General features: G+C 40.1%; 1 protein-coding gene across 3 annotated transcripts; it reads right to left on the bottom strand.

The window, feature by feature from the left end:
• Positions 1-6,331: 6,331 nt before the first annotated feature.
• SLC44A1 (solute carrier family 44 member 1) lies at positions 6,332-204,476 on the bottom strand. Of its 3 annotated transcripts, none has more exons than XM_045882820.3 (16): positions 204,193-204,466; positions 150,763-150,852; positions 141,206-141,348; positions 114,081-114,217; positions 100,925-101,018; positions 93,361-93,530; positions 91,344-91,433; positions 86,220-86,359; positions 84,842-85,028; positions 83,531-83,696; positions 82,263-82,419; positions 81,471-81,554; positions 70,499-70,636; positions 56,268-56,504; positions 54,256-54,336; positions 6,332-6,918 (listed from the first exon to the last, which is right to left on the bottom strand). In XM_045882820.3, the coding sequence occupies exons 1-16, from the start codon at positions 204,226-204,228 to the stop codon at positions 6,904-6,906; spliced, it is 1,965 nt and encodes a 654-aa protein (XP_045738776.1). In that variant the 5' UTR covers positions 204,229-204,466; the 3' UTR covers positions 6,332-6,903. The 3 variants fall into 3 exon arrangements, with proteins under 3 accessions (XP_045738776.1, XP_045738775.1, XP_045738774.1); XM_045882819.3 differs by lacking the exon at positions 6,332-6,918 and adding an exon at positions 48,840-51,243 and having other exon boundaries at positions 204,193-204,462; XM_045882818.3 differs by lacking the exon at positions 6,332-6,918 and having other exon boundaries at positions 51,657-54,336; positions 204,193-204,476.
• Positions 204,477-243,820: the final 39,344 nt, after the last annotated feature.

Below are 243,820 nucleotides of genomic sequence, written 5' to 3'. Positions count from 1 at the left end.
TGCAATGGATCACTGGGCATCCAGCAGCCGGGCCCGTGGGGAGGGCAGGGGAAGGAAAGGTCTGACACTTGAGATCGATCAGCCGCCTCTCCATCCTGCACGCATCTAAAGCGCCCCTGACACTGGCTGCCCAGGAGCAGCCAGGCTAGGCTAGGCCCACTGTCCGGTGAAAAGGAAAGGGCTGGGGTAGAGGATGCAGTGGAAGCATGGGAAAGGCCTGTAGGGACGTGGCAGAAACATGGGGAGTGGAGCCTAGTAGACCTTTCCCAGAGAGCCCTCGTGGGTATCGTGCTGTGATTCTGAGCAAGTCACTCTCCCTGGTCCTATTTCATCTTCCTTAAAATAAGATTGATAATGCTGACTTTGCAGAGCGTTGTGAGGATAAAATAACAGATTTGAAGTGCCCAGTACATAATTAATGACCAGTAAATTATAGTTGCTGGTGGGGAGCTAGAACCTGCTCAGTCTGGCCTGAAGGGACCATCCAGACTGTAGAAAGCTAGGGGAGGTGGGCTTGAAAATGTTCTTCCCCAAACAGAAAGGCCTCAATCCTCCATTTCGATCTGTATCCGCAGCACAGGGCCTGCCACCTAGTATGCACTCAATAAATCCTTTTTTTACTGGACAGACATGTACAAGAAACAGGACGAAGGGCACAAAAGGGAAAACGGGGACTTGGCTCAAGCTAGGTGGACAGTGCTTAAAGGCAGGGCCCAGGGAGGGCTTATGTGCATAGTTTTGCTCCCACGGCCGAAAGGAGTAATGGCGTGCAAACTTGCAGAGAGATGCTCCGTCTCTTGGTATCAAGGGAAAGGAGCCTCCTATCCAAGCCACCCCGATTTCATGAGGAGCAATGGGCAGCCAAGCAGCCAGCCTCTAGTGCAGGGCTGCAAGCATGAAGGCCCTTCTCCGCACTGCGTACTCACTGCAGCTGAGTCAGTTTCCCATGAGGGAGAAATGCCCCCTAGGGATGGCAGAACATTAGAGGTCAAACTGCAGGACTGTGAGCGCCCTAGCCCTGTCCCTGCCTTCTGCTGTGGGACACATCATTAAGGGCAAGAAACAGCATTTAGTGCTGTCCCCAGTTCTCTTGCTGCAAGGACTTTACTTCAGAGAGCAACCCCTGGACACTTTATGACTGATAGGTATAACCACAGGAGGAGGCAGAAGGAGGCTTTGGAGACAGCAAGTCGCTGCTGAAATGTGATCGCCAGAACACTGTCACAGGTCACATCCCAGTAGCTCACTCCTGGCTCCTTGCCTCCTCACTCCTCTAGTTCTTTCCCTGCAGCCCAGCCAGGAGCCTGCAGCTTTGGATAAGAGCTCTGCCCCTTTTGACTTCTGCCCTTGCCAGATCTCTATTTCTTCAGGCAGACAGACTTCCCTGCCCAGCTCACTCAGGCCTTCCGCTTGCCCTTATTCCTGTCTCTTCTGGCTGTGACTTCTGTCTTCCCCTGCCTATCCGGGCTCTCTGGCAGCAGTACTCACCTGGCTGGGCATTCAGTCTGCACCCCCAACCCACTCCCGCTGCTTCTGGCCTATGGGCAAGTCCTTTGCCTTTTCTGTACTGATCTTTTTACAGCTAAGTCAATTTGGAAATTTTCAAAAGTAGCTTTACTAATAAAGTAAAGCCACTGTTCTCAAATGTAATCCCCAGACCAGCTGCATCAGCACCATCTGGGAACTTGTTAGAAGGGCAAATTCTCAACCTTCATCCCCAGACTAATGAAATCGGAAACTTTGGCATGAGGGTCCAGAGAATCTGTGTTTTAACAAGTCCTCAGGTGACTGATGCCACTAAAGCTTGAGAACCATTGAACCAAGAGAAAGAAAGAAATTGTTAAAAAAAAAAGAAGAAGAAAGAAAAAGAAAGAAAAGAAAAGAAAAGGAGAAGCAACTACAGAGGCATAAAAACAGATGATGTTCTAACCGTTAGGTTTCTATTTCTGAGATAGCATATCTAGTCATAGGTATTTATTCTGTTGAGGTTCCTGGGCCTCCAGGAATGCCTCTCTGAGGAAACATCAAGTTAGGATAACCTCAGGATTGACACTGCTGATGTAAAGAGTCTGGCAAAATTGTCTCTTCCAGAACCAGGTTCTCTGTCCTCTCTTGCCAGGAGTCACCCCTGCACCCTGAGTACCTTCATAAATTCTGGGATTCTCCCATCTCTTGGGAGAGAAAGTTCCTTTCCTTAAGTGTTGCCAACAGTGTTCCCCTTTGGGAGTCAGTATAGGGCCACAGGCCTGGAGTCAGCAGTCTGAATTTAAAAACTGACACCAACGCCTACCAGCTGTGTAATCTTCAGTGGGTCTTTTCACCTAGATAAGCCTCAGTTTCCTCATCTGTAACAGTGATCATAGTAGTCATTCCCAGTTATAGTTGTTGTGAGGATTAAGGAGATTACATATGTAAAGCATCGAGCTTAGTACACATTTAACAAATGATAGCTATTACTATTATTACTCCCTTGTACATCATATCCTTCTGTGTCACCCTTGGATGGCTTCCTTCCCCTCTTGGTTTTTGAGGCCTTAGAAGTCCTATTCTCACCCCTAAGTCCCATTTTCATTGTTATCCCGGCTTTTCTGAAGCATAATCTCTGGCCAGATGCTGCTCTTTGTTGAAGCCCCAAATCTCCACCTGTTTCTCCCTGTTAATATCTGGCCTGAATCTTAGCATACACCACCTAACCCAGGAAAACCCTGAGCGTCTCTGAGCCTCAGTTTCTTCAGTTGTGAAAGAGGCATCATAACAGTACCACCTACAGGGTTTTTGAGTTGATGAAATGAGATAATTCATGTTAAGTGTTTAGCAGCACCTGTCATGTAGTAAGTATTCGTAAAATATTAGCGACCCTCTCTTCCCAATCATAGAAACCTAATTCTTCTTTTTCCCTGCCTCCTTCTGACTAAAACAAACTCAGCCAAAAAGTCCTGGAACCCCCTTGAACTCCGAGTACTAATTTCTGATCCCAGTAACTCATCGTAGACATTTAAGCTCTCCTAGGAGGGAAGGGATGACTCTGCTCTGCTGTGAGCTGGTGGTCTAGCTCCATACTTGGAGAACTCCAAGCAAAGTGGGGAGCCATGGATGCATACAAACACAACAAAGAGCCTGGGAACCGTGTGAGAAGAGACACAATTAAAAGCGCCTGTGAGTATTTAGCTTGGAAAGGAAAATTTTCTCATGTCCGAGAGGACATGATCATTTGCTTCAAATCTCTCTAGGGCTGTGGTGTGGAAGAGGCAGGTGACCTGTTCTCTAGCATCCCACCAATAGAATTAGACCCAATTAGTGCATTTCCAGTCAACAGAGAGTCCAACTTTCTAACGGCCATACAGAGCTGGCAAGGACCTCGGTGGCAGGTCCCAGGCATGTGCTTGGCAGAGCTTTCCTAGGCGGCACCAGGCAGTGGAAGGGGAGATGGCAGAGATAATTTTTAACATCTTCCTGAACCCTGAGGTTCTGTCATTCTGCAAATTAGAAGCCAATGACTATTCATTCCCTTTCTGACTCAGCTTTGCAATTGTACTCACCTCTGGAATGTGCTCTTTATCTCTTCTACCCACCCCTACTCTCTTATGGTCCATTGCAAGAGGCCTCTCTCCTTCCTGGGATAGGGCAGGAAAGGGGCAGTTAACTAAACTGAAGCCATTATGATGTTGCTGCGTCACAATACCTCCTCCGTGTGTGATGGCTTGTTTTCTGCTAGGCACTGGAGACACCGAGATAAGTGAAGTCTGGGAGACACAGGTGTTTCCATTACAGCCTGCCTTGGCTCCTGAAATGCCGTTGGACACATCTTGTTCAGAGAATGACCGAGCACAAAGCCCACCCTCCACCACACCCCCCGCCAGAGTAACAGGCTCACTGTTCCTAGTGAGAACATTACTCAGCAGCCCTTCTCCCTCCGCATATACTTTGAGAATGGTGTGGATCAGAATGAGACTGAGTGATGGAGACTTGGGAGGTAAAGGGCCCTAGTGAATTGACCACGGGCTGAGCACCCAGATTCTGATGCCAGACTGAATTCAAGTGCCAAGTCTACCACTTACCAGCTGTGTGGCCTTTGGCGATTGGGTAACCTCTTTGTACCTCAGTGGTCTTATTTGTAAAGTGAGAGTATTAATAATACCCAGCTGAAAGGTTGTCATGAAGATAAATGACAGGGTATGTAAAGTGCTTACCTAGAATAATGCCCAATTTATGGAAAGTACATAATATATGGTAGCTATCAATTATTTATTTTTATTTTTTGAGAGAGAGCATGAGTGGGGGGGCGGGGTGGGGGGCAGGCAGAGGGAGAAGGAGAGAGAGGACATTAAGCAGACTCCATGCCCAGCATGGAGCCCAGTGAGGGGCTGGATCTCACGACCCTGAGATCATGACCTGAAACCCATCTCTCATTCCGCAGGGCTTTTCCCTAGCAATAGGAGCTTGAAGAGGGAAGGTGCCAGAACTAAAGCTGGAAGGGGGAACTTAAGACAGCAACGAGAAGGGAAGATAGGACCCTCTCCAAGCCAAGGAAACAGCCTGCGCAAAGGTGGGAACCGAGAAGAACAACTCTGGGGAACGGAGATAGGAGATGAAATGAATGGAAATAGGAGCCCTCAATGCCCCAATATCGGAGAAGTGTTAAGAAAACATTGGAACATACAAGTGATGGAATATTCTGCAGCATGAAAAATTATCTTTATGAAAAATACATAGCAATGTGGGAGGAAGCTTATATTACAATTTAAAAACAAAACAAAAATTTTAGCCAGAGTTTTTTTCAAAATTTAAATGGATAATGTCTACTGTAGGAAAGTAAATAACACATTTATAAATTTTTCTTTTGTTTTTAAGTTTTAACTTAGGTACAGTGGCATCATATATGAACGCTGAGCCTGGTTTCCTGTTATCAAACTTTTATTAAAGAAGAAAAAAAGAAGGGGCCCCTGGGTGGCTCAGTTGGTTAAGCGACTGCCTTCGGCTCAGGTCATGATCCCAGGGTCCTGGGATCGAGTCCCGCATCAGGCCCCTGCTGAGTGGGGAGTCTGCTTCTCCCTCTCCCACTCCCCCTGCTTGTGTTCCGCTCTCACTGTCTCTCTCTCTGTCAAATAAATAAATAAAATCTTAAAAAAAAACTTTTATATGTTTACTTTTCTACTTATACAAAAGTGAATCAGGGGCATCTGGGTGGCTCAGTAGGTTAAGGATCCAGCCCTTGATTTCAGCTCCGGTCATGATCTCAGGGCAGTGAGATCAAGCCCCTCATTGGTCTCCGTGCTAAGCATGGAGCCTGCTTAGGATTCTTTCTCTCCCTCTCTCACTACCCCTCCCTTCTCCCCCTCCCCAACACGCTCTCTCTCTTAAAAAAAAAAAAGTGAATCAAAGGGTGGGGGGATGGGTGAAATAGGTGATGGGGATTAAAAGCACATTTATCATGATGAGTACTGAATAATGCATACAATTGTTGAATCACTATATTGTACACCTGAAGCTAATGTAACACTGTATGGTAACTATACTGGAATTAACATTTAAAAAAAAAACTAAAAAAAAAAGAATCAAAGACAAATTGGCTTTGGGATATAAATTCAAATTTGGCATGACTTCCTCACGATTAAAAAAAAAAAAAGGCAAGGTGTGGAAAGAGAGATTAGTAGGGGTCAGATCGTTATGGTCTCTAAATTCCAGGCTGGGGTGTTGGGATTTGAGCATGTTGTAGGTGGGAAGCCACTTACAGGTTTATGAGCAAAGGGGTATTTTAGGAAACTTGATTTGGCAGGAGGAATAGGAAGGACATGAGTGGGATGAGTCTGGGACCCAGAGGCCCAGACGTCTCCCTTCTAGTCCCTGTCCCTTAACCTTCCCGGGTTAGATCCCCAAACCCTCCACCCCCCCATCCCGACTCTGCCACCACCACCACCATTAGAATACAGTGCTTATCTCAGCATTATACATCTTTAAGTAGTTTTTCAGTCCTATGGAAAAAATAATAACTTGGCTTTCTTCCTAAGTCACCTGAAACAGGGATCAGCTAGCTTTTTCTGGAAACACCCAGAGAGTCAATATTTTAGGCTTTGCAGGCCATATGATTTCTGCCACAACGACGCAACTACACCACTGTAGAGAAACAGCCAGAGACAACACATACAGGATTGGACATGTGTTCCCATAAAACTTTATTTACAAAAATAGGTTGGGGGCTGGATTTGACAGGCCATAGTTTATCAACCCTTCATCTAAAAGCACATCGTGTTATTTTTCTTAGAAAATAATTCCATGGTTATTCAGTGCCTCTAAAGCCTCCCTGAACCCGCCCCCCCCCCCCCCGCGACATTGCCATACACAGATAGCCCCGTCCCTGTCTCTAGTTATGAGAGCACAACCCCTCCGAGCCTCTCTCTTTCTGTTTCCTCATAGGCAAAATGGAGAAAGTAGGTGCAACCTTATAGGATTTTTGTGAAGATTAAATGCTTTCAAGCATCCAGCCTAATGACTGGCAGGGAACAGACATTCAGTAAATACTTATGAACCCACACTGGCTCTATAAATAGTCTGAATGAGGGGAATTCCATTGTGGATCCAGCCTTCGGGCCGGTAGCGGTGCTGGAGAGAGAAGCAGCAGATCACACAAACATACACGAGGCTAGATAAGAAGGCAACGCTGACTTTGAAGACACTGCTGTAAGACGGATTTGTATCAAATACTTCCGATGAATCATTTATTAGGCAGCCCCACTGTGCCAAATCCACTTGGCTGTTGGTGGTTCGGCAACATGGTCGCACACTTCCATCGAAGTAATAAGATCCTGCTCTTCATCCACAGACTCTCAACAGCTGGTGAGTGGGAGATCCTCGCTCATGTAAACAGCCTCTTTTGAGTTCATTCTTCCGGGCTCATGGGACCAGTCACCTTCGCTTCAGCTGAAAAATAAACACATCAAGAAAATGAATGCTTCTCTCCTAGGGGAACACGACACAATGAGAACCAATCAATAACAAGAAATAGCATGGGGTCATCTTTAGAGAAGACACTGAAATGTAAGAAGGCTAAGTACACACACACACACACACACACATTAACAAATAAGAAAAGAGCCTGAGTTCAAATATTGATCTTATGCCCTTATCAGCTGTATATTTGGGGTCAAGTTATTTAACATCCATGTCTACATTTCCACCTGTATAAAATGAAGGTAGTCATGGTATGTTCCTTTACAGTTGTGAGGATTAAGAGCATTAATATAGAGTGCTTAGAACAGTGCCTGAATAATCATAAATGTCCGGTTAGTGTTCGCCAATATTGGTATCAGCATTATTCTTTGAAAAAGATGTTTCAGGGCGCCTGGGTGGCTCAGTCGTTAAGCGTCTGCCTTCGGCTCAGGTCATGATCCCAGGGTCCTGGGATCAAGTCCCACAACGGGCTCCCTGCTCAGCGGGAAGCCTGCTTCTTCCTCTCCCACTCCCCTTGCTTGTGTTCTTGCTCTCCCTGTCTGTCTCTATCAAATAAATAAATAAAATCTTAAAAAAAAAAAAAAAAAGATATTTCAGAATAGCTGAAGAATGCAGTCAAACAAACACATAATGAATCAAATTCAAAAGGAATCTGAAAAATCTGAGGCTGTGATACTCTCAAAGACCCAAACCTGAAATTCAAATGAGACTTTGGATTTCTCTCTCCTGTGACTCAGCAATAGGACAGGTCAAACCAGGATAACGGGTGTTCCCATCGTTCGGTTCAATTTAAGAAACGGTGACTGAGTAAAGTGTACCAAAGTTGATAGCTATATGCTGTGGTTTTTATAAAAGGATATCCTTATTCTTAGGAAATAAACAATGAAATCGTTAGGACTAAAGGGCCATGATGTATGCAAATTATTCTCCAATGGTTCAAAAATATTGGGTGTACACACATTCATATATATATGACACCCAATTAATATATATAATAGAGAGAAATGTTTAATAGGTGTAACAAGAGTCTACAGTATTCTGTGTACCATTCTTATCCCTGCAGCTTTTCTATAAGTTTGAAATATTTTCCACATAAAAAGTTTTTTAAAAGCCATTAGGATGGGTTAAAAATAGAAAAGCAGCATTGACTCCAGCTCCACCATCAAATAAGCACAGGGCAGTTGCAAGGACAAGCAGAGGTGACAAGATGCCAAGAGAGCTTGGACTTGAACAAGGGGACGTACAGTGGTTCTATGATTCAAATGTGCAGTGGAGTCAGGCTAAGATCGCCCCAGTACACGTCTCCCCGGTAGACCCTGCTTGTCCCCAGGTGCCTAAAACCGGTTGTATGTGGCACTAAGAATAATGTTGCTTGAAACCCTTGCCCTGTGTTTCATTTTAGGGTTTTAGTCTTGAGACTTTTGTTTCACATGCCAATTATTGCCTGTTTGCTGATCCCCTGCCGCAGATTTCTCCCCATCTTCAATCCATTTTGCAAACTGCTGATAGAATAAATCCCCAAGTCATTGTTCTCACTGCATCAGTTCCTCACTCAAGAAATGACAATGCTTTCCTCTGTTCCAGAACACATTTTCTAAACGTTGCTGTCTCATCAGTTCTGTGTTTTATGATTTTATATATTTTGATTTGTAGTTTCAACTTTCAAGATTTTTTTTCTGCCACTGAAGCTAACAGAAGCTATGATTAGACTGACATCCGAGAGTGGTGGACGTTTAGTTACCGTCTTGTCGCCAGAACGCTAGGCTCAGGCCAAAGTTGTAATTTGTCTGAAATTGAGATAAAAGTTTTTCCTCCTATTTTCTAAATTTAGATACACTTTTTAATTTTAGAATAGTTTTATATTTATAGAAAGGTTGTAAAAATAATACAGAGAGTTCCCATATACCCCAAACCCTGTTTCCCTATTGTTTCCATCTTATATCACTATGTACATTTGTTAAAACTAATGAACCCACATTGGTATATAGTAATTAATTAAACTTTATACTTTATTCAGATTTCATTAATTTTCTTTAATGTCCTTTTCCATCCCAGGGATCCCATCCAAGAAACTACGTTACAGTTAGCTTTCCTCCTATTTTAAAATTGTAAAATATTGTTTAAGAAGCCAAATATAAATAACGTGTGTAGTCTGACTGGAATAAGATTTTACACTTCACTTTGATGCAATCATTCTCTTTCCTACTGCCCTTGGACACGAAAAAACTCACAGCATCTAACTCATTCTGAGGCATGATTATAACATTCAAGACTCCCTGAATTTTCCCTTTATGTCAGATCCCTTGGGAGCCCAGATTTCATGTCCAAGACTAGATCTAATTCGCTGATCCACGAAAGTTTTGTTTCCTATACAGTATACAGCAGTTCTCGACACAGGACCTCACATAGAGGATTTATTTATAAATAAATAAAAATAAAAAATATAAATTAAATATATTTATTAAAAATATTTATTTATAAAAATATAAATTAAACATAAACAAAAATATAAATTAAATATAAAATATAAATTAAAATATTAATTAATTAATTAATTAATTTTAAAAAGGATTTATTTATTTATTTGAGAGGTTTCCTGAAGTCTCGTGTTTAGTACAAACACATGATGCTAAAATAAGCTCTCACTACCACCTGTGGAAAGTAGCTCAGTAACATCACCTCCGGTGTTATCCCCTCACTGGCCATGAATATTAGAGTGTCCTTTATGGAAAACTATGGTATCAGCTGCCTTTAAGCTGCCAGGGACATTGCTCTGGTTCAATTTTAGGGAGTCTATTCACCTTGCTCTTAGAGCTCATTCGCTCATAGAGGTAATGCCTCATTAATAGGCAAAGTTTAATTGCTCTTTCTAGCCTCCAATTTAACATTGGATCTGCATTCCTTTCGATACCCTCATTTTTCCCTGCATAGCTGGAGTAAAAAGAAAGCGTTCATGATAACATCTCACTAAATGGCCATATTTTTCCCACCAGGAGTGGGTAATTTCCCATTCTCTCTCTTAAGGAAGAGAAACAATACCCCTTGGTAGAAAAATTTTTTAGATGGCACCTGAACTTAAATACAATATCCTTTAGTATCCTACTAGCAAATAGTACCCTACCAGCAAAAGTCTAATAAAGATTTCAGATAATAAACATATTTGACAACAACTCTTTCCAAATGAAATGCTTGGCATAGAATTTTAAACAGCCAACATAGGATTTTTACCAGTTCTATTTTTTTTTTTTAATTTTTGATGTTTCCCTTGTCCGTTTAAAAACCCAGTATAAAATTAAAGTGAATTTTTACAAATTTCACCATTGTAGCATACCTATTTCAGGTTTATGACTTTCCTTTTGTTTTTGGCCAAGTCTGTGTTCTTTTTACCTCACATTATATTATAAACATTTCCTATGTCTCTGGTATTCACGTATATTTTTAAGGGTTACATAATATTTCACTAAGTAGGTGTATAATTATTATTTAAACATTTCCCTAATGGGCTTTAAAAGGGCAAAGACTTTTGTCTGTTTTCTTCAGGGTACTCTGAACATTTAAAACAGTACTAGCAAGGGGCACCTGGGTGGCTCAGTTGGTTAAGCATCTGCCTTTGGTTCTGGTCATGATCCCAGGGTCCTGGGATGGGAGTCCTGCAGCAGATTCCCTGCTCAGCGGGGAGTCTGCTTCTCCCTTCTGCATTGCCCCTCCCGCCTGCTTGTGTGCACGTCTCTCTCTCAAATAATAAAAACCAAACAGTGTTGGCAAAAAGTAGACACTAGGTACATATTTGTTGAATAAAAAGTGAATTTAAGTGGTTTCAAGTTTTACCCTCATGTATTATTTTTTTTATCATCCTGCTTTCTTCTGACTTCTTATTCTACCTCCTTGAAATAAAAACAGTTGATCATGATTATTATTTTTTTTATGTAGAAAACATTTAGAATGATCAATTGTCTTTGATTATGATCTGGTATAATTGGTATGATCCCATGTAAATTCCTTATATATCTGAAATGCCTTTATTCTACCCTCACATTTATTTCATAGTTTGGATAGGTGGAGAATCTACAATGGAAACCATTTTCCTTCAGGTTTCCTTCAGGATTTTGAAGGTGTCCTTCGATTTTTTTTGTAGTTACCAGGGCTGTGTTGAGAAAGCCACTGTCATTATGATTCTTGATCCTTTTTCTATGTATAACATTTTTCCCCTCCCCTCCTCCTCTCCCTTGCTCTTCTTCCCTCCCTCCCTCCCTCCCTCCTTCCCTCCCTCCCTCCCTCCCAGTGGCCCCTCCCCTGCAACCTCTCTGGAGTGCCTGTAATTTGGATGTTGAATCCCCTGGAATAAATCTCTAATTTTATTTTTTCCACCTTGTTTTTACCCTACTTTCTGAGAGATTTCCTCAAATTCATCTTCTAACTCTTCTGAGTTTTACATTTTTGTTCTATTGCTAATTTTCAAGAGTTTTGTTTTTCTCTGAGTCTTCGTCTTTTAAATAACAAGCTATTTTTACTGTATAATCTTTTCTATTATCTATCTGAATTTACTACTTTTAAAAAAGGATTTATTTATTTATTTGAGAGAGAAGAGAGAGAGTGGTGGGAGGGGCAGAGGGAGAGGGAGAGAGAGAGAGAGAATCCTCAAGCAGATTCCCTGAGCATGGAGCCTGACACGGAGCTCATTCCCAGGATCTTGAGATCATGACCTGAGCCGAAATCAAGAGTTGGCTGCTTAACCAACTGAGCCACCCCGGCACCCCTGAATTTAGTACTTTAAAAAAATGTTTTCTTCTATCTTACTTCTGTTTCCTCCAAGTCATTTTGTTGTTGTTTTCTCTTTGTTTTGATCTCTCTCGTCATAGAGACTTGCCTAGAGGGTCTGGTAATTCTTATTTAAGAATGGGGCCTGAGGGGCACCTGGGTGGCTCAGCAGGTTAAGCAGCTGCCTTGGGCTCAGGTCATGATCTCAGGGTCCTGAGGTTGCCTGGCATTGGGCTCCCTCCTCAGTGAGAAGTCTGCTTCTCCCTCTCCCTCTGCCCCTCCCCCTGCTTGTGCTCTCTCACTCACACTCTCTCTCAAATAAATAAATTAAAAAAAAAAAAAAAAGAATGGGACATGAAAAACTAATTGGAAGTTTTTTATTTGTGGGTAGATTTTATCATTGTAGTGCTTCACTAAGGGTGATCTGGCTGCGCCTTTTAGTTGGAGAACTCCTTATTAGTTTCTTTAGGTATTTTCCCTTGACCTAGTCGGATTCCCCAGAGAATAATTTTCCAATTTCCTACTTAGTGGGCAAAAGCCCAGTTGCTAGAATTCCAGGAGCTATAAGGGGCAAGAAGGCCTCAGGTCCTCTCTTCCAGTATGCAGACTTCCCATTAATCCCCTGATGTAAGTGTGGTAGCTCTGCTTCTGATGTCCCCTTAAATTCTATTTTAGCCTCTTCGGAGAATACCCCTCTAGCTGTCTGCTGGGGATAAGAAGGGGCAGTTATCTGACTTCACAGAATAGAGGATGGTGTCTGGAAAAATTTATTTTTTAATATACATTTTAAAATTTTAATTACAACTTAAATACAATAAAGTACACAAATTTTAAGTATACATGGCTAATGCTTTTTTGCATGTGTATGTATCCATGTAACATCCAGATTGACATATAGAATATTTCCAGCACCCAGGAAGTCTCCCTCATGCCCCACCTTAGTCAAAACACTCCACAAAGTAACCATTATTCTGTTCTCTTTTAGCGTAGATGACTTTTACCTGTTCTTAAACTTGAGTTAAATGAAATCACACTGTATGTACTCTTTTGTGTCTAGCTTTTTGCTCAATATTGTATCTGTATGATTTATTCATGTTGTTTCAAGTTAGTTGTAGCTCATTCTTTATCACTTCTGTGTGTATGCTATTCTTTAAATATACCACAATTTATTAATCCATTTGACTATTGTGGACATGAATTATTTCCAGTTTTTACTATTTTTTTATTTTTACTTTTATTATATTTTATTTTTTTTGAAGATTTTATTTCACCCAGGTGCCCCTTTACTATTTTTTTTTTAATTGAAATATGGTTGACATAGAGTTTTTTCCCATTTGGGGCTCTTATAAATCATCCATCCATGAAGATTATTAAAGATATCTTTTGGTGCACATATGCATACACTTCCATTGGGCACACACACAGGAGTGAACTCGCTGGATCTTAGGACATATATTTATTTTTAGCTTTAATAATATAGTCAGGTAAGTTTCCAATGTGCTCGCACGGATTTATTTCCCCATGAGCAATGAATGGGGTTCCCTCGCCAACACCTTAAATTCTAGCCATTTCGGTGGGTGGGTAGTAGTATCACGCTGTGATTTCAGTTTGCTTCTCCTAGATAACTGAAGATGCTAAGCATCATTTTATACGCTCACTGAGCATTTGACTGTCCTCTTCTGGGAAGTGCCTATTCAAGTCTTTTAACCATTTGGCTTGTCTTTTTCTTATTCATTTACAGAAGTTCTTTATAAATTTTGGATAGGAACCCTTTATCAAATGTGTAATGGAAAATGTCATTTTTCCAATCTGTGGCTTGTCTTTTCTCTCTTTTAATGGTGTCTTTGGATGAAAAGGAGTTCTTCGTTTTTTATTATGGCAAATGTAAGGCTCAATTTTAAGCAACTTAAAAAGGAAAAATTTCGTTTAAAATTCAGGGCTGTCTTGGGGCGCCTGGGTGGCTCAGTCGTTAAGCGTCTGCCTTCGGCTCAGGTAATGATCCCAGGGTCCTGGGATCAAGCCCCGCATCGGGCTCCCTGCTCAGCAGGAGGCCTGCTTCTCCCTCTCCCACTCCCCCTGCTTGTGTTCCCTCTCTTGCTGTGTCTCTCTGTCAAATAAATAAATAAAATCTTTAAAAAATAATAAAATAAAATAAAAATCAGGGCTGCCTTGGGGCGCCTGGGTAGCTCAGTCAGTTGAGCATCCAACTCTTGGTTTTGGCTCAGGTCATGATCTCAGGGTCATGAGATGGAGTACCATGTCTCGGTGGAGTCGGCTTGAGATTCTCTCCCTCTGTCCCACCCCCGGCTCGTGTGTGTGTGTGCACATGCTCTTTCTGTCTCTCTCCCTCAAATAAATAAATAAATAAATAAATAAATAAATAAATCTTTCTAAAAATCAGGGCTGTCTTTCTGGGTTTCCTGTAATGCACTGTAACAAAACTTGTGCCGAGCAGAAAACCATCTTTGTTCCAAAGTTCGGGGTTATGGTTTTTGTTCCAGCAGTCATTGTAATAGAACGTTACCAGACACAAACTCTATACCACGCGACTCTGATCTCTGGGATCCACCTTTGGTTGTTCTGGAAGACCACACTGCAACAAAGCGTTGGTCCCTAAAGAGAGAAGGACAAAACTTCCAGGCCCAGAGAACCATTGTCTCTGCTCCCCCTTCCTTATATCTTGTTTATTAATAACATGATATCCTTTTGGGTGTTTTCTTCAGTCCTACAGGACTGAAGAACTACCTTCAACAAAGTCAAGTAGAAGAACAGGCATTCTTGTTATACACAAATGATAAGGTTTTATTGCTTCTAACAAGGAGCAGTCTGAACAGATAGTTGGCCTACAAGGTAATTATTGACAAAGGAAAGGCCTATAAAGCAACTATTCAAAAACTAGAGCCACCATTTAACTGTTTTTAGCCTATGAAAAAATGAGAGTAGAGTCAACTTACTGTTTTTGGTAACCTTGGAAAATGTTGGAAGTATGCCAGAAATAGAAGTCCTCAATCAAGACTGGTTTATTGTGCACAGTAGAGACTAGGAATTCAATAAGTATTTATCAGATGAATTTGAGGGTGCTGGGACGGACATGCGGAGTTATACCTGCTTAAAATTCTTTTAGCTGTATGATACGGACTGGAATTTGGGTCTTATTTGTCCATTTGTCTCTAGGAGGCTCTTGGAACTGGTGCAATTCTGAATGGGAGTAATAATTATTTTTAAAATAATGTTTTCCAAATTAATTTATAAATCTAGTAGTCTTCTGAATAAAATTGCAGAGACCTTTTTGACAGTAAAAACTTACTAAATGATTTTATATTCAAAGGATAATAAAGGATATTAAGCAGACAGGGAATGTGGTGGTGGGGTTACTATTTTCTATCAGTAGTTCAAGGAAGGACTTATTGATAAGGTAACATTTATACTGAGACCTGAGACAAATGAGGGCACGAGACATGTGGGAGCAAGTACAAAGGTCCTGAGATATACCTGGTTGTATGAAGAACAGCAGTGCAGGAGGGGGTCTCCTGCTGGAACAGAGTGATTGAAGGGAGAATTGTAGGAAATGATTTGAGGGTAGCAGTAGGTGGGTGAGTGGGTGGAGGATGAATCATGTAGGGACTCTGAAACTTAATCAATTTATTCTGAGGGAGAAGGCAAGCCTTTGAAGAGTTTTGAGCAGAGGACTGATGAGATCTGACTTCGATTTTAAAAGGATCACCCTGACTCTTGTGTTGAGAGTAAAATGCAGGCGGACAAGGCTGGAAGCAGGAAGATGAGTTAGGAACCTGTTGCCATTTTCCAGGTAAGAAATAAAGGGTAGCAGCAATGGAGGAGGCGAGAATGATTGTATTATGGCTCTCCATGGAAGAGGAGAGTTGACAGGATTTGCTAATGGGCTGGGGGTAGGGCGTGAGAGAAAAAGCATGGTCAAGGACTAGTCACAGCTTTTGTTCCCAGCAAATGCAAGGGCAGAGTGTCTATTTACTGAGGAGAGTTCGGTTTGGGAATGTTAAAGTTGACATGCTTATCAGAAATCCAAGTGGAGATGGCAGGTAGGCAGTTGGAAAGGCTTAAAAATGAATTTGCATTTCATCTGGAAGAATAATGGGCAAGAGTTGCTAGTAAATAAAATTTCAAAATAAAGATTAAGGTGGGAATTGGCTTCACAGATAGAAAAGTGCAATCTAAAACTACAATAAATAAAAGACACAAGAAACCAGAGAGATCAATGAAACAAGAAATATGCCTTGAAACAGTTCCTACAAGGCTTCTCCGCATTTACAGATTTAAGCATTGATGTTTTTACTGTTGGCAATGAATTCTAAATCTTGGTGATTATTAATCGCTAACTTTGTTCAGGTATGCGGTTTTTCCAATGGAAACTTCTTTATGGTTCTTCCCTCAACATACATCATTATTGCCAAAAAATTAAAGTAATACAGAAAGCTGTGTCCTCAAATCCCTCCAGGTTTTGAGGTAATCCATTTTTGTTTTTGTTTTTTTATCCTTCAGGTCTTCCTTCTAAGGCATAATATGAATTGTGTGCCCTGTGGATGTGGAAGTGTCACTTAGCTGTGAGTGAGCCTAGCTAATATCCACCGTGGAAATGTGAGTGCAGCTTTGTTTCATTTTTTAAATTAAATTCCCAGTAACTCATTACAGGTTAAAACAAATACAGCTTTGTTTGATTTTTCAGATTCCCAGTAACGCATTAAAGCTTTCTACACCATTCAAGAACACTGAGATTTATTAAAACATGGAATAACTTTACCAATATCACAGTCGTAATCATGGTAGCTAATATGTACTCTATAGAATGCTTCCCAGGTGACACCTCACGCTAGACGCTCTATATGTGCCATTCATAGAGTCTTCTCTACAATCCCTCTTTTATAGATGGGGAAATTTAGGATTTGATGAGCTAATTCCCCCAAACCAAAAAAATAGCAGAGCCAGAATCTGAACCCAGGTGTGGCTGATCACAAAGTCCAAACTCTTGACTACTACTATACTTGTTGGAAATATTAAGGGGTCTACTGCAGATGATAAAACATCTTTACAAACCAGTGGGGGAAGGGATGAATTGTTCAATAAATGATTTGGTGGAAATTCGTTAAATATTCAATATGGGCCTCATTTTATATTATATAACGTATTATATAATAAAATTATTTCCAGTTATTAATAAATATGAAAAATGATAGATAAAAACCATTAAAAACAGAACATAAATCATACCTTAATTTTAAAAAGAAAAAATATGGAAAAAATAGAAGAATAGATAAGTATTTTATTAATTTAGGAGAATAAGGAAAAACTTGAACAGAAAATTGGAAAAATAACACAAAATAAATCAATTTGTCTATCATAAAAATTGAAATCATTTGTAGATAAAATATCACTAACAAAATTAAAAGACAAATTATAAATAAGGAAAAATATTTGCAATGAATATATAACTGAAAAAGTGCTAATATCGCTACTATATAAAAATCTTTTATCCAACAGTAAGGAAAGCAGTGATATCTCAATAGCAAAATTGGCAAAGGACATGAACAGAGAATTGACAGAAGAGGAACTATAAGGGGCTGATAAATAAATGCAAAATATTTAATTCACTAATAAAGAAATGCAAGTAAAAACAAAAGACTGTCATTCATCTTCTTGCTTTAGGGTTGTCAGAAGCGAATGAGAATGGTGTCATGATTATCTGCCAGGTGTGGGGAAGATGGGGGACATTCATAGATAGACCTTAGTAAATATTTACTTTAGTAAATTGGTACAACCTTTCTTGAGAATTTGGCAATATGTATCAACATTCATAAAGAAGTATCTTTACCTTTTGATCTAGTGATACCATTACCAGAAGTCTATCTTAAGGAACCAATCAGCATTATGACAAATCCATCTCTACAATCAAAAGACTATACATAATCTAAAAGTTTAATGATAAAACATTAATATAAGGAAATATAAATCCACTGTTATAAATCATGTTTCTGAAGAATATTTAAAGATCTGAAATACGTTTGTGTATATATACATACCTACCACATGAGAGAATTTGCTGGGGTTACTCAGGGCATTGCATCGTTCCTAATGTTACTTCTTCTTATTTGATCTTTGACTTACATTGGCATTTACATTCCTTTAAAGTCCTGAAAATGTAATATATTTTGTGGGTTTTATTTTTAAATTATAAGGTAAATAATTCCCTGACTGGGAGGATGTGAAGGTCTCTCTGCCCACACATTTTTGGTTCCTCACTACTTCTTTGCTTCCTAAGTCTTTTTCATTTTTTAAAATAACAATTAAATAATATCAACTGATATTTCCTTGGAATAGGAAGGACAGGATATGAAAATTTCTATGTGTATATGTTTTATTATCAAGTTTGTGGAAATGAGATATATATGTGGATAAATATTGTAGATATATAAATATATAGCAGGAAATAAACAAAAATCATAAAAGTAGTTAATTCTGGTTAGGGGGATACAGCATAGTTTTTCTCTTTTTTCTGGAAATATTTGCTACATATATTAAAAGGAAAATGTGTTACTTTGATCATCAGGTTAAGCCTTTAACTCAACAAGAGCCTTTTAAAAGTTCATTTCTTGGGCGCCTGGGTGGCTCAGTTGGTTGAGCGACTGCCTTCGGCTCAGGTCATGATCCCAGGGTCCTGGGATCGAGTCCCACATCGGGCTCCCGGCTCAGCGGGAAGCCTGCTTCTCCCTCTCCCACTCCCCCTGCTTGTGTTTCTGCTCTCGCTGTCTCTGTCTCTGTCAAATAAATAAATAAAATCTTTAAAAAAAAAAAAAGTTCATTTCTTTTTACCTAATAAGTCATTCAAGTTCCAGGAATGTATCCTTAACAATGGACAAAGATAAAGACAAAGATTTCTATATAAAGGTGATCATTTTAACATTATTAATAACTCTCTAATTTTGAGAGGGAACTGCTAAATTCAATTATAGGAGAAAGACTGAAGAAAATATAATACATAAAATGAAAGATTATAAATCTACTAGTTCTATTTGCAAGGAATTTTTAATAACACACAATAAAATTCTCATATTTTACATTAAGGGAAAACAGAGGATAGAAATTATTTAATATGTATCTAATTTACTGTAATCTTTTATTTTTAATATGACCTGAATTAGATAGATAGTAGATAGATAACACACATACACACTCTCTCTCTCATTTATTTATGTATAGTCATTTATTTACTTATTTCTTATTTTTCATTTTATCCATTTAACCATTTCTTTACAGAGACTGGGCTTGAATCCAGGCTCTGACAAAAAATAACTGTGGACTTTGGGCAAATTACCAATTTTCCCTTAGCCTCTGTTTTTTCATCTGTAAAATGAAGACCATCCACTGTGCAAGAGTAAATGAGGTAATGCATATAAGGACCCAGAACAATGACTTACTCATAAAATGTTTTCAGGAAATATCAGTTGATATTATTTAATTGTTATTTTAAAAAATGAAAAAGACTGGGCGCCTGGGTGGCTCAGTCGTTAAGCATCTGCCTTCCGCTCAGGTCATGATCCCAGGGTCCTGGGATCCAGCCCCACATTGGGCTCCCTGCTCCGCGGGAAGCCTGCTTCTCCCTCTCCCACTCCCCCTGCTTGTGTTCCTGCTCTCGCTATGTCTCTCTCTGTCAAATAAATAAATAAAATCTTAAAAAAAAAAAAGAAAAAGACTTAGGAAGCAAAGAAGTAGTGAGGAACCAAAAATGTGTGGGCAGAGAGACCTTCATATCCTCCCAGTCAGGGAATTATTTACCTTATAATTTAAAAATAAAACCCACAAAATATATTACATTTTCAGGACTTTAAAGGAATGTAAATGCCAATGTAAATCAAAGATCAAATAAGAAGAAGTAACATTAGGAACGATGCAATGCCCTGAGTAACCCAGCAAATTCTCTCATGTGGCTTAATAACTATGATAGTGCCACCTTGTGGAATTAGTGATGCATTTCACATCCCAGGGAATTTGAGATTTTATTTTGAAGTCATTTATACAGAAAGCCTAAATTCTACAAATATTCTCACCAAAACATTAACATGCAACAAGAGGAGATCAGACATAAATTGTTCAAACATGTAGAAATGTAGAAAGTAATATTACAGGGAGTTTGGTGAACAAAAGAAATCACCATAATTCTATCACTGCAAAGCAGTAACATCATTTTAAGATTATTTTTATCATTTCACCCCACTTAAAAAATTTTTTTTTCAGTTTGTTTTTTTTAAGATTTTATTTTTTTATTTGACAGAGAGAGAAGCACAAGCAAGGGGAGTGGGAGAGGGAGAAGCAGGCTCTCCATGGAGCAGGGAGCCCAATGCGGGACTTGATCCCAGGACCCTGGGACCATGACCTGAGTCTAAGGCAGACGCCTAATCATCTGAGCCACCCAGGAGCCCAGTCTGCTTTTTTTCACTTGAATTTACATCCTGTGCAACTTTCTATGCCAGGAAACATTATTTTTATGACAAAATGGTACTCCATTTACAGTCTAATTAATTGCACACATGTACTATGTAGTACAAAATTCTTGTATGTATATTATTGAACGTGATGATTACAGTTTGATGGAGGTCAGAGGCATTAAACAAACAGCAGAAATAACTGCAGGGGGCTGAATCGTGGTAAAACGCCATGAAGGAAAAGAAGAGGATACTAAGAGAAGATAGTGGAGGTACACAGAGGGTGGAAGAAGGTCTTCTGAGGGAATAAGGGAGTAAGGAGGGAGTCAGTCTGGACTTGAAGGAGAGGGATGGCATGTGAAAGATGAGGAAGTATGTTCCAGGCCGAGGGGGGCAGCATAGTTGAAGGCCCTGAGGTGGAAAAATTCTCAGCAAGTGCTGGGAATGGAAAGATGGTGGATGTGGCTGGCGCTTTTTGAGGCTGAGATAGCAGAAGCTGGAGGACATCGATACCACGGCAGGGAGTATGTACCGTGTTTTCACCCTGAGGCAGGTACAGGATCTGATTCATATGTGAGAAAGCTCGCTCTGCCTATTCTGTGTAGGAGAATGGATCGGGGGACAAGAGTGTAAGATGAGAAACTAGTTAGGGGAGTACAGCAACAATCCAAACAGGAGGTGATGGGGTGGATATGAGATATAATGGAGTTGTGGGGGGCGGGCAATAAACTCTGCATCCAGGATGGCTGCTAGCATTTATGGGGTCAGAGGCAAGAGGACAATTGGAAGACCCTGTTCCCATTCTTTTCCCATCCCTTGCTCCAGCCCACACTGTAAGGGGCTTCTGATGCTCCCCTGTGGACTCCTGAACCCACTAGTCCAAGCTCCATCCACACCACCTGCCACAGGCAGGATCCACCCTTACAAGGAGGTACCTGGAGAAGAAACCTATTCAGGCCTTGTTGGAGGAGGGAGTACTAGGGACCTGGGTTTCTTCAGTGTGGTCTCAGGGGAAGGAAGGGGGCTTTGGGGGGCCATGTCCCCTCAGTTCTGTGGAATTTTTGCCCTGTGAAGGGGTCCAGAGGGAGGAGGGCAAGAGTGAGGACCTGATGCTCAGTGTTACTTAAGGCAGAACTATTGCATCTAGTCAAAATTAACTTGGAAAAATCTTATAAATCATCCATAAAGCATATACTGTATGTTTTGTGCGTGTGACCCTCTATCATTGTTTTCTAATTTTTCCTTGTCCATGTTTCTCTGTCTCTCAGTTAACTTCATCCTACATGATGTTGATGGAGTCATCAACACCCACTTACCTACAATATATTTCCTTTGTATCATGACAAGTAAACCCTTGAAAGCGTTTATAACTGTTTCATACACTGGCTTTTAGGCTTGATGGCATCTATTGCCTGCTTGGGTTAATACAGCTGTATTAATCTGTATAGGACTTGGAGTAACAGTTGGAATAGAGGGAGGGAAATTTAGGAATGATGCTAGATTTCCAGCCTGAGCAACTGATTTAACAGTGCTTTTTACTGAGATGGGGAAGACCAGGGGAAGAACAGGTATAGATATATTGTAAATTCATTGATCTGATTCCCTCTTGTTGGACATTTAGGTTGCTTGCAGTATTTTGTCATTAGGAACAACACTCTGATTTGTGGCGACATCTTTTTGCACATCTTTAATTTCTAAATACAGAATTACTTGATTAAGGTATGTGCACATTCTTTCGATTTTTAATGCACATTGCCAAATATATTTTAAAAGAGCTGTTTCCCACACTGTTAACATTAGGGCAGATTTTGAACACTGAAGTTCTGAGCCTCCCTCCCTCTGTCCTTCTCTCCCTCCCACTTTTCCTTTGTCTATTCAATAAATAAACTTTTGTTGAGTACCTACTATGACCCACACAGGGCCTGAGATAAATCTAGCTTTGTTCCTTGTTGGGGGCTGGGAGAAGACTGGGGAGAAGGAAAAGCTATGGAAGACTCTAGAGTTTTGAATTGGGTGACTTGGATATCCTGCCCCAAACTTCTTCTTTAGCTCTGGAGAGCAATCTGAATAAGTTAAAATTCCTTCTTCATTTAGATTAGGTGATGGCACTCTAAGAATTTTGGGAAAATATGTTTAACTTCATGCAGACCACCAATAGGACACTGAGAACAGGCTTTGCCCCAAGGAACTATAATTTGGAGGGTATTATTTTACAGTGAGCTTTTAAAATATGATGCATATTTTGGGCGCCTGGGTGGCTCAGTTGGTTAAGCGACTGCCTTCGGCTCAGGTCATGATCCTGGAGTCCCGGGATCGAGTTCCGCATCGGGCTTCCTGCTCGGCAGGGAGTCTGCTTCTCCCTCTGACCCTCCTTCCTCTCATGCTCTCTGTCTCTCATTCTCTCTGTCTCAAATAAATAAATAAAATCTTTAAAAAAAAAATAAAATATGATGCAAATTTTACTCTTAGCCAGTGGCCACATCATCTCACCAGGACTTGCGGGCAGCATTGCCCTAGCCAGGGGTCTGTCCCTTGGCATCTGATAGAGAAGGATGCAACAGGAGACCCCAGGTCAGGGCATGAGGCCCCTTTGTGCACACGAGGGCCAGCCCAAACTCTTGATTTGAAGTACATTTCCTACTACGTGGCTTAAGAACCTAAGTTGCTAGATTTGACTGTGAGCTTGAGTTAAAAGAGGTGCTGGTGGACGTCCTTATGGTTGTCACTCAGGAGAGTCCAACCCAACAACACCATCTTGTCTCCTCTCAGCTGACACCTAGTAGAAGATTTCAGCATGCACAACACTATATTTACTTCTAGTTATTGGAAGACTTGGGCCCTATACAAGGCCGGGAAATACTAAGAACATACTCAGGTACCAAAGGAATTACAAGGAGATGCCTGGAGTATTATGAACCTAAAGCAAGAGTGGATTATGAGTGTTGTAGCTCTCTTTTCTGAAGATGAGTCGTTGTGTCCTCATCTTTCAAATGGGAACTGGGGTCACCTGGCTGGGCTCAGTTGGTAGAGCATGCGACTCTTGATCTTGAGGTTGTGCGTTCAAGCCCCACACTGGGTGTAGAGATTACTTAAAAAATGAAATGTTTAAAAATAAATAAATAAATAAAATGGGAACAATTCAGTGTCTCATGATGCCTATAAGAATTTAAAGAGATAATCCACATAAAGCCCACAGTACAGTAGCTTTCACTTAGGAAGTGTTCAGTAAATGGTGGCTGTTGCTGGAACAATGTACATCCTACTAACACATCTGATTCATAAACTATTAATGCATCTTATTTATCAGACCATCTATCTGAAAACCAGAGGAAGCATTCCCAGGTATGATTTTTTAAAAACTCAACATCTGCCTTCTTAAAATATATGATGTGGTTACACCTCTGGAACCCTAGAGATTTGTTAGTTCATTCAACATCTGCGGAACACATTTATATACCAAAATTATGCTATCTGTCTGTGTCTTTGAGGGGGCCTTTGCAGTTCTTTGCTTGGTGGGGTATCAAAGCAACCCCAAAGAAGATCTATTTAGACTGTGCTATTTAAATAAATATCATACTGACTGTAATCAGCTCAACTTTGCAGACTTCCTTACTTTGGAAGAAAAGAAAGAGGCATATACAACAGGGATGTGTGATTCCTAGTGAAAGGAAGGAGTCTCTGTAACTCCACTCTTACTCCTCCATGCACACATTTCTGTCTCCAGGACAATCTTGTGATAACTTTACTTTTCCATTCCCAATAGGAGGCCAACCCTTCGAAATAACAGAAGTTACAGATAACCATGACTTGTATTTAATCAAGTCCTATGACTTCCTCCTTCTTCCTTGGAAGCTAACAAGAAGTTAAACAGGACATTTGGTGTCTCCCCTCTCTTCCTGACACAATGTTGGGATTTGGATTGGTGATGGCCCTCTAAGAATTTTGGGAAAAAGTGTTTAACTTCATGCAGACCACAAATAGGACACCGAGAAGAGGCTTTGCCCCAAGGAACTATAATTTGGAGGGTATTATTTTACAGTGAGCTTTTAAAATATGATGCAAATTTTATTTTGAGGGTCTCTTAGCCACTAAGAGGCAGCAGCAGGATATTTTCCATCCAGACCAGGGGATCCCGGATTGGATGGGCTCTGGGGACTGTGGCATTTGTCCTGAATAACAGCAGACAAGAGAGACCTCTAAGCAAATGATTGACAGGTCTCAAACAGCATGGGCACCAGCTGTTTGAAAAGACAGAGCAGAGTGTACTATGGAAGGTGCAGAGCACCAGATTCTGCTCTCCAACTGTCAGAGCAGGCGGCGTGGAAACAGGCTTCCTTCTACGAGGGCTCCTAACTTGGTTAGAAGGTAGGGATTACTAAATTAATTTCTATTAATAATTGGCAGTTGGGTGTACCTGTAAGTTAGCAGGTCCAGAGCAAACAAGATGCTTCCTGGAGTAAAGTGTGTTCAAACCTTTTAAATCCCAGCTTGGGACATAATAGTCTGTCCAAAGGCTCTTTCTCCTGACTCGTGTACTTCCTGAAAGATACTCCCTTTGTAAAACTACGGTGAAGGTACAGTCTCCTTTCCAACCCTTTGAGCTTATTAGACACGAAAATAAAAGTTGCCTTGAACATACTTTAAAATCCTGCAAGGACAAATAACGCAGAGTAAGGTTTGAGTATCATTGTTATCCCCCCGTGTCCTCACCAGCTTTGGCTGCAGCCGCCCTCGGGCAGGTGTTTATATGGTTTTCATTAGTGCTGGTGGGGAGTACTGACACTGCAAACCAGCACACTTCCCACCACATGTCCGCATGCCAACATTAGGGTTCTTCAGCTGCAAAGTCTTTTTTCTTTGTGGCTTTTCAATCTTTTGTCACTTGGCCCTTTTTTGATTGTCATGCCCCCTGCCAAGCTTTGTTGAGACACAATTTGCCAATATCTCTGCATTTCCAGGACATTAAGAGTAGATGATTACAACAGAACAGAATATATACAATCTGGGGGAACTGTCCTCCTCCCCAAAATGTTATCCCTTTAAGTCAAAGATTAACTTTGGACCAAATCTTTGAGAGTAATGTCCTTTAGGCTGTTGACTTGGCTAGTAAGCAAGAACACTCAGTGTGTTAGGTAATACCTGTTAATAAGAAAGTCACCCTTGGGCATGAGTGGCTAAAAGACCCTCTCCTGATTTGGGGTCGGGCCAGTCAGGCACACGCTGCTTATCTGTGCAGATGGGGCAGCCCCACCCATGGGTCAAGAGAGCCTGGCTTTGGGGATCACATAGGAGTTATGGACCATGTCCAGCAGTGAGCAAATATTGACAGAACTGGATTCCTCTCGAAACAGCTGGTTAATGACCGTCGAGCTCAAACTCTTTACAGAGAGATTGGGACAGAAAATCTGTAAGCTAAGAAAAGGTCTCTTATTTAATTAACCTGTTTCAGAGGTGGTAAGCCCCATAGAACAGCACAGAACAGCATGAACTAATAGCCACTTACCACTCTTGCAGTCTGAATGCTGTGTGCTTCCTGGTCTTTTGATGATTCACTGGTATCAAGGGAAGGAGAGAAAAAAGGGAAAGGAGCTAACATTTATTAAGGACCTGCTGTGTGTTGGGCACTGGTCTCAGTCATTTTATACATATTTTTCTCACTCAATCCTCAAGGAAAGGTATTATTAGCTCCTTTGCCCAGTAAAAAAAAAAAAAAAAAAAAAAGAGGAAAAGTTAAGTGACTTGCCAACATAATGGCAGGGAGGAGGCAAGATTCAAATTCAAGTCCATCAGTTTCCAAATCCATGCTTTTTCTGCTAGACCAGGCCAAATGTGTAAGGATATGCATGGTGTGGCCGAAGATGGAGCAGAAGGGAGGAGGGAGAAACAAATTCTGTTTGTCCCTCTTTCGTGAGGAAAAGTGTTGATTCTGTAGCATGAACACAAGCTGAGCACCTTACACTGTTGTGAGAAGCAACATGGAAATATATCCATTACCACTTACTAGTTTGTTAAAGATTTTATTTATTCATTTGAGAGAGAGAAAGAGAGAGGGAGAGAGAGAGCATGAACAAAGGGGAGCAGCAGAGGGAGAGGGAGAAGTAGGCTCCCCACCGAGCAGGGGGCCCGATGTGGGGCTGGATCCTAGGACCCTGGGATCATGACCTGAACCGAAGGCAGATGCTTAACCAAGTGAGCCACCCAGGCGCCCAATCACTTATTATTTTTAAAAGATGAAAAATTATGCACAAAATAATGAATCAGTTTATTTCCTGCCTCTGGCTCTGAATATGAACTAGTGTTAGCTTTTGGTCCTGGGAAGGATAGCTGTGGGATTTTCCTGGGTTTTGTGCGATAGGCAAAGCTTCATGGAGAGTCCTGTAAGGGCAGGAAGAGAAGGCAGTGCAGAAGTTCTGAAATAAAAGGCACAGATGGGGCACCTGGATGGCTCAGTCAGTTAAGCATCCGACTTTTGGTTACAGCTCAGATCATGATCTCAGGGTCATGAGATGGAGCCCTACTTCCGGCTCCGTGCCTAGCATGGAGTCTGCTTGAGATTCTTTCCTCTTCCTCTCCCTCTGCCCCTCTCCCTGCTTGTGTTCTCTCTTAAATAAATAAATAAATAAATAAATAAATACATAAATAAATAAATAAATCCAATCTTTTTTTTTTTTTTTAAGGCGCCGAAATCCACCGCTGCCACATACCTGCATAAAAAGAATCCCCTGTTAAAACATACAGGTTAAATCTAATTACCAGAATACTAAGAGACTTTCCAAAGGGACTGGGACTTTTTGTGTTGAATCTGCACAAAATTCTCAACTACCACCTATAGTCTTAATGAGGAATTTGGACTCAGATTTGACCACTGTTAGTTACAAAGGAAGTCCTGTACTTACTGCATTGATATTCCAATGGAGTAAATAATACGATAAAAAGCAAATCTTAGATTTGAACTTTTCAGTGGTCACTCACACCTACTAGATGAAATCGAACCTTCTTGGCAGGTGGATGAGGCCTGGCCTACCTCCTTGGCCCCATCACCCATCCTTTGCAGCCTCACACTTCACAAGAACAAATTCTTTGGAGGTTACCTCTCTCCCAGTGCAGACACCCCAAATACCACTTCCTACCTCTATGTTTTAGCACATGCCTGTCTCTATTCTGGGAACTTCTTCCCTGGGAATGTCTATGTAAGATTTGGAAGAATGAATTTTCCCCAGGCTTCATCTTATTCCTGGATTCCATCTCTATCCCCTTGCTGCTTCCACACATCCCATACGCTTCCACGGCCCTGACCACACCCATCCCCTCTCCATCCCCGAACTGTGAGCTCCCTGAGAGGAGGACTGGCGTAGAGTAGGTGCTCAGTAAGGAAAGGAATCAATTGCTCTAAGATATCTTGAAACATTTTTTCTATATCTTGCCTGGAGTCTTCAATGAGAGATAAAAGTTGGCTTCTCGTTATTTCCTCAAACAACCAAAAGAATAAGTTCCCTAGCTGAAATTTCAGTAAATCCTTTCAGAGGACATCCAGAAGTTGTCAGCGTTTCATATGGACGTGACATAAGAATATTTGTTCTAAGAAACATGGAAGATAATTGAAGGACAATATTCTTCAAGAATCCATTGATTCTACCCAAAGCTAGTAAAAAGAGGAGAGAAATGTGAAAGCAGGTGCCCCCCACCCCGATACCTAGGGCTTGGGTATATTATTCATTGCTGTTGGAATTCAAACACTAAAATGTAGCACCCACAGTATTGTGGGCCCCATAAGAAAAAACACCTGTGTAGAGAGGGGTTGCGTGCTTGCTAATTGTTACTGTCAACCAACAGGTGTCGCCAGAGACAAGCACATCTGCTAGGGCTGCCTTCTCGAGGATGACCACGCCAAACCCCGCTCCAGCTGGAATTCCTGCGGCTCTCTAAGGTCCCATCCCTCTGTGGAAGCTTCAACTGGTACAGCCAATATACACACCCGGGGTTCTAAAGTTCATTGCCCAGGAGAGTCACTTGGAGGGCAGGGATTGTTAAAATGCAAATTCCTGAGCTCCAGCTGCAGATATCTCATTCAGTAGGTATGGAGTAGAGCCTTGAATAAACAATTTCCATTTTAAGCACCACCTTCCTATCCTCCCTCAACCCTCCATTGTGAGGCGCTTTGAGAAACACTGATTTGCACCCGCATACACTGCACAATATCATCTCAGAGCCCTGACTCAGATAGTCAGGCTGGAAAGGGACTCATTGGTTCATTCATTCACCAAACATGTACTGAGCCCTTACAGCTTGCCAGTCCTCCCTGGGTGCCCTCACAAAGTCAGGCAGCACATCCTCAGGCTTGAGATCACCACTGAGGGATCTGAAATAGCATCCAGTCAAGACTGAAATTATCCTTTCTTCTATTTACCCCATCAAAGAACCTGGCTTCCATCATGAGAGGAAAAAAAGTCCTCCTTTCCCATAAAGAACAGAGTCCTCCTTTCCCATGTTTACAGAAATTCTGCCAATTAACGGATTCCTAATGGTTACTTTATAGGACATATAGTTGAAAAGGAATCTTGTTACCAAGATCCATTCTTTAAAACACAGACAATAATAAATCCATTATTTTAAAACAAAGACAAAAATAATGAAAATCAAAATGTTGCTGAGTATAGGTCCTACTGTCATGTTAACTTCGCAAATCCAAGATAAATAAAAACCCTAGTAGTAAAAGAGTGGGATAAATTACGTTACTACAAAGAAAACATAAACTAAAATTCCATTAGAAACTTAAAATTGGCATGACATGGTTACCCATGGGGGGATTCAGGGAGAGTGCTTTCTTAGAAACAATGGAAAATGTGTATTCCAGGGCAGTCTACGGCTGAAACACACCATCTGTTCAGTGACCTACACTTAAAATGCCCTGAGCCCCCCTATTTTTTTTTAACTACCTTTCTGACTTTTGAAAAGTTTTTGTTCTAGAATGGACTTGAAAGGTCATTGAATCCAACTTTTCACTCCACATTCAATACTGCTTTACAACATCGCAGCGGCCAAAGTGCTTCCCATCCTCTGATGCATTCCTCTAAGGTCAAGAGGATCACTTCCTTCCCCAGAGCTCAGCCCATCTTGGGAATGTTCCAGTTTTTAGGAACTTCCTCCTCACATCCTGACCGACAGGCAGGAAAAGCCAGTGTCTCCTCAGTTGCATGGGCAAGAAACCTGTTACGGTGGCCTAAACAAGGAAGCCGTTCATCTTTCTTATACAACAGGAAGCCCAGCAGACAGCAAGCCCAAATGAAGGATGTAAGGATGTCCTCCAGGAGCTAGGCTCCTTCTATCTTTCTGCTCTGCCATCTTTCACCTGTGGTTCTTGCTCCTGCTTGAAGATTACTGCTGCTTCTCCGGGCATTGCATCTGCATTCCAGACAGGCAGAGGGAAGGGCAAGCCAGGAGGATGGGGGGCACCTATATCAAGAAGGCAACACTTCCTTGGAATTCCCCCTTATATTTCATCTTGTGTCTCATTGGCAAGAACGATGTCACATGACCACCTCAAACTTCAGTATGAGAAGGTGGGTATTTTAGTTGGGCACTTTGTTGACCAGAACATCTGGGTTAAAGTCATGAGGAAGAAGGGCAGAACAGATACTGGGTAGGACAATTAGCAGTCACTGCCAGAGCCAGATAGTAATAGGTGATTAACATGTTAATTGGCTGATAAAGTCTGTCTTTCTAACCATTAGAACCCTTCAGGGGCTTAGAACAAGATTATAGAAACTCTTCTTTCTCTGTAACATCCCTTCAGATAATTGAATACAGTGATCATTTCTTTTCACTTCCCCTACCCCAAGATGTCTCTTTTCCAAGTAGATGTCTTTTCCAGGCTTGTCTTTGAAAACACTCCCATTTGTTTATATTCCAGGTGCAGATTGACCTATAAAAACTAATGCAGAGTCATCGCCTTCTTCCTGCTGTACACCGTGCTATTAACAGAGCCCCAAATCCCTTGAACTGAAACATCCTACTGTCAATTTATACAGAGCACGCCTTGAACTCTGACGCTTGTGGGGAAGAGGTGGGGCAATGGGGACACACACCACTGAACACATACTCTCTGAAAGGCACTCTGCCATCTCCTTTATAAGACATACCATTCAGAAGACCCCAAGGCCATATCAACCTCATTCGGGCCATTGCAAGCCTGATTTTATGGATCCAAGGAAGCACTTTACATAATCATTGCTAAACTCCATGCTGCCAGATTTAGTCCATTGCTCCTGAGCTCTGGTTGTTACCCAGTGAACTACACAGGTAGCATTTTTAGCTCTAAGTCACCTTAAAATATGATCTATCTTTAGTATTAGTTAGGATTGTGTTCAGCTGTAATGGACAAAAAAACCCCCCCAAAAACCACAAAAAACAAACCCAACCAAATAACAGTAACTGACATAGAACAGGTTTATTCAAGAAGTGTGGAGGTTGGGGGCGCCTGGGTGGCTCAGTCTGTTAAGAGTCTGACTTGATTTTGGCTCAGGTCAGGATCTCAAGGTCATGAGATCAAGCCCCGTGTCGGGCTCCACACTGGTTGAGGAGCCTGCTTAAGATTCTCTCTCTTTCCCTATGCCCCTCCACAACCCTCCCCACCGTCCCCCCGCCCGACTCACTTTCTCTCTGTCTCCTCACACACACACACACACACACACACACACAGTCTGGAGGTGTCAGCCCAGGGCTGATGTGATGTGCCAAAGTATCAGGGATGTAGGCACCTTCTACCTTGTTACTCTATTATGAAGTTCTGCCAGTTTCAAGGTCACTGCATTGTCCAGGATGGCTGCTGGACTTCTAGCCATCATGTCTGGATTCCAGCCAGCAGGGAAGAGGAAATCAAGGAAGAGGCAATGGCCCTTCGTTTAGACATTTCCTGGTAATTACATTTCATTTCCACTTACATCCCACTGGCCAGAACTGAGTCACATAGTCATAACTTAACTGCAAGGGTAGCTGGGAAATGTAGTCTTTGTTCAGAATGGCTGTATGGTCCATCTAAAAATCAGGTAAATGTCACCATTAAAGACTGAAAGGATATGGGGAGACAACTTGTAGTCTTGGCCACTCCTTTCCTCCCTCCCTTCTCCTGCCTGCCCGCCTGCCCTCCTTCCCTCCCTCCCTTCCTTCTTTTTTTTTTTAAGTAAGCTCCATGCGCAACATGGGGCTTGAACTCACAAACCCAAGATCAAGAGTCACATGCTGAGCCAGCCAGGCGCCCCTCTTTCCATTTCTTCATCCACATCAGTGGGAAAAATATTAAACTGCCCAAGACTAAGGCAAAAGACCAACAACAAGAGTTAATATTTACTGAACATTCACTATGTACCAGGAACTGCTCTATGCATTTTACATGTAATAATGTAGTTAATAATCATAAAAACTCTCTTACATTGGACACTATTACTCTACTACATAGGTAGAAAACAGAGGCCTCGAGAGGCTGGAGCCCAAGATCATCTAGCTCCTAAGAGATACAGGTGTGCTTGAATTGGAGCTCATGCTCCTAATTAATCACTGTAACGCATTGCCTTAGGGCAATGTGTGAGAAATATAAACTTCTGTTTTATTTCAGCAACTGTTATTTCGGGGTTTTTTGTTACTCACATCTGGCGTCTGCCTCCTCTCTCGGAGCCCTCCTTTGGGTTGAAATTAATTAGCAAGCCTTAGGGTTGGTCCTTCAGTTAATGACTATTCCACCCATATTTCTTCTCAGGTCTGCTTAGCTTCTAAGAGCCTTGTCCTTTGTAATTTAGATAAACAGGAAGCACTCCCAGAACCAGGCTGATGCTGAAGAAAAATGGGAGATATGACCTAAATGCAGGGAGCAGGTGTAGCAGCCCAGCAAACACATGACGGCTATATGGAGAGCTTTAGTGTGGCAAACAAAGATCAAGGACTTTGGAGGAAGAAAGACCTCAGGTTGAATCCTGGATCTGCCATTTGCCACCAGAAAAACTCCTTAACCTCTTTGTCTCTCAGTTTCCTCAGATAAGACCCACTTTGCACATTTGTTGTGAGGAGTCAAATACACATACACACGTGCACAAGCACACATCTCCAAACCATATAGCACAGAATCGGGCACCCGGCAGGTACCCCTTGCTTTATGACTTTGATGAAGACCAGTGAAACTCCAATGCACTGTTGGAGCTCCAGACGTCCTTGAAGGAGAAAGAAATGTGAAAGATTAAAGGTTGAAAAGATAGTGAGGAAAATAGATTGTGTTATACTTAAAAAAAAAACCAAACATCTTTTTTTGACTTCTGGGAATTTATCCAGAGGAACAAATACAACTGAAGAAAAAACATCGATGCTAGATTTTCAGAACCATCTCAGAACAGCTAAAACCGAAAAGCCACTACATGCCCACATTGGAGAAGGAAGAACTTAAATGTACAGGGCACAGCTGCTCAGTGGAACTCTGGGTAGCCATTTGAAAGGAGAGGGATTGAGCCCTGGTAGCAGCATGACAACATATTTAGGATCAGGATTTAATGTAAGTGAAAAAAGGAAGACACAGTGATAGGACACATAAGGTTGCAACTTTGAATATATAACTATATATATATATAACTATAACTATATACATATATATGCACATGTTCATTCCTATGCAGAACTAGAAATAATGTGTACAAAATAAAAATAGAACTGGCACAAGATGGAGTATTTTCAGTATTTTCATATTGCCTTTTCAACAAAAAAAAGCATTGTAAAATGCCACTAGGTAGAAAGTCAATATTCTGTATTTTCAATAAAAGCTACCACAATGAGTACTTCTAGTGCCCAGATCTTGGTTTCTAAATACCAATTTCCATTAAAAGGAACCAAGATTCCTTTAAGACATTAGTGATTATAGAGCTGAGACAGGGCAAGCCCAAGATGAGCCTGGACTATCTGGGTTGTGTCAGTAAACAGGGAAGTACTCAAAGGCTCATAGAGTCAGGTCAAAAGGATACAGAAGCCAGTATGGATGTGTTCTTATTGGGCAAATGTGAGACAATTGGGGCATAAAGATAATGATGATAGAAAAAAAATTCATACTTTGATATTTATCCAATGAATAAATAAGTGGGAGAGAAGATAAAGTTCTTCCTTATAGTAGAACACCAACTAATGTAGAAGGAATGATGATATTAGAAAATCATCATTAAGGCAAAAACCACAGTAGTAGTTGTTTCAGAGAAGAATCATGAATAGATGCGAAAGCCATGATTGGTTGATGAGAACCAGGATCTTTACATAGTCTCAAAATATCTCCCCACAAGATACTTATTAATTACAAAGGGAGAAATAGCAAATTTATAGTGGAGAGACCAGGAAAATCCACCTCAACCAAATGATGGAAGCTAACATCACCAATAATGGACAAACAGATCTTATGTGCCTCCTGAGATGAGGCACTAAGAAGAACACAACATGAATTCTGTGGTATCTCTGCCAATAATGCATAACTTAATTTAATCATGAGGAAGCTTAGGGGCGCCTGGGTGGCTCAGTCGTTAAGCGACTGCCTTCAGCTCAGGTCACGATCCCAGGGTCCTGGGATCGAGCCCTGCATCAGGCTCCCAGCTCAGTGGGAAGCCTGCTTCTCCCTCTCCCTCTGCCTCTGCTTGTGTTCTCTTTCTCACTGCCTCTCTGTCAAATTAAAAAAAAAAAAAAAATCATGAGGAAACTTAAACCCAAATTGAAGGACATTCTACAAAATAAATGGCCTGACTCTTAAAAAATGTCAAGGTCATAAATGACACAGACTGAGGAATTGTTCTAAATTAAAGGACATTAAAGACACAAGGAACTAAATGTAATGTGTGATCCTAGATTGGATTCTTGACCAGAATTTTTTTCCATAAAGGACATAAGTGGGACAACTGTAAAAATTTAAATAGTCTATAGAATACACACACACAGAATCAGAAACAGAGAGACAGACAAATATAGAGCAACAGAGAGAGCAAGAGGGACTGAAAATAATAAAGCAAATGTGATAAAATGCTAACATTTTGGGAATCTGAGTGTGAGGTATATAAGAATTCTTTGTACCATTCTTCCAACTTTTCTGTAAGTTCTAAAATTTCAAAATAAAGTTAAATGAATAATATCTACCAGTGTCATTAGTTTTTTTCTTAATTGTGTTAAAATACACATAACATAAAAATGTTACATTTTATAATTTTAAAGGGCACAATTCAATGGCATTTGTACATTCAGAAAGTTGTGCAATCATCACCACTATATAATCCAGAATGTTTTCATTATCCCAAAAGGAAACCTCACATCCACTAAGAAGTAACCTCTTCCCCCCACCCCCCTTCCCCTAGCCTCTGAAAACCACTGTATCTGTTTCCTGTCTCCATGGATTTGCCTATCCTGGATATTTTTATATACAGGTATTCATACAATATATGGCCTTTTGTGTTTAGCATAATGTTTTCAAGGTTCATCTATACTGTAGCATGTATCAGTACCTAACTCCTTTTTATGACTGGATAATGTTCCATTGTATGGGCATACATATCCATCAGTCGGTGGATATTAGATTGTTTCCACCTTTTGGTTATTGTGAATAGTGCTGTGATGAACATTTGTTTACAAATTTTTGTTCCAATGTTTGTTTTTAATTATTTTGGGTATATATATCTAGGAGAGGAATTCCTGGGTCATATGGTAATTCTATGCTTGAGCACATACTGACAAACTGCCAAATTATTTTCTATAGGGTCTGCATCAATTTGCATTCCCATCAGTAACATATGAGGGTTCCATTTTCCGCACATTCTCATCCATGCTTGCTATTGGCTGTCTGATTATAATCATCCTGGTGGATATGAAGTCATATCTCATTGTGGTTTTGGTTTGCATTTGTCTAATAATACTTAATAACACTGAGCATCTTTTCATGTGTATTTTGGCCATTTAAAAAATATATTCTTGGGGGCACCTGGGTGGCTCAGATGGTTAAGCGTCTGCCTTCGGCTCAGGTCATGATCCCAGGGTCCTGGGATCGAGTCCCGCATCGGGCTCCCGGCTCAGCGGGGAGCCTGCTTCTCCCTCTGACCCTCTCCCCTCTCATGCTGTTTCTCTCTCGCTCGCTCTCTAAAAAATAAATAAATAAAATCTTTAAAAAAAAAAAAAAAAAAAAATATATTCTTGGGGCACCTGGGTGGCTCAGTAGGTTAAGCAACTGCCTTTGGCTCAGGTCATGATCCCAGGGTCCTGGGATCGAGCCCCACATCAGGCTCCTTGCTCAGCGAGGAACCTGCTTCTCCCTCTCCCTCTGCCTGCTGCTCTCCCTGCTTGTACTCTCTCTCTGTGTCAAATAAATAAAAATAAAATCTTAAAAAATAAAAAGAAAAAATTTAAAAATATATTCTTTAGAGAAATGTCTATTCAAGTGCATTGCTCATTTTTAAATTGGGTTGTCTTTTTGTTGTTGACTATTAAGAGTTCTTTAAATATTCTGGATACTAGACCCTTATCAGGTATATGATTTGCAAGTATTTCCTCCAATTATGTGGGTGCCTTTGCATACTTTTAAAAATAGTATGCCTTGAAGCCAAAAGTTTTTAATTTTGATGAAGCCCAATTTACCTATTTTTCTTCTGTTGCTTGGGTTTTGGTGTCATATCCAAGAAAACATCACCAGATCCAAGGTCATGAAGATTTACCCCTATGTTCTCTTACAAGGGATTTACAGTTTTAGCTCTTATATTGAGTCTTTGATTCATTTTGACTTAAATTTTTGCATATGATGTGAGGTAAAGGGCCAATTTCTTTTTCTTTAGCTCTCTTTTTTTTTTTGCATGTAGATACCAAGTTGTGCAAGCATCATTTATTGAAAATGATAAGGAAATGATAAATTTCCTCACTGAATAGTCTTGGCAATTTTGTTGAAAAACAGTTGACAATAGACACATGCTTTTATTTTTATACTGTTAATCCTATTCCATTGATTTCCATTATCTATCCATGTGTCAGTACCACATTGTTTTGATTACCATAACTTAGTAATAAGTTTTGGAATCAGGAAGTGGTAGTTCTCCAACTTTATTCTTTTTCAAGATTGTTTTGTCAAAATGGAGTTCCTTGCAAAACTCCATATGAAATTGTGAATCACCATTTCTGCAAAAAAAAAAAAGGGGGGGGGCCATTGGGATTTCGATAAGGATTGCATTGAATCTGTCAACCAGTTTAAGTAGTATTATATGCTAACAATATTAACTCTTCCAGGGGTGCCTAACTGGCTCAGTCAGTAGAGCATGTGACTCCTGATCTTAGAGTTTTGAGTTCGAGCACCACGTTGGGCATGGAGTCTACTTAAAAAAAAAAAAAAAAAAATTAACCCTTCCAACCCATGAACATAGATGTCTTCCCATTTACTTATGTCTTCTTTTCATTGCTTTCAACGGTATTTTGTAGTTTTTAATGTAAACATCTTGCACAGCCTTGATTAAATTTATTTCTCAGGATTCTATTCTTTTTGATGCTACTATGAATGGGATTGTTTTCTTCATTTCCTTTTTAGATTAGAAATAAAACTGATTTTTACGTGTTAGATAGGAATAAAACTTTAGAAATAAAACTAATTTTTATGTGTTGATCTTATGTCCCACAAACAATGCTTAATTTGTTTAAATCTAATTGTGTGTGTGTGTGAATTCATTATGATTTTCTATATATAAGATTGTGTCATCTGGGAAGAGAGATAATTTTACTTCTTTCTTTCTAATTTGGGTGCCTTCCCCCCCCCCCTTTTTTTTTTACTGAATTGCCCTGGCTGGAATGTTCAGTATAACATTGAATAGAAATGGCAAGAATAGGGGCACCTGGGTGGTTCAGTCGTTAAGTGTCTGCCTTTGGCTCGGGTCATGATCCCGGGGTCCTGGGATCAAGCCCCACGTTGGGCTCCCTGCTCAGCGGGAGGCCTGCTTCTCCCTCTCCTACTCCCCCTGCTTATGTTCCCTCTCTTGCTGTCTCTATCTGTCAAATAATAAAATCTAAAAAAAAAAAAAAAAAAAAGGAAAGAAATGGCAAGAATAGGCATGCTTGTCTTGTTACTGATCTTAGGGATCGGTACCTTGAGTCTTTCACCCCTGAGTATGATATTAGCTGTGTGGTTTTCTTTTCTTTTCTTTTTTTTTTTTTTGAGGATTTTATTTACTTATTTGACAGAGAAAGAGACAGCAAGAGAGGGAACATAAGCAGGGGGAGTGGGAGAGGGAGATGCAGGTTTCCCGCTGAGCAGGGAGCCAGATGCGGGGCTCGATCCCAGGACCCTGGGATCATGACCTGAACTGAAGGCAGACGCTTAACGACTGAGCCACCCAGGCACCCCAGCTGTGTGGTTTTCATAAACACTCTGTATCAGGTTGGGTAAGTTCCCCCCCTGCTACCACAGTGATTTTTCCCCCTAAAATGCTCAAATCATCAAGCACTCTCCTGCTTAAAATCCTTCAGTGAGTCTCCACTTTCTTCACCATAAAATCAGGTCCTTGAGCATGGCACACAAGACCCTCAAGATCTGATTTCTGTTGAGTTCTCCAATTTCATGTCCCCACACCCATTCCCTGGGACAGATTCACAGACATATCATTTCTTTATATACACTGTTCCTTCTGCTTGGAGCAGAGACACTACCTCCCTTTTGCAAAAGGTTTCTTTCCCTTACCACATCCCATCTCCCTACCCTTCCCACATTCAAGTAGTCTCCATGCTGCTCCTGAGTGAATTCCATTAGAGCATCTGGCACACTATATTACAATCATCTATTCACCCCTTTGCCTTCCTAAACACTGTGAGACTTCGGAAGGCAAAGACTGGATCTCTCATTTCTGTATCCTTAGCTAATATAGGACTTGGTAAATGTCTTTGGAATAAACGAAGACTCCTTTCTGTTTTATTAACACTTAAGAATGTGTCTCTTAAGTCCTAACAGAGGAAGATCTGGGTAAGGATAAAGTCACACATTTAGTTAAAGACTCAAGAAGTTACATGTTGGGACTTTATCAGCTCAGCACCTCCAAACCCAAATTTGACAGTCATATGCAGATTAATTTTGCTTTCACAGTCACTTGAATAATGCATACACTTACTTCCATCAAAGAATAATATTCTATAAATCTTGGTGCTTTCCTTTCGTTTCAGGTTGCCAGGAAGCTCAAAATATTAATGCCTTAATATGCTGTGACAATTAGTCCTAGAATCTAGCATATTTGTTTCTTCTTGCTTATCCTTTGCTCTTCTATTTTTTTTTTTTAGAGTTGATTTATTTATAATCTCTATACCCAACACAGGGCTCAAACTCACGACCCTGAGATCAAGAGTTGCATGCTCCACCGACTGAGCCAGCTAGACACCCTTGCTTTTCTATTTTTAATAATCTTATTGTATATATGCCTTTTTGGAAAAAAAGTAGAGCATGAATATATAAACATACAAATACACCAAATATATTGCATTATTTCTTGTTAGTGTAGAAGTGCGCAGATGATTAACAATTCGTAGAACAGAGTTACAGCCACTGAGACAGAGTTTGCCTGCAGTTACCTAAACTGCACAGCCATTTTTAGGTTGGGATCTCTTAATTGAAACCAGAAATTGGGTGGATTTCATCTATCAGGGAGTGAAAAACTAAATATTTTGTTGGCACAGAGAAGAATTTTCAGACCCTTAAACTTCTCCAACTAACTCCTTCTTATCATTACAGAAATTTTACATCAGATAGCACTAAGAAGAAAAGGTAAATATTTCTGATATTCAGTGAAGTAGAGAAGCAGAGCCTGGATGAACTTGACCATCCGGTGCAAGCCCCTATCTTTAAATGCAGAGGTGACATGCTCTGAGTGTAGAGCTCCACGATTTCTTTTTCTTTCTCCCCAGATCTAGTTGGTCACCAGGCCTGTTAGATTTCCCCCTGGAATATTCCTCTTCCCTTTCCTCCTCACTCCCAGGTCTCCCTCTTCCTGTCCCAGGCTCCTGACAGCTTGTGGTTCAGGTCTAAATGCACAGGCAAGACTCCTGTATCCTCTCCAGGGTCACAGTCACCTCTCGCTGCATATCCACATGTTCTTGGCTTAGGGCATGCTCAACAAGTGGTGTTCTTTCATGTTGCTGTATGATCACTGCTATTCCTCTGAGTAGAATCTTCTCCCCTCCCACGATCTCTCCTATCATCATCTGGCTAATTCCTGCTCATCCTTCAAGTCTCGGCTCAAGGTAGCTTCTCCTAATGACCCCAATACCTGCCTATGTGCTCCCAAAACACCCTGTTCTCATCCTAACCTTCACTGCTATCTCCCTCATTAGGCTGTGAGCTCCTTAAGCTCAGGGAGTGAATATTTACCACTGGGTTCCAACATTATAAATCTGGCTGACCAGAGGAGGTCTCAGGAAATGCTTGTTGAATTAAGTGAATATACCTAGCACACTGCTGTAGACATGCATATTAGTAAATGCATCTGAAATGGTCCTCACTCGTTACATTTTCCACAAAATGTGAGACATGGATCTCACCAACTCCCAGCAGTCTATGCTCTTTTTTTTTTAAAACCTAATCTTTCTAAATTTATTACGTCCCTCCCATTCCTTCCCCTGATCTTTCCCATGTCTAATTAAAAAAATATCCTTAATCCATTTGGATTTGACTTAGATTTGTTTTCAAACTGAAAGCCAATTGTCCTAAACACCGTTTATTAAGTGAACTCTTTCTTTCCTTATTCGTTTGAGGTATATCCTTAGTTTTTATGAAATTCTTATAAAAATATAATTTGTTCTGGGAACTATCTCTTCTACTCCATTAAATCTATTACCATATGGGTTTAGTTCCTATCATTTTATTATACTTACCTAGCTATTTGCTTTTTAATGTGACTATGTTTTTTCATATTAAGAAATTATAGAGGAATATTTTAAACATACAGATAAGCAAAGAAAAAATTAAGTTACCCACAATCCCACAGAGATAACCATAATTATCATTTGGGTGTAAAATGGGTGGCTTTCTTAGCCGACTTCCACTTCACCACCTTGCCAGATTAACTGACATTCTGCACTCCCCTGTAGAAGGTACTGGTTGATGTCATAGCAGGCTGAATGTTCCTGGGGGCATGTGTACTCTGTTCACAGCCATCAGTGGACTATGCTTAGCAAGAGTCAGGTGTGTTTATTCCAACATGTTATGCCAGGTGCAGTGTTTATTCTAATGGTATGATTATTAATATTATACATATTGATAAAAACAATGAGTATGAAGAGAGTAATTGCAAAGAAAACTAAGTTGAATGCTTTGGAAGGACTATAAAGATACTAAAAATATTACTCTCAAATTATGTGTATGTGAGAATTTTAAACAATGGAAAGAAATTATAAAAATCTGGGAGTCCATACACAGCTGGCTTCATAAACATGTCTAAACTCCTGATCCACTTCTAAAAACCATATTTCATTTATCACATTTTTAGGTCGTTACATTATTGGTGTGGTTAATGCAAAAAAGACAGAGGAGTTCAATCATAAAAAAGAACTATACCTATGTCAAAGATTAGCCAATGACTATCTACTTGTATTTAAAAATTTTTTTCATTAATAATGATTCTCTTCATTCACCAAATTTTTCAATTAACCGATTACCAGTTCTTATAGAATTGCATCTACTGTACCTTCAGTCATTTAAAAATGTATAAAAATATTGATTTACGTAAATGAGATCAGGCTGCTTTATCCCTTTTTTTGAAATTGACTATAGACATTATGCCAAGTCATTAAATATTACACACTTTTAATACCTGACCAGTCCCTCCTATTAAAGTTCTAGTCAATGCTTCCTTTTATTAGACATGTAAAACTATGTACCTTCTTGACTTCCTCTTTGGAGGACTGACAGAAAACTAGCAGTTCAGTCTTATGCTCATCCTTGGGTTTCTTATACAGCTAATCTTCTTTTCTCAATTTTCATTTGCCTTTTATTTTTAATTTTAATTTTGTTGTTAAGTTGTTTTATTTTGTAAGCTGTGAGAATCCTTCCTGGCAGATGGACAGTAGATCAAACACAAATGCCTAGTATCCTATCTCCAAGTGTAAAGTTATATGATGAGTATTAATAGTAAAAACGTTTTTGTTTTGCCTTGAAGGCAATTCTTTACTCTCGCCTCTCTAGACTGAAATACTTGGCCAGGGAGCTTATAACTATCTAGAAAGCTTTAAGACTTTTATTGAAATTGCTGATAAGTCCATGAAATGGTCTAATAGCTTAGCTTTGCATTTTCTGAAAACCCAAATTTAATTGAGGTGCATCTTCTAAAGTTATTTTTCTCAGGATTTGAATAGTAAATGCGTAATATCAAATTAAAGGCACAATGCTCTTCTTGCTTTCATTGCTACTTGCCACAACTAAAAAAATAATGTGAAGAGGCACTGATTAGTTTCACAGCACTTGATCAGAGATCTAAGGCCAAAGATTCTCGTACGACACTGGTTTCTTTCTGAATCTTTCAACGCCTGTACGAGCTTTAAACTATATAGCTATTTGAAGCTCAGATTTCAATCCTAACTTACATATTAACCTAGAGTGCACAAATAGTATTCTTCCTGAAAGAAATCTTATTATTTTCTAAAATTGGAAATCGAATACAGAGTATACTTTCCACAGCCAAACAGAGAAAAAAATTCTGGGTACCTTTTAGGAGATGTGAGGCTTTTCACAGGCTCTTTAATCACTAGGTGGGCTATAGAACAAGAAATTGTGTAAATCTGCATCAGAACCACCGAAAAAAAGAATTAACAGTCCAGACTTATCAATATTCTTCAGTATGTCAAATACCTCCAGTATTTGAGGATGCCTCACAAATGTTCTATAACAACTTTTGGCAAGATGGTATAGATAAACATCTGGGGCTATGATCTGGGCATTATTCACATTTACTAAGGAAAAGCCGTCTGTACAGCAGCCTCTCAAAGTCCAAAATTAGGAAACAAAGTAGGAGAGGTTTACTGGTATTACAAAAGGTCTTCCACTTATGAACATCCCCTTCCTTATTCCTCAGTCTCATTTAAAATACAATCCGTTTTAAACAAGCTTGATTTTTCCAAGCTTTAATGGGGCACAGCCAACTGCGTAAATGAGGGCATACCACAGTTTCACAAACTCACTAACTCAGCACAGATCTAGGCTGCAAGTTACGTGCAGGGCACAGTACCAGGCAAAAATGTTTTCCATTGTAAACCTTATCCAACAGGCTTTTTTCTACTCTACCTAATGACTTAATTCAGTTGCAACCTTAGTATTCACAGGGCAACTCAGACTCAAGCCTGGTTGGGCAGTGGATGAACTTTGTACTTCTTTAGTCTATAGCCCTTTTATATTTTGTACTTCAAAGACCCTAGGATATGCTAGGAGGGGCTAGAAAGGAAGAGCTGGGAAATTTTAGGGCACCCTTGCAGCATAATGACCTAATCTGAAGGCAAAATGTTGCCCAGGATCACTTTCTATTGAAGAGTAGAATATGCTGCCCCAAAATATGACCTGTAGGATTTCAAAACATTTCACCTGCAAAATTCCATTTTGGTATATTGATCATTTTGAACTGTAGGTACTTGAAAAATAGCAAATGCAGGAAGAGGATTTCTCTGACCTCTCCTCATCTGCCTGAAGACAGATCCTCCAAAAGAAACTCAATTGTCATCAACTCCCTTCTTGGGAGGTTCATCAACCAGGGAGAACTGATTTATCACAGGAGACAAGAAGTCAACACCACACCCAGGAAAACTCTCTCACAAACTATCTTACCTCTCCTTTATTCTTCTCAGGGCCCACTCATCTTTCTTAAAAATCATCTCCTCTGCCCTAACAGACCTACCTCACGGCCCCTTACCCTTCCCTAGTAAGATGGTATTTAAGCTTGAATTCTAACCCGTCTTGGTGGGTTACTCAATTTTCCTTGGGTCTTTCCCATGTACACATGAGGTATACACGTTAATAAATTTTTGCGTGTTTTTCTCTCATGAATCTGTCTTCTGTTATGGGGGGGGTCTCAACTAAGAACTCAGAAGGGTAGGGGCAAATTATTTTCCTCCCTTCCACTACTATTAATCACCACCCTGGGCATGGGGAAGTGTTCCAACACAGTAGACAATGACATTCTTTCCTATAAAATTTTATTTATTACATAAAAAATTCTATACATTTGTTAGACTAAAATACAGTTTTCATTATAATTCTGGCAACTGAGTCAGTACACAGAGAAAACTTAGCATTGGATCAGCACTTTTTTTCTAGTTCATATTTCTGCACAAGAAAAACATTTCAAAGCTCCATTTCATATAGGCTCAATGTACTCTGAAGCCAGATGGAATTCCATCCAATTCAGAGCTCTTGGAAGTTAATTTCCCAGCAAGATTTGATAATTCCAGAAAGTTAATTGCTTAATATACATATTTTTAAAGTCCTCTGAGAGCATAATGCTCTCTCTGTAAAGTCTGCACTGTGTCAATAATGACAGTCACAAAGAGTAGGGCTACAACCGTGTCTGTGGGGCATGTTCAAGCACCTACATGTTTGTTTCCCCACCTGAATACAGTGTAGTGATGCTGGGATAAGGAAAAGCTCACAATAACGCTAAGGTAAAGGATCCCGAACTACAGAATTCATGGAAGGCTGAACTGTGATCCTAACAGTTCATAATGGACAGACAGGACATGATACAAAAATTCATTTTGACACTATGAAATAGGATGCAAATGGTGAAAGAAAATGACAAAGACAAAAAAGGCATCAGGTTGAGAAATATGCGGCACCATGATGTATTTCTCATGCTGGATCACACAGCAGTGAGCAATCGAGACACACTGATGTGTGTTTTCTATTCATATCATCCCATACACTGGGCTGGGCCTGACACTGGATATAAGGCTCAGAGCCTGAGAGATTAATAGCAGGTCCCTGTTGCACTGACTCATCTTAAAGCTCGGCTGCCTATTCTAGGAGCTCTATTCTAAACTCCCGAAGTTCAGATGGGCTGTGCCAGCACGTACTTAAAGTTGGGCCTTTGGTCTTCAGAAGATACGCTTTTGTCTTTGGTTGTTTCCCCAGAGCCCCTGTCATTTTGTTAGGTGCCCTCCATACTTTTCTCCCTACTTTTTTGTTTGTGGGTTGTAATGTTTTTCCTCCTATAATCAAATCAGCTAACAACCCACTGAACTTACGTCATTGGGTACAAGACCTGTTTGAAGTGCATTCAGTGGTCAAGAATATTCTGAGACAGTAACATTGAAACTTCTTTTCATTATGGAGCTCCCAGTACCCTTTTATAGGAAGAAGGAAGTCAGGAAACCTCAGCAACACAACATAATCTTGTTGTACTAAGGCAACACAGAAGAAAGGTAACTTTCCCTATGCTAAGTCTCCGAAAATCAAAACTAGCACAAAAACAAGAGGGGCCAAAAAGAACTTCTGATCACAGACTACTGGAACCCAGAGGATGGGGAAGATTTCCTTAAGAGTCTATGTCTCACATCATCAGCCCCCAACGCTGTCCTATTATTGTCTCATTCCTGTGAGGTATCTAACACAATTTATGAATCCTGGCCTGATGATCAATGGTAAATAGAGAGAGTGCTCACATTTTCTAGTGGCAGGTAGAATGGTCCGTGGGATGCTGGCTGGAGCTTCCTCTCAGTTCCGTGCCCATTTATTCAAGTCTTCTTTTCAGTCCTTACTTTTACTCACACAGAATGATTTAACACAAATTCCTGAAAAAAATAACTAACTCAAACTACATTCCAATCGGACAGGATGGGTGGATCAGATTCAGATGTGAAGATCAGAACATTCTAAGTTATACACGTCTACAACAAAAGGAATATCAAATGCAGATACTTACACTGGACTTAGGCCCTTTTTCACCCGTTATGGGAATTTCTACCCACGGTCTCTCCATTTGCTACTGTGGAAGGTTCATTAAAGCTCTTCTGGAGGTGTGGGGTGGGGGAGGGAGCTGACTTTCCTCCTTTCTTCTCCAGCCAGTTATGAGATTCCCACTGCTTTCTTCAGCTTGAAAATGTAGGCAACGGTTTGATGTCTGACTACAAATCATGACTCACTGGAATCAAATCTTAAAAGACCTTTAAACTCCTTTAAGGATTTCTGCCTGCTCTTTTAAGGGCCCTGCGGGCCCTCCATGTAGATGCGGCACCCTTACCTAATAGTAAGGTTGAGATGTGAAAAAATCCACATGCTTCCCTAAGAAGCTGAGGTGGATGTGGGGGAGTGGAGACACAGTCTCATGGGCAGAGTGGCCAAAGTCTGCTGTAGTGGGGACTAGAAAACACTCAAAACAAAAAAATAGCTCCCTGATTAAAGTAGGGAGAAAAATAACTTTTGAATTCCCTTTCTCCCCGCCCCCCAATATCTGCCCCTGCAACGTTCCACTAAAATGTTGTGAACTATACTGAGTTTGCTAATTTCTCATCATCTTCAACTGTTCTTGGTCATGATGACATACATTTTTAGACAGTGATCTACTGATAACATTTGTCTTATCTGAGCAACAATAAAAAATAATCAAGTGTTTTGGTAGATGGATAATTGTAAGGATTCCTTCCTTATTCACTTCTTAGATTTTCTTGTCCGCTGCAAATAATTTGGTAGCTTGCCAAAATCCCTCCCCGACACACACCATCACACCTCCAAGGAATGAAATCTTAAATGTCTTGAAGATTTGGTGTTGACCATTTTCTTACTCCTTCATATTAGTGTGGTTTCTATTTCCAAAGCTAGTACTAAATGAAAGTCTTCAGGTTATACAAATAATTCCAAGTTAGAAGTTGGTTAGTACCATATTAGAAGTATTTTTAGTGGAGGCCTAATCACTACTTTATTTCAAAACATGTTATCAAACCAACTTTAGAGGAGCCTTTGATTTGTGTGCATTGGACCCTAAGAGGATGGTGGGGTGGAGGCTGGCCCTGAAATTCTATTACCATTTTAAATGTTCATAAATGTGCTATGTGCATATGAGAGAAAGAGTCCATTGTTTTCATAAGCTTCTCAAAGGGGCCCATAGTCCTCTCAAAAGATTAAGAATCTGCTTATGAATATCAAATATTAAATTCAGTTCTTAGCAAATAAAAGTGAAAATTTTCTGAAACATTTGGGAATTACAATGTTTTCATATTCAGCTAGATCTTTCTTGACTAGACTTTGAGTAACCTAAAAGCTTTATTATTCTGAATGCCCTGGCCTGGAGTATTTATTCCTCAGGAAATCATTTTAGTTATAAAACTGAGTATCAAAATGGAATAAAATTGCCTAATATTTTGGTTCCTAATAATTTCATATCTTTTCCACACATTTACTAATGAATTCCTTTAGAAAATATCAAACTTAAATCCTGTCCATGTAATTTACAAAAGTGGTCATTGTTCATGCAATACTGAAACTGAAACATTTGTCTTTTTTTTATGCATATAAAAATCATGAAGATGGGAAGGAAGAAAAGGTACTATAGTATTTCTATAGAAAGGTTTTCCACAGGAATTCTCAAATTTAGAAACTTTGCATTGAAGTTTTCTATAAGAAAGATATTTTAAAAGATTTGAATCTTGGATTAAAATTTTCCTCTTAAAATGTGGAGAATAAGAATTTGGCTCACATTTATGAAATCTGGATGGGGAAAATGTGCTATTTTAAATTGACAAATGTATACAACATACTTAGTTTTTTGTTTTGTTTTTGAAGTTTGTTACAAGCTTACAAGGGTCCTGCTTTCAAAATTTAGGCTATGTGCCACTAATCAAAGATGAGCTAATTCCAAAAGCAGTCACTGTATCTGAACAGTGCCTACTTTTCAAAAGGGCAAATATGCATCCTTAGTACACAAAGATACATGAATATGCATTTAAAGCAAAAGGCAGTCTATGCTGTGAATTTATAATACGCAAATCTCTGCTTCATGTGTATTTACTTATGAACCTGCAATTTTCCAATATATATTCACAGACCACGTCTTAACAACTCTAGGCAAGCCCTTATAGCACATTCCTATCTGTCATATGGAATATATGAAAAGATACAAAAATTAACTGTGGCAGGTGAAAGCCTCCAGACTCTCAGGATTTTTTTTTTTTTTTAAGTAGCAATAAAAAAAGCAGTAGAGAACTTACTGAAAGGTGAAAGCTTAAAGACTTTTCTGAAGGTAACTTCTCACAGGCTATGTTAAGGCTACTGGAAACTCCAGAAATTCAGATGAGAAGGTTACTGACCAAAGATAAAATAAAATGCTTAGGTCACCATAACTGGCAGCTCTGGTTTTGGAAATGACCCCATAGTCCTATTTTGCAGGTGGGGTGGGTTGGGGTGGGGATCTCCGGAAATGGCCTTTATTAGCTAGTACTGTGCATGGTGGAGATGGTTGAAGCTTCGGGGGCACTGATATGGCCTGATATTTGGTGCCCACAGTTTTGGTGGGAGAAGCATCATCACTCTGGTATAAAGCAGCAGCTTAGGACCAGGATAAAGGAAGGGGTCATCTCTTCACTAACCCATACTGGGATGAAATCCTGAAACTGCCCTGGAAAGACAAGGGCCCTTGGCAGATACCAAGGTCAATGGTATTGGAAATCAGCAGCTTAATGTTCTTTGCTGAAAAAAGAAAATACAAGAGTAAGGGAACATCTCTACAAAGAAAAAAACTTATCTTCAGCATAATTTTGAAAGAGACTCAGTGAGTGCCTCCTCCCCAACCATTATGGAAAAAGTTTGGGGACCAAAACACAGTTAAGCTACTTACATTGCAGTAACGTAGGACTTAATCATGCTATAGGATAGGATAAAAGCTCTAATCCTAAACATTAAGCATTGAATTAAATGGTTTAAAGGAACAACCTGCTTTGAGCTCTGCTCATCCATGTAAGGATTATATAATCTCAATGCCCTAGCTAAATTCCTAATGTTTACCTAACGTACTGGTTAGGCCTCCCGTAGAAGATAGGTCTCTTGGATTTACACTGAAATATAACCTTTTTCCTTCCATTTTATATTACAGCATCATTGACTCTTGAGGCAGGAGCCTGCAAAGTCTAATCATGTGCCAGAGCCTTTTGCTGATGGCAGAACCCACAGTGATACTCTGGTCACCACGATCACCATTTACACTAGTGGACCGTAACTGTACTCTGGAGATGTCAGTACTGAACACGATTTTGAAGATCCACCACAGAAAAAGACACAAACCACAACACAGAGTCAATGGCTTATAAAATTATTCAGGTCAGCACGTATCACGGATAATTTTTGTTCTTCATCTATTCTTCTCACTTGGGCAGAAGATGGGAGGCAGTGAGCGAACAGCAATAAGGCAGCCCAGAGCTAGCTGAAGAATGACTCGCAATGAATGAAAGAGGCAGCAGGAATATCCAAACATAACCTCAAAACATTGAAATATTGTTAAAAAGCCTCTGTGAGGCTTTATAAAATGTATCAAGGAATGAAGCTCATATGAGAGTGATATTCTATATGTTAAATACCTCTCTGTGTGTGTCTCTGTAACATATATATGCACACACATTTACTTAGGGAAAACAGCCTGGCAATTAATTTGGAACTCAAATGACATGGTTACACATAGATCATAATTTCTAAACACAAAGTTAGTAGAACAAAATTTATTTGTAAAACAGGACCTGTTATATAAAATGGCACACAATCAAGTTATACAAAAATACAAAATTTCTTTCTGATTACAGTTCTAGTTGCAAATGATAATTAGAAAGCATTCCTGGTGGCTTCCAAATAGCTGAGATTGCGAGCAAATGGAACAGGGGAACAGCAAGAGTCCGTGATGCTGGGATGTCCAAGTGAGTAGAACCTAATTTCCAAATTCAAGACTTCCATCAGGTCACTTTGGAGGGACATCTCCTAAAATAGCTAGCTCCTAGAATAGAATGTCTTCTGTTCTGATACTCATCTTCCAGACTTTTTCCAATCCTAAATTTAGTTCCCAATGTTTCTTAATGTCCAAAATCTGTGTGGCTACGAAACAGAAGGTATTCTGAATTTTCTTACATGATTTGCTCTCTCATCTATTTGGATAACTGTTAGTTACATCATTATATTTATTCCATTTCAAATGATACAAAAAGAGTACAATGAAATTGTCTGGCAATGTTAGATGTTAACTTCTGGAGAATTATTGTTTCAAAATAGCTATTCTCATAATGTTGGTTTCCCAGTTCTTGCCAAGATATGAGCTCTTAACTGTGTGTGTGTGTGTGTTTTGTGTTTTTTTATTTTTAAATCCAGACTCTTATTGCAAATATTCTGAAAAATCAGAAATATTACATGAGCTTTGAAAAGAAACCAAGGCATTTAGCAAATTTTAGCCTAGCTAGAGTAAAGAACACGGATACTAAAAAAAAAAAAAAGAAAAGAAGAAAAAATACAATTTACCTTTTGCAGCAATTTAAAGGTCTAACCCTTTGAAAGCAAGCACATGAGCAAACCGCTGCTTATTAAGCCCTAGTGACATTATTGAATGCATTTCCATAATACCGGTCTAATTCACTATCTAATTCTGGTAAGAGGCAATGCTTTCTTTCAAAAGATTCTTCTTCCATGGAATGATAAAATGCTGAGGCTTTTTTTTTTTTTTTGTACAGAGCCTGTATTTAGTGCAATAAGTTTAAAAAATTTGCTCTGAAATATTTACTTTACATTAACAAAAATAGCTTTTTTTAAAAAAATCGTAACAAAAAGGAGTTATCGCATAAACAGATCATGAATTATTCTTAGCAAATTACACTTTTTTTTTCTTAAAGCATTCACCATTACAATAAGCAGAACAATGGAATATTAGCCATTCATATCTGGTAAGCTTCAGGAATAAAAAAGAAAAACGAGAAACAAAAAACCCCAAACCCATTCCCAAACAAAAAGAATATTCAACACTTGAGGATCAAAACATAACCAATTCTTCAGTTAAACATTGTAGAATTCTGGATACTTAATGAATTGCCAAGGAGAGGAGCACCTGCCAGTATGCTTTCCGATTTTACAGCAAACATTTGAATAAAATGGCCGCTTAGCCTGAAGCCACTTCAGTTCCTTAAAAGCAGAAGCCCAAGCACTGGAATTTGCATGTTTCTCTCTCCCCTTCTTTTTTTATTCCTCCCAGCATTACTTAATCTGCAAATCAATACATGGAAACTTAAAGGCTAAAGTTGCTGGGCGCCCCAGCTTTCCTTCAAATCAGGCACACCAATCTGTGGAGGATGCTACTAAAGTAAAAAATGAAAGAAAGACAAACTATAAGAACACAGTTTGCATAAGAAAGATTATCTACCCTTTTCTTTTTAACCTACTCTCTTATAGAAGCTTAGGGTAAACCACAAATACCTGAGGAGTTGGTTACTTTTTAATGTCGGCTGACAAATGCATGAACTATTATGAAAATTCCCATATTGAGTCCACTAGTATGTTTCTAAAAGTAAAATGACATGGCTTCTTTGATTGGGGAAAAATGACTGGAGTATCTCCTTATTTATCTGAAAGCATATGCCTAGTCTCACTGGCTAGGACTTATGCATCAGTAAAATAAGACCTTGATTTTTATGCACACATCAGGGAAATCACCCCTGAATAAACATTAGACAGGGAATTCGGTACAATCATTTTACCTAATTTAAATAACTAAAGTTAAAATCTCCTCTAAGTTATTAAAAATGTTAATCAGATATGAATCTTAACATTTCCATTAAGACAATTACAATTGAAAACATTAAATGACGGCAGTTGCCTTGTAAAAGCCACCCGTATGAAAGGAGTACATGTTTGACAAAAATAAGCATAAAAAAGGTATTAAATCCCTGTTCCTTTTCTCTGATTTTGGCTGATTATGTGTGTGTGTGTATATACATATACATATATATACACACATACATATACATATATACACACACCCACACACACAAATACATAGTTGTGTATATATTGTTTTGGAATGTCAATGGGTTCCATAACGGTCGGCTAGGTTCAAGCAGAACTTGCTCCCGAAGCCTAGAAAACAAAGTCATACAGAGTACAATCTTAGACAATTACCATTAAAAGGAGATCATGAATGATGTTACAAATACATAGATGGTCACAAGCGGCAACAAAGCAAAATGGACTGAGAGCCCTTCTCCCCGAACGTATATTCCAGGGGCTGCAATTCCTATGAATATTGAAAGTCACACTTCCTTCTGGGTCATCTTTGAGATATGCAGCAAATACGTCTCTGGCCTATGTTGCTACAGTGTCCAGGTTTTTTCTCCCTTTCCTCTATAAATTCTTTCCAGTACGCAGAGGGCCGGAAAGTCTCTTTCTTAAACTTCTACATCACATTTGATCAATTTTTCTAAAATCATTTTCAAAGATGTATAGGATGACCTCACAAACCTTCAAAGTTTCCTAAACTAGTGAGGTTCTCTCAAAAAAAAAAAAAAAAAAAAAAAGAAAAAAAAGGAAATAGTCCAAGAGGAAAACTGGAAGTCCTTATGTTTAGTTCAATGATCCCCTGTCAAAAGGGAAATCTAAAACATCATTTTTTCCTGAACATTATTCTATAGGCTAAAAGTAAACCTTAAATTAAAATATCCCATTAAGAAAGAAGATAGACCAGTGAACTTAAAGAGCAGGTTGTATAGATACAACAAAATAGGTATGATGCTTTCACAGAACTTTCATCTATGGGAATAACATGTGAATTAAAACAAGCAAATACAAATAAGCAATCCTAAATTCTACCAATCCCTAAACTTTAGTGAGGAATTTCTCAGATAATTATTTAGGGACACATCCAAGATGGTGGTCAACTGTTACCATGCTAATGCAAAAAAGGGATAAGAATTAGAGGTATTGATTATGCTTAAAATATTCAACTACTCTGTGAACAACATCTCAACTTCTCTCCTGGGAACTTTTTAAAACATATAAAACATCATTCTCAGGGATCAAATGCTATAATGTCCAAAGCACCAGAAGAACAATGCACGTAAAAGATATATTTTGGGACAGAGTGGAGAGTTTTGTCATTAATCTGCAAGCAATGAGCTGATGAACAACATAAAATAAAAGCAAAAAGTGAATGAAGATTTTAAAGCAGTGTTTGAGTTAAGGGACATTAATTTAAAACTGAAAGCAATATTAGGGGAAAAAAATCTTTCTAAACTCCTCGCCTCTGGTAGAATGCCACATAACTTGGGCAATTCTCCTAGTATTATTACCTATGAATTGGGGTTTGGTAAGGGAAGGAATACTTGCATTCTGGTCTACCACAATTTGTCTTTCACTAACGGATAATGCAGAAATACATGCCAATTCATAGTTCAAACTAAGCTAGTCTAGACCTCCACATATTTCTCCCTTTTGAAAAATGATTATTACTGACAAATGATTTAATAGCAGTGTCAACCACTAGAAGACAGAAAGTGGTGGGGGGTAAGATAGTTTACATTTTAAGACTTTATATTTTACCTTTTTAAGTTATAGGCTAGGAATTTTATTTACTGAACAAGTAAGATAAGCCAAGAGCGACAACAAGAAAGCCTTCCTCATTTACCCACGCCACCAGAAGGTTGGCAAGAATCTTTACTGTTGTTCCTGTCAGCCAGTGTCAAGTAAGGGGGATACAGAAAGAAAGGGTAGGGAAGGCAAGTAACCAGACCGGGGGCATTGTTGATGGTACCCCTTGCCCACTCAATGCAGTTCTGGCTGATGCATGCTTAAAACTAAGAGTTTTAAGCTACATAATTCACTTACGATTAGAGTGATCTCTACCTTGGGAACTAAACATTGAAGGTTTGACTTTATAATCATCAGTGCTATTAAAAGCAACACCAAAATAGGGCCTGGAAGGGGTTATGGAGGAAAAAGTTTATATCTAAACATTCTGCTGAGGCTTTAATTTAGGTTGAATATGTAATTATCTTGCATATACATATAGCCTCCCTTCCCCCTACCTTAAACAAACCCATTCCTTTACTCTTATATACTTAAATGGGCTTGTTTTATATTATGTATTTCTCAAGATGGAAACCTATGAAATCAACCACTTATTAAACTAGAAAGAAGAAAGAAGAGTCTTCATCTCACACTTTTGGACATTATGTGCAATTAGAAGATATGTTATTTAAAATGAACTGTTTAAGGAGGTAGGCAATTATATAATATTTTGAAGTCACATGCTCTTTAAGAACAATACATTTGTAAAATAGGCAGTAATTACACAAACATATGTGAGAGACATCTGTCATTATGCAGAGGTGAGAATATCTGTGGGAAAAGCAACTCAGGATTCTCTTACACTAAGTTTCTTCTTGTCAAATGAAAGTAGAGTACTTATAATACATATGTATCACTGAGCAGAGATAATTTATCCTTCTCACAATTAAGCTGAGGCTAGACAAGACCAGGTTGTCTTACTGAGTGGGAATGTGAGTGTTGATGGAAATAACCTTGTTTTCTACTGAAAAATAGCTTAAGAAACAAAGAAAGTACAATCCAGGCAACAGAAGAAAAAGCGAAGGATAAAAGACAGCAACATAAACAAACCAATATTAAAAAAGTGGGGGATATGAATTTTAGCAAGTTGAAAGGAATTATTATCACCTTCCAAAAATGACAAAAATCAAACTGTCAGTTTAAGTGTACAACCAAATGTTCAGTCTGATGAAAACCAAACACTGACAGTTAAAAAGAAAAACAACAACAACAACAACAAAACCAAAACACACCCCCCACCCCAGAAATGGCAATATTAGTTTAGGGACAAAAATAGCCCCTTCCCCACCATGAGCACTGAAAAAGACGCTGTTCCTTTCAGCTTACTTTTACAGAAGGTGGTCTCAGTTGTGACAAGAATTCTGCCATCCAAGTGATGGGTAAACACACAAACAGAAAGAGCAATACATCCTGTGTGAGACAGATAATAACAGCTTCTCCGGAAGAAGTGCAGTCAGTGAAGACAGAGAGAGAGAGGAAGTGAAAATGAAACTCTTGGAGGCCGGCCACCTCCTCATGTCCACCTACCATCGGTTTTAGCTCTCTGGCATCAGCAACGCCTCCCTTACCAGCTTCTTTCATTGCTTTTCTACTGTTTTCCACAAACTCCTGCAAAATATGGACCAAATGGCATAAATTCTTAGGTCCTTTCAGATTGTGGTTGGTAGATGAATCCTAAGGAGCATTTACATTTTTGGATTCAATGTTAGTAAAGGGATGGCCTAAAAACATAGCAATAAATAATATTTAGTATCCTACACAAGAGCTGATAAGTTTGTGTGGGTAGGCTGCAATTTGTCAAGATGAAATCTTATTTCCATCCATTCATTGGGACCATTGCACTTAGGTTCAAAGAGAGAATGTTACTTCTATTTGGAAGAGAAAATACCTAACTCTTTTTTTTTTTTTTGAAGAGGACTATTTTCCCATAGATTATTGTTTTATTTGTTGTTTTACTTCTTCCGTATCAAGGTTAAACGGAACAACAAGAGCATTTCACTCCAGAAGACCTCTCTTTAAAATAACCCTAGAAGGTAAAAGAAAGCATCGATACCACTAAAGTCAAAATACCGTTTTTACCAAACCATAAATAAGCTACTTAAAAAAAAAGTCTATCTGGCTTTTTGAAATTACTCCATAAAGCAGGAAGACAGGAAGTAACAACCAGAATCTATGGTCAAAAGTAGCTAAAATGGGATTATGCCCTGAAGGAAACAATTCCATCTTGTCAAAGTTTACGGAGCGCTTCTCCATTAAATATCCTCATTATTCTTACAGAAAAAACTAAAAGAAGAAAAAGTGTATTTCGTTTACTCAGCTTTGGATCAGGTGTTTAAAAAACAAAAACAAATACTTCTTCCTTTTTTTTTTTTTTTTTTTAAGATTTTATCTACACCCAATGTGGGGCTCAAACTTACAACCCTGAGATCAAGAGTCAAACGCTCTCCTGACTGAGCCAGCCAGACATCCCCAAATTCTTCTCAATGCCTTAATCAGAAGGGAGATGGAATGCTCACAAGTCAAATTCCATCATGAAAACAGCCAGTTAGAATTATAATTTAGACGTTACGAAAATGTCCGAAATTTAGTTGATGGTGTTCTCAGTGAAAGAGATAATCAGTACCAAATACGCCAGTTAAATCATTTGGAATTTTTGTGATTGGAAAAAAATCTATTTATAGACACACTTATTTTAGATTTAACTAGATAAAACATGCTCCTGGAAGAGGACTTGTTATCTCAAGGTCTAATATTTAGTCTTCAATGTTACCCACTCTTCAAATAGGAATATTTCACAGCTTAATAGCAAAGTCCTATTATTAAGAAGTATCCTTAATTTGGTAGAATTTGACATTGATAACAGTATTTGAACCATTTAAATAGGATGTCTAAATTTGTAAACAATTTCTATAGAGATTCTAATATAGGAAAGCTGCAGAGGCTACCTAACTTATAAAGAATCTGAATGTAATACCTGTGTAAAGGTTTGGATCTTGACTAATGGAAAACAATACAATCATGGGCCTGTTAATCTGTATTCATTACAAAACACCTTCAATTTGGCCTGGCATACTTAGGATAATGAGTTTTAATGGGGCTGACAGCAGTAATATTTGGAAAGGTGATAGATGGAGAAATACAGGCAGGTACTACAACCTGGGACATCTTTGAACTCCACTTTAGGAAAGGGCACTTAGAACATCGGTGGTCCAGTGTTCCAATTCAAGGGCTAAAATTCAGGTTGAAAAACTCAATTCTAATCTGTCTAACTGCAGAGAGGGAGGCAGGAGTCTGAAATAATGTGAACTCAGGACTATTAATGGGTATTGCTCCAGCTAGGTGTATTTAAATGGTCCCATCCATGCCCAAGGACCTTCTTGCCTGATTTTCCTAAGACTAAGCTCATTCATGAGCACTGCAGGTCTAACTGTGAATCACTCAGTTGCATATAATAGGAATGAAAGACAGAGAACGTTTTACAAAATATTTTGACTAGTATTTTTACCCCTAAAGCAGTCAAGGGCATTTGAAGTACTTACCATCAGCACTTTATCCATATAGAATTCTCTGCCAGGACTCCCATCATTGTATTTTGTATCAATGGCAAAACACAAGAATAATACATCCACTACCATTTCGTAAATGGACAGGAAGCAATGAGCGACTAGGAAAGCAAAGAGGCAGACGATGATCAGAGGCAGCACCCAGACTGTGTAATCTTGCTGGTAGTTGAGCAGCATAATCCCAGCCAAGCCTGTGCTGCAGACTATCAGCACCTGAAGCAGAGAGAGAACAAAGAACACACTTAATAGCCTACGGCAGAAAACCATTGTTTCTTCATCATGTGCAGATTTCAAGTTCCCTTCAATATTTATAAATGATGGCGGCATACATTCATTCCACCTCAAGTTAGGAAGTATCATTCACACAGACCCATAGACACATATACATCTGTATGTGCGCACACACATAACGTGCACGTCACATAAATACAACATCATCCTTTAAACACTTCTGGTTTACATGAAAAAATAGTCATGTTTTCCAAGTGTTATGCTTGTTCCTTAAAACTTCCCATATGTAGCACCTGTCGCAATTTTAAAATAAGTGTATGCATATTTTAGAAAATGGCCCTATTAGCACTCAGAAGAAAATTACTGACATTCCAGGGTATTGCTATGTGTTTCTTTCTAAGCACTTTTACATATATGAAATAGTATTATACATATGAATCATTAAAAGCTATTCATTAATATTTATAGTATCATTATAAATGTTATAAATACTTAGCCACATAATTTCATCTTATGGGGGGCTTAAAATTTGACCGGGCTCCTACAACTGGAGACTTCTATTGTTTTCTGGTATAAATAAGGCTGCAACAAACATAAGAGTTTTTTCCTTGTTTCATATTTTATTTCACATAGAATAGGTGGCAAATTTAATATGTTTTGCCACGAAATTTATATTTGGATTACCTGTGAGGAAAGAGACTGCCATAAACATCCATCATAGAAGAATACAAGAAATAGCCAATTTGCTTATTGTCTAGAACAACCTACTCTGATCCTTCCCAGGCAGCACTTTACATTTCTTGTGGTTCTTTTACTACATTTTAGTTCAGCTTTTCAGTCCCTTTGAATGGTTTATGGCAAACATCATCATCCTCATTTTATAGACTGGGAAACGTGCTCAGAGACACCAGGCAACCTGCCCAAGGTCACAGAGCAGAAGAGCAGATACCACCCAAATCATGGTCTTACGATGCCAACTCGAGCACTCTTTGCAAGTAAAAACTCAGCAAATACTTGGATATGGATATAAAGCAGCAATAGGTTATATTGAATCCTAAACACAGTCTTGCTCAGCCCCTTACTTGGCCTACCATCCAGCATTAAGTAACAAAGGAAAAGAAAGAGTCTCCAGAACCACAGCAGCCTTTCCTTGCCCAGTGCTGAGAATGGGCAGACTGAGAATTCTCTTGCCTTTTCCCTACTATTTACCCACACCAAAGCATCTCTCCTTCACCATTATTTTAACCAAGAGCTATAATGCATTGGGGACGAAATATTGGTTAGGCTATAAATTGACCCTTCTCGGATGATTTTAGGGAGCAAGTCTGGGTCTGCCCAAAATTTGGAAGACCCTCCACCATTTTTTGTGGAAAACACTCAGGAATCCTCTCTTACAGTTACTTACTTTCTGGGGTGACTTCTACAGATCGCTAATTATATCTATTTTCTTTCACTCTTTTTGGTTTTTAGAATGAAACCACTGTTTTTGAAATCTCTTCTTCAAATTTTTGATATCCGCCCTACAGAAGGACTGAGGTTCTTTATGCTCTCATTATACCACTTAAAGTTAAGCCACATTGAAATGTTAAGTAAAGTCAATTATAGGGAGAAGGTGTAGCTCGGATAAACCAATGTTGAGGTAAAAGCTGTTGAGGTGGAAGGCTGGATACTGTCACATTAGAAACAACTTCAAGAGTTAATGATATTTTGTCAAAAAGGTCAAAGAAATGTAATAATTACTCTCAAATATAATGAAAGGCTGTCATGCATTTATTCAAGCAGAGGATACATTAATGGCTCTCAAACAATGGAGGGGCTGGTTATCACTTGGGGGGTTCGTGAATAACACAGATTCCTGGGCCCTACCCCGAGTCCAGTTGGTTTGATCTAAGACGAAGCCCAGCAATATTCATTTAAAAAGAACCTCAGGTCATTCTGATAAAGTCCGCAGCCTATAAGAAGTACTGGTCTGTATCAGTGGTTTCCATAGCAGGGTACACATACCCAAGGAGTATTTAAGGGGCTCACCTGGAACTTCAAATTGTATCTCACATTTGTTGAAACTTTCTTTTATACTATGCTTTTAATACATATTATTAAAAGCTATACATATATTAATAAATGTAAATATATTAGGAAGTGTGATCAAAATTTTTTTCTAATAAAATACATGATTTAAAAAGTTTAGACTCTCCTGATTTACAGAATAAATTATTGGTGATACAATATTAGAGATTCATACACAGGGCAGGATGTGAGCAGCAGGAAGGAAAGGGTGCTGGTTTTGGAATCAGAAAGATGTAGATTTGAATCACAGAATTAATACTTCCTGGTTTTGTGACTCCAAGCAAGTTGAAATTTAACCTTTCTGCATCTGTTTTTCTGCCTTTAAAAGAGACATAAATTGTACATACATCCCATAATTGTTAAAATAAGCATTCTAAAAGCATGTAACACAGTGCCTGGCAATCTTTGTTTCTTCCTTTCATTTCCACCATAAATCTTGCATTTATGATGCCCTTTCCACGTGGAACTCAAGTTTTGAAAGATTTTATTTACCAGTAAAATAGCACCTATTTACGTAATAATTCATATTCTCATTTCTTGTTCATCAATGCCAAATAAACTGCCTGTAATTAATATTAGAAGAAGTATTATCAAATAGAGATTTTGAGACAATTTTGAATTCACATACAGTCGTAAGAAATAACACAGAATGATTCCATGTACCTGTTACCCAGTTCCCTTCAATGGTAACATCTTGTATATAGTGTAATACCACAACCACGGTATTGACATTGACATAGTCAAGATACAGAACATTTCCATCATCACAAGGATCCTTCACTTTAACCTCTCATAACTACCCCTACTCTTCCCCCCAACCCCATCTCTAGCTGGGTGACCACAAATCTGTTCCCAATTTCCATAATGTTGTCATTTCAAGAATGTTATATAATCAGTTCAAGCCCCACCTTGGGTGTAGAGCTTACTTAATTTAAAAAAAGGTATATAAGAATGTTATATAAATGGAAACATACAGTATTTACTTTTCTGGGATTGGTGTTTTCCACTCAGCAAGATTACCTCATGATTAATCCAAGTTATATATTATCAATAGTCTGTTCCTGACACTTATTTTTTAAAACGATTTTATTTGAGAGGGAGTGAGTGAGAGACAGAGAGAGAGAGAGAGCATGAGCAGGGGGAGGGGCAGAGGGAGAGGGGACAAGCAGACTCCCTGATGAGCAGGGAGCCTAATTCAGGGGATCTCAGGACTCTGGGATCATGACCTCAGCTAAACAGCAGACACTTAACCAACTGAGCCACCCAGGTGCTCCCCGTCTTTTATAATGCTTATTCTGATCTACCCACTTGAACTATCTGATCAGAAACTACTTCTGCATACTAGCAACCACTTTTAATTATAATGAAAGAAATGCTTTCAAAAGATTTACTGTATTCGGTGATCAGAACTACATTTAAAAAAAAGAAAACTAAAGAATGTTTATATTAGTATGTTGGAAACCCAGAAGACTTTATTCCCCTCTCATTTTTTGGGGGGGTGGGTATCTGGATTAAAAAACAGTTTATCTTTCATGGTTTTAAAGGCAATTTTTTTACAGTGTTATAAATTTTTTATTATTCAAACTTAAATGTTCTGGAAAGCAATTTGGTAATGCACATGAAGAAACCTATTATGTACTTTGAGTCATTAATTCTATTTCTAGGATTCTGGAATCAAGAAATAAGGACTGATGCAGGCAAGGATTTGTATACAAAAGTTTTGCTGTATCATTCTTTATATTAGTAAAATGAGAAGAGTTTAACTGTAAAAAAAAATCAGAGGTTTGGTTAAATAAATGACACAATTGTATAACCAAGTTTAAAACATTTTTAAAAAAATAGGAAATGCTCATAACATAATATAAAGTGAGAAGAGGGGTATAAGCCTGATTTTTCTACTAGATTTTAAATTTTGTTTATTGACTAGTATAAAACCAGTACCCAGAAAAGTCTCTAGCACATTACTAGTGGTACTCTAGGATATTTGTGGAATGAAAAAAAGGTTATAATAAAACTAAAGAAAAAATTTTGACAGGTCACTAGGCTGCTGAAAAACTCGAAGTCAATTTTAAAACACTGTATTTTATCATCTCTGTATTTATCCATTATAAAAAATGCATATTTAATATAGAGAAATTTATTTCATTATGGTAAAGCAGGGGGAGGGGTTTGGAATCACTCATACTTTTTTTTTTTTATGATTTTATTACCATATAATGTATTTTTTTTTTAAAGATTTTTATTTATTTGACAGAGAGAGATACAGCGAGAGAGGGAACACAAGCAGGGGGAGTGGAGAGGGAGAAGCAGGCCTCCTGCCGAGCAGGGAGCCCGATGCGGGGCTCGATCCCAGGACCCTGAGATAATGACCTGAGCCGAAGGCAGATGCTCAACGACTGAGCCACCCAGGCGCCCCAATTTTATTACCATATAATGTATTATTTGTTTCAGGGGTACATGTCTGTGATTCATCAGTCTTACACAATTCACAGCGCTCACCATAGCACATACCCTCCCCAATGTCCATCACCCAGCCACCCCATCCCTCCCACCCCCCTCCACTCCAGCAATCATCAGTTTGTTTCCTGAGATTAAGAGTTCTTATGGTTTATCTCCCTCTCTGGTTTCATCTTGTTTCATTTTTCTCTCCCTTCCCCTATGATCCTCTGTCTTGTTTCTCAAATTCCTCATATCAGTGAGATCATATGATACTTGCCTTTCTCTGATTGAGTTATTTTGCTTAGCATAATACCCTCTAGTTTCATCCACGTTGTTGCAAATGGCAAGATTTCATTTTTTTGATGGCTGCATAATATTCCAGTGTGTGTGTGTGTGTATGTGTATGTGTATGTGTGTGTATATATATATACCCCCTCTTCTTTATCCATTCATCTGTTGATGGACATCTAGGCTCTTCCCATAGCTTGGCTATTGTGGACATTGCTATTATAAACATTTGGGTGAATGTGCCCCTTCAGATCACTACATTTGTATCTTTGTGGTAAATACCCAGTAGTAAAATACCCCAGTAGGGTAGCTCTATTTTCAACTTTTTGAGGAACCTCCATACTGTTTTCCAGAGTGGCTGCACCAGCTTGCATTCCCACCAACAGTGTAGGAGGATTCCCCTTTTTCCGCATCCACGCCAACATCTGTTGTTTCCTGGCTTGTTAATTTTAGCCATTCTGACTGGTGTGAGGTGGTATCTCACTGAGGTTTTGATTAGAATTTCCCTGATGCCGAGCAATGTTGAGCACTTTTTCATGTGTCTGTTGGCCATTTGGATGTCTTCTTTGGAAAAATATCTGTTCATGTCTTCTGCCCATTTCTTGATTGGATTCTTTGTTCTTTGGGTGTTGAGTTTGATAAGTTCTTTATAGATTTTGGATACTCGCCCTTTATCTGATATGTCATTTGCAAATATCTTCTCCCACTCTGTCGGTTGTCTTTTGATTTTGTTGACTGTTTCTTTTGCTTTGCAAAAGCTTTTTATCTTGATGAAGTCCCAATAGTTCATTTTTGCCCTTGCTTCCCTTGCCTTTGGCGATGTTTCTAGGAAGAAGTTGCTGCAGCCGAGGTCAGAGGTTGCTCCCTGTGTTCTCCTCAAGGATTTTGATGGATTCCTGTCTCACATTGAGGTCTTTCAACCATTTGGAGTCTATTTTTGTGTGTGGTGTAAGGAAATGGTCCAGTTTCATTCTTCTGCATGTGGCTGTCCAATTTTCCCAACACTATTTGTTAAAGAGACTCTCTTTTTTCCATTGGACATTCTTTCCTGCTGTTGAAGATTAGCTGACCATACAGTTGAGGGTCCATTTCTGGGCTCTCTATTCTGTTCCACTGATCTATGTGTCTGTTTTTGTGCCAGTACCATGCTGTCTTGATGATGACAGCTTTGTAATAGAGCTGGAAGTCCGGAATTGTGATGCCACCAGCTTTGCTGTTCTTTTTCAACATTCCTCTGGCTATTCGGGGTCTTTTCTGGTTCCATACAAATTTTAGGATTATTTGTTCCATTTCATTGAAAAAAGTGGATGGTATTTTGATGGGGATTGCATGAAATGGGTAGATTGCTTTAGGTAGCATAGACATTTTCACAATATTTGTTCTTCCAATCCATGAGCATGGAACGTTTTTCCATTTCTTTGTGTCTTCTTCAATATCTTTCATGAGTATTCTATAGTTTTCTGAGTACAGATTCTTTGCCTCTTTGGTTAGATTTATTCCAAGGTATCTTATGGTTTGGGTGCAATTGTAAATGGGATCGACTCCTTAATTTCTCTTTCTTCTGTCCTGTTGTTGGTGTATAGGAATGCCACTGATTTCTGTGCATTGATTTTATATCCTGCCATTTTACTGAATTCCTGTATGAGTTCTAGCAGTTTTGGGGTGGAGTCTTTTGGGTTTTCCACATAAAGTATCGTATCATCTGCAAAAAGTGAGTTTCACTTCTTTGCCGATTCGGATGCCTTTGATTTCTTTTTGTTGTCTGATTGCTGAGGCTAGGTACTAGAAGTCCTAGTATGCTGAACAGCAGTAGTGAGAGTGGACATGCCTGCAGTGTTCCTGGCCTTAGGGGAAAAGCTCTCAGTTTTTCCCCATTGAGAATGATATTTGCTGTGGGTTTTTCATAGATGGCTTTTAAGATATTGAGGTATGTACCCTCTATCCCTACACTCTGAAGACTTTAAATCAAGAAAGGATGCTGTACTTTGTCAAATCTTTTTCTGCATCTATTGAGAGGATCATATGGTTCTTGTTCTTTCTTTTGTTAATGTACTGTATCACACTGATTGATATGCGGATGTTGAATCAACCTTGCAGCCCTTGCAGCCCAGGAATAAATCCCACTTGGTCATGGTGAATAATCCTTTTTGGATCCTATTGGCTAGTATTTTGGTGAGAATTTTTGCATCCATGTTCATCAGGGATATTGGTCTGTAGTTCTCCTTTTTGATGGGGTCTTTGTCTGGTTTGGGGATCAAGGTAATGGTGGCCTCATAAAATGAGTTTGGAAGTTTTCCTTCCATTTCTATTTTTTGGAACAGTTTCAGAAGAACAGGTATTATTTCTTCTTTAAATGGTAGAATTCCCCTGGGAAGCCATCTGGCCCTGGGCTCTTGTTTGTTGGAAGATTTTTGATTATTGCTTCAATTTCCTTACTGGTTATGGGTCTGTTCAGGTTTTCTATTTCTTCCTGGTTCAGTTTTGGTAGTTTATACATCTCTAGGAATGCATCCATTTCTTCCAGACTGCGTAACTGGCTGCCATATAGTTGCTCATAATATGTTCTTGTAACTGTATTTCTTTGGTGTTGGTTGTGATCTCTTCTCTTTCATTCATGATTTTATTTATTTGGGTCCTTTCTCTTTTCTTTTTAATTAGTCTGGCCAGGGGTTTATCAATTTTATTAATTCTTTAAAGAACCAGCTCCTAGTTTCATTGATCTGTTCTGCTGTTCTTTTGGTTTCTATTTCATTGATTTCTGCTCTGATCTTTATTATTTCTCTTCTCCTGCTGGGTTTAGGCTTTATTTGCTGTTCTTTCTCCAGCTCATTTAGGTGGAGGGTTAGGTTGTGTATTTGAGACCTTTCTTGTTTCTTGAGAAAGGCTTGTATTGCTATATACTTTCCTCTTAAGACCGCCTTCCCTGCATCCCAAAGATTTTGAACAGTTGTATTTTCATTTTCATTTGTTTCCATGAATTTTTTAAATTCTCCTCTAATTTCCTGGTTGACCCATTCATTTTTTAGTAGGATGCTCTTTATCCTCCATGTATTTGAGTTCTCTCCAACTCTCCTCTGTGATTGAATTCTAGTTTCAAAGCACTGTAGTCCGAAAATATGCAGGGAATGATCCTAATCTTTTGGTACCGGTTGAGAACTGATTTGTGACCCAGGATGTGATCTATTCTGGAGAATGTTCCATGGGCACTAGAGAAGAATGTATATTCTGCTGCTTTGGGATGGAATGTTCTGAATATATCTGTGAAGTCCATTTGGTCCAGTGTGTCATTTAAAGCTTTAATTTCCTTGTTGATCTTTTGCTTAGATGATCTGTCCATTTCAGTGAGGGGGGTGTTAAAGTCCCCCACTATTACTGTATTGTTGTCGATGTGTTTCTTTGCTTTTGTTATTAATTGGCTTATATAATTGGCTGCTCCCATGTTAGGGGCATAGATATTTACAATTGTTAGATCTTCTTGTTGGATAGACCCTTTAAGTATGATGTACTGTCCTTCCTCATCTCTTATAGTCTTTAGTTTAAAATCTAAGTTGTATGATAAGGATTGCCACCCCAGCTTTCTTTTGATGTCCATTAGCATGATAAATGGTTTTCCACCCCCTCACTTTCAATCTGGAGTGTCTTTGGGTCTAAAATGAGTCTCTTGCAGACAGCATATCGATGGGTCTTGTTTTTTAATCCAATCTGATAGCCTGTGTCTTTTGATTGTTGCATTTAGCCCATTTACATTCAGGGTAACTATTGAAACATAGGAATTTAGTGCAACTGTATTCCCTATAAGGTGACTGTTACTGTATATTGTCTGTGTTCCTTTCTGGTTTATGTTACTTTTAGGCTCTTTCTTTGCTTAAAGGACCCCTTTCAATATTTCTTGTAGGGCTGGTTTGGTGTTGGCAAATTATTTTAGTTTTTGTTTGTCCTGGAAGCTTTTTATCTCTCCTTCAATTTTCAGTGACAGCCCAGCTGGATAGAGTATTCTTGGCTGCTTATTTTTCTCGTTTAGTGCTCTGAATATATCCTGCCAGTCCTTTTTGGCTTGCCAGGTCTCTGTGGATAGGTCTGCTGCCAATCTAATGTTTCTATCGTTGTAGGTTACAGATCTCTTGTCCCAAGCTGCTTTCAGGATTTTCTCTTTGTCTCTGAGACTTGTGAGTTTTACTATTAGATGTCAGGGTGTTGACCTATTTTTATTGATTTTGAAGGGGGTTCTCTGTGCCTCCTAGATTTTGATGCCTGTTTCCTTCCCCAAATTCGGGAAGTTCTCTGCTATAATTTGCTCTAATATACCTTCTGCCCCTCTCTTTCTTCTTCTTCTTCTGGGATTCCAATTAATCTAATGTTATTTCTCTTTATGGTATCACTTATCTCTCAAATCCTCTCCGTGATCCAGTAGTTGTTTATCTTTTTCTCAGCTTCTTTATTTTCCATCATTTGGTCTTCTATATCACTAATTCTCTCTTCTGCCTCATTTATCCTAGCAGTTAGAGCCTCCATTTTTGATTGCACCTCATTAATAGCCTTTTTGATTTTGACTTGATTAGGTTTTAGTTCTTTTATTTCTCCAGAAAGGGATTCTCTAGTATCTTCTATGCTTTTTTCAAGCCCAGCTAGTGTCTTTATAATAGTCATACTGAACTCTAGTTCTGACATCTTACTAATGTCTGTATTGATTAGGTCCCTGGCAGTCAGTACTGCCTCTTGTTCTTTTTTTTTGAGGTGAGTTTTTCCACCTTGTCATTTTGTCCAGAGGAGAATAGATGAATGAGAGAACAAAATGCTAAAAGGGTAACAACGACCCCAGAAAAATATACACTAAACAGATCAGAAGAGACCTGAAACCAGGGGGAAAAGAAAGGAAAAAAAAAAAAAGAATATGATCAGGTTGGTGAATAGAACAGAGCCACACACTAGATTTTGGGTATATTTTGGTCTGTTAGAAGAAATTGCCTCCCAAATTTTTAAAGAAAGAAAAACTTATATATATACAAAAGTAAGGGTAAATACGATGAAGGGATAGAATGACAGTAAAGATGAAAATTAAAAAAGTTTTTAAAAAAGGAATTGGTAAGATAAGAAGTTGGTTGAAAAAAGAATGAAAAAAACTTTAAAAAAAGAGAGAATGTGATCAGGCGGGAAACTAGGACAAAGTCATACACTAGATTTAGGGTATATTTTGGACCATTAGAAGAAACTGTATCCCAAAATTTTAAAGAAAGAAAAACTTATACATATACATATACATATACATATACATATATATATATAATAAGGTTAAATACAATGAAGGGATAGAATATGAGGGTAAAAATGAAATTAAAAAAGACTTTAAAAAAGGAATTGATAAGATGTTGGTTGAAAAAGGAAAGAAGAAAAATTCAACTAAAAAAATAGAAAAAGAAAAAAATAAAGAAAATTTTAAAAGTTAACTTTGAAAGACTAAAGAATCATGGGGAAAAAGCCATGAATTCTATATGCTGTATTCCCCTAGTGCTGGAGTTTTGCCATTCTCATTGATCGGTAAACTTGGTCTTGGCTGGCTGTTCTTGCTGATCTTCTGGGGGAGGGGCCCGTTGCAGTGATTCTCAAATGTCTTTGCCTGAGGCGGAATTGCAACACCCTTGTCAGGGGCCAGGCTAGGTAATCTGTTCAGGTTTGCTCTCGGTAGCTTTTGTTCCCTGAATGCTTTCTGTACAGCTTTGGAGGATGAGAATGAAAATGGCGGCCTCCCAATCTCTGGTCCCAGAGGAGCCGACAGCTGGGGCCCCCCTCCAAAAGTGAGCCCCCAGAGAAAAGCAGTCAATCACTCCTGTCTCTCTGGTCTCCAGCCTCACTCTGTGCTCACCTGGCCTGTGACCAAGCATTTCTACCTCCTACACCCAACCCTCTTTGGAGTCTCCAAACCCAGCAGAGTCCTGCGGTGCGCTCCCACACTGCTTCTCCCCAGGGAGGAAGGGGAGTCTCCCCGGATCTGTCGCTTGTTGGGCAGTGGTCCGGACTCTGCTGTGGATCATGGTTTATGGCAACTCTGAGCTGAGAGCCCACTCCTTGGCTCCGTCTCTGTAGCTGGCTTCCCTTTTCCGAAACCTGGGAGCTCTGCCGCACTCAGGCACCCCCCGGTCTTTCTGTGACCCCAAGGGTCCTGAGACCACACTGTCCCAGTGAGGGTTCCACCCCCCACTTAGCCACTGGAGCGACTTCCCTCAGCGGAGCAGAATTCTAAAAGTTTCAAGGCTCCTCTGCTCTATCACTTCCCGGTAACTGGTCGACAGTGGCTCCCTCCCCCCTCAGTCTATCTTCCCAAATATTGCCTCGGATTCACTTCTCCGCATGTCCTACCTTCCCCAGAAAGTGGTCGCTTTTCTGTTCAGAGAGTTGCTGCTACTGTTTTCTTCGATCTCCTGTTGAGTTTGTAGGTGTTCTGAATGGTTTGATACCTATCTAGCTGAATTCCTGGGACCAGACGAAATTTAGGTCTCCTACTCCTCTGCCATCTTGCTTTTCCCTCTCCCTCATATTTTCAATATCCAAAGATAATCATTAACATTTTGAGAGAGTAATTCTTTCTCATGTACATTCTTAAACAGTACTTAACAGTTATAGTCAAGTAGTTTTACTCAGCCTTTTCACTTGTCATATGTACTGATCGTATTATAAACTTTTAACGAAAAACATGGTGTAACAGGTGAGTAATAGTCTGCTATTATTTCTAACCATTTCTCTATGGGTAAGCAGTAGATTTTTTGCAACTGGTAACTATTAGAAATAATGCTGCATTTTTCTGTATTTAGAATTATTTCTAGCAGTGGTTTACCATCAACAGAATTACTGAATCAAAAGACTTAAAAAAAAAAAAGTCCAAGGGCAAACTTAATGTCAGCACATAGTGACTGAAAACTGAGAAGTCAGACAGACCTAAGTTTGAACTCCAGCTCTGTCACATTCTAGTTCTTTAAACTTTGGCTTCCTCTGCTATAAAATGAAGATAATAGTAGTGGCTCATCCTACAGGAGAGGATGAATAACACTTCATATAAAGTACATTCCTCAGTACCTAGTACTGAGCAAGTGTCTCCATCAGAGTTTACTAAAATCACCATCATGATCAAATGCTGCCCCTGAGTGTTATGCTGAGCAAAATAAGTCAATAAGAGAAAGACATGTATCATATGACCTCACTGATATGAGGAATTCTTAATCTCATGAAGCAAACTGAGGGTTGCTGGAGTGGGGGGTGGGGTGGGAGGGATGGGGTGACTGGGTGATGGACCCTGGGGAGGGTATGGCTCTGGTAAGCGCTGTGAATTGTGCAGGACTGTTCAATCTCAGATCTGTACCTCTGAAACAAATAATGCAATATATGTTAAGAAAAAAAAAAAAAAAAGAAGGTAGGAGGAGGGGAAGAATGAAGGGGGGGAATCAGAGGGCGAGACGAACCATGAGAGACAATGGACTCTGAAAAACAAACTGAGGGTTCTAGAGGGGAGGGGGGTGGGAGGATGGGTTAGCCTGGTGATGGGTATTAAGGAGGGCAGGTACTGAATGGAGCACTGGGTGTTATACGCAAACAATGAATCATGGAACACTACATCAAAAACTAATGATGTTCTTAAAAAAAAAAACAACTAATGATGTAATGTATGGTGATTAACATAACAATAAAAAAATTTTAAAAAAATGCTGCCCCTGAATATAATTTTCTGTTATTTCTCTATATGGCTTCTCTTCTATTTTAACTGCTCTGTGTGCATATGTTCATATTTTAAGCTGCCTCATATCCTTCTTAGCAGTAGGGATAAATTATAAATATGTAAAACAAAATAGACAAAAAATCTGAAGGCTTCCTAAATTAGTCATATAGCATATAAATAATAGCAGCAGTTAATAAGAGTGTCAAGCACTATACTCAGTCCTTAACATGGACTGACTCATTCAATCCTTACTATAAAACTACTATAAATCCTTACTATACTCAGTCCTTAACATGGACTGACTCATTCAATCCTTACTATGTTGTAAAAACATGACGAGAACAAATCCAATAGTATAAGTTTAATCACAGATTTTCAAAACAACTGCACAGTTGGTATCTTGGCCTCTCTACACCAAGTATTTTTTCCTTTTCAAAAACATTTTCAAAACACAGTGGCTGGAATAACCTAAGTGTTTAGTAGTAAGAGAATGTCTACGAATAGCATTTGATAAAATACTACCCATCATGATTATGAATAATTATGAAGATTATCAAAGCAATAGGAGAACTGGATATGATATAATATAAACGCAAAGGGCAGAACAAACTGGTAAGTATGCTATGATTGTTGGACTATAGATATATAAGCCTATGAAAAAACACTGGGAGGAAATATATAAAAATGATATTATTTGGTTATGGTGGTGTCAGTTCAATGTTTCAAATTTTCTGAGTATTTTATGGTTTCAACTACAGATACAAAAAATCCAATTATAATGTTATTTATTATTCTGCAGATTTTAATAATATAGAAAAATTAGCTCTTTTCAGACACTTTAAGGACAGGTAAATCTCATTCCCACACAGCTCCGTTTTAAAGGCATTTATATACAGTACCAATGACAGCCAACATTCATCGAGAACTTACAATGTGTCAAGCACTGTCTTAGGTACACTACATGTATTAACCCGTCTAATCCTCACAACTCTAGAGGTTTGGCTCTGTTATTATCCCACTTCCATAGATGAACAAACTGAGGCACAGAATGGTTATGTACCCTGCCTCAGGTCACAAAGCTAGTAAGTAACAGAGCCAGGATTTAAATCAAGGTAGTCAGGCTCCAGATACAGCACCCCTAACCACTAAGCAGACTATTCCTGAATTCTTTACAGATCAAAATGCGTAAGGAGAAACATGGACAGATTACTTAACTGCTATGTCTCAGTTCCCCATCTGTAAAATGAGGATAATAATAGAACTTCCTTTACAAATTTGTTGCTAGGATTAAATGAGCACCATACAGGTAAAGTACTTAGAACAGTACCCGACACATACTAAGGGCTTTGTAAGTTCTTCTTTTATATTACATATATTACTTTTAGTTTTTTGGTGGGCTAGATATTTTTCAAATGAAAAAGCAAATATATATATGCAAAAATTCACTGTATGTCTCAGATAACATATTTGGTCTTACCTTGCCTAGGAATAACATAAAATCCCCCACTGTGTTGATGGCAGCCACCCGTAAAGCATTCTCCACAAGAATGACAAAGGCATCCTTTGCAGAGGTGCAGAAGTTGGTGCTGTTGATGGCTGTGGCTGTGTATGCATTCTGGACAAAAGCAAAAAGCAGTATTTTCATCAATAAATGTAATTTTACTTTGTTAAGATATAAACCAAATACACTTAAAGCATAGCTTGTGAAAACAGTTCACAGTTAAACCCATGGCTCTGGTGAGCTACAGGTTAAGGTTAAGCACAAGGAAATACTAGATAAAAAAAAAAACAAAACAAAAAACCCAGTATGATAAAAAGAGCTTTTCAGTTGGCTTATTTAAGTCCTTTTAAAACACTGATATTTATTAACACACACATAAACCTTTCCAACATCCATTAACTTCTTCCCCGTCTCAGTAAATCAAACATAATTTAACCTTTCCTAGATGTCTCAGGTTCATCACTATGAGTATCAGGGATGCATTATTACCATATCAGTGATGCTTTAAAAGCTACACAAATAGGTAAAAAGCATAAAGATGCTGTGCTGTTTAACTAGAAGACCTCCTCTTTGGTGCTTTCCTCCATGCTATCACTTCTTAAAGTTCTTGTAGTAGACAGCTGTTTGTTGCCCAACATAGCCCTCCCTCCTGGGAGCAGGACCCCAAGTCCCCTTTGAGAAAACAGTCCTTCCCCATTCTCTTAGAGTCTGAGTGGGGGACATTACCTCTAGCCCTGGGGGGTTGGCCTTGGTTAATGAAGCCAATCAGCACGTTCTACCCACCTCCACAACAACGGGTTCAGGGACTGGTACATAAACTAATAGAGCCAACGAAAGCAAAAGATAAGGGAACCCTGGGGCTTCTGGAGTTCTTCTCCTTCTTCTTCCATAGGAGCTCCTGACAAAGCAGCTCTCTCATTTTCCTGAATAGCGAGGTGTGGGGGTAAGAACTGTCAGGGCTGTTTGGCCAACATAATGGGAAGAGCCTGAAGCTGGTGAAGGTCACAATGTGAAAGAGAGGGCAAGGCTACCATCATGGAAGTAAGAGCAGAGAGAAACCAGTGACTTGTACTTGGTGACAGTGTTTGCATGATTAGGAACTAGCCACATTTCTGGACTTTACAGCCACAGAAGCTAATAAATTGCTAAGAATCACTCCTTTTTCTCCCTCCCCCTTCCTCGCTCTCTCTTTTTTAGGCCAGATGGAGCTGGCTTTCTGTCCCTTGTAGTACTGAGTCCCAGCTGACACACTTTTATTCAATTATACCTGCTTCTGCTGCTTCGTGTCCTCTCTGACCCTCTGTCACAGACTCTGAATTTTTTCCCCTTCGTACACTGCATTCTAGAATAGGACTGACATTTTCTGGGAAACGTGAATACATGCCAGAACATCAAATACTTCTGAGTCTTCGGAAGGGAAAGTATGTAGGCTTTGTGACTAAAACTTATATTTATTTTATTTATTTTTATGTTTTTTATTTATTTTTTATTTTTTTAAGATTTTATTTATTTGCGAGAGAGAGAATAAGAGACAGAGAGCATGAGAGGGAGGAGGGTCAGAGGGAGAAGCAGACTCCCTGCCGAGCAGGGAGCCCGATGGGGGACTCGATCCCGGGACTCCAGGATCATGACCTGAGCCGAAGGCAGTCGCTCAACCAACTGAGCCACCCAGGTGCCCCTGTGACTAAAACTTATAATCCTGAGGAATTTTTGGTTTAGTGTGGACTTAAATTGTTGGTGAGTCCAGAATGTTAAAATTGTTGGAAAACTGCTGCACATGAAGGGCTTATTTTACATTGTGCTATCTGTGAAGTTTTGTTTACTTTTTAAAAAAGATTTTATTTATTTATTAGAGAGAGAGTGTGCGTGCACATGGGAGCAAGGGGAGGGACAGAGGGAGAGGGAGAGAGAATCTCAAGTAGACTCTGTGCTAAGCGTGGAGCCTGATGTAGGGCTTGATCTCATGACCCTGAGATCATGACCTGAGCCAAAGCCAAGAGTGAGATGCTCAACCTACTGAGACACCTAGGAGCCCCCGTAAAGTCTTCTTTTTAAACTGAAGTATAGTTGACAATGTTACATTAGTTTAGGCTATACAGTACAGCGACTCCACAACTCTGTAAGTTATGCGCTGCTCACAAGTGTGGCTACCATCTGCCACCACACAGTATTACACCGTTGACTATTTTCCCTATGCTGTACCTTTCATCCCCACGACTTACCCATTCTGTAACTGGAAGCCTGTATCGCCCACTCCCGTTTGTTCGTTTATTATTTATTTTTTTTTTAAAGATTTTGTTTATTTGACAGAGAGAAAGACAGCCAGAGAGGGAACACAAGCAGGGGGAGTGGGGGAGGGAGAAGCAGGCCTCCTGCAGAGCAGGGAGCCTGACACGGGGCTCGATCCCAGGACCCTGAGATCATGAACTGAGCCAAAGGCAGATGCTTAACACTGAGCCCACCCAAGTGCCCCGCCCACTCCCGTTTAAACACTGAGCTTCGGAGATACAGTTTTTAATTTATGAATGTTCCTATTGTATGCTTGTTAGTTAATAGGAACCTGGTTTGAAGATGAAGTTTGAGTCACCAAAAATTTAATTTGCCATTATACAATTAAATTTATTGATTATAAATACAGTATATGGGTGCCTGGGCGGCTCAGTGGGTTAAGTGTCTGCCTTTGGCTCAGGTCATGATCCTGGGGTCCTGGGATCCAGTCCTGCATGGGGCTCCTTGCTCAGCAGGGAGCCCGCTTCTCCCTCTCCCTCTGCCTGCCACTCCCCCTGCTCTCTCTCTCTGTTAAATAAATAAAATCTTAAAAAAAAACTACAGTGTGTTTTAGGGCCAAGGAAAGAAAACTATACTGAGTGGGACACTACGTTTTCAGGAAGGGAGCAGTGGGGTAAAATGATGCTCTTTGAGAAAGACAGTATCATTTTACTATATATAATTCCATCAAACATATTGGGGTAATTTATTATCAGAGTACACTACTGCGTCATGTTTGTAGTTCTTTTTATCTCAAAAGCTAACATACAGAGTCTTTTAAAGAAATGATACTATTAAATTGTTCTGGTATCATTCATTTGCTGCTTGCTCTCATAGTGTCATCAGCCAATGCTTCTTATCAGTTCAAAGATAGCAGGCACTGAAGAGTTAACTACCTAATTGCAGTGGTCTACATTTCTTCATCTCTAAAGCTTCTTCGAAACATTCTGCCAAATGCCTCAATGACATCAAAATAAACTATACTTTTGATCTTATGTAATAATAGTAACTCTGCTGAAAAATGATGGAGAAGAACTTCCTAGTCCTGATCTATTCCCAAAGAATGAAGACTGACCAGTTCCCTCCATACTCACAAAAAACAAAAATAAAACCCCCCAAAAAACCCACTTAATAATTTATTCTAAAGCAGAGGATGTCAAACTACCACCTGTGGGCCAAATCTGGCCTGCTCCTACTTCTATAAATAAAGTTTTATTGGAACACAGCAATGTTCATTTGCTTACATGGCATTTATAGCTGTTTTCATGCTACAATGGCAGAACTGAGCAATTGTGACAGAGTCTATATGGCCACAAAGCCAAAAATATTTACTATCTGTTCCTTTACAGAAAAACTTTGCTGACCCCTGTTCTAGAGTATTGCCCAGGAACAGTATCAACCTTGTCAACCCATCTTCTTATCCCCTTTGAAATACGAATCACATTTTCTGATTTCCAATCTTCTAGTGCCTTTCTCTACAACTTCCAAGTCTTTCAGCATCTTTCACTATAATTCTTCAATTCAACGACTTACAGATGTCTGTAGTGATTTGAAACAGAACATCCTATAAGGAAAATACCTTACTTCCCTTATTCTAAGACATAATCAAGAGACTAATGAACCAGTTACTTTATAACAAGTTTTCAGGGGACAATACCCTGCCATATTAACTATATATTGTTATGACATGCTTCCTGAAGTTAAAAAAAAAAAAAGCATTATAATGTCTAGAATCAAAGATATTGGATAACCCATTTAAATCAAGTAGGTACTGTCTTAAATTTCACCTCCTCAATGAGGATCAACAACTCACTCTTAACTATGTTATTCTACCCTTCCCAGTTTGAAAAGGACCTTCTTTGAAAGAGACAGAAGCAAGAGAGGATCCCCATACCTCCAATCTCTCTCCTCTATCATCAGACCAGCTAACTCAGAGGAGCCTAACATCCCCAAACTAAACCATAAAAGCTTTTCTGTTTTTCAATAATTTCAGAAGAAATTATTATTCCTCCTCTCCTGCTTCTTTCTTCTCTCCCCACGCTGCCCCACCCATCCCATCTACATTTAGAGCAGAAGCCTATTTATTTGTGGACATGGAAGGAGGCAGCAATAATTTCTTTTCTCCACTCCTAAGTTCCAGGGTTGGATATGCTCATAGAAATTTAGCTTTCTTGGCAATATTCCTACAGATCTGTGCAGCTCCTTTGTATTCAGCCTAACTGAAAAAAGTTAAGTGGATATTTTGTAAGCTCTTTCTCCTACTCCCAAGGCAGAAAGATGAGCTGCATGTGACACACAGAGGTCAAGATGACCTCTTCAGGAGGAAAACTGTACTACAGATCACAGGAGGCTAGTGAAAATTTCCTTCCACTTCTATACCTCCTTGTCTGCAAGGATTCACGCTAAGATTCTCAAGAAATTCTGAGTTCTTTGTGGCTTTCCCTATTACTGTTCTCTGAACTTTCTGCTCTACTACTTGGATGAGGTTTTTCCAGCCCACCTCCCTTCTCAGACAGCCTTCCTGATCTTGAGCTAAACCTCCCGCAGAGAGGCATCAATGATTAACATTTAGTGAGTGCCCAACAATTGCTCAGGCAGGATGGAGGCTTAAGGCTATATAACTCCTAGAAGCAAAATAAAAGGTGATCACCCTCCAGGAAGCATTTTAAAAGGATGACTATTAGGCCCAAGTGGTCCCTGGTCACATCGGTGTGTGACAGGATGAGGTGAGAAAGTCCTGGTCACATGGAAGAAAATGTTAGGGTAGAAGGTCCCCATGTAGATAACCCAGGCCTGCTTGGCCACATGTCCCAGAATACAGCGTTTACATTTCCACACTTTCCTTTCTTCACTTACAGACCTAAAAATTCTCTTTAAAATCTTTATATAATAACTCAATAGGGGAGAGCTAGACAACAATGGTAGGGAAAGGGAACAGATATGTGCAACTCTATGTGTGGATCATTGTAAATTAAATGAGAGAAAAAGTAATTAAAATTACCCCTTTCTTATTTTGAGTGAGGAATGGAGGGGGCAAAAACTCCCACCTACACCATCCATTTCATTCAGTTTGGTTCTAAATTCTTAGACTTTTTAAGAGATATAAGAATTAAAAATATGTTGCAAATCTTAAATTGTCTTTAAAACCACCACTTGTTTTAGTTTATAGCATGCAACATGAAAGTTTGAGATGTTTGCATACTCTCTATAATAATCTATAGTCTTCTTTATGTTGCATAAAATGGGTATATATTTATATGGGAAACAGGGTGATATCTTGGCAACAACTACACAAACTTAAGATTTGGAAACTTCCCCCATCTCTAGGTCATATGGTCTGCCACAAGATGCTAGTCTCAAATTTCTCTACAGAGGAAATGAACCTTCCTTACAGAGTTGTAGAGAGAAAGTGATAATATAGATTATCTTAGTATATTATCAGGTAGTAGGTGCTCAAAAAACATTCCTTGCAATTCCCACTCATACTGTGTCGAGAAGAGCTTTGGCAGCCAGAAAGCAGATCCCCTCCAGTATTAAACGCACTACCTCCAAATGGTGTCGAAGTAAACCAAGGCCTGAGTAATGCCCACAAGAAACAGATTCTAGTTCTAATAGGCTCTCCACCTAAAGTGAATTCTGTTAGATGAGATGTACAGTCACCTTCCCAACACGTTGAGATAAGCACTCGCAGAAACAAAAAGCAGTTCACAGTTCACTCTGTTTGTGTGTAAAACCCTAGCAGCTATGCTATAAATAATTAATGACTTATTTTGAAAACCCAAAGGTCGTTTTTTAAGCCAGCCGTATTTTCCATGCAGTTTGGCACTGGACCATGGATTGGGTTTATGGAAATTCACACGGTGCTGCAAAAGGACTCTGGTCTCCTCTACCTCAGTATCAACGCTCCTCTGCTATTATCCTCTAAATTTTCTGAGCACTGGCAACTGGGGGGCCATGGTCAACTGACATTGTGTGGCCCAAATACCTCGTTTGCTCTGGCTCACTCAGTTATTTTTTTTTTATTAGTTGTCAACATTTTAATAGCAAGGAGATAAAATGCGAACATCCAGAATTCTGGCTTCACTTGAGAAACTGGAAGAGTTAGAAACTGTCTATAAACTCTCACATAGCAAGAGTATACCAGAACTAAGAAGTGACTGCCCTCTTTGGATGGAATATGAACTTCCCAGCTTACCAGTCTCTACGACTCTCTACTGCCTTGGACCCTGTCGGATGCACTCATTTCCATGAGTAACATAATGCACCTCAACTGGCCCAGCAGGGGTCTGCGTCATCCAGCCCTACTCAAGGCTTTTGACTTCAAAGTTGCATACTGATCTCAGGAGTGACAGCAAAAGAAAGGACAGAAGGAAAACAGTGCAAAGGGCACTAACTAATTATTAACCATTTCCAAAGAGTAGACAAAACAGATTTCTGAATGGGAGACTCTACATGTAAACTGTGAACCACAGTGCCTGGCACATGGTAAGTGCTCAATAAATATTAGCTGGCATTATAATTAGTATTATTATTTCACTGTACTCTATTGAACACTCCAAAGATAATTTCAGAATGTAAACAGGTGATTAGACAAGAAATTTTTGAAAAATAAGAATGAGGGGCGCCTGGGTGGCTCAGTCATGTGTTAAGTGTCTGTCCTCGGCTCAGGTCATGATCCTGGAGTACCGGGATCAAGCCTGGCACTGGCCTCCCTGCTCAGTGGGGAGTCGGCTTCTCCCTCTGTTTCTTCCCCGGCTCGTGCTCTCTCTCTCAAATAAGTAAATAAAATATTTTATAAAAATGTAAAAGAAACTAACTGTGAACAGTACTACAGAATAAGAGCTGTCATTACAGAGGACTTGCTGTGTCCAGGCACATGCTCGGAGTACTAAAGATACCATCCCTCTGCATCCTCATGGTTATGGGCACTACAGATACTATTATTATCCCCATTTTACAGATGATGTTTATAGACTGATAAGACAGTCTATAAGTAATGTCTGATAAGACATTACTGCACTGAAGTAAAAGATTAGAAACTTTTTCTCAAAGCTAATAGTAAGTATTTCAATGAAGGTAACTTATGTTAGCATGGTGAGATCATGGGTGATGTTTTGTTTTGTCTTAGTTTTCCAAACTCTTCAGTATTTTACATTCTATCTACTTTTAAAGAAAGTAGATACATCTTTAGAACTGCCTCTTGTTTTATCTTTGCCAGACTCTTATCTTACAGTAAAACATTGGGAGTTCTTTATAAAACAATAAAATGAGGTGAGCGGGGGAGAGCGATAACACTTAACTAGGTGAGGACCAAGAGCCAGGCACTGTAAGTGTTGATTTATCTGCATTAGATTTCATCCTTACCTAAAGCCTATGAGGACAGGAATATTTTTCTCCACTCACTGAAGAAGGAAACTGAGACTCTGAGGTTTCACTGAGCTGGCCAAATAGTTAAACTATTGGGATTGAAGAAACACACCTTCAGTATCTGGGCTCTCTCCACTATCCATCCCCCCAATTATCCACTGTGCCTTCTCCTACAAGGCTATCAAAGTATGGACTCAATCCAACGTGTATGGGGAAGAAGGAACTTCATTTTCAGAAAGCGGTGATAAACACCAGAGACAAAAGGAAAGGTGTGAGCAACCTGCTCTGGCTCGATCTCTAGCAGAGCACTAACCTCGTAACTGCCAAACGTATGTGACAGTGCTGAGAAGATGCCCCTTCAAACACCAGCAGATCGTACTCTTGGGCCTTACTGCTTTTTTTCAAATTTTAGAAAAGTCTCTAGAGCTCATCTATTCAGTACTGCCATGATTCCTACTGTCTTACATACTTTAAACGGATGGGTGCCCACCTGGCTCTGAAACATTTCACAGGAACAAGGGTTAAAAAAATTCCACTGGCAACTGATACTTAGGCATAACCTCTCATGCCAGGAGGTGTTCTAATTTCTTCAATATGTTGACCTCACTTCAAATGAAATTCCTGTGCAAATAGGAGACGTGAAGCAGCCTGGTAATCAGTCCCCAGAGTGAAGCACTTCATATTCCCAAACAGAACCAAGTATTAGTTCGGAATCACTCTCCCTAAACCTTCACTCATTTATTTATTACTATGTTAATGCTTCCCTCGAATCTTTAAACTGTGAAGATCCAAACTGCACAAAACTTGGATAAGAAAGACCAACCTGAAGTTTGGATATACATCTCAGGACTGTTTGTACTAAATTGCTGATTAATGTTTAGCTTGGGATGAGCTGAGAACTTTGGATTTTTTCACCTGGTTACTGAGCATCTTAACATCATGTGATTTGCTCTCTTCCTTCAGTATAACTACACATCTCCTTTTGGAGACTCTTCCTTCTGGTTTTATATCACCCTATTAGTCTTTTAAAATCCAAATATTCACTGATTAATAATTCATTAGGAAAACATTTGTTTTTTTTAAATATTTTATTTATTTATTTGAGAGAGAGCACGAGCAGGGAAAGGGGCAGAGGGAGAGGGAGAAGCAGGTCCCCCGCTGATCAAAGAGCCCGACGTGGGACTCAATCCCAGGACCCGGGGATCATGACCTGAGCCGAAGGCAGATGCTTAACCGACTGAGCCACCCAGGCACCCCTCATTCAGAAAACATTTAAAGACCACTTATTCTATACCAAGCACTGTGATAGTTTCGGGAGAGAAGAAACTAAGATCCCTGTCTTTGAGGAGCTAATGGTCTAAAGGTGGCGATAAAGATGTAAACAGACGGTTTCCGTTTAATGTTCTTAGTGTTTTCTCAAAGGTATGAACCGTGCTGTGAAAGGTCAGTGGACGGACTGTGGTACTGAGAGAAGACGTCTTTGCGGTGATGCTCAGACAGAATCGTGAAGGATCAGTAGGAGTTACTCAAGTGTTGGAAGGATGTCATTCCAGGCATGTTTGGTTAATTGTGAGAGCAAAAGGTTCCTGTGGGAAGGTGGTAGAAACTGAGACCGGAAAGGTGGGTTTAGCATCTCTCTCTGCGGATGAGCTATCTAGTGATGGGTACAAAATGTAATGATGATTATTTTTAGTGCATCCATCAACTTTTTGATAAGGCTCATTCTGAATTTTAAAGAATGTAATTTTTCAGATTGCTATGGCTGATACTAATTATTATTATTTTTTTTAAAGATTTTATTTATTTATTTGACAGAGAGAGACACAGTGAGAGAGGAGCACAGGCAGGGGGAGTGGAGGGGGGAGAGGCAGGCTTCCCGCCGAGCGGGGAGCCCAATGCAGGGCTCGATCCCAGAACGCTGGGATCATGACCTGAGCCGAAGGCAGGTGCTTAACGACTGAGCCACCCAGGCGCCCCGATACTAATTATTTTTAATAATGACCTTCCAAACACTTTGCATCCATACGGTATTACAATCTATAAGAATTTATTTTGCTAATGAAATGTCATGCCTGCTTTTTCATATTATCCACAGAACTCTAATAAAGCCAACTCCTGGCATGCTCACCACCACGGCCACAGGACTACCACCCTCAGACTATCCTTGAGTGAATGGAAAATGCACTGCTACTCTTGAATCACTTAGCCATAAATGGTGATAAAGTCCATTTTTATCTTTGGTCTATTAGAAGAGGGCATTGGCAGATTACAATTGATTTTCAAGGAATGGAGAGAAGTGGTAAAAAAAAAAAAAAAAATTAAGAAAGATGGGAAGAGTGCTTCCCGGCAAGTCCTGTGTACCCAGACACAGCAAGACAGAGGACCAAAATGCTCCCTGAAAACAGTTATCCTGTAATACCAGTTCTGCCATTTGACCTGAGAAATGATAGCATTTCCTCTGATAATATTTCCCAGGCTAGTATCATAGTCTTCAAGCAGCTGGATCCCCTCCCCCCTCAAAAAGAGTATCAGGATAGAGAGCACACTAGTCTTGAACAATAGTAGAACTGCAGGAAAAAATGAGTTTAAGTGTCACAGTGACTTTTCACTAAAAGTGAACTAAAGGTTTTCACTAAACTAAAGGTTTCAAACAACATTCAGTCATTCATTCATTCCTTTAAAAAAAGTAGGCTCCACGCCCAACGTGGGCCTTGAACTCCCAACCCCAAGATTAAGAGTCGTATGCTCTACGGAATGAGCCAGCCAGGCGCCCCTCAAACAACATTTAAAAGAAGAATTAAAGAAATATGACTACAGTAGATGGGTTCTTAGGGAAAATCGAAGATGAAAGGATTTTAATTACGGGATAAGACATAAATGTCTTTCCTGAAAGATGAACCCTAATGATATTTTATCCCTACATTACAATTAATTAAAAACGAGCCTTGGTAAGAATACATGTCACTTTTAAAAATAAGAATATGATAGGGGCACCTGGGTGGCTTAGTTGGTTAAGTGTCTGCATTCAGCTCAGATCATGACCTCAGGGTCCTGGGACTGAGCCCTGCATTGGGCTCCCTGCTGTGTGCGGAGCCTGCTTCGCCCTCTCCTTCTGCCCCTCCCCCTGCTTAGGCACGGGTGCTCTCTCTCTCTCAAATAAATAAATAAAATCTTTAGAAAATATATGATAGAAATAGACATACCTGAACAAGCCACAATGTACAACAACAAGCTCAATTATTTTATCTTGGAAGAAGAAATGATGAACCTGTCTTTGAAAGTGAATGTTAGATTGATTTTTTAAATATTTTACCTGATTTAAATAATTTAGGCACTTTTCAAGACACCAAAGGCAACAAATGCAAGATTTCAGCACACATCGAGCGCAAGCATTTTCCTGGAAAGGACAAAAATTGGAAATAATTAAAAACCGAAGAATCAAACCATCATAAAGAATATTCCAAATGTTAGAAAAATAGAAGTTAAAAAAAAATCACAACCTATGTTTCAAGGCCTCCACACCCACCAGTCTTTTCCCTCAAAATGTAATAGCTAAATTATTTTTAATCAATTTAATTCAACGGATATTTAGTACCTATTGCATATAAGATAAAGATATCTAAGACCAGAAAGGAACTTACACTACTGTAGAAGAAAAAAAAAGCAAAACATAAAAAAAGGTTAGAATCAGAATATGCAACAGACCCGAGTGCTACGAGAGTGGAAAACAGAGATGACATCATCAAGGAGGAGGAGGAATCAGGGGAAGTTTCTGGGAAGAGGTAGCATGTGAGCCAACCTGTGTTGAAATGCACGTTTTCTTCACAGTTAGGGACAGAGAGAAGGCTCCAAGGAGGGAGACAGGAGTCAACAGAGAGGAAGAGAAGCACAGGATGCTTTGGGAAACCAGTGATATGATGGATTTTGCCAGAACATAGAGAAAGCAAGAGTGGGGGACAAAGCAGAAGGGCTAGATTCTGCTCTGCAGGGATTTTGAAGAAAACATTCACAGCTATGGACTTAACATCATTGGGAGCTTTACCACATGCAGAGCTGAGGTCTGGGGTGTGACCACAGAAAGCCCAGAAAAGTATTTTCTCCTTACCTTTCCTTTGAGCTGACTGTGCAGGTACATAAGGATCATTCGTGGAATTTTGACTAACGTGATAATGAAAGATCCTTTTGCCACCGTACCCAGGTGGTAACGAATAAGGCGATTCACTGATGCCAAAATAGGTGTAAATGGCAAATTCCTTTTATCCCTATTTTAAAAATAACCAAAAAGACAATTAAAACAAAGGCTAAGTAGAGGAACGGTTTAAGCCCAATGCAGTGAAAAAATTAGTTCGTCTAAAAAAAATTCTAGCTTTGTGACAAAATGGCAAAGTAATATACAACTAATACAAATGCTACTGATGTACCAAACAAAATTAATGTTTCATTTCTCTATGGTGGTTTCATGGGGTTCTTAGGCTCTAAGACTTTAAGTAAAATGAAACTGTGCTTTGAAAGCTTTTACTAGTAAATACTTACAGAGATAAATGTACAATCAAAAAATGGAACTTAAAAAAATGTTCAGGGGCGCCTGGGTGGTAGTCGGTTAGGCGCCCAGCTCTTGGTTTTGGCTCAGGTCGTGATCTCAAGGTCGTGGGATCAAGCCCCATGTCAGTTCCGTGCTCAGTGTGGAGTCTGCTTAAAAGACTCGCTGTCCCTCTCCCTCTGCCCCTTCCCACCCGCGCTCTCTCTTTCTCTCAAATAAATAGATAAATCTTTAAAAAAAAATAAGTTCAATCTAGACCTGGTACCTCATTGTATTAGAAAATTGTAAGGCCTACAGCTTGTATTCAGCTCTGAAGTTAGGAAAGGCAGTTACAATACTTGTTCTGATCCAAACAAAATAAGAAGGCATGTTGTCCTTTGATGGTCCTTTATTTTTTAATTTTTTTAAAGATTATTTATTTTAGAGAGAGCACAAAAAGAAGGAGAGAGTCTCTCAGATTGTGACCTGAGCCAAAACCAAGAGTCGGAGGTTTAACCGACTGTGCTACCCAGGCGCCCCGATGGACCTTTATATGAGGCAAGAATACAAAAAAACACTACAAGATTTATTTTTATTCTTCTGCTAAATATAATTGAAGTTATATCATGACCTGCTGTTCTGATTAACTTCTTGAGAAACTTACAGAAAAGTATAAAGATTAAAATAACAACCTCCCATGTTCCTACTGCCCAGAATGATCAGCTATAACATCGTGTCATATTCACTTCCAATTCTTTTTTAAAGACATGAAACTCTTACCAGCCTCACTTCCATCTCCTTCAGACACAATCCCTTAGATGATCTTAAGTTTTCTGGCTAGTATAAATTCTCACCTAGTAAAATAGTACGTTACCACAGCTCCCGCCACAGTCATCTGCTGACATGCTAGGATGAATTCACTGATCCAAATTAGTCCCACCACATGGTACCACCACACATACTGCAGAGGCCCAGAAACTCTGAACTCCACAAAGCCTTGGTCATTCTGAACAGCACTGCCTAGGAAAACATCAAGGAAGGAAACAAGAAGCACATGAAGTACAAACTAAGGAATAGGGCTATTCAATGTAAGGGACTAATCTAATTTCCAACAACAGGCCTCCCCTACCCCCAAAACACCAACCTGATGATCGCGGCACTATTTAATTAGGAGACAAAAATAATTATCACTTGAAAAGTTGTGAAGCCAGACATTGTACAATTAAGCATTGTTTTCCCCGAAGGCATCATACAGTTTTTAAAAGGTGTTCTATTTGAATATAGTTCTTACCACATTGGTTAATTTAGGCATGAATTTTCAAACACTTCCATTTTTTTTTTCAGAGCTATTTTATGACTCATCCAATAATTACAGATCTAAATCATTAGCAAAGGATGGAAATTAATATTATATTCAATTGGTGAATGTGTGCTGAATGGCCAGAGAGGTTACATATAAGCCTACGATCCTTATGCCATTCCTCACCATTAATTCCATTTAGGGGTCACTTTTGATATGAAGTGTGGCTACAAGCAAGTCTGAGAGTCTAACTACGAATGGTATCATCACGAGGAACTCTACTTAGGTTCAGATCTTTTCCAAACAAGAAAATCCCAAGGGAGGGCGCCTGGGTGGCTCAGTTGGTTAAGCGACTGCCTTCGGCTCAGGTCATGATCCTGGAGTCCCGGGATCGAGTCCCGCATCGGGCTCCCTGCTCAGCAGGGAGTCTGCTTCTCTCTCTGACCCTCCCCCCTCTCATGCTCTCTATCTCATTCTCTCTCTCAAATAAATAAATAAAATCTTAAAAAAAAAGAAAGAAAGAAAGAAAGAAAATCCCAAGGGAGCAAGCTCATCTTTGGCTATAACTGGGGCTTAAGGCAACCTCACAGCCACACTGCATTCATCTGTTCATCTGAGAACGAATCCAAATGTCTGAATTAGTCCTGGAGTTTACTTCAAAGCCATGACCTGGTTTAGAACCACTTTGCTAGGATGATCTAAAAACCACGCATAGGGAATGGGTTGGGGAAGAGCCATAACCACCGCTAGTTCTGACAGCAATCAGACCTCAGTCACGAACGTCTAAGAATTATATCTGAAGTTCTAAAATAATTTAATATGAATCAGATCATCCCTAAGAGAAAGAAGCAGCATGTCTCCTTACCAGTGGTGCCAAGAAAAAGAAGTGTCATGATCCAGTACACCCAGAATAAGACAAGAGCAAAGAAAGTCCAAAAGGGCTGGAAGACTAGCAGAGGCAAGTGAATGAAGACCTTGCCAGCCACGTGGAACAGGGCGATGGTGAGAGCAACACGCTTGCGCATCACCAACATTATCAGGAACAAGATAACCTGTGTGCAGAGAATGCAGAGAAAGGCTCCGGTTACTGTCTTGAGCAGTGAAAATAGAAACCGAACAATGGTGGACATTTTTAACAAAACCCTTCCTTCCAAATGGGGGAAGGATTATTCTCTGAATCCCCAAAATACTTTATCAGTCTTGAGGGCACTTAGCATTCTCAGTTGTATACTGAAAAAGTCCTTAAGGCTAAACATAAAAGGATTTCTCAATTTATTAATAAATCCTAGAATTCTCCTACCTTTCCCTTTCTACTCATTATGAATCAAAATGTGTTGTCAGTCAGCATGAAGCTCTGAATTTATTTGGATGGATACACACCTGTCACTCTGAAAACAGGGGAGAAGACCATGTGCCATGACTATGAAAGCAGAGGGGGTATTCGTACTTCACCTCCTTTATAGGACCAAGAGCACCTAAACAGCAGGGTCGATGTCAGATTCCCTACCCTGCACACCTTCACTGGGCCCTGGGTGAGGGCGGGTGAACTATACTTAAAAAAAAAAAAAAGAAAAGAATTGTACTTAAAAGATGATTAATAATAACAAACAAATACCTTTTGGCACCAATGACTTTTTGGTGGCTTTATTTTTTAATTTCTAAAGCTCAATTAAAAGCTTGGGATTGGTCCAAGAAATGGTCTGAGATTTTTTTTCCTTTTTTCAGAGAGAAGGAGATGAACCAAAGGTATGAGTACAGATTATTTAACCACATGTTCATGAGTAATTTACTGTATGGTGACTAGGCAGTAAAGCTCACCTCCAACTTGGAATAATGTTGTTAAAAGTTTAAAAGGCGAAAACGGGAAAATAATTAGTGAACAAGTAAATGAAATGATACAAAGTAGTATCTTTCTTAACATACTTTAGTAAAGAAAACTATTTTTAAAAAGGAATTATATTATGACAGTAAGATAATACGTTCTTACAAATGATAATGTAAATACTCTAGGGGAAACTCCTCTCTCAACAAGCAGGCAGTGCAGAATAAAAAGTTGCACCGAATAACACTCATCAATTAGGGAAGCCTTCTGAAGACTTTTTAGTGTTCCACACCATGTCAGAGATTTTATCTAATGGAGATCAGGATTAGGCATGCAAGAGCTAGAGGTGAGTTTATGCTCCATTAATGATCCCTGTAAATAAAAATGTAAACCTGAAAGATCCACCCAAGCCCATACTCACTGTGAACACTGTGGCCGAAATGGCATAGATGAGGAGGGCCCGAAGATTGTCTTCAGCTATCTGAAGCTGCTCAGGAATCACGGCTTCTTTGGGAGACTTTCTTTGCTTTGCATACAGCCACCACAGGACCCCTGTGCCACCTGGGTTCAAAAAACAATTGTTTTGGAAATAACCAGCTCGAGGAAATGCGTAACATAAATCTTCACTTTCCTGGATCCTCCCTACACATCACCGTGGGACTGACGCAGCAACAATCCATTTGGCTGGGAGGCGTGTGGCTGTAACTTTGTGCAGCATAAGGGGACCTCCAATTACTCCATTATCATTGTCCACACTAGGTGCTTAGATATCTTTCAGTGTATCAAATAAATGTCCTTCAACTGTATTTATTATTGACACTGAAGCTCAGAGAGAGCCCGCAAAGACAGGTACCCCTGAGAGGAACTGATCATAAAGAGAGAGTCAGCGCCTGTTGAGACCTGAGGAGCTTGTACGAAGCAAGTAAGGGTCACAGAAATAAGCAATGAAGCTGAGGACCGAGGAAGGCAAAGATCCTCTCTGTTGTGCTATCCTAGTAACCCCAGGGCCTTGTGTGGAAATAGTCATGCAGTTGATATAGTATTTGTACAATGAGCAAATGAAGATGAAAGAAGTAATTCCCACCAAAAGTAAGAACAAAGATAGGAGATCTTTGATAGCTTGCTAGCAGTGTGTGCTAGGGATGGGAGTTTTTCTCCCTATCACTGGTTCAGAGATCCCAAGAGCTAAACTGAAGAGGGGGGCAAACTCGCCTCCACACGAGAAAGCTGCATCAGACATCTTCATTCTGAGTGCCCAGAGCATCATCGACTGTTCTAGGTGCTGGGGACAGAGCTGTGATCAAAACTAAGTCCCAACCCTCATCCCACATGGAGCTTATATAGTAATAAGGAAACAAAACAATTAAGGAAATAAATAAAAATATAGTACATGACGTCTAAGAAAAAAAGTCACCTTTTAATAGAGAAAGTGCTGGTGTTGGGAAAGCATTGTGATAAGATGGGTAAGCAAGGTCTCAGTGGTGAGATGATATCTGAGCAAAAGAATCAAAGACAGACCAAAAACAATCTATAAAACTATCTAAGGAAAGGGTGTGCAGGCAAGGGGTAATAGCAAATTCTAAGATGCTAAGATGGGAACATGCCTGGCAGGAGAGAGAGGGGGCCACCATGGCTAAGCAAAAAGCAAGGGGCAGAGGATAAAAGCTGTGGGCAGAGGGGCTCCAGGGACCAGATCCTACTGGAAGGCCTTATAGGCTATGGTAAGGAAATGGAAGATTCAGAGTAAAGATGTGTATGTATAGGCAGACAAGATAAATGCCTGGGAGAGGAGAAACTGGGCTGAGAAGTATGCAAATCAACCTGATCTCCACCTGCACTCAAGTAAACAGTGAATAGTATCAAAGGGAAATGTCAACCCTACCTGGTGGCAAACAGCGAGCATGAATTTTTTTCTATTGAAGATGAGTAAACAAACTTAAAACAACCATGAGTCTATGAAAAACATTCAAAAAAGGGAAATACTTCTATTTCGAAATATTTTTATTTTTATTTGTTTTCGTAGATTTTATTTATTTATGTGACAGAGAGAGAGAGCGAACACAAGCAGGCGGTTGGGAGAGGAAGAAGCAGACTCCCCGCGGAGCAGGGAGCCCGATACAGGACTCAATCCCAGGACCCTGGGATCATGACCTGAGCTGAAGGCAGACGCTTAACTGACTGAGCCACCCAGGCACCCCTTCCATTTTGAAATCTTAAAGAAAACTGTCATAGCCTCAAAGAATGGAATAAAACACGTTCTCTATAAATAGGAATAAAAAGTTATGAGAAAAGGGTGCCTGGCTGGCTCAGTTGGTGGAGCATGTAACTCTTGATCTTGGGGTTGTGAGCTGGAGCCCCATGTTGGCTGTAGAGATTACTTAAAAATTTTAAAAATCTTTAAAAAAGTTATGAGAGAAAGACAAACAGAAATGAGAAAGAAAGACAGAATAAAAACAGAAAAGAAAACAGAACGAGATAATAATGAAGACATCAAGGAGGACATTGTTCACAACAGCCACAGAAGATATCACTTATTGAACATGTAAATTTGTGTGAGGAAGTGTGCAATAGAGGCAACCAAAGTGAATCACCCCAATGCCATTAACTAGGTATTAAAAGTCCCACTTTATAAATGACAGAATTGAAATTCAGGAAAGTTAAGTAACATGCCAAATGTCACACACCCAGTAAGTGGCAGAGCTGGAATTCAAATCTACTTGTATTATAAAAATGATCCATCAGTGACTCTGAAAAACAAACAGGGTTCTAGAGGGGAGGGGGGTGGGAGGATGGGTTAGTCTGGTGGTGGGTATTGAGGAGGGCACATTCTGCATGGAGCACTGGGTGTTATGCACAAACAATGAATCATGGAACACTTCATCTAAAACTAATGATGTAATGTATGGGGATTAACATAAGAATAAAAAAAATGCAAACATAAAAATGATCCATCAGCTATAAGCTGAATGTTTGTGTCCCCCTAAAACTCTACACTGAAATCCTAATCCTTAATGAGATGGTTATTTGGAAGTAGGTCTTTAGAAGATGGTGAGGTCATGAGAGTGGAGCCCTCATGAAGGGGGTCAGTGCCCTTACAAAACCACTCTCAGAGAGCTCCTCCCCACTTGCACCGTGGGAGAAAATAGCAAGATGATGGCTGGACACAGGGAGCCAGCCCTCACCAGATACCAAAGCACCTTGGCTTTGGCCTTCTGAGCCTCTAGAACTGTGAGAAGTAAATGTTTCTTGTTGATAAGGCATCCAGTCGATGGTAGTTTGTCAGAGCAGCCCAAAGTGACTAAAACACAGAAACCAGATATAATGGTCACCCGTTGAACTGAAAAGAAAGATGGCTAGACGAAGGAAGGACTGGAATAACAAAATGAGGTAGTCAAGTACAGAAGTGACAGTGAGGAAAACTCAATCAGTGATCTGGAAGGTGCACTTGAAGAGCTCTTCCTGAGTGCAGAGAAAATGACAAAGGATTAAAATGATAATTTAGAAGATGATATCAGAAGAATGAACAATGATGCTAAGAGGAAAACCACTGGAACAGAAACAGTAATCAAATACAGAAATAAGACAACTTTCCAAGTTGGAAAAGACACACCTTCCCAAAAAAGAGATCATACGCAAACTTAGTTAAGATTCAGAATCAGACAGAAATTTTAAGTTATAAGGATAAGTTAAAAATTAAGATACACATCTAGGTAAGTGAAATAGGTGATGGGCAAAGGCACAAAATTAGACTGGTCTCCAAAAAGTGAAGTATGGACCCAGGGAACATATTGCCCCTCGAGAATTTTATATGCAACAGATTTAATATTCACATGTAAGGCAAAGATAATCTTAGATAATCAAGGGTTGAGAAAATATACAACCTGCAAGTACTTCACAAATAGGTTACATGAATTCAAATTCTCGCCAAAACAAAGATTAACTGGGGCACCTGCACCCCGATGTTTATAGCAGCAATGTCCACAATAGCCAAACTACGGAAAGAGCCCAGATGTCCACTGACAGATGAATGGATAAAGAAAATGTGGTATAGATATACAGTGGAGTATTACTCAGCCATCAAAAAGAATGGAATCTTGCCATTTGCAATGACATGGATGGAACTAGAGGGTATTATGCTAAGTGAAATAAGTCAGTCAGAGAAAGACAAATGCCATATGATTTCACTCATATGCGGAATTTAAGAAACAAAACAGATGAACATAGGGAAGGGAAGGAAAAATAAAATAAGATGAAAATAGGAAGGCAAACCATAAGAGATGCCGAACTCAAGGAAACAAACTGAGGGTTGCTGGAGGGAGGTGGGTGGGGGGAACGCGTAACTGGGTGATGGGCATTAAGGAGGGCACTTGATGGAATGAGCGCTGGGTGTTATATGCAACCTATGAGTCACTAAATTCTACCCCTGAAACTAATAATACAGTGTATGTTAACTAAATTGAATTTAAATAAAGAATTAAAAACAAAGATGAACCGAAATTAAGAACTCAAGAATTAAGTTTTATGAAAATAAGACCAGTAGTTCTCACTAAAACTAGGACAGAAGAATATAAATAAATTTATAAATGTAATTATGAAACATTTCAAGACAAAGCAAAAATCCTTTAAAAAAGATACAATATATCAAATAATATTTTATTTTATTTTATTTTTTAAAGATTTTATTTATTTGACAGAGAGAGACACAGTGAGAGAGGGAACACAAGCAGGGGGAGTGGGAGAGGGAGAAGCAGGCTTCCCGCAGAGCAGGGAGCCTGATGTGGGGCTCCATCCCAGGACCCTGGGATCATGACCTGAGCGGAAGGCAGACGCTTAATGACTGAGCCACCCAGGCGCCCCTATCAAATAATATTTTAATTTTAATAACCTGAATGCAGGCCTTTAAAAAGTTTAGGATGAAAGGAAAGGGTCCCTTCTTCTGCCAGGAAGGGAACATGGAAAGTATTAAGTGAAAAATGAAAGAACAAGAAGCAGAACAGGGCCTCAGTTGCTTTCTTTTTCTCATGGGCTCTTCCCCCCAAAACTGGTACTGACAGAAAAATGTTAGCCCCCTTTTAAAAATGTCTCCACCTGCTTTTATTCCGAATGCCAATGACTTCACCATTTTATTTCATTTAGTGATCTCATAGTGAATTAACATCAGTACAATCCACTCACCAGTCCTTTTATGGTGTATAAATGAATTCACAAGCCTTACAAAAGGAAAATTATTTAAAATAACCAAAGTAGGGTGTCTGGGTGGCTCGGTGGGTTGAGCATCCAACTCTTGGTTTCAGCTTAGGTCATGATCTCCAAGTCCTGGGATCAAGCCCCCTGCTGGGCTCTGTGCTCAGCGCAGAGTCTGCTTGTCCCTCTCCCTCCCACTCTGCTCCTCCCCTTGGTCCTGCGTAGGTGCGAGCACCCGTTCTCTCTCTCTCAAATAAATAAATAAAATCTTTAAAATAATCAAAGTAGTTCTGAATTGAGGGACTGTTAAAAGCAAACTCCCAATTCTAATTACTAAAAAACAAAGGAATAAGCAGCTTACCGAGTGAACCCAGTATGACCAGAATCGTTACGATCCACACAAGAACTCTTGAAATATACCTGATTATCACCATCAGAATCATGGATAGAACTGCAGGGAAGATAGAGAACACGTAGAATATTATTTTAAAACACTGGAAAATATAAAGAGAAACTCTTTCAATTGTTTTCTCCTAGGGATATAACTGGTTGCTATTGACACGTTCAAGACCCCAATTTAGGTAAGAAAGGTTAACTGGCTACTTTTGCGCTTTGACTTTGGTACTTGCACCACTGGAAACTAAAGGCACCTAACCGTGGGTTTATAAATGACAGAAAAGAACACATGCAAATGCAACATGGTGACTCAAAAACAGCACACAACTGTTGTGGATTCACCACGGGAAGACATCAGAACTCACATGCAAACATACATGCCAACACACAAGTGTAGAGAGTGATGTGTCATGTTGGTGACTGGAAAAATTACCACACACAGACAGAGATCAGTTAAAGGAGGTGCTACACTTCCTGGAATAATCCTTGCATTTCAGGACCAACTTCTCTGATAGATGGTCCACAGGCTAGACAGTATTTTATCTTTTTCTGGTAGTTTCTCCTCTAAAACTCCAAGAAATGCTCTGACCCTACGGAATAATATCCTAAAGCCTGCTGAGGCCCAAATTCCTCTAACCTTTTTTCTTGACTGGGGTCGGGGGTCCTGATTGATTGAGAGACTCTTCAAAAAACAGCAAAGCCTAGTTTGAGTTATTTAGCCAATGCCTCTACCCAACCCAAGCTAAATTCCAACATGCTAAAATCTTGAGTGAAAAAAATCTTAAAAAGGAAACTGGTAAGATTTGACCTTTGCATGGGGAAATTCATTTCTGAAATCATAATTTGTTCATCTTTAATTATCTAAAGGCCCATGGTACAAATGAACAAAGATCTTAAGCCTCAAGAGAACCATTCTAATAAAAACTGGAATTCCAATGGTTTAACATTATTATCACCATTTTTAAGGTTTGGTTTTTCTTTTCTTGGTTAAAGTATTCAACTATTTCAGAAACCAAATAACTTATTTATAAAGCCAGACTAATAGTCACGTTTTGGGGGGCCATTTGCAAAGCCAAATAAATGGTTGGGATCTGTGACTAGGTAACATTCTTAAGGTACTCACTTTTGCAATAAATGTACAGGAACCAAAAACAGATGGGAGCGTTTCATATATCACAGAAATAGCTTTTCATATGGACAGCATTATTTCAACTGAGTCAAGTACTACCTAAGCAAAAAGAAAATACTCTCTAATGACAAGACGGAAATACAGCTAGTCTTCTCAATGACTATAATTGTTGTTAACAGGCATAAATACTCATTTTACTTATATAATGAAAGAGGTGCTTGGTTCCTACCACAGTTTATTCCTCCCGACTAGAAAGATCTATAGATTGTGACATGGCTACATATAGTTCTAGGATAATACAGGGAGTTTACATCTTGAAAACCACGTTTATTTGATTATATTATCTATTCACAAGAAAACTCGATGGCTAACCAATGGAGATTTCCTAACTTTTCCCGCAATACCATGGTATTATGAACTGTAGCAATGAAAAAAAGGTGTATTTCAAAAGTCATCTACCATAAAGCTATGCTCTTTGATGGAAATAGAGAAGAGACCATGTGGCCTCTTTTTATAAGCCTCTGGAATCATAACTAAAAACAAAGGGGTGCTGATTTACTAAAAGAAGCCTCCTGCTATCATATTAAAGGTTATCATAGACAGTAGCCAGTTTGGGAAAACACCAGTTTTCTCCAATGAGAGAAAACGAAAGTTTCAGATATATAAATATATATATATATATGTATTTAAATATGTATATATTTATAACTCTATATAATCTGAAACAATTGTCTTGGCTATGGGCAGTTAAACATTTTACAGGTATCCCGACTGTATTCATATTTTGGTTAAAAGACAGAACAGTCTTCTACTGCGGTACTATGAAATAGCTAGTAATGAGAAAAACAATTACCTAGTGATAACAAGCAAAGTCCCAATATAGTTTCTTTGCTGGTCATTACTCCACTAATCAGCCTGTGTAAGACACTATTGTCACTGACAAAGGTGATCAGGGCCTCTGCAAACTTGGCATAGCAGGAAATGTTCACGGGAGCACAGCGATGGAAGAATGGAATAGGTGCACTGGTGATACAAGAAAAAAAAATCAGAAAAAAAATTACTCCTACTCAATATAAATGCCACATCAAACACACAAATGGAAGGTGATTATGACTGCAATACACTCCACCCTCCACACATCATATGGGGGCTAAGAGGTGTGAACTTAATGCTATGGAGATGACTGTCGTGGGCAGGGATGCGAATCTTACCACAGGCTTAGCAGAGAGAGGGTGGAGTGCATATTCCAAAGGAAGACATTACCCTCCCCTTCTGAAAAGAAACACACACACATATACACGCACACACACACGTACAGAACTACCAAAAGCAAAAGCAAACACTTAAACTCCTCCGCCTGTATAGCTATCAGTCAATGGGCAGATGACAGAACTTACAAACATATACTTGGTTGAACTGAAAATGAATTTTTGCCAGACGCTATTTAAAAAGAGAAAACACACATGCTTTTGCTTGAAATGTGCCACCGCGAATAAAATGTTGCCTCTATCAGAACAGCTACATAAAAAGGTGTTTGGGGCACAAGCTTATTAACTCTCCTATCAATTAATCATGCCAAGACATCAACATACAGCATAATATGCGGCTGTTTAAAACAATAACCATGGATACTAATGTATGGAAACAGGAGGTAATAGTGCAAGGGGAAAGAAACAAAAATTTGCATCTAATGTGATGGTTGCCATCTCCATACAAAAGATATAAATGTAAGAATGAGAACAGAAAAAAATAGAAGTAAATGAAAAATCTCTGCTTTGTTAGGGTCATGAGATTCTGCACTGTTTTCTGTTCTTTTTATGTGTCATTATGATTATAAGATTGTGTCCAAAAAATGAGGTCAACAGTTATATCAGGTTTATACTGACCACAGCTCTTCTTGTGAAGGAACACAGCTATGTGTGAACAGACACGTAGCTCTGGTTTGTTGTAACATATTCTATGTTAGCCTCCGAGAATATGATATACATCTGATCAATGAGAGATTCTAAAAAAGCTCTATGAACATGCCCTCAGTTGTGATCTGTATGGGTTCTAAGAGAGTCCGTATGTCTGTCCATACGCAGATACACACATCTGTGTGCATTCAGTTAAAGGTTAGCTATCGCTAACATAAATCTCATATTTTTAGAATTATCTGCAGAACCATCAGTCACAGCTCTAACATAGCACTGTTGGTAATAAGGTTAAGTGTATGCTCATTCTTGGTTGGCACTGTATTTGGGTCAAATTCGTGGATAAGAATATATGACTGAATACCAACTTGCAAGGTTTCTGATCTCAGGAAAGCAGTTTTGTATGACCTGAGGCAAAACACTACCTTTGTTTCCTTCCTCGAAAAAACAACAAAAATACTTCTTTTCAAATAAAAATATAAATGTACCATGTATTGATTTTCCTTAAATGCTGGTAAATGAGCACCAATGGGAGTAAGAATAGGCAACAACTTCCATGCTGTTAACTTCATGGAACAATAAAATAATAATAATAAAGATCTAGTCTTACCTTAGTTATGCTTCAGTAAAATGTATTCCAAAATAATGACGTGACACTGTGACATGAATGTTCACTTAAAAAAGAAGTGTCTCTTGTGACTTGTGGGTGTATTTGTGTGAACCTCCAAAATGGCACTGGTGAAAGTTAATGCCCGAGATTTGATATTTTGTCAGAAACTGCAGAAAGTCAGAGCATTCTGAGCAATGCTTAAATTAAAGGTATGCAAGTCATTGTTTTTGACTAAAGTTGTTTCATTAATGATACAAAAAGCTATTAAATTATAGAATACCTTTCGGTGAAATGGATTTAGTCAGAAATATTACAGGAACGGATCAAAAGAATTAACCATAAGTTCATAGTCAACGGTGGCTAATTTGGGACAGAAACCTCTGCTGTGACCTACAACTGTTTTTTTTCCTGATGCTGTCTATCTGGGTAATGTCCCTGGCCAGGTTAATGTCCCTGTCTAAGGTAACTAAAGCCTGGTTCTCTACCTTTCAAAACTAAAATCTTCTCTGCTCTACAATGATCTGTATCTTCATCTGCTTTACTTATTACCCTATCATTTCTGGTGCAGCCTCTGTTTAGCTCACCTGCCTCCAACCTTGAACATAAAATGTATCTACCTTAAGGATATGGATGCCATTTTCTCGCTTTCAACATCCACAATTTTCTTGGCCCTGCTCTGTTTCCTTTCTCCTGTCATATAACCATAACTGAACCTTATCCTCCGTCCAGAGGCAGCTCCACCTCTATCTCCCATATCCTAGCAGGATGCTGCTATAGTTTTAGACTCGAAGAGAAATACGCATCATTTCCAAAAGAGAGCGGGCGGGGCCTGTTATAACAGAAAACAAAACTGGCCAAGTTCAAAAGCCCTGGGTGATCCTCCTAACATTACACAGTCGCATGTGTCTCCATCTGTTAGCTCAAAGAGTAGGAGTAATAATGATAATAATAAATAGTAATAGAGCCCAGCCAAAAGTCAGTGATTCTAAATTAACAGGAGCAGCATGTCCAGCAGTGTTCGTGTTTTTCTGCTTTTCAGACTTATAATGAGGATAGATGGCTGAAAGGGAAGGATTATATTCTTAAAATTCAAACCTTTCATTTCTATTTAAGAGTTAATGCTGAGTAATATCTGCTCTCTTACCCTTTCAAGTCAATTTTATACTATACCTAAACACTTGGCTAATTGGAAAGAGTACTTTTACAAGTCTCCTTCAAAGAACTGAAGCAAAGCAACAACGGTTCCTTACCTTAAAATTTAATCTATGTCAGTTAAAAAAAAAACAACAAAACCTGACAGTCAGCTCTAAATTCGAAGGTATAAAATTAGCACAGACTGATTACATTGTTTAGCTGCTGGTCAAAATGGTCAAAATCTGCTTTAGTGGTAAGAAATATCAGAAATACAAGGAAAATAAAAGAGAAGACAGCATTTGGACACAGTAGTAAAAAACAAAGTTAAAGAGTTAGTTTTAAAGTAGAAAGTCCTACACTCCCTTGTCATTCTTTCCCTCTACTGTTCCCTGAACAAAAACAACTTAACCAGCCATGAGTTTTTAATACTCAAATGACTTTCTTATTAAAAAATCTACGTAATCATGGGATTGAAATGGTTTGTCTTATATTTTACCACTGAAGTCCTCCTATGTGATATAATGAATTTGAGTTAGCTGATTTCACATACCTCTCAGAAAAGAATACTTCTGAGAACCTCGTATGTGAGATCTTTTCTACTTCAGTGTCTAACCCAAGCGACACACTCTGTGCTTTTTAATCAAGAGGACAAGCATACAGAATTCTATTCATAGCAACTTTTTCTACCCTTCGAAGCCCACAGAATATTGAATCTTTAAGAAGTCAGTGTAGTCCCATTAGGAACTGATGCTGTTTCACATTATTGAAACATTAGTCAACAAGAACAAAATGAATTTATAATGAGTCTTTTAAAGATTTTTAAAAATTAGCCACTCAGAAATTGTATCTTACCATGGCAAACATTCTATCCATTTGCCTTAAGTCCAGACTATCACAGTTAATGAGCTCCCCTCCCTCAAAGTCTGATGACAAACAAGCCTAATATCTCTTATTCATATGCCTTCATAAGAGAAGACAGGAGTTTGCATCTCACACAATTATCTTAAAACTTCAGGTTATAGGTAAGCAATTACACATGATTTCTAATGAAAAGTTTTACTTAAGAAAGAAGAATAATAAAGGATTCTGACAATATCTCTATAGCACAGAAAATGCAGGAAATAAATCAAGAATCTAATGGCAATACTCAGTGGTTTTTCATACATTTCATTTATTTTCTCTCCTTTCCTTCCTGTACTCTTTTTTTTTTGTTCCTGTACTTTTTTTTTTTTTTAATTCTTAATTTTTTTTTAAGTAGGCTCCATGCCCAATGTGGGGCTTGAACTCATGACCCTGAGATTAAGAGTCACATGCTCTCTACCAACTGAGCCAGATCAGGTGCCCCACCTTTATTTATTTATTTTTTAAAAAAATAACTGTGGTATAGGACTTTGTCTTGGGGAAGATGGCAGAGTAGGAGGACCCTAAACTCACCTCATCCCATGGATATAATGAGATAGCTTTCAGATCAGTATAAAACTAACTGTGGTATAGATTTTATAAGATCTTAAATTAAAATTCTGATTCCCAACAATTAATTGTATGACTCTGCACAACTCACTTAACTTCTCTTATCTTCTATTTCCTCATCTATAAATTAGGAACAATATCCTTATAGGCTTTTGTGAAGATTAAATACGAATACACATGAGAAGTTTAATATGGTGGCTGGAACACAATAGATCATTTGTAAATGTTAATTTACACTGAATCCTTCATTTTAAAAATATGAATAGATAACACTTTTTTCTTGGCTGTTAGTTTCTCATTTCCATATCATGCTATTAATTCCCCAATACCTAATATCCTTTCTGGCATCCAGAAATATTAAAATAAATGTTTGGTGAATTAACTGAATTTATGTAATCCGTTTCTACTACTGCAGTTTTTTTAGCTATACCTAAACCTTTAAGTATTTTAGGTATAAGGGCTAGTCTCCCTATGGCTACCTTGCTCAGCATGTCACCAATAGTTACAAATTTGTATAAAACATGGCCCTTTCTAGGCATTTGCTTTTAAAATTCAAAAGCTCTTAGGAATAGTAAGCATTTGGCAATTACGTAGTGTTAGTGTTTTACTGCAAATTAGTTTATAATTGCTTTTCTCCAAGGAATAGGCATTGCTTTTCAATGGCAGAAGGTGCCCAGGTACCCAGGAAAGTTAAGGGAGAAATGGGAGGCTCTAGAGGTTGAGAGAAATACTACTCCCTAAGCCAGATGCCAAGCACAATAATGGATGCTTAAAACATATACCCTTACTTAATTCTTACAACAATTCCATGACAAAGGTATTAATATTGCCATTTTACATGTGAGGACACTTGGTTCACAGAGAGGGGAAGAGACTTGCTCAAGCTGACAAAGAGAAGGTGGTGACACAGAATTCACCCCCAGACCTATCTGGACTCAAAGTACAGTAGCTCTTTTGGTCCCACTAGGGTGCTCCTAGGAGGAAAGCCAAAGGGATGTGAACGATGCTAAAGGCCATTTGCCTGCATCATAGCTTTGCCTAGTGCCCATCTTTTGGTGTATACAAAAAAGTCACCAAAACCAGTCCGTATTTTTTTTTTTTAAAGGACAGAGTTTCTTAAGGACAGAGACCAGATCTTACTCATCTTTGAAGATGTGGTATTTAATACGAGGTGTGGAATGTGGTTATTGCCCCCAAGTTTTTTATTAAACAAATTCATTGTTTTCTGATCTTTGCACTTCGCTTGCCAAAGGCTAAATGATGTTATTTACCAGGTCCTGATTTGATTTCCTCCTATCAACTGTTACTTCTTTTTTTTACTTTCCAACAGGCTGAGTTCAGATAAAAGTGATAAGATACTTAGACTGTGAGGTACTAAACTAAGTAAAACCTGAGGATCTTTTTTTTTTAAAGAGTTTATTTATTTATTTGACAGAGTGAGAGATAGCGAGAGCAGGAACACAAGCAGGGGGAGTGGGAGAGGGAGAAGCAGGCTTCCCGCGGAGCAGGGAGCCCGTTGCAGGGCTCGATCCCAGCACCCTGGGATCACGACCTGAGCTGAAGGCAGACGCTTAAGGACTGAGCCACCCAGGCGCCCCAAACCTGAGGATCTTTAAAAAAGTATAAACATAGTACACAGTTTTCAGATGGTTTAGGGTCATCACTGCATCTTAGATTACTGAGACATTAGTGGATGACCTTGTTAGAAGCCAAGTCTGTCCATGGCTAAAACCCAAGCCCCTAATACTATGTTTCATCTTCTAGTGAATGCTCTTCAGGGCACTGTATGTGAGATGTGTGAGCTCTTGTATGGCCAAGAACGGAACACCTGAGACAGATAACCAGGAAGAGGCAGCCCTCGACACGGTGGGGTCAGAGGTCAGAGGTGAAGGAGGATTTACCCGACCCCTGCCCCACCCATATAACACAGGTACAGAGCAACCTCATCCTCACATCAGGGCTCTCTGGTTATCTTTTTGTAATATGTTTATGCCTTAAAATAGGACTCTATACTCACAGTATGCACTTAAAACAGGCTGTTAGCAGTTGAGGAGATGAGAGCACAGAGCCTTTCTTGTCTTTACACTGATAAATTTTCTCCAACGACTCTATTCAAAGGACCTCCTTGTCTTTACTGTTACAGCCTCCCTAATATTCTCAACGGTCACAAATGGGGGTCTCTCTACCTATCGGTCTAAGCCCCTAATTTATAGGTCCTACTTCATATCTTTTAAAACAGTCCCTTTATTTTCATTTCCGTAGGCTTTACATTTTCATTTCAATAGCAACTTGACAAGACTAAAAGAGCTGGACATCAATTAAACTGATAGATCCTTTATCTACTTTTCAACAGAAAATTTCAAATTTCATTCAAGTTAATAAAGCACGAGTCACACCCATAAGCAAGCCAAAGGAAAGCACACATAAAATCAGTCTCAAAATTTTAATCAGTAGCTTGCTATAATATACCAAGATATAATAAAAGTGCCTTCGATTCAGTATTCCTGGCGAAGTTGACTCATGTCATTCCTGGCTGATGCACACTTAAGATTCTCAAGATTAGACATGCTCCAAATCCTATGCACCTAATTCTGAGGATATATTCTACAATGCTTGCCAATTTATTTCCTCATTAAAAAACCTATTTATAATTTTAAAGTTGGCTTTACTTGTAACTACTGTGAGATCCTTCCAAACAAAGAATATGTCCTGTCTCTTCTTTGTGTCCATTAGATGCAGGAGGTACTGAAATAATCAGTGTTTGTTGAATAAGACCTTGGATAAGATACGACAAACAGTGTATTATTATAGAGAATGTACCTAAAAGATATAGCCTGAAATAAGGTGTGGAGAATAATCACTGGCATATTTTTTTAAGTTTAAAAAGTAAATTAAAAATAATCCCAGTAAGTGATTACTAGGGTCAACTTCAAAGAATCTTTGAAGATTGTGAGAATTGGCTTCTAATTTTGCTGTAGATTTTGCAATGATTCAGCAGTTATATATACTTAAAAATTATGGCATTAAAAAAAAAAAGTAAGCCCCCAAAAGAAATTTAAAATCTGAGAATGAGAAAAGTTGTTTGCCTGTGTATGTGTGTGTGTGTGTGTGTTTTAAGATATGAAATACATGTTGTCATTTCTAATAGTACTTTTTAAATTTTGTTATAAAAGTATTGGTCCTGAGCAACCCGTATCATCAAGTGACTCTTTCCCCAGGATAATATTTACAGTTTAAAATCTACCTACAAAAACAAAAGTCACAAGTTAACAAAATACAATAAAATTTACCTCGCTGGAACTGGTAATTTGGGGCATAGAACAGAAGCTTTTGAAGACGTAGTATATTCAGAAGGCTTTAGGTTGTAGCTACACAGTGCTGAGCCTGTTGAAAGAAAAGGTGTACGTTAGCTAGCAGAAGAGAGCCTCCATAAATTCTCTCACTGATTCACTGTATTTATTTTATACGTTAATATTAATTCAACATATATAACTTTAAAACACTATAAAATTAATAAGAATCTGATCAGTCCTCAATCATTTAAAACTGATTCCTCTCACGTAATTTATATACAAATTTTAATTAATAACATTAAGGGTAATAACAACAATAAGTACTAGAATTAACTTTATTGAGTGTCTGCCATAGATCAAGCCCTATGTATTTTTTTTTTTTAAAGAGTCAACTTTTCAGGGGCGCCTGGGTGGCTCAGTCAGTTAAGCGTCTGCCTTCGGCTCAAGTCATGATCCCACGGGTCCTGGGATCGAGCCCCGCATCAGGCTCCCTGCTCGGCGGGAGGCCTGCTTCTCCCTCTCCCACTCCCCCTGCTTGTGTTCGCTCTCTCGCTGTGTCTCTCTGGGTCAAATAAATAAAATCTTAAAAAAAAAAAAAAAAAAAGGTCAACTTTTCATTGTAACTGACCAAACCGTGTCCAGGAATGTCTCCAAATAATAGAACAACAGAAACATGACAAAATTCTCCTACTGAAGAAGCCACGCATTTTGGCCAGCCCAGCGCTTCTGAGCGTTAGGCCAAGAGCAGCCCATTCCCAAGGCTGGTTCTATTCCCCATGCAAGTTTCTCTGGGGATGGACAAAGGGCCTGCCCCCTCCTCCCATCATGCTGGGAACTCTTAGAAAGTCACTGGCGGGGGCGGGGGAAGTTCTCCTCTCACCCCACACATATATTAATTATGTATTTACTATAACTCTATTAAGCCTACTTCAGAGAGGACGAAATAGAGGCTAAGAGATAAGGTACATAACTTGCCCAAGACGACACAGTTACTATGGAGCAGAGCTGGGACTGAACTCCTAGATCTCTTTGACTACAAACCGACCCTCAACTACACATCCTGTCCCTCTTTCCTATGCTTCTCATTACTAAATATTTTAAGTGACTGCATATAGCATATATGCTTTCAGACAATACATTACTTTTTCCTTATTTAAAAGGCAAGAAATATTAATTGCAAATAAACTGAACAAAGTGATAAAAGGATTCTCAGTTTTCAGATAGTTTAAAACAGCTCAAATTCCATCATAGATTGGTTATGCAAACAGCCATCTATTTCTCAGTTTCTGTGGCTAATATGTGTCTTAATAATATATAAAATTCAGGGCGCCTGGGTGGCTCAGTTGGTTAAGCGACTGCCTTCGGCTCAGGTCATGATCCTGGAGTCCCGGGATCGAGTCCTGCATCGGGCTCCCTGCTCAGCGGGGGGTCTGCTTCTCCCTCTCCCACTCCCCCCTCTTGTGTGCTCTCTCTCATTCTCTCTCTCAAATAAATAAATAAAATCTTAAAAAAAATAATAATAATATATAAAATTCAGATGGATGCAGTCCACCAAATCCTTGATAAGTCTTATTTTACTGACTTGTTAATTTTATAACATAGCAACTAGAATATTGTCAGGTTCGTCATACAATAGGTATCATTACCTGAGAAAACCTAGGCTCTACTTACAATTTTGCTGACGACCTACTGCACTTTATGATGTAACCTGTTTATATTTTATTAATTACAGTCCCTACCAGATTACTAATTTGGTCAAATACTTTATTATTAAATAGAAATAGAATAGCTTTGTGTTTATATTATAGTAACAATGGACTTTCACACCATATGACCACTGAAAAAGTTTAAAATAAAATGTGAAGTGAAAACGGGAGGTTTTAACATTGAACTAATTATAGAAATGTCATATGAGGATGTGTGAAAGAACTTCAAGGGAATACAGAAAAAAAGATTTGCTAGGACAACCTTGAGAATGGTTTTATTTCATTTAAATCTTGTCCTATCAGCCAAAAGAATTTTTAAAAAGCCACAAACCTGCATTTAATTCAGTAATGCTGCCCCCAAATCAGCAACCAACTTGCTAGGTATTTAAATATATGGGCTGTAAATATCATACTTACAAAAATACATGTAGCATCTATTTTATATAAAGATAATTCAAGTAATTTGACAATGTAAAGTACTTTTTAAAAAGGATTTATTTACTTATCTGAGAGAGAGAGACAGAGACAGAGAGAGTGCGCAAGGGGAGGGGCAGAGGGAGAGGGAGAAGCAGACTCTCCTCTGAGCAGGGAGCCCAACTTAGGGTATGATCCCAGGACCTTGAGATTAAGATCTGAGCCGAAATCAAGAGTTGGATGCTTAACCAACTGAGCTACCCAGGCCCAGGCGCCCCTTGACAAGGTAAGATATTTTATTTATTTATTTTATTATTATTATTATTTTTATTTGACAGAGAGAAAGAGAGCACAAGTAGGCAGAACAGCAGGGAGAGGGAGAGGAAGAAGCAGGCTCTCCACGGAGCAGGGAGCCTGACGTGGGGCTCGATCCCAGGACCCTGGGATTATGACCTGAGCCGAAGGCAGCCGCTTAACCGACTGAGCCACCCAAGCGCCCCCAAGGTAAGATATTTTAAAAGAAATACTTGAAAGTTACATGGCACTCTTCAAGTTTCTTCCACTTCTTAAGATAGATTCAGTAGGAAACTAAGTTTCTGAAATTGTTTTCGAACATTCTTTTCCATGTTAATGACTTATTTTTTTAAGTTAAGCATGAATATTAAATATCCACCTCTTCTAAAATTAGTCTTTCGTCTTTGAAGATAATGCCACTAGACTCTATTTACAGCAGTTTTCAGAGAAAACATGACAGCAGTAGCAAGCAAACATTTTAGATTAATCCTGAAATATCTGGGAGTCTTACTATAGAATTGCTCATGAAAAACACAGCAACCGTGTCAATAACTGCAGAGCACCCAACGTGATCATCAACTTCCTGATCTGAATTGTCAACTTCTTTCTTTCAGAGTGCAAGACGGAATCAATTTGCACAATATGAAAAGGGCCTAACTAAAGCACTGCGTCTGCAAGCACTCTGCTCCATCTGAATTCAGCGAACATAATCTCCCTCCCCACCCTTTCTTCATTTAAAAAAGGAGGTCAGCAGGTGCAACAGAGTTCAATTTTATAAATACTTTCCCAGGATAAGGCTCAATGAAAGGATAATAGCCTTATCTCTGATGGTATTCTGGGACATAGGCCAGTACTAAATAGATCCTGTACTAAATAGATTAAAGGAAAAAGATCTTTACAATGTTAGTAGTAACAATCAGAAGAAACCTTCTAATGCTTCCTACTCAAAAGGCTGATGGACAGAGAAGCCTCAATGCAGAACATTAAGACAACCCAGTAATGGCAAACATTTTACAATTGTTTCTCTTTTCACGTTTATTAGCCAATGCATTTTCAGTGAACACTTTTTAAGGTGGTATCTATCTTATTTTTTCTTTTTTTTTTATAGTGAGAGTATAAACAATACTTAGCGCAAGAGGTTTGGTCATAAAGAGTAAGACAGAGTTTTTCTTCTAACGCAAAAGGCAGGGAAAACCATACTTGAGTAATGAAGTCTAAAACCAAAAACAAAAGCTTATCTAAACCACACCAGAGGCAATCCATGCAACTCAGCCAATGGTATTCAAAATGAGTGATCTTAGGAAGCCAACTTTGGTATATAAACATTTATCTTGGTAAACAGTTGCTATAGTCCCCCGAATGTTTAACTACCATAATTTTTCAAATGCCTTATAATATTCAATTATTTATTCTTTAGCTCAATATCACTTATAAGAACTCCCCTAAGAGGTATGTTTCCATCACCATGCTCCAAAGATTACAGAGGAAAAAAGTAATACTTCCAAGGCCTTTCTAAGCAATCACTGACAAATTTAGAAATAAAATTCTTCACTCCTAGGCCACAATGCTTCTTCTGTGCCATTCCTAATCATCATAATCAGACAAATATTCAATAAGCTTCTGGGCAAAAAACATACATCCCACAGATATCTCAAAAACACGTTTGAAGAAAAAGATGTTTCTATCACCGGCTCTCCAAATCTGCTCTGCCTCCTCCCATATACCTCCTATCCTTGTTAATGGCTCCACCATCCACGAAATCCTCAAGATGAAATGGGAAGTCATCCTGTATCTTCTTCTTTATCCATCATCTTTGGATACCATTCAAGACATTCAAGTTACCAAGTCCTGACCATCAGACCCTTCTATGTTATCTCAGAGCTTCAAGATCTCTTATTGCTTCAAACTACTCTCCCAAAGGGTCTCTTCTCTATATGCTGCACACAACCTTGAGAATGGTCTTTGTAAAATGGTCCTTACTTGTAATACCCTCCCGCCCTCAAGATAATTTCCAAAGTCCTTGGCTTCAAAGCTCTCGTAAGGCAGGCCTCTACCTAAAACTCCAGCCTTATCTTAACATAATAAACCACTTACAATTTTGCTGTTTACAAGCTACCAGGCTTTTTCACACACTGTTGCCTCTGCTTGGACTGTCCATTCCTAACGACCATCTGAGTAAATGTTCAAGTTTGAGCAGAATTTCTACAAACTACTCAAGCCTCACCTCCTTCATTAAGCTTTCTCTGATGTACCCAAAGCTATTTACTGCTTTGTCTATTATAAAACTTAGCATATCATTTTGTAATTTTTTTTAGCTTACATATCATCTCTATTTTTAGGAAGTGAGCTCTTTGAGAACTGGGACCTTATGCCTTCAAAATATGTGGGACCCCTCTCTCCTGGCACATAGATACTACTCAAAAGTCATCTGTTGAATACAACAGACATCCTGACTGGAAAAAAAAATAAAATAACCTATTTTGAATCTCTTACTTTGGTGTTACATGTTATACATAATGTTTATATGCTTTTCACCCCTCACTACAAATTACACTATGTAAAATAGGATTTCTCGACCTTGGTATTATGACATTTTGAGCTGGGCAATTCTTGGTTGTAAGGAGCTGTCCTGTGCATTGCAGGATATTTAGCAGTATCCTTGGTTTCTAGCCACTAGATGCCAGTACCCTCCCCCGACCCTTCACCCAGTTTTGACAACCAAAAATGTCTCCTATCACGATATTTGTAGGATATACTAAATTAACAGAAAAGATTCCTTAAAAAACATAATTTAGAAAATTGTAGTTAATAAAAAAGAAAATCTCCCAATGCAGAACAGTGTTCATTACAAAAAACAAATTACACTCCTGTGTGAGGTCCAGTGAATTTAACCCCTTTCTCTCCAATTAGGAAAGCACATATATTCATATGCTGGAAGAATACAATTCCCAATTTCAATTTCCAGGAACCAACAAAAAGCATGGACATATTTGTAGTTCCCAAGAAGCACCCATTAACTAGCTGGTGGCATGACATTATCTGTCAACCACTGTCAGCACATACTACGCGCATAATAAATATTTGCAGAGTGAATTAATTTTGGACATCTATGTGCAACACTTCTAGGTATTGTGGAGGACAATGAAAAGTTTGTCTTCTATCATGCAAGCTCCCTAAAGGGCACTGTACCTTTTCTTTGTTTCTCTGGCATGTATCTCTTGGGTGCTAATTAATTGTCGAATGAAGGAATTATTTAAAATTGCATTATCAAACATAAGGATTTTTCCCCCCTTCACAACCAAGCTTCCTTTGCTGGTTTCTGACTTGGAGGCAATTAAAGCAGTTGCTAGGGTTGATCATTTCATTCATTTGTAAATGATATCAAGTCCAGTCTTTTGATTCATTGTGCCAAAAAGAATCCATACTAACTGTGTGGTTTAAGTTATATTGTTACTGGCTGGTAAGAAAGAGGGTAATGCTGATCATCTGTTGATACTAACTTTAAACGTAACACCTAGGTAATGATAATCAAAGGCTTATTTCTATTCATAACTTTTATCTGATATATCACATCATCTTTCGAGGTTTTCAAAGACAGAACAATGATCACCGAGAAAGCACCCAGCTCCATGGCCCTACTCAAAGTATGAACATGGTCTACATGGTAGTTCATAAAGCTCTTACTTTTCACAAGATACAGTGCACTGAAGAAGCACTCCCAAATGGGATTGATTTCTTCCATGCTATAAATGGGACACAAACAAGAAAAATAAGATTTCTGTCATTTTACTTCTGTGTTAGAAAAACAAATTAGATATAAAAATTTGATAAGAGTAATGCAAAAGATAATAAGGTATTCCATGTAAAATATTAGCAATGACTGAGACTATGCAGTGGGCCCCCAATTTTCAGGTCATTCTTATTTCTTTTTTTTTTTTTTTTTAAAGATTTTATTTATTTATTTGAGAGAGAGAGAATGAGAGCACATGAGAGGGGGGAGGGTCAGAGGGAGAAGCAGACTCCCTGCCGAGCAGGGAGCCCGATGAGGGACTTGATCCAGGGACTCCAGGATCATGACCTGAGCCGAAGGCAGTCGCTTAACCAACTGAGCCACCCAGGCACCCAGGTCATTCTTATTTCTAAACTGCTGTTTAGAATTTAGATTTGCAAGTGGAAAGAATAAAATGACACACAAAGCATCTGGCACTGTGCATGGCACAAAGTAGGTACCAATGAACTTCAAGGAAGTTTCAAAGAAGGTACCAAGGAAACTCCAATCTCTTCATGGTGAAACAAGGCAAGGCTCAAGTCTGATTTATCTCTTCAGTAGACGCAGGAGCCCATGCTGACCAACAGGGAGAGTGGAGTAAGGTGAAGGATGAACTATGGGCCAAACTTGGATCTGGGAGAGAGGAAGGGAAGGGACTGTCCCAGCAGGCATTACGACCTGATGTGGCCAGGCTGGGTTGAGATGAAAATCTCATATAAAGCTGAAGTTAGGTTCCAAGGTAGGGACGTTCTCTTCCCCCGTACAATGGATACGTTATTTGAGTCTTCAAAAATAATGATAATAAAGTAAGAAGGAAATCTGTTTACCAGAAACTGGAGGGAAGCAAAATTAGAGTAAGATGGAATTCATGCTCTGCTGAAAATAACTCAGGGGAGGGCTCCCACCCGATGATTTCAGTTTTCTCTGTAGGGCACAAGGTGAAGAAAGAGGAAAAACAAGAGGGCTTAGGGAAAAAAAAAAAGGTTATGAATAATCACGCAGATAGGATGGACAGGAGAGATAAATGAATGAAGTAAAATGAATTATTGAGAGATGAGAAAGATGGCGACCAAAGATTCACATCAATTCTGGTTAGAATGAAGCTAAACATTTTACCAGCTGGTGGCAACTGACACAGATTCAGAATTGAGCAAAGGATAAAGTGTGCTGAGGGAATGAGAAATTACTAAGTGCTGAGAGAGATGAAGAGGAAAGTCCAGGGTCACCTGGGTGGCTCAGGTGGTCCTGGGATGGAGCCCCACCTCGGGAATCCCTGCTCAGCGGGGAGTCTGCTTCTCCCTCTGCCTCTGCCCCACCCATGCTCTCTCTCTCTCAAATAAATAAATATTAAAAAAAAGAGAGAGAGAAAGAGAAGTCCAATGCATTGTTCTTTCAAAACACATGAATAGCTACTATGTGGCATCCTGTACTAGGGCTTGGATATTCAGAATTGAATAGCATGATCCCACCCCACAGGAAATTCATGCACTACTCAGGTAAATGATAAACAAAGAACCAAAAAAGTTTGGTACTGAGTCCTTATGGTACTTGGCAATTTTAATTTTTAAAAGGCAATTTTTAATTTATTCTCTAGCATCATATTTATATTTGTATTATATAAAAACGACGAACCATAGTAATAATAAAGTGTATGCTTGGTCCACCTCCCACCCAACTCATGTACCAGAACTTAGACTTTTACATTCGTCTAAATTCTTCTGCTTGCCTTTTAAAGCTCTTTGTAATATGGCAGCATCTCTTCCTAACCATCTCATGTCCAGCTGTTACTTCTAAATTTTCTATTCTAGTCAGACACATTGGACAGTGGTGTTCTACAAACTTCAGTGTCCAAGAAAACACTCCTCTTTCTTGTCTGAAAGAAAGAGTTGAGGAAATACTTTTTGCTTAATAAATGCATTTCTTACAAACGTTATTATAGGAACCTAAAAGCTTTCCCTTATAAAGATTTTAAATAATTTGTGAAGGTAATAATAGTTCACACAAGTGGATAGTTGTAAGTGCTAAAAAGCACTTTGAGATGTTGTCATGGAAACTTAGAACTCTTTGAAAACGATTTATATTATCTTTTTAGTCTGGTAAGTAAACTGTTATTTTACCTTACATTTTTTTTTAAAGATTTTATTTATTTATTTGACAGAGAAAGTGAGATAGCACAAGCAGGGGGAGCAGCAGAGAGGGAGAAGCTGACTCCCCGCTGAACAGGGAGCCCGACGTGGGGCTCGATACCAGGACCCTGGGATCATGACCTGAGCCGAAAGCAGACCCTTAACTGACTAAGCCACCCAGGCATGTTTTCATTTGCAAAACTGAGATTTTATAGCCAGTAGAAACCATCGCCCTATCTTTCTATTACTGGCCTATTTCACCTAGGATAACGACTTCAAGTTTCATCTATGTTGTAGCATATGACACGATTTCCTTATTTTTCAAGGCTAATATTCCATTGTGGGTATATACCATGTTTTCTTTATCCATTCATCCATCATTAGACATTTAGGTTGCTCTCATCTCTTGGTTATTATGAATAATGCTACAATGAACATGAGTTTGCAAATATCTCTCTGAAATCCTATAACCAATTCTTTTGGATATATACTTAAAAGTGGGATTGTTGGAGGCACCTGGGTGGCTCAGTCGTTAAGCATCTGCCTTCAGCTCAGGTCATGATCCCAGGGTCCCAGGATCGAGCCCTGCATCGGGCTCCCTGCTCGGCAGGAAGCCTGCTTCTCCCTCTCCCACTCCCTCTGCTTATGTTCCCTCTCTCACTGTCTCTCTCTCTGTCAAATAAATAAATAAAATCTTGAAAAAAAAAAAAGTGGGATTGTTGGCTCATATGGTAATCTACTTTCTATAAGACTTTCTAAAAGAGTTTTAAGGTTCACAACAAAATTGAGAGGCAGGTACAAAGGTTTCCCACATACCTCCTGCCCCCACACATGCATAGCCTCCTCCATTAAAACCTCCCCATCAGAGTGGTACATTTGATACCACTGATGAGCCTACATTGACACATCATAATCACCCAAAGTCCCTAGTCCTATGGGCATGGACAAATGTATAATGACAAGAATCCATCATTATAGTATCATACAAAGTATTTTCACTGCCCTAAAAATCCTCTGTGGTAATTCTATTTTTGATTTTTTAAGGAAACTCCAATCTCTTTTCCACAGCGGACATACAATTCTATATTCCTGCCAATGATGCTCAAAGATTCCCATTTATCCATAACTTCACCAACATTTGTTATTTTCTGTTTTGTGATGTTTGGGTTTTTCTCTGTAGAAGTTGTCCTAATGGGTATACACTGTGGTTTATTTTATTTTATTTTTTTTTTTTAAAGATTTTATTTATTTATTCATGAGAGACAGAGAGAGAGAGAGGCAGAGGGAGAAGCAGGCTCCCAAGGAGCAGGGAGCCCGATGCGGGACTCGATCCCAGGACGCTGGGATCATGACCTGAGCCGAAGGCAGACGCTTAACCATCTGAGCCACCCAGGCGCCCTACACTGTGGTTTATATTTGCATTTCCCGTATGATTAGTAGATTGAGCATCTTTTCATGTCATTATTGGCGTATCATGTATCTTCTTTGAAGAAATGTCTATTCAAGTCCTTTAGCCATTTTTAATTGGGTTGCTGTTGTTTTTTTTTTTCTTGAGTTGTAGGAATTCTTTATATATTCTGGGTATTAACCCTTTATCAGATATATGATTTGCAAATCTTTTTTCTCCTATTCCATGGGTTACCTTTTTTCACTCTGCTGACTGTGTCCTTGGATGCACATTAGTTTTAAATTTTGATGTAGTCCAATTTATCTATTCTTTTTCTTTTGTTGACTGTGATTTTGGTTCATATCCAAGAAATTATTGCCAATATAATGTCATGAAGTTCTCCCCTATGTTTTCTTCTAAGAGCTTTATAGTTTGCTCTTACATTCTGACTCGGTCATGGATTTTGAACAACTCTCTCTTAGAGGTTTGGAAATTTCCCACTTAAACTTAAAATCATCTGCTCCTTCCAAATCATTATGCACCTCAAATGATGGAAAGACAAAAGAGGAAGAATGCAAAAAACAAAGAATTCTCTCAGTGACAAGAACAATGTTGGAATTAAATTTTACCAGGTCAAGTATTAAGTCACCAATCCAAAGAACAATATAGATTTTTTTTTTTTGAGAAATTCAGAATTTTCAACTTAGGGTTGCTATTAAAATAAAGGTATTTGTGTCCTCCCACCAAAGGCTCCCTTCTCTATTATAATTTCATAGTTTTTCTATTGCTTTTTAAAATATTTATCCTCTCTATCCTCCACTGCTGTGCTTCTTGATGCTCCCATTATTAATACTTTTTTTTATGCTTAACACGTTGACTTATTTTGCAAACAGCTGCCTCAAAAGCCTAAGGGTGCCTGTGTAGTTAGGCACCAATTTAAGAGGTCTGTTTTCTGGAATAATATTCATTCGTTAATATTCTCGAACACCTGCTTTGTGTAAGACACTATGAAAAAAACAAAGCTGCAAAACTCACCAGAAAGGTCTTATAAACTGGCCTTAATAGGCCATACTCAGTATCATAATCACTTAGAAGGATAATGGCCTGGAAATAAACATACCAGCAGGGCAGCATGGGGCATTTCTCCCCAGCGGATCATCACAGCAGGCAATACAGCCGACAAGGAACTAACTCTCTTCTGGCCCTCCAGATGACATGTCCGGTTCAAGGGACCAAGACTCACACCCAGTGGGTTCAAGAAAACGTGTCAGAAGATAGTTTGACACTAGATCCTAGCTTTGAATGCCAAAGTAAGACATACAGTGTTTTATTTTATTTTTTATTTATTTATTTTATTTTATTTTTTACCCCTGATGACTTCTGAGTAAGGGATTAATATGATTGAAGCTCTAGCAAAATTAATATGGCAGCAGTATGTAAGGGACTAGAAGTAGAGAGAGACTGTAGGCAGGAAGACTATTACATTCCATTGGGGGAATAATAACATTAATAGTAGTAATGTAACAGCAGTAACCAATACTTTATTTTTTTAGCAATTTACTATTTGCTAGACTCTCTTCTAAGCATTTTTCATGTATGAGGTCCTTGTAACAACCTATGAAATAGTTTTCGTACAAATATTATCCCCTTTATAAATGGGGAAGCTGAGGCATCTAGCGATCAAGTAACTTGCTCAGGGTCTCACGGCTAATAAGTGGTAGGACCAGCATTTGAACCAAGATAATCTGGTTCCAGAGCCCTATACTCTTAACGACTCAACACTACCACCTCCCAGTGTGTATGCTCACATTGTCTAAGATTTTAGAAAAACCCATAAGGGATAATTCATTTCTCCCTAAGAAACCTGGTAAAGACAGGGCCAACAGTTCTAGTATTAGACTCACCAAATCAATACAGGTAAGGATATCATGTGGGAATAGAAAATGAGATTTTTTTTTTTTTAAAGATTTTATTTATTTATTTGAGAGAGAGAATGAGATAGAGCATGAGAGGGTCAGAGGGAGAAGCAGACTCCCTGCCAAGCAGGGAGCCCGATGTGGGACTCGATCCCGATGTGGGACTCGATCCCGGGACTCCAGGATCATGACCTGAGCCAAAGGCAGTCGCTTAACCAACTGAGCCACCCAGGCACCCTGAAAATGAGATCTTAAAGGGTAGCTGGTACCTCTTTATTCAGTGCCCACAAAGTACCAAGGATTCATGCATCATCTCATTTAATCCTCCCAAACACCTATGAAGGAGGCATTATTTTTAATTCACTTTTTTTTTCAGATGAGGAAATCTAGTTCAGAGAGGCTACACCTTCTGTCCCTCATTACAGAGCCAGTTAGTGGGGTGACAGCAGATTTAGAATCCAGGGTCACATTAATCTCATGCTCTTCCCACTATCTCACGCTGAGGGCATGAAGTGAGAGGACAGGAATATGGCCAGTCTTGAAGGATGTGGTCCTTCTGCCCTCAAAAGGCCAGCAACCAATTGGGAAGACTCTGGAGTCATGTAGAGGTGTGTGTGCAGGTATGTTCCCAAGCTGTCTCTTTACCCAGCTAGAAGTTATCCTGAGTGGATGCATGAGTCAGTCCTTGTTCCAAGGAACCAGAACTAGCCTATAAACTCAGGCAGGGCTAAGGCAGCTCTGGGGAGTCCAACACACAAAATGCAAACATGAAACCTCATGGAAGTTCAAAAACACAGGCTAGCAGTTTGTGGCCCTCCACGAAGAGAGGTTAAAAATAAAATTCTCTGAAGAGAACTGAGGATAGCACCTGGAAATGAGAAACCCAAGGGAATAGAGTCAGAGGTCAGGAAATTGACTATGTTTGTTTTCTCAGCTAATTCCCATATGTTTAACCTCAGAGTTTCTCAAAACTTTTCCCTTAGAAAAATTCTTATGAGACAGTATTAAATTTAAAAAAGCAAAACAAACCAACACAATTGAAAGATGGTAGAATTTTGGTTTTTACTTCATGTTCCTTTTCTTGAATTTTTCAAATTTCTACTATAAGAACATATATTACATTGTTATCCAGGGATAAAAATAAAATATGCTAATTGAGATACTTTTAAATCAATACTTAGGAAGAGAAAAAGAAAAAACCCAATTTCACAAAGAGTAGTCTAGTAATTCCCAAATGCACAAAGCAGCTACATCAAAATCACCTGAGACATTGTTAAAAAAAAAAAAAATTTCCAGAACCCAAAGACCTACTCAGTCAGAATTTCCCTGGGTAGAACCTAGGCATCTGGAGTTTTAACAAGCTCCCCAGGTGACTATCATCTTTTCCATCAAGGAAGTCCAAAAGCACTTTCAATTCTCTTTCTCTTTTTAAGGTTCTTTGATGATTTCTTTAACACTAGTTATATTGGAAAGCAAACACACAATATTTAACAGTGAGAGTAAGTGACTGGGGTGAGGACTCGGATGGCCTCATGTCTCACCATTCATCTCTGCAAACTTCTGAACCTCACTTAGGGTTTTCAGTTCTTGTCTTGGACATGCTGTTACACACAGTGCTACAGACTTGATCTTCCGGTTTATCAAGTCCAGATTGCATGGATCCAAAAAGAACACATACCTAAAGCATGGAGAAAAATATCCAGATGTTATTTCACAAGAACACTCTGGTTCACGGCCTAATTTGACTAAGCCTAAAAGCAAAGAACATCTATCCTATTCTATACTCCTTCACAAATTTTATCAAAGATGAACAGATATTTCACAAATCTAATCACAGATTTTCTTTTTAATTAATTGCTTGTAAATATACCGTGAACAGTGGTGACTAGAGGAACTATAGGACTCACATTTGTCATGATATATTTTTCCAATATTTAAATTTTTGTAATGTATACTTTATAATTAGAAATTACTTTAGTTTTTTAAATAATTAATTTGTTTTATTTTTTGCCAAACCTGTGCCCTAAAAATTACTAGAATATCCCAAGACTGCTATATAACACAAATTGTAGTTTATATATAAACTTTAGTAATAAAAATATAATTATATACAAAATATAAAATTATAAAAATGAATAAATAAACTTTTGCTAAGGAATATATAATTATAAAAATGAATTGTAAAATTGTATAAAATTGAACATATAAAGCTGAATGGAGACTAGAGGGAAATACACCAACATTTTAACTACAGTCATCTCTGGATATTAGAATAAAGTGATTTTAATCTCTTTCTTTCACTTTTCAGAATTCTCATTTTCTAGAAATGTAAATGACTTTTGAGTTGAGATAACTACAGTAAATATTGTTTATTAAAAGGTCCGTTACATATCAACAAAGTAATGCCCAAATCTTAAATTATCCCTTTTGTATTCTATATACATTTATATTTTAGAAAAGGAAAGATTAATCAGAAATTACATTGAAACAGACTTTTTTTTTTAATGTTAAAAAGTAGGGTGGCTCAGTAGGTTAAGCGTCTGCCTTCAACTCAGGTCATGATCCCAGGGTCCTGGGATCGAGCCCTGCATCATCTGGCTCCCTGCTCAGCAGAGAGCCTGCTTCTCCCTCTCCCTCTGCCCCTTCCCCCTTGCTTGTGCTCTCTGTCTCTCTCTGACTCTCTCTCACATAAATAAATAAAATCTTAAAAAAAAAAAAAGAAGAAAAGAAAAAATATCAAGTCAAAGTATATGCTGGGATGGACGATATAAAAGGATACTGGAAAAAAATTCAATAGAAAAAACAAAGTGTGAATATCAAGGGGAGGGGGACCTGAGAGGCTTTTGCAGGTGGAGTAATATTGCACACTTCAGAGGAGCTGGGGACCAGGAACCCAGAACGGAGGTCGGGGATGAGCTACCAACCACCAAACTAAAAAAAAAAAGAGTATTTTATAACTGTGTTAGTGACTCCAATACCATTCATGTTCTACATGAATAAAAGAAAGAAAAGATGCCAAGCAGAAAGATGGTATTTGGAAGTGGAATTCCGACGGCTCCTGTGCCTGATGGCCAGGAACGAGCACCCGGAGAAAACTGTCCAACCACCTTTGTGTAGAAACAAGTGCCCCCTTGCTGACGTTCCCTCTATCTGTCCTTGTATGGGAGTGAGCATGCCATGCTTGGGGCTCTGTGCAAGGACCGGCACAAAGCCAGCCCCAGGGCAGGGCACACACAGGGCTTTGAGGAAGGTGTCATAAAAACCTGGAATCATTTACCACCACCAACCATGGATACTGTTAACACTACAGATAAAAATAATGGTAGCCAACATTTATTGAGTAACTACTACGTACCAGATGCTGCATTAATAAACCTTTTACACATATCAACTCACTTATCACACAATCCTCACAACAATCCTGTCATCTGTTTTTGTAGGGGTGAGCAGTGGGGGGCAGTGGAGCTGGGGCGGGGAGAGGAATTAAGTGCACAGTTCTAAGCGATGAGCAATGCCTGGAGAAATACCTGGAGAAATCACAGGACAATAGAAAAATGGGTTCCAGGAAAAGGAGAAAGCCAGAGGCTTCTGGGGCCTTGGATGAGTGACACTGCCTTTCACAGCCTGCTGAGAACAGATACCTTGTCTGATTGTCCTGCAGGATTCTACCCCCTCCAAGGCCAAAAACGTCCTCACTATATTTCCAGCTTCTTCTGCATCTTAAAGCACACTCTTGATTTATCCTAGGGACTGGGCAGCAGCCTTGTACCAAGCCTGGGTCAGACCCATTTGAGCCTGCTTTCTGGGTCTCTTTCTTAGCAGTTTTCTGACCTTGGGGAATATAGTTATCCTTCTGAGCCTCAGTTTCCTTATCTATAAAACTGCATATTCATGACTTTATTTGATCCTCACAACAACTTTATGAGGTAGAGGCCATTACCATTCCACAGAGGACAAAATTGAGGCCCCCAGGAACTAACTACGTGACCCAAGAGAGCTAGTAGATGCCAGAGCATGAATTCAAACCTAGTCCTTCCGATTCAGAGTTTCACCCTCTGTCCAACCTGCTCTAGTCCCAAAATATTTCCTACAAAATAATAAATCATTGTAACTGTTCTATATTAACTCTGAATATTGTTTCCACTATCCTGAAGTTCGTTCAATCCATGGCAACATGTTTGTAAGTAATTAAATTTTTTTTTTTTAAGATTTTATTTATTTATTTGAGACAGAGAGAATGAGAGAGACAGAGAGCACATGAGAGGGGGAAGGGTCAGAGGGAGAAGCAGGCTCCCTGCCGAGCAGGGAGCCCGATGCGGGACTCGATCCCGGGACTCCAGGATCATGACCTGAGCCGAAGGCAGTTGCTTAACCAACTGAGCCACCCAGGCGCCCTGTAAGTAATTAAATTTTAACTAAATGGCATTTAACTGTATATTTACAGAGTAGGAAAAGTGCATGTGTCAAACAGACAAATTTATGATTCATTAAAACTGCACTTTCTTGCCTTTTGATTTAAAAATGCCCTTAGCCAGGTAAATAAATCCTTACATTAGTTTCAGTTTTCACTTCAAACAAAATGAACTGTATTTGCCAATTTCATTTTTTTGAAATGAAACAAATATCCAACTCTCAAATAAGCATGACACTGGCAGGCCAGATTATTTTAACTAACAAATCTATGGATAAGTGGGTTGTTTGGTTTTTTTTTAAAGATTTTATTTATTTATTTGACAGAGAGAGACACAGCAAGAGAAGGAACACAAGCAGGGGGAGTGGGAGAGGGAGAAGCAGGCTTCCCGCCGAGCAGGGAGCCCGATGCGGGGCTCGATCCCAGGACCATGGGATCCCGACCTGAGCCGAAGGCAGACGCTTAACCACTGAGCCACCCAGGCGCCCCCGAGTTTTTTTTTTTTTTAACCGAAAAGGTGAAAGATACCAGGTAGGAGGCTATAAAATATCTTAAAAAGGTTTCTTAAAAACAGCCTACCCTGACTCTTCCACTGGGTAAACGGTTGGGAAGGGGTTGGGGCACATGGATTTGTGATTATACACCCTGGCTCCCATGCTCCATCCTTTCAAGGTGGAGAACCACTGTCACAGATAAGCAATAAACTGGAGTGAAAAGCAAATTTTCATCGCTGTCCTCAGTGAGTCTTCTACTAGACCTTCTAACAAAAACAGCTTTAAGTTTCACATCCTGTAGAGGAGCAGGAATGAATAAAATACCAAAAGTGTGAATGAAAGTAGGGAGAGATACGAAAAGAGAAAAACACTTTCACACCCTGAACAGCCAGACACCTATGGCCATTGTCACATACGACAGGCATGCAGCATCATCACATGGTACCAGGAACACATTTGCAAAGAGGACTGCAGAACAACCTAAGCGAGCTTTGAACTTTGAAGTTAGAGGAATGGCGAAACATGCTAAAGACTGAACTGTAAAGCGAACACTACAGAGGAGAGCAGGTAAGGCATATAAGTATATATTATAGTCGAGATGGTTCCTGGGAACTACTGAAGGCGAGAAGCAGATAAACTCATTTTCAATCGAAATTCTTGAAATACAGCTTATCCCCAAAAAGACAGGACAGGAGAGAGATCTAAAGATAATGTCTATCTACACAGTAAACTCATGGGGACAGATGCACCAAAGTTGACGACAAGACAGTAAGGCATGAAAGTTCGGGAAAGAGGTGACTTTTGAAGCTGAGCTCAGGGGAGGGCAGTGAACACTGAGTGAGCCGATGCAGAGAAGGATGCCAGAGATGCCTCACACTGGTTTAAACTTCTATTTTGCTTTCATTTTCTTCAAGGAAGATAGGGCAAGGTAGAGAATATAAGATTTACTGAGAATTTACTTTGGGCCACCAAGCATCTTCAGCACTGTCCTCACACATCCTAATTCAACAAGAGGGAACTGAGATTTACAAGTTGGGCAAGCAACCAAAGACCACACTGCCTTGAACCCTGGGGGGACTGACTCCCAAGAGCTGCTCTTCCTGCCACTAGCCCTCCAATTTAAAATGGAAACTGAGAATAAAGGTAATGGCAAGTGAGTTATAGACCAATCACACAGTGCCGTCCTTTACGTGGTATGCTACACTCCCATGATAAGAATTACATAGCATGGGGGTGCCTGGGTGGCTCGTTGGTTAAGCATCTATCTGCCTTCGGCTCAGGCCATGATCTCAGAGTTCTGGGATTGAGCCCCATATCGGGCTCCCTGCACAGTGGAGAGTCTACTTCTCCCTCTTCTCTCTGCCACTCCCCCTCACCCCGCTTGTTCTTTCTCTCTCTCTCAAATAAATAAAATATTTTTTTTAAAAAAAAATTATATAGGATGATCCGGAAACACCTCATTCACTCAACAAAAACTACAAAGTGTTTATTATGTATCTACTCATGGGCTAGGCCTGGGGATACAAAATTCATTAAAGAAAAAAAACAACCACCAGTTCTTAAATGCAAATAACTTACAGCCTAGAGAGGAAGAAACAAAAATACAGTCATTTCCACATCATGTGATACGTGGCAAGGTTGAGATGGCAGAGGAAACAGTGGAATTCTGCACAGAGCATAAGGGGTTAGAGGAAGCACGCTACTGGGCAAGAGGCAGCATCTAAGCCACGTTTTGAAAATGAATAGGAATTTTCCAGACAGATGGGGAAGGGAGCGTTCTGGGCAGACGAAACTGCATGTATAAAAGGACAGAAGCATGAAAGAGCATATTTAAGGAACTGCGAATAATTTGATAAGGTGGACTACGGGACGGGACATCAAAGGGCTAACGCCCAAGGAGAAACAGGGGACGGAAGAAGTAGCCATCCCTCGAATCTGAAGGCCCTGAGAGCTCCCCCGCATCGGGGCAGGTGATTTCAATAGTCTCGGCACACGGATGCCCTGGCGTCACCAGCCCCTCGGGCGGGAGGCGGGAGAGGGGAAGGCTGGGGCAGCAGGGACCTCGGCCATTAAACTGCCTCCGGCTGCCATGGCAACTCTGCAGCAAGGCTTTTTGGAGCAAAAAGCGGCAAAACAGATACTAGTCTGCTGGCCACCTCCTGCCAAATCTGGCTTCTCTCCTCTCTAATCAGGACGGAAGCACTGCGGCACTATAGCTGGAAAGCTGGCTGGAAAATCCCTCCATCCATCGCCTTCTGCGTTAGTGAGTCCTGACACGTGTTTTTCCCCAGAGGAGAATAAAAATGGGAGTCCGATCATTTTTCCAATTATTACCTCATATCAATTGACAGTTTATAGCCCCTCTCCACAGAGCATGCTGCCATTAGTGAATCACACCAAAAGGAAAAACACAACAGCCTCGCGGAGGCTTCTCCTATTGCTAAATATAGACTTCAGAGAGCCCTGGATCTCTGCTCCGCCCGCAGGAGAACGGGGCCAGAGGAGGCCTCTTACTTCCTGTGTGGGGTACCAGCGAGGCTAGTCCAGCCATCGCACCGGGCTGGGACCCAACTGCACCATGGAGAGCTGTGCCACACAGGACAGAGCTATGGAGCCTGCACACCACAGTCCACAAAAAACCCAAACGAACCCAACACACGCTAACCCAACAAACTGACGTGACACACAATTAACTAAAACCCCACTGGCCCTCCACTTTCTGGAACAAAGCCAGGGGGAGAGGGCGAAACATGTTGAAAGCAGTGATTTGTCTTCACAACTGTCACTCTAGATAGCGGCTGAGAGAACAGTACAATGTTTATGATGCCACCAAGACCGCAAGAACACTAAGGAACAGAGAAAAAGGGCGGAGGTGAACTGTGGGCAACCTGACCCATGAGGCCGATGACAGCGACGCCCCGCTTTCCCACTGCCTCCTGCCCCAGTCTCAATGAGGAAGAGGCAAAAATGTCCCCGGAGGTAGCATTTGATAAAGAAATGCCTCACCATGCACCTCAGCAGCCTGGCAGCCTCCTATGCGAGCATGTCTGTAGCCCTCGATTCACAGGTAACTGCTAAGAAGGGAAAATGTCATAGTCATTTCTGGTAAATTCACAGCACTGAGAGCTGAAAACAGCTTTCAACGGTGGAGGAAGCCCAGGGATCAGATGAAGACAGGGACACTCAGAGATGTTTACTGCTCAGACCTCACCTCCCACAGGTCTCCTTTCTGTTCCTCACTCTCAGCTTACTTGCACCTAGAAGCCTTAGCACTTCTATCTGCCTGGAGTGTTCTTCCTCCAGAGATCAGCACAGCTACTGGACGCCCCGTCACTTGCTTCAAGTCTTCACTCAAAAGTCACCCTCTCAATGATGGTGGGGCCGCCGCCTATCTGAAATGCTGTCTCTCCACTCCGACGGGCGCCATCTATCTTTCCTGCTTTCTCTGTTTCTCTTTAGCACTCATACTCACTAATACACTGTACACTTATTTTACTTATTTATTGGTTTATTATCTGTCTCCACCCATAGAGTATCAGCTCCCCAAAGGCACAAATATTTGCTGTCTTCTTCATCACTATATCCCTGGTGCCTAAAACAGTGCCTGGAATAAAGAAGGAGTTCCTAACTTATTTGTTGAGTTAACACACGGATGGTAACTGTGTAAGATTTTGCCAAGTGGAGCAGAGGGTAGAGGGAAGGTAAGGAAGAAAGTATTTTAGGTAGAAGGAAACAGTCTCATTCATTCAACAGAAACTTATCAAACACCCCTGCCAGGTGCAGGGCTAAATATGCAGTCACGATGCCATGATAAGTGAGACCAACACAAAAAGTGTCTTCCTTCCCCTCTGGTAGTCCAGAGAGAGTAGGGAGGTAATTACAAAAGCATATAAATGCTATTGTAGAGAAAAGATAAGAGAATGCCTCCAAAGGGCCCCGTGAATGGACAGGTGTCCAGAAGAAGGGAAATCTAGAGCCAGGACCTAAAGAATGAGTAAGAGTTTGCAAGGTGTGGAGGAAAGGAGGCAGAAACAGGGAAAGAGGAGCACATGAAAAGACATAAAAGTGAGACACAGCATGGTGTAACAGAGAAAATGGAAAACGTCAGGGTGGTTGAAATGGACTGTGATAAAGAACCAGACAGCCGGACAGGCAAGCTGGAGCTGGATCACAAAAGCCTCATAGGTGGTATCAAAGAGGTCAGAAACTTTGGAGTTCATCCTAAAGACACTGGGGAGCCATTGAGGGTTCACCAGCTATAATGTGGGGAATGAATTAAAGGCAAGCAAGAGAGAAAGTAAGGAGACTGAATCTCTACCTAGAGGATGACTTCGACTAGGGTGGGAAAGGGAACAAAAATGAGATTTCAGAAACATTGAGACACAATTAAGAAAACCTGATGACTGATTATATGTGGAGGGAAGGAAGAAATTAAGCGTGATACTTATTTACAGAAAAAATTAAGAAAGGCAGAAATTAAGAACGATCTCGTTTAGACTAGGGTAGCCAGGGCGTTCTGGTTTGGACTCCTGTTCAATAAGACACACATCTCAAGAGGAGGAGTAGAGTTTGGAGATAAGATCATGTTCTAACTGTAGACAGTGTGAGTCTGGAGTGTCTCTGGAGTGTCCAAGTGGACCTGGACAGTTGGCTGGGATGTTCTGGCAGAGAAATCTGGACAAGAGATAAGAGACTGTGGAATTACCAGCATATAAATGATAACCTCACCCCCATGAGTGTATGAGATCACCAAAGTGAGTGTGCAGAGTTCAGATTCTGATCCTTGGTGAAATCTGTGACCCTCTTGAAATAGTAAGCAAAATTTGGTACACAAATTCACATGCAGTTTTCTGAAGAGAGATTTCTTACTTATAGTTTTGATCAGATTGTCAAAGCCCCCCAAAGAGATTAAAAGTCAAGTAAAATGAGCAAAGAGCCAAAACAAAGGCATGGAACTGAAAAGTCATGGGGAAAAAATGATTCTACTATTTAGCTAAGTGTCTGTCTTCTCCTTATGCATATACTATAAAAGGAGAAATAATCACCAGAATGGTAACCAAGAGCTCGGCAGCAAATTGTGTTCCTCATACTAAACTGAGACAAAAAAGCAAATTAAAACACCTTTTTAAAAAAGATTTTAGGGGCGCCTGGGTGGCTCAGTTGGTTAAGCGACTGCCTTCGGCTCAGGTCATGATCCTGGAGTCCCGGGATTGAGTCCCGCATCGGGCTCCCTGCTCGGCAGGGAGCCTGCTTCTCCCTCTGACCCTCCCCCCTCTCATGTGCTCTCTCTCTCTCATTCTCTCTCTCTCAAATAAATAAATAAAATCTTTAAAAAAAATAAAAATAAAAATAAAAATAAAAAAGATTATATTTTTAAGCAATCTCTACACCCAACATGGGGCCTGAACTCACAACCCCAAGATCAAGAGTCACACGCTCCACCGACTGAGCCAGCCAGGTGTCCCTAAAATACCTTTTAAAAATAATTCACAAGAGCTTTAAGAAAGAAAAGTTCTCTATTTACTCTAGTCAACTGGAATAACACCCCTAGCCCCAAGCTCACCCGTAATACCACACAGTCACAGGAAGCATTCTCAAAATCAACTTGTTCCAGCACTCAGGCTGAGAAATAGTATGTGCTAAGAGCAAATGACCAGAGATTTTTATTTTTAGTTTAGTAGCTTTATTGAGATGTAACTTACATGCCATAAAATTTCCTGTAAACTGTACAGTTCAAAGTTTTGTACAATTCAGTTCAACTGAATATTTTTAAGTATATTTCACAGTTGTTTATCCATCACCACAATCTAATTTTAGAACATTTCATTGCCCCAAAAAGAAATCTCATACCATTAACAGTCATTCCCCACTTTCTAACCCCTAGCCTTAGGCAACCATGAATATACTCTCTATCTCTAAAGATTTGTCTATTCTGGACAGTTCATATAAATGGTTTCACAGAATATACGGTCTTTTGTGACTGGCTTCTTCTACTTAGCAGGATGTTTTGAAGTTATGTCCATGTCATTCCTCTTTATGGCTGAACAATACTATGTTGTATGGCTAGAACACATTTTGTTTATCCATTCATCAGTTGGTGCACATTTATGTTGTTTTCCCTTTTGGGCTATTAGGAATAACGCTGCTATGAACATTTGTATACAAGCCTTCGTATGGATGTATGTTTTTATGGATATATGGTTTTATTTCTCTTGGGTAGATAACAAGGAGTGGAATTGCTGGGTCAAATGGTAACTCTGTATTTAATATTTTGAGGACCTGCCAGATTTTTCCATAGCAGGTGCTCCATTTAATGTTCAGACCAGCAATGTATGAGGGATCCAATTTTTCCACATCCTTGCCAACACTTGCAAACACGTCTTTTTTTTACCATACCCATTCTAGTGGATGTGAAGTAGTAACTCATTGTGGTTTTGATTTGCATTTCCTTGATGACTAATGATGTTGAACATCTTTTCATGGGTTTTCTGGCCATTCACCCCTCTTTTTTTGAGAAATGTCCATTCAGATCCTCTGCCCGTCACAGACTTCTTTTTAGTCTTTTGAGAAGGACACAGTAAGAGGCAAGCACTAGATATTATCACAAGAGTATGAAAAAATTGTAAGAGAAAATAAGGATGAAAGTAAAGAAAGAAAAGCAGTTAGGAGAAAGTACAGGAGTCAAAGAACCAAAGGTCAAAGAATGGCTCCCGGAGGCAAAGAAGAACACACAAGCCGGAAAGAGAGAAGGCTGTGGTCAGAGTGGGGAGTTCTTGAATTAGTTTCAATTGATTTTATAGGTGGAGCGATAAAGGGTGATGACCAAAAACCAAGCTGTGACTACGGAAGAGTGAATCCTGAAAGCCCCCACTGAGAGGAAAATTCAGAGTTCCCAGGGCTAGCGTGAGAATCAATGAAACAGAATACGTGAAAGTGCTTTGTGAACTCCACAAATGTAAACTTGCCTAATGAGCTGTTTTCCCCATCTGGGTTAAAAAGGGAAGAAGCTTTGATAAGTAACTTTGAAACTTGTTTTGGAAAATAATAATAATGAAAATGATTATAATAAATAACAGTTAACATCTATGGTTCCAGGCAATGTGCTAAGGAGCATATATCATTTATCATATTTGTTCCTCCAAAATCCCCTAGGAAGTAGGTACTATTATTATCTTCGTTTTACAAATGAAGATCTTTAGGTCACACATATTAATGTTATTTTCTCCAGTGTAAATCATCCTTGGTGAAAATGTAAACCATCACTGGTTATCTGTCTACTGAATCTACTCTTATGGATATATCCCCAATTACATGAAAAATCTTACCATTATAGAAAAACTATAAATACTGTTCTCAAGGTACTGCTTTTATCTTTGTATCAGAGAATCAAATTTTTTGACAGTCAAACATGCCCACTACTTACTCCTTTAATGCTTCAATAACATATAAATGATTTCCTCTCCATAACAAAAGTATAATACTTGTTTTAAAATATTTAACTCATGTGTGCTGGGGTGGTTGGCTCAGTCAGTTAAGCATCTGCCTTCGGCTCAAGTCATGATCCCAGGGTCCTGGGATTGAGTCCCACATCTGGCTCCCTGCTCAGCAGGGAGTCTGCTTCTCCCTCTGTCCCTTCCCCCCGCCCCCCATGCTCTCTCTCTCTCTTTCTTGCAAAAATATAATCTTTAAAAAATAAAATAAAATATATAACTCATCTAAAATTTATTTTGCATGGTGTGAGATTAAAATAGCTCTAGGGGTAGTTTCCTTCATATCATCATTCAACAATGTCTTTTGTTAAATACCGATTGCTATTAGTTTTTATTTTACTTGATTTCTCATATGCCACTATCAGTTTATTTCTGATATTTCTATTTTGTTTCCATCACTGTTATTAACCTGCATTCAGGTAGTCTTGTTAATATACTTGGGAGTAGTGTTGGTTTTAAATGGCAAAATTCCTTTTTGTTTCGCTCTAAACTATACAATCACTAATTGGACAATGAGTAATCTCTCCCCCCCACCTGTTTTGTTTGGACAATACACTAATTGCTCATATTTAAGAATCAGAAGATCAATAGGTGCTATGGTCAGAATGTGTGCCCCCAAATTTCATATGTTCAATCCTAACTTCCAAAGGTGGTTGTATTAGGAGCCTCTGAGAGGTGATGAGGTCATGAGGATGGAGCCCTCATGAGTGGGCTAGTGCCCTTTATAAACGAAGTTCCAAAGAGATCCCTACCCCCTCCTACCATGTGAGGACACAGGGAGAAAGTGTTAGTAATGAACCAGAAGGAGGGCCCTCATGAGAATGTGATCATCTTGGTCTTGACCTTAGATTTCTAGTCTCCAAAACTAAGAGAATTAAATTTCTTTTTTTTTTAAAGATATTATTTATTTATTTGAGACAGAGAGAATGAGAGAGAGAGAGCACATGAGAGGGGGGAGGGTCAGAGGGAGAAGCAGGCTCCCTGCCGAGCAGGGAGCCCGATGCGGGACTCGATCCCGGGACTCCAGGATCATGACCTGAGCCGAAGGCAGTCGCTTAACCAACTGAGCCACCCAGGCGCCCGAGAATTAAATTTCTGTTGTTTATAAGCCTCTCAGTCTGTGATATTTTGTTATAACAGCCTGAAATGACGCAAGTGGTAGGTCACAGGTGTTCCCCTACTCTCCTTCCATCAATAGATTTCTGGCTTCTTTTGAAAAAGGAGCACCACTGGGCCATCCACCCACATGCCAAAAATCAGCCAGGACCAAGTAGAAATTTTCCTTTTATTGGGCACACACATATCAAGTTCAAAGTGTCCAACGTTCCCTATTATCTTACTCCCAGTCCACTTAAGTGATGTATAGTGCCTGCCTAGAGGCCTTTAAATATGCAAACTCTGGTTTGCAAAACGCACAAGTTTCCCTTTCTACCTTCAAAGCCATAAAGTCCACAATTAATTTGGTGCTCAACTTCAGTAACTACGTAGATTTCTGGTCTAATCTCTTCTCTACTTGCATTGTATGGCTCTCTGCTCTTTTATCCCCATTTAACTGACTTACAATATATGCTCCTAATTCTAATCCTCTCAAATTATCTTGAGAACAAGAATAATTTTTAAAATGTTCTCCCCTGAAGTTCTTTCCTGCTCCTTTATTCTGTGATTTATACTATCAATCAAGTCCAATTCACCATCCTATCAGGATCTTAACTGGTATTAAATCTATAAATTAACTTTGTTAGTATTGTCATCTTTATTATATTAAGACTACTCAGCCAGGAGATGATTATATTCTCTTATTATTTGCTTTCTTTTCATTCTATTTAAGTACTATAATTCTCTGTATTTGGCTCTATATCTTGTTAGTTCTGTTTTCTCATAAAACAAGTATTATGTTTTTCATTATATTTTTGTCTAGTGATAAAATAAATGACTGAACTGAGTTAGGTGTATGTTTTATATCCCATGATTTAAGCATCTCATTTCAAGATATGTTTTTGTTGAATCTCCTAAACATTCAGGTTACAGTCCCTTGTCGTTGGTGGATAGTATTTTTATCTCTACTGACCTACACGCATTCCATTTATCTCTTTTATATAATTTGTTGCAACTAGTTATTTAAAATAGTGTTATAAAAGAGGTGATATCCTTACTTTAATTTTTTTCCATAATACTGGTATCTGCCACTACCAGAAACTCCAACAGCTTCCTTTCATGCCCTCAGATTTAAAAGTCTGTTTTTTACAAAGGTGCCGAGGTTATTCAACAGGGAAAGCAGTCTTTTCAATAAATGAAGCTGAAATAACTGGATTTTTGTATGGAGGAAAAAGAAGACAAACCTTGACCTCTTTACACCGTATGCAAACATTAAATCAAAATGGATCATAGGCATAAACATAAGAGCTAAATACAATACTTCTAGAGGAAAATGAAAGAGGACGTCAACTACCTCCATTTTGACCTCAGTCTGTACTTTCTAACCTATTAAGTTCTTCTTTCTAGCTTATCTCTTAACTCAGGCAAAAGACCCTGCAGGCAAAGCATCCCCTGAAGGGAACCAAAACCACCCCCTCGAGCAATAAGGACTGCCCTGAGCCAGCAAGACCCCCCTGGGACTGACGCCAAGACAATGATGACCTGACCTTTACTGCCCACCTGCATGTACCCACCCACCTTTGTCCCACATTCTCCTTATATAAACCCAAAAGTATTTTCAGCACTTTGAAGACAGTCTTTGAGACATTAGTCTGCTACCTTCCCTGTGTTGGCCTCATGGAAATAAATTCCTTTCTTGTTTCCCCACCATGTGTCTCTCTGCCTTTGGATTTTGTCAGGGGCAAGGGGCTGAACCTGGTCTGTTTGGGACCCCCAGAGCCAGGTGCTCTTGCACCCCTGTGCCCTGGCTACAAAAATATAGAAACAAATCTGTATGACTTCGGTTACATCAATGATTTCTCAGATAGAATACAAAAGACATGAGCCATTAAAAAGAAACATTTGTGTATGTGTGTGTGTGTTCTAAATGTATCTAACGGATAAGTTAGACTTCATTGAAATTAAAAACTTGTCTGTCAAAAGATACCATTAGGAAAATAAAAAGGCAAACCACAAATTAGAGAAATATTTGCAAAACATATACCTGACAAAGGTCTTATAAACAGAATATATAAAGAACTCTTAAAACTTTTTAAAACAAACCAAATTGTCAAAAAATGTGCAAAAGATTTGAACAAATACTTTACAAAAGAAGGCATACGGATGGTCAACCAATACTTTAAAAAGATGCTCACCATCACTGGTCACTAAAACATGCGAATTAAAACCAGAAGGAAATACCATCACATGCACATGTGACCGGCCAAACCTGGTCTGTTTGGAACCCCCGGAACCAAGTGTTCTTGCATCCCTATGCGCCAGCTACGGTGGGAATGCAAAATGGTGCGACCCCTCCAGAAAACAATCCCGCAACTTCTTGTAAAGTTAAACATAACCTCACCATATGACTCAGCAATTCCAAACCTAGGTATTTACCCAAGAGTAATGAAATACATATCCATACAGCATCACATGCATAGATTTCCAAAGCAATGTTATTCACAATAGAACAAAATTATTTTAAATAAGTAAATAACCCAAATATCCAAAAACTAGTGAACAGACAAGCAAAATGTAGTATAGCCACACAATGGAATACTACTTAGTGATTAAAAAGGAACACACTATTGTTTAACAACATGGATGAATCTCAATAACATTATTATGCTATGTTAAACATGCCAGACACAAAATACAATATACTATATGATTTCATGCAGATGAAATTCTAGAAAAGGCAAAACTCTACTGTCAGAAAGCAGATCAGTGGTTGCTTAGGAACAGGGATGGGAGAACTGGCTGCAAAGGGGTATGAGGTAATTTTCAGGGGGCAACAGAAGTGTGGATTGTGATAGAGGGTGTATGACTATATACAGTGACCAGTTACAGTACACTATTATATGTAAATTGTACCTTAATAAAACTATAAAAATATTTCAAATTTCATCTTGAAAAATGTACTTTACAAAATCCAACCTAAAGAGTCCCTAATTAAGTCCCACACACTTAAAGTGTGTAGTAAAGAATTTAACCTACTCAGAAAGAAGTTTCAACTTTGCCCTGGGCAAAGGAGTGTCTTTATTTGCCAGGGGCCTTGGGTCATAGCAGACAGTCCAACAACAATGTGATTTAGGATGTGGGCAGGCCACACCAGATAGCATTTAGGGCAGGGGTTAATCACTCTTTTTTTTTTTAAGATTTTATTTTTAAGTTACCTCTACACCCAACATGGAGTTCGAATTTACAACCCCGAGATCAAGAGTTGCACACTCCACTGACTGAGCCAGCCAGGTGCCCAAAGGGTTGACCACGCTTAGAAAGACCAGCAATGTCATGCAGACTAGGAGTTTGGGATCATATGTGTTTGCTTGACAAGAGGGGCTAGAGACTGAATCAGCCTCATGCACAATGAATCATGCCTGCATAATGAAGCACCAATAAAAATTCTGAATATTGAGACTTGGGTGGGCTTATCAGTTGGCAATGTGCCATGTGTATTGTTACATATCAATGCCAGGTAAGTAAATGCCCTGACTCCACAGGGAGAAAACAATGAACACTCTGCCCTGTGTACTTCTTTCATTGGCTGATTTTAATCTGTAGTTCTTCCCTGTGAGTATAATGTATTTCAGGGAGTTCTATGAGGCTTCCTAAGAAGGGTCTTGTGGGCCCCTCAACTTGCAATTGGTGTCAGAAGTAAGGGTGGTCATGTATGGACTGTGGACCCTCCAGCTTCTCAGTTGCCCTCATGTCCAGATAAATAAATAGAAGGCAAACTAATGACTTTAAAATTCATAGCTGAAGTGGTTAATACTTATCTAAAGTATATTACAAAGGTCATATCTGTGGGCTTACATACAATGACAAGAGCTTTTTAGAATCTTTACAGTTGCCTGGTTAACCTGGAACCAACCGAAGTAGTGAAAGTCTGGATTGAGCATATATAATCAGCTGTTTAACTTAGCTAGGGCAGGTTACACACCGAAGCAGGTAACCAAGAGAAAAACCAATCACCCCATACTTGCCCCATTGCATGCATGTGATCTCATTCTAAGTGGCTTTTTACTTCCCTTTTTAGAGTCTGCAAAACATTTCAACTTTCAACTCCTGCATTTTCTATGGTATGTAATTGAATCTCTTTTTTCAAATTGCTAGCAGTATTATTAATAGCAAGTATTATCCTAGAAGTAGAATTACACTAGTAATACAGATACTACCTTTGTAAAAAGTTTTAAAATCCAGGCTAAAGAGTAGTGTGGTCACAAAATATGGCAAAAAAAATTTTTCCAAAGATGCCTCCATAAATTTGCCTTCAGGAAATTTACCTATCATTTTTATAACTTCTAACATTTTCCATGAGAGAAAAGTAAAGTTTAGGAAAAACTGCATAAATAATGCAGTAAGTTTCCATTTAGAACTGTTACTGTTTTCAAATGCTTATCAGCTTGTGACAAAATGAGTCCACAAATGCAAGTTTACGTATAGTATCTACCTAGGCTGCTCTTCTTTGCGTTGAGCCAAACTAGGAGAGGTGGTATTAATGTTAGAATCAGAGACTATTTGACAGGAGGCCAAGAGGACAGTGCTTTCCCTCAAAGCAAAGCCAAACTCGTCAAAGGCTTAAAGTATCTCCATTTGTTCAAACTTATCTCTAACTGTAGGAATGAGCAGGTGATCTATTGGACTGCTCTGAAGAATACCCTGAACATTTTGTAAAACCCAAGCATTAGCACAGTGGATAAAATGCACTGCCTCTCCTCTCCTAAGCCTCTGTAACTCCACAAGATAAGAGTTAGGAGCTCTTCACTGTGGGTGCCAGTTTTCAGCCAGCTTTGGCATGTCCTACAAAACTCCAACCTGTAGACTCAGCCCACAATGTTCTTCAGCCAATGAGAACCAAGCTTGGCATTCTAATTGAAATTCTATCCTCAGGAGAGATGGGCTCTTGAGTTGCCATGTGGCCCAAGAACCCACATGACCATCCATTCACCACCAGTGTCCAACCCCCCCAATCACTATTCTGTGTGCCCTCCTTCCAGAAGCCTACTTTATCTGATTTTCCACTTGCTGTAATGCAAGTCCTGCTCTGAACCTCCAACCTAAGGCTTTAAAACCCTACTTAAAATGACTCTGTCTCTGAACCCCCAGTCATTGGCTGGGGGTTCCAAATGGACAATCTAGAACCAAGATGCTACCCTGAAGAAGGGGAGGTCAGAGAGGCTGAAGCATGAGAAGGATCTAGCCCACTGTTGCTAACGGAAATGGACCATGAGCCACAGAATATAGGCTATAGGATATACAGGCTGCCTCTAGAAGCTGAGAACGACCCCTCATTGACAACCAGCAAGGAAATGGGATCCCAGTCTGACAACCACATGGAACCAAATTCTGGCAACAGCACGAATGAGCTTGGAAGAAGATTCATCCCCCAGAGCCTCCAGTGAGGAGCAAAGCCCTGCTGACACTTGGATTTCAGCCTTGTGAAACCTGGAACAGGGAATCAGCTGAGCCTTGCCATGCAGACTTCTGACTTACAGAGAACTTTGTTGTTTCAAGCCACTTAGTTTGTGGCAATTTGTTACAGCTGCAGTAGCAACTAATATAGTGGTGGTTCCAGGGCCACCATCAAATTGCCTTATTTTTCTGTCCCCATCAGCCTGTTATTAGGAACCTAGGAAACCGGAGTCATCACCTGTCCCACATTGCCCTGTCTTGGTTTATCTGTGTATTCTGTCTTCCTCGCTAAAATGCAAGCTCTTCAAGATCAGGGATTGTGAATGCCTTTTTTATTTTTTTCATTAAGCTAATAATATATATTGAAGAAAACTTACAAGTATAAAATTAAAACCATCCACAATATAACAGTTAACCACATGATAACATCTTCATGTCATTCTGTACCTTTCTATGTACATGTATATTTTTATACATATAAAAATCATATTACATATGCTGTTCTGTACCTTATTTTTCCCTTAATAACATTATGTGGCTATTCAATGTCAATGGACATGATTCCACACCATAATTTTTTCGCTCCATAGTACCTCAGTCTGGGCCAGGTCCTCCTATTACAACCCATCTCGTGCCTTTATGCCTCTCCCTTCATAACACTTTCGACAACATAGTAATACTGTGATTGTATGATGATTTTATTAAGTTCTGTTTTCTCCACTAGATTATAATTTCCATGAGGTAAAAGAGTGTGCCTCTTTTGCTCTAGACTATAAGATCCAATGTCTAACCCAAAGATGACAAGAAATACAATGCATGAATAAATGAATTTACCAAACCTCTTTTTCAGCCATTTAGGTTGTTTCCTATTTTATTTATTCCTAATGGAGATCTCTAGCACACAAACTTTAATATTTGCTGAGGACTAAACAAAATAATTAACAGAATTTTCAGGAATGGCGAAGGATAGTCATTCAGTAAACAGTAATTTCAGTCATCAGGAGAAAGAGAAAGAAGTCCTAGTTGCATAAACATGAAGAACCAACTATACTTGGCTGATAAAAGGATCCTTGAACCAAGGAGTTTAGCAAATTTTATCTGTACTAGAAATTTCTAGTTCCTTTTCTTTTCCAAACAGGGACAGGTATGCACAGTCAACAAGACTTGATAACTTCTTTAAAGGTCTTCCAAAAAAGGCATGTTTTACATATTAATTAATTAAAGAAAAATGTTCTTCCTAAAATAGATGGGTATTCAGCATGGTGTAGGCCCAGGAACCTTGGCAATCTTTTTAGTAGTTTAGGGCACCTGGGTGGCTCAGTTGGTTAAGCGACTGCCTTCGGCTCAGGTCATGATCCTGGAGTCCTGGGATCGAGTCCCACATCAGGCTCCCTGCTCAGCAGGGAGTCTGCTTCTCCCTCTGACCCTCTCCTCTCTCATGCTGTTTCTCTCTCTCTCTAAAAATAAACAAAACTTAAAAAAAGAAATCTTTTTAGGAGTAGTTTAAAGAGTAAACACAGTCTCCAAATTGGTACCGTATCAGTACCAACTCCCAAATAAGCCTTTATAAGAGTTAATAAGCTAATTAGCCCTCATGGGGTAGGCTGAACCAGACATTAAACCTATAGACACCTGAGCTTTAGGGAAGGTAACCGGTGGCCACTGAAGTCCTATTCTGTATCCATGCAGAGATCATAAAAATAGAGTTTCTTTAAAATAAGGCTACTGTCTATTAAGTAATCAACTAACAATAAAAATAACATTATCGGGGAAAAAAAGTAACATTATCAGTTTAAGCTACATGTTTTTCAATAAATATTTAAAACACAAATGATAAAAATGCCCAAATGTGAAATAAAAACAACACATTTCATCATTAAAGTGCGTGTTCTTGGGGTGCCTGGGTGGCTCAGTCAGTTAAGTGTCTGCCTTCAGCTCAGGTCATGATCCCAAGGTCCTGGGATTGAGCCCCACATCGGGTTCCCTGCTCAGCGGGGAGCCTGCTTCTCCCTCTCCCTCTGCCTGCCACTCTGCCTACTTGTGCTCTCTCTATGTCAAATAAATAAATAAAATCTTAAAAAAAAAAATGCGTGTTATCTGACAGAGAGAAAAACAGACAAGACTGCCATCAGATTATTTGAAGGCTTCATGGATCATATAGGTTTCAAAGTTTCTTTAGTTTTAACTTTATTAATTTATATAACCTGCCCTTCCTTCTCTGCATGTTCTACCAAAAGTTTTTCATTTTTAAATGTTCTGAGGGAGAGGCCCCAAAAGTAAAAAGGGTGGGCAATTGGAATCATTGTGTAGCTTACCGGGGACGGGGCAGTATATAATGCAAAGAGCACTAGACTGAGCGTCCAAGGGTGGGTGCTAGTCCTGATACTGTTTCATCAAGCCACTGAAGTTTCCTAGACCCCAGGCTCTTCACCTGCAAAATGAAGGGGCTCAGTGATCTCCAGACCCCTTCTACCACGAACATTCTACGCTGTGCATTTCTGGGTAATGAGACAGTTAAAAAAAAGAAGTTAAACTCACACTAGATACCCTACCACAGGTTACAAAGGTAATTGAAACAGGTCTCAAATAAAATGCCCCCTATAGATTTTACTTACAAATGTATGTCATCAACCTCCTCAGACCTCTACTTCCTGTACATCCTGTTAATACTGATTATCTGAAATCTGAGAGGCATTTTACGGTCAAAGAACCTTTATCAATGATTGGGGCTTTAAATGGCTTCCTTAGAGGAAAGATAAAAAGATAAAGAATAAAGTTAGATTTGTGCAAAAAATATATCTTTGGAAGCTCTATGTAAAAAATCGATACTGATAAGTGAGACCTATCTCACTTATCTGAGAAAATTTAAGAGTCAACAAAGAAAGGGTCACTAAGCTCTGTGGTAGGATTGTTTGCAGAATGGAGAAAAAATTTCTAATAATGATATAATACCTATATAAAAAAGATTAACAGCAGTTCTCTACATACCCTCACCTGGCTTTACAATAACCTATGCATACTAAGAGTCACTGTCATCTCGCCATAGCCTCTCCCACCCCAGGCAGCCAGGACAAGGTAACATCCATGGTGGAAACACAATACCTCCCTTCTCCTCCAACTGTCTCCCCAGGGGCCAACAGAGCTAGATGTTTTGCCCCAGTATAGTCCCCATATCCACGAACGCAGGTATCTTAGAACTAGAAGCAGCCCTGTTCTATCCAAATTGATATGGAGGAGAGGAGGCTTCCCCTTTGGGAAGAATTTCTATAATAATAATAATTCTCTAAAAATTGACACATACACTGTAAAGCTAGCTTTACGGTTTTGAAAATGGTAGGCAATGTAGAATGTGGAAGAATGGTAGGTTTTGAAAATGGTAGGCAATGTAGAATTTTGGAATTGTTGATCAGAGTTCAAACATATTATTACTACCCTGTTCCCCACAACCCTCCCCCCAAAAAAAGACTGTAAGCCTTACCCTTGTTCTCTAGCATCTCTGCTACATAATAACAGCTCAACTACAAAACAAGGCATTTTCTTCTCTGAGCCTCAGCTGGCACTCACCAGCATTTGATGGGGTGCTTTACGGAGGTTACACATAAGGCTTACTAATATTTGACGGGATGCTTTAAGGTGGTTACACACTAGATAATCTTAAAGATCCCTTTCACCACTGACAGTCTATGATTCTAAGATAAATGAGCTTTCTGAGTTAACCCAGCCTCAGAACCTTATTTATAGCACTGTTTCTATGCAGAAGATTTGTACATATCTCAAACAACCAACTTAAAAATGAGGTTTGGGAACATAATCCATTTGAAGTTGGGGCCTTCCTGTATCTCATAAGATATTATCTACCATTTTCCTTTACATCCTTATTACTGCAGTAAATATATTATCAGGTCAAAAATATTACTTGGGGAAAAAGAACACATTACAATTAGGGTGATAAGGCAACAGGGGCACCTAGGTGGCTCAGTCAGTTAAGCAGCCGACTCTTTTTGGCTCAGGTCATGATCTCAGGGTCCTGAATTGAGTCCCACTTCAGGCTCCATGCTGGGCATGGAGTCTGCTTAAGATTCCTTCTCTTTCTCTCCCTTTGCTCCTCCCCTTCTCTCTCTGCCAAATAAATAAATCTTAAAAAAAATGATAAGGCAATAAAATATTGCCTTTTCTTTACCACTAATAGAATTCTACAGTCATCTTGGCATCTTAAACTTTTTTTTTTTTAAGATTTTATTTATTTATTTGAGAGAGAGAAAGAGAATGCACAAGCAGGGGGAGGGGCAGAAGGAGAGGGAGAAGCAGGTTCCCTGCTGAGCAGGGAGCCCAATGCAGGGCTCGATTCCAGGACTCGATCCCAGGACTCTGGGATCATGACCTGAGTGAGCTGAAGGCAGACGCTTAACTGACTGAGCCACCCAGGTGTCCCTGAAAATTTCCAATTAGAACAGGTCAAAGGCATTCCCCCTTCCCATTCCTCTTCTGGTTTTTTTCCTTCCTCTATTACTGCAACTGAATCAGCCCCTATGAAGTAACTTGGGTATTCAAATCTGGGAGCTATACAAAAACACAGCACTCCAGGAAGACACAGTTGGACAGGGTGGCAGAAGACTTTAAGATGCCCCAGTTATTCCCACCTCTTGGAATTCACACTTCGGTGTAATTCAATCCCCTTGACTTTGGGTGGGACTTGTGACTTGCTTCTAACAAGTAGAAGATGGCAAAGGTGACAGGACATCACTTCTATAATTTTATACAAGAAATTTAACTTCTATCTTGCTAGCAGACTCTGTTGATGCTTTCCCTTGCTGGCTTTGAAGTAAGCCACCATATGCAGTGGCCCCAGGCTTACAGCCATAAAGAGCCAAGGCTCTTGAAAGAGAGTGCTGCCAACTATATGAGCTTGGAAGGGGAACTCCCCAGCAGAGCCCCAATCCTGACCAACACCTTGATCGCAGTCCTGCGAGACACTCTGAAGCAGGAGACCCAGCTAAGCCATACCCGTATTCCTGACCCACAGAAACTGTGAGATAGTAAATGTGTCTTCTTTTAAGCCACCAAGTTTATAGTAACATTGTTATCTAGCAAATGGTAATTATGACAGGCAGAAGAAACACACAGTATAATTGGAGAAGAACTCCAAGGCAACTGAAAAACAAATTTGAGCTAGGAAAGTAATAAAAGATCACTGTGGGATAAAGTTTGTTTTGAAATATTTCGTGAAGAGGTTAGGAGACCCACCTTAAATCTTTCAAGAATTCAGACTGGCAGAGAGGGCAAGGGGACAGCACACAGGCAAAATGATTATCTTGAACAATACTACTATACTGACAAACAGTGAGAAAGGACTGAATAGGCACAAAGGGTCTAGATCATGGGAAGCCTGAAATGGCAGGTGTTGAGTGGGCTCACCTTTGATACTATAAGCATCAACACTAAAGGAAAGGCTCTTGAGCAGGGAAATGACCATAAAAAGTGTTTGAAAGAACTTAATCCTATCACAGTATAAAGGATGGAGAAGATTAGAGATTAGAAAACCAAGAATAAATATGCTAGCACAACAGTTGTGCTGAGGTCAACAAACATGCGAAGGAAAGAGGCTCATGCTCACGAATAACCAAAGACGTGCAAATTAAAACCATAAGACACCATTTTTTGGTTAACCAAATGAGTAAAAAATAAAAACTAGTAATACTAGCAAAGATAAAGCAATCTCAGACATTGGTGGGAATGTAAATGGAACAGACTTTATGGAAAGCCATATTCATCAGCAATTTTTATTAATAATCTTAAAATAATCTTATGTATTAGTAATCTCTTTTTTTTAAGATTTTATTTATTTGACAGAAAGAGACAGTGAGAGAGGGAATACAAGTAGGGGGAGTGAGAGAGGGAGAAGCAGGCTTCCCGCGGAGCAGGGAGCCCAATGCGGGTCTTGATCCCAAGACCCCGGGATCATGACCTGAGCAGAAGGCAGCCGCTTAACTGACTGAGCCACCCAGGCGCCCCTGTATTAGTAATCTTAATCTTATCCTCAAACTTGGTAATTCACTTCCTAGAAAATATTTTAAGAAGATAATTTTTTTACCCATTCAACAAATATTTGAGTGTCTACTACATTTCAAGTACTGAGGATATAGTACTGAAAACAGACCTCACCTCAGAGCTTAGAAGACACATTTAACAAATAATCACAAAATAAATATATAATTACACAAATGATAGGAAACAATGAGAATATTTTTATTTACTTTCATTTATTTATTTTTTAAGTAAACTTGACACCCAACGTGGGGCTCGAACTCACAACCCCAAGATCAAGAGTCACATGCTCTACTGACTGAGCCAGCCAGGCGCCCCATGAGGAAGTATTTTTAAATACCTGATTTAAATTGTGAGATCAAAAAAGACCTTTCTGAGAAATAACATTTATAGTGAGGGCTGAAGGATGAGTAGAATTTAGCCACGTGAGGAACGGGAGAAATGTTCCTTTCTGACAGAGAAAACAATACTCATGAAAGCAAGAAAGAGTTAGTTGTATTCAAGATTTTAGAGGATTCATTTATTAACTTATTCAACAAATATGTATGGAGGTAGGTCCTAGTTAAGTATCAGGTACTAGGGACTGGGGATAAGAAATGGGAGAAAGTAGTGATCAAGGTCAAGTTGAGGTAGCAACAGACAAAACAGATACAAAAAAAATTCCATAGCTATGGTGCAGCCTAGTATTCATAATGAAGACAAAGATGTATCAGGAAATGAATGAAAAAGGAGGGAACGAATGCATTTGTCAGGAAAAAGAAGAGGATGGAGTAAAGGTAACAAACACGACGACGCTATGCCTTCTTTCAAAACCAAACAGTATAGACTTACCTGAGAAAGGTATGTTCAAAAATGTATTATTCATTAAAAAAATATATATTCCATTTATAGATAGAAATACTTAGATGGGTCAGCACTGAAATGTTTACATGCAGAGAAGAAGAAGTAGAGATCCAAGATAAATAAACAGGGGCCCCTGGGTGGTACAGTCAGTTGAGTGTCTGGATTTTGGCTCAGGTCATGATCTCAGGGTTGTGAGATAGAGCGCCAGGTCAGGTTCCATGCTGGGCGTGGAGCCTGCTTAAGATTCTCTCTTACCCTCTCCCTCTCAATAAAAAAAATAAACAAACAGGGCTCCTGGGTGGCTCAGATAGTCAAGCGTCTGCCTTCGGCTCAGGTCATGGTCCCAGGGTCCTGGGATTGAGTCCCGCATCCGGCTCCCTGCTCAGTGGGGAGCCTGCTTCTCCCTCTGCCTCTCTCTCTGTCTCTGTCTCTTATGAATAAATAAAATCTTTAATAAGAAAACAAACAAACAAACATGCATACTTACGGTATAGCTACACTTGGGAAACTATTTCCTCTACAGCAATCCATGAATGGCTCCCAACTATGCTAAGCACTCAGGGAAAAGTAACCACTTTTTTTTGGAATAAGAAGCAGGCTCTCTTTGCAAGAGGCAAATATATATAAATATATATATAGCGTGTGTGTATATATATAGTGTATAGAACATACAATACATAGAAAATATCTATATCAGTATATAGAAAATGTAAGGATTTGAAATTAAGAAATGACCAAATGAACCTCCATAAGGTTAAGCATAAAGAGTGACATCAACACAAACCTTACGGTGACAATATGCTTGGAACCATCAGCAAGTTTATAAAGGGAGCCATAAACATGAGTATGACCTCATGTGAGCAACAGACCTCAGGGAAGAGAGCTCTTTTTTTCTCCAATCTCATCAATTACCTAAATGGTAATATTTTATGTTTGGTACATGTCACCAGCATTAAAGAGTCAAAACGTATTTGACAGCATAGACAGTACCTATAATAACAACAACAAAAGATGTGGAATTCTATACTATTTTTGCAACTTCTAGAAGTCTAAAATTATTTCTAAAGAAAAATATGCTGTCTTGTTATCAGAAATAACACAAGGCCTAAAAATTGTGTTAATTCTATAAAGCAATCAAAAAAGGGATAAATGAAAATCCTCCAAATTACTTTCTATGAATCCAATTTTCACTTCTGTCAAGGGATACAGGTGCTTATCAAGAGAAAAGCTCATGGTCTGTGTTTGATAGTCCACTGACCAACCAGACTTTGGAGAAAATCACTTCAATCTCTCTAAACCTCTGCTACAGCTACCTCACAGCATGGTATCATATGCTTGCCAACTATGATATGCTACACAAATATTCATTATTATAACTTGAAATCTTATTTATTTGAAATGCATTATTCCTTCATTCAATGGGGGAATATCTCTGAGATATGATTAACTATTTGGATTTCTTCAAGTTTGTGAAATTATCCAATTAATCTTATACTTTCCAGAAAGGGCCCTGACTTAACAAACAAATTTATCTAACAATAAATATAGCTACTATGGGGCACTTGGGTGGCTCAGTCGTTAAGCATCTGCCTTCAGCTCAGGTCATGATCCCGGGGTCCTGGGATCGAGCCCCGCATTGGGCTCCCTGCTCTTCAGGAAGCCTGCTTCTCCCTCTCCCACTCCCCCTGCTTGTGTTCCCTCCTCTTTCTCTGTGTCTCTCTCTGTCAAATAAATAAATAAAATCTTAAAAATATAAAATAAAATAAATACAGCTGCTATATCCTGGAAAATGCTTCTTAAAACAACTATAGCCTAAAAATAGCTTTCACTGCTTAGACTTTTCCTATAAAGTTCATTAACTGAATTGGGTAACCCATTACTTTAAAATTAGTTTGGTTAATTCTGAAGACCTGTTTTTATTTATTAAGCTTGTCTAATCAAGTATGATGGGGCATTAATATACAGTGTGGACCAATACACTGACATCATACCTAAGGTATGTTTAATGACATTTTCCTCACAGACATTAAAAATGAAATAGCTCTTATTAAAAAAAAGGCGATTAAGTCAGGAATTTCATAAAATGCAAAAGATGAAGCTTGAGAATTCAAAACAAATTTTAAAGTCTGACGAAGAAAACATTATATTTTATAAAACAGGAAGGGGCGCCTGGGTGGCTCAGTCGGTTAAGCATCTGCCTTCGGCTCGGGTCATGATCCCAGGGTCCTGGGATCGAGCCCTGTATTGGGGTCCCTGCTCGGCGGGAGGCCTGCTTCTCCCTCTCCCACTCTTCCTGCTTGTGTTCCCTCTCTCGCTGTCTCTCTCTCTCTGTGTCAAACAAATAAATAAATCTTAAAAAAACAAAACAAAACTGGAAATTGATGTGTACTGTACTTATAAACGATGCATCACAAAATGTTTTGTTATACCTTTAATGTTTCAAAATCCATTATCATCCCTCTGTCTCCCATTAAGTACAATCTTAGGAAGAAAAAATAATTACATTATTTCCAGAGTTAAAACTTCGTGTACAACCTAAAGGCTAATGGGAAAAGAGAGTATAGGAATACGCTCTCAAATCAAGCCTTTACTCATTAAAACCTCAAGATGGTGCATTTTAACTTGGCAGCTAATTTTATTTCCTGGAAAATGTATTTACAGAGCAAAAACAGGAATAATTCTAGTGGGCAGTTAAACAAAAAATAAAACCACCAACAGGAGTCATACAAAAATAATATCTTACTGAATATTATTTTTATAATAGTAAGAAAAGCAGGATTTTCCACCCCCCTTCGAAGTTCCCATAGTGTTCATTCAGCCAACAGTCTACTCACTTCCGATGGGTGTGGTCCATGCCACTGTTTGGTATTGCTTCCAACTTTGCATTTTTCTGCCCACAGATATTTCCATAGCTGTCGTATCCTGACACTAGTCTCGCTGCTGCACCTGTTGCTACTGAAAAGCCACAAATAAATCCCTAGAAAAAAAAAACAGAAAAAACATACAAATAAACCAGTTCAATAGCAACAGTCACTACTTGATACGATAATGAGCTTCTTTTGTCTGTTGAAGGGAACAAAGAGCTATCTTTCCTTATTGCAAACACTATTCTGTTTTCCTGGGATTTCACAGAAGCAGCACAGAGAAGTCCACAGGGAAACACTATTTACTACCATAAACAAAACAAATCTCAAGCCTTTACATCATAAGATCGTCTATGCATTTTATAATAATAGCGGCTTCTCTGTATGGAACACCTGCGCTGTGCTGGGCTCCTACCAGGTGCTTACCAGACATTATCGATAATCCTCAGGATGGGGAAACTGAGACCCAGAGAGGTTCAATAAGTTGCCCAATGCCCTAGAAGCTAGTAAAGATCAGAGCATAAAATCAAACCCAGCTTGTTTCATTCTTTACTTTTATTTGGTTGTAAAGGAATTCTGTTAAATGGACAAGAGCAACAGATGAAAGAAAAAAATTCAAAGAAGAATAGGCGTGTGGGTTTTGAATTATCATCACTTCGGTGCACCCAACACTTCTGTTTCCTTCCTGCAGTAAAGCTGTATACAAGCCGAAGAGTTACGCCATGAAACACCACCATGCTTTTAATACTGCAGACTCAAGGAGAGTGAGGCCCTGGGTCTGTGTGCCACAAAGCTCACTTCATTTTGTGGGAATAGGCTTCATCACAGTGCCAAAGGCAAATAAATGGTAGACGCTTGGGGACTGCATCGTGCCTGCTGAGAGTCAAGTACGAACTGACCAAGGCAAAGCAGTAACAGCCCATACTCCGTGCAGGCTAGTAGGCATAAGAATAGAAGTAAGGTCAATCACTACCGATAAACTGAACTGGGCGAAAAGACTGGAGTTAGAAAACTTTGCAACGTGGTCATTAAGAGGGTGAGTTTTTATTATCCTTATTGAAGTGGCCAAAGAAGTCAGAGATTATCAGTGTTTAATGTATCCTAGCCAAGTCTCATGAGTAGGATGTACATAAGCAACTCGGCTAGATCTCAGGCCCACGGTGCTCAGTACTTACTGCAGTTCCTCCAAGGAGAGAATTTCCCTCTTAAACATACTTTCCTAAAAAGGCAAACAAACTCTTTTTTCTAAATAACCCCTCTAGTTTTATCTTGCAGGTAAGGAAAGTGAGGTGGGGGAAGAGGGGAGTAGGGAGTGTGGCTCTAGCTGGTAGAAACTGCTTGAAACTACAGTTTATAAGAAAGTCCACTCCAGAGTGGAGACTATCTCTGATCTGCTACTCTCGTGCCTTCTGATCCTTGCCAGGTTACTTTAACTCTCTGTGCCTCAATTTACTCACCTGTAAAATGGACATAGTGAGTGAGTAGCTCATAAGACTGCTGTATGGATTAAATGAAATAATCCAGTAAAGTGGGAAGAATCCTGCTCAGCACATAGTGTAAGAGCTCAATAAATATTAGCTATTATTGTTGTTAGAAATGAGAATATGTAAAGGAAAAGACCATGGGTTCTGGGGTCAGATAGTCAATGGAATACTGATGACTCTATATTCTACTTGTACAACATTGGACAAACCTGCTTAATGTTCTGTGCTTCAGTTTTCCTGTCTATAAATTGAGGCTAAAACCACTTACCACAAAGGCTACTGTGAGAATTATATGAAATAATGCATGTAAGTGTCTGTTTCCATAAAACCGTTAGTACCCTTCTACCTCAATGCAGCAGCTAACTGCTTGCACCAGGGTTAGGCAGAGGCTGGTCCGGACTCACTCATTCACCCTCGCCTTCTGCCCCCTCCCTCTCTCCTGACTCCTCCATGGAAAACGCAAGACAGTTCCATGTCAGGACCTCAAGCCAATAGTAAAACGTAAGAACAAAAAATATTTAAGCCCCTGCACACATACACATGTGCAAACCAGCATGCCATTTTAAACATATCGCTAAACCTCAAATTAGGAAATCCTACACTGAACAAAAACTGGAAGTGAAGGTAAACATTAGGAGGTTTAATGGCTAACCATTCCAATACAGTTCTTTAACAAAAAGAATCAAAGAATAACAGAAAGGGAACCCAGAGAGATCCGGATTTAAACCCTCACTCTACCACTTACTACCTATGGGACTTTGATCCAATTACCGACTTAAGAGTGTTTCTTCCTCATCCCTCACAAAGTACTATCATCTATTTCACAGCCTAATGATGAGGACTAAATGAAATAATGCATCTCTAACCCGTAGCTGGTCTGGTACATGCCTGGTGATAAGACATGGGAGCTGTTAGTGGGAAATTTGAAGGATAAAGCCAGCCTCAAGAAGTTGACACCAGGGGCGCCTGGGTGGCTCAGATGGTTGAGCGTATGCCTTCGGCTCAGGTCATGATCTCGGGGTCCTGGGATCGAGTCCTGCATCGGGTTCCCTGCTCGGTGCGGAGCCTGCTTCTCCCTCTCCCTCTGCCACTCCCTCTGCTTGTGCTCTTCTGTCTATCTCTCTGTCAAATAAATAAATAAAATCTTTAAAAAAAAAAAAAGAAGTTGACACCAGTAACTGGGGACTAACCAAAAACTCCTTCAGTTCTCTCCTGTAGAACAAAAATTTCTAGGGGGAAAATGAGCAATATTGTCAGTAATTGTGTCACTACATAGAAACATTCAGACCACAATTACAATCTTCTTTCACTACTAGTCTAAAATAGCAAAGCCCTTGCATAATTAAAAGGTTATGCTCTTCTTTCACTTTTTATAGAAATGTTCTTCTCATGTTTGATAAGTACTTTGTGTTACAGATTCCTTTAAATGGTTTCTGAGTTCCCTTTCTATTTTTAACAGTACTGTTGGACATGTTTTTGTGGGTTTTTTTTTTAAATCATAAGCACCTCACATCCCTCTGGGATGTAGACAGAGGATAAATTATAAACGTTACATATATGTGGTAAAATGGGACACTGACATATTTTCACACAGACCATTTAAACTTCTTAGTAGCTTCCAAAGGCATTAGAGAAGAGAGGGTGAGAAGCTGCAGGGGAGAAAGGAAGGAGAATAAGTAAGCTAATAAGATAGGAAGAAACCATGACTGTTATCCCAGGGACTTCCCATATGGTACAAGTACTGACAATGGGGAACTAGGCCAAATATAATTAAAAATAAAATTGCCTTTAAAAACACACACACACACACATCCTGAAATCCAAATGCGGGAAGCAATAGTTTCAGATGAGAAAAAAATGTGGTACATGAAATTAAAATAGGATGCGAGAAACTTTACAGAATGCACTCAATAATTTAATGGCTCTAAGCGGGGAGAGGAAGAGGCATTCAAGAGAAGGAAAACATATTAATGAAGCAAATGATAAGGGGGATGAGGAAAGCTTTTATACGCCTATAGTAGAGAGCAATCACTGCAGAGAAAGTAAGCCTGTTAGTAAGGAAGAGAACCATGGCTAAAATCTTAAAAGGACTGAGTTACTGAAGTCCTTGCAGAACTGCTCTTTTGAGACAGGAGGAGCAGACAAATCTAATCACAAACAGGAGGTGACTCAAATCAGATCAAGGCATACATTGGTGGATCCCAAGCTGGATCTGGCGAACTAGTAAGTATCCATTGCCTAAGTGGGAGAAAGGCAATTTGCTAATTAACGAACTGTGCTCACTAATTCAACGTAAGAAGGAGGATTTGCTTAGTTTCATTCACTATTAGTCAAAGGAAGGGACATATTTTATTTCACAAGCATGTTTGAATTTCAAACCTGGAGCCTTAACATGCAGCTGAGCAAGGCAGAAGGCCTTAGTTTTGGCTTTGGGGGTGGGAAAAAAACAGTCAACAAAAATGTGTGTGGCAGGTGGGGATGAAACATGAATACGGCAAAATGTTTCAAAATAAAAAGATGGTCAAAAAAAAAAAAAAAAGACTTAAACTTAGAGCTCTCTCCCAGGGATTAAAAAAAATATGCCCAGACTCTTTTTTCCTCAAATACTACCTCCTTTAGCTCTATACCTAATCCTATACCTCTATCCCTAAACTCATCCAAAGCTTGCAGTCAATCTCCTTAATAACTAATTTGTCAAACCTTGAAGTAACATTTGTCTTCTGTTTCTCCTCTTCTTAGAACCCCGAGACAGGAAAGGCTCTTAGGACCCAGCAGACAGGATAAGAATGTCTGGTGCAGAGCTAATATTTATACAAACAAACAAAAAATTTAAAACTTTTCCCTAATCTGCCAGATCTTTAAGGTTTAATAGGATGTATTACTCTAAGAAAGAAGAAAGAAGCAATAAGCAAAAATGACTGGAAGTCTAGAAAATGCCTCTCAATAAGCATTAACCGAGCATCATCAAACACAAGATGTCATGCAGGGTATGAAAGGGTTATAAGACATAAAGTTTACCTTGAAAGAACTGAAATGTTCTCAAAAGATTAGAAAATAATGAGGTGTGAGGAAGCAAGATCAGAGAGGCTCAGTTGCAAGGGCAGCTTGAACAATGCAAATAGAAATAAAACACACGAAAAGGAATGCTAGGAACTGAACCCAGCTCTGCCGCAAACATTCCTTATGATCGTGGGGAAGTCACTTTAAACTCTGAGCCTCAGTTTCCTTACCTGGCACAAGGCTAGAACTAGATTAATCTCTAAAGCCCTTTCCTCTTCCCAAATTTTATGATCCTAAGGGAAAGTAGACAGAGAGTAAAATGTTTCAGACTATATTTGCAGGAAGAGGGATAAACCCATTTGGTCCAGCACAGTGACCAAGGATACAAAAACAAGAGTGGATTAAAAGTAAATTGATTCAAACTATTTAAAAATAGTTAAAATGGCAAATTTTATGTTATATATATTTTACCATAATTTTTTTAAAAAAGGAAAAAAACAAAGGATCTAACAGAAAGTAGGTAGGTATTTGGATCAGGTAACCTTAGGGTAATTTTTGGCGTGCTATTCTTCCTATTCTAGGATCCTGCCAGAGCTCAGACCATCATACAGATGACTAAATATTACAATGAGTCTTTGAGTCTTTCACTTTGTGCTGCATGCTCAACAATAGTTAATGAGGTAGAAACACTATGCTCTGGGAACTAGACTAATGCTATTAAATAAAAAAAGGTCCTTGAAGGAGTCTGAAGGGACAATGTATTCAGTGTCATCTCCTACCCCCAGCTCTAGTCCACATCATTCTCCAAAACTCCCAACTCTGCATTTCCCACTGCTTATCTTTACCCACACCCTACTTCTCCCAAACTCATCTTCTCATTCCACATTTCCTCAAGCCACTTCCCTTTCCTGCATCTACCCTGTCTGCCTTTGTAGTATCGTTCCTTACCAGGCCGCACATGTAAGGTACGGAGTGAGCGGACTCCTCGGTCTCCCCGCTCCACACTTCTGGCCATCATTCTTGCTTCCTAACTGCACCAGAGGAAGCAAGGATGCTAACCTGTTTGCTCAGAATCTGAACTACTGACGACACCACATTTTCCTGGCAGGTGAGGTTACTGTGTCCATGTTCTAAACAACAACTTTCCTACTGTTCCCAATTCCAGGCAACAAAGGAGGGACTACCTCTTGAGGCCTCGCCTTCTAGACCTCTTCTCTTCCAGGCCCAACCCTGCCACCGTGTAACCTAGACAAGTTACTTAACATAGGCCTGTGCCTCTGTTTTCTTATCTGTAAAATGAGAATGATGTTAACAATAGCATCGACTTCATTGTATAGCTGTGAAATTTAAACATTTCTGTGTCACATGCAGGGCAGTCTCGAGTCCAGAGTAAGCAGCACTCAGTATCAGGGGTACGTTGTAGGGCGTCACCACTGTCCATGGTGAGCACTCCTATTAGGGCCAAGCAGTCACCTCTTTCCTGCCTTTCTGTGGTAAGCTGATCTGGGCAGAGAGGGTCCAGATGGCTCTCTTCTCTCTTCTCACTCATACCTCTCTTTCCCCGAGACAGAATGAAGTCACACTGCCCAACATGGGAAGGACCTTCAGGCCACATGGCCTAAGCTTCATTCTATAAGTCGTTTTTACCAAGCAGCTCTTTACTGGGTAGAATCAGGTGACTGTCCGGCTAATATAGGGCTTCGTTGATCCATCTCATTCTTGTTCCTTCATGTATACAGAAACTGTGGTTTAGAACCTACAAGCTGCAGTCAGAGTTGACCTGAAAAACCCTATCCTGAACCCTTCATACAAGAACCTCTTAGTCATCCTTACTCTGCCTCCCTCTTGTCTTCAACGTTGATGATACTCCCTCCTCTCCTTTATCACTACCTTACTTCAGGTTTTCCACAGGTTACCTGGACTATTCCATCAGCCTCCATAGTGGTCCCTCTTCATAATGTGTTATAAACCATCTGTAACACTGGCTACCAGGGCCATCTTTCTAAGCCTGGTCACATCATTTCTTGCTCACAATCCTTCAGTGGTTGGGGCACCCGGGTGGCTCAGTTGGTTAAGCGTCCAACTCTTGATTTCCGCTCAGGTCATGATCTCAGGGTTGTGAGATTAAGCCCCATGTTAGGCTCCTTGCTGGGTGTGGAGCCTGCTTAAGATTCTCTTTCCCTCCCTTCCCTTGCCCCTCCCCCATTCTTCCTCTTCTTAAAAAAAGAATAGAAAACTCTTCAGTGGTTTATTGGCACCTAAAACAGTAGTCTCAACCCTGGCTGAACATTGGAAACACAGAGATTAAGCCAGAATCAGAGGAGGAACCCAGGAAAGAGTATTTTTTTTAAATCCCAGCTGATTTTGATACGTAATCAACTTGTCCAATAGGAGAACAACTTGACTGCTACTTTAATGGAAAACAGAAATTTAGAAGTACAATGCTACATGCAATTTTTTTTTAGAACACAGTAAATGTATGTCCAATAATTTCAGAATATTGATAAAAGTTCAAATGTGGAAGATGACAGCTCTTAAGAAGGCTGGCAGCAATTTGCTTTGAAAAATACCCTAAGTTCTAGACAAGGCAAGCATGGAAAAACCTGGAATGTAAAGGAAGAAATAGAAGTACAGATATTTACGAAGAGGTGAACATGTGTAAATAAAAAGATATAATGCTGGAGATGAATGAAATAAGACAAGATCTTAGAATTTTTATTTCAAAGCATAGATATCAAGGAATGAGCAAAGAACTGCAAGTAAGGACAGTGAATAAAGATTTAGCTTGACTATTCGGCCATGAGATGACAGAAAGAAGCAGACACCTGGCCACTAGATTAAAAGAGTATTCCAGTTCCTATTCTACCTTTGCCACATATTACCAGTATTCTATTCTTAGACAAGCTAATATTTACCCTTGTTACACCTTGTTTGTAAGCTGGGGAGAAAACCTATTTCATAAGGTAACTGGGAGAATTTAATGAGATGAATCAAAAGCATCAAGCCTAGGAAAATGTTCAACAAATGTTAGACGAATGTTTCTCTGAAACGTACTACAGAATGAAATCCTAAAGAAAAAAACTTTTAAAAACCAGACAAAACAAATACACAGAAGACAAAAAGCTTTGCTCTACTGCTGTGTCCGTATGGTAGGCAACAGAACTTGGAAATTTCTCCAGTTTCCACACGGCAAAATGCGAGATTAGCTCAACTCCACGAGGGTAATCCATTTAAAAAAAACCATTCTAAAACAAATAACCACTATGCCTACATTTAAAAGTACACACAGTGGGTCTTAATTGCAATGGCACTGAAATCAACATTGTATTAATTACCATTGCATTAAAATGTGTCCGTAAACAAATAGCTCCTTACTCTAAGTCACTCCTCAGTCTGCCTACCAACATTAATGATTGCACTTTCCAGAGCTATTTTATCACAGAAAAAATCAAAAGCACCTGGAGAGGCAGGTACATGTTTTTATAAACATAATTTTGAAAGGTCAGCTGCCGTCTGTCTCAGGGATAATTCAGGGAGTAGGGAGAGGTTGTGCTAATTCTGTTAGCAAAAAAAATCTTTCCCACACTTGGCACACACACCGCATTTCAGAAGCTACTCCATTAAACTAAGTAGACTCTTGAACAACATCTTCGAAGTCCTAAGTGAGGAAATGGGTATTCTGATGTTTTCTGAATATCTTAGGTTTCATGAAACTGAGCTGTCCTTATCTTTAAAACGAATATTCCTCATTTTATTCGATTTATGATATCTCTTTAAAGTCGGCTGCTTTCTTTTCCTTTCTTCAGATACATAACTGGTCCCTGCAATTATGCCTATTTGTCAGGATTAGGGTGGTTCTGCGGTTTGCAAATGGCATTTGCAAGGTGTGCAGTTGCAGAGGACACAGAGTAAGATTATCCTTAAAGAAGCTCTACAAAAGGTATGGGGCTTAAAAACACTCATACATTTGTGAAAAAAAGGCTGCCAGAGGTAGCGTATTTGTGTTTTGGTTGTGAAGACTAAGAAAGAGAGCGTAATACACGTCTGCAGAGTCCCCTTGAGGCAGAAGAGAGTACCGGCCTGGAAATGAGGAGAGCAGGTCTGTGACCAGCTCTCCCATGAACTAACAGTGTGGCCTTGGCATGGTCATTTCCATCTCGGGGTTGAATGCTTTTCATCTGTAGAATGAGGGGGATGAACCAGGTGAGGAGTTCTAAGCCCATTCTAAGCTCTCAACATCAGCGAGCTTTAAAAGCACTATTGTCATCCCCCCCCTTTTTTTTCCCCAGCCCAGCACACCGGCAGTGACTCCAAAGTTCCTGAAGCCTGCGTCAGAAATCCTGCAGGGCAGGGTGGGGACGCAGTTTGAAGAAGCAACACCTCCATCCCCACCGACACTCTGCACCAGGGGCTCTGCTCCTCCATCCTCTACACCCAGTGGAAAATCACCAAGTCCCTGATCTCCGATGGAGAGATGCCACTCTTTACAGCAGACACAGTGCAGGGTGGGGGGAAGGCTAGTATGGGCAGAAGGAGGGAGCAACCAGCCTCCCCCCTGGAGGAAGAACTAAAAGATGTCAGATTTGGAAACACTGTAGACATCCTCTAGCACAAACTCTAATTGTATATAAAGGAACACCAAATCCCCCAGGGGAACACTGGTACAAAAATAACCATCAGGTTTGTGGGACTGGGTTGGATACATGCTCAGGACTCGGGTCAGTGCTCCGCTCAACACTCCATCAAGATCACAATTCACAGACATTCATGTCGAATGATCTGGCTTTCTTAAATGATCTAGGACAAGAGACAGAGTTCCAATGCTCTGAATTGTATCTCATGTATTAAGAGGTACCAAATACCAATGAAGTGCATGGGACAAAAATAACCAGCTTCGATGGTCTCCTAGGACCTCCAGTTAGAAGCACTTCAGGAGGGGTTAAATATATAAATAAATAACAAGCTCCCTCTTTAAACCAATTCCGCATCATTCCCTGGATCATGAGTTCGCCGGGGTCTGATGCTCTGTGAGAGGATCCTTACCATCCCAATGCAGAAGAGGATAAAAAGCAGCAACCATGGCACGTCTGTACAGCTACGGTCCTCCAGCGGCTTCCATTCTCGTTTAGAGCTCTGTCAGAAAACACAAAGTAACAGAGTGGCGAGTGTTAAACTTAGTTAAAATTAGGAAGGCACAAACATATCACTTACTCCTAGATTCCTTCTTGCTGGACATGTTTCTTACTAAAACTTTTAAGACACAACTCGAATATGTGTCACCTTTCTGGGACGTCTTCCCTAACTCCCACCATTCTTCCTGTCCACTCAGAGTACTGACTGCAATGCTTTTTTTTTTTTTTTGGTACCTCTATTACGGTATTTAGCATGCTGAATTGGAACGTGTTGAGCTGTGTCCCCAGAAGAGCATGAGCTTCACAAGGGAAGAGACCTCTTCTCATTTCCTGGCATCTACCCTGACACGGGAGGGTTCAAGGTATGTACTCAGTGTGAGCTTTTTAAAATTAATAAACAGGGGCGCCTGGGTGGCTCAGTCGATTAAGTGTCTGACTCTTGTTATCAGCTCAGGTTTTAATCTCGGATTTGTGAATTCAAGCCCCACATTGGGCTCCATATTGGGTGTAGAACCTGCTTAAAATAAATAAAAAAAATAAAAAAAGAACAAACAAATTCTTCCAACTTCAATCTTAGTGGTAGCTTTCTCTTTGTGTGTCCAGATGCTAGACTAACAAATTTATAATGTGCTTTACATGTGTTCTCTTCTAGGAAGAAAGCCCATTAAAATGAACTCCTGTTCGGAGGTAGTTTCTTTTATATCTAATAAGATTCAGGAAGGAAAAACTAAATTAAAACATTTTTACAGAGTCATCTGGGTAACTCCTAAACTATCATCCATGGATCTTTACTCTGTTTCTGGAAAGTTTAAAGAGTTTCTAGATCAAACAGAGATTCCCTAACTAAAGAACTAGAAGCATTCTAAAAGTGAATTTGCGAAGTATTGATTGGTATCATGATTGTATTTTTCTTTCTTATAGCAAACAGTCTTAGGTTTTCAAATCATCTTGCAAATTCCTTTTAAACAGAATGTAACTGAAATAACACTCCTAAGCTTTCTAATGAACAAAAATCCCAGAGCCTCACAGCCTCCGCTGAATACAATAAACCGAGTAGGGAGAGAGATGGTAGTCTCGGGAAACCTATGGGAAAATTTCCTATAAGAAGAAGGGTGTGGGGGCGCCTGGGTGGCTCAGTCGTTAAGCGGATCATGACCTCAGCCGAAGGCTCCCTGCTCAGCGGGAAGCCTGCTTCTCCTTCTCCCTCTGCCCCTGCTTGTGTTCCCTCTCTTGCTGTGTTTCTCTCTCTGTCAAATAAATAAATAAAATCTTTAAAAAAAAAAAAGAAGAAGAAGAAGGGTGTGGCCTCCAATGGCTTCCATGACAAGATCAGGAAGCCATCTGAGAAGGCTTATCTGCAGGAAAGCGCACACAAGCAGAAGGCAGCTGGAGATAATACGGAGCCCTCTAATACTAGATATACTAATACTAAATACTAAATACTAGTATTTAGAGTGCAAGAGTGAGGAATTGGTTCTCAGGTTTGCTTATTAGCTTTCCTTCCCTTAAAAAAAAAGTTTTTAGCTATGTACCCTTTGATAACCTGATGAAAGGTACACATTCTTGTCTTGGGAGGTATGCATCTATTTGCATAATTTTCATAAAACCTTAGGGAATTCAGACCCCAGATTAGGAAATTCAACTTTAAAATACCTGCCTATCAACACTGAGGGCACAGAGTCTGAGCTACAACCCCTCTTTCCTGACCCCTCACGTGCTAACCAGACAAATGCTTTTTCCTTGTTTAGTGCCTTACACTGTTGAATTGTTCAACAAAAAAACCCACCACCCTTGAAAGCTTGCTCCCAGACACCCACACAAGAAAACAAAAGAGCAGTAGTGAGTCATGGGGAAAAACCTTACCCCAAGACTCTAACTAGCATTAAAAAATGAAGAGTGAGTAGGCAGTTTTTTCCAGAGGAATGTAACACTTTGGAAAATGGATAAAGGGCTCTGTTCTCTCCCTAGTTCTGTCATTAGCTAGCTACATGACTTTAGATAAATCGCTTCATCTCTCTGGGTGGCAGGAAGGAGTTAGATTGGATCTCTTAGGTTCCTTCCAACTCTAAAAATCTGTGATCAGGAAGACAGTTTTGTGAAAATTTTTATTATGACCAAAAAAAAAAAGCTACAAAAATAATTTAACATTATTCCTTGTATTATTCAAGTAAGAATGCCTGTATTGTGGTCGTGTTTTGGAAGATAGTTGCTCACAGTATGAATAAAGAATGTTTCTTTGTATTAAGTAATTTCAATCTTGAGTAATACCCATTACAGTAAAATTACTTACAAACACAGAATTTGGACACCTCTTTGAAATTCATTATATTTACTCTAAGGTAATTTCCAGAGCAACAGCTACTTTAAAATACTATATTTGTTTTTATTCTAAACTGTCGGGTGGTGGGGGAATAAATAAACTGATTGAGTTTATTTATCCACAACTATTGTCTTAGTAGTTTTACCTTAGACCAACATTCCACTTTTAATGCTTAGATTTTCACCAAAACATAAAGAAAGTGGGATTTCACTCTTGACCAGAAACACAAAGATTCAACATCTCAACAATTCAATTCAACTTACTGTGGGCCACTTCTAACCAAATATATAAAAAACCTTTCACTGGGGATGAGAAGTGGAAAAAGGATAGGGGTTACATATAAAAAAAATAGTGATAGGGCACCTGGGTGGCTCAGTCGTTAAGCGTCTGCCTTCGGCTCAGGTCATGATCCCAGGGTCCTGGGATCGAGTCCCACATCGGGCTCCCTGCTCAGCGGGAAGCCTGCTTCTTCCTCTCCCACTCCCCCTGCTTGTGTTCCTGCTCTCGCTGTATCTCTCTGTCAAATAAATAAAACCTTAAAAAAATATATTAAACTTGACTTCACCCTTCTCTTTACTAAAATTTGACTTAACAGTGGCATATTTTCATTTTAGCTCCTATTCTTAATGCTATCAGTCATTGATCACTGTTAACTAGGCGCTATACCCAAAGCTTTACATACTTGATGTCTTCTTTACATACATTATGTCTGCAAAACAGCTGATATAGGTATCCTTATTTCACAGATAAAAAACAACAACAACAACAAAACCCTCAAGCACAAGAGTTAAATAATCAGCCCAAGATTTTACAGCTGTGCAACCCAGAATTTGAATCCAAGTCTGTGACTACAAAGCCAAATCCAATGAGAATATCATTCATTTGTACCAGTCAGTAAGGAGCAAAAAACTCCATTAGTTTTTCCTCACAACGCAAAATTTGGGAGCCAATCCAATTATTTAAAATCCTATATGCATAGAGAAAGAGAGTGAGATGTTTTATGAGCCATGACATTTCTCAAGTGAGTCAAGAAACCCAACAGTTGAAAAATTTTAATGATTCTTTAACAGATTTAACCAAGTGGCAACTGGATTTAATGCTGTCTGTTTCTTCCAATTAAAATCCACATAGACCCGGCAAAAGTAAAATGTTTTACAAAAGCACTTGCTAAATGTGATTTTTATCCCTTTCTCAAATTCTACAGGAGATTAATACAAGCTGCCAGTAAATGTTAGCTCCCTTCCCCTTCACAGAATCTTACAATTTAGGAATTAAATAGGGTCAAAGTAACCATACCGTGTAAGCCTTAGTGACAGTGATTGAGACCGAGGGAAGGGAGAGGTAGGGACTAGCCCAATTTCAATGGATCACATTTGATCCTCAAAACAATTCTGTTAGTCATTATTATATATTCCTGATTTTTCTATTTTGTAAAAGAGAAAACCAAGGTTCAGAGAAAATAAGTGAAAAATCTATTTCTGAAACCTGAGACCTCAAACTCAAGCAGAGAGATGGACACTATTCCAGTTAAGGGAGTGCTAAAAATAAAAAACATGGTAACAAGATGAAGAATGTCTTTGTCAGCCTCATCAATAGACTAAACAAAACCAAGGAAAGAATCAATAAACTCAAGGATAGAATCAATAAACTCAAGGATAGGTCAATAGAAATTACTGACCGTGAAACACAAGGAAAAAAAGAGTAAAAAAATAAAAAACCCACAACCAAGCATCCAAGAACTATAGGGCAATATCAAATGGCCTAACATATGTGTAATTGGAATCCCAGAAGAAGATTGAATGAGACAGAGAAAATGTTAGAAGAAATAATGACTGAGAATTTTCCAAAAATTGTAACAAAATTAGCACAGCTATATTTACTAAATTTATAACAAAAGAAATCAAAGCACAGATCCAAGAAGCTCAGAGAATCCAAGCAGGATAAAACCAACACACATATGCGTGTGTGCATACACACACAATACACACCCTACACATATTATATTCAAACTGTTAGAAACTGAAAATACAGAGATCATCTTGACGGCAGTGGAGGGGGGCGGGGCACAAAGATTAAACAACCTTCTTGTCAGAAACTATGCAAAGCAAAAAACCAATGCAATGACATCTTTAAATTACTGAAAAAAAAAAATTAAAAACAACCAATACACTAGGGGTGCCTGGGTGGCTCAGTAGGTTAAGCATCTGCCTTCAGCTCAGGTCATGATCTCAGAGTCCTGGGATCAAGCCGAAAGTCCGGCTCCCTGCTCAATGGGGAGTATGCTTCTCCTTCTTCCTCTGCCCCTCCCCCACCCCACTGATTCTCTAATAAATAAAATCTCTTAAAAAAAAAAAAAAGCCAAAACAACCAACACTATTAACCCAGGATTCTATACCCCCAAAAAAATGTTTCTCAGAAATACATTTTCAAACAAACAAAATCTAAGAATTTATTAGCAGCAAACCTCAACTATAAAAAATTTTTAAAAAATTCTTCAGACTTAAAGAATAAAATATCAGACAAATTTCAATGTACTCAGAGAAACAAAGATTTCCAAAAATGGATAAAATTAAAGTTTGAAATTTTCCATAATAAAGTTTTTTTATTATTTATTTATTTTATTTATCTTAGAGAGAGAGCATGTAAGCGAGGGGAGGGGCAGAGAGAGAGGGAGACAAGCAGACTCCCTGCTGAGCAGGGGGCCAGAAGCAGGGCTCAATCCCAGGACCCTGAGATCATGACTTGAGCCAAAACCAAGAGTCAGTTGCTCAACCAACTGAGCCATAAGCACCCCAAAGTTTTTTTTTTAATTTAAAAAATAAGGGTGTGAATATATGTGTACAATGGCATTCACACCATATAGTCTTTTTACTTATACAAAGTTAATAATCTAGAAGGCAAAATTATAATTTATAATACTAGTACTAGACCATAAAAAACAATTCTAAGTCAGACCACAACCAACCTCTATCTCATGGTTTTTTTTTTAAAGATTTATTTATTTATTTTAGGGAGAGAGAGAGAGAGAGCTCATGCACATGGGTGGAAGAATCTCAAATAGACTGAGCTGAGCATGGAACCGGACGCAGGGCTTGATCTTGCGACCCTGAAATCACGACCTGCGCTGGAATCAACAGTCCGATGCTTAACCAACTGAGCCACCCGGACTCCCTTGACCTCTGTCTCATGTTTATGTTTTCTTATATTCATATCCTTAAAGTCAGGGAAGAACAATGTTTAATATCTTCACATTCCTTCCTACATTTTGCACATCATAGATGAAAAGAAAGAAAGGGAGGGAAGGAAGGAAGAAGGAAGAAAAGCTTCCATCGTATCTCTTACTGAAGTCTTAGCACAGGCAACTACGTCCTAGACTCCACATTCACTATGAGCCCTAATACCTAAAGCCAAGGCCTTCTGGTAAATTTGATATGCTGTAGTAGGGATGTGTATTTTTTAGGAACTAAACCTGTAACAAGTTATGACCTAAATTTCCATGTTATTTCTAATGAAAATTAGAAATATTTTCATTAAATATTAATTTAATTAAAAATATTTTCATTAAATGTTGAGTAATGTATTACAGATAACAGTAACACACAAAGGTTTGGACAAATGATATGTTATAACCAGTTAGGTCAAATCAGGTACCACTGGAGGGCATCAGCAGTAAAAAGGGCAGGCAGGGTGGGCCAAGGGTAGGAAAAGGTCTGGCAGATGTGAATCTAGTTCACCAAAGTAGGCTGAGCAGGAATGATCAGAAAGAAATGAAAAGATCAGAGAGGCAATACCAACAATCCAGAATTGAGACAAGCGGGTCTCAAACACGGAGTCAAGGAGGACCCAAAATCCAGGAAGTCATAGGACACCCAGGTAGTTCCTAACAGCAACGACTGAATGCTTCCAGCCCTCTTTTCATACTTTATGCTTATTCTCTGTAGGATTTTCTCTTAATTAAGATAAAAGTACGAAGCTTCCCAAACGATTCTTACACTAATCTAGTAACAGTATTACCTAATGCTATGAATCTTTCCTTAACATGCCAGACCTGTGTAGACATGGTTTGAAAATAATGAAAAATGTGCTACAGAAAAGAGCACAATTACACTAAGAAGTTAATCGATTTTCAGACAATACTCTTAGGCATTCTGTTGATTCTTCAGCTCAATACTGAGTGCCACACAATGTACCTGAGATTCAAAGCCAAGTAAGATAGCCCCTGCCCTTGGGGCACCTGGGTGGCTCAGTCAGTTATGCGGCTGCCTTCGGCTCAGGTCATGATCCCAGGGTCCTGGGATCAAGCCCCACATCGGGCTCCCTGCTCAGCAGGAAGCCTGTTTCTCCCTCTCCCACTCCCCCTGCTTGTGTTCCCTCTCGCTGAGTCTCTCTCTGTCAAATAAATAAATAAAATATTTTTTAAAAAAAGATAGCCCTTGCCCTCATTGAACTCCAGTTTAATAAGAGAAAGACAAATTAGCTACTATGGTATCGTCAAGTGAGGCCAAAATAGAGACATGTAAAAAGTAATGCAGGGATAGAGATGCGGAACTATTGAGTAAACATTTATGAGATCTGTTGAAATTACCTCGCAAATTCTGAAGCAAACACTGAAAAATGATCCTTGGTGTCTAAAATAGAATGTGTTTTGTGCCCAAAACATACTGAAAATTCTCGCTCGCTATGATGGGGAAATATTGACTGCCAAATAAGAATTATTCCACTCAGAAATGTTTAGTCGTCAACAAACAACATTAAGTTGGTTTAAAAATACAAAAATCAGCCATTTCTTTATTTTGTATCAAGATTTCTTTATACTAGGGCGCCTGGGTGGCTCAGTTGGTTAAGCAACTGCCTTCGGCTCAGGTCATGATCCTGGAGTCCTGGGATCGGGTCCCGCATGGGGCTCCCGGCTCGGCAGGGAGTCTGCTTCTCCCTCTGACCCTCCTCCCTCTCATGCTCTCTGTCTCTCATTCTCTCTCTCTCAAATAAATAAATAAAATCTTAAAAAAAAAAAAAAGATTTCTTTATACTAAAGATTCTAGGGTTGCTCCAGTGAAGAAGGGGCCTTTCAGTCTTTTCAGACTGAAAAGTGGTTTTCCTTCCTTTTCTGGCACAATTAGTGTATTTACTAAGCTGCTCAAATATTTTCATGTTGATGTCACCGGTGAGCCTCCTAAGTACTATCTGGTCACATACATCTAGAACTGCTTCAGCTGGGAATTTCTGCTGCACTCACTGACCACAAGCTCTCTTGTCATTTCCCGAGTAAGCCACAGAGGACTGTATTCTCCTACATTCAAAGCAGAACGAAGTGTCAACCTAGAAGGCTGGTGTTCACCCTGCAAAAGAAAGGGCAAGCCAGCATCAGCTCCAACACCGTGAGGGCCAGGAGTTCACAACTACAGTTGCCCAATATTTCTGTGTTTTGATCAGTCGGGAGGTAGAGTGCAAGCATTTATCATTAATAATTAGGTACAGAAGCTCAGAAACTTAAGCAGAATCAAGATTATCCTTAAGAGGTCATCGACACATGCCTACACTCCCACAGGACTGCAATGAGAGTTAAACTGGGAGGTCAGGAATTACAGTAACCTGAAGCCTCCACCTCATGAGAAGCATACGGACACCATGTATGGGCCTAGATCTCTGCAGCTCAGATCCATCTTTTCCATCCACGCTGCCTTTCCCAGATTCCAGTGAAAAGCTAACTGCATGTGAAGGCCAAAGCATGCTGAGATATGGCCTCTCGTGCAGGACAGATTCCCAGAATGCCTCCTTGGGGTGTGTTTGCTAATTTGATGAATAATTAAATCCCCCCCCAATGTTATTATTATTAGGGTTGTTTTTGCCTTTTTTTTTTTTTTTTTTCAACATCACGGTCTCTCTACCGCCTGGATAAACAGACCGCCTCCAAAATTGGCTCCATAGTTCCAATGGCTCTACTACAGTTTTCATCATCTTGGCTGCTCCTTGGCACATCCAGAAAACCTCTAAGGTAGTCACTGAATGCATCTCCAAGGTGACTGCTACTAGGTACCTGTGTGATTTAAGTTACCCATGTGGCAAACATTGGGCTATCTGAGAGGACTTTATTTTGTTCGTGCCAGTCTGTTTTACACAAAAATCTCCAGTATTAAAGGCAAATAGTCATACACTCCAAATCTTCAAAGCTCCTTCCAAGGACATACTGCTTCATTAAATTCCCCAATATGCTTTTATTTGCGCAGAGTAGTAACAAAAGAATAAAAGAGCTGATGTGTATCATTTTTGCCACAATTTTCAATAGAGTGAGCAGACCTGATGAAGTTGGGCAGCAATAAAACATGGAGGCTTTCAGCCTTCTGTTCATAGCACCTGCAAATAAAATCCTGTAATAGGATTTTGAAAGACATTGCCTGCCCTTTGGGAAAGCTCTCTCAAGGATTTGGAGTGCATAACTACTTACAGTTACCTTAAGTAATCCGTTTCATTTGCTAAGCCTGGTGATGGCAATTTATATTTTGAAAGGTAAAAATAAAAGCATGATTTTAACAGGCAGTTAAAGGTAATAAGATACATTGAATGGAAAGATACAGGCATCTGTGTTCAACTGCTTTTCTTAGTTCATGAACTTCATGCTAAATCACAAACAATTCATCCACTGAAGAAAAAAGAGGGAAATGGCAACTAGAGCCACTTTGTAAGTTATTTAGTTACACAGCGATAGAAAGATCATGGGGAGATATCTCCCTTTTGTCTTCACCCTTCCTCCAGCTGCCCTAAAAATAAATAAGTAACTGTGGTCCTGCTACAAAGATGTTCTTCCATCAAACTCCCAGTGGCTGTCTTTCTTGCACATGAGCACATGATAATTAGTGGGCAGAGGCCAAGGTCATCCTGCTCTGCAACGTAGCTAACAGCATCTTTTACCTCTACCATCAATGAAACACAATCAAAATTATCCAAGCCTTGTCTGCCATCCTCAAACAGTATTTCTAACTGGTCTTTCTTCTGAATCAGTGGTGAGCAATGTTTTTAACTTGAAATTACTACCTTTTTTTCCCTAATTATACCATTTTTATGGCCTTCATTTTCCCCCCATTACATCCTACAAGTGTCAGAACTGCTTCGGTACTTGATGACACCAAGGACACGAAAAAGACCAAAGCTCTACTTTGCACCACCTCCCTGTGACAGGACAGCCAGTTTCCAGACTCCTAATGGATTTACTGAATTTCCTTGCTATACTAGAAACATGTATTAAAGCAAGAGTTCATAGGTACTCAGTATAGGATTCTAACTCACATCTGGCTTCCGTTCCATGATACAATAAGAACTGACCCATGAAGGGGGGGGACATCGGAGGGGGAGACGAACCATGAGAGACGATGGACTCTGAAAAACAAACTGAGGGTTCTAGAGGGGAGGGGGGTGGGTGGATGGGTTAGCCTGGTGATGGGTATTAAAGAAGGCACATTCTGCATGGAGCACTGGGTGTTATGCACAAACAATGAATCATGGAACACTACATCAAAAACTAATGACAAAACTAATAACATAACAATAAAAAAATTTAAAAAAAAAAGAACTGACCCATGAAGTCCATACTGACTAAGGAGAAGGAGTATGAAGATTACACTGACTGTAACACAGCTAATGGGTGGGTGGAACTGAGTAAATTTATGTTTTAAATCAGAATTAGAGAGGTGCCTGGGTGGGTCAGTCAACTGAGCATCTGCCTTCGGCTCATGTCATGATCCCCGGGTCCTGGGATTGAGCCCCACGTCGGGCTCCCTGATCAGCGGGGACTCTGCTTCTCCCTCTCCCTCTGCTCCTCCCTGCAGTTCAGGCTCTCTCTCCCTCTCTCTCAAATCAAAAAAAATCTTTTAAAAAAATGTGCATAGAATTTTCCTGTAAGGGACCGAACACATAATGACCATTCTTCCCACCTTACTGCCTACTTAGGACTTGTTGGTTTTATTCACTGCTATATCCTCAGTAGATGAAGAGTGTCTGGCAAACAGCAGGCTCTCTAAATTTCTTTTTTTTTTTTTTTTTAAGATTTTATTTATTTATTTGACAGAGAGACAGCGAGAGAGGGAACACAAGCAGGGGGAGTGGGAGAGGGAGAAGCAGGCTCCCCGTAGAGCAGGGAGCCCAAAGCGGGACTCGATCCCAGGACCCTGGGATCATGACCTGAGCTGAAGGCAGTCGCTTAACCAACTGAGCCACCCAGGCGCCCTCTCTAAATTTCTTTAATGAATGAATGAACAAGGCTAGGTCCCTTGCCACTGGTGTGACATAATGTTAGAGCAAACATCCTTATTGTCTCTCCTGCATGAGATCATGTCTCTAAAAAGCATTCCACTGCATCATAGGCTGGCTCCTTTCCCCAGAGATATTATATAGTATGGTATTCCCCCAAGATGTTTATTAATAAGTCTACAAGAAAAATAAATTACAAATTTAAATAAGTTTCAGAAATATTAACAAAATCTTTTCTTCCAAGTAGGATTTGTCTAGACCTTACTGTGAGACACTCAAAAACTTATGTGGTCATGGGAGACATGAGTACAGAAGTACCAACCTCTCTAACAATATGTTTCTGGAAACCAGAGCATACGGGTTCATGCTCCCACTTGAAAAACACTTTCCAAAGTGAAGGCGGGTAGTGCTAGTTAAGACTATGCTGAAACTGAAAGCAATTTAAACTGGTTACATACTTTTGGAAAGTAATTTGGCAATAATTTCAAAAACCCAAGGAAATAATCTAAAACATTAAAATAGCTGCACATAAGATGTTCAGTACAGTGTTATTATGAGAAAAGAATTAGAAATTTAACTATCAGAAAACAGTTAAATATGAGAATGGAATACTAAGCAATTATAAAAATACTTATGAAGAGTTCATTGTAACATAAAAATGATAATGATAAAAAGTTGTATTTAAAAACATGGTATGAAATTATATCTATGTTCTGGCTCTAAAACTTGTAAAACAGTATATGAAAATGTACAAGCACTGGAAGGAGATAATGCAATTTTTAAATAGTTTCACTTATGATGTGTTTTCCTCATTTTGATTTCTATTAATGCTATTTAATTATGGAAGAAATAACAACAAAAAAGTAACACTGGCTCCCATTTCTCCAGATTATTCTTTTTCTGCTTTCTCAGTATAATAATACCAGCTATAAACAGATGAAGAATCAAAACTGCCAGAGAACGTTTGTGTCATTCTGACACTATTGACAGGAGATAGAACACTTTAAATGTCACTGGAAAGCTATATGCTGAGAATACACTAGGTAGGGGCAAGGTTGCTCCTGAAGAAAGCAGAAGTGGCAACATTAGACGGATACTAAATACACTAGGCAAATATTAGAGAGGAAACACAGTACAAAGCAACACAAACCTGGGTTCGAATCCTAGGTCCTCTTCTAAATAGAAATATGACCAGGTGATCTGATTTCCCCACTTGTAAGGTAGAGGGGACTATCCCCACACCATGTGCTGTGGTTTTCAGGACTAAATGATTTTAAGTAAAGCTCCGAGCTAGGACCAGGCCCTAAACCATTGTTAATGCCCTTTCACAACTGGCAAAGGGGAAAATCTTCCCAATGACACATCTTAAAAATTGAATTCTCACCAGTGCTCATTTCAAGCATGTAAAAATTCCTCCCATGTTGCATACATTCTAAAACGCATGCCTGAAAAAATGAAAAATTAGTTGTAAAGGAAATACAATCAGGAGGAATTAATGAGTGCACAGTTGTAGAGATAATCATCGTAAATATAAGAAACAAATTAATAGTAACCTTCAAATGGCAGTGGCAACAAGAGCAACTGAAATGCCTTCATAGGTCTTAAGTTTTTTAAGAAATAGGAAGAAAATTTCAATTCTAAAACCCAGAGTCAACCGAACTATACAAAAATCCACTCAGTGCAGAGTCTGCTTGTCCCTCTCCCTCCTGGCCTGTGGGGGTGCTCTCTCAATCGATCAATCAATCAATCACTAACTAACTAACTAAATAAATAAAATCTTAAGGAAAAAAGATTACCAAAGTAATGTTTTATTATCAAGTGCTTTAGTAACTGTATGACACTACATGCCGACTAGAGCTTATATATCATCAAGCATATGCCATGTGTCAGACACTTTACAGATATTAACCTATTTGATTTTCACAACATGCCTCCAAGGTTGGTACTATTATTATTCCCATTTTACTGATGACAAAACTGAGGCAAAGAGGGAATAAGTAACTTGCCCAAGTCATACAGCCAGTAAATACTAAAACAGCAGGGATGTGAAGCAGGTAGTTGAGCTCAATGGCTTAGGACCGCACTGCTCTTCCATGTTGACTGTGGTTAAAGTCCTGTGTGGATACCGTGGACTGATGATGTATGTGGAAGAGAACAGGGTAAACAGAACAATGAGAAGCATAAGAATTACAGCAAAATTACTGTAGTATATTCTGTGGCTTATTTTATCTAAATTGATTTTTTTGCATGGTTAACATTTTTCTTACAGGAAAATTACAGGCCGTAACGAAGAATAACATGTTATTAACATATTTTGTATTTTGAGTTCAAAGATAATTTCCAAATGTCCAAATATTGCTGTTGATATTTGAAGTCAACACCCGCAGGCATGTCTAATAGGTCGAAACAACTGTTGTTTCCTCCTAGCCTTCTGTAACTTCCATCATATTTTGTATGTAACACTGTTTGGATTTCAAAAAGAAAAATCATACTAAATTACTACTTTGCTAATAGGAAATCACATACAGGGGCACCTGGCTGGCTCAGTCAGTATGTAACCCCTAGATCTCAAGCCCCCCACACTGGGTGTAGAGCTTACTTTAAAAAAAAAAAAAGAAAGAAAGAAATCACATACAAATGCCCATCAACTGATGAATGGATAAATGCAATGTGGTATATCCATAGCATTGAATATAAATTTTAGAATAAAAAGGAGTGAAGTAGTGATACATATTACAACATGGATGATCTTTGAAAATATTAAAGTGAAAAAAGCCTGACACAAAAGGCCACATGTATATAATTCCATTTATATAAAACATCCAGAATAGGTAAATCAACAGAGACAGAAAGTAGTAGAGCTTGCCTAGTATTGGATGGGAGTTGAGGGGAAATGGGAAATGACTGCTCATGGGTATGGGGTTTCTTTGGGGGATGACAAAAATGTTCTAAAATTGATTGTAGTGATGGTTACACAACTCTGAATATACTAAAAAGTACTGAACAGTAAATTTTAGATGGGTGAACTGTATGGTATAAGAATGAAATCTCGGGGCATCTGGGTGACTCAGTCGGTTAAGTGTCCAACTCTTGATTTCGGCTCATGTCATGACCTCAGGGTTGTGAGATCGAACCCCCCCGTTGGGCATGGAGGCTGCTTAAGATTCTTCCTCTCTCTCTCTGTCCCTCCCCCTCTAAAAAATTATATCTCAATAAAGTAGTTATATGTATAAATCACAGAAAATACTTAAAAGGGGGCCATATTGGCCACTTCACATGGAATTCTACTGATTTCATGACAGACTTCATACAAACACTTCTAATACAGCTACATTAGATATACAACAAGATAAAAGCAGAACAGTTTTAATTAAGGTAAAGAGTTGGGTCATAATGAAATTTGATGAAAGGAAGCATTTTTGTGAGAAATCAGAAATTACAAGAATTACTAGATAGAATGCTGATTTTCAGTGAATAGTTCAATCCTTCTGTGGGTAACACAAGAGGAGGAGAGAAATAAGGCCGCACCGAACTGAAATAAGAGATAAAACAAATCAAAGTAGAAATAGAAAGTCATCTTAAAGAGACCAAAGGGCACACATGCCAAGGCAAAACTAGACTGTGGTATAAACACACCTAGAGAAAGAATGTACTTGTCAGAGAAAAGGGCCAGAAAGGGCGGGTACATGCACAGCTCCTATTTACTTAGCTCCTAGTAGGTGGCAAGATCTGTACTTGACCAGCTACACTGAAAAATAACCGTCTGAGAGATAAACATTGACATCGCCCTTCCAAAATGTCTTGAGGAAGAAGTTCCAGGGCAGCAGGCTCTGGATTGATGAAGAGACAATTCAGGCTACTGACACGTGGCTGCACTGTGAGTCATCCAGGCTGCTCTGTTCATCTGATTGCATGTCTTTAGGCAACCTTTTTTTTCTTTTTAAAGATTTTATTTATTTATTTGGCAGAGAGAGACACAGCAAGAGAGGGAACACAAGCAGGGGGAATGGGAATGGGAGAAGGAGGCTTCCCACAGAGCAGAGAGCCCGATGCGGGGCTTGATCCCAGAACCCCGGGATCATGACCCGAGCTGAAGGCAGACGCCTAATGGCTGAGCCACCCAGGCGCCCCTTTAGGCAACCTTCTGACTGTCCTCTAGCTTTTTCCCATAAGTAAACAAGTGAGGTGCATAACCGAACTAGAAAGTTATACAAAAATAAAGTAACAGAGTAACACAGGCTCCTGCCTGTGCAAAGAGTCTGGATGAATACATCTAGACTAAGTTTTAACAACTTATTTCACCAGGTAGGATCAGAAGGACTTTCGACTTACGCATTTCCAAATTTGGACTGGACTGTTTTTTTTAAAAGTACTACTTTCTATTAAGAGTAAATAGGGAGACGCCCGGGTGGCTCAGTCAGTTAAGCGGCTGCCTTCTGCTCGGGTCATGATGCCGGGGTCCTGGGATTGAGTCCCGCATGGGGCTCCCTGCTCAGCAGGAAGCCTGCTTCTCCCTCTGCCTGCCACTCCCTCTGCTTGTGCTCTGTCTGTCTCTCTGACAAATAAATACAATTAAAAATTAAAAAAAAAAAAGAGTAAATAGGATAATTTTAAAATAACGATTCGGCTTTACCTTAATACTAGCTAAGGCGACTAAAATTTTCTGTTCTATACATAAGTTTCATAAATTAGCCTCCTGAGTTGACATGTGTCTTACGACTTAGATTTACATGATTCTACTATTAACAGAAGGATGCACTCTATATGTACTAGCAAAATTAACTTTCTGAGCTTCCAAAGCTGTCGGGCTTGGTGAATTCTAACATCAATACTTGGTAAAGCCTCCTTGCAGCCATCAGCTGGGCTTCCTTGGTGAAACCTGAACCATACCAAGTATTCTGCATTCAAATTCTATAAGCAGAAAATATTAAAGAGGGACGCCTGGGTGGCTCAGTCGGTTAAGTGTCTGCCTTTGGCTCAGGTCATGAGCCCAGGGTCCTGGGATCAAGTCCCCCATCAGGCTCCTTGCTCACTGGGAGTCTGCTTCTTGCTCTGCCCGCTGCTTTCCCTGCTTGTACGCTCTCTCTCTCTGTCAAATAAATAAAATCTTAAAAAAAAAAAAAAAGTAAAGAGCAGCGCCTGGGTGGCTCAGTTGGTTAAGCGACTGCCTTCGGCTCAGGTCATGATCCTGGAGTCCCGGGATTGAGTCCCGCATCGGGCTCCCTACTCAGCAGGGAGTCTGCTTCTCCCTCTGACCCTCCCCCCTCTCATGCTCTCTCTATCTCATGCCCTCTCTCAAATACATAAATAAAATCTTTAAAAAAAAATTAAAGAGCTATAACTTAGGACCCTTCTAGAGAATTCTCCCACATTTCAGCATAATTTACAAACAGGCAGCTATTGTTGGACCTACAGAGTGGCCTTGTTAACTGGCAGGCCTGGGAAACAAAGAGGTTGGTTCTATACCACCACCAACTTTGAACACCCTCTCTCTGCCTACAAATAGATAAGAACTATGGAGGAAGCTCTAGGAACATGAGAGTCCTGGGTTTAGCCTGTGCCTAGAATCTGAGTCCTAAATCCAACCACACTCCTACCCCGTGCCCAGAGTTTAAAGTTAGAGGCCAGAGTACCCAGCAGTAAGGGCCACAGAATGGTATCGATGTTTTCAGCATCAAGTAACCAACTGGCCTTCAGCCATCCCTAAGTATGACCAGTTGGTTATCTCCAAGTGAATGCTGGGTCTGAGAATGCTATATTGCCACAAACCCTCAAATCCCACTCCTGGATAAATCCAACTATTAAAAATCAAGACATCAATTATGTAAGTCTGAAATGGAAAAGAATAATATGGGAGATTCAAGCATCAAACTGACGGATTAGAAAATCATTACAGTCCTTTGCAACCCTGAGATACAATGTTCTATCATCAGGGAAGGTTTTCAGGAAAATATGTGGGCACATCAGGAGCTAAATTAATGAAAACCAGCTAAAGATCTGAAGTGATTAAAGAAACTCATGGAAAAGGCTAGGAACACCCAAATAAGTGAGAAGGAACACTGAATCATCAAATTAATGGCCCTGTAAATGACAGATACAAAACTTGCTCTTAAAAAAAAAAATTAACCAAGAAAAATGAATGTTAATGGACCAAACTTGAATAAATAAATGCTCTAAAAACATGAACATCTGTAAACTTCCATGCCCAATGAATTATTAAAATATCCCACTATGGGTCACCTGGGTAGCTCAGTCAGTTGAGGGTCCAGCTCTTTTTTTTTTTTTTTAAGATTTTATTTATTTATTTATTTGAGAGAGAGAGAAACAGCATGAGAGGGGAGAGGGCCAGAGGGAGAAGCAGGCTCCCCACTGAGCCGGGAGCCCGATGTGGGACTCGATCCCAGGACTCCGGGACCGTGACCTGAGCCAAAGGCAGTCGCTTAACCAACTGAGCCACCCAGGCGCCCGAGGGTCCAGCTCTTGATCTCAGCTCAGGTCTTGAACTTAGGGTCATGAGTTCAAGCCCCCCCCCACCCCCCCAGCCAACTCTGGGTGTAGAACCCACTTAAAAAAAAAATCCCACTCATAAGAAACAATATTTGTCCATCTCCAAAGATAAGTTCTAAACCCTGGCTCCCCTCATTTGTACCTTGACTGGTCTATATCCAAATCTGGCAACCCATCTTTCCAACCAACTAGTTCTCTGTGTGTCTATTTAAGTTACTTTTCTCATGTCATAAGATTAATTTTCATTAACTCCTTAAAAGTAACTACTTTTTTTTCTCTCTTTCCACACCCCTATCCCACTCCATACCAACTGGTTCTTTACTGCATAAAGTATGTAACGATTCTCAATCACAGGCTTCAAGCAACTATACAACTTCTAACCATATTGCTCCCCTATTCAGAAAGTCTCCAATTCCCTGAAATCCAACTAAATCCTACTTCCAATCTATTAGAACTCCAGATATGATCATCCAGATATCATCTACGATGATAAATGTGAGGCTGGGTTACCAAATAAGCTAGCAATCCACTGTGGAATAGAAAGTACAAGCCCCTGATGGAATCCCAATATCCAACAAACATGAGACAGGACCCCAGGTCTCCATACCTTGAAGCCTCCCTTCCTGACAATACCATGATTCCCTGATCACAATGAGACATGTCTTTGGCCTCCTGGTCTACCATAAAAAAGCATATGGCTCACTTCATCACTGTTGAAACACAAGCCTTCATGCTCTCACACATCATTCCCATCATGACTGGTCTTTCTGGTGACCACACTTATGAAAACTACTATAGACAGTAACTGAACAATATTAAAAGGAGAATAAAAAACACAGAGATAAGAATATAAATATGCAGAGACAAGATAAACCAAGAGAACCATGGGCTTCAGAAGCAGAAACCAAGGGAGAAACAACCTCTGCTCTGGTCTGTTCTTCTAACTGTTCTTTTTCTGCTAAGTGTTTGCCTAGCAACACCTTGCCCCTTTAGTCCTCAACCAACGTATGATTTTGTTTCCAAAGAGGCTGCTCCCAGGATGTGCACTAGGCACCCCACAGGCCTCTTTCCACCCCAGACACCCTGCGCAGGTCCAGTTCAGGGTATTCTGCATGATACAACAGAGTAGATTTTTATTCTGTTATCTTTATCTGATGCTTCCTGGGGAAGGCGGTTTCCAGCAGGAATGTGCTCTGACCTGGGATGATCTCTAGGTGGTTTCTCAGCATGCTCTGCCGTTTCGGAGCAAGTGGTGTACTGCAGCTAGCTTGCACCAGGCTCCTGAGAGCCAGTGATGCACATCCCTTCCCAATTCCCGCTCACTGACTTCATGTCGGTAGCCTGAAATCAGTATGGTAGAGAATTTATACCAAGGAAATCTGCCAGTGTGACACATCTGGGCATTTTTTCCCCCTCCCTCAGAGCTGGTGATTATATATTTACCAATACACCACTACTTGTGCCTTAGTTTGTCATCCAACATGTGAGTATTTCTTTTATACAGAAATAAATTTTTTGTCTAGGCAAATCAATTTGACTTTGGACCTTTTCTCACTGCTTTTAAGCTCTTCAACTATTTGATACCTTTTTTTCCTTCTATTTGTTTATGGTCCCATGGAATTTATTTTGATGTGCAATATGAGTTATCCAAAATTTTTTACCTAAATATAATATCTAATCAATTGTCTGATTCAAAACGGCTCCTTTAATAAATAATCAATTCTTATTTATATTATGGTCTTACATTCTCTTCCATTGACCTATTTTACTCTTGTGTCAACACAAAACAAGAACAACTAACATGTTTTGGATATTTCCCATGTACCAGCAATTTGCTCAGCTCTTTATTTACATTATCTCATTCGATCTCACGCTTTACAGGTGAGAAAACTCAGGGGAGTAGAGGGATTAAGTAACTGGGCCATGATCACCTGCCTAGAATCCAAGTACTCTACCTCCAACACCTGACATCATGACTACTCTGCTAAACTGTAACACATAATTGACTGCTCTGTGTTAAGTTTTATTATCTGATATTAGTCTCTCCTTTGTTTATTACTTAGAATCATTTTCTCAAGCCCCTCTAGAAATGTACATAATTTTTACTCAGATCATGTTCATCCCTCCAGTTCATTCAAGTTTTACTTTAAAAATCTCAAGTTTTATAGTATTCTTGATTTCAATTCCACTTATTTCTTATTAGGGTTATTTCTAGGTATTTTTTATTTGTTGTAACTATACTGAAGGGATGTTCTTCCCATTGTATGTCTCTAACTGGTTATTGTCAACACTTGGGAAAGCTATTGATTTTATATACTTACCATATATACACCCTTTATTAATACTTTTATTTTCTTGGTTTTTTTATTTTATCTCTTTTCAAATAATTATACTTATTTTTGCTTTATGGTTTACTGCACCAGTCAGAACTTCTAGAATACTGTTCGTAGCAATAGAAGTCTTGCTAATATGTTCCTGAAGTAAGCAGAAAATCCTCTGGTGTGTCATTGTCAAGAATGATATTGGCTTTTGGTTGGTTCGAAACAGTGGGTCTTGTTGAAGATGTAGTTTTCACTTCCTGTTTTTTAAAGGAATAGATGCTGAACCTTTTCAAATGTTTTTTGAGCATACTATTGAAATAACATTAGGGTTTTTCTTACTGAAGACCCTATTTTATTTTTTAAAGCACATCTGAAAGATTTATTTACTTATTTTTTTTTTAATTTTTTTTTTTTAAGATTTTATTTGCGAGAGAGAGAATGAGAAACAGAGAGCATGAGAGGGAGGAGGGTCAGAGGAAGAAGCAGACTCCCTGCTGAGCAGGGAGTCTGATGTGGGACTCGATCCCGGGACTCCAGGATCATGACCTGAGCCGAAGGCAGTTGCTCAACAAACTGAGCCACCCAGGCGCCCTTATTTACTTATTTTAGAGAGCATGAGAGCAGGGGGAGGGGCAGAGGGAGAGAGGAAGAGAGAGAATCTCAGCAGACTCCCCACTGAGCATGGAGCCGTATGTGGAAATCGATCTTACGACCCTAAGATCATGACCTGAGCCAAAATTAAGAGTTGGACGCTTAACTCACTGAGCCATCCAGGCACCCCCTGCATACCTATTTTAAACAGAAAAATTCTGGACTATCCAGTAAGGAGGTAGATCTAAGTTTCGTCCTGGATTGTATGTCAGCTCTCAGGAGTCAGGAGTCCCAGGTCAGGAACAATCTGTTCTGCCACAATGTGTTTCTTTAACACACATTATCTCACACACAACTGGCAACAGATGAATATCTGCGTAATGAAGAAGTCACATTGGCTCCCATGTACTTTTTCCCAGCATGTTAATGTTTCCGAGGAATCAGACACAAGTTTTCTCATGATCATAAAAGAGAAAGCCTCAGCAAGAAGACCTTAAGGGGGCGGGGGAAAGCTGAAAAATCTACAGAAGTGATTTACTTTTAAGGGGTGGCTGATTCATTGGCTTCAAATACAACGACATTTTCCATCTTCTTTTTTTTTTTTTTTAAGATTTTATTTATTTCTCAGAGAGAGAGCACAAGCAGGGGGAGCGGCAGGCAGAGCGAGAAGCAGGCTGATCAGGGAGCCCTATACGGGACTTGATCCCAGAATTATTAAGCAGATGCTTAACCAACTGAGCCACCCAGGATTCCCTACACTTTCCATCTTCTAAACTATCTGGGGCAAAACTGTAAATGCAGATGAGGAAGCTGCAAAGACATTTCTCCTGTTACAACCGTGGATTAATGAAGGCTATATAACCTGGATCAGATTTTTAATTTTGATGAAAGGGTCTCTATTAGAAGCAAAAACCCTCTAAGACCTACTTCTCTAAAGAAGAAAGCCTGAGCACTGGAGTGTAAGGCTACAAAGAATTTTCTCACTGCTATACTGGGTGCAACACCAGTAAACTGCGCTAATTTCTTAATACTTCTAGTAGGACTACTACATCTGTTAGTTACAAAGTTCCTTAGTTTTAAGTATTCTTTCCCAACTCCATTTCTTCAATCAGCCTTGGTGGTTTGAGTGCCTGATTTTGTACAACATGAGGTTGTTTATTTTAACTTTTAAATTGTTGAGGTCTTAGTTTTGTTTTTGTTTGCTTGTCTTTTCCAGGTTCACCTATATGGTGTGGCAGCTGAAACATCTGTATTCCAGACCTATCGGGTCTACTGCAACCTGCTTAGCACACTGAAGCCCACCTGAGATGTGAGGTTCTTTTTAACCCAGTCAGCTAACAGACACGAAATACTTGCCATCAAGGAATTTAAGATGCTTGATTTAAATATTGAAAAGTTTAAATCATTTGTCATATACGGAGTACCTGCAGCGAAGAGAGAGGGCATGTGCAAATTTCCGAAGTACATTCAAGCAAAGGCGGTGGCCACAGCAGGCCCCATCGTCTCATTCACAATGCACATAGACCCCAGCAAAACTCCTGATCTTCTCCCACACAACCTGCTCCAACTGCCTTCCCCATCCCTGCAAACAGTAACTCCACCTTCTCAGGTGTTCAGACTAAAAACCTGAGGGCCTCTTTCTCCACACCACATATCCCATTCATTAAGAAATGCTAATGTCTCTCATCTTCCAAACATGTCCAGAATCTGGCCATTTCTACCACTCTGGTTCAAGCCACCATTATCTCGTACCTGAATTACTGAAACAGCCTTCTATCCGCTTCTATCCTTGTCCCCCTAACACTAGAGTCAATAAAATGAAACCCTTTTCATCGGAAATCGGAAATCCAGATCAAAACCCCACAATGTTTTCCAACCTCACTCAGAGCAAAGGCCAACTGAAAGGATGGCTTACCACACACCAGGTGCTCTGGCGCCACGCACCTATGAGCTGTTCCCTTCCCTCCCCACACACCTGCAACCATGACGGCCTTGCTGCCGTCCCTCTCGTCCCTCGGGCTTGCTTCCAACTCCTGACGTTTGCACTTACTGTTTCCTCTGCCTAGAGTAGTCCTTCCCTGGGTACTCAAACTGGCTTGCCCCCTCACTTCCCTTAGGTTTTTGCTCAAATGTCATCATCTTTGTGAGGCTTCTCCTGACCACCATTCTATATATTGCACGTGCACACACACACACTCTCCCTATTCCCCCTCCCTTATATTCTCCATAGCAGCATGTATCTCCATCTGCTAAGCTGTATATTTTACTTATTTGGTGCACCTTCCCTGTCCACTAGAAAAGAAGCCTGGTGCTGTCCTATCTCCCCCGTACCTACAACAGATGCTGGCACACAGAATGTACTGAGCTCAATTACTACTTACTGAGTGAATGAATCAGGGTCACTACATGAAGTGATGAAGGAAGTGACAGATTGTAACTCCAGGTTATGGCCTTCACCATCACAAATGCAAGGAATATTTGGAAGAAGGTGAAGCAGTGCACAGAAGTTCCCTTTATTTTAATGCAGGCATATGGCTAGGCTGTGAAAACTTATTTAAGAGATTTACTGAGCTGCTTCCTCAGATCAAGGACACTTGGAATTAAAGGGCTTTGAGTGGCTCGACTTGTCAGACCCCCTGGCGACTCACAAGATTGTTCTTCCGTGATGTGACAAGACAGTTGAATACACCAAAACTGAAACTGCAGGGGGGAAAAAAAACCCGGAGCGCTACTGATATGACCAACGAAATACAAGTGTTCTGCCTCAAACCAGACATGTGAATCAAGCCCATGGAAACTGCATTCATTTTCCACAGCTGACGAACCCCCACACTCAGTGGAATCACTGAATTTAAAAATTAGAGAATCTTATCAATTAATCTCAAAAGATTATCTGTGGTTACCTCTAAAGTGCATCCTTCAGGGACAGGCCTGAATTATCAAGCATTTGTCCCATTGGCATGGCTCACATTTTCATGAACAAAATGCAAGAGCTGAAGGCAAAATTTAACCAACAGTCAATATTTAGGACAGTCTGAAGATGAATCTACAAGCTTAAAGTTATCCTAAAACTTCTGACATGTGCTCAATTCTGGAATGTGTTTACCATCCCTGATGCTGTAAAAACATACTCTTTTTCATGAAAGGGCTGGAATTAACACTGGAGCTTTACGTTTGTGATGTAACCCTAGAGTCAGGACAAACTGAAATATGCCTGACTATATACCTGATAGCTGTAGAGTATGGTTGTTTTTTAAATGCCACTTTCTTATCAATACATCAAGAATGCTACTTGACTGGGCGCCTGGGTGGCTCAGTTGGTTAAGCAACTGCCTTCGGCTCAGGTCATGATCCTGGAGTCCCAGGATCCTGGAGTCCTGGAGTCCCGGGATCGAGTTCCGCATCGGGCTCCCTGCTCGGCAGGGAGTCTGCTTCTCCCTCTGACCCTCCTCCCTCTCATGCTCTCTGTCTCTCATTCTCTCTGTCTCAAATAAATAAATAAAATCTTAAAAAAAAAAAGAATGCTACTTGACTAGTTCCAGGCCTGTAACCTGTAACTTCACAGTTTGGGGATCAACAAGTTTATTAAATTATTTTTCAAAATGATTTCGAATTAATTCTGAAATCTTAATTTCATTAATCTGTTTTATATCATTATCAAGAACCTTTTTAAAAAGGAATTTAGGGGTGCCTGGGTGGCTCAGTCAGTTAAGCATCCAACACTTGGTTTTGGCTCAGGTCATGATCTCAGGGTCCTGGGACTGAGCCCTGTGTCGGGATCCCCACTAAGTGAGGAGCTGGCTTCCCCTCTCTCTCCCTCTGCCCCTACCTCTGTTCGTGCTCTCTCTCTAGAATAAATAAATAGGGGCACCTGGATGGCTCAGTTAAGCGTCTGCCTTGGGCTCAGGTCATAATCCCAGAGTCCTGGGACTGAGCCCCCCTCCCGTGCTCCTCGCTCCCCAGGAGTCTGCACCTCCCTCTCTCTCTGCCCCTACCCCTGCTCCTTCTCCCTCTCTCGCTCACTCTCTCAAATAAATAATTTTAAAATTTTTAATTAATTAAAATAACCTCTTTAAAAAATTCAATAAATCTTAAGAAAACAAAAATTTAAACTTCATATGGGCCCACACATAGGGTGAATTTCAAATTATACACAGGTTTTCCCTGCTATCCAAAAGTTCGATTTACCAAAGAATTACATTAGCTCTTATTTTCCTCAAATGAAATCCGAAGAGGATTTTCGTCTTTATGAAATGGTAACTGTTCAGCATCTCAAGCTTACAAAAGGTTTCATGGGAATCCTCTTTTTTTTTTTTAAGATTTTATTTATTTATTTGACATGGAGATAGAGAGTACAAGTCGGCAGAGAGGCAGACAGAGGGAGAGGGAGAAGCAGGCTCTCCGCTGAGCAGGGAGCCCTATGTGGGATTCGATCCCAGGACTCTAGGATCATGACCTGAGCCGAAGGCAGCCGCTTAACCGACTTAGCCACCCAGGCGCCCCCGGAATTCTCTACTTTTGGATAACGGGGAAGCCACAATTCATTACTTCAGAAGCATAGGTGCTTACTTTTCAATAAGGACAAGGTAATGAAATATAAGGAACGCCTGAGAAACTGTCACAGACTGGAGGAGTTAACTAAGAAGACACAACGGCTAAATGCAGTGAGGGATCCTAGATTGGATCCTGGGATAGAAAAAAAAACAACAGCGGAAAAACTGGGAAAACCCAAATAAAGGCTATAGTTTAATTAACAGTATTGTACCAACATTAATTTCTTAGTTTTGATAAATGTATCAATTTTATGTAAGATGTTAACACAGAGGAAGCTGAATGAAGGGAACACAGGAACATTCTGTATTCTTTGCAGCTCTTCTGTAAATCTAAAATTATTTCCAAATAAAAATTTAAGGGGCACCTGGGTGGCTCAGTCAGATAAGCGCCCGGCTCTTGATTTCGCCTCAGGTCATGATCTCAGGGTCCTGGAATCAAGCCCTGCGGTGAGCTCTACGCTGACTATGGAGCCTGCTTGAGTTTCTGTCTCCCTCTGCCCCTCCCTCTGCTCATGCACGCTCTCTCTCAAAAAAAAAAACAAAAAACTTCCAGACCTATCACAACAAAATACAAATACCCCAAAACAAATGAAGGGAAACCACCTCAAGATAATAACAGTAATCACATTTACATGGATATGAAGTGATGTGAAGATTAGAATAAACCATATTTCAACCAAAATTGGGTATAAAGGACATTGTAAATTTGGAAGGGATGGGCGCCTGGGTGGCTCAGTTGGTTAAGTATCCAGCTCTTGATTTCGGCTCAGGTCATGATCTCAGGATCGTGGGATCAAGCCCCACGTCAGGCTCTGCACTCAGTGGGGAGTCTGCTTGAGATTCTCTCTCTCTCTCTCTCTCTCTCTCTCCCTCTGCCCCTCCCTACCCATAATCTCTCTCTCTCTCAAATAGATAAATTTTTAAAAAATAAATAAGTAAAAGCACATAGTGGTTGTTTCTTTGTGCTGGAATTATAAATGATTATTTTACCCTAAACTTTTCTCTACAATGAGCACATAAAGATTTTATAATCTGAACAATAAGAATACATATATTTCGGGGATGCCTGGATGGCTCAGTCAGTTAAGCGTCTGCCTTTGGCTCAGGTCATGATCCCGGGGTCCTGGGATCGAGCCCCACATCGGGTTCCCTGCTCAGCGGGAGAAGCCTGCTTCTCCCTCTCCTCCCAGCTTGTGCTCTCTGTCACTCTCTCGCTCTCTCTCAAATAAATAAATAAAATCTTAAAAAAAAAGAATACATACATTTAGGTGTTAGTGCATATAATTTTGAGGTTGAAATAACAGGTTATTCCTGCTCCTGCAAGATCTCACATTCTTGTTCCCCCTTACTCCCCCCTCCCCAACTGGCACTGGTTTCGATTTTGATCAGTTCTCCCCTCGTCTGCTGCATCATCAGCCAGTCTTCCCATACCCCTCCAATCATCTTCAGTCTAGTTTTCCCATTCTTACAAGTTATTTTCCTAAAATTCAGGTTACAAGACATCACTTCTGTCAAAACAAAACAAACAAAAAACAAAACTCTAATGGCTCTATTGTCTAAGGAAGAAGCAGTAATATTCTAAGGATGAAATGACTCACTGGAACCATAATTTCCAATTTACCTTTCAAGGCTTAGCCCACTGTGTCCCAAAGAGACTAAACCCTTCCACAAACTTAATAGTCACCTTCAAGTTTCTTCTAAGGGTTTGTTCATGACCTTTTCATTAACAAAATTACTTTAGCTAACATTTACTGAGTGCTTATTATGCACTACGCACAATGCCAAGAGATTCACATGTAATTTTTTCCTAGAGTCTTCTCATTAACCCCTAGGGATAAGTGGTACTAAAGGAAGAAAAGTCAGTGCTACTGGCTAATTTTCCCAAGTTTACCTGGCTAGTGAGTGATGGTGTAAGAAACTGAACCCCAATCTCCAAGTTCCAAAGTCCAAACTCAACACAATCTTCTTTCAAACTTCCATCCTTCCATCAATCCCAGAATGCTAGTTTCTGGTACCATCCCTAATTCCTCCAGTTGGAAATGATAATCTCTTCCATGGACCTACAAGACTATTTAATTTCCTTTTGTAGATCTTATTCCATCCTTCCTTGTATGTAGGTAACAATACATATGCCTCTATTACCCAATTAGATTCAAGTACTTTGAAGACAGGAACAGCAAAATTACTACCCTTCACAACCTGGACCCACGATAATATCATGGGGTAGTAGTACTCAGTGTCCATCAAAGAAGAAAATCATGTTCAAAGAAACTTAGACTTCTACTTAATTCCTTCAGTCATACACACATACATGTTTGAATCTGAGGTACAAAGAGTTTCACACAGTACAAAGAACACTGGTTTTGAAGCTTGGCAAACTGTTTACAAACCCTGGCTCTACCACAAAGAAGCTACTATCTGACCTTGGGACAACTCATTTAACCAATGTGCCCTTAATTTCTCATCTGTAACAGTGTGATAATATGTATAAAATACAGAGCACTACATGTGGCAAAGTAAATTGATAGCAAACTATCAAAGCAAGTTGATAAATAGTTAGGTGTTACTGTTACTCGATTCTACAACATGCTAATTAAATTCTGGGCATGAGAACTTGCTTCATGACCAGAATGAGAGGGCCTCATTTCTATGCTTTTAAAAAGTCAGTATTTCTGTAGGTAGATGACATGGAACACTTAGATAACAATACTCAGGCTAGTGAGATGATTATGTGTTAAGTGTTCAGAGATGAGACTGATCAGTATAGACTAAAGAGAAAGACTTCTGTAAAGGAGGGAATATGAGCTGGCTCATCAGGACAGAATTGGATAGAAGGGAGAAAAACTCCAAACAAGGAGAACATCATAAGTAAAAGCAGTGAGGCAGGAGTAAGATGCTTATTTGAAAAGGTCAATATGCCTCAAGTACCATCTTGCTCAGTGGACGAAGACCATATGAATAAACTGAGGGCAGAGTCCAGAGGGAATTTTGAATCGAATGCTGTTGTAAAAGATACACAGCTCAACAGGATAAAAGTGGGAAAGGAGAAGCTTCATATTGCTCATAGGAAAACGTCCAATAAAATGAGAATTAGGGATTTATCTAACGAATGCATGAAGAACTTGCTATAATGAGCATAAATAAAACCTGATAGATATATCCTTTTTTTATTAGCCTTGTTCACTATCGTTATCTCTAACCTCAATGTCCGTGTTCCTTCCTTACCCTATCTTTCAGCACTGTGAAACATATTTGAATGCATAGAGAAATAATAACTTAGAGAACTACCATATTCATTCAGATGTGGCTTTGGGTGTGGATAAAACACAGAAGAAGGGTTGAGGGTTCCTTACAACTGAAAAATGCTATCTGATTCTAAAGCCCCTCAGAGCCAGGAAAAGTAGTTTATTATTAATATTACTAAGAACAAAAAAAATTAGGCACATTCTGTTGAGGGGGAAACAAAAACCATAATTTTAGAGTAATGCCAAATTAGTTAATGAACTATGATATTGTAGGTACAATGGTTTGAATTATTACTGCTCTGGGACTGCAGGTTAAGAATCACATAATATACATAGAACATAATACTTTTTTGCAATGGACTCACATCTTCAAGACTCCCATTGCTTGAATGAAATTTACTCAGTTGAAATTTTACACAAATCATCCACCATGAAATGATATAAGAGCCCAGCATCCTGAGTTTACATATGGATTTTTCAAAGCAGTGGGTACCTGTTTAATCAGAACTAAAAAAAAAAAAGATTCTTCAGAAAAACCTAGTTGACAAGTATTAATAAAAGCAAAATGTAGTCCATTCACCTCCATAGTCCATATTGACTATGCTGACAATAAGGAATAAAACCTCCACCTCTAATTCATCAACATTTTATGTCTCAGAAATAAACTTTGGTTCACTCTTACTCTAATCAAAGTTACCAGTATCAGTTCCAGTTTACACCAAATGAAGAAAGCCCTTTTGAGAATTATAATGTCACTAGTGAAAATACAGGAAAATTACAAAATTAAACATGCTGAATGGAATTATTTTAACATAATATGTAATGTGGTATAAAATTTCTTTTTTTAATGATTTTATGTATGTATGTATGTGTGTGTGTATGTATTAGAGAGAGAGAGAGAGAGCGCATGCAAGCACATGAGCAGCGGGAGAAGCAGGAGAGGGAGAGGGAAAGAACCTCAAGTAGACTCCCCGCAGAGCGCGGAGCCCCACGCGGGTCTTGATTTCACAACTCTGAGATCATGACCTGAGCCAAAATCAAGAGTCGGATGCTTAACCAACTGCACCACCCAGGTGCCCCTTTTTCTTTCTCTTACCCATTTTCATGCACATGTCACAAGAAAGGCCAGAGGCTCTGAATTTGCCTATAACCCTCAGCAGATGGGGAAGGCTCACTTTCAGCATGTGGACTAACCACTGCTACACAAACTGCATTTTTTTTCAATTGGCCAGTAGGCCACTCATCAACCTTAAGTGGGATTTGGGATACCTAAAACACAGAGGAGGAAAAATAACCTAAGACTTGTGTTCTAATTCCAGGTCATTTGTTTGCTAAATAATCTTAGACCTTTGATCTCTATCAACTGGTCTTCTCATCTATAAACAGGACCATTATACCTAACACAGGATAATTCATAGTGGCTCCAGATTTTCTTCTCAGAGGGAAACAGAAGTAATTCCCTGATTGGAACGGGGTACATGAAGATGCCCCTGTACAGCACTGCACTGGAGATTATGAAAATATTAACTGTCCTATCAAGAGTGGGGACGTGGGGCGCCTGGGTGGCTCAGTCGATTAAGTGTCTGCCTTCAGCTCAGGTCATGATCCCAGGGTCCTGGGATCGAGCCCCGCATCGGGCTCCCTGCTTAGCAGGGAGTCTGCTTCTCCCTCTCCCTCTGCCCCTCTCCACTGTTCGTTCTCTCTCTCTCTCTCAAATAGAAAAAGTCTGGCCTTCTAGATTCTTGGGGAGAGTTAATCTTCTTATCAGAATTCAATTCAACTCAACATTGAACACCTATTATGTGCAAGCTACTAGGTAGGGTGCTGTTGAAGACAGGAAAAAAAAATTTAAGAGATCCTCCCCTTCAACTAATATATAAAAAGAAGAAAATAATTCCCACACTAAGAATATAAAAATATCATGAGAGAGGGCACCTGGGTGGCTCAGTTGGCTAAGCAACTGCTTTCGGCTCAGGTCATGATCCTGGAGTCCCGGGATCAAGTCCCGCATCGGACTCCCTGCTCAGCGGGGAGTCTGCTTCTCCCTCTGATCCTCCCCGTCTCATGCTCTCTGTCTCCCATTCTCTCTCTCTGATAAATAAATAAAAAATCTTTAAAAAAAAAAATATCATGAGAGAGAGTACAGAATCTCCATAATCCTGAACCTTCCATTTAAGGTCACAATCTACCTTTCAGCCAGACTCCATACTACTGATAAACACATACTCCAGTCACAAAGCCCTTCCCATGACCAGTTGGAAGTAGGGTGGTGATTAAAAAAAAAAAAAAAAAAAGATACCATTGAACAGGAACGTAGAGGAAGGAAGGAATGAAAAATCTGTACCAGAGAAGCTATAAGATAAATATAAGACAAAGGATTTGCAGAATCTTCTAGAAAACCATCATCCCATGCTACACAGAAAATTAACAAGTCTAACAAGTTTCAACAGGAAGAATCCAAGAGGTAAGAGAAAGCCTGTCAAGATTACAGGATACTGGGGCAACCTGGCTGGCTCGGTCAGTAGAGCATATGACTCTTGATCCCAGGGTCGTGAGTTTGAGACCCACACTAGGCAGAGAGATTACTTTAAAAAAAATTGCATGATACAAAAAGCCTAGCAGCAGAAATCTGAGAAATGTTTTTAGGAAATATGAATCCCAGGGAGTTAGAGCCACAGTTGGTCTTTTTATCTATTATTCCAACAGGACTAGGAAGCATGTGGAAAATTAACCACTAGTTACACAAACGGCATCAAAGAACAGAATTTAGTATTTTACAGTTTAAGACACAACTCTACCAGCAGGAACCTTATTAAGTCTGGAAGAATGACTTTGCTCACAGACTGGCCTATCTCATCAAAAGGGCCTTGAACTAATCACAGAGCAGTAGAAGCCATGATGTAAACCAATACTATAATGCATCATTCATCCAGTAATAAACACTGACTGACCATCTCCGAATTGCCACAGCCTGGTGCCACACTGAGGGATTCAGCGTTCAACCAACCAGACAAATCCCAGTGCTCGCAGAGCTTATGGAGGGAGAAAGCCAGTAAATACATGTAAATAATTTCAGGTGATGATCAGCTTAAAGAAACATAAACCAAGTAAGAAATAGCCCATGACAGGGTTGGGGTAGAAGGGTCATCTCAGAACCGAGGGGGAGCAAGGCTGACAAATCTGAGGGTACCGTCCGGAAGAGAGAAGAAAAGCAAGGGTCTGACACGGAAAGATCTCAGCATGTCTGAAAACAGTGAATCTGGCCAGGACATAATGAACGGAAACTGGTAGGAGGGGAGCTGAAGAGGTAGGCAGAGCCAGATCAAAGCAGAAAGGAAGTCCAGATACACACTTCAGTGTGATGGAAGGTACTGCAGGGTCCTAGGCACAGGGCAGATGGGATAGGAGTTTGCTTTTCGATCACGCAGACTGCTGTGTGGAGAAAGGAGTGCGGGCCCCTGAGCACAAGACAATGTAGGCTCAGACTAGGGTGGTGGCAGCAAAGTTAGCTCATGCCAGACATGATACATAAAGACTAGAGGCAGTCCAAGGAGGGAATGTGGCGGGGCGGGGGGGGGGGGGGGGTGAAGTACCCCAAACATGACCTCCAATGTCAAGATAACACGCGCACAGGAAACTTTACTGTTGGCACTTCAATGCTTTCCTCCCCACTGGGTAGTGAGCTCCGTGAGAGCAGGGGTTGTCTTTTTCTTTACTATAGACCCAAAAGCCAGCATAATGCTTGCAACACCAACAGGTACTCTGAAAAGACTTTTTTTTTTTTTTTGACAAATCTTGACACTTTAAACACAAGTGAGAAAGTATACCCTTAGAAGTATCAGCAAAATTTAGTAGGATGAGACTCAACATTGAGCTGGAACACTGAAGCCCAATAGGTGAATAGGTGAGGAAGTCCAGAAAACCCTAAGCTGTTTCAAACAAACTCACTCAAACATTTACGGAGTGTCTTCTATATCAGACCGATGCAGTATGCCATGAACAGAGGGAGATAAGACACTGCCTCCTCTCCTATCTCCCAGGGGAGAGTTCACACCCTGGTCATCCAGACAAGTACATGCTCTCCACAATGGCAGAGAACCAGGGGGAAACATGTCAGCAGCCCCACTTTTAGAAAGGAGAATAAAGTGAATGTGATTGAGCATAACTTCAACTCAGTAAAATTCTAGCGCAGATTAACAAAAGAGGGTTTGGGGGCTCTCAAGAAGAGGTATATAGTAAGAGCCAGCACATATACCTGAGCAAGCCATTCCTGGTTAATGTCATGTCCTTGTTTGACATTAGGAGAACAGAGATTGGGAAACATATGATACAGCTGAATTTTACTAAAATGTGTTGATCTTATCTAATACTATCTCTGAAGATAAGAGATGGGACTCAAATAAGTGTCAAATATATTTGGAACTGCTCAAATGGTTTTGTGTGTGTGTGTGTGTGTGTGTGTGTGTTTTAAGTAGGCTCCATGCCCATCATGGAGCCCAACATGGGGCTTGAACTCACGACCCTGAGATCAAGACCTGAGCTGAGATCAAAAGTTGGATGCTTAATTCACTGAGCCACCCAGGCACCCCAGAACTGCTCAAATGGTCTTGGGAAAAGAGCTGACCAACTAAAGAGAGGTCTTGAAAAGAAATGAAAAATATTTTTAATAATAATTAAACAATAAATAATATCAAGGCTAAAAGATAATGACACAAGGGTTTTCCAAAGGAAAGAGGCCAGTGAACCCCACAATTAAGCCCTTTCTGAAATGAATATGAAGACATAATTGGCTTGCTGACCCAATCATCAGATAATAAAAACTTAATAAAATAAAAATAATAAAAAATAAAAAGAAAGGAATAACAAATATACTGGATAATAAAGTCAGAATTCCAAAAGTTCAAGAAAGTCTACAAAACTGGGCAAAAACCAATAGCTTTAAATTTCCTAGGGAAATTCAAGTTTTGTCCTCATGTTTTAAAAATCCAACATTATAGAAACATCAGGACAGGAAAAAAAGATGTCTTAGGGCTTTTGGTAGACTGCAAGCTAACGTAAGTGAAGTTATTGGAAAAGCTCATTCCACCTTGGGCAACATGAAGAATCCAGAAGGACTGACTTAGTCTAGTTTAGTGAGCTCCTTTCTGTGCACCACACTTTAATGAAACTGTTAAACCAGAACTCATAAAGATGAAAGAGACTTATATAGTACTGCCAGTAAATGCTGACTTACTGAATACATGCATTTAACTCTGCTCCCTTCCAAAATGCCACTAAAATGACAGTAAAGGGATTTAAAATATTTGGAGCTTGGAAGTGGGTAGGAGAGAGATAACTGACCTAGAAGACTCCAAAAAGCTATTCTGAGTCAACAGTGGAAAAGCAGGAAGCATATCGACTTATGGCACAAGAAAATCCCCCAAACCTCACGAATTAGTGGTATAAGATATCTCTGGAACTGGAGGTGACAGTGGGCTTAAATGGGAGAATTTAGTGCAAGGAGGCTCAAAAGCAAGTTACACCCTGTGTGCAACTGAGCACCTAACTGCCCCTTGTCTGCCCAGAAGGGTTGTGGCCAGGGGTACCCCATGGGAAACAAAAAAATTTAAGTGGAAGTTTACGTATTAAATATTGAGACCAACTCCCACCCAACTTTCTTTCCCCCTTGTGTCCCAGAACTCTGGCAACCAGGCTAGTAATGCCCTCCACGAGAGAGGGGCAAACTTCTTTGGAAAAATCTGACCAGTCCAAAAGATGCTGACACTGGGCATTTCCCAAGGAAACAGGCCAGCCAGACCACCTTCCCAAATGAACCCAGTCAACCATTCCCAAATGAACAGAATATTTTCAAACAACATTTTAGAGCCCGGTACTTAAATAATGAGCAGATAGCTAAAATTACTAGGCATTTAAGGAAAGTTTTAACATGAATGCAGAGACAAACAGAACAAAGTTGGAAGAAACAGATGATGCAGATAGAGAACTGAATTTAAGACAAATGTGCACACATATGCCCAGAGAGATAAGAATAGAAGATGCAAAAATGAAAAAGAATGTTGAAGAGAACAAAATAAAATACCCTAGGAAATTAAGAACTCACAGCAGAAATAAAAATGCAATAGAAATACTGAAAGATAAATTGAGGAAATCTACCAGAATGTGGAGAAAACAGGAGTTCAGAAATGAAAGAAGAAAATTAAGGAACAGGGGAAACAGATGGGAAAGAATCAAAGAAAATTCAGGAAAATTTTTCCCAACTGCAAAACACAAATTTCCAGATTGAAAGACTCCACAGCGGTCAGCGTTAACAGATGAAAACAGATCCTCAAAAGACACATCACTGAAAAATGTCAGAACACGGGTTACAAGGAAGATCCTCAAAGATTCCAGAGAGGATAAAACAAGTTGAATACCAAAAAATCAAGAATCAGAATGGCAACAGAGTCAACAGCCACCCTAGAAACAAAGACGACAAAAGAAAAACACATTTTAAATGCTGAGGGACAATAATTTCCAATCCAGAATTTTACATCCAGCCAAATGTAAAATAGGTAAGAGGTAGGAATAAAAGTATGCAAGGTATCAAAAAAAAAAAAAAATTACCTCAAGTATCCTTTCTCAGGAAACTACCGAAGCAGGTATTTTACCAAATCAAGGGAATAAACCAAGACAGAAAAGACCAGAACAGTTAACAATGATGAAAGAAACTAAAGGTTTAAATACACGGAGAACTATACCACCATCACAGATAGGAAAACTCAGTATTCTTTGACAATTCTTCCTTAACTGATTGATCTACAGTTTTAACGCAAGCCAAATCAAAACCCCAGTAGGAATTTTTTTGGTAGGTATTGACAAGCTGATTCTAAAATGTATAAGGAAAGACAAAAGAACTGTAACAGCCAAAATAGATCTTTAAAAAGAAGGAAAAGGTTAAAGGAATCACACTACTTGATTTCAATATATAGTATAAAGCTACCATAAAACAGATGAATGAAACAGAATAGAAAGTTTGGAAATGGACCCACACATATATGGTTGGTATCTAATCGCTTCTCAGCCTTTTGGCTAAGATCAAGTGAAAAAGGTACAAATGCAATTCAGTGGGAAAATGTATAGCATTTTCAACAAATTGTACTGGAATAATTAGACACCCATATGCAAAAATGCAAACAAACAAAAACCCAACTTATACCTCAAACCCTCTACAAACTCAACTTAAAATGGATCACAGCCCTTAACGTAAGATGTAAAAATAGAAAATTGTAGGGCTGTGTGTATATCTAGTTGCTTCGCTGGGGAAGTGATCCAAAGGTCTACCTACTCCTAACACACACTGTCAACCAATTCTGTTGTTTTCAGCCTCTTTTCTCACCCATGCCCTCAGGGATCCCTGGGCCTTAGATTCTAGGTGATCAGGATCTACATTTATGCCACCCCAAGGAGTTTGGAGAAGGAGCAGAAATAAGTGGATATTGAATCCACCATGTTGATCAGACTCACTGGTCTCATTTCAAGCAGAAAGATGTTCTGAACTCTTCCCAGATCTTGCAGTTTAAAGGCAAAAAAAAAGTTTTCTTCCTCCAATTCTATTTCACCTTCTTCCCTCCTTTCCTCCATTTTCCTTACACAGAAAGGTATTTTATTTCATAAAATAAAGAAAGCCGCATAGACATTTTAAAAATATTAAGTAAATTTTTAAAAAGTCCACAGGATCCAGATAAAGATCAAGGTAATCCCTGGTATGATGTGAAGGGAAATCTCAAATCAAGAGCTTTACAGTAGGCCTGAAAACCCGCCAGCCCGGACTGGAGCTATGGAAGAGATCGAGTCGGGAAATTGAAATTGAAATGAGTATCTAAGGTATCTGAGCTGACTCAAAGAAATTCACACAACTAGGCAAGAATTTAGAGGTAAATTATTCATTAAGTGCATAGAAAACTAGGTAAACAGCAAAACAAGACAATTATCTCCAAGAGCAACAAAAGATTATGTAAGATTGATGAAATATTACATGACTCTGCTGTGAAGAACACTTACATAGTCATAATGTAAAGACTGAACATTGATCCAAACAAAATTATGATATGTCTACAGCAGGAGGATAACAGGGTGTGCCCATGGGATGGGGCAAAGAATGGTGTTGCAAGAGAGCTCAATCTTCATGGTCCATAACGGGAGGCCAAAATTAATGCCAGAAACTGAAGAACCAGGAGGCAGCAATACAAGCATGTTAGAGATATAGAGGCAAAAGCAAAAGATTTAGTTCAAAGATTTGAAAGTGATGGCCTCAGGGCAACAGAAAATGGGGGAGACTTAAATAAAAAATCCTGCTGGAAATGTTTGACTCTTTAAAAATATATGCATGTATAGCTTTGGTAGGAATAAAAAAATAAATCTTAAAAATCAAAGCATAAGAGGGAAAAAAGGGGGAGCCCAGAATAGTACAGGATCTGGAATCATGACATGTAGAAATGGTTGTATAAATTAAGGGTTTTTAAGTTTAAAATACACACAAACTTGGCACACATTAAAGGCTGATTTCTATCTTCAGTTCAGTTAATCTCCCTGGCTAAAGGGTGCAGAATCAGAATCAACAGTAAAGTTACATGGACACAAGAGCTCAGCTGTGCAAAAATGAAGACATTTCTAACTGCCTGAAAGCAGAATTAACTATCTCAGGAAGCAGTGAGCTCTCTGCTGATGGAGGTATTTAAGCAGAGCCTGAACAAAGTCCACTTAGTGGACATGATACCTTGGTGGGTTGGGCTACAGACCTCAAGGCCCTGCCAGTTGTGGGATTCTGTAAAAGGATTTCACGTAATAATCTCCTTTGAATTAGTACTATTGTAAAGAAGGTATAGGAACTCTGGTAGGTGAATAAGCTTAGGCACTTAGGACATGTGTGTCTCTTCCTTCCATACCACCTTCTCCTTTTAGCTTTTGACTTTTCATTTCAAAAGTCTTTTTTTAAAAAGATTTATTTATTTGTTTATTTATTTGAGAGTGAGCGAGCGAGAGAGAGAGAGAAAGTACGAGTGGGGGAGGGGCGGGTGGAGAAGCAGGCTTCCTGCTGAGCAGGGAGCCCACCTCAGGGCTAAATCCCAGGACCTCAGGACCACAACCAGAGCCGAAGGTAGCCACTCTGAGCCACCCAAGCGCCCCCATTTCGGAAGTCTTAAATATATTTACATTTGGTTATGAATCACGTAAAATATTTTTGGAAGCAGATGAAGTGTAAATACTTTGAGAGTAGAAGAGAAAATGCCCATCTGAGTGGGAGAAAGCTGGAAGAGAATCAAGAAGCTAGTCTGATGTAGTGATAAGAGACAAGTGAAGAACCCACTCTGGGCCCTGTGGTTCGGTGGCTGTGGGACATCAAACAGGTCACAGTACCCAGGTAGGTATGAGACTCTGGGACCACACCTCTGATATGAGGCAAGAGTACCTGGACTTCCTGGCAGGGTGAAAGGACAGAGATCTGGGATTCAGTCAACAGATGTGGATGAGCAGCAAGAAAGCCACCAGAGATTAGTGAACAACAAAAGAATACCTTTCATTTGTTCTACTTTAAATAAAGTTACTAGAACCTTGCACTATCAAAGAACAAAAACCACACCTTAGCTTAAATGTTAGTCATTTCAATGCAGGAATAAAAATATTAAACATATGGGGCACCTGGGTGGAAGAGCATGTGACTCTTGATCTCAGGGTCGTGAGTTTGAGCCCCACATTGGGGGTAGAGATCACTTAAATTAAAAACTTAAAAAAATATATTAAACATATTATAGGTACCATCTTTTCTATGGGACTACCTCGAGAGTCCATGTGACCAGTCTATAGGCTTCAGGGAAGCTTTATTTTCTAGTAAAGGACACTATTTTTCCCTTCACTTTGTGCAATAAAATACTATCACACCTACAGACACAATAAATTTACCCCAAAGTTTACCGAACTCCACCCTTACCAGTTAAGAACTGACACAGATCATACTTCAAAAGTAGTATCTATTTCTAGCTCTTATTTGTATTTTATTTTTTTAAAAAGATTTATTTTATTTATTTGAGAGAGCAAGTGAGCAGGGGGAAGGGCAGAGGGGAAGGGAGAGAGAATTCTCAAGCAGACTCCTGCTGAGCAAGGAGCCTGACGCGGGGCTCAATCCCAGGACCCCGAGATCACGACTTGAGATGAAATCAGGAGTCAGCTGCTCAACCAACTGCTAGCTCTTATTTTTAAAAAATTAGTTAGAATCTACCAAGAAATTGTCAGCACTTTACACACTGTAAACGAGTGGAAAGAGAGGTGCAGGTGCACTCCAGCACTGTGGGAGCCCCTGCCCTCCTCTGTAGGCTGTATACTTATAGAGGTAAAGTCTCTTTCTTGGTTAAAGCCAGTCCTTAGCAGCCTGACCAGCACACTTGCCAGTAAACATTGAACTGAACCAAAGCATGTGACCCGCCTGGAATGTTCTCTTTATTTTACCAACATTCTTGATGCTTTTACTTTTTTCTTTTCAGTGCCTTCCCACTGGCCTCAGAGCTTCTCACTCCTGCACCACAGTCATGGGCAGGGGTGGTCATTTTTGCTGTGCTTTTTGTCCTTCCAGTCACACTTTGAACAAAATACATAGGATCTATAGCTCTGCTCACTCTGCTACCAGACAGGCATTGTGAAGATGGGCCAGACGAGCTTCCTTCATGTATTCTGCAATGTGAGCCAATTTAAAAAAAAAAAAAAAGAAGAAGGGGAGTAGGGAGGCAGAGGCAGAAGGGAAGAGAAGCCTTCATTCCCATAAATCTATCAACCAGTGCTGATTACATAGCATACTTCGGTGTGACCAGCCCAGATGTCTCTAGTTTATGATGTGCTTTTTTTTTTCCCCCTGACTGACTAGTATTAATGTCTTCACTAAAACTTCATTATAATGAAGGGACACACGCTAACAAGGTCAGGTTCATGATCACTAGTATTAACAAACATTTCGAATAATGGCCTTATTATAATCTTCAGGTTCATTCCCATTTCCTTCCACCACAGGTTATATTTGTTTTAATAGTAATTTTGACAAGTATCTTTAGCATCCTAAACTGTTAGTCCCTGAATACCCCATCCCACCATCACATTTATTCAATAAGCATCTACTGCAGATCTATTATTTGCTTAGCCAGTCTAACTACATCTCTATTCTCAATTCTTTCTCCAACAAAAGACAACATTGGATCACTAGGTCCACCTCTGGATGGCCCTCTGAGGTGGTAGGCAGCAGGCCCAGAGGACGGAAGAAAACCCCCAAACCCAACTGGCTGGTTCCTTCTCTTACGGTTGGCCCAGCTGGCCGCACAGCAGTCTAGCCAGATTCCCAAATTACAAACTGGTAGGGTCCTTCCCTAACTTCTTGGGAGATCTCAAACCACAAATCTGAGAAACCATTCACATGAAGGCTTTTAGATTATAATATACTCAAGTGACTTGAAATTTATTTACATTGTTCTGCTAATATTTTAAACAACATGAAGCTTGTGATGTGTTCGAACTCCGTTTCAGATCTGCTGAGAGCTTCCTACCTAAGGGTTATCTGATCCAAGAACATTCTTGTTACTACCACACTCTCCTTTGTTGTCACTTAAGGGAACTGAGAAGGAATACTTCAAGAACCATTTCTCAAAGTGTGTTCTGCAGAACAGTTCCTCAAGATGTAATGAAAAGGGCCATCTGGCTGATTAAATGGATAGAGCTTGCAACTTTTTATCTCAGAGTTGTTGAGTTCGAGCCCCGTTGGAGGTAGTTTACTTAAAAATAAGTAAAATATATTTAAAAATAGATGTAATGAAAAGAAAAAAATTAACGACAAATAAATTCAAAAGGTCAGTTATGCAAAGTTAAACTGGTTACTGGGGTTGGGGATGGGGCGTGTGGGGCAATAAGCCTTTAATAGGCTGATATGCACTGTGACTCAAACAAAAGAGGTAAGGGAGATGTTGGGGAGATGGTATGGAATGAGCAAGAATTTCCCAAACTTTTATGACCTGAGAGCCCTTTTCTTGGAAGATCACCTAGTAGCCCTGGTGTTTCGGGAGCACGGCCGTCGGAGAAACCCTTAAGGCATTCCTAAATAAGTAACATTTGTATCCTTACTGTGGAATAGCACCCATGGATCACAGAGCCTGGTAAGTAGCAGGTCAGAAGAAAGTGTTCCTCCTGCCCAGGAGGCTCCCTGCTCTGTTTGCTTGTTACTACAAGAGAAACATGCCTTTCTACTTGCTCTTGGCAAGTTTCTAGATTAAACTGTATTAATTATCACTACCTATTTAAAAATGAATTGCATTCAATTTTAAAATGAAAGTATTAAAGTATTATTTCTAAACTTTCATAACTGAAATCTACTTCAACCACCACCATCTATTCCAAAATGTTTTTCTTGACGTAGAAGTACAGTTAGTTTCAGAATGTATTTAATATGCTAGACCTAAAACTTGAGATCTTTAGAATTGTCTTCCAACACTTCATGTTTTTGGACTTGTCATGAAAATACAAAATCACATGCAAAAAAGATTTAAAGAAACTTCAGAGCCTAGCAAGCAAGGAATAAAATTCTCTTAAATATGCTGAGTTTTAAGCACAATTTCGTTTAAAAAAAAAAAAAATCCAGCTTTTGCCCTGGTGGTGAAAATTTCTGCTTTTGTAATTTGATCCTAATGTGCATGCTAATTATTTGTTCTACAAAGTCAACTTCACTGTGGCTGTTTTCTTCACCCTTTCCTTTCTTACTGCTCTCCAGAGCCTTGTTCGTACTCACTATTAAATACCACCAGCATCAATTACATTAACCCTTTTAGAGGCCATGGATCTCCAAAGACTGACTAAATAAACATATACTCCTTATTTAAAATGATATTCTCAAGAATCTGAGTTACGGGGGAAAGGACACAATTATAGTCACATTTGGTAAACTTACTGCCATGATAGACTTATTCAGACTCAAGGTTTTAGAAGAATCTGTAAAAGGGCCCAGGAGGGAATGCAGAGCAGTCAAGGGTCCCTAGAGTCCAAGGTTTATAACCACCACTTATGCAGACCACACTCTGCTCCAAACTGTCATCCTGGACCTCCAGTTTGGGGTGCATTGATTTAAAACCAAGACCCTCAGGGCACCTGGGTGGCTCAGTTGGTTAAGAATCAGACTCTCAATTTTGACTCAGGTCATGATCTGAAGGTGTGAGACCAAGCCAGCCTTGGGTTCCATGCTCAGCAGGGAGTCTGCTGGAGATCCTCTCCCTCTCCTTCTGCCCATCCCCCCGACCCGCTCAATCTCTCTCTAAAATAAATAAATGTTAAACTGGTAAGAACAGATACTACACTTGATCTTAGCCAAATAAATAAATGTTAAAAAATAAATAAAACCAACACCCTCCCCTACACACACACACACACACACACACTTTAAAGTGAGGGCAAACAGTACACACAATCTCTGAATTTAAGTGACAGGTAAGTGGTGTCTGAGGTACGTTTAATATACTATCCAAATGTAGTAGTCCTCAGTACAGCAGAGAGAGAGGAATGTAGTGCAGGAGGAAATGTACATGCTTTGAACTACTCCAGGCTTTACACTACTTGGGGGAACTTGGGCAAACTGCCTAAGCTTTCTCAGCCTCAGCTTCCTAATCTGTAAAATGGGGCTAACAGTGGCACCCCCTCCCAGAGTTGTGAGAAAAACATGAAATTTATTATATGAGAGCAGACAGGGAATGAGCACAGAGAAACCGCCAGTTCATGACCAGTCATCACTCATTCCCTAGTTGTCTGCTCTCGTATTTCATGCCCTTTCCTTCCCCTCAGAGATCACCCATCCTGAAAGCATCTCCTCTAGGTGCATGACTTAAAGCATTATCTGAAATCCAGTTCTAGGTCTTCCATTGCCTATGGGAAACTGCTAGCTACATGGAGGTACTGGTATCACCTCAAAACTCAGTGCACACAAAATTAAACTCACCTTCCCTTCCCCACATACTAGTCTCCATCTCCCCTTGCAATGCCTATTACAATACCCTTCCTCTATTATATGGCATTCTAAACTGGTTTTATTCCCTCTCCTTCATCCCACAGACCCAGATAAGTCAGGAAAGTCTGTCCTATTTCAATTCCACAATATCTCTTCTCTGTTTCCCATTTGGGAAACACTGTTTGGTCCAAGATAATGAACAGCTTCCTGGGTGGCATCTGTTTCCCTTTCTCCCACTTCGAGCACAGCAAGGCTGTCATATTAATCTTCCTTAAATCACTCTGAAAAACTCTCCATGGCTGCCTATTTCCTTCCCTTCAAATATTAATGCCTTCCCTACATGTAACATCTCTTCTCTCTACTCTGGCCAGGTCTCCTTTGCAGTGAGTTAAAGGCTTCCTTGCCTCTGTTCAAGCCATTCCTTTCATTGGAGTGCCCCTTCTGTTTTCTACTGAAATCTGTCTTTCCTCCCACTCAAAGCCCCATCCTTTAAGGCCAACGGTCATTTTTAGGTAGCCCACTCACCAACTAGTCCATCCTTTCTTGGTTTCCCCATTCCCTGAACTCCTAAGCACCCAGTTTAGCCTCTCATTATTGCTGCTTATTTCACCCTGAGGGCTCATCTTCTAGACACAATTTAAAATTTTTAGAAGTCAGGGTCCCTTTTCCAAAACCCAAACAGGACTTTTTCCAGGGGAGGATTAATGGATACAAAGACATCTGACAGATTTAGTTTCCATTAATATGATAATGCTGGAGATATTTTCATGGTCTGTGCAATTTGCTATAAGCCTATATGAGACAAGTTTTATTACTGTTCCCATTCTACATCTGGGGAAAGTGAGGCATCAAATGTTAAAGAATTTGGTCCAAATAACCCAGCTGGTGACAGAATTGAAATTCAAACCCGTGCAGTCTGGCTATGCAGCCCATATTCTCATCAGTAAAAGATGGTGTTCAATTCTACGGATTCTAGTGGCCCTTTGGGGTAACAGTAGGGAAAGAATTTCTTATAAGGAAGGTAAAAGGCCACTTATGCATTAAGGGAGGATCATTAAGCTGGGGATGGGAAATGAGACACATATAGACTTTTTTTTAGTATAAAAAAATGTTACACCAAAAATACTGTATTTAAAATTAAACTCTTTTGCTATTATAAATAACACCAAATGGAAAGATTCTTGCATATGGCATTTACTGTACTTTTGGAGTACTAAATAAGTGAGGTCTACTGCTTTTTATGGCTTTCAATGTATGTCATCAAACAATGTCCCAAGAGAGTCATTCCAATTTATTCAGCAAATCAATAAAGTACACTTGAGTCAAAACCACATGAGCAATTAATATTCTGTTAACTTTTACCAAAGTTGCAGGTGTAAAAGAGTGTCTCTGTGCTTTCAGTTAATTTGATTATCAGTAAGATTGAACACATTTACATATTAGTTTACTATTTCCTCTTCTGTAAATTGGCTATTTGTTGCAGAGATGCATTTTTTATGAGGGCTCTTTATATCGTAGATATCCTAAATAATGATGTGAATCTTCAGGTTTATTATTCTTTATACAAAAAAGAAAGAAAGAAATTAAACGGAAGGGAAGGAAAAAAAGGCACTCTCATAATACTGAGTGGGATGTACTAGGATAGAGAAGGAAAAAAGAGAGTGCCTTTTTTTCCTTCTCTATCCTAGTACATCCCACTCAGTATTATGGCTCCTTAAGTGCATCAGGGAGGGGTCAAAAGGAAAAAGAAAATGTTAGGGAAAAGAGAATAAACGAGTATCAAATAGACAGAGATAAACACACACAGAAGAGGTAGACGAGGAAATTGAGAGCTAGAGGGAAGAGGTTATCTAAACCCCCAAGATTCTCTTGAGGATCACTGACTGTGGGAATATTAATTAGCTACTTAACCATTATTCCAACCTTAAATGGTCTTCTTTATCCTGAAGCTATTCTGGCCTCAGAACGGGAAAGAGGCAGGGGGTGGGTAAAAGAAACAGGGGCTTCAGTAGTGGCTAGAGCAATATTCCTGGGAGAACAGAAAGATAATTGTGTGACTTCCAGCTATGAGCTGTTAAGTCTTATAATGGAGCTAGAAGCAAAATGTTAGGAAACACTGCAGAGGTGTGACTTTACAGGCAGAAGAAAATGGCAAAACTATGTAACAGGGACTACTGGCTGACGACCCGTCACCATCCCCACCCTCTGCACTGCAGTCGGAGTTCTAGTGCTGCTCCACCCTCCACTTGACTCCAGGAAATCCTGGTTAGTTTAAGCCAACCAATGACAGGGTACTTGGTCTCCCCACTGCTAGAAATTGTTTAGGCATGAGTATGCAACCCTCCCTAACTCCTACTAAAGGGAAAACACTGGAGGTTGTCAGCTCAGCAAAAGAAAGTAGGAAGAGCCACATGCATCTTGGGATCATGAGGGCAGATAAGTGAGGAGAAATGATCTTCCTTAAAATAAAAAAAAAAAATTAAAAAGCAAAAAGAGAAGTCAGGTCCTCGCTGACATCATCAAGCCGCTAAATTAACCAACCTAGAAGACATACGACCTTGCAATTTATGCAAGATTAATTTTTTTAATATTTTAGCTATTTAGATTTAAGGTTTCTTTCTTTTTTTTTTTTTTTAAGATTTTACTTATTCATTTGACAGATAGAGACATAGCGAGAGGGGGAACACAAGCAGGGGGAGTGGGAGAGGGAGAAGCAGGCTCCCCACCAAGCAGGGAGCCCAATGTGGGGCTCAATCCCAGGGTCCCAGGACCATGACCCGAGCCGAAGGCAGACACCCAACGACCGAGCCACCCAGGCGCCCCTTAAGGTTTCTTTATTTCTTACAGTGGAATTATCCTAAGTGATTCATAATGAAAAATGTTACAAGATCATCATCATCACCACAATGCTACAAAAAAAAACCTTTTATACCTTAACTACTACTTGAACATCCTGAAGTAACCGCCTATTTCCAATTTTTCTTTTTGCTGTTTTCTTTATTTTACGTTCTATAAAAGTATCCAGAAATCAAACACTTCTGTTTAACAATTTTCAGTATATCTAACAACCTTAAAAATTAGACTAAAAATAGCTTTTAAGAGTTTCTTTTCTAAATAAATGTCCAAACAGTTGGTTGTGAGATGTTGTAGAGAAGAGCTAAAAAGAGTAATATTATTTTCACATAATAAATAATTTCCAGTGATTCATCAACCAAATGTTTTTTAAGTAAATCCTATTATATAACTGATATGAAATCAAAGAAGAGTCTATTGAGGCACCTGGGTGGCACAGTCTGTTAAGTGTCAGATTCTTGGTTTCGGCTCAGGTCATGATCTCAGGGTCCTGGAATGGAGCCCCATGTTGGGCTCCCTGCTCATCAGGGACTCTACTTGTCCCTTTTCCTCTGCCCCTCCACGGCCCCTGCTCATGTGCACACTTGCTAGCTCTCTCTCTCTCAAATAAATAAATAAAATCTTTAAAAAAAAGATTTTATTTATTTATTTGACAGAGAGAGAGACAGCAAGGGAGGGAACACGAGCAGGGGGAGTGGGAGAGGGAGAAGTAGGCTTCCCACTGAGCAGGGAGCCCCATGCGGGGCTTGATCCCAGGACCCTGGGATCATGACCTGAGCCGAAGGCAGACACCTAACAACTGAGCCCCCAGGCGTCCCCAAATAAAATCTTAAAAAAAAAAACAACTCTCCCTCTCCTCTGCAGCTCCCCCCCCAAAATATATAAATCTTTTTTTTTTTTTTTAAAAAGGAATATATCACAGGAAAAAATAAACTAAGGACCCCCCACTACCACGGAGTATATTAAAACCTACTGAAAGAGGGTGCCTGGGTGGCTTAGTTGGTTAAGTGTCTGCCTTCGGCTCAGGTCATGATCCCAAGGTCCGGGGATCCAGCCCTGCATTGGGTTCCTTGCTCAGCCATCTCCCTCTGCTGCTCCCCCAGCTCATGCCAACAAGCGCGTGCTCTCTCTCTCAAATAAATAAAATCTTAAAAAAAAAAAAAAAAAAAACTGAAAAATGCAAATCACTTTCAAAAATCACCTTTTAAAAAGAGTACCAAGTTTGACACAATGCATAAATTCAAAATTGGAACATCATGCTGTGCTATTTTCCAAATAAATGAGACAACAAAAAGTACTAAAAGGGAAGAAATATTACTGTGCCAAAAACTTTAACCATTTCCAGAGTGAATTCCCACAGTAGAAATAACAATGCCTCTTTAATGACTGAAGTTTTCACCAGTTCAAACACTTTTTCTTTATAACACCTCACATAAAGTCCCATCCATTTGTGCCTGCTATAAAAACGTCAGCACTGTAAATCCAACTGGCCCGTTATTGGAGTGGACCAGTCTTTTCCCATCCACCTGACCCGGGAACTTACACCTCTATAAGTCCCCTTGCTTCACATATGACATGTATACCTGCAACATACAAGCTGCCAAAGAATGCTGTTGAGGATGGTATAGAGAATCTTCTTTCGAAGTCTTTATACCTTTAAAAAATTGTTGTATTGAATTATAAATCATCAGACTTGCTAAGGTAGCAGTTCATCCACATCCGTTCATGGAAGGAAAGAGAACATTTGTTAATTTATTCAAATATATCCTGAGCACCTATCATGTACCGGCTATCAACCTAGCACAGAGAATAACAGCAATGAACAAAGCAGACATGGTCCCACTCTTTGTCAGCTCAGTCTAGACCAGGGGTCAGCAAACATTTTCTTTAAAGGCCACAGAGTAAATATTTACTTTTGTAGAGTCTCTGTCATAACTATTCAACCTTGCCACTGTAGCATGAAAGTAGCCACGGACAATATGTAAACAAATGAGTGGGATCGTGTCACAATAAAACTATGTGGACAATGAAAGTCAAATTTTATACAGTTGTACGAAATAAATGTATCATGCAATAATCTGTTGATTTTTTCCATTAAAAATACACACACACACACACAATTTTAGCATTCTTAGCTTGCAAGCCATATAAAAACAGGTAGCCGGCCAGATTTGGCCCATGGACTAGTTTTGCCAACTCCCAGTCTAGACAATATCAACTGTATAATTATTTGTTTTTTGCTTTAAGTACTCAAAGGTAAAATTCTTTTTTTTTTTTTAAAGATTTATTTATTCATTTGACAGAGACAGAGAGAGAGACAGAGAGAGAGAGGGAACACAAGCAGGGGGAGTGGGAGAGGGAAAAAGGGGGAGTGGGAGAGGGAGAAGCAGGCCTCCTGCTGAGCAGGGAGCCCGATGTGGGGCTGGATCCCAGGACCCTAGGATCATGACCTGAGCCGAAGGCAGACGCTTAACGACTGAGCCACCCAGGCGCCCCAAAGGTAAAATTCTTAAGGCTATGAGAATTTATTGAGGAGACGTGGCCTGGTTTGAAGGATCGGGGAGCCTTTTCCAAAGAAGTAACTTTAAGGCTAAAACTTAAGGGATGAGTAGTAGCCAACCAAGGGCCAGGGAGAAAACAGTCTTCCAGACAAGTGAATATCAAGTGGAAAAAGTCCTAAAAGGAGAAGGAATACAATCCACTGAGGAATCTGTGAAGTTGGAAAAAGTCCTAAAAGGAGAAGGAATACAATCCACTGAGGAATCTGTGAGGTTGGAGCACGAAGAGTGAGCATAAGAGGACAATGACACTAGAGAGACAGAGACCACCCCACAAAGAGTCTTGTTGGCTAAGGTCAGAGATTCTGGTCTTTGTCTTAAAAGCAGTCGGAAACCATTAAAGGGTTTCAAGCAGGAGAGGGACACAATCAGCTTTGGATTTTTTAAAGATCACTGAGACTGCAGTACGGAAAGAAAAATTTGAAGAGAGCATGAATAATACAGGGAGATCCCTAAGCAAGGTTCTGGCCAGAGATGATGGAGGCTTAGACTGGGGTGTTGGCAATAGAATTTAGAAGGTAAAAGAAGCAAGATGTGGTGACGAGACGTGGAGGAATGAAAGTTAGGCCCCTGCATGTCTCAGTTTCCACATCAGGATATTGGTATCCTTCAGTGAACCAGAGATTCTGAAAAGATGAGTGTGTGTACAAATTTTGAGTTCAGTTTTTGACATGCTGAGTTTGAGTTGCCTATAAGATATCCTACTGGAAGTGCTATGTAATCAGTTGGATATTAGGATCAGAAGCCAGGACAGAGTTTCTTTCAATTCAGTAATTCAGTTTGGGAAATGTCAGCATACAGATTGTAATTGAAACCATAAGAGGAGATGAAGTTACCTAAAGAAAGGCTATGTTCTCAGTGGTTTTCAACTTTGACGGCAGAGGAGAATCACCAAGGGAACTTTGAAAAATTTTGATGCCCAGGCAGTGACCCTGAACCAATGAAATCAGAATCTCTGGGAGTAGGACCCAAGCATTAGTGTTCTTTAAAGTTATCTAAGTGTTTCTAATGTACAGCCAAGATTGCAAAGATAAGAGGACTTAAAACATTAAGAATTAACTGGACTGCAGAAAGATCAAGAGATTAAGAGACAGAGTAGGTTTCTAGTCCCAGCTACCTCATAAAGATTTCTCCGACCTCAGACTACTTCATAGCTTCTCAATTCTAGTTTAGCTCAACAGAAAAGTGAGATAGTAGGACTGGTTTATCTCTAATATCCCCTAGAGTCCTAAAAATCTGACCCAAAGTTACAACATGGAAATATTTCTTCTTCTTGGGGGGGAGGGGAGGAACGGAGGGTGTGAAGGGTTATGTAGAAACACAGCTATTAACCAATTACCAGAGCATAATAGAGAATGCGTTTTTATAAATAATTATCCTCCCAAACCAATAACATTTCTAAATGATAGGATGAACACATCAAATAGTATTTGATAGCATTTGTGAAGCATGGGAACATTCTAGCTAGACTAGTTTTGCTCTATTATATACTATATTGTTCCACAGCTAGGACCTCCATGAAGTTCAAAATGGTGCCATGAATTTAAATTGGAAATTCCTTAATCCAAAATTTTATCGAGTGGACTTTTTCTAAAGACAGAGTGAGCTGCAATTTAAGATTTGGGAAACATGCTTGTGAACACAGAAACACAGGACTGCGATCCAGAAGACCAGGATTAAAGTTTGGATCTGTCCACTTGGTAGCTGACTTCAGCCAACTTTCCTAACCTTCTTCAGCTGTACAATGAAACTCCCAATTTCTTCAGTTACTGTAGAAATTACAACACGAAAATCACTGTGGAAAATAGCTATACAAAAAGCATTACCATTTTTACATTGTTTTCCAATTTTAACAGTAACTTTGATTTACATATTTTGAGGATCTTCTATACCAAGAGCACAGTATTCAGAAGAAGAAGAAAAATAAACTGTCTTCATGCCATGACTTTTTAATCCCAGAAAGTCTACTTTGCTGGACATAGTTTAATGGAACAACTTAGTTTCTATTGGGAAAACCCACTACACTCTTCAAATGCCATTTTTATCATCTGACTTCAAATTCCACAAAGCAGATGGAGACTACAGTATTATTAAAATCTGTTAAGGAACAGTTAACATACTCAAAAAGTTAACCAGTATTACTGAACCACTTGACTGTTTTTCATTACTCCCTAGACAAGACAGAAGAGCTACAAAAAGACAGTTAAACTTATAGCTCTCAATTTGAGTACCATGGGACAAGACAGTAGACAAGTACAATTTCTGCTAAAGTCAGATAGACGAGGAGTGGTTTGTTCAACCAGAAAGACTCTCCTCCATCCTTCTCACAATTTCTAAAGTTAGAACCAAAGGACACAGAACTTCAGAGCACTTGCAGAATCTCCTGGCCTCCAAAGCACTGCTGTGAGAAATAATGATCTAGCCATTAACAACAGACTTACGGCAGTTTCCTAAGTAATCTTTGGAAAGCCTGCTTCATTCAAACTGGTTTGTCAATGGGAAAGAACATTTCATAAATCTGAAGATTTACACATGAACTTTGAAATTTAACATTACAAGAATAGAAATTATGTCAGGTTTAACAGAATAAACGAATTATGGAGAGTTGGGAATAAATTTTAAGAGTCTTAGGGAAGATTAGTGCTGTAAAAAGAAACTCAAGACTATCTCACTTTTACGTTCCCTTCAAAGAGATTTTTAGGCAAAGGCTATCATGTGTTGGCCTGTTTTGAGCAGTTACTAATATTAGCAAATAACTTGTAGTGGTCACTAATAAAAATCATAATTAAGAGTTCTATAAGAGCCCTGACTCTGTAGACACTCTTAAGACTCTTAGATGTACATAACTGATAGGGCACAAAATCATTTTGCCAATAATTTGCTCCTTCGGCAATGAAATACAAGTTAGTATAGAAGGTGACACTTCCCTTTGATCTAAATCCTAAAACAGGATAATTATTTTGATGGCAAATTATGATATCCAGACACTGCCAAGAAAATGCAAATAATATCAGGACAGACTACAAGAGATGAAACAGTTGGGAAGACCATAAACTCTTTTATGAGAGTCTACAACATAGCAAGAGACTAGGAGGAAAAATAAATTACATTTCAAAAGTGAATCCCTACCACAAAAAGGAAACGCACTATATTTACATTGATAAAACCTGCCAGAGCTTTAAAATTGCTGACGATACCACTGAGAAAAGCTAAGCTGAACTGCAGAGTACCCCGAAGCACGTTGTTTTGATGTGCTATGCAGGTTATCATTAGAGTTTGCAGACAAGCTTTTTAAAGATGTTACAGCCACTGCTCCAACTAAAATACAGGCATTGAGCAGAGCACCAGAAGAAAAGGAGAATCCTGCTCAATTCTGCAAACTGATGGTACCATTGATAAAATAGGAAGGAATGTGGGAAAGGCAGGTCAATTTTAACTTAAACAGTTCAAATTTGAGCTTCAAAGAGGATGGCTTGGTGGAATTAGTCAACCAGCCCATGAAGTGAAACAGCACGCGGCTCAGGGCTGGACTCATATTCAATGTTACTTGCCAGCCAGATAGTGAAATGTGTGTGTATACATTCTGTTTATTGAGTACTGCTAAGCAACTATTCTGTACAAGGTATAGTGAGGCACTGCAATGGATACAAAGATGGGGAAAACAAAAGCAGCTCCTGTTATCAAGAAGCTTACAGTCCAGTAGAAGGGATGAAAAGAAACACATTTGGCCTGAAAATACAACTGAGGCATCTAAGAAAGGTTCAAAGTGACTGTGAAGTTGCATCCCTATTTTGTTTCAACACAACATACATAGATACGATATTATTCTAAAACTGGGGACACTCCTGAAAGGGGCATTAAAATGCCAGCAGATTGGTAACACTTCACAAATGAAGAATGATGCCAAAATCTCAAATTAAAAAAAAAAAAAAAGATGACCAGCTCTTTGGCACAAAACCTCTTCCTCGATGCTCCACTGAACACTACAGGTCCCTAAAGCTGAACTTAAAGGCATGTGACAGCTGCTGATTGGTTATAGGAATCTACAGAAGGAAAAAAAAAAAAAAATGCACCCCTGAGGGTGCATGACATGCATCTTGTCTGTAGAACATGGCATGAAGGAAACAGTGACTGCAAGAGGAGGAAAAAGCGAAGAAAATGTATGTGACAGCATTCTGAAAAGTAAGATGTGGAGCTAGTCAAATGCAAGACCTGTGATTAAATCAGAGTTTTGGTCCAGCATCCATCCCTCCCAATTTTAACTGTTCACACACTGAATAAGCCATCCACAAACTATCAATAATGTCCTGGTTTAAAGGCATTTCACCACCAAAGGGGGGATGTAAAGTCACCCAGTTCCTAAAAGAAAGGCAGTATGAAAACACCTTTTTGGTGAAAATAATATCTAAGTAAATGTGAGATGAATAGCACTCAACTAGATTCCCCCCTCCCCCAAAACTCCCTAACCAGTTGAAAGGTATTGTGTAATCCCACACCTTTAACTGTTAATATGAAAACACTGGTCTTTCGACCTCTCCTCCATACCACCACCTATAGTTTTCTTGCCTATTCCAACTGAATAGGAAGGTTTAACTAACTAAACCAATCAGCCTGACCGTGATCCTAGTAGGGGAAAAAACAACAACAACAACAACAACAACAACAAAAAACCCAGTAAGCAAACACCCTTTAAAAAAACGGACAAATAGGTTGGATACTTCATAAAACATAGACGTCCTCCATTCATCTGCAATTCTAGTCATTTTCGAACAGATCTCAGATTTTCAGAGCAAGTATGCAGGTTATTTAAAACTGAGTTATATATAGTCATTTAGCAGCCGCAAAACACTTCTGGCATTATCGCAGATGCTCGATCTCTGGAGGAAATTTTTTTTTTCCAAACTAGCATTTTTCTTCACCAAGAACCAACCAGCCTTTATTTCTAAAAACGAGAGCCCTTGTCTTCCGCCCAAAACAAACAAATCAAAGACCACAGTTAAATTCTACGCTAATGAAACTGTGAGATTACATCCCAGGCGTTGTCAGAGCCTATTTTTCATACACCAACACGTTTGATGCAGTATTCCTGATTGCTTTTTATCGTATTTGTAAATACTCACTAATCCACTAAATTAGGTAATTTACAAACAGGTCCTCTCAGTTATTAGTGGCCAGCAGTCAAGTTCTATTACATTTGATCCTTATACAGTTGTCTAAACATTTCCATCCAGGTTAAGGGCTCGGATCGGCAAGGGAGGGGGAGGTTAGCGAAATTTGGATGGGGGCAGGGTAGAAGCTGGGAGAAATCTCTGCATCTCAGCCCTCAGCGGCAACATTCAGCCAGTGCCCACCGAAAAACTAAATTCGGCACCTCTTCCTCCTGTTACACTGGCAACAAAGAGGGAGTTTCCGTAACGCTCCCGTCACCCACCAGGTGCCCAATCTCCTTCCCAGCCTAGTGTCAGCGCTCCCGCAGGGGCCTCGGTGCACGAAGAGGCCGCGGTGCCCAGGGTCAGGGCACAAAGGGGGGATGGGGTGCAAGGCGAGCGGGTGGGATCTGGGAAGTGGGCCGTGTAAGGGCTCCGGAACCCGCTTAAACACCTGAACCTGCTGTCGGGGGCGGCGGGCAAGAGAAAGGGGCAGAATATCCAATGGAGCAGAAACTGGAATAACGTGGAAAAGGGGTGAAGAGCCCACACTGAGGGTACTCCGCCTGGGGGCACAGAAAACAGCCGGTGGATGAGGAAGGGGAGACTCCAAGGAGATGGGAAGAGAGGCGCAAGGCCCAGAAGACGAGGGAACGGGGTGCCACCTGGGGCAGAGCAGAGAGGAGGCGCCTGTGTTGCTTCTACCTGCAGGCGGGCGGGACGGGCCGCTCAGGTGTGACTGGGAAGAGGCCAAGTCGGAAAGGGGCCAGCGAGAGCCGGGGGCGTACTGGGGGCCGCGCAGAGGGGGCTGCGAGTTGGCAGCCGCGGAGCCAGCGCGGGGGCACCTGCGGGACAGACTCCAGGGATACGCGGGGGTGGGGGTCTCCGGAGCGCACGGTGGGCTGAAGGGAGCATCTCGGGCAGCGGGAGGCAGCGGGTGCCAGCGGCGCGGCGCTGGGGAAGCATCCGGGCGGGCGGCCGGGAGGCGGGAGCCCCTCACCTGCGCGGCGGAGGAGGCGGAGCTGCAGCAGCCCATGGCGGGGCCGGAGGAGCCCGGAGGCGGCGCCCGGCGCGCAGCTACGCCCCGGAGCCCCTCGGCATGCGAGCCGGCGGGCGCCCGGGGAGGGCGCGGCCTGGCCCCGCACGGCTCGGCGGCGGCGGCGGCGGTTCGGGCGGCGCGGGCAGTCAGAAGGCGGCGCGGCTCGGGGCGGGCGCCGGCCACATCCCCCGGCGGCGGCGGCGGCGGCTGCGCGGCTCCTGCTCGGCTCCTGCTGCCGCAGCTGCTCCCCAGCGGAAAGGGGCGGGCGGCGGCGGCGGCGGCGCCTCCCCCTGTCCCTCGCCTCCCGCCTCCCGCTCCCAGTCCCTCTCCCGCTCCCTCTCCCGGGCCGCCGCCTCCTCAGCGCCGCGCGCGTCTCCCATCAGACTCCCCGCCCCCAGTGCAGCGCCGCGCCGACAGCCGGGCGGCGGCGGCCAAAACGAGGCCGGGCCCTCCGGCGCGCGTCGGAGCCTGCGCAGTGTCGAGCCTATTTAGCCGTGGCACCGAGGCACAACGCTGCCTCGGAGCAAGAGGTCGCATGGGGCTGAGGCTCCCGGGGGCTGAGCGGGCTCGCAGCCGAAATGTGGCCGGATTGCTTCCGGACCCGAGAGGCACTGGCGAGGCATGCGGAGTTGCTCGCTTTCCCCACTGGACGCGCAACCCGAAGACCCTAAGGGCATCCTACTGCTCCTACGGTTGCTTTTTATCCAGAGCAAAGTGTACACAATAAACCTTCCCTGGTGAAGGAGTGGGTGATAGAAAACGGGGAGAGACAAGCATCTGTTGCTACTGGCCCCATTTTGCTGATGAAACTGAGCCTTTGAAGGAGACAGCCTAATAAAATGCACCCAAGGTCGAAATTTTTGTAAAGAGCCGTATACAGGGAAAAGGTAACAAGTTCGCCAGGTCTCTCAATACAGAGCCATGTTGGATCTGAACTAAACTTTCTTATACAGGATTGTCCACAAAAAACAATAAGCGAGTATTAACTCATTCATATTAAAAATATTTACTGAGGACATACTAAGTTCCAGTATTTATGGGCACTGGGAATAAAGAGGTGAACAACAACAACAACAAAATTAGCTTGTGTTCTCTTACAAGTCCTTGTTGCTGCATTAATACACTGTGTGGTAGCAACAAGTTAGAATAGGCGTGGTCACGACCTTCAGGAAATTTACAACCGGGGAGTCCTTGGGAAATAGTGTCCGATGAGAACAGTTAAAGGGCCACAGAAATAAGGGTTCCTGGCTGGCTCAGTCGGTAGAGCATGCAACTCTTGATCTTGTCTTGAGTTCAAGCCCCATGTTTGGTGTAGCGTTTATTTAAAAAAAAAAGGGGGGGGGGGAGAAAAGCAAGTGAAAATGTGGCAGGAATAAAACTTAAAGATCAGGGTTAATATTAAGAGAACCAGGTATCAGACTATTGTAAGTCTTTTACATGTTTCATTTCATCCTGTCAAAGAATGTCTCAAAAACAGAATCAGAAAAGAAAAAAAAAGTTTATTTGCAAAGTTGCAAAGGAGTGAGATTCTGGAAGGCCTGACTAAATGAGAGACAGCAAATTTTAGAGATTACTCCAAGTCTAAGGGGAAAAAAAACAGCACAGAACTAAGTTGACCTTATGTGCATTGAAAGCAAAGGAAAGTCAAAATAGGAACCTGGAGACAGCTAAAGAAAAGGCCAGAGAAGAATTCCTGGTTGGTGTATTCCAATACCATTTCCTAGGTCTGTGACAGGGGATGAATCAATCACCTTTCTAAACCTCTTTCTGGTCTTCTGTGAAATGTTAATAATAGGATGACCCCAAAGCGTTGTCATCAAGATTAGGTAAGAAAGCGGCTAGTAGGTAGAGCTTGTACTCTACGACTACTCCCTGAGATCATCAATACTTCCTCTGCATTCTACCTATGTCCTTTTTCAGTTTGATCGGAGGGTGTACCATACCGCTGGGCTAGTAAATCCTCCGTGTGTTACCAGTAACCATCAGGCCACTATATAGAAGTGAGAAAAAATAAAACTTTAATGGCCCTAGTCCCAATTCTGATTATAAACTTCACAATTAGATTGTAAACTCCCTGAGAACAAGGGAAAGGATTTTCTCCTTTGTATTTCCCTCAGCTCTCTCAAATGTTTGTTGAATTATTCAATGCAGCCAAGAATAAAAAACCTTCCCTTGAGATTTTCCCTCAAAGCCTCAAAGTACATCTTGTTTTTAACTGAGGGAGGAGGCTGAAAGTAAAATTACAGTCTTAAACAAGAAGCCATCTGTCTTCCTTCTTTATAATCAAGGAAAGGGGAGTTGTTTCTCTTAGCAGAGTCAATATGGGAGCATTTCTCTCAGATTATAAAAATCTTTTTGGCTAGTGTAGTTATTCCATGTAGTAGCTAGTGCTTATTTTGTAATTAGAGCTGCAAAAGCAGATAAATACATAACAGACTGTGGCAGTGCTTCAGAAAAAAAACGTATTTCACTTTCTTGAAGGTCTCTTTCGTAGATATGGATGATGGGTGAATATAATTGAAAGGGAGTGCGTTCCATTGTGCTTGACTGATATGAACTTCTCCCTTTAAGGGTTAATGGAACTAGGAGTTCTAAGGTTCTGCAAGGTGCTTTGTAAATATACTAATTATGTATGTGAGGACCATATATGCATATGAATGTGATGTTTTAAAATTATACCTCGTCATTAGCATAAGAGAAACTAGCGGCTCCTGAATTGATATTCTGTACCTTCTAAGAAGGAGTCTCTTTCCCATCCCCCTCATACCCAAAGAAGCCTCATAAAGGAGTGATTTAGAGGGGGACAAATTGCTGTTCCTTTTCACTCTTTCTCTTAAACAAGCACGTTCAGCCTTCAATGAAATTAAGTTACAGAAAATTCAGAAATCATGATTGGGATTTTTTTTTTCTAGCCAGTGATCAAGGTACCAATCTCCCCACCATGAGGTGTCATCAAGGCAAGCCCCTGGGAAGGGCTTAGTTTGTTTTTCTTTTGAGAAAAAGAGCATTGTTGGGTTTTTTTCAACTTATGTAAGAACAGCATCTGCACTAACCAGGATAAAATTATAAGGTCTATCAATCTTGGTGCTGCAGGGTAAAAGCAGATCACCAGCTGAGCCAGCCAGAAATGCTTCCCAGTGGTCTAGTATTGCATAATTGGCCGTGTGAATTCCAGGCTTTCCAGTTTCAGATGGAGGACTTGGTGCTGGTCACTCACAGTAGGAAAACACTGAACTAATGGTCTTTCCTATGATTTTAATAATGCCTGACTCATTGTTCACATGACTGCATGTTTTTGGGTAACAAATATAAATGCATCTATGTATGCATATGCTTATAACTACTCAGAATCATCCTCTAATTTTTTTTAATGGCATTTGGTGCTTTTGGCTGTGTTATTTACATTTTAGCACATACTGTGTTCACAGCCACATCCCACAAGAGCACAGTTGATTCAGCAGAGCCCCAGCCTTCCAGATCTGCCTCATGACCTCCTCCTGGAAGCATTGGCATATCACCCCTGGGAAATGTTCCAGGAGCAAAAACTAATTGTAACCAAGGGCTGTAACTATTCATTCATTACCAGAAAGGCAAGAGCAAGTCTCTGTTTGAGAAGATGGAAATGTATCTCAGCCTCCCAGTTATAAGCCTTGAAGTTAGAAGCCTGAAAAGAGCTTCCGTGAACCCAGGCGTGTGACAGAAAAAGACAACATTGTTCCCAGCAAGACTCTGAGAATTATAAATCCTTAGTTCTGCAACTTTGTTTCTGCCCATACTTGTAAGTTGATGTCTCTCCAATGTTAATAACTGTGTCTTTTATTTATGGTTTCATTTGGATTTTCGCTGTGATATCAGACAATTTATAAGTTCTCTAAAAATGCTTGCTGTGAACTTGCGTTGGGGGGAGGGTAGCATCTCCCCTATTACTTTTCTGAATGACATTTTAAAAATCTGTAGTTATTCATTTATTCAATAATTTTTAAATTGAGTCCTTCTTATGAGCTAAGCATGTTTGATTAAATATCACTATGCAAACATCAGTCCTTGGAGATTTCAGCTGTTTCCATCATACAACTACTGTGGGTTTTTATTTTGAGGTGATAGGGTAAGGAAGGAGGGGAAGGGAGACAGGATTATGAGTATTCATGTGAGAAGGAAAAGAGGCAACTTGTAAAGTAGGGAAACCCATTTATTTAACAATAGTGTTCTTGAGCCATTATAATGAGCCAGGTACCTAGCTAGATGCCAGGGATTCAAAGATAAATGAGGTACATTTCTTGCCCTTAAGTCGTTTACATATTAGTGAGGTGGAAAGACATTTAAACCAAGAATTAGAGTATAGATTAAATGTAATGAGAGGAATGAGTCCACATGCTATATAAGCTCAGAGGAGGTCCACAGAGATTGATTTATTTTGTTCGTAAAAAATGCTGCATTACATTTTTTCCCCTGTTAACTCTTATTCTTATCCCCACTAGACAAGTTCCCACCGTGTACCAAAAGCCTAGAAAAGAGCTTGGTATCCAGGAATATGTCACAAATATTTCTTCAATGAATAACTGCATTTTGTCAATGAGTTCCCAGAAATTTACATTTGCAAATGCCTAGAATGTCTCAAAGGAAGTGTTATCTGAAATATTGTATGATTATTTTTTTAATGTTTGGCTTTTTTTTCTGTAAAACATCTGGAATAAAATATATTTATTTATATGGTATTGAAAGTATAGGAGGTTTTTCTTTGAAAGACAGTGTAGCCTAACACCTTGGCAAAAGAAAGGATTAACTACATAAATCTTTTTAAACTCCTAGATGCAAAAGTTACCATAAATAAACACACTGTCAGATAAATAATCCTTGTAAAGTGATATATAAAAGGTTCACTGCTACAGCATGAATGTTTATGTCCCTGAAAGTCATATGTTGAAATCCTAATCCCCAAAGACGGTAGTTTTAGAAAGTAGGCCTTTGGGAAGTACGTGGGTCGTGAGGATGGAGCCCTCATGAATGGGATTAGTGACTTATAAGAAAGGTTCCAGAGAAATCCCCAGCCCCCTCCACCATGGGAGCATATAGAATGAGGCTGGCAGTGTGTAACCAGAAGAGGGCCTTCCCCAGAACTCCATCATGCTAGCACCCTGATCTGGGACTTGCAACTTCTAGAACTGTGAGGAATTAATCTCTGTGGTTTATAAGACACCCAGTCTGCGGTATTTTGTTATAGCAGCCTGAATAGACTAAGATATTTACTACTGGTAATAGTTGAAAGGCTCCTATTAAACAAAACAAAACCCTAAAAGCACCAAAAGGGAAACAGGCAAAGGACATAGCAGACAAAAGCCACGGTGAAAGAAATACCAGGACTCATAAAATGTGAAATGCTGCTCAACTTCACTAATAATAAAACTGTAAGTTAAAAAATTAGGAGCTATCATTCTTCACGTAACAAATTGGCAAAGATTTAAAAGCTTGATAATATTCAGTGTCAGAGAAAGTCACAGTGCTCTCATATACTATTTATGGGCATATAGTTACCTCTTTCTGGAGAGGAATTTAAGAATTTATACCAAAATTTAAAAGATGCATTTCTTTTAGCTCAGCCTTTTCTTGTCCAGGAACATATCCAACAGCAATACAGTCTTTTTTTACAATAAGGAAAAATTGGGCAAGACCTAAATTTCTATAAGTAGAATATTAAATAATTGGTTAAATAATAAGAAGTATTTTACAGCTATTAAAAAGTATGAGGTAGGGCGCCTGGGTGGCTCAGTTGGTTAAGCGACTGCCTTCGGCTCAGGTCATGATCCTGGAGTCCCTGGATTGAGTCCCACATCGGGCTCCCTGCTTGGCAGGGAGCCTGCTTCTCCCTCTGACCCTCCCCCCTCTCATGTGCTCTCTCTCTCTCTCATTCTCTCTGTCTCAAATAAATAAATAAAATCTTTATATATAAAAAAAGTATGAGGTAGATCAGTATTTACTGACATGGGAAGATAACTATAGTACATCATTGACTCAACAGGTTTACAACACAGTATTATGATAGAATCTTGTTTATGGGGGCACCTGGGTGGCTCAGATGGTTAAGCATCTGCCTTCAGCTCAGGTCATGATCCCAGGGTCCTGGGATCGAGCCCCATGTCAGGCTCCCTGCTCAGTGGGAGTCTGCTTCTCCCTTTCCCTCCGCCTCTCCCCCTGCTTGTGCGCACTCTCTCTCTCTCAAATGAATAAATAAAATCTTAAAAAAAAAAAAAGAATCTGGTTTATGCAAATACTGTGTGTGTGTGTATTTGTAGAAAAGGCTGTGGGAAATATATACCACTCTGTTAGAGCAGTTACCTTTGGAGAGGAGGTGGGTAAGTTGCGGTGAGGTAGATAGAGCAAGACAGAAGGGAGACACTTCCTGAGTTATGGACTTCTGCGTTGCTTGTGGTTTTGACAAACCAGGTACTGTTTTTAAAACTATGTTAAAATGTTTTTATAAAATTACTGTGGGGGGGAAGTGGTCCTCCCAGATGACCTTTCAATCATGGAGAAATTATGCAAAGTGTCCAGAGTACAGAAAAAGAACAGATCACTATTAAAAGCCATGATTAAGAGAGGCTTCTTGAAGTTAGTGGCATTCAGCTGATCCTTGAACAACAGGTAGATTTTTCAATAAGTGAAGATGGGAAAGAAAGAGATTTCTCAGGCATAAAATAACTTCAGCAAATGTGCAAGCTTAGAAATGAATAAGATCTGTTGGATGTTCCAGTTATGTATTGTCGTATCACAAACCAGACTTAAAACAACAATTATTTATTACCATCTCTCACAGTTCTGGGGACTTCTCACGTGGGGGCTCACATGTGGTTGCAATCTCGCAGTGGAGGGGGCACAAGTCATCTCAAAGTTTCTTCATTCGCCTGTCTGGTGGTTGATGCTGGCTGTTGGCTGTGAGCCAGAATACTTACATGGAGCCTTGCCCTGTGACCTGGGCTTCCTCACAGCATGGTGGCTGGGTTCCAAGAGTGAGCATCCCAAGAAGACCAGGCTGACACTGCATTACATCATTACCTTTTATAACCTAGTCTCAGAAAGCACATAGCATGATTTTTGCTGTAGTCACAGGCCCATTGAGACTCAAGGGAAGGTACGACGAATGCCACCAACACCCAACCCCAACAGAAGAATTATCAATGTCACATTGTAAGAAGAGCATGTGGGAGACCTTGCTAGGAGCGCTCCAGTTTGCCACAGCTCCTAATACTCTCTGAAGTCTCTTCTTACAGGAGACAGCTTCTCCCATCTACACTACCCCCTGGCTCCATAGCCCTTGGAGTTTGCACCTCTCGCAGACAAGAGGATCAGAGGATTTGGAGCAAAAAGGTAATAGAGCTTTTTCTTTAAAAAGATTACTGTGATGGGGGCACCTGAGTGGCTCAGTCATTAAGCGTCTGCCTTCAGCTCAGGTCATGATCCCAGGGTCCTGGGATTGAGCCCCGCATCGGGCTCTCTGCTCGGCCAGGAGCCTGCTTCTCCCTCTCCCACTCCCCCTGCTTGTGTTCCCTCTCTAGCTGTCTCTCTCTCTCTCTCTGTCAAATAAATAAAATAAAATCTTAAAAAAAAAAAGATTACTGTGATGATATCTTACAGGGAGGTCTAGAAGGAGAGATTAAACAATAAAAACAGCAGGTGCTAAAACTGTTGCCCACAGTCATCAACTCCCCTGCTCAATTCAGCAAAATGATGCCTAAGTGTGATTGATGGGAGTCCTCCATATTCTTACCAAAGCATTCAGTCTTCAGGATGCTCTCAATGGGCCTCGATTCTTGTAGAACCAGATGCTCCTATGCCTGGCAGGAAATTACTAGGCCATGGGAAGTAATTGAACTTTTTGAGAATACCAAGGTACCACTTCAGGGCTACTAAGTGATATTTCTCCAACTGAGCAAAGGACATAGACTGCCTGGGAAACAAACCATCTCTTGACCGCCCAACTCCCTTTCTTCCCAAGCATTCCAATAGCTGGCCTTCTAATGTTGTGTCACAGAACAAAATGAAGGAAAAGGGGTGAGCAGAGACTGCGAGGTCTAGCTGGACCAACAGTTTGAAGCTTAGCTACCATCATGCCCAGTCCTGTTAAGAGATTTGTGTTAGGCAAGGAAAACTGTAGCATTAGTCTGGTTTTTAAAGTCTTTTCCCCCCAACTATTATTATTTTATTGGACAAACTGTCAAAATCCACCTGTTCTTGTTCTCAGAGCTCCTTTCTTCCTTCCTCATTGGCACTAGACAGAGTCATTTTCCTTAATACTGTGTAATTTAGAAGAGGCTGCGTCAATTGCATAAAATATTTCTAATCTCCATAATTAAGATGCTGCTGGTCTGATAGCTTTGCTCTCTTACTCCCCCTCAGCTAGTTGCAGGGATATAGAAAGACATTTACAGTGAGTACTAAAGCAAAAATGACATGCTGTTCCCCTCATCACCAGCTTCCCTAGACTCCTTCCTGGAGAGCTTCATTTATGGCTTCTTCAAAAGTAGGAAAGAGAGACCATGCCAAGTTTCTTCAGACCATTTTCTCTCCATTCCCAGAACACATTATGCCCTGTCCTCAGTTTGGATTTAGAGAAAATCCAGTTTGCCCCTTCTTATGACCTGTCCTTGAGGTCAGCTCTTAGCACAGCATTTGACATGGAAACATGGGTCAAACAACTGAATGATGGAATTCTGAGGTCAAAGAGAAACTTAGAGGAGTAGCAGAGCATTGCAGTTGGTGGCAAGGAATCTTTGAAGATCATATAGTCTATTTCCCTTTACTTTTGGAAAAAACAGAGAGACAATGATTCACCCAGATGGCCATACACTCAACTCTTTGCTCCTGCCTCTTCCTGGTTTGACAATTGCCTTCAGGTATGGCCTATAAAAAGTCTCATTTCAGCCTTACAATCATTCAATTAAGTAAAAATTGTTATGACTATTTTAGAGATTAGGAAAATGAGATGTGAAAACAATGGTCTAGATAGACTGGATTATGTTGCTACAACAAATTTACCCTCAAATCGAAGTGGTTTGGTGGAACAAAGGTTTCCTTTTCCCTCACAGTATTTATGACAGAGCATGTGACCCAGCTGGGAGAGGATGGTAGTATCTGCTCCATGGAGTTATTCATGTATCCAGGTTTCTGGAGGCTTGAACATATTTTAGCTGCACCCTGTAAAATTTTAGGTCTTTAAACCTCTCAAAGAAAGGAAGTAATGGGGCGCCTGGGTGGCTCAGTCAGTTAAACGTCTGACTCTTGATTTCGGCTCAGGTCATGATCTCAGGGTCTTGGGATCCAGCCCGCACTGGTCTCCAAGCTCAGCCAGGAGTCTGCTTGTCTCCCTCTCCCTCTGCGCCTCCCCCGCTCATGCAAGCGTGTGCACGCATGTGTGCTCTCCCTTTCTCTCTCTCTCAAATAAATAAATAAATCTTTCTAAAAAAAGAAAGAAGGAATTAGATGATTATCCATGGGCTTTTTACTGTTGCGGCCCAGAAATGACACCCATTCTTTTGGCTGTATTTCATTAGCTAGTACTGGTCACATGTCCTCACAGAACATTAAGGGGAGGAAATGTAGGAGAAATGGAATGTTTGGTAAACATTGCTCACTCACTGTCACCGCCCTATGAGGTAATAATTTGGCCACCATCCCATAGCTATTAAGCGGTAGGATTGGCATCTAGAGCCAAGCTGTCTGACTCCACAGCCCATGTTCTTAACCACTGCATTTTCTTTAGGGATAGAAGTGGCCAGGGATAGGAGCAGCTGTAATGTAGTAGAAAGATCTCTGGACTTGAGACAGGTGCGTTTGTATACCCATTTTGCCACTTACAAGTGTTGAGGCCTTGGCAAGGCCCTTAGCCTCTCTGTTGCCAGCAATTTTCCCATCTATAATTAGGGATCAATAAAACTTTTTCATTAGGTCACAGTGAAGAGGAAAGTATGAGAACCTCCATGCCATGTAACATTTCCTCAACAAAGGTTTAAATCTGAATCCTTATCATTTCTTTTTCCTGCCCCTCTTTCTGTCACACAAGTGCTTTCCTATGCTGTAAGTCCTTCCACAGTGACACCTTTTACTGAAAGTTCTGGCCGAAATTCTGCCAGAGGAGACACATCAGTAACCTGATCCCAACACTTTGAGCATTAAAGTTCTGATTCTATCACCAGTCCTTTTTCTGACATGAGCAATTTTCTTCATGTATCGCCAAGCACAACTCATTCATGACTTCAGGTACAAGGAAAGGATAATGTCACAGTGGAATTAAAAGTTGTGGCTTGTGAACAGTTTTGCATTTGAAAACACTGGAAATGTTGGAGCCTCTTTAGGAAGTAAATGTCAAGGCACATTAATATAGAGTGAGCAAAAATGCCTTCCGGTTTCTCAACCTATTGAGAAAGCCTATTTAGTTCATCATTGCAGCCTCTTCTAAACTCTGAAAATAGGTCCTCCATATAATTTTAATGTTATTTAGAAAAACAAACATCTATTAAAGCAACCAGGTAATAGGGAAAAAATGCCTTATTTAGAAGCTTAATGGTGCTTTTACTCCTGGGAAAAGAGAGTAAATTATTTCCTCTGGGAAGGTACATAAACTCTTTCAGGCCCCTGGGTAATTGTTTAGGAGAATATTGGTAGAGATAGTTTACAATCTTAGGAGCCAAGGTTCAAGGCAAAAGTAATGAACTTCCCCAAAACAAGGCTTCTTTAGCACAACAACTTCTATTCCTTTCTTTGACTTTCTTGTTAGCAACGTTAGCAACTCAAACATCCTGACACACTGGTTGCAATCTTGGGCTCTGGAGTCAGACAAATGTGAATTTGATAACCGGCTCTGCAAATTACTAGCTGTGGGACCTTGTCCTAGTCTGACATTGCATTGTGATTATTAAATGGGGGAGAGCACTTGGCAAGTTTACAAGGGTGTACCTGGCATATTTGATGCCTGGAACAAATTATTTTTAATGCACTCCTCCAGATGACAACAGTATTATCAGTAATAATCATTTTCTTAATTTATTTTTTTGTTTCAAAACAATTAAAAATAAATTTCAATCTTTAAGAACTAAAAGGTATATTTTGTGTGAACTAAAATGTACACTTACTCACCAAGGTATTGTACCTTGCAGTTCACGGTTTTACTGTTTTAAGTTTTAAAGTGCCATTAAAAACCCGAATTGTGACATAGAATGATGGAATTAAATTAATCTAGTTTTGCTTCTTTACCTTTCAAATGACTGTGTTATTGTTGTTTATTTATATTTGCTGCTTAAATGTAGGGATATGTCCTACCACAGGGACTGGAAACACGAACAATGCCCTAAATGAACTTGAACAATCCCTAACCATTATGAACTTACTCTTGAAGCAAACCCTGGAAGCTCTGTCCACATGTGTCAGGGTTGACTGTGTAAGTAGGATTTCTCTGGATTAACTTCCATCTTGGAATACAGTGTTTATTAAGAGACAAGTAATAAACATTTGCTAATATGAGGTATATATATATATAATATATTATATAATAAATATTCTATATACATATTATATAATAAACATCTATAAGTTTATATATATATATACCTAATATAAACATACATATCCTTAAAATTCAGCAGTGTAGCAGGTAGGCCAACCAAAGATGTTTTAGGGAAAAGCATTCATTTTATCATTGACATTGTTCAAAGTTTCAGGCACATGATGATAATAAAAAGCAGGCAAACAAGGCTTGATTGTTTTTCAAAATTCTCTATAGACCAACGCACCTTATATTGTTCCTAACCTCTCCCACTGCCCTGCCCTTGGCATACTACTGTAAAGCTCCTGGCTATTGTATGCACTCAACAAGCTGTCAACTATTAATATTTTTCTACAAAAACAAAGAGATTCCTGGGGGCTTTTGTGTTGCAGAGATTGGGGGGGGGGGGCAAGGAAATATGACTTAATACCTCAATAAAGAAGTAGCATTATCTTTTAAAAAGAGTAATGTTTTTCTGTAATAATAGCAATAGATGCTTAAAAAAAATTTTTTTTTATTGGGGTAAAGTACACATAACTTTGCCACTTTAATCACTTTATTCTTTTAAGTAATCTCTACCCCCAGTGTGGGGCTTGAATGAGCCCAGAAGTCAGGAGTCACAAGCTCTGCTGATGAGTCAGCCAGGCACCTCCACAGCAATAGATGCTTTTTAATTTAGAAAATATATTATGTATAAAAAAAGCATACAAAATGCAGTAAAAGTTGTGGCCCTATTATCCAAAGTTGTTATCCAAAGACAACAATAATTTATTGATCCCTTATTATACGTATACCAAGAGCTGTACATTCAATTATTTTCATCTTCACTCTCAAACTGTGAGATAGGTTCATTTTTTTACATTTTTCATTTTTTCACATTCTTCTTTTCCTTTTTCACAGAGGAGATAACGGAGACCTGCCTGGAGAAGTTATATAAGTTCATAAGTGGCAAAGCTGGTATTCAATGACAACTCTGATTGGAAGCCCAATCTCTCTCTCTTTTTTTAAGCATTTATTTACTTAAGTATTCTCTATACCCAGTGTGGGGCTCGAACTCATGACCCTGAGATCAAGAGTTGTACACTCCTCCAGCTGAGCCAACCAGGTGCACCTACAAGTCCAATCTCTTAATAACTCTGCTATTGTATATCTTTATAACCTCAGGGAATATACTCAAAGAATATAAACAGAATCATTTTCAAAGGTTCATGAATGAGGGTACTTATCACAGTGATAGTTGTAAAAACATATATTTATGAACATGGAAGAAAGCCGAGAAGAAAACAATAACACGTTACCAATGGTTAACTCTTAGTTACTGAATTATTGATGATTTTTATTTTATTGTATATATTTTTCAATATTTTCTAAAATTTCTATAATAAGAATGTGAGATTTTTCAAATGTGAAATCTTCTAAAAATTTGGAAAAAATGTATTTTCAAAAATACTGGTAAATTTTTGGTGAATCTTCAACTCCTCAGTTTTTCATACAGCGTTTGATTAAACCTTGTGCACAGCTCACACTTCTCAACGATGTGTGGATTAGGCTGAAATTCAGTGTCACTTTATTGTCCTCTCTAACATCTTCTTCCCCCCTCAGCCGTTAGTGGTTTTAATTCCACCAGTTCTTTGACTATTGTTAACCTTCCCCAGGGGGGAGATACTCATTTACTTCTTTGGTTGTCTTTTTTTATAAGGACATCCAATTCCTTTTGTTAGGAGATTATGGACAGAAATATTTACATAGCCCAAATTTCTGCGGTCAGATGGAACATTTTTCCCCATCTTGTAAAAAGTTCCTTGTAGCTAGCTCACTCCAAAAATTTTGGGCAACGTTAGCCGTTTTCATGACCAGCATAAAATTTGTAAATGTCTAGGTAATGGTATGTTAGCTGCATCTCTTCACTCGGGACTCACTTTTCTCATCTGTAAAATGAAGACACAAACTCATGGAGCTCTAAAGTCCCTGCCTAGTCCCAGTCTTTAGGTAAAAACAGACCAGTAAAGGAATGGATGTTAATTCTTCTGGACGTAACACTGCAGGACACTGTCCATATATTAACTCTCTGAATGGTGCCTGAGCAAGGGGTTTCTAGTATAGAGATGTACTGACCTACTTTTAGTTCATTTATTCTCTATTTAATTATATTTAATCAGTTACCAGGTGCTTAATTTTGGTTATTGTAATTTTTATAGACATCCCTTTTTTTTAACATTTTATTTTTTTAAAAGATTTTATTTATTTATTTGAGAGAGAGAATGAGATAGAGAGAGCATGAGGGGGGGACGGTCAGAGAGAGAAGCAGACTCCCTGCCGAGCAGGGAGCCCGATGTGGGATTCGATCCTGGGACTCCAGGATCATGACCTGAGCCAAAGGCAGTCGCTTAACCAACTGAGCCACCCAGGCAGTTAAAGATTTTATTTATTTATTTGACAGACAGAGACACAGCGAGAGAGGGAACACAAGCAGGGGGAGTGGGAGAGGGAGAAGCAGGCTTCCTGTGGAGCAGAGAGTCAGATGCGGGACTCGATTCCAGGACTCTGAAATCATGACCTGAGCTGAAGGCAGATACCTAACGACTGAGCCACCCAGGTGCCCCTATAGACATCCCTTTTCAAATATGTTAGACTACTTTTTATACTTTCCTGTTCCTTATCCTTTTTTTCCAATCAGAAGTGGGCCTTCTCCAGAATGTTTTAAAAATACCCTTTCCCAGCCATTCAAACAACAACAACCAACAATAACAACATAGTAGCCATAATTGTTTTATGGGTCTCATAATTCTGACATCAGAAATCTGTGAAAATCTAATTATGTTGTGTATGTGTCCTACTGTTTTTTTTTATTCTTATGTTAATCCCCATACATTACATCATTAGTTTTAGATGTAGTGTTCCATGATTCATTGTTTGTGCATAATACCCAGTGCTCCATGCAGAATGTGCCCTCCTCAATACCCACCACCAGGCTAACCCATCCTCCCACCACCCTCCCCTCTAGAACCCTCAGTTTGTTTTTTAGAGTCCATCGTCTCTCATGGTTCGTCTACCCCTCTGATTTCCCCTGCTTCATTCTTCCTCTCCTGCTACCTTCTTCTTCTTCTTTTTTTTTCTTAACATATCTTGCATTATTTGTTTCAGAGGTACAGATCTGAGATTCAACAGTCTTGCACAATTCACAGCGCTTACCAGAGCACATACCCTCCCCAGTGTCTATCACCCAGTCACCCCATCCCTCCCACCCCACCCCCCACTCCAACAACACTCAGTTTGTTTCCTGCGATTAAGAATTCCTCATATCAGTGAGATCATATGATACATGTCTTTCTCTCTTTGACTTATTTTGCTCAACATAATACCCTCCAGTTCCATCCATGTCGTTGCAAATGGCAAGATCTCATTCCTTTTGATGGCTGCATAATATTCCATTGTATATATATACCACCTCTTCTTCATCCATTCATCTGTCGATGGATATCTTGGCTCTTTCCACAGTTTGGCTATTGTGGACATTGCTGCTATAAACATCGGGGTGCACGTACCCCTTCGGATCCCTACTTTTGTATCTTTTGGGTAAATACCCAGTAGTGCAATTGCTGGATCATAGGGTAGCTCTATTTTCAACTTTTTGAGGAACCTCCATACAGTTTTCCAGAGTGGCTGCACCAGCTTGCATTCCCACCAACAGTGTAGGAGGGTTCCCCTTTCTCCGCATCCCCGCCAACATCTGTCGTTTCCTGACTTGTTAATTTTAGCCATTCTGATTGGTGTGAGGTGGTATCTCATTGAGGTTTAGGGTTTTTTTGTTTGTTTGTTTTTGTTTTTGTTTTTTTTTTTTTTTTTTTTTTTTTTTTTTTTTTTTTTTTTTTTTTAAAGATTTTATTTATTTATTTGAGACAGAGAGAATGAGAGACAGAGAGCATGAGGGGGAGGAGGGTCAGAGGGAGAAGCAGACTCCCTGCCGAGCAGGGAGCCCGATGCGGGACTCGATCCCGGGACTCCAGGATCATGACCTGAGCCGAAGGCAGTCACTTAACCAACTGAGCCACCCAGGCGCCCTGTTTTTGTTTTTTTTATTCTCATGTTAATCCCCATACATTACATCATTAGTTTTAGATGTAGTGTTCCATGATTCATTGTTTGTGCATAACACCCAGTGCTCCATGCAGAACGTACCCTACTCAATACCCACCACCAGGCCAACCCATCCTCCCACCCCCTCCCCTCTAGAACCCTCAGTTTGTTTTTCAGAGTCCATCGTCTCTCATGGTTCGTCCACCCCTCCGATTTCCCCTGCTTCATTCTTCCTTCCTGCTACCTTCTTCTTCTTCTTTTTTTTTTCTTAACATATATTGCATTATTTGTTTCAGAGGTACAGATCTGAGATTCAACAGTCTTCCACAATTCACAGCACTTACCAGAGCACATACCCTCCCCAGTGTCTATCACCCAGTCACCCCATCCCTCCCACCCCACCCCCCACTCCAACAACACTCAGTTTGTTTCCTGCGATTAAGAATTACTCATATCAGTGAGATCATATGATACATGTCTTTCTCTCTTTGACTTATTTCACTCAACATAATACCCTCCAGTTCCATCCACGTCGCTGCTAATGGCAAGATCTCATTCCTTTTGATGGCTGCATAATATTCCATTGTATATATATACCACCTCTTCTTTATCCATTCATCTGTCGATGGACATCTTGGCTCTTTCCACAGTTTGGCTATTGTGGACATTGCTGCTATAAACATCGGGGTGCACGTAACCCTTCGGATCCCTACTTTTGTATCTTTAGGGTAAATACCCAGTAGTGCAATTGCTGGATCATAGGGTAGCTCTATTTTCAACTTTTTGAGGAACCTCCATACTGTTTCCCAGAGTGGCTGCACAAGCTTGCATTCCCACCAACAGTGTAGGAGGGTTCCCCTTTCTCCGCATCCCCGCCAACATCTGTCGTTTCCTGACTTGTTAATTTTAGCCATTCTAACTGGTGTGAGGTGGTATCTCATTGAGGTTTTGATTTGGATTTCCCTGATGCCGAGCGATATTGAGCACTTTTTCATGTGTCTGTTGGCCATTTGGATGTCTTCTTTGGAAAAATGTCTGTTCATGTCTTCTGCCCATTTCTTGATTGGATTCCTTGTTCTTTGGGTGTTGAGTTTGATGAGTTCTTTATAGATTTTGGATACTAGCCCTTTATCTGATATGTCATTTGCAAATATCTTCTCCCACTCTGTCGGTTGTCTTTTGATTTTGTTGACTGTTTCTTTTGCTTTGCAAAAGCTTTTTATCTTGATGAAGTCCCAATAGTTCATTTTTGCCCTTGCTTCCCTTGCCTTTGGCAATGTTTCTAGGAAGAAGTTGCTTTGGCTGAGGTCAAAGAGGTTGCTGCCTGTGTTCTCCTTTAGGATTTTGATGGACTCCTGTCTCACATTGAGGTCTTTCAACCATTTGGAGTCTATTTTTGTGTGTGGTGTAAGGAAATGGTCCAGTTTCATTCTTCTGCATGTGGCTATCCATTTTCCCAACACCATTTGTTGAAGAGACTGTCTTTGTTCCATTGGACATTCTTTCCTGCTTTGTCAAAGATTAGTTGACCATAGAGTTGAGGGTCCATTTCTGGGCTCTCTATTCTGTTCCATTGATCTATGTGTCTGTTTTTGTGCCAGTACCATGCTGTCTTGATGATGACAGCTTTGTAATAGAGCTTGAAGTCCGGAATTGTGATGCCACCGGCTTTGCTTTTCTTTTTCAACATTCCTCTGGCTATGCGGGGTCTTTTCTGGTTCCATACAAATTTTAGGATTATTTGTTCCATTTCTTTGAAAAAAGTGGATGGTATTTTGATGGGGATTGCATTGAATGTGTAGATTGCTCTAGGTAGCATTGACATCTTCACAATATTTGTTCTTCCAATCCATGAGCATGGAACGTTTTTCCATTTCTTTGTGTCTTCCTCAATTTCTTTCATGAGTATTTTATAGTTTTCTGAGTACAGATCCTTTGTCTCTTTGGTTAGATTTATTCCTAGGTATCTTATGGTTTTGGGCGCAATTGTAAATGGGATCGACTCCTTAATTTCTCTTTCTTCTGTCTTGTTGTTGGTGTATAGGAATGCCACTGACTTCTGTGCATTGATTTTATATCCTGCCACTTTACTGAATTCCTGTATGAGTTCTAGCAGTTTTGGGGTGGAGTCTTTGGGGTTTTCCACATAAAGTATCATATCATCTGCAAAGAGTGAGAGTTTGACTTCTTCTTTGCCGATTTGGATGCTTTGATTTCTTTTTGTTGTCTGATTGCTGTGGCTAGGACTTCCAATACTATGTTGAATAGCAGTGGTGATAGTGGACATCCCTGCCGCGTTCCTGACCTTAGGGGGAAGCTCTCAGTTTTTCCCCATTGAGAATGATATTCGCTGTAGGTTTTTCATAGATGGCTTTTATGATATTGAGGTATGTACCCTCGATCCCTATACCCTGAAGAGTTTTGATCAAGAAAGGATGCTGTACTTTGTCAAAAGCTTTTTCTGCATCTATTGAGAGGATCATATGATTCTTGTTCTTTCTTTTGTTAATGTATTGTATCACATTGATTGATTTGCGGATGTTGAACCAACCTTGCAGCCCAGGGATAAATCCCACTTGGTCGTGGTGAATAATCCTTTTAATGTACTGTTGGATCCTATTGGCTAGGATTTTGGTGAGAATTTTTGCATCCATGTTCATCAGGGATATTGGTCTGTAATTCTCCTTTTTGATGGGGTCTTTGTCTGGTTTTGGGATCAAGGTAATGCTGGCCTCATAAAATGAGTTTGGAAGTTTTCCTTCCGTTTCTATTTTTTGGAACAGTTTCAGAAGAATAGGTATTAATTCTTCTTGAAATTTTGGTAGAATTCCCCTGGGAAGCCATCTGGCCCTGGGCTTTTGTTTTGTGGGAGATTTTTGATGACTGCTTCAATTTCCTTAGAGCTTATAGGTCTGTTCAGGTTTTCTATTTCATCCTGGTTCAGTTTTGGTAGTTGATACATCTCTAGGAATGCATCCATCTCTTCCAGGTTATCTAATTTGCTGGCATAGAGTTGCTCATAATATGTTCTTATAATTGTTTGTATTTCTTTGGTGTTGGTGGTGATCTCTCCTTTTTCATTAATGATTTTGTTGATTTGGGTCATTTCTCTTTTCTTTTTGATAAGTCTGGCCAGGGGTTTATCAATCTCGTTAATTCTTTCAAAGAACCAGCTCCTAGTTTCATTGATCTGTTCTACTGTTAAGTTTCTATTTCATTGATTTCTGCTCTGATCTTTATTATTTCTCTTCTCCTGCTGGGTTTAGGCTTTATTTGCTGTTCTTTCTCCAGCTCCTTTAGGTGGAGGGTTAGGTTGTGCACTTGAGACCTTTCTTGTTTCTTGAGAAAGGCTTATATTGCTATATACTTTCCTCTTAGGACTGCCTTTGCTGCATCCCAAAGATTTTGAACAGTTGTGTTTTCATTTTCATTGGTTTCCATGTATTTTTTTAATTCTTCTTTAATTTCCTGGTTGACCCATTCATTCTTCAGTAGGATGCTCTTTAGCCTCCATGTATTTGAGTTCTTTCCGACTTTCCTCTTGTGATTGAGTTCTAGTTTCAAAGCATTGTGGTCTGAAAATAGGCAGGGAATGATCCCAATCTTTTGGTACCGGTTGAGACCTGATTTATGACCTAGGATGTGATCTATTCTGGAGAATGTTCCATGGGCACTAGAGAAGAATGTGTATTCCGTTGCTTTGGAGTGGAATGTTCTGAATAGGTCTGTGAAGTCCATTTGGTCCAGTGTGTCATTTAAAGTCTTTATTTCCTTGTTGATCTTTTGCTTAGACGATCTGTCCATTTCAGTGAGGGGGATGTTAAAGTCCCCCACTATTATTGTATTGTTGTCGATGTGTTTCTTTGCTTTTGTTATTAATTGCCTTATATAATTGGCTGCTCCCATGTTAGGGGCATAGATATTTACAATTGTTAGATCTTCTTGTTGGATAGATCCTTTAAGTAGGATATAGTGTCCTTCCTCATCTCTTATTACAGTCTTTGGTTTAAAATCTAATTTGTCTGATATAAGGATTGCCACCCCAGCTTTCTTTTGGTGTCCATTAGCATGGTAAATGGTTTTCCACCCCCTCACTTTCAATCTGGGGGTATCTTTGGGTCTAAAATGAGTCTCTTGCAGACAGCATATCGATGCGTCTTGTTTTTTAATCCAGTCTGTTAGCCTGTGTCTTTTGATTGGGGCATTGAGCCCATTTACATTCAGGGTAACTATTGAAAGATAGGAATTTAGTGCCATTGTATTGCCTGTAAGGTGACTGTTACCATATATTGTCTGTGCTCCTTTCTGGTCTATGTTGCTTTTAGGGTCTCTCTTTGCTTAGAGGACCCCTTTCAATATTTCTTGTAGGGCTGGTTTTGTGTTTGCAAATTCCTTTAGTTTTTGTTTGTCCTGGAAGCTTTTTATCTCTCCTTCAATTTTCAATGACAGCCTAGCTGGATAGAGTATTCTTGGCTGCATATTTTTCTCATTTAGTGCTCTGAATATATCCTGCCAGTCCTTTCTGGCCTGCCAGGTCTCTGTGGATAGGTCTGTTGCCAATCTAATGTTTCTACCATTGTAGGTTACATATCTCTTCTCCCGAGCTGCTTTCAGGATTTTCTCTTTGTCTATGAGACTCGTAAGTTTTACTATGAGATGTCGGGGTGTTGACCTATTTTTATTGATTTTGAGAGGGGTTCTCTGTGCTTCCTGGATTTTCATGCCTATTTCCTTCCCCAAATTAGGGAAGTTCTCTGCTCTAATTTGCTCCATTATACCTTCTGCCCCTCTCTCTCTTTCTTCTTCTTCTGGGATCCCAATTATTCTAATGTTGTTTCGTCTTATGGTATCACTTATCTCTCGAATTCTGCCCTTGTGATCCAGTCGTTGTTTATCTCTCTTTTTCTCAGCTTCTTTATTTTCCATCATTTCATCTTCTATATTACTGATTCTCTCTTCTGCCTCATTTATCCTAGCAGTTAGTGCCCCCATTTTTGATTGCACCTCATTAATAGCCTTTTTGATTTCTACTTGGTTGGATTTTAGCTCTTTTACTTCTCCAGAAAGGGTTTCTCTAATAACTTCCATATTTTTTTCAAGCCCAGCTAGTATCTTTAAAGTGATGATTCTGAACTCTAGATCTGACATTGTACTAATGTCCGTATTGAGTAGGTCCCTGGTAGTCGGTACTACCTCTTGTTCTTTTTGTTGAGGTGATTTTTTCTGTCTTGTCATTTTGTGCAGAGGAGAACAGATTAATGAGAGAACAAAATGCTAGCACAGTAACAATGTCCCCAGAAAATATACTCTAAACAAATTAGAAAAGACCTGAAGCAGTGGAAAAAGAAACGGAAAGAGAGAAAAAAGAAAAAGAAAAAAAAGAAAAAGATAAAGATAAAAACAAACAAAAACAAACAAAACAAAACAACAACAACAAAAAAAACCAGAATGTGATCAAATATGATCAGGCTGGTATATAGGTCAGTGCCACACACTAGATTTGGGGTGTATTTTGGTCTTTTAGAAGAAAGTGCCTCCCAAAATTTTAAAGAAAGAAAAACTAATATATGTACAAAAATAAGGGTTGATATGATGAAGGGATGGAATATGACTGTAAAAATGGAAATTATAAAAAATTTTATAAAAGGAATTGATAAGAAGTTGTTTGAAAAAAGAAAGAAGAGGATTAAAAAAAGAAAAAAGAAAAAGAAGAAAAAAAAGGGAGAGGATGTGATCAGGCAGGGGAACAGAAAACACCATATACTAGAGATTTAGGGTATATTTTAATCTGTTAGAAGAAACTATCTCAAAATTTTAAAGAGTAAACAACTTATATATATAAGCCAAAAATATGGGTAACTACTATGAAGGGATAGAATATGACTCTAAAAATGAAAAATAAAATTTTTTTTTAAAAAGGGATTGATAAGATGTTGGTTGAAAAAGGGAAAAAGAAAAATTCAAAAAGAAATAAAAAGACAAAAAGTTAAAAAAAATTAACTTTAAAAGACTAAAGAATCATGGCAAAAAAGCCGTGAATTCTATGTGCAGTAGTCCCCTAGCGCTGGAGTTCTGCCGTTCTCATTGATCGGTAAACTTGGTCTTGGCTGGCTGTTCTCGCTGATCTTCTGGGGAGGGGCCTGTTGCCGTGGTTTCCAAATGTCTCTGCCAGAGGCGGAATCGCCCCGCCCTTGCCCCCTCCCGGCTAAGTGATCTGCTTGGGTTTGCTCTCCGGACTATTGTTCCCTGCGAGCTTTCCCTACAGCTTTGGAGGTGGAGAGTGAAAATGGCGGCCTCCCAATCTCCGCCCCGGAGGAGCCGAGAACTTGGGGCCCCGCTCCTCAGTGAGCCCCCAGAGAAAAGCCGTCCATCACTCCCGTCTCCCCGGTCTCCGGCCGCACCCCGTGCTCACCGGGCCTGTGACCGCGCGTTTCTATCTCTGGCACCCGACCCCGGGTGGAGTCTCCAAACCCAGCAGATCCCTGCGGCGCGCTCCCGTGCAGCTCCTCCTGGGGGAGGAAGGTGAGTCTCCCCGGATCTGCTGCTTGTTGGGTCCCTGCTGGAGGAGCAGGGGCCCGACTGGGCCGCGGATCCCGGTTTATGGCCACCCCGAGCTGAGAGCCCGCGCCTGGGCTCCGCCTCTGCAGCCGGCTTCCCTGCTCTGTTACCTGGGAGCTCTGCCACACTCAGGCACCCCCGGTCTTTCTGTGACCCCGAGGGTCCTGAGACCACACTGTCCCGCGAGGGTTCCACCCCCCGCTTAGCCACCAGAGTGACGTCCCTCGGCGGGGCAGACTTTTAAAAGCTCCGATTTTGTGCTTCGTGGTTCTATCACTTGCCAGAAGCGGCCGATGGAGGCCCCTCCCCCGCCGTCTATCCTCCCGAATATCGGCTCGGGTTCACTTCTCTGCACGTCCTACCTTCCAGAAAGTGCTCGCTTTTCTGATGAGAGAGTTGTTGCTCTTCTTTTCTTCGATCTCCTGTTGAGTTTGTAGGTGTTCAGAATGGTTTGATCCCTATCCAGCTGAATTCCTGAGAGGAGACGAAATCCAGGTCTCCTACTCCTCCGCCATTTTGCTCGCCCCCGTCCTACTGTTTTTAAAGGATCTTACTTATGGTGCCTTGCCTGTGTGCTTGATTATTTTTATCTGTGTGCTGCTCATATATTTGAAAAATTATGTGTGATCCTTTGTGGTGTAGGATGAAGGTGCTTTCCTCTAGAGAGAATATACATTTGATTTTGCCATGTGCTCAATGACATTGCCAATTCAGGACTTTTTTTTTTTTTTTAATTTATTCATGAAAGTCAGAGAGAGAGAGAGAGGCAGAGGCAGAGGGAGAGAAGCAGGCTCCCCGCCTAGCAGGGAGCCCGATGCGGGACTCGATCCCAGGACCCTGGGATCATGACCTGAGCCGAAGGCAGACGCTTAACCATCTGAGCCACCCAGGCGCCCAGGACTATTTTAAAATAAATTCAGAAGTTGCAATTTTGGGGGACCAACCAAATTCAATGATGTGAAGGTAGACTGCAAATTTGAGTGTAACTTGCTATGCCTTTTCAGTCTTTCCCTCCCCAACCTGGGGCTCAGCAAACAAGGCCATTTTATTGTAGTCCCTGAAGTGGGGAAACTTGCAAACCTTTGGTGCCCCATCTTCTTTGGAATGAAGGGGTCTCCCCTTAGAGGACTAATCTTGGGCAGAACCTGGGCTTTGATTTCCCTCCTCCTTGCCTTGGGAGAGCACCAACACTTTGGGGGGAAAAGCAGCTTTATTGTTTTCTCTTGCCTTCCTGGAAAAAGTTGAGTAGTAAACTCCTCTGAGGTCCAATTTCTTCATATGTAAGATGGGGCTAATATTGCTTCACTGACAGAGTTACAAGTGTCAAGATTTAAAAATGTCCTTTGTAAATTGTAAATCACATTATAAAATTACTCTGGAACCCTGGGCCCTTAAAGTTTGGGGAACCTCTCCAAGTTCTGTGCATTACTTTGTGAATACGTGCGTTTTGCTTTGTATGTGTCAGAGGGTGCCCATATATTCCATAAGATTTTCAAAGGATCAATTGACTTCCAAAATATATTTTAAAAGCAATTGTAAATAAAAATTATTATTAGAAATCAAACAAATACAGGAAGAAGGCAGTAGATTTGGCTAGTGTTTATTCATTTAGATGTTGCTGAATTTTAAGAATCTCTGCCAATGACCAAAATAATGTGTTTTGTTTTTTTTTTGCTCAGTAAAACCGTATTTTCCTTGTTTTCATCTAAACTCCCTTCCACATGTGTGAAGTTCAATGGCAAGAGGCAGAAAACATACCAAAATAAATCCATTGGTCCTAGTTCAAGTTTAGCATCTGGTAGGAAGAGCATTTTGTTCCTTTCATAATTTATTCCTTGCAGATTTCCATTCTTAGGTACATAGACTCTTAGAATGTTAGGGTTGGCTGGATCTGTACAGATCAGATCACTTGCCTCTGTAATTTACATTTAAGGACACTGAAGAAAGGACAAAGATAAATTTATTAGGATTGTAAATGCAGCCAATATTCCAGAGGCTTTCTGCTAATTAAAATGTTTCTTTCCTCTAAAATAAATAGTCAACAGAATCTGAGATTTTCCCTGTTTTCCTTGATAGCATTGTTAGCATTATCCTTGAAGGCCCTGATCAAATGCCCTCTCTTCTGTGAAGTTCCTGCTGCAGATGAAATGACCCACATAACTTTACACAAAGACTTCCTGATATGTAAGAATTCCTACCGTAACTTTTCACCTCTTTCCACAAAACAAGTCTTGTCATATTCCAGAATCAGAGTAAAAGAAAAGTCAATGATGGGAGGCTTGAAAATGTGTAAATGAGGGGCACCTTGGTGGCTCAGTTGGTTAAGCGTCTGCCTTCAGTTCAGGTCATGATCCTGGGGTTCTGGGATCGAGCCCTGCATTGGGCTCCTTGCTCAGCAGGGAGTTCTGCTTCTCCCTCTCCTTCTGCCCCCCACCCCTGCTCATGTTCTCTCTCACTCTCTCTCTCTCTCTCAAATAAATAAATAAAATCTTAAAAAAAAAGCAAATGTGTGAATGTAATTCCAAAGCTGACAGTTGTCAGTAGTCATTCAATCTTTCCTTCAACAAATATTTATTGTCTACTAAGCGCTAGATGCTGAAATTACAATGGTGAACAAAAGATACATTGGTGCCCATCCACTTCACCATCTGCACACCACCACTTGAGTCAGGGTTATGTCTCTTTTGGATGACTGTGTTTGTCTCTTTTTTTTTTTTTAAAGATTTTATTTATTTATTTGAGACAGAGAGAATGAGAGACAGAGAGCACAAGAGGGAAGAGGGTCAGAGGGAGAAGCAGACCCCCTGCTGAGCAGGGAGCCCGATGCGGGACTCGATCCAGGGACTCCAGGATCATGATCTGAGCCGAAGGCAGTCGCTTAACCAACTGAGCCACCCAGGCACCCTGTGTTTGTCTCTTAACTGATGTATCTGCTTACATTCTGAATTCCCTTTGATCCATTCTCCACCTAAAAGGCAGAAGGATCTTTTGGTCATGCTTAAAACCCCTCTTTAGAACCCTCAGGAGCTCCACTCCTGGAATGGTGATGTGAGGAGCTCTATGGACCCACTCCTCAGAGAAATAACCATGACTTGTGAGATATCTATCTATCTATCTATCTATCTATCTATCTATCTATCTATCTATCGATATAGATATATGGATATATATGTATCAACCATTGAAATCTCTGGAAGTTGTCCTAAGGGTATATAGCAAATGAGGTAAACTTTATTAAAGAAAATCTGGGGGCGCCTAGGTGGCTCAGTAGTTAAGCATCTGCCTTCGGCTCAGGTCATGGTCCTGGGGTCCTGGAATCAAGCCCCCTGTTGGGCTCCCTGCTCAGTGGGAAGCCTGCTTTTCCCTCTCCCACTCCCCATGCTTGTGTTCCCTCTCTCACTGTGTCTCTCTCTGTCAAATAAATAAATAAAATCTTAAAAAAAAAAAAAAAAAAAGAAGATCTGTTAGAGGGACGCCTGGGTAGCTCAGTTGGTTAAGTGTCTGCCTTGAGCCCATCATAATCCCATGATCCCATCATGACCTGAGCCAAAAGCAGACACTTAACCGACTGAGCCATCCAGGCATCCCAATAAATAAAATCTTAAAAAGAAAGAAGGAAAGAAGAAAGAAAGAAAGAGAAAGAAAGAAAGAGAGAGAGAAAGAAAGAAAGAAAAAGAAAGAGAAAGAAAGAAAGAAAGAAAGGAAGGAAGAAAGAGAAAGAAAGAGAAAGGAAGAAAGAAAGAGAAAGAAAGAAAGGAAGGAAGAAAGAAAGAGAAAGAAAGAAAGAAGAAAGAGAAAGAAAGAAAGAGAAAGAAAGGAAGAAAGGGATGAAGAAAGAAAACCTATTAGATCTTGAGAAGAACAGCAAGAGTCGGCAACACAACCCGCTCTCTCCCCCTTCCCATGTTGGCTTTATGACAGAAGCTCCAATCTGGGAAGGGATCACCAAGAAAATGGAATTCCATTTCCTCTCAGGTCCCAGTCAAGGGAAATGGAGGGGCAGGCCCCCCGCACTTCTCATCCCTCAGTTCAGGTGAGGGTAGCACAGGGGTCAGGGGCTCCCTACCTCCACCGAGGTCTCACCTACAGGTGGAGGCGTCATCCACAGCATGGCAGGCCAAGAACACTGGGGACCTGGGTACCCTTGCTCTAGCTTGCAGGGTAGGGGTTTCACAGAGATTTTATTTTATTTTTTTCTATTTTTATTTTTATTTTTTTAAGATTTTATTTTAAAGTAATTTCGTCATCCATTGTGGGGCTTGAACTCACAACCAATTGGATTCAGGATTCTGGAACTCAGAGAACTTGAGACTGCAGATAACGCAAAACCAACCTTGAGAAAGTGTGATTACTTCAGCAGAACCAGCCTTCCTTTACTTTTAGACCTGATGCTCCAGAGGAGCAAATGATCACCACTTGCCTCTGTCAGCCTCCCAGCTCCAGCTCTGCCTTGCCTCAAGCCTGTCAAAGGCCTGGAATGTTCTTCCACAAGCTCTTCCAGCTGTTGAATTGCTGCCCATTCTGCAAGACCCTTCTTTCTCTGGACCCCATCCTGCAGGAAGGCTGTGCCCTGGCTCCTGAGGATTCTTTTGTAATAAGCTGGTCCCAAAGAGAAAACAATTTCTAAGAGTTAATGAAAAGCTCCTTTTGTATCTCCTACTTTAATTTGATGCTCTCAACCTGAATCCCAGAGGAGGTATGTGTGCTGAATTCTGAGGGTGAGGGAGTGTGTTTTACTTTTAGTTCTCAAAGGTCAGGCGGCAAGTCTTAGTCATGCTGAGGGCATCTAATTTTCCTTGGAATCAGTTTTCCAACTCAAGGGACTTTTAGAAAGCTTCCAAATGAGGCCATTGTCTCCAAATCACAGTGATAATTACTTGCAAAGTCAGAATTCAACTTAGGTCTTCTGATGTGAAGCCTAGTGCTTTTTTGTTTTTTTTTTTGAAACCCACAACACTGTAATATAGTATCTGGCTTTCTTGAAGGCTCTTTCAGCACCAACTACCATTCCTGGCACACAGTAGTGTCATAATTACTATTGAATGAATGAAGAAATAGCTACTTTACCGCCTGATTCGTCCTTTTCCCCTGGAAGTAGAGTAAAGAAAGAAAACTGCCAGGGGGCGCCTGGGTGGCTCAGTTGGTTAAGCGACTGCCTTCGGCTCAGGTCATGATCCTGGAGTCCCGGGATCGAGTCCCGCATCAGGCTCCCTGCTCGGCAGGGAGTCTGCTTCTCCCTCTGACCCTCCCCCCTCTCATGTGCTTGCTCTCTCTCATTCTCTATCTCTCAAATAAGTAAATAAAATCTTTAAAAGAAAAAAAAAAAAAAAGAAAGAAAGAAAACTGCCAGAATATGTTTTGGGTTTCCAAGCAGTATTACCAGCATGAATGAATGACCTTTGGGATCTCTGCCAGTCAAGTCATTCAATCAAGTGCAAGTTGAATCTCTGAAGAACTACTGTTCATTCTTAGCACAATACCTGACGGATGCAAAATCCCAGAACACAGTCAGTAGGAAATACTGATCTGTTGTATAAATAATATCACTTATGAAGGTGGAAGGCCAGATACATTTCCAAGATAAGATAACTGTTCATGGCTACCACACCATCTGGTTAGAAATAGAAGGCTGCCAGGTACTATTAAGGTGTGTTTGTTGGAATTAGTTGAATTGAATTGAATTGAATTCATTGCTGCTATGATTACTCAAGGGGTCAGAGCTTTAGTCTTTCAAAGTCCTGGAAGCAGGACTCTAAAGGACATCTGTTGTTTCCTGCTGCAGTGCATCAATTCACCCTCCTTCTAGAAGTACTCTGCTTTACCTCTGGGAGACTCCCCCTCCTCCATTCTCAGCTCCTATGGCTTGGCAAGGCTGAGCCAACTTCAGGTTCCAGAGGGGATCACGGACCTCAGACTTGGCTAAGTGTTAGTTGTTTCAGAGCAAACGAACCATAAGGGTTTTTTTGGTGTTTTGTTGTTGTTGTTGTTGTTGTTTTTGTTTTTTTCAAAGATTTTATTTATTCATTTGACAGAGGAGACACAGTGAGAGAGGGAACACAAGCAGGGGGAGTGGGAGAGGGAGAAACAGATTTCCCGCCGAGCAAGGAGCCTAACGCATGGCTCTATCCCAGGACCCTGGGATCATGACCTGAGCCGAAGGCAGACACTTAACGACTGAGCCACCCAGGCGCCCCAGGAAGGGTTTTTATAAGACACATGCAACAGAGACTCTTGCTCTTTACCCTGAAGGAAGATTTGAGAGTTCATAGGGACTTGGCCTGCTGCTGCCATATTGCTCCCACACAGAGCCCAAGGCTGAAATCAGCATAACAGAAGGCAAAATCAAAAGACTGGAGAGGAACTAAATCCATATGACTTACACTGAAGCCTGAATCCTCTTGTCTGAAGCCAGCACTAAGTCTAAGGGTTAAAATATGAACCCACAGTATCCTTTTTCGCTTAAAGCAGGTTTAGGTTAGGTTCTTCCACTACCTGTAGTCAGGAGGGTCCTAATTCGTGTAAGACTATTTCCCATCTTGCTTCTCCTTCAGTGTTCTCTCCTGAACAGCCTTGAATAGTCTAGACCATAGACACCCAGGCAGTAGGAAGACAAGTTGGTTCGCTGTGATCGTTGATTTCTCTCCAAACTCCGCCCTACCATCAGAATGATACCTTTAAAATATAACTTGAGCTAAGAAACAAGTGTTTTATTTAAGATCATATAGCTAGAGGTGGCGAAGCCAAATTCATGGCCTGGGATTTTGGATTTGAATACTTGGCTGTCCGTTTACCACACTTTTGATCATATTTGGAGCCATTGTTGACCCCCTTTTCTGGTTGTAGTCATGTACTTTGAGCTGCACTTTACAAAGATGGTAGCTGCTCGCCTTATGTAGCTACTTACATTTAAATTAATCGACATTAAATAAAATTTTTTTTTAAAGATTTTATTTATTTATTTGAGACAGAGAGAATGAGAGAGAGAGAGCACATGAGAGGGGGGAGGGTCAGAGGGAGAAGCAGGCTCCCTGCCGAGCAGGGAGCCCGATGCGGGACTTGATCCCGGGACTCCAGGAACATGACCTGAGCCGAAGGCAGTCGCCCAACCAACTGAGCCACCCAGGCGCCCGACATTAAATAAAATTTAAAATCAGTTCTTCAGTCCTTCTAGTCCTGTTCCAAGCACACACTAGCCACACGTGAGTAGTGACTGCCATATTGGACAGCTCAGATACAGAATATGTCCATCATCACGGAAAGTTCTAATGGACAACACTGCTGTAGAGAGAGATTTCCTTCTTTATCCAAAGTAACAAGGCTCTGAAAGCCCAGTAGAATCTTCCCTCTCTTCAAATGGCAAACAAGGCCAATAGACACATGATGGACTATGAGCTATTCAGTCATCTATTCCATATTTTCTAAACGCTTACATGGGATTGATAGGTCCTAGCTACTCATCTCTGGGATGAGTAAATCTGAAACATGCTATTTGGTAAGGGATGATTAATCTGTTGTTATATCAAGCATGCTGAAATTATTATATAAATAAATGTAAATTAAAAGATACATCTCTCTACCCCACTCTGGTCTAGTGTGTGAATATACACTTCTCGGGATTTTGAAGAACATGATGTTTCATTCTCAGGTTGGTGACTCATTAAGAATACATTTTTCAATGACATTTCCACAGATCATCATTCTCCAAGCAGGAACTATTTCCCTAGGTTTGGGCCCATTTCCCTTTCAGATTAAAACCCTGTGGGAAAAAGATCTCATCATTTCAGTTCAAATAGGAAGTAAAAGCTCTCCAATTGAAAATTTGTACCAGATATTCAAATTGGAAAATGATAACTAGGGTATAAAATAAACCTTCTTTATTAGACAGAATATACAAATGAAAGATTATATTGTCACCTAGATACTACAAGTGAGTTATTTTCCCAGGGGAAAAAAAAAGAGCTAGCTTTGCTTTGTTGTATGTCAAATGAAAAAAAAAAATGACGAACAGATAACACAGGACCCAGGGTGACCATTTCTTTTTGGTCTGACATGAATAGTTTGTATTTGCAAACATTCTCCATTCACTTGTGTGAAATAATTAGAAAAAAAAAAGCACACAATTTTCACAAAATTGGAGAAGGGGGGGTCAGTTTTCAGCCTAAGTGCTCCCTCGTTGGGTGAGTAATTTGGTATCAGAAGGTAGTCATGGCGACCATAAAAGTTACTCATGTGACTAACGATGCAACTAATGATGCCCACAATTACTTAATTGCAGGCATGCTTAACTGCTTTTGCCATTTTTGGAGAGTGCTTATGGCTAATTATGGCTGCAAGTGGGTAACTACAGGTGCAATCAGATGTGTTCTTAATTTTTACATTTGTGCTGACAGCAGGAGAATAAACCGCCCCCTCTAAAGAGGGGAGTTATAAAAAGAGGGCTGAAATTAGTTCTTTCAAGTCCAGGGAGCATGGAACAGCCTCCAACATGAAAACAAACACAAGTCATTTAATGTTTAAGCAGAGGAAAGTTCGGGATCATCAGCTGACCTTCAGCTAGACTCCATCTGTGCATCTTCTTTTTTTTTTTTTTTTAAAGATTTTATTTATTTATTTGAGACAGAGAGAATGAGAGATACAGAGAGCACGTGAGAGGGGGGAGGGTCAGAGGGAGAAGCAGGCTCCCTGCCGAGCAGGGAGCCCGATGCGGGACTCAATCCAGGGACTCCAGGATCATGACCTGAGCCGAAGGCAGTCGCTTAACCAACTGAGCCACCCAGGCGCCCCATCTGTGCATCTTCTCTTTTCCCCGAGGTTCTCCAACTTGGGTTCCTGCTACTGTACCTATCAAAAGGGGCCCCTTAGGACCTTACAGCTCCTGTCCTATCATGGAATAGATATGATTCTTTAATTTAGATGAAAAATAGTAGTAGATACTATTTTTTTTTTTACATTGTCTGCATGGTCATTTACTTTACAAATACTTTTTTTTTTTTAAAGATTTTATTTATTTATTTGACAGAGAGAGACACAGCGAGAGAGGGAACACAAGCAGGGGGAGTGGGAGAGGGAGAAGCAGGCTTCCTGCTGAGCAGGAAGACCAATATGGGGCTTGATCCCAGGACCCTAGGACCATGACCTGAGCCGAAGGCAGATGCTTAACGACTGAGCCACCCAGGTGCCCCTACAAATACTTTTTACACATGGTGTAATATATATGGGTACAAATGAACTCAAATATATTCCCTGGGACAGGTGGTTAGCTTTTGAAATTCTCTCATCAGGAATTAACACCCCAAAGATGGCTATATAACAAATATCTTCAAATATCTTCATCAAATAGCTTCATCAAAATCTCACTTGAAGGTTTTTAATTTGTATAAGGAATGTTAGAAATACTTTTGAATAGGTAAAATGAACGATGGTCTAAGGCATATGGTTGGTTAGAAAGATAGAATCCCTATTGCTTTTACATGGATGAGTATATGACTCCAGCAAGCTCACTGGTCAAACTTTTTTGTACAGTGATCATAGTGTTCCCTTGGTCCTATACATCTCTCCTTCACAAAGTCTATGGCTTGACCCTACAAAAGGCTGGCTGGTCCTGTCATCATCTTGTGTCTACCATAGAACTGATCATGCTTACAATATTTGTGGTGCCTAAGACAGAGACTGGATCCCAAAAGCCTCAAGAACCACTAGTAAGGGGCGCCTGGGTGGCTCAGTCGGTTGAGCGACTGCCTTCGGCTCAGGTCATGATCCTGGAGTCCCGGGATCGAGTCCCACAACGGGCTCCCTGCTCGGAGGGGAGCCTGCTTCTCCCTCTAACCCTTCCCCCTCTTGTGCTCTCTCTCTCTCATTCTCTCTCTCAAATAAATAAATAAAATCTTTAAAAAAAAAAAAAAAAAAGAACCACTAGTAGGACTGTTCTTATACCTGCTGGCTAGTAAAAATTTGTAGCTTTGGCAGAATTTGGTCTGAAGACCTCACCTGATGTGGAGGTTGTAGGGTAGAGGATGTATGCCACCATCCATCTGTAAGCACCAGAGGCTTCTGATATTTATCCAAGAAGCCTGGCAGTTGCTGAATGGCCAAATTAGCTTGGGTCAGTTCAGAACACCTAAATTCTCTTCAAATATCTCCCACAGGCTTGTATTTTCAAAATAAATGAAATGGAAAACAAAGATACATGTGGTTATATATAACGGAATAAAAAGCAAGAATATAAAAAATATGTAGTTACAGAAAGCGCCAAATGCAGAGAAATGGACACATTTTCTAGGTATAAGAAACCACCTTCTAACCAAGGGAAAAAATGTAAATGACTCCTTTCACACACATCTTGCCTGGACTCTGGCCCTCCTGAGCCCTCCTAAGCCCTGCTGTTTTCCAAATTTTGTGTGTCATCTTTTGCCTGTCTCATAAGAGATGCTGATTAATCACTCACACTACTCTGTGTTCCACAAACAGTATGAAATATCCATTATGTGTGCCAGCCACTGTTCTGGGCTCTGTGGTAACTTGGTGGGATGAATTAGACAGGCTTCTCACCCAAGGGAGGCTCTCCTGTAAATAAGCCCTCTGCTCTATTAATCATCAGCTCTTCTGGTTCGGGGCCTGAGGTACAAGCTTTATCCAAATGGCAGAACTGTGAAGCCTGGCAAGTAATGAGGTGGAGAAAATGTTGGTCACCAGAGCTCCCTTAGGGAGAGCTTTCTATTTGATTAGAAGAAATACTTTGAAATGACATTTGGGGTGGAAGGTGAAGTCCCAAGGGCCTTCTCCATCAAGAAAAATTGTCGGTTCAACTGCTTTGCATGAGGCAAGGAGGGGAATTACATTGCTCCTAAGAGAGGGTGGAGAAGGGGGAGGGCGGGGAGGTAGGGGGAAGAGCGTGCAACCCCAGTGCAACAGCAGAGGGTTTTCGCACAAATCTTTGTTAAAATATACTAAGTGAATGAAATGTTTAGCACGCGTGATTCTCTTGTGGAGATTGGTGAGGAGGTTGACTGTGGTATCTGGACTGAAGCTGAACAGAACCCCAGGGGTTTTCAGTTTTGTAAGCCCACGCCATGCTTAGTGTGTGTGTGTGTGTGTGTGTGTGTTTTAGCTTAAGCCAGTATGGTTTTCTCTCTCTCTCTCTCTCTCATGCACACACACATACAGTCCGCTGTCCTGCCCTGCCCATCGTGATAGAGAAGGAGCACTGGCAGAGACAAGTAAGAGGAGGATTTTTCTGTCACGCTGTGACATGACAGGCTGAGGGTACCAGCAGGCTTGGAGAAATGGCATGGTGCCAGGGCTTGGGCAGCCACGAGTCAGAGGATGATTAGGCAATGGAAATCAACAGCTTTTAAAGGCTAGAGGACAAAGCCACAGGGATTGTTCAAGGTCCAGCAAACAATCACCACAAAGGGGTCTGCGGTGCTGCTGGCTTTAAGTGAGGCCAGAGATCAAATGGTCCAGCATTCCCTCCACACTGTGATGTGCCAGGCCCAGAGCTGGGGATTCCACAGGGGTTGAGACTCTGTGCCTGTCTCTCTAGATGAGAGACCTTTAGGACCCAGGAGTGACACATGGCTTTAGGAAGCTCAGAAGAGCCTGGCAGGTGAGGGAAGGCTTCCATAAAGAGGTGGTTCTTGTTGTCAGCTTTGGAGGATGAAGAGGAGGAGTTAGCAGATGTTTGAGGAAAGGCCTTTGAGGCAGAGAGGCTAGCCTGTGCAAATGGGCTGAGGCGTGAGAGGCAGGAGAACTGAGGTGGAAGATGAGGTTCTCAGAGATCAAATGGCTTTGCCTGGAAGAGAGAGGCCAGGATCAGATTCTTCCCTCATGGCCCTTAAAAAGAATCCACCCCGGGGACACCTTGCTCTCAGACCTCCCCGGCTTCCAGCACGCTGAGAAAATGACTTTGGGCTGTTTAAGTTACCCGGTCTGTGATACTTTGCAGCCCAGGTGAACTAATGTAGCAGCTTTGAGTTCCAGCTCAGCTCCATCTCAGCTGCGCAACCTCCAGGGAGTATGTAACCCAAGGCTCACTTTTCTCGTCTGTAAAACAGGGATAGGAATCAAAGCTAAGTTGTGAAGTTGTGACAAGTGATACATATGAAGTGTTTAGCTTAGTGCCTCACTGTCATCATTATTATTTTTATTATATTATTTCTTGGTAGTATTTTTAGCTTCATGATGTAGTTTTAGTATCATGAAACTGTATTACATGGCTCCAAGTTACTTTGAGAATTCAAACACAGTAAAAATGTAGCCACACCTGCAAGAGTAACTCCTGGCACTCTTACATGTCTGGGGTAGAAAGCTTGTTTTAATGAAAAACTGCAGGCTGGTCCCCTGGGAGTGGAGTGAAGGCGATGAGGCAGGGGGCTAGATCCCTAAGATCAAGAGTCAATCTGAGTCGGTTTGAGTGGTTGAGCGTCGGCCTTCCTCTCTGGTCAGGATCCCAGGGTCCTGGTATCAAGCCTGGCAATCTGGCTCCATGCTCAGTGAGGAGTCTGCTTCTCTCTCTCCCCCTTCCTTCCCACCCAGTCTGTGATGCTTTGCAGCTGGGGGAAACTCATGTAGCAGGGGAAACTAATGTAGCAGGTGCTCACCTTCTGTGCATGCGTGCACGTGCCCTCTCTCTCTCAAATGAATAAATTAAAGAGTCAATCTGAGAAATTGCATTCTGTTCCCGGCACTCTGGACCTCACCCCCATCCTTGTTAGAGCTGGGAAACCAAAGCTTCCTTACAAGCAGAACAGGACCTCAGCTCTAAAATGCTAAAACAGACTTTACATGCCTCCTGGTCACCAGCTGAAGGTGGCCCATTTCCCTCCTGGGTTTTGTTGTTGTTTCTTTTTTTTTTTTTTTTAAAGGTTTTATTTATTTGACACAGAGAGACACAGCGAGAGAGGGAACACAAGCAGGGGGAGTGGGAGAGGGAGAAGCAGGCTCCCCGCCGAGCAGGGAGTCCGATGCGAGGCTCGATCCCAGGACCCTGGGATCATGACCTGAGCTGAAGGCAGACGCTTAACGACTGAGCCACCCAGGCACCCCTGTTGTTGTTTCATTTTTATATTTACCTTTTTATTGTAGAGAATCTCACACACACCCAAAAGTAGACAAAGTAGCTTAAGAACCCCGGGTGTCCATCATCAACTCATAACTAAGCCTGCACGTCCACTCCCACCCCCATGTTCTTTCTAAAGAATATTCTAGACATTCTATAATTTCACCATTAGCATTTAATTATGTATCTTTAAAAGATATGGAGTCTATTTGAAAATAATACTATTACCACTGACCCAAGTAATTAAAAATATAATATTATTCATGACATCATACTATTCGGTCAGTATTCACATTTCCTTTTTCATAAACTCGTAATTTTTAGTAGTTTGTTTGAATAAAGATTAAAATTGCCCTTATTATTTGAGTAAGATCCACACATTGCAATTAATTAATATATCTTTTAATTCTCTTTTAATCTATAGGTTTCTCTTTCTTTGTTGAAACCTGGTGAGTCGCTCTCTAGAATTTCCCAGTCTGGATTTTGCATTCATTCCTGCAGTGGCTTTTAACATGTTACTCTGTCCTCTACATTTCTCGTACATTGGTAGTTAAAACTAGAGTCTTGCTCAAACTCAGGTTCAATTTTTTAGCCAGACTACTTCATAAGTGGTGTCGTGTTCTTCCAACAGGAGGCATATAACATCTGATTATGTCTCTCCTGCTTATTTTTCCTTCCTTTTTGACTTCCCATCTTTCTGATGAGAAAGCTGGGGAGCTGGAGATTGGGAGTCTGGGGCGGGGGGAGGGACTGCCAGGCTTTTTGGCCCCATCCTGGGGTATCGCCCTGCTGTATCCCCTTGCTTCCTGTCTCTGCTGCCAACGTGGCTTTCCATCCCTGTTGGGACATGGTGATGCTGCTAAAGCCCTTCTCAGGACTGGGTGGGGAACAGATATGCTGACAAAACTTTGGAGGATAACATTTAGTTGCTTTTGCTCTTCCACTCTAGGGAGTGAGTGCCAAGTTTGAGCCCTGCCCAACTTGCTAATGATCCAGATGGCAAACAGCTGTTAGGCAGAGGAGGGGCTGCTAGACAGAAAGTCGCTGAAGGGCTTCCTTCCTGACCCATGCAGAATAGGAATGTAATTTCCAAATACAATTCAAATTCAAATTCAAATGTAATGCTTGAAGTCTGAAGTCCAGCCATAGTTGAGCCCCATAAGAATGTTCCAGATCCCCTAGAACTTGGTCAACCAGAGACTGCCATATATAAAGGATTTGCTCAACCATTTCTTGCCCACACTAATACGGAAACCTTGCCCAAGATCCAGGCTATTTTGTTGATTGAAAGTCTAGAAAAAAGGAAAAATATATTATCAGGCATCACTGCCAGATGCTACAAAATAACCTTTTGTTAGATTTGGCAACATTTACAGAATAACTGTTTTATATGACCTCAGTTTTGTCATCAACTAATTTTACCTTGTTGAACCCTAAGGGTAGCAGATTCTGTTGATGTCCCAACCCATATCCCTCTGGTTCACCTCTGACTTCACGTGCAGATGGAGTGGAATGGTTCTTGGATGCACTGGCAGGTTCCTACCTCACATGCCCATGATTTCCTGCTTCTCTTCCTGTGGGTTTTCTCCTATTCCCCTGGAAATTACTAGACTTCTCAGGGCATTGTGGAGGGGCTGGTTATTTAAGGCTCTTAGGGACAACCCTCAACCACTGAGAGAAAAGAGTCAGTGGATAAATAGCTCAACTTCCCTAACTCGAAGCAGGAGGATCCTGAGATATGTTCTACGTGGTTCCTCAGAGGGTTCCCTTCAGAAGACTGATCTGTAGTGGGTTTTCGTAGTCACAGATGCACCTTTTATTGACTTATTTTCCTTTCCAATCTTGTTTTCTTCACTGTCTCACTTGAACTTCCTGGGGTTACCTCCCAAATAAGCCTATCCCTATACCCAATTCCTTGCATCAGGGCCGCTTTTGGGGAACAGAAACTAAGATAGGCAATAACTTTGTAAGTTACCTCAAAACCTTTCAGAACAAATGAATATAAATAATTAAATAAAATATGGAGTATCACATGCTGAGTACATTTACATGTTCCGTGATCTCTAATCCTATGAGTGAGCTATTGATAACCCCATTTTTCAGATAAAACTGAGAATAGAAGACATTAAAAGAATTGTCCAAGATATATAACTGGTAAGAACTGAGATGCAAGTTCATAACTGTCCTCAACATTATCTTGCCTCTTGTTCTCCATTTTGTTTCAGGTGACAGATTTTTCTCTAACAGCGAGTGGATTTCTGTCTTTTTTTCTTTTTTGAATTGTTTGTTTGCTTATCTATATTTTGAATGGGAGAATTTCCTGCCAGTTGAACTTCAAGTTGTAAGTAAAAAGGCCCATCTTGATGTGGTCTCCTAGCAACAATTTATGAAACACTTTAAAGCAATTATTCTTCTCAAGCACGTTTCCAAATGTTGAAGCATGTTCATTCACTTCGATCATTAAAATCCCCAAGAACATTCATTGTGTAGCACGCAGTTCTGGTAATTATAAGCTTGTCAACAGGTTGCTTAGTGAGCTGAGAGCGAGGACAAGACCACATTCCCCCCAGGAGCTGAGCACTTTGTTTTCAGCCTAGCAAGCAGGGCAGATCTACTCTTCTCCAAAGAAGTCTTAATTGATTTGTGGGTGGGGGTAGAAGAAAGAATATTTAAACCCAAAATAGCCATCTGTAAAATATCAAACCCATGGCAACACACAGGTCTAGGGAGGATTTGAATACCTAAGGCCCAAGTCCGCTAAGCAGGCAGTTTACTGCTCCTCCTCTGGAGCCTCCTTTTGCTCAGCCTAGATCTGAACATTCCAAGTCAGGCATAAGACCCATCACGTCCTCTGGTTTCTTTTTTTTTTTTTTTTTTTTAAGATTTTATTTATTTATTTGAGAGAGAGAGAGAATGAGAGACAGACAGCACGAGAGGGAAGAGGGCAGAGGGAGAAGCAGACCCCCTGCTGAGCAGAGAGCCCGATGCGGGACTCGATCCCAGGACTCCAGGATCATGACCTGAGCCGAAGGCAGTCGCTTAACCAACTGAGCCACCCAGGCGCCCCGTCTTCTGGTTTCTTAAAAATGCAGTTATGCCCTAAATTAGCTGCTGGCCCTTCAGTCTTTGTTCTTCTGGTTGTTGTTGTTGTTGTTGATGATGATGTTGTCTTAAAAGATTTTATTTATTTATTTGAGAGAGAAAGAGAGGATGGGGGAGGGGCAAAGGGAGAGGGAGAAGAAGACTCCCCAAAGAGCGCAGAGCCCATCACAGGGCTTGATCCCAGGACCCTGAGATCATGACCTGAGCCAAAGTCAGATGCTTAACTGATTGAACCACACAGGTGCCCCTATTTTTTTTAATTAAAAAGAATTTTTTTAGGGGCACCTGGGTGGCTCAGTTGGTTTGGCTCAGGTCATGATTCTAGAGTCTCTGGATCGAGTCCCACATCAGGCTCCCGACTCAGCAGGGAGTCTTCCTCTCCCTCTGACCCTCCTCCCTCTAGTGCTCTCTCTCTCTCTCATTCTCTCTCAAATAAATAAAGAAAATCTTTAAAAAAAAGTTGGGTGGATTTAAAAAAAAATTGTTTTCTTAAGATTTTATTTCTAAGTAATCTCTACACCCATTGTGGGGCTTGAACTCACAACCCCAAGATCAAGAGTCTCATGCTTCACTGACTGAGCAACCAGGTGCCCCATTCTTCTGTTTTTTTTTCTTTTTTTTTTCCCTAAGAATTCTCTTTTATTTTTATCTTTTAAAAAATGTTCTAGTATACTAAGTATGGAAGGGGATCTGGATCGTTGACGATCACACTGCGGGTTTAGCAAATTGGAAAGCCAATTTGGCAAGTTAGAGAGTATCCGTCTGGACTGTACTTACGTAGGCATCAAGCCTGACTTCAGCTCTACTGGTAAGGAAGCCTTTGAACAGAAGTTAGTTAACTCTAGGAAGTTTTAGACCTAAGAGGGGAAGATTGAATTTCTTACTAATCTGGATAATAGTTTTTTTTAGAAAACTTTTTTTGGATAGCTTTTAGATTTACAGAAGAGTTCTTATATACCGTTTATCCAGCTTCACTTAATGCCAACATCTTATGTAACTATGGTACACTTACCAAATTAGGAATCTGTTTTATTTTGGGTGTCCTCGTGGAGGGAGGTTTTATGAATCCCAGGCTGGTGAAGCTGGATGCACGCACAAACACACACACGTGTATGCACATATCACGCATATAGACACATACACATACAACACAGATATACACACAATATAATACAGATAGATTCAACACACATGCACAGATGACACACATACAAACACACAACATGCATACATATAGACACACAAAGCACACATACAACAAG

The sequence above is a fragment of the Mirounga angustirostris genome, unplaced genomic scaffold (genome assembly GCF_029215605.1).
Source record: "Mirounga angustirostris isolate CCGP_5_RB_7025 unplaced genomic scaffold, mMirAng1.0.hap1 SCAF_15, whole genome shotgun sequence".
Lineage (NCBI taxonomy): Eukaryota > Metazoa > Chordata > Mammalia > Carnivora > Phocidae > Mirounga > Mirounga angustirostris.
This window is presented reverse-complemented; position numbering and strand designations above follow the sequence as displayed.

What these genes read in the sequence shown, in the direction of transcription:
- SLC44A1 (XM_045882818.3), bottom strand. Translation starts at nt 204,228, where the DNA reads ATGGGCTGCTGCAGCTCCGCCTCCTCCGCCGCGCAG. An exon ending in CCGCCTCCTCCGCCGCGCAG is followed by an intron (nt 150,853 to 204,192) that starts GTGAGGGGCTCC and finishes GTTTTCTGACAG; the next exon opens with AGCTCTAAACGAGAATGGAA. An exon ending in TCTTTTTCTTGGCACCACTG is followed by an intron (nt 83,697 to 84,841) that starts GTAAGGAGACAT and finishes ATGTTTTCCTAG; the next exon opens with GCAGTGCTGTTCAGAATGAC.